Source organism: Ovis canadensis, chromosome 1 (genome assembly GCF_042477335.2).
Source record: "Ovis canadensis isolate MfBH-ARS-UI-01 breed Bighorn chromosome 1, ARS-UI_OviCan_v2, whole genome shotgun sequence".
NCBI classification, from domain to species: domain Eukaryota; kingdom Metazoa; phylum Chordata; class Mammalia; order Artiodactyla; family Bovidae; genus Ovis; species Ovis canadensis.
The window spans coordinates 253,915,222-254,203,579 of NC_091245.1; the positions used below are offsets into that span (position 1 = coordinate 253,915,222).

At 42.4% G+C, this 288,358-nt stretch overlaps 5 protein-coding genes and 1 non-coding gene across 27 annotated transcripts; 4 read left to right on the plus strand and 2 right to left on the minus strand.

Moving 5' to 3' along the window:
• Positions 1 to 10,878: 10,878 nt before the first annotated feature.
• Positions 10,879 to 35,177, plus strand: NME9 (NME/NM23 family member 9). Of its 5 annotated transcripts, none has more exons than XM_069564648.1 (12): positions 10,879 to 10,946; positions 11,388 to 11,424; positions 14,500 to 14,557; positions 19,690 to 19,793; positions 22,023 to 22,094; positions 23,700 to 23,816; positions 24,885 to 24,960; positions 27,659 to 27,741; positions 30,223 to 30,315; positions 31,220 to 31,374; positions 32,972 to 33,111; positions 34,867 to 35,177. In XM_069564648.1, exons 2-12 carry the CDS (start codon positions 11,392 to 11,394, stop codon positions 34,962 to 34,964), a joined length of 1,029 nt encoding a protein of 342 aa, XP_069420749.1. In that variant the 5' UTR covers positions 10,879 to 10,946; positions 11,388 to 11,391; the 3' UTR covers positions 34,965 to 35,177. The 5 variants fall into 5 exon arrangements, with proteins under 5 accessions (XP_069420749.1, XP_069420758.1, XP_069420779.1 ...); XM_069564657.1 differs by having other exon boundaries at positions 10,883 to 10,934; XM_069564662.1 differs by having other exon boundaries at positions 10,909 to 10,991.
• Positions 35,178 to 41,102: 5,925 nt separating this feature from the next.
• ARMC8 (armadillo repeat containing 8) lies at positions 41,103 to 144,563 on the minus strand. 5 transcript variants are annotated; one of them, XR_011251494.1, is made up of 23 exons: positions 144,231 to 144,563; positions 118,622 to 118,698; positions 105,835 to 105,906; positions 104,358 to 104,500; positions 104,156 to 104,253; positions 100,811 to 100,903; positions 97,157 to 97,237; positions 94,485 to 94,560; positions 94,298 to 94,388; positions 92,622 to 92,682; positions 90,016 to 90,216; positions 86,801 to 86,896; positions 67,729 to 67,811; positions 67,336 to 67,417; positions 62,691 to 62,777; positions 60,339 to 60,431; positions 57,874 to 58,023; positions 56,373 to 56,468; positions 52,515 to 52,610; positions 48,220 to 48,292; positions 47,921 to 48,029; positions 46,809 to 46,902; positions 42,239 to 42,902 (listed from the first exon to the last, which is right to left on the minus strand). XR_011251494.1 is itself a non-coding variant. In XM_069564699.1 (22 exons), exons 1-22 carry the CDS (start codon positions 144,273 to 144,275, stop codon positions 42,869 to 42,871), a joined length of 2,022 nt encoding a protein of 673 aa, XP_069420800.1. In that variant the 5' UTR covers positions 144,276 to 144,563; the 3' UTR covers positions 41,103 to 42,868. The 5 variants fall into 5 exon arrangements, 4 of the variants coding, with proteins under 4 accessions (XP_069420800.1, XP_069420822.1, XP_069420792.1 ...); XM_069564699.1 differs by lacking the exon at positions 47,921 to 48,029 and having other exon boundaries at positions 41,103 to 42,902; XM_069564721.1 differs by lacking the exons at positions 47,921 to 48,029; positions 90,016 to 90,216 and having other exon boundaries at positions 41,103 to 42,902.
• Positions 144,564 to 159,149: 14,586 nt separating this feature from the next.
• On the plus strand, positions 159,150 to 171,652 carry DBR1 (debranching RNA lariats 1). Its single transcript, XM_069580992.1, has 8 exons — positions 159,150 to 159,503; positions 160,352 to 160,476; positions 162,786 to 162,866; positions 164,907 to 164,992; positions 166,046 to 166,270; positions 169,802 to 169,882; positions 170,140 to 170,285; positions 170,758 to 171,652. The coding sequence occupies exons 1-8, from the start codon at positions 159,307 to 159,309 to the stop codon at positions 171,449 to 171,451; spliced, it is 1,635 nt and encodes a 544-aa protein (XP_069437093.1). The 5' UTR covers positions 159,150 to 159,306; the 3' UTR covers positions 171,452 to 171,652.
• Positions 162,513 to 162,617, minus strand: LOC138431361 (U6 spliceosomal RNA). Its single transcript, XR_011253628.1, has one exon. It is a non-coding gene; the product is annotated as a U6 spliceosomal RNA (small nuclear RNA).
• Positions 171,653 to 213,361: 41,709 nt separating the features above from the next.
• Positions 213,362 to 220,329, plus strand: A4GNT (alpha-1,4-N-acetylglucosaminyltransferase). 2 transcript variants are annotated; one of them, XM_069581006.1, is made up of 3 exons: positions 213,362 to 213,484; positions 215,217 to 215,654; positions 219,356 to 220,329. In XM_069581006.1, exons 2-3 carry the CDS (start codon positions 215,244 to 215,246, stop codon positions 219,968 to 219,970), a joined length of 1,026 nt encoding a protein of 341 aa, XP_069437107.1. In that variant the 5' UTR covers positions 213,362 to 213,484; positions 215,217 to 215,243; the 3' UTR covers positions 219,971 to 220,329. The 2 variants fall into 2 exon arrangements, with proteins under 2 accessions (XP_069437107.1, XP_069437116.1); XM_069581015.1 differs by having other exon boundaries at positions 213,407 to 213,484; positions 215,217 to 215,474.
• A 7,810-nt stretch (positions 220,330 to 228,139) lies between these two features.
• Positions 228,140 to 287,645, plus strand: DZIP1L (DAZ interacting zinc finger protein 1 like). 13 transcript variants are annotated; one of them, XM_069564751.1, is made up of 19 exons: positions 228,140 to 228,475; positions 231,758 to 231,834; positions 250,029 to 250,610; positions 252,614 to 252,698; positions 256,006 to 256,127; positions 256,763 to 256,924; positions 259,707 to 259,835; positions 267,622 to 267,684; positions 269,042 to 269,182; positions 271,614 to 271,644; positions 272,986 to 273,039; positions 276,431 to 276,564; positions 278,481 to 278,673; positions 279,398 to 279,463; positions 279,579 to 279,611; positions 281,531 to 281,747; positions 282,163 to 282,350; positions 283,396 to 283,535; positions 285,305 to 287,645. In XM_069564751.1, the coding sequence occupies exons 3-19, from the start codon at positions 250,110 to 250,112 to the stop codon at positions 285,464 to 285,466; spliced, it is 2,421 nt and encodes an 806-aa protein (XP_069420852.1). In that variant the 5' UTR covers positions 228,140 to 228,475; positions 231,758 to 231,834; positions 250,029 to 250,109; the 3' UTR covers positions 285,467 to 287,645. The 13 variants fall into 13 exon arrangements, with proteins under 13 accessions (XP_069420852.1, XP_069420849.1, XP_069420856.1 ...); XM_069564748.1 differs by having other exon boundaries at positions 228,147 to 228,670; XM_069564750.1 differs by lacking the exon at positions 228,140 to 228,475 and adding an exon at positions 228,649 to 228,760.
• Positions 287,646 to 288,358: the final 713 nt, after the last annotated feature.

Here is a 288,358-nt window from a genome sequence, read left to right on the forward strand (position 1 = left end):
TGAATGATTAGTACACTTTTCACCAACTCTGGGAGACAGTGAAGGTTAGAGGGGCCTTGTGTGCTTCAGTCCACGAGGGATCTGAAGAGTCAGGCGCAACTTAGTGACTAAACAATAAGAACACTTTTCACATTTCACTGTATGTGTGTTACACAGTCATCCCCCAGTATACACAGGGGATTGGTTCTAGGACTTGATATAGATAACCAAATCCATGGATAATCCAAGCTCCATCGTTGGCCCTCCAATATCTGTTGGTTTCACATCCGTGGATTTAACGAACTTCTGGGTATGTGTTAAGTATGAAATTCACAGTAGGTTGAACCCACAGCAACCAAGGGCCAACTGTATATTTATTGAAAATAATTCATGTATAAGTAGACCAGTATTGTTCAAATCCATGCTTTTCAAGCGTAAACTATACTTTAAAAACTCATAATATCTCCACTTAGATTAATATATTGAGTAATGTAGAGGAAAAGGTATTAATAAAATAGATGGATAAAAATGCCACCAGATAAGTGGAATCTACCAAAAAAAAAAAAATCCAAAGCAATAAAAATCAAATGAGCTCTCTAGAGCTTAAAAAGTATGAGAACTGAAACCAAGAAGTCATTGGATAAGTTTAATAGCAGATTGAACACTGTTGAGCACAAAATGAATGAACTTGAAGACAAGTCAAAAGAATACATTGAAGCTAAAGCACAGGGGGGGGAATGGAGAGAAAAAGAGAAACTAGCATGAGAAAGATATGTGGGGCATATTCACATGTCTAACATTCCTATCACCCGAGTTTCCAGAATGAGAAGACAGAGAAAATGGAACAGAAGCAATATGGGTTTCCCCCACTATCCGAAAGTAGAGCAAATCTTTCATAAGCTGAAATGGTATAAAATGAAATATCAGTTACTTTGGTGCTAATGGATGCACAAAATAAACTGAGATAAAGCAGAGATGCTCATAGACACTGTTCAAAGCTATGGTGCCTTGACGCTGAGATGTTGGGTGTAGTTCCTGGGAAAGGAGCTTGGCATTGCCATTTTTGCTGCCTGTGTAACAGCTCCCTGAAAACAAATGCTGAACGTTATTTTCAATTTTTTGCCTTTTTCCTTAAAAGTGAAAACCCTCTATGGATTTCTTTCTGTTAGTAAAAACATATACTTCTGTAGTCTTTCATACAAGCAAAGTGGCTTAAAGTGAACTTTCAAAAAGTGGGAATGCCTGTATTCAGAAAGACATTGGGAGAGAATTTTCCAAAACCAGTGAAAGACATAAATCCGTAGATTCAAGGAGTTTGATGAATTCCCAAAAGGAATTCATGTAGTTAAGTCCAAAGAAAACTACAGGCAGGCTCATCATAGTTATTGCTGACAGAAGAGTAAAAAATAAAATTTTAAGCATCAGACATTGAAAAAACCCTTTGATGAACATTTCCTGGCAGCTGATTAGAAGCTGAGCTTGAGTGAAAGCCATTCCCTGCCATGTGAACAACGGGCCAGCTTCTCAATAGGAGTCAACCCCGATGTCATTCTGCAATTCAGAGCCTGGGACCAGCATCCTGAGCACCACTCCTAAATAATTCCCAGCCCCAGCTTGCAAAATGGTAGGTAAATGATCATAATTTGTAGCCGCATGTTCTCATGTCTTAGGATTTGAAGTATCCTTAGGATTTGAAGTACACCAAGTCAGAAAAGGGGAAATTGCCCTGATTTTGAAATGGAAAATACAAGATTGGCTTATTTCAATTTAGCCCAATTTTCTGAAATCCAGTAGCATCACCCCCTGTCAACAAAGAAGAATTTTAGATCTCTGATGGTTAAGATTTTGAAACACTTTTACATTAAAATAAATATGGATATGATAGCATCCTCAAATACACAAATCTTTGAGATAAATATTTTCAAAGTTTAGAGAATTCAGAGGCCATTTAGAATTAAGACTTTAGATGTTCACACAATTTTTATCATTATTTTTTGGCCCTGAGGCATGTGGGATCTTAGCTCCCTAACCAGGGATTAAACCCAAGCCCCCTGCTTTGGAAGCGCAGAGTCCCAACTACTGGGAAGTCCAACACACATATTTTAGAATGGCACACAGCAGAAAGAGAGCTAGCTAGCTCTCTGGCCTCTACTTATAAGGGGAGCAATCCCATTCAGGAAGGCATCACCCTCGTAACCCAATTATCTCCTAAAGCTTCACCTTCAAATACCACCCCATTAGGATTAGGATTCCAACATATGCGTTTTGTCAGTCGGTCAGTCGGTCAGTTCAGTCACTCAGTCGTGTCCGACTTTTTGCAACCCCATGAATAGAAGCACGCCAGGCCTCCCTGTCCATCACCAACTCCCGGAGTCCACCCAAACCCACGTCCACTGAGTCGGTGATGCCATCCAACCATCTCATTTTCTGTCATTTCCTTCTCCTCCTGCCCTCAATCTTCCCCAGCATCAGGGTCTTTTCCAATGAGTCAGCTCTTCGTATCATGTGGCCAAAGTATTAGAGTTTCAGCTTCAACATCAGTCCTTCCAATGAACACCCAGGACTGATCTCCCTTAGGATGGACTGGTTGGATCTCCTTGCAGTCCAAGGGACTCTCAAGAGTCTTCTCCAACACCCCAGTTCAAAAGCATCAATTCCTTGGCACTCAGCTTTCTTTATAGTCCATCTCTCACATCCATACATGACCACAGGAAAAACCCTAGCCTTGACTAGACGGACCTTTGTTGGCAAAGCAACGTCTCTGCTTTTTAATATGCTGTCTAGGTTGGTCATAACTTTTCTTCCAAGGAGTAAGCGTCTTTTAATTTCATGGCTGCAGTCGCCGTCTGCAGTGATTTTGGAGCCCGGAAAAATAGTCAGCCACTGTTCCCATTGTTTCCCCATCTATTTGCCATGAAGTGATGGGACCAGATGCCATGATCTTAGTTTTCTAAATGTTGAGCTTTAAGCCAACTTTTTCACTCTCCTCTTTCACCTTCATCAAGAGACTCTTTAGTTCTTCTTCACTTTCTGCCGTAAGGGTGGTGTCATCTGCATATCTGAGGTTATTGATATTTCTCCTGGCAATCTCAATTCTAGCTTGTGCTTCCTCCAACCCAGTGTTTCTCATGATGTACTCTGCATAGAAGTTAAATAAGCAGGGTGACAATATATTTGGAACTAGTCTGTTGTTCCATGTCCAGTTCTAACTGTTGCTTCCTGACCTGCATATAGGTTTCTCAAGAGGCAGGTCAGGTGGTCTGGTATTCCCATCTCTTTCAGAATTTTCCACAGTTCATTTTGATCCACACAGTCAAAGGCTTTGGCATAGTCAATAAAGCAGAAATAGATGTTTTTTCTGGAACTCTCTTGCTTTTTCGATAATCCAGTGGATGTTGGCAATTTGATCTCTGGTTCCTCTGTCTTTTCTAAAACCAGCTTAAACATCTGGAAGTTCACGGTTCACATATTGCTGAAGCCTGGCTTGGAGAATTTTAAGCATCACTACTAGCATGTGAGATGAGTGCAATTGTGCAGTAGTTTGAGCATTCTTTGGCATTGCCTTTCTTTGGAATTGGAATGAAAACTGACCTTTTCCAGTCCTGTGGCCACTGCTGAGTTTTCCAAATTTGCTGGCATATTGAGTGCAGCACTTTCATAGCATCATCTTTCAGGATTTGAAGTAGCTCAACTGGAATTCCATCACCTCTACTAACTTTGTTTGTAGTGATGCTTCCTAAGGCCCACGTGACTTCACATTCCAGGATGTCTGGCTCTAGGTGAGTGATCACACCATCGTGATTATACGGGTTGTAAAGATCTTTTTTGTACAGTTCTTCTGTGTATTCTTGCCACCTCTTCTTTATATCTTCTGCTTCTGTTAGATCCCTACCATTTCTGTCCTTTATTGAGCCCATCTTTGCATGAAATGTTCTTTTGGTATCTCTAATTTTCTTGAATAGATCTCTAGTCTTTCCCATTCTATTGTTTTCCTCTATGTCTTTGCGGTGATTGCTGAGGAAGGCTTTTTTTTTTAATCTCTCCTTGCTATTCTTTGGAACTCTGCATTCAGATGGGTATATCTTTCATTTTTTCCTTTGCTTTTTGCTTCCCTTCTTTGAAAGGACACAAAAATTCAGTCCGTAATACTATACAAATATAACAATCAAGTCAGAGATGTACTGGTGTTGTTCTTGTTATTGAGTCAGTAAGTCATGTCTGACTCTTTGTGACCCCATGGTCTACAGCACACCAAGCTTCCCTGTCCTTCACTATCTCCTGGAGTTTGCTCAGATGCATATCTGTTGAGTTGGTGATTGTATCTAACCATCTCATTCTCTGCAGCTCCCTTCACCTTTTGCCCTTCAATCTTTCCCAGCATCAGGGTCTTTCCCAATGAGTTGGCTTTTTGCATCAGGTAGCCAAAATATTGGAGCTTTAGCTCCAGCACCAGTCCTTCAGTGAATATTCAGAGTTGATTTCCTTTAACATTGATTGGTTTGATCTCCTTGCAGTCCAAAGGACTCTCAAAGAGGCTTCTCTAACACCACAGTTCAAAAGCATCAATTCTTCGGTGCTCAGCTTTCTTTATGGTCCAACTTTCACATCCATACATGACTACTGGAAAAACCATAGCTTTGAGTATATGGCCATTTGTTGGCAAAGTGATGTTTCTGCTTTTTAATATGCTGTCTAGTTTGGCCATAGCTTTTCTTCCAAGGAGCAAGCATCTTTTAATTTCATGGCTGCAGTCACCATCTGCAGTGATTTTGGAGCCCTAGAAAATAAAATCTGTCGTTACTTCCACTTTTTCTCCTTCTATTTGCCATGAAGGGATGGGACTGGATGAATGTTGAGTTTTAAGCCAGCTTTTTCATTCTCCTCTTTCACCCTTATCAAGGGACTCTTTAGTTCCTCTTCATTTTTTGCCATTAGAGTGGTGACATCTGCATATCTGAGGCTATTGATATCTGTCCCAGCAACCTTGATCCCAGCTTGTGATTCATCCAGCCTGTCATTTCACATGATGTACTCTACATATAAGTTAAATAAGCGGGGTTACAATATACAGTCTTGACATACTCCTTTCCCAATTTTGAACCAGTCTGCTGTTCCATGTCTGGTTCTAACTGTTGCTTTTTGACCTGCATACAGGTTTCTCGGGAGACAGGTAAGGTGGTCTGGTATTCCCATTCCTTTGAGAATTTTTCACAATTTGCTGTGATCCACACAGTCAAAGGCTTTAGCATGGTCAGTGAAGCAGAAGTAAATGTTTTTCTGGAATTCCTTTGTTTTGTCTATGATCCTATTAACATCAGGATACACAAATATAGTGGAATAGACTAGAGAGCCTGAAACTCACACTTAACCACCAATTGATATTTGACAAAGGTGCCAAATGGAGTAAAGAAAAGTTTTTCAACAAATGGTGCTCACATAATCAGAGGTCTGTATGGGAAAAAGGACATGACCTGTACCTCACATCCCCCACAAAAATGAACTTCACACAGTAGCACAACCATACTGTGGAATGGAGCAATTTAAAAGGAACAAAATATTGATACATGCAACAGCTGTAGGAAATTATGCTGAGTGACAAAAGGCCAATCTCAAAAGCTACATACCATGTGATATGACTTAGATATCATAAAAATTTTTATTTTTTATTAGGATATAGTTGATGAACAATATTGTGTTAGTTTCAGGTGTACAGCGAAGTGATTCAGTTATGCATGTAATCCATTCTTTTTCAGATTCTTTTCCCATTTAGATTATTACAGAGTACTGAGCAGGGTTCCCAGTGCTATACTAGATAATTTTTAAATGACAAAATTTTAGAAAAGGAAGGCAGAATACTGGTTGCCAAAGGTTAGGGACTATGCGGAGAGATCCAGAAGGGAGGTGGGTGAGGTTATAAAGGGTAACACAAAGGATTCTTGCATTCAGAATCTTGACTATGGCAGTGGGTGTGCGTGCATGCTAAGTTGCTTCAGTTGTGTCTGAATTTTTGCTGCCCCATGGACTGCAACCTGCCAGACTTCTCTGTCCCTGGGAGAATACTGTCCAGGCAGGAATTCTGGCGTGGGTTGCTGTGCCCTCCTTCAGGGGATCTTCCTGACCCAGGGATTGAACTTACATCTCTTAGTCTATCTGCATTGGCAGGCGGGTTTTTTGTTTGTTTGTTTGTTTTACCGTTAGTGCCACCTGAAAAGTCCCCATGGTGGTGGCTACATGAACCTAAACATGAAAACATTTTATAGAACCTAATACACACATAAATGAGTACAACTAAAACTAGGAAAACCTGAGTGAGATGCGTGGATTGTATTGATGTCAATATCCTGGTTGTGATATTATAATTATACAAAATATTACCATTGGGGTAAACTTGTCACAATATACAAAGATTTTCTCAGGGTGGTTTTTACAACTGTATGAATTTGCAGTTATCTCAACAAAAATTTCAGTGAAAAAGTGAGTTTGAGATGGCTCATAAGCCTACATATAAATTTTAAATAACTCCTTTTATTATAATTAAAAAATAACTTCATGGGACTAGGCAGATTCCTTAGGAAAAGATTTCTTAGGGCAAAGAAAACAATAAACAATTTAAAAAAATCTCCTCAAAAATTTAAAATTTATGGTCATTAAATCCAACCTGGTAAAACATCAATCTGGTGGCTAGGGTCAGAGTGTGGAGAATTCTACCTCCAATACTTCATCACTTAGGTTACAAAGTCACCAGGCTGATTGAGGAAAATTAATCAGAGAGCTCCATCTAGGGGCAGGGGAGGGAGCAGCCACTGTGATCCTTGACTGGGAAACTGCCTTTAGAAGGTGATACTTGAACAATACCAATAATGGCTTTGCTGTCAAGAAATTTTAAAGGACATTGTCTCTCTTCACAACATCCCCGAATGGGAGGTGTTATACTCCTTCTTTTAAAGACAAGGAAACCAAGGCTGAGGAAGTTGAAGTGACTTACCCAAGCTCATATGGGCAGTAAGTGGCAGGTTCAGGGCCCAACCCAAGCCTATGAGACTCGAAAGATCCCAGTTCTAAGACGTCTGGCTGCCTTCCTCAGAGCAACTTACAGTAAGGAGATGCTGGTACTCATGGAGAAAGAAAACAATATCTGGGAGCAGAGATATTTGTCAGCCTAGACAAAAAATGTACATTCTTGTCTAACATGGAAAACTGGAAGTTGTCTGGGGAAAAAAATTTGCTATGGTTTGTGATTTGCTCTTAAGGCAAGTAGGTTCATTCTTCTTTTACACAGTCACATCACAGTTCTGAAATGTTTTAATAGAGAAAATGCTCCTGGTGCTCAATTGGGATCACAGAAAGGGTTTCCTTTGAGGAAACCACCACCTTGTGGCAATGAGCATAACTTGCAGGACCAGGAAAGGTTTCTGTTTGTTTCCTGTCTTCCACACTCCAAAACGCAGTGGCAAACCTTAAAGTTGGAAATTTTTGCATTAAACAAAACAAACAAGCCAGAAAAGTACCTTCCTTAGGAGAGGCTTAAATAAAAGAGATATCAATGAAAAAGATAGCTTTTGAGCAAAGAAATCAAATCACTGACCCATGTTATAAAATACGACAAAGATGGAAATTTCTTTAAAACAAGATACTAAAAGTTGGGGTGATCCATTTGGAGAAAAAAAATGAAGAGGTTCCATATTGTCTGAACTGTACACTTTAGAAAGTAAAAAGGGGCTGCTATTAGTAATTACAGAGGACAGCAGGTATAAGGTCAGGGTGTGAAGACACATGGCTCCCCTAAATTGTTTGTGTGGTTTAGCCTGGCAAAGTTGTGACTACATTTTATAGAGGCTGTGTGGTAAGAAATCGAACCCTTTTAAAGTGAATAAAAAGTCTTTATCTCTCAGTGTGCTGGCAGGAGGAGTTTCATAACTGATCTGAATTTTATTTTTGGAACTAAGACCTAAGGGAGATTTCAAACTATTAAAGAGCTTGAGTAACCACCACCATGTAGCCAAAAATAAGAAAAACACACAAGCCATCACTTGCACCTAGTAAACCCAGTTTGTAATGTTGTGCTTAACAGATACCATTGTACAGATATAACACAGACTATACACTCATCTATCGAAGGATATCTTGGTTGCTTTTAGTTTTTGGTGATTATGAATCAGCTGCTATAAACATTTATGTGCAGGTTTTTGTGTCCACCTGTTTTCAAATCAGTTGAGTAAGTATGTGTATGTGCTAAGTCGCTTCAGTTGTGTCCAGCTCTGGGGCTTTATGGATTGCAGCCCACCAGTCTCCTTTGCCTATGGGATTCAGGCAAGAATACAGGAGTGGGTTGCATGCCCTCCTCCAGGGGATCTTCCTGACCCAGGGATCTAACCCGTGTCTCTTCTGTCTCCTGCACTGGCAGGCAGGTTCTTTACCACTAGCGCCACCTGGGAAGCCCTGAGTAAGTATAAAGGAGTTGGTTGCTCAGTTGTGTCCGACTCTGGGACCCCACGGACTGTAGCCCGCCAGGCTGCTCTGTCTATGGAATCCTCCAAGCAAGAATACTGGAGTGGGCTACCATTTCCCTCTCCAGGGGATCTTCCTGACCCACAGATCAAACCAGGGTCTCCTGCATTAGAGGCAGATTCTTAACGGTCTGAGCCACCAGGGAAGCCAGTTTTAAAGTACATCTATTTTTTCTTTCGTGGTTCATTCTTTTCATGTTGTGTCTAAAGTTATTGCCAGACCAAGATCACCTAGATTTTGCCTATGTTTTCTTCTAGAAATTTTATGATTTTCCATTTTATTTCTATGATTAATTTTGAGTCATTTTTTTGTGAAAAATGTAAAGTCTATGTCCAATTTTTTTTTGAAATGGATGTCCGATTATTCCAGCACCAGTTTTTGAAAAAACTTATTTTTCTACATTGATTTTCCTTTGCTCCCTTGTCCAAGATTGGTTGACTACATTTGTATAGGTCTATTTCTACACTTTTTATTTTATTCCATTAATGTATGTATCTATCCTTTCACTAAAATATTGTCTTGCTTATTGTGAGTTAATGGTAAGTCTTGTAGTCTTGTTGTATCAGTTCTCCAACTTTGTGAATCTTCACTGTTGTGTTGACTATTTGGACCTCTTATCTTTTCATATAAACTCTAGAATCAGTTTGTTGATATCCACAAAATTGCTTGCTGATGTTTTGATTGGAATTGTGTTTAATCCATAGGTCAGATCTCAACAATATTGATTCTTCCTATCCACAAACATCCTATCCAGACAGCATATTAAAAAACAGACACATTACTTTGCCAACAAAGGTTCCTCTAGTCAAAGCTATGGTTTTTCCAGTAGTCATGTATGGATGTGAAAGTTGGACTATAAAGAAAGCTGAGCACTGAAGAACTGATGCTTTTGAACTGTGGTGTTGGAGAAGACTCTTGAGAGTAACTTGGACTGGAAGGAGATCCAACAAGTCCATCCTAAAGGAAATCAGACCTGAATATTCATTGGAAGGACTGAGGCTGAAGCTGAAACTCCAATACTTTGGCCACGTGATGCGAATAGCTGACTCATTCGAAAAAACCCTGATGGTGGGAAAGATTGAAGGCAGGGGGAGAAGGGGACGACAGAGGATGAGATGGTTGTGTGGCATCACCGACTCAATGGACATGAGTTTGAGTAAACTCCAGGAGTTGGTGATGGACAGGGAGGCCTGGCGTGCTGCAGTCCATGGGGTTGCAAAGAGTTGGACACGACTGAGTGACTGAACTGACCTGACATGCTGATACTATATTCAACTATATTCATTCTCAGCTGCCTGCTGGATCTGCTCATTCCTAAAGATGTGGTGTTAAAGTCTTCAGTTATGATAGGGGTAGTGGTTTAGTTGCTAAGTCATGTCCAACTCTTGCGACCCCATGGACAGAGGAGCCTGGCAGGCCACAGTCCATGGGATTCTCCAAGTAAGAATGCTGGAATGGGTTGCCATTTCCTTCTCCAGGGGATCTTCCCAAGCCAGGAATTAAACCCGGCTCTCCTGCATTGAAGCGGATTCTTTACCAACTGAGCTATAAGGGAAGCCTTCAATTTGGGTTTATTTATTTTTTCTTTGCAGTTTAGTCAGTTTTTGCCTCAAGTATTTGGATGCTTTGCTGTCAGGTGCATATACAAGTATTGTTATGTCTTCAGAGAATTGATCCCTTTAGCATTATATAATATCTTCTCTTTATCCCTGATAAATTTCCTTGCTCTGAAATCTGCTTTGCCTGAAATTAGTATAGTGACTCCAGCTTTCTTTTGATTACTGTAGCATGCCATAGTTTCTCCACCCTTTTACTTCTGTCTTTAAAAACAAGTTAAGAAAAAAAAAAAAAAACGCTTTAAAACCCGTGCTTTATATTTAAAGTGGATTTCTTGAAGACAACATATAATTGGGCCTTGTTTTTTTAATCTCCTGGCAATTTCTTTTAATTGAGGTAGATCATTCACACCATGTTTATAATTGCTTCTATTTTCTCCACTTGACTTTCATACTTCATTTTGAATTTGTAATTTTGTATTCTTTATCTTGAAGGAAACCTCTTCAGATCTGTCAAAACCTGGGAGCCACCCCTGCCCAGTATGTATTCAGTAGCAATAGAAAAGCTGCATGCCAGGCCTGGTGGGACAGAAGGGATGCAGGAATGGAGGGTGCAGCTCTACAGTACATGATGCACCAGATCTGTGCTTGGTGGGTGCAAAAGACCCAGAGAGGACAAACTCTTCAGCCAATGAGGGTTTCTACCGTCCAGTCCTCACAGCAAGAGGCGGGACACCCTCCTGCCTTAGCGCTAGCCCAGAGTGGGCGTGGCTTATATGTACTCGGGTTCATTTCTTGGACGCCTTAGTACCCCCCCACCCCGCCCGCGCAGTGTTGCCATGACGACCGTGGCTGGGTCGCCGCAAACTGTGTTGGAAACTCTCGCTGCAGGTTGAGGACCCGGTACCTGTTTGCAGGGGCTCAGTTTCCCAGGAATAAATGGAAACAGTAGGGATGGCAGGGTTCTGCAGGCTTTTTCCGTCCAAATTCCTTGGCAGGCATTCCAGGGCCTGATGGGCTGCGTGGCCCGGCGCCCCTACTCGGGCCTCCGCGCGCACCCCTCCGCCAGCTCCCGGCGGGGAAGGGACTCGGCATGTCCACAGAAAACCTTCTGGCGAGCCAAGAGCCCTCGGGCTTAAGCTCAGCTTTCTCCGTGGGGTGTTCACTTTGGATCACTGCGTTTATTTGCTGCCATTCATAATTAACTTGAAGGAGTGGAGTTGGGGAGGGGGGCGCCTTATCTGAAGGAGGCTCTAGGCTTGCAGATCTACTCAATGTTTTGTCGTGAGGCTGCGGCCAGAATGGCCTGAATCCTCAGTAACAGAGCTTCTGTCTTCTTTGTAGAGCCATGGGCAGCAAGAAAAAGGAAATTGCCCTGCAGGTAAGTCTCAAGGCGAACTTGGCTTCCAGCACTTGATTGGGGTGGAATGGAGAAGGGGTGGGGGAGGATGGCCTGGAGTGGGAAGTGCAGTATAAAAATGACTTCCCTGGTGGTCCAGTGGTCAAGATTCTGCGCTTCCATTGCAGGGGGTACGGGTTCTATCCCTGGTGTGGAAACTAAGATCTCATAAGCTGCACAGTGTGAGCAAAAAGTTAAAATTAAAATATACTATTAAAATGTGGCATATAACAATGTTCACAAATTTGAATATTGTACCCTTCTGCCTTAAAGGAATAAAAGCTTATCTTGACCTCTAATGATGACAATATTTTGTGTGTGCACGTAAATATAAACATGAGGAGGGCATGGCAACCCACTCCAGTATTCTTGCCTGGAGAATCCCATGGACAGAGGAGCATGGAGGGCTACAGTCCCTAGGATTGCACAGAGTCGGACATGACTGAAGCAACTTAGCAGCAGCAGCATGCATGCAAATATAAATGTATAATCATAAACTTAGATAAAAGCTGCTTATCTTTATAATGCTTATGCAACTGTGAACCTGAAACATGAATTAAAATAAAACAAAAAACAGCAAGAAAATATGAATCAGTATAATTCAATCTGACATATATTTTGTTGAGGTATAATTATGACTTGCTGAGAGAATATAAGTTCTTAGAGTCTGGGCATATGTCTGTAACTGTGCCCTTTCTGAAGACCCACTTCTCCCATCACTGCTTTCTTGAAATCATTTGCTTATTCAAAGAATGTTTTGATATTTTATGCACTATACTTTCCTTATAGAGTGCTTTACTTTGTTTGCACCTGTGACAAGGGAATTAATAGGACAATGACTACCTATTGTCCTGGCCCTGGCCCAGTAAGTAGTGGTTGATTCTAAAGTGATGGTTAAGAAAAAAAAAAATGCAGGCATGGAAGGGGATGGATGTGGGATGGAAGGCTTTATTATCATAATGTAACGTGGGTGCCTTTTAAAGTAAACTTTAAAACTTTTCATGGTCAGGCTCTAGGCACCTTTCAGTAGATGGGCAGTGGTCTCCAGGCATCTGATTTCTCCTTTATTGTTCTCTGTGGCATCAGCACTTTACATGTGAATTTGCATGTGCTTTTTAAAAAGAAGAAAGCAGTGTCAGGCTAAGGATAGTATGCAGGGGGGCTGGATGGGCAGAGAAGGGAAGAGTTTTGGTCTGGAAGTCAAAGATTTAACGCAGTTCTTGACTCTTCTGGGACTTTGGATAAATCACATAACTGCTCTGAGCTAGAGCTCACCCATCTGTCGAAGAAGCATGTTGGGTGAATTATCCCTAAGGGCCTTCCAGCACTGAGATTTTAGTACTTTAGAGTTATGAGACTTTTTCTGTGTCTGTAAATCAATTCTAAGCATCTGGTCCTATCATTTATTGCTGTGAACAACACAATAAGCCTCAACCTCTCTGAGCCTCCTTGTTCTTTGTGTAAACAGGAGGGATGATACATACCTGGCAGAGCTGTGGTGATGAGACTCCTGTAGATATGTCCAGGCTTGTGGCTCTAAGCATTTTGCTCCATATGATTGTCTCTTCATGTGTCTGTGTCTGATATTCCCTTTGTAGAGTAATAACATTTGTTATCAATTTTTTTCATGCATATTCCCCAGAGCTCTGAGTTCATTGTGGTGCTCAAAGGAAGTGCTCCCATCTGCTGAGGCAGGGGGTGGGGGGTCGCTATGCACTGAGGCCTCTGTGTAAGCATTGCTTCTCTACCTGGTCAACTCCTTGAAAACAGTGTTCTAGAGTCTACCAACCAGGAACCCTGTCCTCTCCCTAGGTGAGACTATTTAGGGTTCCTCAGTTGACCCAATATCCAAGCAATATAACTCCTAGGTATTTACTTACTGAAGACAAATGAAAGGGTGAACGCAAAAGATTTAACAAGAATGTTCCTAAGTCTTTATTCATAAGAGCCCCAAATCATCTATCAAGCAGAAAGTGACGTTGTCATACAATGGAACGTGCTCAGGAATAAAAGTGAACAAACTACTGAGATACAATCACACAGATGAACGCCCCAAATCTGCTGAGCAAAAGAGACCAGCACAAAACAAGACACGCTGTACTGTTTCATTTATATGAAGTTTTAGAATCAGTAAAATTAATTTGTTATGACAGAAAGCAGGTTAGTGTTTACCTGGGGAGAGGAGTAGGGAGTGAGTGGGAGGAGACCAGGGGGAACTTTCTGGGGAGCTGGAATGTTCTGTATTGTGAGAGAAGTGTGGTTACCTGGGTACATGCATTTGTTAAAACTCACTCATGTGTAACAGTTCAGTTCTGTATGTCTCACTATGTATAATTCATACCTCCATAAATGTATAAAAAGACAAAAAAGCAAAAACAAATGAATACCTCCTTGTACATAAATTCAGATAAATGTCAAAATTTAGTGTTGAGTAAAAACACAAATTGCAAATGGAGATCTTCAATATGATACTATTTATGTACACAAAACAATTTTATATATAGTTTTGGCAAAGTAACAAGTAAAAATGATTTCTTAATTAAAAAAATTTTTTTTTAATTTTTGGCTGCACTGGGTCTTCATTGTGGCATGCAGGCTTTTCTCTAGTTGCTGCCCGTGGGAGGCTTCTCCAGTTCACAGCATGGGCTCTAGCATGCACCGTCTCAGCGGTTGCCCCACATGGGCTGCCTGGGCTTAATTGCTCTGAAGCATGTGGGATCTTAGTTTCCTGACCAGGGATCAAAGCCGTGTCTCCTGCAGTGGAAGGTGAATTCTTAACTACTGGACCACCAAGGAAGTCCCAACAGTTTTTAAAATGAGATTTTTCTTAGGATAGTGGTTATTCTTGGGGTTGGAGGCAGGAGAGAGAGGAGAAAAGAAGACTGGGCAAAGAGGGCAGCTTGAGCTGTATTTGTCAGTATTTCACTGAGAAAGAGATGGAGAGAGAAGAGAGAGACCTGACTGATAGATATTAGTAGGTAACCTAAAGCAAACGCACCAAATTGCTTCCCCATGGGCACCCGCAGTAATACAGCGTCTGTTCCTCTCTGATGCTAGGTCAACGTCAGCACCCAAGAACTTTGGGAGGAAATGCTCTGCTCCAAAGGACTAACTGGTAATTTAAGATGATTTTTTAGACCCATTCTTTTCAAAATTCCTAAATGGCATATTGAACCATGGAGGGAAAACCTGCAAAGAGTATCATTTCCCTATAACCTTGAGTTTCATAAATAAAGAAGAAGGTAATTCTTTTGTGTGTATGTACATATCTGGTTTCAACATCTGTTAGTCCAATTCAGGAAACTAGTCAGTACTGCCGGATAGCAGGGTTCCCTTGTTTTAGAGCTGATTGTCATGCTCAGGGCATATTTGGTGTTAAAATTACTTGAGGCACAAAAGGGGAAGGTATTGAAAGGAACAGATGATCTCTTGGAACTCGAGGGCTGGACTGAGAGCCAGGTAGCTCAAGAGAGTGGAACCACGGGCTGCACAGTCACTAGGAAACAGCACAGCCTCCTGGTCCCCTACCCTCCTTGTATCAATATCTATTGCTGAGTAACAATTTACCCTAAAACTTAGCAGTCTATAGCACTCAACATTTATTATCCCACAGTTTCTGTGGACCCAGAATCCAGGGGTTGCTTAGATGGGTGCCTTTGGCTTGGGGTCTCTCACCAGGCTGCAGCTAAGGAGTCAGACCAAGAATGGCAAGGCTCAACTTAGAGTTTAACTTACTTCCAAACTTGGTCATGTGGCTTTGGCAGATCTTCAAAGGTCATTTCCAAGTCCATTCCCGTGACCATTGGCAGGATATAGGTCCTTACTGGCTGTTGGCCAGAGACATCCGTTTCTTGCCATCAATTTCTCCATAAGGCTACTCACATCATGGTAGCTTCTTCCCCCCAGCCCCTCCACCCAAAGCAGGGTTCAGGGAGAGAGAAAAAGAGAGCGAGCAAGTACGCAAGAGAGGTGAAAGTCACAGTCTTCGTGTAACCTAATCTCAAAAGTAACATCCCATCACGTTTGCCCTGTTTGTTTGTGAGAAGCTCTGGGTCGAGCCTGCACTCAAGGGCAGAGGCCCACACAAAGGTGTGAATCCTGGGAGACAGGGCCCACTGATGGCATCTTAGAGGGTGCCCATCACAGCTGCTCCCCACTCTTTCTTTCTCCACTTCTTTTCTTCTAGAAGGGCTCTATTTTTGTGTCTGGTTAGTTCTTTCTATCAATGCACCTGCTCTGTCAACTTGTATCTGCTCTCATCTCTCTCCTTCGCTGCCCCCCACACCATGACTTTAGCACTCAAACCCCCTCCCCCAGCCCTCTCTCAAGACTCAATTTGTCTCTGCAGCCTTGTCACCCACTGTACTCTGGGGTGTGTCCTGGCCTCCAGCCTGTTTCCAGCACATGCCACTAGTTTCCCCACTTCATCACTCATATCCATGTTGTTCCTACTACCTGGAGTATCATGGTCCCCCAACAGACTGTAGAAATCTTTCTCCTTCTCAGGCAGCTCTAAAGCAGCCTCCTTGAATGAAAACTTTACTGAACCTCTGTGTGGTCACCTCCACCTGGTGTCTCTAGGGCATCTGGGGTGGACTCTGTCTCAGCCTTCCAGCAAACAGCCAGCCTTGTGTGGCCCCTGTGTGGCTGGGGATTCCATGCCTGCACCCAGCCTCTAGACACAGGGCCAATGTCTTTTCATCTCTACCTGGAGCACACATGTCCAGGCCTGGGGTGAGTGGGCACTTAATGAGTGCGGTTGCGTTGATCCAGGATGGAATGTGAGTCTGGCCACTCTCTATTACTTGAGGGGCTACAAAGCTTTGTTAATGGTGCCAGTTCTTAACTATTTTGTCCATACTGTTTGTCTGTGCAATCAGAACACGGCTCCTGGATAAAACTTTTATATCTTTAATAAAAACTCATAAGAAAGTGAATTTCTTACTACTCATAAGTAAGAAAACCACAGACTCATCGTGTTTTGAGGATTTGCCATGTTCCAGGCACCCTATGTGATCATAGCTGCCATCTATGGAGCGTGGAATTGTTGAGCCCAGCACTAAGCGCGACATGAGGAAATCATGCAGACTGAAGGCAGCAGGGGCTCATCTGCCTCGTTCATCAGGCAGTCTCAGGAAGACATGAATCTTTCTAGAGCCAGCAGAGATTTGTGCCCAAAGTCAACCACCATCTTGGAACTCTGGTTGGCTCTCTTCCATCTGCCTTCAAACATGCAGAAGTCTATTCAGGTTTGCACACACACACACACACACACACACACACACCTCCCTTTTCACTTCTCTGCCATTTCTTCCCTCCCTTCTCTGCTTCCTGCCATTCGATCTCTTCATATAGTGTCTCCCCAGTCCCCAGTCCCTTCTCCCCCTTAACCATGGCAAGTGTGCCTTTGTCCCCACCACTCTTCGGAGAGCCAGGGAGTGTGAGAGGAGATGGGAAGTTGGTACAAATGACTGGGCTGACCTATCAATGGAAATCCTGCATACAGATTGGTAGCTAACTGTGTCCCAGTTTTGTTTTGTTTTGTTTTGTTTTTAATCTGCCAGAGCTTGAACCTGTTCTCCTTGGTGGGCTTGGATACAGGGTCATCTGAGTCTCCCAGGACTTTTTCCCAGTATGACCCAAATACTTTCTCTCCCATTACTGGGGGTCTACTGAAATTGCTCGACTGTGAAGCTGTTGTCCTTAAGGAAGCCCAGAGCTTCATCCTCTGCCTGGATGCTAAGGACCAAATCCCTCTCTCTTGCCCCTGCTGATGTCTAACTGCCTTTGGGACTATTTGGCTTAGACTCTCTGGTTGCTACGGGAAATGAGCATATCTGGAAGCTAGTGCACTTCCCTCCCTCCCCAAACGCTCTCTCCCTGCCTTCACTTGGTTCTTTTCCTCTGCTGGGCTCAATGGTGGGTCTTCCTCACACCCGCAGGACTGTCACCCCCCTCCCCCCAGTCTTTCCACTTCCTTTTCAAAGTCTCAGGGATTCTTCCATTCCTTCCATCCCTCCCTTGACACTGCCACCCCTGTGTCTGGCTTCTTGATCCCTCCCAAACCCAATCTGATTCTATCTCTGTAAAACTATGTAGCTTGGCCGAACTGACTCATATTCTTGAATTTGTGCATCTTCATTCCTAGAGTCATTGAAAAAGCATGAACTATAGCATCAGACAAACCTCAGTCCAAAACTTGGTTCTACTCCTTGAGAATTTTTATTTTGTTTTACCTTGGGTTGGTTATTTCATTTCTAATTCTATGGTAGGATAAAAATACCTATGTTGCTGGATTTTTTTGAGAGAAAAGCCAAGTGCAGATGGCTTAGTAAATATTAACTCTCTTTTCTAAAAACTTACTGTGAGTCCTCATTGCCTAGTAAATCAGGATGGAGCTCCTCAAACCCACATTCCTTGCTTGTCCAGTGGTCTCTGTCACCACTTCCCACAGCCCAACCCCAGTGGCCCCTGTACACCCCTATCATGCTTCCCATCATGGGCTCCCTCTCTGCCCATCCAAGCCTGGCATTTCCACAGTGTCCAATGCAAGTCACCCCTCCACTGGGTAACCTCTTCCCAACTCCTACGGTACAGTGTTAGTGCTGCCAGAGTCTATGCTAACTTCAGTCATGATAATTTAGGGAATTCCTTGGCAGTCCAGTGGCTAGAACTTGGTGCTTTCACTGCCAAGGACCTGGGTTCAACCTCTGGTCAGGGAATTAAGATCCCGTAAGCCATACCAGTCCATTCTGAAGGAGATCAGCCCTGGGATTTCTTTAGAAGGAATGATGCTAAAGCTGAAACTCCAGTACTTTGGCCACCTCATGTGAAGAGTTGACTTATTGGAAAAGACTTTGATGCTGGGAAGGATTGGGGGCAGGAGGAGAAGGGGACAACAGAGGATGAGATGGCTGGATGGCATCACTGACTCAATGGATGTGAGTCTGAGTGAACTCCGGGAGTTGGTGACAGACAGGGAGGCCTGGCATGCTGCGATTCATGGGGTCGCAAAGAGTCGGACACGACTGAGCGACTGAACTGAACTGAAGCCATATGGCACAGCCAAAAAAGGGGGGAAAAGATATTCTATACCATGCTTTATTAATAAATGTTCTCATATGATGTGAAAATTGAAATATGAACCTTCAAAAAGTAAAATCACAAATTGCTTGCTATTAAAACTGGCAGAGCTGAGAGTTTATAAGCAGTGTCCACACTCCCTCCCCATGACCAAGCATGCCTGCTGCTGAACAGAAATGCCCTGCTGTGTGGATCAGGCATGAACCCTGACTGCTGAGGTCTTCATGAAGACATCCTTTCTCTAAAATGTGACCATCAGGACGTCACCATCTAGCACTTACTCGCAGTGTCTGACTGGGCTGGGTGGGTCCTGTGTGTGTCCGCTGCACACGTGTTGGCTTTGTTGCTTAGCTTCTCGCAGGCCTCAAGGTCTAGTGCCGTCAGACAAGCGGGTCCTTCATATCCAGTTCCTGCCACACTCCAGAGACCAGGACCAAGGCAGAAACAGGCACCCCAGTTTCCACCTAGGTCTCTCTTAGGTTCACTTTCTGGGAGAACAATGTTGATTTGATAGAGTAGGTAAAATCCCCCTTTACCCAAAGCAAGTGGCTTTTAACTTGTCAGGAGGAAAGGTTAATGCTGTATTTAGTAGCTAAGAGTTGATTGTACGCTGACAGGTCACCTACTATTCCTCTCAGAAGGGATACTTTCAGTCTAATTCAAATAGTTACAGAGGGCCTCTCTGTGCTAGGCCTGAAAATTCCTTGTGGTAAAGGATGCATGTTAAGTAAGTGATTTTCACTCTACTCACTTCATTGAGTTTAGAATTTGGAACACTGAGTTCATAAGGGAATGCTGTTTCCACTCTCGCTCCTGCTCTGCTGGGAGAATACATCCTTTTAACCAGCAAATGGGGCTTCCCTTGTAGCTCAGTTGGTAAAGAATCTGTCCGCAATGTAAGAGATCTGTGTTCAGTCCCTAGGTTGGGAATATACCCTGGAGAAGGAAATGGCAACCCACTCCATTATTCTTGCCTGGGAAATCTCATAGACAGAAGAGCCTGGAGGGCTACAGTCCATGAGGTCACAGGAGTTGGACATGACTTAACGACTGAACCGCTAAAGCACCACAGCAAATAAAGATGGCCATCGGAGTGGGTGGGAATGCGCTGGTATCAATTTTGCCTGACGTGGCCGGGCGCTCCGGTTTCTTGGTTCCCCGCAGTTGTTGACGTCTACCAAGGCTGGTGTGGCCCCTGCAAGCCCGTGGTGAGCCTCTTCCAGAAGATGAGGGTGGAGGTCGGCCCGGACCTTCTGCATTTTGCATCAGTAAGATCCTCTCTCAGCAGAATGTCGAACAACGGTTGCAAAAAAAACTTAAACATTGAAAAACAGGAACAGGAAGCCTGAGGGGCCTTTTGCAGATCATGGAGAGAGTATTCGTTGTGGAGTTTCTGCTGATGCCAGTTTCTCGGGCGAGGAGGTTTCCTGCCTTCCCGCCTCTCACAGTCCTGGTGGGCTTGGCCACTCCTGATGCTGGAGCAGGGACTACTTGGCCACTCTGAGGCCAGTGCTCCTCCTTCTTGTCTCCTGGACACTGTGAAGCCTGGAGTCTCACTTCCAGAGCACAGGGTTTAAGATCTCTATCCTTGCTCCTAAAAGAGGACTTTCAGCACAAGTTTCCTTGGGTCCTTGGATGGAGATGGGAATCACTTCCGGAGACGCGCGTAGGAGATGCGGGATGAGCTGCAAGGGGTGAGGCTCAGCCAGTAAACACGGGAGCGACGCTCCCTCGCGATAACTCTGGAGAAGCTGGGCTTCCGGGGCTTGCCCTGCTCTGGGGAGCCTGTGGTGAGGCTTTGGTGGAGGAGCGCAGGAGGGGCCTGATGGTGGGCTTTATCCAACCTGGAGGCAGAGCTCAAGCACCCTCCTGTGTCCCAGCCACTAGGAGCAGACGTGGGATGATAGCGGATTCCCTCCTTATTTTATTCCTCAAAAAACTACACTGGCAACACTTTTTACCCATATGTTGACAGGACACTTGTTAAGGTTCAGATGAAAAGACATTAGAAGGAGCAGCATGAGAGAGAAAAGCCAGGGCTCCACCTGGGGAGGGCATCACTTGTGTGTGTGTGTGTGCGTGTGTGTGTGTGTGAGTGAGATGTGTAATGGATGTGTGTGGTGTGTTATGTGTAACATATGTGTGTTGTGTAGTAATGTTATGTAGTAGTGTGTAATGTATATGTGTGATGTGGTGTGTGTGATATGTGTGTATGGTGTGTGTTATGTGTAATCTATGTGTGTAGTATAGTATGTGACTTATGTGTAATGTGTGTGTGTGATGTGATATGTGTGTTATGTGTATTGTGTGCGGTGTGGTGTGTAATTGTGTGTGGTATGGTGTGTGTGGGTATATAATGTATGTGTGTGCATGTGTGTGGTGTGTTATGTAGTGCATGTTGTGTGGTGTGGTGTATGTGTTACGTGTAATGTATGTATGTGCTGTGTGTGTAGGTGGTATATGGTGTGTAGTATTGGGGGTGTGGTGTGGTGTAGTGTGTGTGTGTGCGTGGAATGGGGATGAAGTGTGTGTGTGTCGTATGTAGGGGGGATGTGGTATGTGTGTGTGTTTTGTGAGTTGAGGAGTATGTGTGTATGTGATGTCTGTGTGTGGTGAGAGTGTTGTGTGTGTGTATGTGGTATGTGGTGTGGGGATGAGGTGTAGGTGTGTGTGTGTGTATGTGGTATGGGGATAAGGGGTATGTGTGTGTAATGTCTGTGCATGGTGAGTGTGGTGTGTGTGTGTGTGTATGTAGTATGGGGATGAGGTATGTGTGTGTGTGGGATGTGAGGATGTGGTGTGTGTGGGATGTGAGGGTGTGTGGTGTATGTGTGTTGTGTGGGATGAGGGGTATGTGTGTTTGTGGTGTCTGTGTGTGTGTATGTGGTATGGGGGTGAGGTGTGTGTGTGTGTGGTATGTGAGGGTGTGTAGTGTGTGTGGTATTTGGGGTGTGTGTGTGTGTTGTGTGGGATGAGGGGTATGTGTGTGATGTCTGTGTGTGGTAAGTGTGATGTGTGTGTGTGTGTGGTATGTGAGGGTGTGTGGTGTGTGTGTGTTGTGTGGGAAGAGGGGTATATGTGTATGTGATGTCTGTGTGTGGTAAGTGTGGTGTGTGTGTGTGTGTATGTATGTGATGTGGGGATGAGGTGTGTGTGTGTGTGGTATGTGAGGGTGTGTGGTGTGCGTGGTATGTGGAGGGGTGGTGTGTGTGTGTTGTGTGGGATGAGGGGTATGTGTGTATATGAAGTCTATGTGGTGAGTGTGGTGTGTGTGTATGTGGTATGGGGATGAGGTGTGTGTGTGTGTGTGGTGTGTGAAGGTGTGTGGTGTGTGTGTGCTGTGTGGGATGGGGGGTCTGTGTGTTTGTGGTATCTGTGTGTGTGTATGTGGTATGTGACGGGGGGGATGAAGGCTGTGTGTGTGTGTGAGATGCGTGTGTGAGATGTGTGTCCCACGCGGCTCTCCCATCACCCTGCTGACCATCTGTCTCCTTTAGGCAGAGGCAGACCGTCTTGATGTGCTCGAAAGATACCGAGGGAGGTGTGAGCCAACCTTTCTGTTTTATGCCGTGAGTACCTTTACAGTCGGGGATGGTCCCACAGCTGCACCCCTGAGGGTTCAGAAGGACACCTCTCACCAAGAGCCCACACTATTCCCAGCAAGAGGTGCTGGCTTCTCCTGACTTTATTGTTTGGCCGAGGACCAATGCCCTCAATCACGGCACTACTCGCGGGCAGAACCCTGAGGAGTCACTCTGGGCTGCAGGCCTCCTGAGGGCTGGACTTGGGACAGAGGACGATCCCCTCGGACGCCTGTGCGCCTTCTAGCTGTGAGCACTCTTGACCCAAGTCTCACTCCCGGCACAGGGTTTGGCGAGTCCCACTGTGCTCCACAGAGGGAACATGAATGCTCCACAACATGAACGCTCCTGTATTTACCTTTGCCTCATCATTAAATGTGAAGATATGCTGACATAAAGTTGGAAATGAGAAGGTCGATGCATGACAACCAGTGGTTTAGCATTTACAAAACTGCCCGGCTGCCTCCAGCTGCGACATCCACGTGGGGCTCCTGGCCCCTGAGGGTCTACCATCTCACATCTGGCTCCTGGCTTTAGGTCACCTGCCAGGCCCTGAAGACAACGGGTTGATTTTCTCCTCCTGACTCAGTGCAGTGCTCCGTCACACAGTCAGGGAAACGGGCCTGCTCACCAGGGCCGGGGTTGTTTAGCTTGGAAACCTTCAGGCTCCTGCCCTCGGCAGCAAGTCTCACAAGTTGGAAGCTTCTGGTGAAACATCATTTGAGCTTTGGCCTTCAGGAGGGAGATTGAAGTTATTCGATGGAACCTGGTCGGGGGGATGGGGAGCGGGAGATGCTGAGATGGACATGCCCCCAGCCACATGGCATCAGAGCTCCGTGGCAGAAAAGGCATCATTACCGCAGTGGTTTGCTTGCCTGACCCTGGAGCATGCAGATTAAAGCATCAGTTATAATGGCCATGTGGGGACATGTGGCAGCTTGTCACCATCATCATGCAGTGGTGGTCCCCGAGGGTGGGATGGACACAGAAGGAGGACCCAGTATATGTGATGGTCTGTGAGTGACAGGCATGGAGACTTCTGAAGAATCAAAGATGGGAAGCTCCAGTTCCCTGCAAACAGCACCTCCGCTGTGAGGTTCTCCCTGATCACCCCAGATGGAGTTGGGATTTAACTCTTGCCCCAGATCCCAAGCACCCTTATGAATGCAATGGCCTTATCCTGTTGTAGTTGTTTCTCTGACACCACCGTCTCCCTCCCCGCTCCACACCCAAGTCACTGAGGGTGGTGTCTGTGTCTTTCCATGTTTCGGGTTTATGTTCTATGCCTCTGTCTTGGTGTTGGGCATAGTAAGTGCTCAGCTGATACTTGTTGGATGAAGGAGCCACAGAGAGGCCACACTTAGTGACTCACAACCTATGGCCCTGGTCCTCCCCCACCTTACTCCCCGCTGCCCTGAAGGAAGTTTTGAAGGGAGGGGAGCATGGGTAGGGGGCAGAGAAGTGACTGGAGGCCATGGGTGTGGGGTCCATGGATCTTGACCTTGGGCACACTCCCAAAGCCCTTGGACACTTGCTAGCTCTTGAAAGAGGTTGCTGTCATGTGATCTGAGGGACCTCTGTGCTGTGTTCCAGGGAGGAGAGCTGGTGGCAGTGGTGAGAGGAGCGAATGCCCCACTGCTGGAGAAAACCATCCGCGAGCAGTTGGAGGCAGAAAAGAGGGTGTTGGCTGAAGGCAGAGAACGGAGGGTGGTAAGTGGCCAGGCCAGCAGGTCCCTCCCCTGCCCCGCCAGTGTCCTCCCTATCCCTGGAAAGCTTCAGTAAATGCCCACCTGCTCAGGGGATGTGCAAAGCCCACTAGGAAGTCTTTGAGGAAGTCATCTTCTTCATCCAGAACACTTTAGTGTCTCATCTATTTCTCGCTCATCCCCACTTTATCTCCCAACAGGGGCTTCTGTAACCCTGACAGCGAATTCAGAAATGAAAATGAAGTTATGGGTCCAGGAGTGGGTTGGAGGAGTCAGCCTCAGGGGAACATCTCTCCTGGTGACCTGCCCTTCCCTCTCATTCCTGGGTTTTATTTGTGACCCCAGGGGGTTCATTTCTTTAACTAGAAAGGGGTCATTACTTTGAGAAATAGGATCAGTAAGCACTAGTTGTGATTTAGGTACAGTATTTTCAGAATAACATGGACTGTGAGTTTTTCATAAAGAATCGGCAGCCTTTGAAAACTGACACCCCTTAGTTAGAAAGAAGTATTTCCTGGTGCTCTGAGCAGCTGCCACAGGAGCCTCAACGTTGTGCAGTATCCAGTGTTCAAGTCTTCACACTCAATTCCAAAGAGCAAAGCTCTGTTCTCATAGAATGGATTGGAATCAAATCATATATTTCCCCCAGAAAACCGGCAAATTTTCCCCAAGAAAGAAAACACTTGTGCCTCCTCTACAGATAAATGATCTATCTTTACTACTTCCCCACACAGTGTAGCCGGTTGCTTTCTAAATGTTTGTATTTCAGTTCTTTGTTTGTCTGCTTGTCAACTCTCTATTTCATCTTTATTCTTCCTTAGTTTCTATTTGATGCTCATGGAAACAGGGAGGCTCTAAACCTTAAGATCAGCATGGATTTAATTGTTCTCATCCTCTACCACCATCCAGTTACTCAAACGGACCTTGAAAAGTTTCCTAGACTGATAATCTTGACCCTCTTCTTTTGCTCTGCATTTGGAACCTTTACTTTCTTGGCTTCCGTTGGTTGTTGAAGGTCTTTGTGGAATTTTAATCAGCTGTCTACTTTCTGTCTGTGACCACTTTGTACTAGATTAAAGATGAAGCTCTTTCTGATGAAGATGAATGCTTTTCTCATGAAAAGAATGATGGTGATGATGAAGACCTGGGTGAGTACAGAACCAACAAGCAAGCAAAAGGCAGTGCAGACTCGGACTTGATGTGTTTCTTAGAAAATATATGAGTAGTAAGTTTATTGAATAATCTGAACTCTGGGAAAATAACCCATAAAACATTTCATCTCCAATCACCTGACTTCAAACATACTGTGTTAATCTCCCTCCTGTGCTTTAATTGCATCTTGAGTGTCTTTCTGATCATGTTCAACTATAACAAGTGTGACTTTCATGACAATTACTGAGCATCAGGAAAGGCTTTCTTAATAAACTGGGGTGGGGGGGGGAATGACACTAATAAGGTAAAGTGATGAGGTGCTGGGGTTTCCTTAGTCCTTATTTGAGTTAAGAACTTGAGTTTCTTTAACCATTTTTCTCAAGTGTGAGAAAGTCAGCTGTACTGAACCCCTTCCCTCCCCACAGCCCTGTACCCTCTTCCTCTTAGTCCTCAAGTATCAACTCATGGATTTTACACTCCTGAGCATCACTGTTCTTCCTGAGGCTTCAATATGCGAACATCTTGACCTGACAGTGGGAAGAGAAGCTAAAAGTTAGGGAAGTTGTTGCTGGCAAGGTGGCTCCTGATGGTCCCTGAGACACCAGAGGAAACCAGGATGTGGCTCAGGAACCAAGCAAGAGAGAGGAGGAAGTTCTGATTACTGCCGGAACGAGAAAAACTGCTATTTATGTGTGGATGACGAGGACTGTCTGAGATAGATTCTAATAAGGGATGTGGTGCAGTTTAGGAGAGCAAGAAACTTCAAGTATGAAAGAGAAGTCAGCGATTTGGCTTCTGCAGGAAACATTCATTGTCTCGTTTACGGATTATATCTTCTTCTCTTCCCCATTATTTTCTCCTAAATCCAGTCTCTCCACTTAGGAAACTGCACAGCGCCTGCCCTGCCCTTAGCCTTCCGCTCTCCCAGCTCGGCTTCCTGGTCCGCACTCCTTGGGCCACCCTCTCCTCTGTCTCTGCCCACCTGTTCCTCCCAGGGCCCCAGTGACCTTCTTGGGGCCAAATCCAGCAGGCAGTTGCCAGTCAGAGCCTATGGTGTCCTGCTGCAGGCGTGGCTGCCGTCCATAGCGTCTTCCTACTCAAAACCCTCTTCTTGAGACTTCCCTGGTGGTCCAGTAGTTAAGATTTCACCTTCCAGTGCAAGGGGGATGGGTTCAATCCCTGGTTGGGGAACTAAGATGCCCCATGTGCTAAGTCACTTCAGTCATGTCCAAATCGTTGTGAGCTTATGGACTGTAGCTCGCCAGGCTCCTCTGTCCAGGAGACTCTTCAGGCAAGAATAGTGGAGAGGGCTGCCTCCTCCAGGGAATCTTCCGAACCCAGGGGTTGAACCCACATCTCTTATGTCTCCTCTGCTGGCAGGTGTGTTCTTTACCACGTGTCACCTGGGAAGCCCTGAGATCCCACATTCCTTGTGGCCCCAAAACAGAAGCAATATTGTAACAAATTCAGCAAAGACTTTAAAAACGGTCCGCATAAAAACCCCACAAAAACAAAAGTACCCCTCTTCTTGTCTGGTGTCTGAGACATCTCAACCTTTCTCATTTTCTTCTTATTTTCTCTGGCCTGTCCATAGCCTCCCCTTCCTCAGCTTCTTTTCTTTTGCTCTCTCTTCAGACTGGAGTTCTTGGGCTCCTGCTCTGGCCTCTTCTCTTCTCACCTTATACCTCTGTGTGGTCTCTTTAATTGGTCAATTCATAAGGGGATTTAAAGTCCAAGGATTCATAGGATATTAGAAATAGTGCTCATGGAAGGATGAACCAATTGGCTGCTTAACATGATCAACACTTCTTTTTCAGCCCATATTTTTTAGATTTTCAGAGTCAACACAACTGATGTGAAAGCTGAAAAGAGAAAATAGGCTATGGGGGATATAGTCTGTGGACAGCGTGCAGAGCTCACCAAGGCCAAGTCCATACAAACGGGAATCCGACAGGGATGGGTTTGTGTACAGATGTGGGTTCCCCCGAGGCGTCTGTGGGCCTGAGCAGTGGACAGAGGCCATGCGGCATCTCCCTCATCACCACAGCTGCTTGACCTGTGGACACAGCCTCCCAGTAGCCTGGCCAGTGAACTCTGACTGGTGCCTGGGCTCCAAACAACAAAGCGGCTGATTCTCAGGAGAATGGGACAGAGACAGAGGATTCTGGTAGAACGTGCCAGCCCTGAGCAGACTTGGGGCCTGGGGCAGCCACCAGTGACCACATGCTAGAAAGTCAGAAAGACACACCGAGAGGAGAATACAGTAGGTTGCAGTTAGAGACCAAGAATCATTGCAGGGGGAGCGGGGGGGGGGGGGGGGGGGCGGGTGTTGCACAGGAAGGGACGAGAGGGTCGTGGCCTGCTTCGCCTCTGTTCCAGCTCTGTCCCCTCTCCAGGCTGACTCGGTTGTTTCTGGGTTTTGCTCCTGAGTCATATTTGATTTCCCTCTCCACCTCCCATCCTCTCCTCCTTCCCCACACTCTCCCTCCCAGTTCGTGTCCCTTGCAGCCAGGCTGGGGGTGGGGTCTGGAGCAAGACTCCTGCATTCACTAGAGTCCAGGTCAGCAGAAGCTCAGCCAAGAGGCTGGGGGAGGGAGGCGGGGGCTGTGTGGAGCTGCACAGTCCCTGTGGAGAGCATCCTGAGAGCCTCCTGCGAGTCCAGGGTCTGACAGCACCATCCCCGGCTTGTTGCAGTGTCATCAGAGAAGGCCTGCACCTTGGCCATCATTAAACCAGACGCGGTGGTCCATGGGAAGACAGATGAGATTATCATGAAGGTAAGAGAGACAACAGGAGACTTCTGAGTTGGGAAGATCCCCTGGAGGAGGGCATGGCAACCCACTCCATTATTCTTGCCTGGAGAATCCCCATGGACAGAGGAGCCTGGTGGGCTACAGTTCATGGGGTCGCACAGAGTCAGACATGACGGAAAGACCTAGCCCAGCAGCAAGAGAGACAACATTTCCCTTACAGACTGTACTTGTGTCTTCTCTGCTGGAAAAACAGGGCTGGGGCATAGTGTAGCAGTGTCCTAGGGGGAAGAGGCATCTAAGGAGTTTAATTAAAATTCCAATGAAGGAAGTCACAATATTTCTTTCTTTGTTTTTGGCTGTACTGGGTCTCTGTTGCTGTGTGAGGGCTTTTCTCTAGTTGCGGCACGTGGGGGCTATTCTTTGTTTCCGTGCCTGGGTTTCTCACTGGGGTGGCTTCTCTTGTTGTGGAGCACAGGCTCAGTACTTGTGGTGCGCGGGTTTGGTTGCCCTGTGCCATGTGGGATCCTCCCAGACCAGGGATCGAACTCATATCCATGCATTGGCAGGTGGATTTCTTAAACACCAGGAAAGTCCTAAATTACAATTTTTAAATTGAATCAGGTCAGATATGACGAGAATGAAGGTCTCCACTGCTTTTAATGTTGTTTTTCCATCACCTTTTACTTTCAACACATTGAAATGTGAATTCGTGCTTGCTTTCAGTTCAGTTCAGTCGTTCAGTCATGTCCGACTCTTTTCAACCCCATGGACGGTAGCATGCCAGGCTTCCGTGTCCATTACCAACTCCCAAACCTTGCTCAAACTCATGTCCATTGAGTCAGTGATGCCATACAACCATCTCATCCTCTGTCATCCCCTTCTCCTCCTGCTTTCAATCTTTCCCACCATCAGGTTCTTTTCATGAGTCAGTTCTTCACATCAGGTGGCCAAAGTATTGGAGTTTCAGCTTCAGCATCAGACATTCCAATAAATATTCAGGACTGATTTTCTTTAGGATTGACTGGTTTGATCTCCTCGCAGTCCAAGGGACTCTCAAGAGTCTTCTCCAATATCACACTTCAAAAGCATCAATTCTTTGGCATTCAGCTTTCTTTATAGTCCAGCTCTCACACATCACTACTGGGAAAACAATAGCTTTGACTAGATGGACCTTTGTTGGCAAAGTAATGTCTCTGCTTTTTAATATGCTGTCTAGGTTGATCATAGCTTTTCTTCCAAGGAGCAAGCGTCTTTTAATTTCATGGCTGCAGTCACCATCTGCAGTGATTTTGGAGCCCCCCAAAATAAGGCCCGTCACTGTTTCCATTGTTTCCCCATCTATTTGCCATGAAGTGATGGGATCGGATGCCATGATCTTAGTTTTCTGAATGTTGAGTTTTAAGCCAACTTTTTCACTCTCCTCTTTCACTTTCATCAAGGGGTTCTTTAGTTCTTCTTCACTTTCTGCCATAACGGTGGTGTCATCTGCATATCTGAGGTTATTGATATTTCTCCTGGCAATCTTGATTCCAGCTTGTGCTTCATCCAGGCTGGCATTTCACAGGCACCCCACTCCAGTACTCTTGCCTGGAAATCCCATGGATGGAGGAGCCTGGAAGGCTGCAGTCCATGGGGTCGCCAAGGGTCGGACACGACTGAGCGACTTCACTTTCACTTTTCACTTTCATGCATTGGAGAAGGAAATGGCAACCCACTCCAGTGTTCTTGCCTGGAGAATCCCAGGGACGGGGGAGCCTGGTGGGCTGCCGTCTATGGGGTCGCACAGAGTCGGACACGACTGAAGTGACTTAGCACTCTGCATGTAAGTTAAATAAGCAGGGTGACAATATACAACCTTGATGTACTCCTTTCCCGGTTTGGAACCAGTCTGCTGTTCCATGTCCAGTTCTGACTGTTGCTTCTTGACCTGCATACAGATTTCTCAGGAGGCAGGTAAGGTGGTCTGGTATTCCCATCTCTTGAAGAATTTTCCACAGTTTGCTGTGATTCAAAGGTTTTGGCATAATCACTAAAGCAGAAGTAGATGTTTTTTGGGAACTCTCTTGCTTTTTCAATGATCCAATGGATGTTGGCAATTTGATCTCTGGTTCCTCTGCCTTTTCTAAATCCAGCTTGAACTTCTGGAAGTTCATGGTTCATGTATTGTTGAAGCCTGACTTGGAGAATTTTGAGCATTACTTTGCTAGCGTGTGAGATGAGTGCAATTGTGTGGTAGTTTGAACACTCTTTGGCCTTGCCTTTCTTTGGGATTGGAACGAAAACTGACCTTTTCCAGTCCTGTGGCCACTGCTGAGTTTTCCAAATTTGCTGGCATATTGAGTGCAGCACTTTCACAGAATCATCTTTTAGGATTTGAAATAGCTCGACTGGAATTCCATCACCTCCACTAGCTTTGTTCATAGTGATGCTTTCTAAGGCCCACAGGACTTCACATTCCAGGATGCCTGGCTCTTTACCGTATATATGTGTGTATATCTCCTACAGATCCAGGAAGCTGGGTTTGACATTTTAACGAATGAAGAGAGAACCATGACAGAAGCAGAAATGCGACTTTTCTACCAACACAGAGCTGGAGAGGTCGGTTTTCCAGTTTCCACTTATCCAACATGCTTTCATTTCTTTCTCCTCCTCCAATATTATGTTTCAAATTGATATTAGTTTGGGAGAAACTAGACTTTTATGAAGAACAAGACTGTGAACAGCAAGTGGGCCATGGAATTACTCTCAGCATAATGATTACAGGCTGTGTCAGGGAGATGTTGCTTGGTGTGCTCCCAACGACTAGAGTTTGACTCTAACTTAAGTAATGAAGTAAGGAATTTATTGGGGGGATTCTCTGTGACTCCCAGAACTGAAGAAAGAAGGCTGAAGAAGTTGCAGGAGAAGGTGTGGGGACAAGAAGAACCAAGGCAGGGGTATGGATTTCTGAAACAAAACTTCACAGGGAGTCACTTCAGGTGCCCCTGTTGGCGGATAGATTCAACCACTTTTCATCTGTTTCTGCTTCTGACTCATCCACCTGGGAGACAGGGTCTCCTAGCCTGGGCCCCACCTCTCGGGTGTGGAGGGTGTGTGGGGAGGGGTGGATAGGCATTGTGGTTGTCGGCCAGACTAGGACTGAGTGAAATGGGGAAGGGCTGCTCCCCAAAGGAAGTTTGAGTGCTGCTACTTGAAGAAGGAGGAAAGGTTGCGAGATGCTCAGCTGTATCCCCTGGTTTCCATGTATGTGGTGGTCTTCTAAATGCTGTCTAACTTCTTATAATTTCATGCTCAACCCCAGCATGTCATTTCAGAGCCTCATCTCCCTGCCTGTAACTTATATTTGGATTCTCTGTGTCTTTGGGTACCACTTCCCCTTCCTGGGATCTTCCAGGGCATGCTGGCTGGTGGTGAGGCAGCTCATGGGCCCTCTCCCATCCTGTGGGTGGGATGGGCCCCTGGGGCCCCTGGCCTAATCCACTCCCTTCCCTCCCTGTGCTAGGACACATTTGAGAAGCTGGTACATCACATGTGCAGTGGACCAAGCCACCTCCTGATCCTTACCAGGACTGAGGGCACCGACGACGTGGTCACTGCCTGGCGAACCCTCATGGGGCCCTGTGACCCTCATGTGGCAAGGAGGGAGCAGCCTGACAGGTAATGTCACCAGCAATGGTCCTTCATGCATCTCAACACCTGCATCCGAGGAAGCTGAGAGCCCTGCTAGGGCTTCAGCCCAGAATTGTGGGTAACACAGAAGGCACTCTGATGGCCACGAAGCTCCCTCTGTTATATGCTGAGGAGTCCCTGCCCTTTGTTATGTATTTGAGGAGACCCTGACATCCTCTCCCTCTGATCCCATCCCAGCCCTTCAGAGGTTGCCTTCTTGCTGCCTCTTCCCCTCTTTCTGAAGGCTGCTGTGCGTCCAGTCTTCACTGTTCTGTCTGTAGCAGAGGGTTTGTGGTCCCAGAGCCGTCTGAAACCCTGACCCAGGAAGTACAGATTCCAGGGCTACACCCAGGCCTGCTGAGTCAGAGACTCTGAGTGGGGCCTAAGAATCAGCAGTGTGGACTCAGCCCCCCCACCTCTCATCCCCTACTCCATACCAAGGTGTCCTGAGGTCCCCTAGAGTCTGAGCACCCTGTTCTGCACACAGCACTAGGCTGCTTTGGTCGGCTCCCTGGCCCCGTGTGAATGTTTACCCTGACGCCACCACTGCCAAATCCACTGTCTTGCCTTTGAAGCTGAGAGAGGCCCCGCCAACAAGAAAGACATTAGCAAGAGACTAATTGCAGTTGTACTTTATAGTTGTAGGGAGCTGGGAACACTCATGTTTGAGGCAGCCGGGGCTGATGAAAGAGCCCAGAGTTCAGATCTTAGGTTTTCTGAGCCTCAGTTCTCTCATCGATAAAATGGGGTTGTGAGCACCTATCTTGGGAGGCTGTTAGAGTGCTGTGGTTAGAATCTCTCTTCTTCCTCTTGCTAACTGTGTGGTCTTGGGTCATCTGTGCTTTAATCCGTCTTAATATCCTCATCTGGAAAATGGGAACTGCAATGGGAAAGGACCTGCCTCAGATTGAGAGAGAGAAAGAGGGAACTTGGAACACTGTTTGAGATAAAGGAAATCTTAGCAGTATTAGTATTATTTTAGGGAACCTTGAGGGATTAACTACGCCAATTTGTATCAAGTCCTCAGCAGGGTGCTTGCCTAGCCCCCAGTAGTAACGACTACAAAATGACAGCTCCTGGGCTCACACCATGACTCATGCATATTTACCCCCTTTTAAAAATGTTTATTTGGCTGCATCAGGTCTTAGTTGCCACACGTAGGCTCCGGAGCACAAAGGCTTCAGTAGTTGTGGCACATGGGCTCTTGAGTTGTGGCACATGGGTTTAGTGACTCCATGGCGTGTGGGATCTTAGTTCCAAAATCAGGGGTCAAACCCACACCCCCTGCATTGCAAGGCGGGTTCATCATCAGTGGACCACCAGGGAAGTCCTGACTCATGCACATTTAAACTGGGGGTCATGATGGTCTCCCTAGTCTCCCTCACAGGGTTGCTGCACAAATGAAACAAGGTCAGAACACCGCTGGTTACCATCACCCTTGATGCTGTTCCTGGCATTTCCAGCCGAGAAAGCCACGTCACAGAAATGCTGCCTGTTGATGGGTAGCTAGTGGCTACGTTGCCAGAGATCAAAACATTCTTTTCAAATGAGACTGTTCTTTCTTGTACATTTTGGATACTGCTAGTCTCCGGGCTCAGTATGGCACGGAAATGCCCTTTAATGCAGTCCATGGAAGCTGGGATTCAGAAGACGCCCGTCGGGAACTGGCCCTGCTCTTCCCCAGCTTTCGGTTTTCAGACCAGATTCCAGAATCTGCCCCTCTGGGTAAGTCATCCAGGCAGATCTGGTCTGTATTTAATCCCCAGTGGGGATGGTGTGTGTGTGTGTGCGTGCGTGTGTGCGTGTGCCTGCCTGTGGTTTGGGGGTGGGGGTGTTGGTTACTGATAGTAACTATGTGGTAACCACCTTCAGGAAAACCGGGCCCCTTAGGAAACTTTAGCAACTGTCCTGCTGTTTTATTTTCAGAGTAACAGTGTTGCTTCTTAATACATTACATGTTTTGCTGCATATTTCACTTTGAAGCCAAACTCTTGTTGCAAAGTTACTTTGCATTCTCCCCTGGAAACCATAGGAAAATGTAACTAACTTTCCAGAAGCCAATTTCCAAGGCAGAGGCCAGACAGTCACTGGGCCACTTTCTCTGAGCTCCTCAGGCCCCACCAAGCCTTTGATGGGGTTGCCGAGAAATATAGGGTTATACAGAAGTACCCTCCACCTGGAGCTGCTGTGGCTGTCGTATCCCTCAGCCCCCACATTTGGGAAAAGTGTGATGGGCTTTTTTGGAGGTACCCCTTCCAAATCCGGGTGAGAAAGCCACGGGGCTCAGAGCACATGTGATCTGCCCCACTCCATGAGTGGGAAAACAAGGCCCCTGCTGCCCCTGCCGAGTTGCACATCTCTGAGGCTGAGGTGAGGCGGAAGGGGCCGGGAGTGAACATGCTGGGAAAAGCAAAGGATGTGAAGGTGGCCTTCTTGGGAGAGGGCTGCCTGCAGATCTGAAACGGTAATAACCTCTGTATGCCTGCATGTTAGGGGTTTTCACCCAAATACTTCCCTAAATGTTTATGTTCATCATGGTCTCCTCAAGATCCACATCCAGCCAAGTAAGAGTACGTGGTCAGAAGGCAAGGAAGGGAAGGGTGAGAGCTGACCCCTGCTGGCTCTTGTTTACTCCTGGCGCGGCCTGCTGCTGGCTGAGGGACAACTGGGAGTGAGATGGAGTTCAGGGAGGAACTCTCACTCTGGTGTGGGCAGTACTGGCAAGACCAGCTTGCCTCTAGGGACCTACCCTCACAGGGAGCCCACCATGTGTGGTCAGGGGACCTCCCCATCCGTTTGGGGTAGTGACTGGAACAAGTAGGTATGACTCTGGGGAAGGAGGAAAGGCAACTGGCTGGGCAACACCTCGGGGAGAGCTGGGAGAGTGTGAGCCTGACCTCCCGTGATAATGAGCTGAAGGGTCTGGGCCTGGATCCCACCGGAGATAAGTGCACAGCTTCCCGTGGGGGTGACCGGAAGTGGCCTGGTTGGGGTGTGAGTGTTCTGCCCCTTTTCTGACATATGTGTTGCAGCCTCTCAGCCGTCAGGAGCAGAGTGTGCTTTCCGTGTACCCAGCACTTTTTCTGGGCCCTGGAGACAGAGAGTCTTGGGTCTGAATCCTGCCACTGCTATTTATTAGCGTAATAGCCTTGGGAGAGTTACTCTTTTGGACCTCAGTTGCCTCATCTGTGAGATGGAGATGATGAAACCTGTTATAGCCCCATAATCATCATCTTTCTCAGAGGGTTCTTGTGACACTCATAGCCTGGGGCCTGACACAAGTGCTCAGCCAGTGTCACTTCCTTTCCTAATTCTTCCCTAGTCCCTGACCCACATACTAGGACCTCTTTGCTGCTCTGTTCACCCTGACCCCTAGCCTCACTGTCTACCTTTCTGCTGTTCTCTGGTGGGCAGTCTGTGGGTGGGGGAGCAGGACTGGGCTGTTGTAAGAAGACCTACAAAATGCCTGTCATCCCACAGGCCATGAGGCTGAAGGAGCGGAGGGCCCCGGCAAAATGCTGTGCTCCCCGGAGGATGTGGATGAGGCAGCCCGTGACCAGGGTGAGGCCACAAGCTGAAGTCAGAACGCTTATATTTGCTGCACATAAGGAAACTTCCAGAACTGGAACTTCCTCTTTTGAGTACCAATACTTTCTTGATTTAGCTATCCTTCATGAATAAAAATAACAGTATCCACTTTCCTGCCTTACTAAACAGTATGAATGTAGAATATGTACTTTTGGGGGGCCATCCTTGACATTTTAGAAAATAAATGGACATCAGTCATTGAACTCTGCCGTGACACGATGTCATCTCAGGGGATACTTACTGAGCTAGAGGACAGTGTCTCCCCAGGAGTAAATCTACATTATGGATGAAATGATTTTATTTTGTAGACAAAATTTTTAAAAAATATTTATTTGCTGCGCCGGGTCTTATTTGCAGCACTTGGGAGCTTCAGTCTTCACTCTGCCATGCAGCATCTTTAATTGCAGTTCTTACTTGCAGCAGATGGGATCTAGTTCCCTAAGCAGGGACTGAACCCAGGCCCCCTGCATTGGGAACGAAGTCTTAGCCGGTGGACCACCAGGGAAGTCCCACGGATGAAACAATGTTAGCGCTTAACTTGGTAGCAGTGAACTTGAAATCAGTGCAACAGGACTGGACGTGACACTTCAGGGCTTATGGGGGCAGATATAAATCTGCTTTAATTCAGGCCATGGTTACAACGGGCAGTCCTGGAATAAGCTGATTCACCATTTGTGGTTCTCCATGAATCAGAACATGTTCAGAAAATAGTGCTTGGGGGTTACATTTGGAACCAGGGTTCAGCTAATTTTCTTAATGTCCCTCTCTCCTCATTTCTTGGGTTTCTGATTTTGGCTAAAGCTGAATTGTATTTTATTAAAAAAATTTTGTTTGCCTGCACCATGGGCCTGTAGGATCTTGGCTCCCCAACCAGGGATCAAACCCCAGCAGTTTCTGATTTTGGCTAAAGCTGAATTGTATTTTATTAAAAAAATTTTGTTTGCCTGCACCATGGGCCTGTAGGATCTTGGCTCCCCAAACAGGGATCAAACCCCCAGCAGTGAAACTCCCAAGTCAAACTCCAAATCCATGGGGCCACCAGGGAATCACCAAGACTAATTTTAAAACCTGAGAGCTCCTCGTGGTGGCACCAGCTTTCACTCAATTGCCTGGTTTAGTTGTTCCTTCATGGGTCACAGGAGTGTTCAGTAACTATCACTACTCCTGTGAGTAGCAACATCCCAGCTACTCCTTCTTACCGGTTTGTTCTTTGGTTTATTGTAAATGCACTGAACCTGGGCTTACTCTTTCCTCTCTGACTTGGGAAAAGGCTGTGTTCTTCTACACCATGAGGTAAATGGCTGGTTTTCTCATGAGGTGGCTTTGTGCTTATGACCTGAAGAAGCTCTCTAAATGGACAGTCTGTGTCCACAAACTGTGTTTTATGGGCACACTACTCTGTCCTTCAGTCTGTAGCATGAGCCCTTCAGGGCTGGGGCCAGGGACACAAGGAAGAATCAGGCTGTAGAGGTTGGGATCAAGGCCTGTGACACTGGGTTCAATTCAGTTCAGCCGCTCAGTCGTGTCTGACTCTTTGTGACCCTGTGGACTGCAGCATGCCAGGCCTCATTGTCCATCACCAACTCCTGGGGTTTATTCAAACTCATGTCCATTGAGTCAGTGACATCCTCTGTCATCTCCTCCCACCTTCAATCTTTCGTAGCATCATTTTCTAGTGAGTCAGTTCTTCCCATCAGGTGGCCAAAGTACTGGAGTTTCAACTTCAGCATCAGTTCTTCCAATGAATATTCAGGACTGATTTCCTTTAGGATAGACTGGTTGGATCTCACTGCAGTTCAAGAGACTCTCCAGAGTTTTCTCCAACACCAGAATTCAAAAGCATCAATTCTTCAGGACTCAGCTTTCTTTATAATCCAACTCTCATATCCATACATGACTACTGGAAAAACCATAGCTTTGACTAGATGGACCTTTGTTGGTAAAGTAACATCTCTGCTTTATAATATGCTGTCTAGGTTGATCATAGCTTTCCTTCCAACAAGCAAGTGTCTTTTAATTTCATGGCTGCAGTCACCATCTGCAGTGATTTTGGAGCCCCCCAAAAATAAAGTCTGTCATTGTTTCCACTGTTTCTCCATCTATTTGCCATGAAGTGATGGGACCAGATGCCATGATCTTTGTTTTCTGTATGTTGAGCTTTAAACCAACTTTTTCACGCTCCTCTTTCATCAAGAGGTTCTTTAGTTCTTCTTTGCTTTCTTCCATAAGGGTGGTGTCATCTGCATATCTGAGGTTATTGATATTTCTCTCAGCAATCTTGATTCCAGCTAGTGCTTCATTCAGCCTGGGATTTCACATGATGTACTCTGCATACAATTTATATAAGCAGGGTGACAATATACAGCCTTGATGTACTCCTTTCCCGATTTGGAACCAGTCTGCTGTTCCATGTCCAGTTCTGACTGTTGCTTCTTGACCTGCATACAGATTTCTCAGGAGGCAGGTAAGGTGGTCTGGTATTTCCATCTCCTGAAGAATTTTCCACAGTTTTCTGTGATTCACACAGTCAAAGGTTTTGGCATAATCCGTAAAGCAGATGTTTTTCTGGAATTCTCTTGCTTTTTTGATGATCCAATGGATGTTGGCAATATTATCTCTGGTTTCTCTGCTGGATTTCTAAATCCAGCTTGAACTTCTGGAAGTTCTTGGTTCACATGCTGTTGAAGCCTGGCTTGGAGAATTTTGAGCATTACTTTGCTAGCATGTGAGATGAGTGCAATTGTGCAGTAGTTTGCACATTCTTTGGCCTTGCCTTTCTTTGGGATCGGAATGAAAACTGACCTTTTCCAGTCCTGTGGCCACTGCTGAGTTTCCCAAATTTGCTGGTATATTGAGTGCAGCACTTTCACAGCATCATCTTTTAGGATTTGAAATAGCTCAACTTAAGTTCCATCACCTCCATTAGCTTTGTTCATAGTGATGCTTTCTAAGGCCCACTTGACTTCGCATTCCAGTATGTCTGGCTCTAGGTGAGTGATCACACCATTATAGTTACCTGGGTCATGAAGATCTTTTTTGTATAGTTCTGTATATTCTTGCCACCTCTTCTTAATATCTTCTGCTTGTTAGGTCCATACCATTTCTGTCCTTTATTGTGCCCATCTTTACATGAAATGTTCCCTTGGTATCTCTAATTTTCTTGAAAAGCTCTCTAGTCTTTCCTATTCGATTGTTTTCCTCTATTTCTTTGCACTGATCTCTGAGGAAGGCTTTCTTATCTCTCCCTGCTATTCTTTGGAACTCTGCATTCAGATGGGAATATCTTTCCTTTTCTCCTCTGCCTTTAGCTTCTATTCTTAGCTATATGTAAGGCCTCCTCAGACAACCGTTTTGCCTTTTTACATTTCTTTTTCTTGAGGATGGTCTTGATCCCTGCCTTCTGTACAATGTCACGAACCTCTGTCCATATTTCTTAGGCACTCTATCAGATCTAATGCCTTGAATCTATTTATCACTTCCACTGTATAATCGTAAGGGATTTGATTTATGTCATACCTGAATGGTCTGGCAGTTTTCCCTACTTTCAACTTAAGTCTGCATTTGGCAATAAGGAGTTCATGATCTGAGCCACAGTCAGCTCCTGGTCTTGTTTTTGCTTACTATATAGAGCTTCTCCATCTTTGGCTGCAAAGAATATAATCAATCTGATTTCAGTATTGACCATCTGGTGATGTACATGCGTAGAGTCTTGGTGTTTCCCATGACCTTGGGTCACCTCTGGATGGAAAGTTGCCTGCCCGTCATACTCAACACCATCAGTACAAGCCCCGTGAGAACACTCAGTGGAGCCCTCCCTGACAGATTCTGTCAGGAAAGTTGACTCCGCCAAGGCAGATCCCCCCAGACACAGAGCCCACCAAGGGGCTCTGTTCTGACCTTTGTGAGTGGTCTCAAGATGGGGCAGCTCTGTTGGTTTGGGCTCATCTCTGAGCTGGCTCCAGAGCCCCACACTTGGTCTTCCACACCATGGGTGTTGTTTAGCTCTGAATGAGTTGCTTGGGGTACACCCAGTTGACAGCTATCTGGTCTCCCCAGAAGCTGGGATGCCAAGCTTCCATCCCTGGAGAGAGGTGAGGTGAGAAATGGAGTGACCGAGGCCTCTGAAAGCAGGGGAGAGAAGAGCAGGTGGAGGGACTGGCCTGTGTGTGTCGGTATCTGTGATGATCTTGCAGCCTTCCCAGGATGTGGCTGGGATGGCAGGGCTGGGATGGGGAAAGCAGGACACAGGTGACACGGCTGGGGTAGGAGGTGTGGTGACACACCCCTTCCATTACAAGGGTGCTTCTTTTCTCAGAGTCCAGAAGGTTCCTGGCAGAAGGAATGAGGGTGAGGTGAAGAGAGAGGAAGAGAAGCTCCTGAAAGTGATGGAAATGTCTGCTCACCAACAGAGGAGGGAACTCCTTGGTAGACACCCCGGGTCTGCGGGGTGGGCACTGTTTTAGGCCTTAAGGCTTCTCCTGGGTGTGAGCACCCGACACGGTGGAGGGCAGGCCTAGCCTCACTAAGTCAAGGAGGTGGCCTGACTGTCTCAGGCCCTCCACTCAGCCAGGGGGCTGACTGTCCAGCAAAGCCAAGGCCAAGGCCAGGTGCTGAAGGGATAGAGGGAGGAAGGCACTTGGGGGGCCATAGCATGGCTCCCTCAGCTTGCCCTGAAGCCAGGTCAAGACCAAAACCCTCCTCAGGCTGGGAATGGACACATGCCTCCTGCCCAGCACCCAAGGAGGTCAGTGCCAGGGGCAGGTCCGGGGCAGCACTAGCCCCACCCCAGGTGGCAAGGTCCCGGGACTTCTCTGTCAGCTCTCCAGCAGGATCAGTGGTCTGTCCCTGCTTTCCCAAGCCTTGCCTCCAAGCTCCCCCTGTGGCCGGGGAATCGCCTCCCCCACCAACCACCTCACCATCTTCCCCTCACGCTCTAGGGCAGGCATCCTTGGCTTTCCCTCAGACTCTAGTGAGGCCAGGAGACAGGTGGCATGTCCCTACGTTTCAGACACGGGGGAGAAGGGGAAGGCGGCGCCCTGGAAGTGCAGAACATCTGTGCAGGTGGTCATCTGCTAAGCTCCGGGCTTGAGTCCACCGGGCGCTGGCGGGGGAGTGGCATACAGAAAGAGGAGAGGAGAGGACGGAGGGGGAGCCCTGGAGTGGGCACCTGTCAGCGGGAAGGGGCGCTTCAGACGGCTGCAGAGGCTCCCGGAAGCCACAGTTACCCTAGGGCACTAGCTCATCTCTGAAATGCAGTCACTTCCCAGCTTCTCAATCATCAAGAATCTCGGGTTTTGCAAGTCAGTCCACATCATCTTCTAATGTTTCCTACTGTTCTAGATATTTGGAAAACAGACTCCTTTTTAGAAGTTGCCATGCCTTTTTCTTGGCTTTTATTAGCATGTGTTAAAATCATATTATCCAAACACTACCAGAAGAACACGTATTGTTCTGCATAAAGTGCTTAAGGAAAAAAAATGCAACTTATTAAATTGGACATTCTTTTCTAGTTCATAAATTTTGGGTTACAATCAGGGCACAAAAGGAGAAACAGAATGCAGTATTAGAGCGAGAAGCTTAGTTAAGAACTTGGGTGGAGACACAAGCCCACGTTCCATTCCTCCCACTTCCTTGCAGACAGAACACTGCATCTGCATAAAGTAGCCAACAGCTTTGTTTTAATAAATACATTTTCCTTCATTCAACTCAGAAAAGTTAATTACCATAAAGCACTTTTCCTCTGACCATCTGTTTATAGCCACAGGCAAGATTTATCCACAGAGTTTAAGTGTCAAAGTGTCATTTCATTGGGCTTTCAGCTTTCTAATGCTATCTGGGTTCAAGATTGTCTCAGCAATTCATTATTGGTTTATTTATATTTACCTGGTACTTAAAAATACCAACTCTATAGTGTTTTGTGTTACAAATGCCAACCAAGGATATTTTCTCAGTACTAGAAATGTCAGTGAGTGGGCCTAAATAAGGCTTTTACCCCCAGAACACTCCATTTTCTTTAAACTGGCTTCTGCACATTAGCACTCTGATGGTTGCACAAAACCCAAGTCCCTGTTGGGACAGATTTTAAAATCAGTAATGTTCTGAAAGAAAAAATACAACTTGGAAATCTCTGTGTTTGAATCTTGGGTGGTCATGTTGAGAACAGAAAAAATAAATGGCATTAAATACATTTTAAAAACATTCATTTGCAATCAAACATATTTAAATCTTCCAAGGAAGGAGCAGGTTGGTGATGGAGTGGCTGCACCACTGGCAGCTCCATCAGGAATGGCAGGCAGGTTTGGGAGCCCATCGGGTGTACAAACTCAGGGCAAGCTTCTGAGCATAGACCCTGCTTCCTGGCCACGGTGCCTCTGAACTTCTTATAGCCAAGGGAAAAGGAAGGTTGGTTGTACCTTCGAACAGTCAGGAGTAATCATGTTGAGTTCACCTTGAAGCTGACCCAGAAGTTGGAGCAGGTACCAAGCTAAGGGCTGCCAAAGGGCAAAGCAGTCCTGACTGGAAAAAGCGGTCATCTTCGGTCCTCCCAAGGGGACCCCCTTCCCTTCTCTCAAACTTCAGTGCTTTGGGCTTCATGCAGGAAAAGATCTTAGCCATATCATTTACTAAAATTTCCATCTCACTTTACAAAAACACACTGAATAGCAGTCCTGAGTGACAAGTATATAGAATTTGCTGAGTACAGCCAAGAGAAAAACAGCTTTCTAAACTATTCTGTTCTCTGCTTCTTCCTACAGATGCGTCTGTAGGACATTCTTTAGTTTCACAGTGATATATGCTGTTTCAGGAAGCACAAGGTGATTGGACTTTGTTTCCAGGAAGTGGTGACCTACTTCAGCTGGAGCACAAGCTTCCATGACTGGATCTAAATCCTGCCATCTACTGCTACACCAGTGACAGGGTTTAGGGCAGCTGGGAGGCTCTTGGTGCCCAGTTCCTGCCAAGCATAGTCCACCAGTCATGGCTGGGTTTCCACTATCAGTAGTTACATTTCCCTTTGATGTCTGTATTTGTCGCCTCCACTCCAACCTGTCCATCTGACTTGGAAGCCTGAGAGCTTATTGAATTAGTCTGAAAAGAGGCTCTGTACCTGCTGATATTGACGGCAGTAAGATGCTAGCTTACTATTTTGCACAGCACCATATATCATGCCTGTTACTCAGGCCAACTATAGCCAACCTTTTCTTTTTAATTTTTTTTTCTTTTTTTTTTTTTTTTTTTTTTTTATAAAGAAAATCTATGTAAGTTGAGGTTCAGAAATGCATATATTTTTTTACTTACAAATATTCATCTGACCAAAATTCAACATAAACTTTATGGAACACTTAACAATTGTCTTGTTTTTAAAATAACATTTCATTCAAACTGTATATAATTCAGTAATTTTTTTTTTTTTATACAGCAAGCAATGCTTAAACCCTGGAAAATCTGTAGAAAAGAGATTTTCACACAAAATAAGAAAAGAAAACTTTGAGGTATCCCTCACACACACATATTCATTCATCCTGACCTTCATCCACACACGCACACACACACACATCTGTGTGTGCAGACACATATCCATTCTCACTCACAAAGTGGCTGCAGCATAGGCAAAAAACTGTAGGTCCAAAGGAAAATAATTGATTGTTCTAATAAAGAGTCCAGGTAGCTCAGAAAGAAACAAAACAAAACACAATAGTCCTCTGAGGAAATTACTACCTCAAAAAAATGTTCTCAAGATGAATTTGAGATCTAAGCCTACCAAACTGCTTTTGTAAAACAGCTCCCTGCAGTCCAAGGTGACTTGTGCAAATAGAAGGAATCAAATGAGGCTAGTTCCTGTACTTCCTTTAACAAGGATGTGGGATGCCCGCAGGTGCCCGGGGTGTTCTCATCACGCCAGGTACTGCTGCAGCGCCGTCTTTGCCCTGGAATCACAGAGTTCCTATTAGCCATCATGTCAGAAGTGTAATCAAGGCTCAAAGATGGCAGCTGGGAAAGTAAAAAAAATAGGTTCCCCCAAGGGAACTGGGGTGAGCCCAGCAGAGCACCTACTATATAAGGGACAGAGATCTGTGGTCAGCACACACTGCAAACTCATGCTGGCTACATCCCCTTCCTGTAGTCCTGCTCTTGTCCTTACAGCTGCTGCAACTCATGGACATTCTATAGTTCTCCTTTGTCAAACCTGACCTAGGCAGGAGTGAGTAGGTGCTGATTAGAAAGTGCATGGGAGGGGCCAAGAGCTCATGGGATGAGGCTGTCGCATGGCTCAAACCTGAGGGAGGTAGGTTACGATTTTATCCTCTCCTTCACATCATGCCTGATGTGGGTTGTTATGGTGACTGGGGAAGGTAGCTAGATGAAGAGGAAACTGTGCAATGTAGGCCATGTCTTAACCTGTCCCGATCCTTGCAGAAGTGCCTTCCTTTGACCTGGGACTGAGAAGGCCTCCTTTACTCTCCCATCACGCGCTTGGTCAAGGCTGCAACTGTGGAAGTCAGGTTTTAGCAATGGTCTCTTTCCCCTTCTAAGTTATGGGAAGAAAAGGCTAAAATTTTCTGTTACTATTAGCTATATAGCAAAGCAGACAGGGCATGCAAAGAGCTGGACTCAAGCCCAGTTTCTTTGGTGTAGTAATGGATACACTCTATAGTCTTAAAAGGAATCAGCTCAGGGATACTCCTGCAATTATTTAAGCCTCTATAAAGATGATCGTTGCAAGCAGTCCAATCCATTAGAACAGAAAGCTCCATAAAAACCGTTCCAAGTTATGAGCGAGTTGGGTTCTATGAGGTCGTTTTCCTAGGAAACAGTTTCTGAATAATGCCATAGGCTACCTCTCATTGGCCATAACTTCACAAATTCAAGGCCCTCTGAGCCTGGGGTGGAGAGGTCTAGTTGGCAATAACTCCACATCTGTTAAGTGTCTGAAAGTCAAAAGGTCACACAGCCTTGAAGACAGAAAGAACCTTAGAGATGTTGCTGTTAGATCATAAACTGTGCCATGGTGGGAATGTCTACGTGAGGGTCTTGATCAAAGTTCTGCATTACTTTTTAAAACTGCCAAATCAGACTCCTTGTGGATCTTTCTAAGGGTTTGGCTATGTTTGATTATATTGGACCTCAGAGACTGTGCCCCTGTGATCTTTCTGCTACCTATGACTATCTCAGGAGTCCTTCCAATGGATGGCTTTAAGGCAAGGTCACCTTTCCTTAAACGGACTGAGGTAGAGTAGCTTGGACCTTGATTCTTTTCATGGGGTCTAAGAAATGCTGAAAACATATGTACCACGCAGGTTTTGGGAAACAATACTAGACTGGTCTAAGTAATGTTAGGCCAGAGCTTAAACCTACCCCACTTCATGCTGGTGAGGTCTCTTTTAAGGTTGTTCCAGAGAGGGTTTTAAGCAGAACTATTTTAATTTCTGAACAAACACAAGAAAAGGCCCTTGGAACAGCCTGGCTCTTGGCCAGAAGAGATGGGCTGACAGAGTCTGTTACTGCTGCTGTGGAGGCGGAGGTTCCCACTCTCAAGGTGGAGCTCAAATCCTGCCTTAGTGCCTTCGACGCAACACTCATCTGAGCAGCAGCTTGGGGATCTGTTTTCCTTAACCCACTTACCAAGCTTCAGGGAGGCAAGAGCCCAACTCTGTGTGCTCTATCTGGCCTAGCCACTTACTCGAGGAGTCCTTAAACAAGTGCCTCTTCCCTTCCCTGGAGCAGATAAGCAAGCTGACAGCCACGGCACAGTGTGATGTGTTCTCTAGGTGCTATGGGAGAACAGAGGGGCCCCTAGCAAAGTCTGGGGACCAGGGTGCAGAATGGATCTGGCAAGACTTTTCCACAGAGGTGACAACCTGATTTGAAGGATGGATGGTCACTGTCCAAGCATTCTCTACCTTTGCTTTCAGGACACTATGTGCCCAGGTCTCTGCCTCTCCCAGTGCTTGTTCTTTCTGACCTTTTGCTGGACCTTTTTCATTCTCTTCTAAATGCTGGGGTGGATGTGCGGTATCCCAGTCCATAGTCCTTAGCCCTTCTGTCTTCTCTCCTCTTGTTTATTCTCCCTAGGTGACTCCAGGCAGCTCCATGGTTGATATCCTATCCCAATTCATATCTTCAGCCCCTCTCCTGAGTCCCTTGGATGGCTAATAGCATCCAAAAGCTGGCACACCAAATGACAATCTTGATTCTCCAAGACTTGATCATCCTTCTCTTCTCTTCTTCTTGGCATCTTGGCAAATGATCATCTTGGTAGACCTCTCTTCAGCTGCTCAGGCTGACACTCGAGGCATTTTCCTTCCCTCTCTTTAATATCCTACATTGGATCCATGAGCAAATCTGTTGGCTCTGCCTTTATAGTAAATCTTCAATCCAACCACTCCTCAATACTCCCACCACTGCCTCCCTCCCTCCTCACCTAACACAACTAGAACAGCCTCGACTGGCCTCCTTGCTCCCATCCCTGCGCTACTGCCAACCACTCTCCAGAGCCACCAGAACCATACCAGATACTATCTCTTCCGTTCAAAACCCTCTAATGACCTCCTATTAAACTCTACATAAAAGCCAAAGTTCATGCTACAGCCTACAAGGCTCTTACTGCCTCCCTGCGTCTACTTCTTCTCACTCTCCCGCCCACTTATTTTTCTCTAGTCCACTGGTCTTCTTGCTGTTTCTTGAATGCTCAAGCTCATTCCTGCCTCAGGACCTTGACCCCCCTGTCCCTTCTGTCTGGAATACTATTCTTCTAATCATCTGCTGGGCAGACCCTCTCATTTCACCGAGGTCTTAGATCAAATGTCACATCCTCAGAGAAGCTTTTACTGACTAATTTATACGACAAGAAACTTTCTTACTTTCCATCCCCTCATCTTGGTTATACCTTCTGTACCTCTCATTATCTGTGATCACATTACATATTCATTTGCTTATTGTCTGTCTTCTGTATTAGAACATTAGATCCACGAGGGCAAGGACTTCATCAATTTTATTCACCCTTATATCTTTGATGCCTAAAGCAATGCTTGGCAGAGGTAAGTATTAAAAAAAAAAAGTACTTGTTGAATGAATGGTAAGTCAGAGGAGAGAGGCCTGGGATGGCAAATCTGCTGGCACAGAATGTGTAAACACATGAAGGTGTGATCCTGTAAGAGGGCAGGTGTGGCTGCAGCACAGAGTAGGCATGGGGGCATGGGGATATGAGGAAGGCAGGGCCAGACCACAGAGCACTCTGAGACCTGCTCAAGAGTCTGCAGGATGAAAGTGAGCTGGAACGTGGAGACTGTATTATAAGTGTTCACAGCCAGGAAAAACATTCTTGGCTATCTAGAGGTTAGAGGGGTCTCAGACTGTGCCTCTCTCCTCCTCTAGTAAATGGTGGGCTCACTAAGGACAGGGACTCCCTACTGGTCACAGCTGCAGCCCCAGTAGCTAGGCTGGGCTGGCACAAGGCAGGCACTTAGTGTGGTTCTGAGCTAATGAATGCTTTTATAATTGGCCCTCATTTCTGCTCTCCAAAAGGCCACATGCTTTTCTATTCTAAAGATCAAGAGACTGAAAGGGAATGGCCTCAGGATCCTTTCCAGATTCCCATTATGGTGGTCCAGGCTCACATTCATTCACAGTGAGATGAAAATCTTTAATAATCTGCCAATTATTGGTTTATCTCTTACTCAGGTGTCACACAGCTGGCTCATAGATTACTAAAAAGGGAAGCCAAGGATCTAACAGACTTAGAGTTTGACCCTGTGGCTTACTAAGCAATTTAAACTCTTTCATCAAAGAATCCAACATACCCCAAAGCAAAGACCTTTAACTTTGATACTCACTTGTCACAAAGATTTGAATCTGGTGACTGACTCAGTTTGTGTAGAATATCTACGATGCCCATGTCTCGTAATTTATCCTGGCGTTCTTGTGAGCCTGAGAGATGAAAGCTAGCAGGTTACTGGGAATATTACCCAGGCCATTGCTCTCTTTAATGTGCAGCCAACAGTCTGGACCCTTATCCGTGTTCTTGCCCCCTCCATCCCCCCAAAACTGGCTCCCCCCAGTGTAACCCAATCTCCTTGTGCCGGGATTCTCCAACAGTGTTCTAACTGGCCTCTTGGACCCTGCTCCCTCGGTTCTGCTGCTAGATCAGTTTCTCCACAGACCACAGGGTCAAGGCCAGAGTCTTCAGCTGGGCACAAGGCCCTGTCATCAGGCCTCATCTTCATCATTTTTTTCTGGACAGACTTAGCCAGGCTCTTTCTACTCCAAACCAGTCCCTTTTCCCAACCCCTCTATTCCCTCCCACTCTTCTCTGATTTCCCAGCACTTCCTGCTGCCTCTCAGACCATGGCACCTCTAATTCCACACTGCTTTGTCCTGTCTTCCAACTAGATTAGGATCTTCTTGAGGGCAGCTTGTTTCCCTGGCACCTGGGCCGGCATGTGGTCTCTTGGCCCGCACACTGAACCCAGCTCCTCCTCTTTCTGCTTTGTTCTGGACCCACTGCAAAGTGCAATTCCTCCAGATTCTCTCCTCCTCACTGAGGAGCCCAGAGTGACTCACTCATGCACTGACCTCCTTGAGACTCAGTGAACCAGAATCTCCAGGGGTGGTGCCCAGAAATCTGCATTTTACAAAGTCCCTCAGGTGATGCTCATGCAGCCAATCCAACACTGAGGCCCACTGCGCTCCTCACTACCTTGGCTGTTCATTGGAATCACATGGGGAATTTAAAAAACCACTTGTGAGATTCTGATTTAATTGGTGATTCTAATGCAGTCAAGGTGGAGCGCTATAGAGACCTGCTCACACACATCGCCTCCCCAGGCACGGTGTAGCTCTCCCTTCTCACCAACCACCCTCTTCTCCATTAAGCTTACCTGCCTGTGGTCCTTCTATGTGCTCCCCATGCACACAGTGAAAGGTCAACCCTCCCGCCCACCCTCACCTTTCATCTTCTTCAAGTGCATCTCACCATCCTCCTTCTCAGCTCTCTCAAGGGCAAGGGCTTCTCTAGGGTCTCCTCCAATCCCCACGCTCAGTACTCTGGAACAGTGCTGACTCCAAGGTGGGGACAACATGTTAGCTAGGCCAGCAGATTCTCATTCATACCTAGGAGACTTTGTTGGGTGCTTGGGGCCCAATGAGTAGTGCCTCTACCCAGGATTTTGAGGCAGCTGATGCCATTCCTGTTTGACACCTTCTTCTCCATAATTTTTTTCAGAACAAATCTCACCAATCTCTTACCTTCCTCGTCATTCCATACGAGGTTTGATATACAAAACATAGCGGCAAGCTGCAATTTGACATGTGAATGACCCTATTTGATGCAGAAACAGAAAAAAAAAAAAGGATACTCTCATTTGAGGTAATTTTTTGTAACATAACACAGACAATTCCAATAGCCTAAGAGTCTGAAGCAGGGGCCTCAAATCCAAATGTCTTGAGGGGTACAAAGTTAGTGCTAATGGTTGGGCTAAAGACAACAAAGAGTGGTGGGAAATCTGGTACACCGGGGAGGAAGGCTTGCCAGGACTCCACACTCAAATTTTAGAGACCCTCTGGCTGGCCGAACAAAACACCTCAAGGGCCACAGGTGCAGCCTGCAAAACTCAACCCATACACACAGGAACACTGGCCTAGGACAAGTCTATGCTTTTGACTATTCTCTGTCTACATCAGGAAGCGTTCAGGGCCAATAAACTGGATGGATGTGCACTTAATATTTATCTCTTTGGCTACTAAATATCTGATACAAATTGCTCCTGTTTCTTTAGGAACAGCATAAAAAACTTGACTGAGTCTCTACTATTCTTAAGGAGTCTCCTTATTCTTCTAAAACACACTCTCATTGATTTCTCTTAATAATGTACTGAAAGTACAACCATTTTTGCTTAAGTTATTATTTATTCATATAGAGTGCTTTTTCTTAAATGAAAGAGGACCCTAAACATCTTTACAGATGATTTTTTTGGCTGCACCATGTGGTATGTGGGATGTTAGTTCCTGACTGGAGGTAAAATCTGTACCCTGCAGTGGACGCATGGAGTCCTAACCACTGGAGCACCAGGGAAGTTCATACAGATGATTTTTCAATTGGTCAATTTAAAAAATAAAGTTCTCAGTACACTTAAATAACTCATGCATATCTGGGAAATACAATGACACAATATATGCTCAACAGTTTCTTGAAGGCCGGGATGGACTCTTCTTGCCACGTAAAACTGTATCTAAACTAAGCAGAGACAAAGGACATGGTTTCCTTCCTTAGAATTCTATGGCTGGTGATTCTTTTCCCCTCCTACCTGCCAAGGCTTTTACAGAGCTGTCCAGTTTGGGCTCCACTAAGACAAAACAGAATAAAATGCACCATCTACTCCCAGCATCAGGCCACGAATGAGTATTTGTTAAATAAACAAACTTATTTATATTGCAACACTAAGTATTTACATCCAGCATTCACTCAATGAATTTTTTTTGAGAAAACAAACTGCTTGACAGAGAAAACTGAAGGGTGAAGTTTTCACTAATTTTAAGTGAAACGTACAGAAAAGATCTCTTTAAAGGAGGCAATACTTATGTAGAGGAAGAATAACAAATAGGAAGATGCCAGGCATACAAAGATCAAGAGGCACCAAGAAGAAGGAAAAGTTCCTGAAAGGGTTTGTGGTAAGAAGAAATTGTAAAGCTACGCATATTGAGAAGGAAAAGCAGAGTAAAATGTGGAGAAGCAGGCATGGCTAACTGTGGGCCCCTGTAGGCCAGAGGAAGGATGGATTTCACTGAGTCGACAGGAAGCCCTGAAGGATTTAAGCAGTGGAGGGACAACATCTGATTTACATTTTTAGAAGATCATCCAGGCTGAAGGGATTGGAATGACAGTGTAGAGGTGTCTAGGAGGTTATCATGGTCAACAGGGCACAAGAGGGTGTGGCCTGAACTAGGGTGAGGGTTATGGTGACAGAAAAAAAGTCAACAGCATACAGACCGGTCTTGGGGAAGGCTAACAGGACCTACTGACAAACTGGATTAATGAGGTGAAGGAGCTGGAGAAATCAAGATTGACTCCTAGAGGTGAGCAACAGGGTAGATGGCAGAGCCACTATACTGAGACAGAAAAGGTCAGGAGAGGGAAATTTAGGTTTAGGGAAGATACTTAAGAACTGATTTTTAAGCATCAATGTCAAGAAGCTTCACATGGAGATGCGGAGGAGACAGGAGGATATGTGAGTCCGGAGCTCCGAAGAGAGGTCTAGGCTGGAGGTGTACCCTCCATGTGGCCCTTGGATCTTGCTCCCCTCATGAAGAAAACAACCAGCATTTGCAAAACTGTAGACACCATCGGAGTAGCTTCTTGTCAAGGCTTTTGAAGGCCATGTTGATGTGTTTTGCATTGCTTGGTATCAATGTAAATACTATAATGACTATAATACTATAATGACAGTGTAAAAACTATAATGACTAATTTATCAGAACTGACTACTGAATCGGAGCCCAGAAACCAAACAAAGAACAGAGGTGACAGTCAAAGCCATGGGAGTGGATGAGGCTCCCTAAACCAATGGTTCTCCACTCTGGTTAAACAAAAGAACCACCTGGAAGTTGGTTAAAAACACTGATGCCCAGGCTATACCCCAGAACTATTAACTCAGAATCTCATGAGGAAAGGGGCCAAACAACAGTCTTTGCAAGCTCCCTCTGCTATGCAACAGAGGCATTGAACCATCAATCTCAGGACCATATGAGGAAGAGAAGAGAAGAGGGTCCAGGGCTAAGAAGGGAGGCATAATGTCATGGAAGCCAGGGGAAAAGAATGTTTCCAGGAGGAGGAAACAGCCAGCTGAGTTGAAATCTGCTGTGAACAAGGTAAGATGAGGAAAGAAAACTAGCCTTTGGACTTGGCATCATGGAGTCAATGGTGACATTAATCAGAACAGTCTGAGTTGAACAATGGGGGCGGAGGCCAGATGAAGTGGGCTAGATAGTGAATTTAGAGGTGAGGAAGGAGGGAGCACATTCAGAAGATGCTCTTGAGAAGTCTGGCTCTGAACAGCAGCAGAGAGACAGGTGTCCTCGATGGGCATGGGAAGTCCAGAGAAACCTTTAACAGATTATGGCGATCCTATGTGGATCTGGTATTGGAAAGGTAGTGGAGTTCCTGGTTGAAGTTGTACTTTTCTATTCATCAAATACTTACCAAGCATATACTTAAAGGCTAGGCACTGTACAAGGTGACAGATATACAACTGTACACAGAACTGACATAATCCTTGCCCTCGTGAAGCTTATGCTCACTAGGTTCACTAACAAACAACTATAAGGGGTGATAATTGAGCTAAGTGCTCCGAAGGGAATAGGATGCAGTAACAAAAAATAACCTGCGCAGACAAGAGTCCAGGAGGAAGTGTCAGCTGAGCTAAGATCCAACAGGTGAGAAGGAACCCCATGAAGGAATGGAGAGGAGAGTGCTCCAGGCAGAGGGGCAGGCATGTGTGATGGTCCCAAGGCAGGAAAGAACATGCATGGCCTCTCTGAAGAACAAAAAGTGAACCTTTGTTCACTAGTGTGAACACAGGTATGAGGAGAAAGAAAGGAGCTGGGGGCACAGATGAGCCAGGTCATGCAGGACTTCACGGGCAGCAAAAGGTGGGGGGAAGATGGATTTTATTCAGGGTGTAATAGGCAACCACTGAAGGACTTTGGCTTCTATTTCCTTCACAAAACAAAAGGTGAGGTCACCCCCAGGAGTGATGAGGGAAAGAGAAGGTGAGGTCTAAAGAATGAGAAGGTAAGAGCCTATTCTTGTGGAGAATGGAGGTGCCCGCACGCTGGAGAAGCAGAGGGGGACACTGAGCAGTGCTGAGTGCACACGTGGGTGTGCATTTAACAAGAAACCAGTCCGTCTGGTTTTGCCTTTCTCTATAGTTGTTAACTGCCATGCAGGCAAAGAGAAGACAGGTTCATCCACAGTTAGGGTTTCCCTAGGAGACACTGACAGAGTGGAGGAAGCATGTCTAACGTCCAGATTTTGGCAAGGGGCAGTTTCTGGTGATGACAAGATCCTGGGTAAGGCTTTGGCAGTACATAGCTGAGGTGTCTACAGGTAGGTAGCAGATTATGATTGAAAGCAAACTGGTCAAAGAGTAAGAGCCAGAGGTACCAGAGACTAGAGGGTTCATCTGCACAGGACTGAAGCTTTGAGAGGGAAGATAGGATTAGGGGCGCTGAGAGAAGGCCAAGGGCCCAAGTTCTTCACTGCGTAAGAAGGGTGCAATCAGATGACAGGGTGAAAAATGGGGTGACGAGTGGGAACACTGCCCAGTGGTACAAGCCTCAAGGGATTAGTGTTGTTTCAGTTTTCAGGATGGAAGAGGATATCTGGAATTGGTTACAGAGGAGTCTATTCTTTAATTTCTGCACAATTTGTTTTGAGCTAGAGTCTGTTCTTTAATTTCTGCACAATCTGTTTTGAGCTAGCAGCACTACCTGTCCTCGCCTTCTAATGTGCAGCTAGTGGAGTCATGCAAGGCACAAAGGCCTACCATATAATACTTGATTTTCTGCAGGATGTCATCATTGGTCATAATAAGTTCTTTTGCTGTTGTCCCATCTGCTATGTTGGCTAAGATGCACAGTGTCTGGAAAAGAACAAAGGGCGGGAGGTCAGGAAAGTTCTGAAGTCCCCAGACTCAAGCTCCTTCAAGAACCTGGGCAATTTCCCACCTGCAGTACATGTTCCCGATTCTCACATGTTCCCCTCTGAATGCCTTGATTTCTTATCCCCTAATGTCGCTGCCCAAAAAAGTAACCACACCTAAGAAAAGTCTGCCTTAGGTAGACAAGAACCCCCAAATGCTTCAGAGGCTTCTTTCTGGGCGTAAGCCATCACTGCCAGGCAAAGGCAGCCACGGCCATGTTATCACAGAATCCTAAGGGTAAATGTAATTTATTATTATTTTCTTGAAAATTTCATTTTTAAGAGGCAATCTTACTACTAACCCATAAGGTTTCTTCAAAGCGGTAGTCTCTTGAGTAGAAGCTTCGTAGGTGTTGTAACTCCCCCTACCCCTCCTCCTAGATGCTACTTGTTTCCAAGCCCATGACCTTCTAGGTGAAGACCTGACCCTGTCCATTAGCCTCATGAGATGAGGACCTCTGGACTTTCTGGAACCCTACCAGAGGGAACAGAAAGCGAAGCAAAATGTGTGCAGGAGCTGGTGCAGGTCGGCCTAACGTGGAGGGTGGAGGGAGCCTGCGCCAGCTGGCACTCTTGAGGACAGTGCCCACCCTGGTACTGGAAAAAGAGCCTGCTCTTGTCAGCTGTTACATCCTCACAGCCAGACCAGCAGGTGGCAGGGATTAAGGTAAAGGTGAAGAGCCTGTGGCAGGGATAGTGAGCCAGTGCCAGCCCCAGCTATTCCACAAATACTGGCTGAGCACCTGTAATGTGCCTGAACTCTGCCCACTCTACTGAGCAACAGGCTGAGATAGGAACAGGACATACTCCCTAACTCCAAAGGCAAACACACAGTTACATTTCACTGTGGTGCAACTGAGGTGAAAACAGAACTGAGAAAGCACTAAGTCCATCTGTGTGATAACACAAGGGCAGGGAAGGGCCAGGGAAGGGTTTCTTGGAGGAAGTGACACCAAGTCCACGAGCACAGTAAGGAATCACTCAAAGAAAAGTGACTAGAGGTGGGCATGGGATTTGAATTCAAATATATTTTCTCCAATTTTAAACTTTTCCTTTGCTAGACTTTAGTTAGTTAAGCTTACAGTTTATAGCTAATTGAGGAGGATGTTTTCTTCCTATGGCCCAGACCTCCAAATATCTTAAAGGGTATATGGTCTTATTTTTCCTGGGTTAACAACACCACAGTGTATAGATTGTTGAGGAGTGAGTACTGAGGTTGTCCCTAGGACACAGGAAACAGAAAATGGACCATTTATGATCCAAAGCACTGGGGGACTATTATTCCAGGGTGCTTAGATGAGGAGACCCTGATATGACCCACAAGTGGGAGAGAGATGACCTGAGGAAGAAGTCAGATTCAGTGACCTGGTACATGGTGAGCCTGTCAGAAGTGTTGACAGGCACAACGCCCTTGAATTTTTTAGGACTGAGGAGACAGCAAAGAGGAAAAACAGGATTGGACTCTAACTATGGACAAGAATTCAGATTCACCCAGGGAAGAACTACCTCTCTCTTACCGACTAGGACAAGGGATAGAAGGGAGGATTTCAGGAAACAACCCTCAGAATAGACTAGGCCAGCAAGACAGGCAAGTGATTCCCCTTCTTGCAGGTTAGAATACACCCACGCATCCTCAGGCTTGTCCAGCATGGCATAGTGAGCTACAGTTCTGCTCTCAAGCCCACACACTCCTACTGAGTATTCTGATGGAGACAAGAAACCAAATCTTAAAAGACTAATTTAGTTCTTGGGCCAAGCCAATTTAACACATGAGCTAGGGAGCAGAGGGAAAAGCAACACACACACACACATGCTTTCATGTGAACAACTGGAAATCAATGATACAGAGTAATAACTGGCAAATTATGGCCTGTAGGCTGAATCCAACCCAACCCAATACCTGTTTTGGTAAATCAAGTTTTGCTGGAAGACAGCCACATCTACTTGCTTACATACTGTTTATACCTGATTTCAGGTTACAACATTGCAGTTAAGAAGTTGCTACAGAGACTGTATAGCCTGCCAACTTAAAATATTTACCTTGCCCTTTGTAGAAACAGTGTGCTAAACCCCTGAAATGGATAATGCAGTTTTAGGATGATGCTCAATAGGAGTGGTTAGAACGGAACACTTCTTGTGTTCCTGTTTTAAGGACAGATAGATATGTTCACTATCTTGATCACAGTGATTGTTTCATGCCATATACATATGTCAACTTATCACACTGTATGCTTTAAATGTATGTACCTTACTGTATATTCATATACCTCAATAAAATAGAAAAAGAGAATGTATCTTTGATTCTTTTGAGAAGAATTAAACTTCTACCTAAAAAGCAGGCAGTTTAAGCCTCCCCATAGTCATCCACACTTCCCATTACCCAAACCTGTGTGAGCGGGTATCACTGGATTCTACCAAAACACCTTATTGTTGTTGGTCTTTTCTTTTGCCCCTATCCGAATCTTGCCTCACCTTTCTACCTTGCTTCGCTTTTCAAGTTAGTGGAATTCTATGTGAGCTGTCTTTACAGACAAATTTCTATGCTCTCCATGTAGAATAGTTTATTTTGACCACTGTGTCTTCTTTATTGTGTTCTAGAAATGAATCTCATTTACCCTAACTTCAGTGATGCCTACAAGATCATAGTTTTTCTGTGTTCAAATTTTATTCATCAAAAACCATAGTTGTTCACTACTGAATTTCAATAAGAATCACCTAAAATGTTTGTCTAAAATCACTTTGTCAAATCTATCACCTTCTTTGCTCACAAATTCCAACAAAGCTCCCAAGTCCTACTACTCTTGCCTCCCGGACTGCTCTTCTGAAGCTTGATGAATTGCTTTAACTCAGGAACACAGAGGGTAAGGAAGTGGGCCCTGCAGTTAGACTTTGGGTCCAACTCTCCACAGATGATCTTGGGCAAGTTTCTTCCATACATGTAAGTGTACAGCTCAATGAACTGTGAAATGAACACACCCATAGAACCAACATTAAGTCAGAAAGTTGAACATTACCATTATCTCAGATCTTGTGTTAAAAATATGTGTGCAGGTGACTTTTTCCTTTATGACAAAATGTCATATATACTATGTTAAAAATCTTGTAATAAACCCCAGGAACTAGAGAAGAAAAGTAATTCCCAACCTGTTCCCTAATGAACATCATTATTGAACATCCTTATTGAAATTCAGCCTCTGTACTTTTACGTCTATCCTAAACTTGCCCTACTGAAACACAACAGAAAGAAGGGGTATGGGATAGAAATAAGGAAGAGGGATGTATGAGAGTAAAGAAATAAAAGATGTCTTCAGCATAAGGGGTTTTTCATCAGGAAGTTGCAGGAATTTGGTTCAGATCATAGTGATAAGGAGGGCTAGAAATGTGAACCCTGGGAAAAGGATTCACTCTAAGATGGTCAGAGGTGTCCATCCCCATAGTGACAGAGTATATATAGTGCATGACACAGAGGGTAAAACTACAGACTCTGCTCGTGTCTTCTTCCATTCCAGGAGGAAGAATTCTTGAAAAGAGTTTCAGGGATGGTGGAGGGCCTTTTCCTTCAGACCCTTCCTGTGTCTATAGCACTTCTGAACTCAGCACCGTCTTTCGCAACAGAGTGACTCAGGAGGTTCCTAACTACCATTCCTCTTGGTACTCACACTCAAAAGATATTCCTCCAAAAAAAAAAAAAGGGAACACATACCTGCTCTTTGACTTCAATGTTATGCTCCCCTTCCAAAATAAGGGTGACAGCTTGCATAATTTGCTTTCCATGAGTACTCATTATTTTATCTATGTGCTGCAAAACAATAGGAAATCCACAATTATCATCTGGAGAACAAAGAAAAAGACAATAGGAAAGAACAGAAGGCTTCCAAAAGTTAAACAATACAGTGCAGTACACAATTGCTTCAAAGAGAACACCATGAGTATAGGACCAGAGGCCACAGAACCATGTTTACAAGTATGTTGTTGCTGTTTAGTCATTAAGTTGTGTCCAACTCTTTGCAACCTCATGGACTGCAGCATTCCAGGCTTCTCTGTCCTCCACTATCTCCCAGTTTGCTCAAATTCAAGTCAATTTATTGCATGCTGCTGATATATTGTGGTTGGTTTTTTTTTTAATAAAAAAAAAAAATTGAAGGTTTGTGGTAACCGTGTAGAGTAAGTCTATCGGTGCTATTTTTCCAACAGCATTATTTTTAAATTAGACCATGTTAAAAATACATTTTCCTCTTAAGACATAATGCTTTTTACAGGCTTAACAGACTATAGTGCAGTGTAAATGTAACCTTTATATGCACTGGAAAATCAAAAAAGTTCTTGTGACTTGTTTTATTGCAGTGGTCTGGAAACCAAAACCAGCAGCATCTCCAAGGTGTGCCTGTATTATGTTGTGAAGCTATATTTTGCCTTCAATTTTTTGCTGTTGATGACTTCAAGATGAAGATAACAGAGACTTGGCCTGACAATATAGAACTGCAATCACTGAGGATTCTTGAGGCCAAAGATACTAAATAGAAAGGAAGCTAAAAAATGGATGGGGGAGGAGGAGAAGCCAGGGACCTGGAAAATATGGTGTAGATTTACTAATACTCTTTTGGGGCACAAATGTACAGAAAGGACTCTGAACACAAGTGATGCACGCAGAAGGGAACCACCCATGTTTCTTTATTTGCCTGAAGGCCACTGACCCTGCTGCTTAGGGAACATTAGAGAACAGCAAGAAAGACCTCACAACAAGGCTCAGCCTCTCCTGCTCTGACATATGCCCACTGCTCTCCAGGCTGACACCTCTAGAGGTCAGTCCAGTCAATGTGGGCAAGGAGATGGCACTGAGGAGTCTCTCAAGGGACAGAAGCTCAGGCCCCAGAGAGAAGTGATATAGGCAGATGAGAAAACCCATTCTGGCTGGCAAACCAAGTCAGAATAAAGCAACAGAGGCAGGCTCCCTGCCTCTAGCACGTAGGACCAAGAGGGGGAGACAGGACAGGCAGTGCAGGAGTGGAGGCCACATGGTGAAGCAGCTCCAGAATGCCTAGGAAGGTGACAGGTCTAAATATTAGCTCCTGGCTTCTCTGACAAGGGGCACACCTTCGATCATAAGTTCTGGGCAGATGTTGATGGGAGCAGAGAGGCAGGACAGTGCTCTGTAATATATATGCCAGGCTAGTTAATTTGGAAACTGGGGTGATTTTACTTACAGGGCGAGTAGAGAGTAGGTTTCTAAGAAGTCCCAATGTCTTCATCAGCACATTCAAATCTGAATCTGATAATAACCGGAAGAGCTGTTCAGTACTCAAGCTTCGCAAAATATCTGCTTTTATTTTTTGTTCAGCCTGAAATGCCATATTCTGGAAGGATTAAAGAAGTTTCAAGAATCACATCTACATTTACTTTATTAAATTATATTTTAATAGTAATTCTGATAATTTTCAAAGTATAAACAGAATCTGCAGAAAATCCTTAAGGATAAGTCACATTATTTTTCTAATTCTTGTTTATCACCTATAATTCTGTCTGTCAAGAGAAAAGTTAACTGCCACTCCTATACATACTCCTCAATGAGAAATACGACCACTTTCTGACATGGCATTTTCATGTCTTAAGATTTCTCAAATAAATACAAAATCTACTATTATAATTTTTAAAATTTCATTTATTTAGTTCAATTTATTTAAACTGTAAAAACAAAACAGTTCACCCATTTCTCCCACCCCCACCCCCACCTCTGGAACCACCAATCTGTTCTCTGTATCTATGAGCTTGGTTATTATTTTTGAGAATACCCTTCTGGCTATAAAGTTGCTGTCTGTGTACTTCAATAACAAAACGACTGCTAACGACTATACTGTGACAAGTACTTTGAGAAAGACTTAAAGCTACTCCTCTATCATGCGTGAAAATAAATAGCGGGTTTTGTTAACTTTACTGGCATAAACCACCTACTGCATTCACAGATCTCTGTTACTACTGATATGGTTGGCCATACCATGCAGGAGGTTCTTGGGGGTGGAGATGTACCCAAGACCAGCAGCCCCAGATGGCCAGGAGATATTTTGCTCCTTTTTCTCCTTTCTGGAGATATTATACATCACCCTAGCTTAACCTGAAGCTATAACAACAAGTCTGAAGGAAAAAAAAAAAAGGCAAATTCCAAATAATTCATAAATCAACTTCTGGTTTAAAAATCTCTTGTAAACTATATTGTAAACTAATATAATATGTGGTTATTGCCCTCCAAGAACTTTTTGAAATTAAGGATCTAAGACATATGAAAGATGAAATTCTAAATACAGGCAACATGTCAGAGCAAAAAGAGTACTGGGTTAAGTGTCAAGAAACCCAGGCCAAAGAGAATTCCAAGGTTTTATATTCTGTGAACGAGAACATAACAACTGGTAATAAGGAGATTGATGAGAGTAAGACAGTTAATATGAATTTGAAGAGTGGGGTAAGTTTAGTTTTCAGAATTAAAACTGTACTTGTCAGAGAGCCCTCAAATGAAGTCCCATTAGCCATTGAAGTGACAACCTGGGAAACAGGGAACAATTCTATCTGGATATGTATATTCCAAAGCAATCTCTTCTGTGAGGGGAGCTGAAACCGTAAGAGCAGATGAAGTCCCTGAAACTATAGTGTAAAGAGGAAGTGGAAACCGGGAAATGAAACTTGGGGGAATGTCTCCTGAGAAAAAGCTTGAAAAGGAGGCTGAGTACAAAGTGAGGGGGAAAAAAATTCCTGGGAGTTTCAAGAAAGAGAAGTCCAAAAGCTGTTAGGTTAAGAAGAAAAAGAACTGAATCTGATACACTCAGTGCTTTCCTGAAAGACAATTATTTCCATCCCAAAATTTGGGTGAAAAGACAGCAGACACAGCACAGTACCAGAGGATGAACATGGGCCAGGGACAGGCCCAGAACCTGTTTCTAGCATGTATTAGCTGTGAGGCCTAAGATGATTAATTTACCCTCTAAATTCTATTTCTCAATTGTAAGGTGGATCTATACCAATATAATGTAAAATAAAAATTACAGATAGCAAATATAAACTCTTAGGTTAGTTTCTGGCATATTGGATTGAATTATAACTGCTATAATTATGTTTAAAAAATTCATGTAGACTTATGCTTTATTTTCAATTTCAATAGATTTATTTGAAAAAATTTTAAGGAAAAATGGTTTTCTGACTTCATAGTTACACGTTTTAGAATTCAGATTATTACGTTATTCACTAGAAACTGCTAAGAAATGATTGAGCATGTACACCCTAACTCTCTTACCTTGCACAAGCTGTTCAACCACTCTGCTTAGTTTTCTCATCTGTAAAATACGTATACTCTAGCTTACTTCACAAAGATGTTTTAAAGGAGACACAAAACCACCCTGTAAAGTACGTAGCTCTACACAGATATCAATGAGTTCATGATGAGGAAAACTTTTCCCCCCAAATTCTCCTTTTCTTAATAAATAGGAGAACCAAGGAACACAGTGGCCAAGAAACTTGCTTATATTCAAATCTGAAAGGTGAATGAAATCTTTTAGGTCTTAAGTCTTTAGAAAACTGAGCCAAAAGAATTAAAATTTTTAAAAAAGAAAATTTCAGACATTTCAAATAAAACATTCTTTAGTTTTAACTTCAGTAACTGCTTTCTCCTCTTTGTGAAACATACCATTAAAGCCCAAATTCCATTCACTCGTAAAGCAGGATTTTCACTTTGGGTTAGTCCACAAAGTAGCTCTACAGCTCCTGATTCTAAAATTGGCTGTGATTGGAAAGGAGAAAAAACAGATTTAAAGTCAGGTTTGTAAATGAAGTGTATATAATATACACAGCCTGGCACTCTGCCTATGACTTCTTTCCTCCTCTTACCAATTCCAAGCAACCTTCACAAGGCAGGGAGTGAGGTGGCTACAAAAATCACCTTGAGAAGGGTAAGTGTAGGGACAATGACTCTCACAGATCCGAAAGCCAAAGTAAAGCCTGTCGTCTCCCTGTTCCCTAGTCCTGAAAGACTCAGGAGACACCCTACTTTTGTGTGCGCTCCCTCTTGCCCTCCTGACCTGTCACCTAGTTCCACTCCCTCCCCGCCCTCCTCTGAGACAGCCACTCCCTGCTCTGTTGCAGCATGTGTCCCAGTGCTCTGCACAAACGGTGACTACGACGCAACACGGCTGGTTTAGAACAGAACTAACTTCCTTCCCAACTATTAATCTTACTCATCAATGTGCTGCAGAATTCAGCTTTTGGAATTACTTTCAGGACTACCTATCAGTTATACAAGCAAAATAGTCTTGTACTTTTATAGTCAAGTATAGGTATCAATATTCAGTCAAATATTTTAGGTATTAAATGTGATACATTTTATACCTAAAATAGCATGTGTTAGTCTGACAACTTGCTTTATTTATGATATTTGGCTGAAAATAGGTTTTGATAGTTTCTAAAAAATTCAAACCTTAGAGGACTGATTTACCATCACCAACGAATGCTTGAAAGGTCTATTTTTGAACTGGGTTCTAGAAATGTCTTAAGCAATTCAGACTTGCATACCAAGACAAAGGTCAGTGCCTTTCAAGATGACATTTTTGAAGAAAAATACACTTTACTAGTACAAGCTGTACAGTTAAAAAAAACTTTTTATTTTAAAATAAGTTTAAACTTATAAGGTAGAAAGACCAATTTAAGGAACTTCCATATATTCTTTTCCCACACTCACCAATTTTTAACATGCTGCCATATTTGTTTTATCATTATGTCTCGCATTCTACACACCCATATTCACATTACTTATCCTTTTTCTGAACCATTTAAAAGTAGAATGAAAACATCATGCCACTTTACCCTGAATACCTCAATGAGTATTTCCTAAGAACAAGGATATTCTCTTAGATAACCATAGAACAGTTACCAAATTCAGAAAAACTGACAGTAAAACAGTACTTTTATTGAAACTAGTCCATATTCCAATTGTGTCAACTAGCCCAATAAATGCTTATCCCATTTCCTTCCCTTCCAGTTAGGAATCCAGTTTACTTTTAATACTAAAAAACTAATCATGTTAATGACTCTACACCAGAGCCCACCTACCTTCCTTTCTAGCTACACCCTAAATATTCTGAAGGTAGCTGTTCAGGATGATTGAAAGTGTCACACTGACTGCAACCACATCATCCTCAGCAGAGACAGGCGCTCTGGTGTCCTATCCTGCCTCCCCTTCTTTCAGAACAACTACCAGTCTCTCCCACTTTGTCCCAAGATTTCCGCTTGCTGAATGACAGTCTCTGAACCAACACTTCATTACTAATGTCTTCCTAAACACCAGTCGAAAGCCTGAAGTATTACAGTGCAGAAAAGAACTTCACCAAAATGGGACACTAAATGCACTTAATAACGGATGGTGTCCAAACCTAGCTCATGACTAGGCAGACCAGAGATATTTTAACACTGTAAAACTAATTCTATCAGGTAACCTCTTCCCTTTATTAAAGTTTATTTCCATTTTCTCTATCATAAAAACATTTTATAAAATGCACATAAGGGGGAAAAAAATCCCAAATGTAAACCCTCCCTAAATAAGTACCATTAACATTAACAAGGTTACTTTTCAAAATAAAGCTTAAAAAACAAAATTACTTTTCAGTGCCAGCAGTTATCTCCATGCAATGCCATGTAATCTTGGTTTACAAAATTGGGTCTTAATTTATTCTTTAGTAAATATAATTTGAAAACAGTCTATTACTTGTGTAATTATTTTCTATATTTACAATTTTAGACAGTTCAGATTGACTATAAGCTATAATATCTTTAAAATAAACTGCATATGCCAGGCAGAGAAGGGATAACAGAGAATGACAACTATATTTTAAAATTAATTTAATGCCCCCCAACACCCAACATCCAAACAATTCAGAAGTAGTGTTAAATCCCAAGCCTCAAATTTTAATGTCAACTACAGTGAAAATTATTTAACTAAGCTCTAGACTGGGCAGAAGTCATCTAGGAAGAGAAAATCAACACTAACCTCTTTGCTTGGAGAAAATTCAAGAAGGAGATTACATAGCATGGACGATGCTACTACTAGGATTTCATCTGGTGCATTTTGTAAAACCTATGGAATTAAAAAAAAAGGATACTATTAATAGTTTGCAATCATGCAGGTGAGATCACCAGAATAAATGAGAACAAAAACAATTTATCTTTTAATCTGATTTCTCATCTTGGAGAGAGAGGAAAGATCCACCTGACAGAGTGAGACTTCACCTAGTGCTGTCATTATGACTGACTAGGGCCCTCAGGTCTGTCTTGCTGGACAACTACAGCTCATTGCTACATGGAAAAGGAGACAGACAGGAGTCAGGGATGAGGTGCTCTATGCAAAAAGTCTGAAGACCAGAGAACTGCTCTGAGGCAAGTTAACCCAATTGATTCCACCACATCAGGCATTTATGAAACCACATAACTGCCTGAGGGCCCGAGCCTTTCCATTGCTTCTGGAAGGACCCGTCTGAACAGGAATGTGGATGGATCAAACTACCACATAGGAAGAGCAAGGTGAAGAATTGGTTCTCAGGACTGGAATCACATAGTCCTGGTTCCAACCGTCACTCCTCCACTTATTAGACGTGTGAACTTAAGCACATTTCTTAACCTCTCTGAGACTTCACAACACTTCCTTGATGGGAATATTTAAGATTAAATGTCATCTGCTGAATAAGGGAAGTGGCATAGCATGGAAATAAGAATGCAGAATGCCTGAATGCAAATTTCAGTTCAACTACTTAATAAGTTCATGAATTTCTTGCCTGTAAAATGAGGATAATAACAGAGTCTGCTTAGGGATTTGTATGAAAATTAATATATAAAAAGATTTTAGAGCAGAAACTATCACACAGTAATGGCTACATAAAAATAAGGTTTTAAAAAAGGTAACTCCTTGCCATAATTGCTATCAGGCACAGTATCAGACTCATACAAGTTATACAGCAAACCATCATGGACTCCTGCTGAACTTAAGAGAAGACAACACAGCCTGATGACAAAGGTTAACTGCCGTTAGTTATTATCAGAACCCCTTCCTTCTAGATTCAAAGAGAGAAGGCTTCATAAGCACCACCAGTTATATGCCATATCCACTTCAAAGAAATCCTTTGCACTTGGAATCAGACCAGGATCAGGCTTATGACCCCAAAAGGAATCCTAGGAGTTCTAATTACACAAAATGGAAATGGATCATTAAAAAAAAGAAAAAATTCAGAGAGTTAAATGATTATCTGCTTTCTTCAGCTAAATCAAGTCTGAAGTTCCCATGTTAAGAACAAACAAGAATTACAAAATCAAAGCAATTCTCCTAAAATACTGTGTTTTAAGTCTCCTGTGAATTGTTAGCTGGGTGATAAAGATCAAATCTCATATACTATGGCTGGCCAATCTCTGTGTTTGCCATAATCTACTCTAAGACTCTGTTCACCCTTCCTTTTCCTTGCCATGTCCTTCCTACATCTCTATCCATGCTTTAAAGTCATCTTCTTCCAGAAGCCTTCCTGAAGCCCTTCCAAAAAGAAGTCATTCTATATTCCTGAGTTCACTGCTATTGTCTGTGAGCTCCCTTAGGGCCCGTATTACTGTCCACTATTCAAATTCTTTGTGCAGCCCTGCCAATCTTCTTTCCTACTTACAAACTAAAGCTTTTTGAAAGAATAATCTATAATATCTATAGTTTAATTTATCCAGGCCTAAGTGGTACTGCACAAAGTGGGCACTCAAAGAATGCTTATGAATTAAGAGAAATAATGATTTTCCAAAATTATACTACTTAGAATCACTGAAATAAGTGAATGCCAATCAAGGCTTTAAAAAGTTGCTTTGTTTCTGGTCTATGTGTTCAGGAATTTACAATATGAATTCAGGGTAGTGTATTTTGGGAGGAAGGGACATTCTGTGTCTTGTTAAGAAAAAAAAAAAAACTTTCAAAATGTGTAGTTTTTAAAAAAAGAACCAGTAATAAATAGTTACTACTTGTTTCACAAAGTTGCTTTACTTTTATGATTCATTTTTAAAATATATTATTTGTTTTACAGATATTCATGTGCTTTTACCAGGTTTTATTCTCAAATTAGATACCACTAAATGATAAAACAGAAGACATGCTAGAAAAATTCAAGAAATTCTTGAGAGCATTTACTCAGTACAGTATCAGATATAACACATGAAATTTAGAAGCTGACATCCAACACTGACCAAATAGAATTTCACCAAAATAATAAGCCACAAATGAAAGTTTTAGTTAAAACTGAATGCCTACTCTTCTATAGTTTGCTAAGTTACTTCAGTCGTATCCAACTCTGTGCGACCCCATGGACTGCAGCCACCCAGGTTCCTCCATCCATGGGATTTTCCAGGCAAGAATACTGGAGTGGGTTGCCTTCTCCTGTAACTGCATAGTGATACACCAATTCAACTTACTGCTATGGGGGAAAAACACCATTTAATGAGACATGAAGACAAAGCACAAACCCGACTAAGGGCACACACGCTGTGGACCACAGCACAACTATGACCAGAGCAAGCGGGGGGGGGGGGGGGGGGAGGATGGGTAAACTACAGCCTCGGGGGCTAGGTGGGGGGGCAGTCTGGATTGACGATGACTAAGCAGACAACAGGATGAGACAGGAAATCAAAACCAATGATGAAAGCAGACACACCATCAGAGAACTCCAACAGCAAGGAAAACATACTGAACTGTTCCTTAACAAATACTCGGAAAGAAATCAAGCATGAAACCACAGAGAAATCGTCAAAGAATTTTAAATATCAACTAATTAGCCAATGATGCAAATTATAAAAACTGTGTCAAAAGACCACAAAATGGACTAGTTACCACTTAACAGGCCGCTAAAATGATTCACGGTTAATTTAATTATAAGCTGACTAACAAAGCAGCTAACACGAAATGGGTGGTAACAGAAAAAAGTGATAATACAAGTCCAGTTACAAAGGTGAGTGTTGTACACGTGATTTCATGGGGTAAATAGCAATGCACTCACAAAACCCAAGCTAAACACGCAAGAAAGCTGGAACATGTGCTTTAGAGCTGCACACTCTGTCACCAAAAGCCCTAGGTCGTCATCCCATTTTTAGACTCAGAAAAGTGAGGCAGCCCGTCTTCCCTGGGGCCCTGGGCTTTTAACCTGGTTTCACATGCTAATCAACATTTAAAAACACAGTTTGCTAATCAACATTTAAAAACACAGACAAGAAAAAGGGGGAAAAGAATCAATAGACATGCAAGCAATCTCTGAACTAAGAAAAACCTAAAAGTACCTGAAATAAATCACTCATTTACTTTCAGGCTTTTAATACTATACTTTAAATGTGCAAAAATAGTAATAGTTTGATGGTAATTATACCCACATGTACCCAAGTGCACAAATCCTTTTAGACTGCTCACCCAACCTGTGCCCAGGCAGAACTAGTCAGAAACCACTTCTGATTTATATGACAGAGGGGTACTGAGCGGAGTAATTAGAAAATGGCTCCAGAGAAAATATCTGGAAGTTATTTTGGGAAATAGGAGAGCACTTTAAAAAAATCTTGAATGGACAGAATCAATAAACTAAGATGAAGCTGCTACAAAAAAGGAACAATCTAAGAACAAGGAAGAGTGGCAACAGTAAACTCCCTTTCCTGGGGAAGGCACTGGCCCAACCCTTCCAGTTGGTGCCCACCATGCACCCTCCACTGCAGTCCTGAAGGCGTGCTCAGTCCTCCTTCACACACCACACGTAATGTTTCTGCTCTTCAGGCTGTTCCTCTCTAGGAAATCCTCCTGCCTTCCTTCTGCCTTCAAAGTCACTTTAGAATCTGACAGAAGCCTCCCCCAACTATTCTGACTAACTCTACCACACAGAAGCCTCTACTGTTACCGAGGCTTTAAGCTGAGGGCAAGAGCTCTGTAGTACAAATTTTTGGTAGACTTACTGTGCCTGGAGGCTTTCACAGTAGGTACTAAAAAGCAAAACAAAAAGCCAAAAACTTAGACAAAAAAATGTGCAGATCAAATGCAAAGTATACAGTTGCTTAAAAAAAAGAAAAGAAAAAAGATGGTGAGACCACAGTGACTTGCGGTTCTGTAATGTATGAGGGATAATATTATTAGCAGAAATCTGATGCATATTCTAAATCTCAATTCAGATAATTCTCTGACCTAAACCACCCTTTTTTGTGTGTGTACCCTCAAAGGAAAGACCTTTAGGTCTTAACAAAGAAGTCTTTCTGGAGTGGAGAGGCAGGAAGTAACAACTTTTAAAAAATATTAAGGGAGTGCCAAAAGACTAAGAATAGGTTATATCTGTAAATGGCTGATTCCTTTCTTTTTTAATAAATAAAAATCACAAAGATGACTCTGGATATAAGTCTAAAAAGTAACTGAAGTTTTATTTAATGAAAGAAAGCCAGGTGTGTACTTCCCTTGTCATACATGAGATGCTGACCTCAGAAACACAGTCTGCGTGTTCTAAAGAGGCTTAGAACATCAGATCTGAGGAGATAAATGTTCACAATGCTTTAACATAAAAATCAGACACACTCTTAGATCAGGGAGAGCTGTCAGCTACCTTGCCCACAATGGGTCTGCGGGAATAGGTGTGGACTTGATGTTTTTTTCTTACCTTCATTAAAGGTTTCCACACAGCATGATCCTGGAAACTGGTTCGAAGCTGCTGCACAGATCTAGATAAACTGTGCAAACATCTACAAAGAATAATCAAAATTAGCTTCCCAAGAAGCCAAAACTTTTCCTTTTAAAACACACTGCTGGGCATTGCACAATTACTAATATACATTTCAAGTTTATCTACACACATCGTTAATTCAACTACTTCAGGACTTCATGGGCTTTTCAAGCTAGCTTCTCTGTTAAATAGTGTTACACACTGTACGAATTCACCTGAGAATACGGTCAAGTAACATTTGGATTCTGTGCTTACTCGGTGAAGGTCCGGAAAGGAAAAAGGTTAAACACATGGCAAAGGATTTTTATTCAGGCCATTTAAAGCTCATACCTGACGGCAGCTAACCGCACCTTGACACTAGACTCAGACAAGCCAGTCACAATTCGGTCCATCATATTTTCAGTCTCAATGATCTGGAGAAAAAGGTTAATGCTGCATAAATAACAACACGAAGATGACAAACTTCACCGCTTGTAAATGCAAGTATGTTAATGTCCATTTTACGTTTAATGTTGATTTTAGCAAGAGTTTTGGCCTCTGGAACAATCACTTTGCAGTGGGGGCAGACAGCTGATCAGAAAGGTGTGACTACCCCACCAAGGAACTGCCAGGCGGAATCGTAGGTGTAAAGGGCAAATTATGTTTTCTTTATTTTTAAAGACACTTAAAATAATAATTACATGTGATAAATAGTGTGGTGGTGTTGCATAAATAGTTTTGAGAAAAAGCAAGATATAACTGAACTACCACTGGGCAGCTTCCTGCCAGAGTGAATTTTTTGAAAAAATCATGGTCCACACTCAGTCCTTAAAAAATCTGTGGGTTTCTGACAGAGCCATCCTGTGGCCACTCTCTTACCAAGCAAACTGAAACTAAGATAAATATTTAGAAAAGTAATCTTTACCAACTTTCATTGTAGCATTAAGTCCTGCTGCTTGTAATCATTACAGTCATGAAGCTTTATTATTTTTTAAATTTAAAAAAAAGACAGCCTATGATTTTCCAATGTAGAGGCACAAAATAGTATGTGGAAGAAATTAATTTGTGTGGTCCTATGAAAAAACAGCATAGTAGAAAAAGAGCTAATGTAATCATAACACAAATATTAACAAAAACAACTACTATTTGTTGAGCACTTCTATGTGGCAGGCATTGTGCTAATAAGTATGTTACATTCTGAGAATTAAGCCTTTTGTAGGCATTATTATTCCCCATCAGCACATTAGGAAATTGAGGAGTCTAGATAACTGAGAGTTTGCCTAGCATCACAGAGCTGAGACAGGAATCCAGGCATCAGACTCTGGAGCCCTCATGCGCAGCCACACTTGGCATGCTGCCCTGGTCAGAGAAGGGGTGGGTCTGAGCTCATCAGGTAGCTCCCAGTGCGGGCAACGCAACTGGAGTCATTGCTTTCACCCGGGAGAACACTCGGCTGGGGAAACATGTGCAAAGATCACCTGTGGAGGTTAATAAATTCCCAGGCCAATTAAATCACATTCTCTGCACTGGGACCAGGCACCCATGTGTTTTTAGAAAGCTCCTTAGTTAGAGTCTAGTGCGCAGCAACGTTGAGAGTCACTGACCTAGACTAAAATGAGAGGCGTTAGAAGCCTGACCTCAGAACAGGAGAGGATGGGAAATCTCAGGATGGTCAAGCCAAACGGGAAGAGAAGAAAACAGAATTGAAATGAATGGTGCCTAGGAAAAAGACCATCAACTATTAAGGACAGGCAACCACACTGCAGTCATAGGGCAGGAGGAATGCTCATTTTAAAAAAGAAAAAAAAAGTAATGATTTGCAGGTTCCAAAGTGACTGATGAAAACATACATGTTGATCTATTTCTCTCACCCTAGACCAAACCTCATCTCAGCCTTACCTTTGTGCACATCCGCCTCTGTCCTCACTGTCATCTCCAGCTCCTGAATGCCACCCTTCTCACTGTCTACTGATCAGCCTAACCCTCATATATCTTCTCTTTGACCTGGATGTCATGCTCAGATACTCCACACAGTAGACTCCTTTCCACTGTCCTCCCACCACTCAGTTCTGCTTCAGATCCCAAAATGCTGACTATTTACAATAGCCAGGACACAGAAGCAACCTAGATATTCACAGAAAGATGAATGGATAAAGAAGATATGCTACATATACACAATGGAATATTACTCAGCCATAAAAAGGAACAAATTTGAGTCAGTGGTAGTGAGGTGGATGAGCCTAGAGCCTGTTACACAGAGTGAAGTAAATCAGAAAGACAAAAACAAATACTGTATATTAACACATAAATATGGAATCTAGAAAAATGGTACTGATGAAAACTATTTGCAGGGAAGCAATGGAGATGCAGATGTAGAGAACAGGCTTGCGTACATAGCAAGGAAAGGAATGGGTGGGACGAATGGAAAAAGTAATACTGACATATACACTCTATTATGTGTAAAACAGATTGCTAGTGGGAAGCTGCTGCATAGCACAGGGACCCCAGCCTGGCACTCTGTGATGACTGAGAGGGGTGGAAAGCGGGGAGGAGAGAGAGGCTCAGGAGGGAGGTGACTTATGGATACTTAATGGCTGACTCTTGCTGTTGTATCGGCAGAAACCAACAACACTGTAAAGCAATTTTCCTCCAATTAAAAAAAAAATAAATAAATAACCCTGCTGATATTAGAACAGAAAAACCACCAACCCTGCCTGCCTGGTCCCAGGGCACGCCACCCTGCTCACTGTGGGCCCATGAGCCTCGCACTCTGCTGCAGGAGACACCATTTTTCTCACGATGTTTATCTCCTCCTTCTAGTGCTTCTTATCTCCCTACACCCTCAGTCCCTCTGAGCTCATCTCATTCTCCAAGGACACTGCTTTCTTTCTGGGACACAAGTTGCCTCAACTTCCCTCTTCTCATTAACATGTCTCCATACTTTTCTTCACTCCTGTTGAGGCTGGGTACTTCCAGCTCAAAGCCCTTCTTGCTTCTCCACTCCTCTTCTTGAATCTTTACTCTGTTCTACCCCACTGAGTCCCCTCCCTCCGTCTCCCCCCCCACCTTTCCATTCCCACTTCTATTTAAAAGACATAAGTGCCCAAACTTTAGACTTTTCACCCTTTCCCTTCCTTAAATGGACATGCATCCCAAAGCTCTGTTCATCCTCACTCTACATAAATGAAAAGGCTGTGACTTCGAAATCAGCTCGATATGGATACTTCTTTTTCCTGAATTCTAGCTTCATATTCCTAACTGCCTGCTCAATCCAAACTTAATTTCCATGAAGTCTAACCCCTTATGTCCCACACTGAGTTTATCTTCCCTCCTAAATGTGCTCTTTCTCCATGTCTGTCTGTCACTCTGTTAAAGGTGTTATTATTCTCCCCATCACCCAGGCGCTACATTTGTTAATTCTGATTTCATCTCTTCCTGAACACCCAATCAAGTGATTTTGCACTCTATACCTTTTATTCATTCTCTTACAGATCTCACTCCAATAAACTTGTTTTAGGACCTTATTACTATTTCTTTGGGATTACAGCCTTTCCCAAGTTATCTAATCTTCCGTGCTACAGCAACTGTCAAAGACTGCTTAGCTGACAGGTTCCGTCAATCAAGCACTAGCCACTGTTCTTGAAAAAGGCAAGGCGAAACCATGGGCCTTTGGCACGGGAAGGAAATTAAAAGTTGGGGCAAAAATCTGGGCACTGAATAGCTCGATGCAGAAGTCTGAAAGCTCCTTCTCCATGACTTGGGAAATAATTCCTACTTAAGAATAAGAAGGGATAACTTGGGAGAAACAGTTCCCTGTATTGAGTGTAATCACATTACCAGAAAATAAAGTGTTGAGGGCTGGGGAAGGCGCAGGGGCAGGGACACCTGATTACGCTCCCAGACCTGAGAAATACTATTAGACTGGCTCTGCTGCTTAAGAAACCTGGGCACAGTAAATACAGATGTGTAAGAGGCTCCTGGACAATATTTACTGGCTGCATCCCAGCAAAGATGGAAATCTGCCAAGGCACAGGACAGGTGTAGCAATCATGTAGACATACAGATCCATTCCTGCGTCTGAGCAACTCGCTTGACCTCTCTGGGCCTTCAGGAAAACGAGGGGATACAGCAATAATTATTTTAACTCCAATTCTTTGCAGTCAGGGAAATAAAAATTGTGTAAGTCTGTCTGGGCAAAACTGCCGTGATGTTCAGAAATGACATGGGGAGCCAGGTTGGTTAGAAGAGAATGGAGATAGTGCAGGACAGGGGGACAAAATCAGGGAGCAGGCAAGGAAGGGCAAACAGGACACAGCTCCTATTTACATGCCCGCATTTATCTATTCAGCAAATATCTGTGTACTCCCTGAGTGCTAGGCATGGTTTTAAAACTTGAAGATACAGTGATGGAGGAGAGAGAACCCTTGTTCCCAATAAACTTACAGTGTTGAATAAGCAAGTGCAATCCACTCTTTAAAGAGTGCTATGGCACTTGAATCTACGTCAGTAAGAGCACTTTAGGAATGACACAAGTCATGGGGCTAAGGCAAACAGGGTGAAACAAGAGCAAAAGGTAAGTAGGAAAAACGCCCATTCTCAAGAACAAGAGTTCTCTTATCAACTGGGAGTAGACATTAATTCGAGAAGAAGATGTTCTGGCTCAGACCAGGGAACACTGGAGAACTGTGCTAGTGGTCAGTCACTGAAACATGGAGTGGGGCTTTGAATTTTCTTTCACGTTTCCTGGGGGCTGTGGTGGCTAACACTTCGGGGATAGAGGGGAGCTATAAGGCAGATGGAAAACCTCGCTCCTCATTTAGGATATCAAGTAGCAGAACTATCTGGAAGTATATTCTCTTCAGACTATTGGTCATAGTCTATTAACATGTCTGCAGTAGGAGGCCCAGATTTGTAACTAAATTCATCATAGCGGAACCCTGCTAGGTCCAGAAAGCACACTGCTTAAGTGTCTGATCTACCTTTTCCATTAAGGTATCAGTCAGGGAGCAAGTCGGTAAAAATGATGCAAAGTCAGAATGTGAATGAATCTAGGTTTCAAACCCCAGAGTGCCCTGAGAGGCTACATGAATGAGCAACAGGATCTAACTGCAACTGTAGCCTTGAGCATACTGAGACATCTATGCAGGAATAAAAGGAGCACTAACCAAAATGAGGATTAAAATGTGATTTAGTTCAGTTCAGCTGCTCAGTCGTGTCCGACTCTGCAACCCCATGGACCGTGGCACAACAGGCTTCCCTGTCCATCACCAACTCCCGGAGCTTGCTTAAACACATGTCCATTGAGTCAGTGATGCCATACAACCATCTCAACCTCTGTCATCTTCTTCTCCTCCCACCTTCAATCTTTCCCAGCATCAGGGTCTTTTCCAGTGAGTCAGTTCTTTGCATCAGGTGGCCAAAGTATTGCAGTTTCAACTTCAGTATCAGTCCTTCCAATGAATATTCAGGACTCATTTCCTTTAGGATTGACTGGTTGGATCTCCTTGCTGTCCAAGGGACTCTCAAGAGTCTTCAACATCACAGTTTAAAAGCAACAATTCTTTAGCACTCAGCTTTCTTTATAGTCCAACTCTCACATCCATACATGACTACTGGAAAAACCATAGCTTTCACTAGACGGATCTTTGCTGCCAAAGTAATGTCTCTGCTTTTTAATATGCTATCTAGGTTGGTCATAACTTTCCTTCCAAAGAGTAAGTGTCTTTTAATTTCATGGCTGCAGTCACCATCTGCAGTGATTTTGGAGTCCAAGAAAATAAAGTCTATCACTGTTTCCATTGTTTCCCCATCTATTTGCCATGAAGTGATGGGACCGGATGCCATGATCTTAGCTTTCTGAATGCTGAGTTATAAGCCGGCTTTTTCACTCTCCTCTTTCACTTTCATCAAGAGGCTCTTTAGTTCTTCTTCACTTTCTGCCGTAAGGATGGTGTCATCTGTGTATTTGAGGTTATTGATATTTCTCCCAGCAATCTTGATTCCAGCTTGGGCTTTACCCAGCCTGGCATTTCTCATGATGTACTCTGCATATAAGTTAAATAAGCAGGGTGACAATAAACAGCCTTGACGTACTCCTTTCCCAATTTGGAACCAGTCTGTTGTTCCATGCCTGGGTCTAACTGTTGCTTCTTGGAGATAGGAAAAAGTGTGGAATCAAATCCAGAGGAACAATTTTCAGGTCACCTGGGAAGGAGCTGGCAGTGGCCACTGCCATAGTAGCTCTCTGGCCCACGTGAAGTTCTAACAGAGCACTGGATAGCTTCTCAGATGTGGGGCTGGAAAGCCAAATACAATAAAACACATTCTCCAAGGTGTCTTTCAACGACCCTAGTACTGTGCTGTAGAGTTGATAATGATGGACAGCCAGTCCTAGTCCCTGCAAAGGATCTTTAGGTCTTTCCAGGTATAAGAGCAATGCTAAGTGGGGTCTGAAGTTGTTCCGCCTCGTGGTTCTTGGAGATTCCTCACCATAGCTCAGCAAATATGCCCTGTGGCATAGCCTGTTGAATCTGTTCTAAGAGAGAGATACACAGACATTGCGTCTGGCCAGGAGGAATATTAGTAATGGACTGAATCCTCAGAGTGGAGTCATCTCTCTTTCCCTGCTCTTCAAGGGGACTGGTTTGTACATTTAACTACAGAATTAAAGCATATAAAAAATGCCGTACCCTAAACTGACCACATTTGAGGTCAGTGGGCTAGGTGCTATGTATCCTCTGCTGGTGTCTTCATCACTATGTGCTTTTGGTAAGCTTTTTGTCTCTGACACTGGAGCTCTCGTAGGGGCAGCTGAAGATGTACTGAAATAGCATGTGAGACCCCTGTTTTGGGACAGGAGATCCTTATGGCCTGGGGGAGAGAAGGGGTCAGCCTAGAGGGTCAGGGGGAAAATGTAGAACCCAGGTTATCCTAAGGCAGAGGTGCATGGCATACAAGGGAATATTACCAAGTTAAAGGTGAAAGTGAAAGTCGCTCAGTCGTGTCAGACTCTTTGCAACCCCACATGGCCTTGGCTTAAAAGGGAATTCCCCAGCCCTCCATGAGCTCTAGTGGATCTATAACTTAGTTGTGGCCAAGTCATAAACCACCTCTTTCTCAGAAAACTGAAGAACTGAAGGGTCAGAGAACTAAAAACAAAACAAGACACAGCTACTTTTCCAGCAAGACCCAGGATGAAGCATTTGCCAAGTACTACAAACTTCAGAGTGGACTCTGAACTTGATGAAATCAGATGAAGATGTGGAAATGGAAACCAGGCAGATTCTTAGCAGCGTCACCAAACGTCTTAGACAATTCAAAGCAGGTGGGCTCAGTTATTTATGCTAATATGCACAATGGCCAGATAAACACAAGTTAATTCCAAATGGGCTTCTGTGAAAGGTTCCTAGAAAGAGTTCCAACAGAGGATAACAAAACAGAACTGTCCAGAAAGAGCGAAGACTTGGAATCAAACTTTTAAGTCAGAAGACACTGCCATCTAAGATGATAAAGTATCAAATCCAGAAAGTCTAGTTAAAGCAGCAAGGACTAAGCAGTCAAGCAGACTTTGGCACAAGGAGGTCAGGGAGAAAAAGTAGGTCTGGCAAGGGAAAAGGATCTACAAGAGCCCTGAACCTGTTATGTCAACACTTCAGTCTCACAAGTGTCGGTCTCAGGGCGCACACTTGGGCCTTCCTACTGGGGGCCATTTACATAAGGTCCAGCCCCTCATCTAAGTTATCTTTTTAAAAGATGAGCCCTGTGAACACAAGATCAGATGACAGTGCAGTTGACTGGCTTTGGAAATGAGGTAAAGGCTGGGAGGATGAAAAGGGGTTAAGAGATAACAAAGTAAACACTGGAGTGAGGTAAGCACAGCCAGCTGATCTGGTAGACTGAGTAGCATTTGCAGCGGACTGGAGAGGGATCTATTCCTACAAGTAGAAAATCAAACTTGTCCTAGGTTTTAGGATGTGAGCATACTGATTCTGCCACAGAATACTTAACTAAAGGATATGCTGCCATGCATATCATGGAAATGCTCGAGCACTTAATATTTATAACTCCTGAGTACATCTTCATGCCATTACTCCTTTTTTAAAACAAAGCAAAACAAACAAAATCCCCCAACAGTACATGGCCCTCCATGAATCAAGCAAGGGCAGCTGCAATGCTAGCTCTTAAACAGGTTCAGCTGGAAACCCGACCCTCTTACTGCATTCCCATGGCATTAATGGCAGCAGATACAACTTTTCAAAGAACTAAATGAACTTATGGCTGTTAATTTTTACTTGAATAATGTTCAAATCTACACAGGTTTTGGAAATTAACTCTGTAAAGGTTTTAAAATCTACAGAGGTCTTAGAAATAAATTTCTTTATTGACAATGAGGTCTTCGAAGTTCAGAAAGATTAAGTCACTGATTCAGGTTCTCTAGGCAAATTTGGGGCAGAGCTAACAAGTCAACTCCACCCGATTTTTCCGGCTTCTAGTTTGAGGTCCTTTCTGCTCACTGTGCTTAAGGATGAGATATTTGCTTAGCCTCAGTTATGAGGTTGAGACCTGAGTTTGAAAATTAGGAATGAAGAGAACTTAAAAGTCTTTAGGGTTGTAGGAACTACAGATTACCTATTGACATCCTAGGCCAATGAAGATTAGTATATACTATACAAGGCAAGAGAGGGCATTGTTAATAAGATAGACAAAGATAACAGAAAAGGTCCAATTCACAACACCTACATGAAAGAAAAATGACAAATCATTCAGCCTGGGTTGGGAGTATAAATGCCAAAGGTCAGAGAGGTTGCAAGTCAATGAAGAAAAGTTGAGAGAACACTGTGAAGAAACCAGAAGAGTGAGCTCCACTGACTGTGAAATTCAATTCCCTTATAATCTGCTCTCCATTCTAGAATCAGGACCCAGCTTCAGCAGATACCAACTAAACAGACCAATATTCTACTGTTCTTAGGCTGCAAGCCCTACGTGCTCTGGATGAGACCTGCAGGTTTTCCCCAACGACAGCCTATTCTGTCATATTTTTGCCACTGTCCCATACAAGATTTCCTGACATTTTCCTCTACTGCTGCTGCTGCTGCTAAGTTGCTCCAGTTGTGTCCGACTCTGTGTGACCCCACAGACGACAGCCCACCAGGCTCCACCGTCCCTGGGATGCTCCAGGCAAGAACATTGGAGTGGGTTGCCATTTCCTTCTCTAATGCGTGAAAGTGAAAAGTGAAAGTGAAGTCACTCAGTCGTGTCAGACTCTTAACGACCCCATGGACCACAGCCTACCAGGCTCCTCCATCCATGGGATTTTCCAGGCAAGAGTACTGGAGTGGGTTGCCATTGCCTTCTCCGACATTTTCCTCTAGCAAATATTTAAAGAAGAAAGGGTAATTTTTTACCGGAGACTTTTTTTTTTCCCTCTAAAATATTCACAGTTTCTCTAAAGACAGATTACTGATCAAAACATTATATCCTAGAGTCTCAGCAAACATTTTACAACGCATTTCTTCCCTTCTCTCTGTCTTCCATGGCTCATTTCCACATTCATACCAAACTTCTCTAACCCCACAATCTTGGGAGACAGGGGGTTGGGGGAAATAGTATACGTCCTCTCAGCCAGAGAAACTGAAAACCAAACATCATAAGAGTTGATCTGCAGGGCCTCCTTTTGGTCCTTTCTCTTGAAGGCACTGAACTAAATTAACATCTAAGCTCTCCTGCAGGTCCAAGCCTGGGAGCAGTATCACTGCTTTAGGAGTGGAGGACCAAAGAGGAAGGGTTTCTTAGGGTGGGCCTTCTGTATTTCATTCTTGCTCTTAAGCCTCTTTAAGTGGCATTTTGTAATTTCTACTTCTGGACCTTTTTATCTTCTTAAAATGAAAGTAGCTCAGTCATGTCCGACTCTTTGTGACCCCACAGATTGTAGACCACAAGGCTCCAGTGTCCATGGAATTCTCTGGGCAAGAATACTGGAGTGGGTAGCTGTTCCCTTTTCCAAGGGATCTTCCCAACCCAGGGACTGAACCCAGGTCTCCAATACTGCAGGCAGATTCTTTACCGTCTGAGCCACCAGTGAAGCCCAAGAATACTGGAATGGATAACCTATCCCTTCTCTGGGGAATCTTCCTGACCCAGCAATTGAACCAGGGTCTCCTGCATTGCAGGTGGATTCTTAACAGCTGTGAAACTTCATTTATGGTAAGTGTTTAAAAGAAACACTCAAAAGTTCTAAACTTTTCTACACTGTAGAGAAAAAAATAGGAGAACTCTCTTGGCCCAAACTGTCCTTCTCTTGAAACCAAAAATATAAATACAGCATGTGAGGAATACTTGTAACATCTAAAAACTGATCAACACTTCCTCAGTCAAAAACGTATTTCTCTACACATAAGAGTTCAATTTTATTTATTTATTTTTTAAGAGTTCAATTTTAAAAGTCCAACCACTAGCTTTATGGCACAACAAAACCTAAACAGCTGCTGAGTTACACTTTTGTTTTAGCACATAGACAAAACCATTATAAGTGACTATTCAAACAACAGAACTAGAAACTTCCCCTCCATCTCCTACTGGTTTTCAGGGGTTTGAATGATGTGCTGCCCCAAGAACTATGCAACACAATGGCTCGCTCAGCCCCTGCTCCTCAGCACAAAGCCGTGCACGCAACAGTCTTAAATATCCTACAGGTTGGCTACCTGACTTCTGATGTCCAGACATACACAATTTACTCAATAAATAAAAGCATAGTTATCTATCAAGTACTGTGTTTATGGAGCTTACATTCTAGTTATGAACATTATAGCTTGATAAGAGATTACTACTAAAAGATTTCAAAATGCTGCCTCAAGTTCAAATCTATTCCATAAGGAAGCTGTCTACAAAATAAAATTCTGAGATGACATCATTAACTCTGGATGCTTCCTTTCCAGAATATTAATTTACAGTGTAGTCATATCAAGATAGTGGCCTTAGAAACTAACAGCTTCAATGGATGCAGAAGGAAAACAGATATGGAGATATTTTATTTCTTAATATCTTAGAAGGAAAAGATGAGAATGTTTTTAAGTAAACTTCTTTATAATATATAAATGGACTTCAACTACAGTCTTATTTTAATCATATCTAGGTGGATCACAGCAAAAGTGGCTTTCAATGTAGATGAGACTTTTTACACACACATGAGGCGCTAGAATTACTACACAGCAATTTAGTGTCTCATTCCTTAACTGCTTTAAGTTGTAGGCTACCACAAGCTACATATGAGTCTAGTGCTTTATTCTTGGGAATACAGGACGAAGTATATCATAAATGCCACATGAATAAATGGATGTGATTAATGCATCTCATTATTCACTCTGTACCAAAAGCTATGTGAGAGAAAAAACACATTTCCTGAATCTTATACTTTGCAACCACTTAATACAGATGATTAAGTTTTCTGAATTCATAGCACTTTTTTTTTCAGACTATCACATATCTCCCAGTGAAATTTCTTGCCATTTCATGATTTGGCTCTAGTGGGCATTTAACTTTAGATGAGTAAAGTAATGAAGTGGTTTACAGCAATGGCTTTGGAGTGAGAGAGACTGGAACACAATTTAGGGGCTACCACTTATTGGCTGGATGGTCTTGGTCAAACCACTTGTTTCCTGATCTGTAACAACTGACCTTACAAGGCTGTGTAAGGTTTAAGGGAGATAATGTGCTAATGCATCTTTATCAGCACAGTGCCCAGCACACAGTAAGTGCTCAATAAACGTTAATTCTGCTAAGTTTGGTTTCCCAACAGATTATCTCTTGATGTAAATATCTGAATTACATGATTTTTACATGCCCCATACCACCGTGCTACAGTCTATGGTGTCACAGAGTCAGACACGACTAGGTGACTGAACAACAACACCTAACACAATGCTTCATATGTAGTAAAGGCTAAACAGATATTTACTTAATAATGGAACTGGATGGGATCTTAATTTTTCTCTTTGACAAGGTGAAAAATCTTATTCTGACAACTCTGCTAATCAATACACAGCATCTAAGGTTTCCTACCATAACAAAAAGCTGTAATTACCATCCAATTTGCCTGCTATCTGCCACATGCCAAAATCACTCAAACAAGGGAAACAGCACGTAGGACAGCAGCCAGTGGCAATGTCATACTGTCAACACTTGACACTGCCTCTCTTTCAGGAAGTCAGACAACTGATCTCCAAGTCCCCCCTGCCTCCCCTCTGGTTTTGGTAGGGCCCCATTTCTTTCTACAGTCCAGTATGAAGAGACGAATGAGAAATACAGTTTTTCATCAGACTGGTTTATGGGTGTTTCTATTTAGCTATGCAGTTTTAGCACAGGGCGGGAAAAGTTTTTCTGCAAAGGGCCAAACAGTAAACTTTTAGGCTTTCTGGGCCATGTGATTGTGCAAAATAGCCACAGGCAATGCATAAACAAGTCAACATGGCTATATTCCAATAAAATTCGATAGATATTTCATCAATTATACCTCAATAAAGCTGAAAAAAGATACAGAGGAAGAAAAACTTTATGGACACAAATTAGAATTTAATTTACTTTTCATGTCAGGAAATATTACTCTTCTTTTGGTTTTCTTCTTCCAACCATTTAAAAATGCAAAAACCATTTTTAGCTCACAGGCTACAGAATTATTACACAGGTGACAAGTACCCACAGGATACAGTTTGCCAACTCCTGTGCTAGCATCAGTACAGGGAAGTGTGTAGTGCTGATTCTGGTTCTTCATCACAAACTCAATCTTCTCAAGGTCTACTTCTCTACAAATATTTCATCATCCCAAACAACTCATTCATTTCTAGATAGAACATTCTTGAAAATCCAACCAAATCACTAATTTTAGCTCTACACAGACCATAATATAATATGGTCTTTAATATATACCATATTTTAGCCAATTTCTTGGTTTATTAGACATCTGTCTTAATTATATTATAAACAACTAATGAAACAACCAGTTTGTACTTCTTATTGAAAAAAAGAACAAGAACTTTAATTCAATGATTTATGCCACTACAATACCACAAAAACAGTATAACTCTCAATTTTATGTCTCCATTTAATGAAACTCTAAACTATAAGTTCATTATTGTATAAATACCTCTATTCTGTATATAGCATTATCGCTCCCAGGTTTGCTTCTTTCAGTATGTTGAAGGCCAAGGGTCTTAATACTGTGGGCAAGTGGCAAAACCTGGTCCTGTCATGGTGAACTCTTTAAAAATACTTACCATCATGAATCAATGCTGCAGAGTTCATTTAAAATTCTTTAGCAGATTAGCTTTCAGATGATAACTAACAATTTAACCACAGATTAAATCAAGTAATTCTGAATTATGAATGATTTGTTGTTATTCAGTAGCAGAACCAAGTCCTGAAGGGTGCTATTTCTGTGGTACCGTCGAAAACCTTCAAAATGTTCAAGGCATTTGTTTCAACATGTAGACTAAGGCTTAGAAAGAATTCTCTGCATCTGCCTGATTTCATGGCAGAGACAAATACATAATTTTGACAGTATACCTTTTAGATAACCATTTAGAATTAATGAACTTCACAAAATATTTAAAAATATAAATTCATGGTACAATTATACTGTTACACAGAAGACCAATAATAAAATAAAATAAAGCTACAACAAATGATTTAAAAAGATCAAAGTGAAGCACTTATTAAATTTTTGAGATATTAAAAAGATAGTAAGAAAAGCTGGCCTAAATTTACAAATGTATTTTAAAATCATATAACTTCAAAAACACAGAAGATTTACATTTGTTCAAAATTTGAACATGTGCATTTGGGATTTGGTTTCAGAAGAATGATGATTCTTTGGAGAAATGACATCTATGGCAATCATAGACAGTAATAATTAATACTTAGATAAAGTTAGATAGAATTTGGCCTCCTTACTTTGCTCAAGACATCTACTACCTATGCTTTTAACCAATTATTGATTTAGATTGTAAATTCTATTTCATTCCAAGAAAAACAAAAGTGTTTTTGTGCTTCAGAGGGCATGATATAGCAACAAAAAAGTTTTGAAGATGAGTATTTTAAATATAGTTTAAAATATAAGAGTAGGAAGACAACTTATTAATAAAAGATAAACTAAGGAAAGACCTATGTTTCTGAATTATAAATATTCTTTTTACTAAAACAAATAACTAGTAGTCTTGGAAATTTATAGCACAAAAGGAGTCTTCACTATAAACCTTTTTATTTATGCCCCAATATCATTCAATTTTTTTTCCTAATACACTTAAAAATATATTTTTCTTTAATCTTCCAATAAAAATATTCATGGAAGGTATTCTAACAAATGCTTCCATTGATTGAGCACCTACACACACCATGCTAGATATTTCAAATACATTGTATCTCAAACTAAAATGTCCCTGAAGATAAAACTTCCTCTGATAGGAAAAAGAGGGTGTAAGACAAAGTCTCAATCTTCTTTTTGCTTTCCTTTCCTCATTTTTCTCTGCCTATACTTCTCAAAAACACTGTCCAAGAAAAAAGATTGTTCAGTTTAAAAAGAAAATATATCTCATTCTTGGCTACCTTCTTCACATGTGTTATGTAAAAACCACTGTGACTAGTCTTTTTCCCCTTAACAAAGAACAGAAACTTAAGATTTCATGTTTTTGATTCCTGAAGATAGAACGGGCATTTAGAAAACATCAAAATATTAAATTATTTATTTCCAAGCTGATTCAAGGATAGGTCCACTGATATCACCAAGTCCACTTTAATTGGTTCCAAGTAATTCTTTGAGCCCCTTGCAAATTCTTACTGGGATTTCCTTACTTTTCTCTGTCTTGACTTCTCTATCACACCTACTGTTTTCCCCCCTCTCTCCACCCATCTAACATTATTTATACAATGTAGGAAGTTCAATCAATCTATGTAGAATTAAATTACTGACCCTCATTAATTATGATTTTCATAAAAATCTGACATTCATTAATTGGGAATTATTTCATCCAGTTGTATATCACTTTACAGAATAGGTTGATTTCTAAGAGTTGGGCTAATTTCTATAAACCAAATCATACTTCTATCCCTAGGGGAAAAATTGTGCAGATTCACATTTGTGAGTGCTATACATCTTTAACAATCACACACTTAGAAAGGAAAAAACTGAGAAATGGTAAAAAATTATTTCAAAACTAAACAAGTACCATATCATAAAACATGTTCTCTTTGATCCGTATCAAAGTAAGTAGAAGACATGCCCTTGGAATTGTCTGTCTCTTGAAAATAGAGAATTCCTATATCCCCTCTATGCTAAGTATAGTGAAACCCCTGTCTATATGATCAGATGTAGGTTTTCTCTATTTTAAATCTCTCTTCACATATCTGTAGAATTGCTAGTAAAGTTATGAAAGTTCTTAATGCAGAGAGGTCCATTTATAATACAATTAACAGTGCTTAACAATCCAATTTTGCAATATGGTTCGATTATCTGCTTGTTTTTTTTCTTCCCATTCATCCATTAATTCTTCAAATACTAGTTAAGTGTCAACTATGCACTCAACAGTATTGTAGATGCTGGGAATACAGTGAGGAACAAAATATTTTAAAAAATCCCTGCCCTCGTGGGGCTTACAGTCTAGTTCCTTAAAGGGGATCTCCAGCTAAAATAAAAGTACTCAAAATCCAAGAGGAAAGCTTTCTGAAAGGCTCCATTAGTCTGATATCTCAAAGGAGCAAAGGCTACAATAAGCATTACATTAACATTTGTAACATGTTTTATTTTTATCAAAAATAAAAATAACATCTAGTTAAGTTTATTAATTTCCTTACATTTTAATTTATTCATATTTAATATATTCCTAATTTTCCTCAATTTACACTTCCTAGCTATTTCTGATAAATTCTATAACCTCCTTGAAGAAAGTAAGAGAGACAATCCTTTTAAATTTCCAACCTAATTGATGATCAACAGATACCAGCCAAGAGACGGTCTTCAAAAGAGCAGTTCTTTGTTATAAAACAATGGACTTCACAATTACAGGACTGTTTGCCACTGCTGCTTCTGCATGACTGGGGTTTTGATTGGGATACCAGTACTCGAAATAATTTGTTAGTTTTCTAACTTCTTTGTTACCATCCCATTAACTGAACTTATACTTCTTAGTCAGTGTTACTATGTGGTAAAGGTTATCATTAGAAACTAGACTTTCCCCATGGCAAAGACTCTCTGGCATCTTACCTAATTTTTACCTGGCACAGTTGTCAGTGCAGGCACTGCTATTGTGCTCTGGACCCTTCTTTTACCGAGCTCTCAACTCCTACTCTGCCCTTGCTTTCAAAATTGTGAATTATCTAAGTTTAATAAGGCCAGGCCACCTCTGTTGTCAAGCTGAGTGGTCCTTCATCTTTTCTTGGGTTTCTTCTCCCTCTTCACGTCACAGCTAATGGTAATGTTTTTCACTTTCACAGCAGGACTCTTTCCACCCTCTTTCACTGACAGGACACCACAGGAAATCAGGAAATTTGTAGGTATGCCACAGAGTGATAAAGGATGCCAAGCTAGGAATAAGGATAACAACTTTGTTCTGCACAGGATACCGAAAGATCCAGAAGTATTAAAGGAAATGTCACTCTGCATATGATTTCTGCATTTTCATTTCTATATTTCTCTCTTTATATATATTCATTTAACAATATTCATTGAGTGCTTATGAGGTTCTGGGACTGTTACACAGTTAGTTACTTTTAATGGGAACACACCAACACTGCTTCAGAGCAGGACTGGTACATCTCTGACCTATAGGTCATAATCAGTCTTCAGCTTAATTTTGTGTGGCCCAGAGAGAAGGTATCAAGAAATGAAATCACAGCAGGCCTTAAGAAGCCTTTAGAAGCAGTAAGATAGAGGCAGCCATAATTCCATGAAGAAAGGAGGCCTGTATCTTTCTCCTTTACTTCTGTGTATACCTCTCACTGTCTCTAGTTCTCTCTTCTTCATTCTGCCTCATTTTCTTAACTGGTCATAAAAAGGCAATGGGATATATGTTTCTTCCTATATTTATTGAATCACATTCCTATCTTCAATTTAAAGGGCAGACCAATTGAACATCTCTTATTTGTATCCTGGAGCAAACATAAAGCCTTTTTGTTGCTTTTGTTTGGGGTGAGGGAAAAGGAGGGGGTGGAAATAGGTCTACAGTCCTTGAAATCTCTTTCAGAGATTATTACTCACTCATTAACTCAGTAAACTAAAATTCCATCTTGGCATGTACGAAAATTGCATTAAAAAATAAAACAATAATAAACATTGTACTTCAAGAATCTACACCAAAAAATGAGATACAATCAAAGTTCATTAAGGCATAAGTGCAAAAGGTAAATAAATATTTCATAGAGAAACTAAATAAAAATCTATCCAAATAATTATTTCAACAAAAAATAGAATAGAAATAAATGCATTCAAAGGAAGAGTTATCATTTATCACTTTTTACACTGAAAATAAGAATTCTCCACTAGGAACTGTTTTCATGCAGATTTTATCACAAAATTATTTTATATTTTTCAGTTTACAATTTCTCTCTTCAGTAGTTGCTATGAACTGTAAATTATTCACTTGATTCCACAGAAATTAAATATCTTCCTAAAAACTCTATAGAATCCCCATTACATCAGCATACCACAGTATCTTTTCTTCAGCACACACAAAAAAAACTATAATAATTATAACTTATTCTTTATTTGTCATCTTTCTACAGAAATTATCAGGATTTAGCCTTACCAGGAAATTATACACATTATAAATACAAGTTTAGACTACTAATCACCAGACTGTTATGTTGTATTTCTAGAACACGATATCACAAATTAAAGTCATTAATTCCAAAACAATAGTTTATTAACAAAAAAGTACAAAGAAGTACAAATGGACATCCTATTTCCCCCTCATTACGGTCCATCTATCTACCTCCCTTTCAGTCCATGGCATGGCCTTCTTGAGCTAAAAGAATGGGTAAAATACTTTTCTTTCCATTGGGCTCTACTAAACCATCCCCAAACAAATCATTATGTATTTAAGTTACACAGTCCACTTCAATTTTTAAAATGTTTTATCTATATGAATTGCCATAAAATCCTCTCCCCTAGGCAATATACCATGTTCCTAAACTGAATGAAACATATGAACATCAATATCCATAAATCATGCTTAGACAGAGGGAATATCATATCACTAGTATGTCTGCCTTGAAGTAACAGTTTACAAATTAAAGCTTAGAGGTGTTGAAAAGGATTTTTATAGATATTTACTAAAACATATCAAGTCAAAAACATCTTGTTAACTGAACTAAATTGAGGTACATGGAAAATATTCAGCTTAGTTGTGTTTTCTGCACAGATTTTAAATCAAAGTTACTTACATATCTAATCTTACTGCTATTAATTTCAATTTTCTCCAACTGTGGTCCAATTTATTTTAATAAACCTACAGTTAATTCCATACTTCTCTCTCTACAAGCCCAAAGTATCTCTCTAAATCATGTTAAAGTCCCAACACTTGTGATTTCTCTCTCAGGGCTCCTTAAAATACCAATACAGGATGGGAAGATTTAGTAAACTGCCACATTTTGCTTTCTGCTATGGTTCATCAGGACAGAACATATGAATTAATTTATTGATGTTCCTAAAGTCTTGTGTATAATTTATGAGATTATACATTTTTGTGTGTAGTAAGCTCCAGCCTTTTGGTCTGCGGGAGAGAGCCAGATCAGAGCTTATAATACTTGACTCCTGGCTTAGAACTATTCTCATGAAGAACATGAGCTCAGTGTTGGACTAGACTGCAATAACATAAGGTGCTATACCAGTGATACATTTTTTGGGAGCTGGAAAATTCAGATGACCACTCACTAAACATAAAATCATTATTCCATAAAGATTTTATTCACATCAAACTTGCACAGTAGCAAAAAAAATCAAAACATAACTAAGCCACATATCAAAGAACAATATACAATAGAGATATGAATTTCTCAATGGCATTGGAAAGGATTTCCATAAATAACATTTACAATTCTAGTGTTAGGTCTTTCAAGGTATCTGAAGCTTCACAGTGCTAGAATTGATTTTTATCAGAACACATGCAAAAATGTGCAACATAATAATTCATATTAATGACACAAAAAAGCACGCCGGTTATTTGTCATTCCAGCACGGCCATGCCACTCTATGTTCTAAAAAAAAAAAAAACAACCCCCCAAATCCGGGTCCCATTCATTCTTCAATTATGCCTTTAGTCACTCTGTTTTATTATATTCAAACAGTCACTGTTAGTGCTCTTCACCACGACTTTCAGGTTGACGTCACTCCCTGCCTGCTGGCTGTCAGGACTGGGGGACGCCCCTCTCCCAGACTCACCTTCTTCCGGATGTCTTCATCGTTTGCTCCGAGAGAGGCATAGAGCTTGAATGCAGCCTGGCGAAGTTCATGAGCATGCTTTAAGTCATGATCAAGCTACAGGAGGAAAAAAAGATGTGTTCCAACCCAGTCCACAAATTAAATTTTCAATAAAACAAATAGAGTTGAAGAAAAAAAGAATGCTTAACAGCTACTAACATATTAGTGCTGGTTATTTTGGGGTTTGGCTCACATATGACTAAGACCTTGCTGGGTCTGTCAGGAAGACCCGGAATTCTTGCAGTTTGCTTCTGTCTAAAATGTGATAACACTGGTATATGAAAAACCTTTGTGATCTTTGAGCCCTAAAAATTCAGTGTTTCTTTAGTGGCACCGATGCTTGCTTGCACCAGTTGGTTTTTTTTGGCCATGGCATGTGGAATCTTAGTTCCCCAGCCAGAGATTGAATCTGTGCCCCTAGCAATGGAAGCGTGCAGTTCTAACCACTGGACCACCAGGGAATTCCCCACCAGCTCTTTGAAACACTTTCACAAACATGGCATACTCAGGCCTTTCCAGCCCTAGGATACAGCTGATAACTTGAGTGCTGCTGAATCTTTGAGAAGGTTTTCCCAAACATTAATAGTGCTAGCCAAATTTCAGCATTTAAAAAGCTTTTTAGAAGCAGGAAAATCTTTGTAAAAATACTTAATAAACAACAGAAAACAGTGATCATTACTATCTGTCTATTACAGCTATCTGAGAGTTGTTTTCAGGAGACTTTTTTGGGATAAATTTATTAAAATTACTGGTATGAAATAATTAATGCTGTCTTTCACATGCATAACTGGCTTTCTCAGTTATCAGTTCTTCCAAATACCTGATTTATCACCAAACTACCAAAAAGATAAAAAAGAAGTATGTTCTTAGGACACTTTCAGTGACTAAATACAAACCAGTAAATTTATAAGGCATATCAATAAATAATTTCACAACTAAGAGATATAACTTACTCATCCAAATGACAGCAACTTTTTCCAAATAAGTTGCCTTGGAAAACTTCACCCTTATGCAAAGATGTAGGTGTTGTTCATAATATTCTGAAACCCTCTTTTGAAAATTCCTAAAGAAATGGCATACTAGCAAGAAAACCTTGACAATAACATATTTTCATCAACTAAGAGAGTTTTAACTGTCACTGGTGTGTGAAGTTGGAGAAACCCAGCTGGGTAATGTCATTTAGAGTAACAACAACAAAAACTCCAGAGTAAAAAAAAACTGAAACTCAGATGGGGTGGTTCTAAAGGCAATTCTTAAGTGTAGCTCCAAAAATATCTTGATCAAAGCAGGCACAGATGGTTTATGGGAGGAATCTCCCAATACACAATATTCATTTTGATGTATAAGTTCTAAAATATGTGTTCTTATGTCTTAACTACTTTCCAGTCATAACTCAGTAGAATACTAACTTGGACTTAAGCAAAGTATCGTGAAAATCACACATTATTAACATGCAAAAAGTCCCTTTTCGGTCTAGTATCCACACTTCTATGTCAGAAACCACTGTATCAAAAATAAAGATGACAAAACAAACTAACATTCAAGTTTAGGAGATTTTTAAAAGTCATTATTATCCCAGTTTTACTGTGATGAAAAAACCCTAGGAGAAGGGTAATCTATATACCAGTTAAACGTTTTGCATATATATAGGCTAGAAGTTCTTATAACTGTTTCTTCACTCTCATATTCATCAAAGTGTTCTATTTGCCTTGCTGGGATGGTCAACTAAAGGGGTTCATGAGGCTATAGTTAGGACTTGCTCATATATCTTTGTACTGGGAAGTACTGTGTTAGTTTGAGCAAGTAGTCAGAGGGAAAACAGACAAGGCAAGATGGTTCAATACAACCTATCACATCTACTAGAAAAACAATACTATTGAAGGAAATGAAAGTGAAAGTAACTCAGTCGTGTCCAATTCTTTGTGACCCCATGGATTATACAGTCCATAGAATTCTCCAAGCCAGAATACTGGAGTGGGTAGCCTTTTCCTTCTCCAGGGGATCATCCCAACCCAGGGATCGAACCCAGGTCTGCCATATTGCAGGTGGATTCTTTACCGGCTAAGCCATGAGGGAAGCCCAAGAATACTGGAGTGGGTAGCCTATCCCTTTTCCAGAGGATCTTTCTGACCCAGGAAACAAACTGGGGTCTCCTGCATTGCAGGTGAATTCTTTATCAACTGAGCTATACTGAAGGAAGGGTAGGCACAAAACTTTAATATACAAAGGGCAGAGTACATTAATACAAATATCAATGAAAGTTATTCTAGGCCCTTTCTGAGACAGAGAAAGGTATACCCTTAATAGTTTGTTTTATTTTTAGTGTTAAATGCCAAAAGAACAGTTGCCTACCAGATGAAGTTTTTTGGAACCCAAGGGCAGGGGAGAGGTCAAAAGAATAGTTTTTAAAATTTACCATAGGGGCCAGTAGCATTAAAAACACAGTCACATATGTGAAACAGTACTGGTTACCATTTAAGAGGCAATGCTCTCTCTACTGTGACCTCCTTAAATAAACTTTCTCTAACAGAATGTTTATCTCTCACGCTTAGAGAAGTGCATATGACAAACAGGTTGAGAAAAACAAAGCCAAAAAGAATATCTACCATTCTAAGGAACTGATAGTTTGAGAAAAAGTTAGCACAATTTGGTCCTTGATGCTTTCAAACTAGAGGTTAGGTGGTGCTTTACTGTCAACTACCAGGCCCAAAACACAGTATGAAACTGCAGAAAAGAAAGAGGAGATGGCAAAAATTAGAAGAAAAGATAGGAAAAAACAGTGGCAGAGAGTAAAATAAAGCCACTCAGCCTCCTGGAACAGAAGATTATCTTTGCTCTAAAGAATGAGAATATAGCAACAGAGATGATTCTGGAACCTTGAAAAGGATTAGAGGATGTTGATATAATGTCAATAACCCTAGCTTAGAGACCCTGCTATTTTGGGGTTAGGTGGGAATCAGGGATGAAATTTCTTGATTACCTCCTTACTAAAAAACTTAACAGACTGAATTCAAAAACTCATAAAGCAACATCATGTTTCTTACCGAAAGTAAAAGATTTCTTTACTTAAAAGGGCTTTGAACTGTAATTTATCAAGTGGTTCAAAGTAGTGAACAGTAAGAAAATCTTTTTTAAAATCCCTCTCTTGAGCTGTTGAAAAGGAAAAGAGAACATACCCTTTTAATATCAGTGATGGCACTCACAGAGCTGGGATACTTGAAGTAATCAGCAAGCATGGCAATGAGGTGATCAGTAATGCTAGCAATTCTCTGCAGCTCAACATCTGGTTCAATCAGATAGGCGAGTGTCTCAGCTCCTTCAACTCTCTCCTCTAGTAACCTCTCCTTACTGCACATTCGAACCAAACAAGGCAATGTCTGGAAGGAGTGAAATTAATTATTTGCTTTTTTGGTAAAGGGAAAAGCACGATGGAGATCATATAGTAACTAAATCGACCCAATGGTTTTTACTGGGAGTCATGTTGGTAATCAAATATTTCAATAAAGACTTTCAGAGAATAAAAGGATTTTTTTTGGAATGTAAAAACAAAATTCAGTGCGCACTAATCATTTATACTGGCACACTAAACTCACATATATTCAAAGCACTTTAGGCTTTTGTGATTGATGAGAGTGAAGCTTTATCATATGACCTTACAAAAGACATTCAAGAATCCCTAATATATCACTGCTGATGCTTTTGCCCTGTCAATGTATTTATTTACCTAAATTAATTCAGCAGTTTAACTGGGAAAAATTTTGCCTTAGAAAAAGCACACTATCTTTTCCTTGTGCTCAGCTGCTCAGTCGTGTCAGACTCTTTGTGACCCCATGGACTGCAGTCTGCCAGGCTCCTCTCTTCATGGAATTTTCTGGGCAAGAATATTGGAATGGGTTGCCATTTCCTACTCCAGAATTTTTTCCTTAATGAGTGTGTTATGGCTGGGATGACTTTCAATTTTTTGTTTAGAGATTACAAAAACAAAATACAGCTTTAAAAATTCAATGATCTTCCCATTGCTCAGATTCTACCAGTTCTCCTCTAATCCAAGTGAACTGCACCAATCACAATTCCTTGGTTCTCCAAAGAACTCCCTGGAATGACTGTGATATCAGTTTTACTTCTGAGGTCCTTTGAAAATCTTGGCTTGGTAATTAACCTACCTTAAAGATAAAGACAGCGCTATGTCATGTCCAACTTTGGCAATCCCATCAACTGTAGCCTGCCAGGCTCCTCTGTCCATGGGATTCTCCAGGCAAGAATACTGGAGTAGGTTGCCATTTCCTTCTCCAGGGGAACTTCCTGATGCAGGAATTGAACCCAGGTCTCCCACACTGCAGGCAGATGCTTTACTGACTGAGCTACGTGGGAAGCCCTACACTCAGTTCAGTTCAGTCGCTCAGTCGTGTCCGCCTCTTTGCGACCCCATGAATCACAGCACACCAGGCCTCCCTGTCCATACATTAGGTTCTCATTAAAAATATCCCATGTTTATATTTCTAAGGCTGAAGAATTAACTTTAAAGGTTGATATGGATATAGGAACTGAAACTTTAGAATTATATGAAGCTTTCCTCTACAACCACAGTCAACTATGTTTTATTCTAAGTTCCTATCACAGCTTTACCACAGAGTTCAGTACTTCATTGTTCACTACTGATCTCTTATCAGGCTGGTTCCATCTTTAAGATGCAACCCTAGGCTTCCAAGAAGAAAGCCTTATTCTTATTTTCCTTTGAATAGTTACCAACATTTATCAATACCATAAATTCATGGATTATTGAATTTAATGCTCACAACTACTATCCAAAGAAGATACTATTAAACAAGTTTATCCATGAGAAAGAAAAGTAGGGATAGAGCAGTTAAGTAAGGATGTGGAAGCCCTTAGTGCTCTATGCAGCGCTACCTACTTAGGGGTCCTCAGATCTCATTACATCAACTGTCTGCTTCACCAAAACTAAAGGAAACATTAATCTTCTTAATGGTCTTTTATCCTTGGGTTCATTTTGAACACAGATAATGAGAGATTTCACACTGACAAAATGACACACTATTTACAGCTATTCTGTTCTTTAGAGTTAAGAAGTTTAATGCATTTAATATATTATTATTATTCTCAATAACCCTGTGGGATAGATGAGCAGGAATTATTGCTCTCATTTTCATAATTAGGAATCTGAGGCACCAACAGAGTAAGGGATGTGCCCAAGGCTACCAACCGAGTCACTGGTGGAAGTGCTAAAACCAGAATCCAGGTCTTAGGACTTTTAGGGCTAGTCTTTCATCTGGGCTTTTCAGAGTTCTAGTTGCATCTGACACACCACAATAATGATGATTGCTTTCAAGTGTTTTTTTCTTATTCTTTCTCATTACGCCTTTTTATTATCTGGCATGAGGGTGAAATTAAGTCTTCGTCTGAAGAGTTAGCAAACTGCTTGCCTACAAAACTGTGCTGAAAACAATGAAAATCAAGTATTAAAATACATTTTCTATTTAACTTGAATCTTACATATTTTTATAGTATTTACATCCTTCTAAATACCATAAAAGTGAAAAAGTTTGACATGCAAAGATTTAACTTTCAAAACACATCTAAAACCAATTTTTAAAAACTACAAGTCATCCCACAGAAGAGCATGATGTTTTAATATTATTTCTTGCTGCGTTCAAATGCCATAGTGATAAATATGTAAAAGGAAAAAGGAATATTAATATTTATAGTCAACGCTTAAATAGCTGGGTAATTTTCACATGTTTTTAGAAAGAATTAATTAGCTCACCTTTAATACAATACAGTTGTCATCTGTCCGAATCGCTCCAGCTCTACACATGTAAGTTAAACTGGAATAAGATGGCAGAAAGTAAGTTTTTGCTAGTATTTTAAAATAAAAACAACAACTCTACTTGCTTTTAAGATATTATAGAGGAGAAAAAAGACACCTACTCTTACTTATCATGAGGGAGAAGGTTTTGACACTTTCTTACCTGAGATTCTGTTAATTAAACAAAACTACCTGATATATGCAGACAGTAAGCCAGATATTTTTTAAATACCTACAAAATTGTTTCAAAATTAAATGGCCAAATGAGTGGATAAACATTAAAGCAAGGTGTTGGGCACACTTGAGGCCTTTATACTTTTCTCTATACTTTTTATGTTTGAAATTTTCCGTAACAAAAAGGAAAAAATTTTTAAGTAAAATATAAATTCAACAAAGTATCTAAGTTTAAATGAAGTTAAATTGGGATATTTCAAATCTAATAACAGTAGAATTATCACAGAAGAAGTATTTAACTTGTAATACTTACAGCTATCCCTAAGATACTAACTAACTAGTCAGATGTTAACAGTAGTGGCTTTGAGAATTAGTTAATGATTTGGTTCTTTTGAAAAACAATTTACCTTCACAATTATATCTGACTTTGAATAAGAACAAAATTACTTTCTCCTCTCTAAGCAAGTACTGAACATTTAAGCACTTAAATTAATGAATTTCCATTTTGAAATAGATTCCTTTTCAGGAGGGCAAAAAATAAAATAAAATACCCCATGTTATGGCTTTGAGGGAAAGCTTTAAACAAATCAGTAAAATTCCATACTTATATTGTAGTAGTTAAATGCTTTATTACTGTTATCATTATCTTAAGATTTGTTACTGCATTGTTTTTTGAAGCCAGTTCCATGAGACCATTACCTTACTAACAAAAAGGCAAATGCTGCTTTGAAGACGAAAAGCAGATGAACAAAAAATACAAACCACATAAATAAATAGAAAACAGAAAATTCATGATGCAAGGATGATTCACTGAAAATTCCTCATCTGGGCCAAAATATTAGAGTTATGGCTTCTTAAATATTGTAACTAAACCATTCACTTAGCACAGAACCCTACACAACAGATATTAACTCTATCTGGCAATGAATTGATAATTACAGAATTAACATGTATTGAATGCTTACAAGAGCCAGGAACTGTGCTAATAAGAACTTTAAATAACTATTTTATAAATGGTCTCTATGAGGAATCTTTGTTTTGTTTTTCTAAAGAGGAAGAAGTCCCATTCTCTGAAATCATCCCTTGGTTATAAACTTCAACTAACTCTGTTTCTTTATATTCTTCTGACAATATTAGCATAATCTGTGTTGGTTAAATCTGATCTAATTCTGTATTATTTTAACTGAAATACAAGGAGAAGGGAATGTACTGAAGTAATTTTCTGTAGGCAGTCTTAGATGTTATGAGAGTTCTTGTTCTGCCTGCAAACTGAGTATAAAACTCATAACCATTTAAGAAGATGACAATCCCATGACTGTCAAACTTCAAAATCCCCAGACAAGATGGGGACTGAGAGTGAGCTGACTAGGCCGTCCACAGCAGACAGGTGAAGTGCTCTCTCTCTCCCCACAGTAGACAGGTAAAGCTGTGTCTTTCTCCCACACCATCTTCACTTTTACCATTTTGCCGATGTCAGCTGCATCTCAATGGGCTTATCCCTCTGTAACATCTTCACAAAAATCTGTGGTAACAACTCTCCATCAACCAAAACTAGAAATAAAACAAGTAACAAGGAGTAAGGAATTTTTTAAATCTACAAAGTTCATAAATTAAATCATGTAGGTGCCACCGAAAGTTCCAGCCTACCATTTACCAGGGTCATCGATACCTGGGGGTTTTCAAAAGCTAAAACTGAGAAGCATTTCAGTGCTTGCATTCGAACCTATAAAAATAAACAAAGCATTTATTTTAATTTTGCAAATATGAATTTTAATCTCAAAGATTCTAAACTCTTCTGAAGAAATAACTATTTAAACCTGCTTAGAGTACTAAAGGAAGGGTTTGAGGGAATAAAAATAAGACTTGTATATCTGAAGAGTACAGTAAACTAGAATTAATTATAAAAAGTTAAAATTAATTTTGAAATAATGGAAAAGAAAGAACAGGAAAGAAGTAGCAACTAAAACTGAACTAGATAAATTCCAATCATATTTAAAAGAATGCTGTAAAAAATACAATGTTGATAAGGCAAAGGGAACTTAATAACAATAAATAACTAATTGCTTTTCAAGTGAGACATTTCTTCCTCCCAAATTGCAAACCAGAGAACTGAAGAGAAGACCAAAAAAAGTACTCTTATAGTTGTGTATGGCATGGGAAGTGGGGGAAGAGAACAGGAAAGAAAGTTATAAAAAAGTTCAAAAAAGGACTAATTCAACTTCAGAAATACTTATGAATTGTGTTTTGTTGTTTTTGTTTGGTTGCTAAGTCGTGTCCGACTCTTTGCAACCCCACGGACAGTAGCCTGATAGGCTCCTCTGTCCATGGGTTTTCCCAGATAAGAATACTGGAATGGATTGCCATTTCCTTCTCCAGGGGATCTTCCCAACTCAGGGATCAAACTCATATCTTCTGCATTAGCAGGTGGTCTCTTTAGCACTGAGCCATCAGGGAAGCCTGTATGAATTATGCTGCTGCTGCTAAGTCGCTTCAGTCACGTCTGACTCTGTGTGAGCCCATAGACAGCAGCCCACCAGGCTCTCCTGTCCCTAGGATTCTCCAGGCAAGAACACTGGAGTGGGTTGCCATTTCCTTCTCCAAGGCATGAAAGTGAAAAGTGAAAGTTAAGTCGCTCAGTCGTGTCCGACTCTTAGCCACCCCATGGACTGCAGCCCACCCCTTCATCCATGGGATTTTCCAGGCAAGAGTACTGGACTGTGTTGCCATTTCCTTCTCCATGAATTATGCTACTATACCTCAAAACTAGGTAATTGGTCTGGGATGACACCAAGGCTCAAATTCTTGACCATACACAACATAGTTTATTAAGTTGTTAGTTTTCATTCTTTCTGTTCAGTTTTCACCAAATGACCTAATCCTTACTTCTAAGTCTGAGTAAGGTTCTTCTGTGGAGCCCAAGAGTGGCAGCATAGGTAGCTGGGATGTGAGGAAGCCCTGTCCCTCATTTGGGTGATGTTCTGCAGCACAAGCACAAGCCCACAGGTGGAACCTAGAATATGTTCATGACACTTTGTCAGTGGAGCAAACCTTGGCGAGAGTAGTTATCAAAATCTTCTTCCTTCTACAACCTGTAACGTGTCATAGTAGATAAGGAAGTCTAGTGTGGAAAAAAGAAAGAAATGGAGGAAGAACTAGGGGAATTAATGAAGCTAGAGGATGGAAAAGAAGAGCAGTAGATCACGACCCTAGCAACTGTTTGTTGATGTGCAAGTGCTGACTGGTCTCAGCCTACAATGCTCTGTGCAAAGCAGAGGAAGCAGTTATAGCATATACTTCTTCCCCTTGCCTCTAGCTAGTTTCAAGCTGATTCCAGTCCCCATTCCTATCCTTGTGAGATCTTCACCAAGATCTATTAATAACTTTGGATGTCTGGGGTAGGGAAAACATACATATTAGCAGGCCATATCTGCAATAAAGCTAAGGACCACAACAGCAGACTAGGATCAGCATAAATGGATAGAAAACAAGAATGACTGCTTCTCTGCTCTAAAAGAAATTCCTACCATACTTAGTTCTAATGCGACACAAGAAAGACAATGTCCCAATATTTGCTACAACTTACCAGTGGGACAATACTGAAATGATCGAAGTTTTAACTAAATGCCTGATAGAATATCATGATACTGCTTACCTGTATATAAAAGATAGTAAAGAAATTAAATTAACACACCTGAAAACCCTTGATGTTTTTAACTCAAAATACAAAATAGAACACATTTTAAATGTTGATGTATATGTGGGTATATGCTGTAAGTTTTGGAGAAGGAAACAGCAACCCACTTCGGTATGCCTGCCTGGGAAATCCCACAGATAGAGGAGCCTGGCAGGCTACAGCCCATAGGGTCGCAAGAGTTGGACATGACTTAGCAATTAAACTACTAACACCATGCTGGAAGTTTGAGTCAATTGTGGTTAAATAAAGATTTCAAATAGGAAGTCAATCCAAAGTCTTTCCTGATCTAGCAAGCGAGCCCCTGCTCCTACATACTTCAAGGTACATGCAACTTTGGCACTGATACCATACCAAAAGAGACTACCAATGATCACAAGTAAAAATCAAATCGCAATTTATACCACAACCATATCCTAAAAAAAGAAAAAAAAAAAAAAAAAAGGAAAAGCAAGGTAGATTGTTTTTAAAAGCATTCTATAGAAAAAACAATGCCTCACAACATTATACTGATAAAATACAATTCTTGATCACAATATCTATCAAAGAAACAACAGTCTTTCCCGACCAAGACTCTAAAAACCAAAAATAAAATATAAAAATCAGGCCATAATTTTTAACATCTTACTTTGTAAGATACTGAGGTTAGTAGGTGAGCAATATTCTGAACTGCACCATGGTTAAATAAAATTGTTTGATGATCTGGACCCTGTAAGAAAAGAGAAAATATATTAAGAAGAGTAATAATTCATTCCAATAATGCATTTACTTAAAAGCGGAAAACCACATTCATTGCAATGTAGAATTTTCAGTTCTACATTTGTATAAACCCATTCCAAAAGAGCAGGGTAGACACTGTTTTCAGTCCTGCAAAGGGCTGTCACAGTTTACCTCTCATCTCAGTTCTCTAGAACGGCTCGCTGGCCCCTTACCTCCCCAGAATAAGGAAGGGGGCACAGAATATTCTGATACTGGCCCTCATCATCACAGCAATAGAAGCACTCCAAATTTTGCATTTCACTTGTACACCCTTATCCCCTATGCCCAAGGAGACAGTGTAGTCATTCTTACAACTTAAGACTGATGACTTAGTCAGAGGAAGTCTAAAACTAATCAGCTGCAAGAGAAACTAGACCAGAGCCCAAGCTACCTCAACACATCAGGGAGGTCTGAGCAGTGGAGGGTGGGAAACAACACTCTGTAACTGGGAAGTAAACATGTTTTAGTTCTCTTTCTCTCTCATTTCTTTTAAAATTACTACTTCTTAGAGTTAGTAGGCGAAGAAATAGGAACATTCAGCTATTTTATTCTTTACCTGAAGAATAAAATACCTGTTTTCTACTAATCAATTTACCGAAGATCTTCAAAGTGGCTAAAGGTTAATGCAAGGTTTCGATTTTCCCAGTACTTAACTGATTTCTTTTATATCCCACCCATCCACTCAAATAATGAAAAGTCAATTAAAGCCAAGACAAGGATGGTATTTCATGTTTATCATTATTTAGGAGATAAAAGTGTAGCCTCAAAAAGTAGGCTATCTGTCTGGATTCAACAGAAGAAACCAGTTCCTAGTGTAGAAAAAGAGCTCTCAACCCACTTCTCCAATTCACTGTTTAGCTAATAATGATCTTACAGATGCTCATTCTTTCTCAGACCAAAATATCCATCATTTGAACTGGAAAGATTAGCATTTTCTTACCTCCAAGTAGTAAAAGAGCCATATTCTATTTTATAGGCTCCTAAATATTTTATCTATTATTAAGAGTACTTAAAAAAAAAAACAACAGCAATTTCTCTCTTAATTTCCACACATTTAAAAAACTGAAGTTTAATTGATCCTATACATTTTCTAACTTCTAATCACTACATAATATTCCACAGTTGACTCATGCAAACCCCCATTACATATTTTAAGTAGTTTCTAATGTCACACTATTATAAACAATGTTTTGTTGAATATTAGTAAAGCGGCATCTCAGTGCAGATCCTTAGGGTATGAGGACAAATTCCCAGAGTACAACTTCTTGATATTATTTATCAGTATATATCCACTAAGAACAGTACAAACTTGCTTTTATAATAACTGAAAATACTGACATTCCCAGCGCACAGGCTTGAAGTATATTCTTTTCCTACCTCATTCTCACCCATGCATCTGCAGTTACAATTATAGGTACTCCTTACTGGGTACCTGCTACATGTGGGGCTCTGCTCTAAATGCTCTCTATTTGAATTGACTCATTTGAAACATGGTCTCTGGCTTATTCATTACAAGGGTAGTGGTGGAGACTATGATGGGGAAGCCAAGGAAAAGAAGGGTCTTCTAAGAATTTGATCCATTTTTTTCTTATCTATTAATAAAACATAACTAGAATAAATTCTGAAGATAAGCCTCAGTTAGCCTTGGCTTACAAATTTTAACATGCTGACTTATATACAGGTAATGTTCAACAGAACAGCCAAGTGGGCAGGGGGCTGCTTTTATTCCCTGTACTTCACTGCTCTCCCATTGTATTCAGCCAAGCTGTTCCTGCTTTCAGGTGACCTAATACTAATAGATTATTTTATACTCTTCAAGACATTTTACATATATACAAACAAATACCCAAATATATTCTTTCCTCTATTTTAACACAAATGGTGAACTAATACTATATATTTATATATAAAAAATACTATATATAAATACTTGTTGTATAGTTGCTAAGTTGTGTCTGACTCTTTTGTGACTCCATGGACTGTAGCCTGCCAGACTCCTCTGTCTATGGGATTTCCCAGGCAAGAAAACTGGAATGGTTGCCATTTCCTTCTCCAGGGGACCTTCTCAACCCAGAGATTGAACCTGTGATGCCTACATTGGCAGGTGGATTCTTTACCACTGAGCCACCAGGGAGGCCCGATATAAATACTACATATATTCACATGTAGTTAGACATTTAGATTGTTTTCAGTCTTGGAGTTATGTTTAGAAATTATGGTGAAACACAAAGCAATTCTCTGTACATACCGTTCCCCATCATTTACAAGATATTGTACCTTTAAATTCCTCACATTCTTTGTCCAAATTGCAGTAAATATGTTACAAAAGAACCTCTTCCTTCTCTCTGTGGTTGTAGACAGGATTGTGTAAAAACAACTACAATGAAGGAATTAGTGGCTGAGCCAACTAAAGACGAGGAACTATTGTTCTCTTCTTATTAAGTCTCTCTTGAATCTCTCCAAATCAACCTGCATGAACCTGGAGTTAGTGAAGCAGTCTCCTCAGAGTAGGAAGTACATAAGCCCTCATGTTCCTAAACTAAACACCAAATAATTGCTATCAAAATCTGAATAACTGCTTAGGAAGTGGCAACAACTTAGAAGTTAGGATTTCAATCAATATTATTACCACCCTTCTTTTGCTTCTTAATAAATCAAGGAGAGAATTTCAAAACTTTAATGATAACTTTAAAGCTCAGAACACAAATGTTTTAGAAACCTCTTTCTTTATCTCCCCTGTCCAAAGTATGTAAATTTATTTCATATTGATACTAGTATATGCAAATTTGTAGATCAGTCTTAAAATGCTATTACAAATTTTACTTCCGGCTTGTATGTAAACAATACAAAATTAAAAAAAATTTATAATTAGTGACAATACAGAGATCATCAGATCAGTTGTTTTCAAAGACACATGTTGTTGGTGTATCAGTAGGGAAATCAATATTGGATTTTAGTCTATTACTATTGTCACTGCTACATGGGTTTATATATGCTACAATGTTTCCTGAAGTTTAGTTATATTTAACTACCTAAACTGATGGATAATCCTGAACAGAGCTAGCAAATGCTACTTATCAGTCTAAAAGAAAGCTGAGTTCTGTTAGTGGCATAAGGGTGCTTGTAAATTATAAAAATGTCTTGCATACAGGGTATTTGCTGCAGCACTGACTGCACAAGACTGGAAATAAGCTAAATGCCCAATGGTAGAAAAAAAGGTGAATAAATTATTGTACATCTATACAAAAAAATACTATTCATCTGTTTTTTTAAAAAAGAAAGAGGAAGCTCCTTATGTACTGATATGGAATTTCCCTCAAAATGTTAAGTAAAAAATGCAAGGTACAGAACAGTATGTATGGTCTGTTACTATTTATGTCAAAAAAAAAAGAGGAGAAATTATATACATACATAGGTCTGCTTATATGTGTACAGATTAGCTCCAGGAGGACATACCAAGAAGGCACATCTCCTGAGGGCATACAAGTGTTTATATTATAGAGGACATTATCCTGGTTCTTACTTTACAGCAGTGTGAGAAGATCTGACAGATATACTCCTGGGTGTAGCGGGACCTGCTAAGCAGCGCCATGAGGTGCGGTATCACCGTGGCATCCTGGAGTGAAAGGGAAGAAGAGCAGAGCAACAGGGAACTCAGACTCGGTGAGTGTCTTTAACACTGATTTCCAAGGACAGGTACGCATGTAAGCCTCTTATCTTAATGACAGTAAATCAAGTCTGTTTAAGGAACATAGCAACACAAAAGCAACATGTAATCAAAACTGTTTAGGCAAAGGACAAGGAAAGGGGCTTCAATTTTCATGCTTGATAATAAAATAAAAGAACAGAAAATTCTCAATTTCTCTCCCATAAACATCCCCACAATAAAACAAGATCATTTCAATAAGACTTGACATAATCTATTCCAAAACCAAAATGTGACGTAATTAATGAGATAAATACTTACTACATAGCTTATAAGGAGGAATTACTGTATTAAAATAAAAGTTCACAATTTTGAAGTCTGAGATGTTTTGGTAAGTATCAGTAACAGATTAACATTTCTAATAACTGTAGTGAGCTAATTTCAGTCTTCACAAGACAAGACAGTTTATATAAAAGCAGCTTCTCACTTACAGCCCACTCTCTGCCTACTACTGACACTTCACAGCATACACGATGGTACAGAAGAAAGAAGAATCCACCCAATCTGCCTCAGGGCTCTCAAAAAATCTCCTCTTTCATGATTTAAACACTGAGAGGATATTTGGCCCAAACCACAGATGGAAAAGGAGACTTAGCTCGAGTGCCCTAGTCAGTGCTGTCATAAGTCCTACAGCAATGCTCTTCAGATACGAACGCGCATTGCATGTATGTTCTCAGGGGATACTCTGTATGTATAGACTGATTCTGTAGGTCTGAAGTACGACTTATGATTTGGCATTCTATCAAACTCCCAACTAATGGTTGATGTTGCTGGTCCACAGACCACACTTTGACAAAAGACAACAGAGGGCAAGGAAGGAAACTTAAATGAATACCACTGTTGGGATAAACAAGGTTTGGGCAAGATACATAAAAGCTAAGTAGGAAAATAGTAGGCTATTTTTGTAGAAGATGCCTACAAATAGAATCTTTTCCCCTTGCTTGTTATAACCCTGTGTTGTCATAAGCAGTTTAAACACAAAATGAGGGAATTTCCTGGCAGTCCAGTGGTTATGACTCAGGGTGTTCACTACTGTGGGCCCAACGTTCAATCCCTGGCCAGGGAACTAAGATACTGCAAGCTGCTGTGTTACATATCTGCAGTTTCTGGTTGATTAAACAAGGCAAAGTACAGTTACATAATTTCCCCCAAAGTCATTCATCTTATAAACAATTTCAAACTAGACATTCTGCCCTCTTCAACAGGATTCTGCGCTCCTTAGTTTAGTGCCTGAGTTGCTATGGCAGCTGGTCTCTATACAATCCTACCCACAGATGTCAGTTAGTTACACTGAAATACTACTCTCTGTCATTATCCCACCCAGCATTTTTTAGAGTCTCCACAGTCTCTGAGGCTTAAAATTGTTTCATAATTTAGGTATCCTATGAAAGTCCCTTAAGTCCCTGTGTCTTAATTTTTCTTGCAAAAAGAAGCTAAGTTGGTATATAGCAGCATTCTCCAAATTACGCACCACAATCCATTAGCAGATCATGAAATCAATTTAGAGAGAGAGAAGGAAGGAGCTGAATAAGTTGACCAGGGTCAATTCCTTCCCCATTACTGGGCTGAGGGTTGGGGAAAAACTTCTAGGGTAAAGAAGATGAGTGATTGGCTTAATTTCTTTGTAAAAATGACAATCGGAAATCCTTAAGTAAACAGACTGATACTCAGATGGAGAGTTCTATATAGAATGCTGTGAGAATGCTTCCTCAATTTAGAAATGCTTACAGTAAACCAGTGGTTCTCAGAGAGTGGACCAGTTCTCATGGACCAGTAGCATCTGGTTTACCAGATACTAAAGTTTACCAGTTACTGGCAAACTTGTTAGAAATGCATATTCTCAGGCCCCATCCCACACTGACTGAATTAGAAACTCTGGAGGTAGGGGTCCAGGATTCTGTGTTTAATACGCTCTCCAGGTAATTTCGGTCCCTGCTCAAGTTTGAGAACCATTGTGGTAAATGGTCTATGGATTTATGAGCCGTGGCTCCCCAAAGAATGTTACACAAATCCTTGAGGTATAAAATCAAGATGCTTCATAATTTAGCTCCCTGCTGTGTGAGATGACCCACAAGCCTCATTTACAGACCTTAGGCATCATTACAGGCCAGAGGAGCAAGTGTCTAATATAGGAAAAACAAACTCTGGAGGCACATGACATGTCCCTCTCCCTGCCTGCTTTGCCTATGCCTCTTGACTACTTATATTTTTGAAGTATTTGTAAAACATGACCCTGGACAAGATCTCCAATACATATGTGTCCACTTTGAAACTATGATTCTGCATCTCAGCTCAGAGAATCACAACCAGCATTTTTTAAAATGAAAAAGGATAAAATAGAAGTCAGAAGGCACCACATTTATGCAATTGTTTTGTGAAGACTATCTCAAGATATTCCCACCACCACTCTGCGCCCCCACCTCCCACCCCCTACACACAGTGTGGCCGTGGAAAATATAATTCTACTGTGAATTGTGGATAAGAGAGTTTAAAAAATACTAGCCTTGATAAATTTATTAAGAAAGCCCCAGATAAGCAACAGATAAAAACACACTCTAATAATCCCTGAAGTTTCTGAAAACCAATGAATAACTCTGAAGATCTTTAGATTCTCTCACATGTATTCTCTGATCCTAGCCTGGTAAGTAAGCCTCTAACAAGTGCTTCTGGTTCACCTTTTCAGCTGAAATGAACAATGATTCCCTTCCTGTATTAAACTATTCTGTCCACTGTCCTGCATATTCTCTTTTTCAAAGATGTGCCCTAGAACAGCTTCTTTTCTCTACACTTCTTGAAATCTTATCCATTATTCAAGATCAGGTCAAATTCTACCTTCTCCATAAAGCCTCCTCTACCAGATTTAACCTATAGTGAGTGCATTAAATGTGTTTCCTTTTAAGAAATTAAGAAAGGTCTTTACAAAACAAAAAACAACAAAAAACCCCAGCTTATAAATTTCTCAAGGTCTGGGACTACCTTTCACTGCTTTACAAAGCCTAGAACATTTGATATTTGCAAATTAGCAATTCAAATATTTCTTGAGACTTTTCTATAACATAGTTATCACAGCTAAGATCAGTTATGAGATGCTAAGCTAAGTAAATCAGAAGTATGCTGTTAGTAAAAATGTAACTTGATGATTGAAAAACACCTAAAACTCACTGTATACAGTAGTTCCTCTGGAGTGACGGGACTGGTGAAGATGGTGCGCAGGCATCGGAGGCAAGCTTCAATGAACTTCAGGTCTGGGGACAGTAGTCCTGTTAAGAGAAAACAGATTTGAGACTCATGCTTTCAACTTATATTTAAAACGCTGCAAACTGATTCTACTTTTTACCTGTATAAAAATGACTTCCTTACATACCTTGCAGTAAGGCAGGGATAATATGGCAATCTAGTAGAGACTTAACATTGTTTTCAGTACCCATAGCAAGACTTCCCAATACCACTGCACATTCAGTTTTCAATTCTGTGCTTGAGGTTTCTTGCTGAAGCAAGTACAATAATCTAAAAAGAAAGAACTTGATAAACAGAAGAGACTAAAAAACTTAAAAGTAAACATTAGCTAAAAGTAATGTTACAGAAAAGGCTACCAATACATCCCACACACTGAAAATATGGTAGGTGAGTTTACAGGCTGCTAGGAAATGGTCATATCTTTATATAAGCTGTTAATTTAATAAAGGAATATGGGCAGCAGGGAGAACCAAAAGAGATTTTCTTCTTTGTGAACAACAGAATTATCATACAATCTTAGTGTGTCAGAACTTCAAAATCTGAGAGTTGTCCACAAGCGATGTCCTGTAGAAACAGCCAGCACGACAGTCCACATTATCTGACACTTCAAGATATGAAGATTCCCAAAGCCAAGTGCTGGTGGATCTTAAGGACCCTGAATATCCACTACCACAGTTCAGAGATCACAGACATCTAGCCTAGAGGGAATACTCAGAGTCCTTGTGCAGCTCTTCAAACAACGGAAGTTCTCTTCTTTCTCTAATTCTCCTATTTGGGGCATCAAAAGATCCTATTCTATTCTAGGCTAGCCTGTCAAAAAACTACTCCCCAAATTCCAATTGTCTACAACATATGACTATCTCTTTTATGTTCTAAGGTACATCCTTCATGCTCCCTAAAGCATATTTATATATACTGAGCACTAGTCCCCTAAGAAAGGCTGCTGACAGCTTTACAGTTACCAATGGTTGATTATAATAAAAACAACAAAACCATTAAACAATCCTACATTAAAAGACAGGAAAGAAAAAAGAAGAAAGAAAAGCAAGACATTTAAAAATTCTGAATGAAAAATTTGTAACTGCACATAAAACTTAATTCTGGGTAGCAAAGGCAAAGAAGCAGTTAAACAATTATCACTGTCTGCCAAAAAGAAGCTTAATAGCTTCATCAGAAGACATGAAACTTTCTATGTTAATTTAAAAGCCAGTAAATTCTAAAAAGCAGGGTCAAAAAATAAATTTTTTTTTTAATTTCAAAAAAGGTTTTGAGAATCCTAAGAAATTATTAGCCCATCATATAAAAGTTGCCAGAGCTCTGAGGAGACCGGGAAGAATCAGGATGGTGTACATTGCTTATTTACCCAACGTGTCCTTTTATGGCAGGGTCAATGATCTTCCCAAACCTGTAAAAAGTATTCATATATTCCACTCCTTGGTATCTTAATTTTTTAAAAGAGATGCCTCATATACTTCAAAGCATTTATTTAAAAAAAAAAAAAGTAGGACAGACAATACAGAAAAAAGAAGGGTCTTATGACTGAGAATGAGAACACATCTGAAACTTCATATGAATAGCAGAAAAGGGGATGGTAGCAAACTTACCTTGGAACAGCTCCTAAAACAATGAGGTTGGCTTTCTGCTTGTTGTTTCCAATTACAGCATTTTTCATGTCTCTGAATTCAAGGAAAAGAGAAAAGGGTAAGATGTGTTGAGATACTAATTTATCTTTATTTTACAGCATCTTGGATTGTCAAGTACGGATGTTAAGTAACAAAGTAAAACCCTGACACTTCTCTGCTTGGAGTGCTAAAGAGACGGGACAGAGACAGGGCTGTGCAACCAGGGGCTATGAAACAAGAGGGCAGCAGTGGAGGGGGAGTGAGAGACAGCCTGAGAATCAGCAAAAGACTTTCAATACAAAGAAAGCCGAGTTCTTCAAAAAAAGACCACCGATCCTTTGAATAATAAGAAATACAGGCCATCTTCTCATGCATAGCTCTGGGAGTAGGCAGTAAAAGCAGCCAGCCCAAGGAATAGACCTGACCTTGTTTCAGGGACCATGACTTTACTTTCCTCTTTTTCTGACTTCCTTGCACCGAATATTCCTGTGATTCCATTTTATCTCCTTTATTGTCAAACTAGCTGTACTTCTTTGGGTTTTGTTTTGTTGTTTTGTAATGGTAGATTTACAGTTTACAATATGTACCTTTTAACTTATCACAGTCTTCAAGGTATAGTGTCCTACTTCATGTGAACTGTAAGAGCCTTGCAAACATACTTCCATCTTCCCATTCATTCTTTGACCTGCTGTTATACATCTTTAAACTAGTTAGAAACAACATGATATATTGCACTATTTTTGCGGGGGGGGGGGGGCTGCATCATGAGGTTTGTGGGATTTTAGTTTCCCCACCAGGGATTGGATCCCTGCAGTGAAAGTACAGAGTCCTAACCCCTGGGCAGCCAGGGAATTTTCTATATTGTACAATTTTTGCTTAAACAGTCACTTTTAAGGAGATTAAAAAATACAAAAACATCTTTTATTTAAAAGTTAAAGATATTTACTTATTTGGCTGCACCAGGTCTTAGTTGTGGCATGTGAGATCAAGTTCCCTGAACAGGTATTGAACCGCAGCCCCCCTGCATTGGGAGCAGGGAGTCTTAGCCACTGGACCACCAGGGAAGTCCCAGAAAATATCTTTTATATTTCCCATTTATTCACCAGTATTTTTTACTCTTGCTACACTCAGATCTCCATTTCTCTGGGAGTGAAACTCTTTTCCACAATAAGAGTATCTCTATCAATGACCAGTTGGTTCACAAACACATGGTTGTTCTCAAAGGACAGGCAGAGAAAAAATAAATAGCTCAAAATAAGCCCAGTACTTGGAGAAGGAAATGGCAACCCACTCCAGTATTCTTGCCTAGAGAATCCTGTGGATGGAGGAGCCTGGTGGGCTGCTGTCCATTGGGTCGCACAGTCGGACACAACTGAAGCGACTTAGCAGCAGCAGCAGCAAGCCCAGTACTAATAAAATGTTTAATAAAAAAAAAAAGGTAATGGGTCAGTAGTGCTATCTTAATATAAAAACACTATGGTTCTCAAACCTTCTTCTTCTTGTGGAAGAAGGCATCAGAGCCTCCCAGGGACATTTCAGATGTTTATGAAGATGTCTGAAAATTTCTGGCCATAGTTTTAAAACAGAAAGCAGTTTTTGCACAATCTTCAAGAAAACTGTATTTTTCAGTATTGTACCTGCTTTGTAAATAAAAGGGAGATTATACTTTTTATTAAAAGTTACTTCATTTTGGAAAATCAAATAAGTGGCACTCATGGTAGATGGGGTTATCAATACCATACCAATATCAGCCCACAGTTTCAGCTCTTGCTTTCATACCTCATTAAGTTTTCTAACATGTTCATGCTTAAGCACTAACATATTGAAACATTATAAGTTATCTTTCTTTCATATGCCAAAATACATTCCCCTAGTTACTTGCTGAGCATCTCTCCTAACTTCTCTTAGGTGGCAGAGCTCTACAACATAGAAATTTTTTGTCAACCATTGAAGTTATACTCCTAAAAAAGTCCTGTAATTGGCAAACTATGATCTTATAGAAAAACAGGATAGAAAACCAGGGGGAAAGGTTGGGGGGTGGAGGTGGAGAGGGAGTTATTAAAATCAATGACTTCATGTTATTGTCAGCTTGTGTTTCCAACACCAACCAATTTCATCAGCATTAAAAACCCTGGTAACGATAATACCCCTCTCCTTAATTATCTTTTTTGATTATTATAGGAAAGTGCTGTTATGATGTGGTGGTCTGCTGAAAGCTGATCCTCCCCATAAGAATAGCATTTTCACCAGTCTTGAGCCAAACACTGTACTTATTAGGGTTCTTCCTTTAGCTCAGTGCTTGAGGGCCTTCTCTCTCTCTCTCTTTCTCTCTCTCTCTCTTTAGAATATCCCTCAGATCTTCCATATGATTTATAGCGGATAAGCAGGAGTATTTTGTTCATTTGTTTGCTCATGAGGACTAAATTGAATGAAGCTTACTATGGTTTTAACCAAGCTCTGATATATGATTTTAAAATTCATGTGATATCGAAGCTTCACTGAGCAAAACACAATTAATGAGAGACTGTACATCTAGGCTCCTGCCTCCTTATAGATGCCTGCTGTTTTCTTAGAGACTGACTTCCCAACTGTCGGCTTATAGACTCTAACCTAGCAGTCTGTCATTTTCCTTCTTCTTCTCTTCTCTTAATGTGTTCTGCCTATACTAACGCAGCACACTCATGCATCCGGGAGCTTACTGAAAGTTTATTTTTGCCAGGTGCCATTCTAGAGGCTTTCTATTATGGAACTTCTAATTCTAACATTTTCCCAGATTTCTCCCCATTCTTCCTAAACTGAGCAGAAATGAGTGACCCTAACCTTATAAATACAACCCAAATATCTGAAACGATGCCAGAGTAAATGTTTTTACAGACAAAAGCAAACAAAACTCCTCCAAAACCAATTTTCCAATTTCTTTACTAGTTTGAAAAATGGACATGACGGAGGCAGCCGGTAGTTATAAAGTAACTGCAGACTAAAGAGAACACAATTAATAAAAGGTACCAATGGGGCTTCTCTGGTGGTCCAGTGGTTGAGACTCTGCCAGCCAATACAGCAGACACGGGTTCGATGCCTGGTCTGGGAAGATCCCACATGCCATGGGGCAACCAAGCCCATGTGCCACAACTACTGAGCCTGCATGCTGCAACTACTGAAGCCTCTGCACCTAGAGCCTGTGGTCAGCAACAACAGAAGCCACTGCAATGAGAAGCCCACGCACTGCAATGAAGAGCAGTCTCTGTTCGCCACAATTAGGGAAAGCCCAAGTGCAACAATGAAGACTCAATATAGCCAGAAAATGAATAAACAAATTTAAAAATAATTAAATGGACCAATGTCTAAAGAAAACAATTCTTGCTCTGGTTCTAACAAGTAAAATATTATCTATACTAAAGAAGAGATGTTAACGCCCTGCAAATAAATTCTATTTAGTTGTTAATATAAAAGGATAGCAGAAGATCATGTCTATGAAAGAGGTAAAAACTGCAAGAGACAATAATCAACACATATACTCATTTTTAGCAGACCTAAGTACAGTGATAGATTCAATTTCAGAGCTGGCCAAATGAAGCTTCTTTCAGTTTCCAGAGTGTAGCTATTCTCTCTCTCTCATTTCCTTATCATCCCCTCCCTTATATCATTCCTTGGCTAACTTTACTCATCTTTCAGGTCTGAGCTTATATGTCAGTTGTCATCCTCCAGGAAGCATGCCCTGACAACTCCCAGGTCTGGGTAGGTATCCTTTCTAGTGCTCTTTATCATAGCACACTCATTACTTTTTTCCTCTTCAGGGGCAAGAAACCAGTATGATCTGGAAATATCAGAAGTTACTATTAATGGATCACAAAATATACCATATAGAAATCCATATTTTTGTAAACTAGAAACACAATTATAAAGATGGGAGCACAACAAAACTATGCAAAACTTATACATTGCTTTGAAGTTTACAAAGCATTCCATACCTATTATTTAATCATCACAACCTTAAGTAATATTAACCTGATTTTACAGATGAGGAAGCTAAGACTCAGGTTTGGGGCACTTCTCAGAGCCCCATAATAAATAACAGAGCCATCAACCCATGTCTTTTATGCCAAGTGTTTTTTCCATCACCTCCAGCATATCAGGCATTCAGAACAAATTGACTGAAAAGATACAAGAATTCAGTAAATGTATTTCTTTTTTTCTCCTATCTTTCAATTTATATAAAATAAAAGCCTATCTTTTAGTCAAAAACATCCTTTTCCTAGTAGATCAAAAAAATATAATCTCATGTCCACTACTCTTTAATACTGATGGTAGGAGGGGAATGTCCTGCTTATACACTACTGAAATTCAATGATTTTTTTTTTTTTTTGGCTCAGCACTGTGCAAGGCTCTATGAAGGATACAAAAGCATCACATAATGAGATGCCTGACCTGAAGAGTTTACAATCTTCTTGAGGAGACAAAAGTAACACTAACAACTAATCACTAAGGCAGTGACGTTTTATAAACAGTGTGCTTAGAGGGTTGAGAAAAGGAGATAAGACAAGCTTAACAGGTTTTTAGGCAATGGTAGGAACTAAGATGAACTAGCCTAGGAAATGGCTAGGATTTAGGTAAGTGGATGAGGAGGGCAAAAGGGATCATATTGGAAATGGAATATGGCATATTTCTGGGGCAGTACTAGGACCAGCACTGAAAAGGAGATTCCCTTTAAGGTGGGAACATTAAGCCTGGAACAAAGTTAGAAAAGTAACAGGGAGAAGAGACAAACTAAAGGGAGATGAATTAAAGAGAAATCATGTTCTTGCTCAGAAAAAGGACATGAAGGAAGCAATGACAAAGGAGGATAAGCTGAATGTGGAACAGATTGGAATACAATAATTCTAGAGTCAAGAGTGGCAACTAAATGGCTGATGCCCTTCCTTTGTGGCCCCAAGACCCCCTGTGCTTATCACTATCACAGCATTCACTAATCCGACTGTAGAGAACTATCTCTTTAGCTATCTGGTTCCTGCATTAGACATTCCCCAGAGCAGTGACTGCAGGCACAATGCACAATGCCTACCTAGCACCTGCCTGGCACTCAATGCTTGTTACAGAAATTACTCCACCCAGGTATCCGGTTATATGAGACTGACTAAGTAGCAGCCACAGGAATCATTAATAGAGAGGACATTTTATGGAAGCAGTTAACAAGATGATGTTATAAGCAGAGAGAAAGTGACATATGACATGTCTTAAATGACTACTTCAGGTCTGGGTGCCTGGGTGCAGGGAACACAGGAAGCTTGGAGAATAATTCTCTTAGCAAGACAAGGATCTATCTTGACTTTATACATATTGAATTATCTTTGAAGATAAGAATATCCAGATAGAAAAGCTAAAATGTAAGCCTTGGGGACAGTCTACTCTTTGAGGATGGGAGAAAAGGAGCCAATATTAAGATGTTATAGAAATGCATTTGTCAGGGAACATTTTCAGCTAACATCTAGCTAAAATCTTAAATTTGCCCACTAATAAGTAGACTCAAAATGTGGCCACTTTTACACGGAGGCTAATCTTTCAAATTCCTTTCTTTGCTCTTTCGGTGAATAATTTTTAGTGTGATAGAGAAAAAGATCTTGAATATGAAAGAAACATATATAATGCCTACTATAGCATACATGTAAACCAGAGTATTATGATTTGTGATCAGAACCAAGAAAGTAAAACCACATGTTGCCATTAAAATAGTAGAAAAAGCAAAATAATAATAATAATAATTGGAATCTAGACCCGTTGGAAAAACAAAGTCTAAGTCAATCAAGTATGAGCATATTTATTCCTAAAAAGTTAAAATAGCACAAATTTTAACTGAAAACCTAATTAGCATCTAAAAACAGAAAATTATCTTTAAAATCATTGAAGGCTAAAGCCAAAACTTTAAGATCAATGATGTCATTTTCATTCTGAACCAGTATGACTTTTCACTTACCTGAAAGTAGCTCTTATTTGGAATATGTACATTCACTCTTGATCTAATTAGTGTGAAATAGCCAAAAAGTACAGTAGATATGGAAAACTACAATCTCAGTATAAAATCTGATCAATTTATGAAAACTAACTTTTTACAAGATATAAAGAAAAAAATACGTATTTGTGGGTAGCTACAATAAGGTAACAGGGTAAACACGTTAAAAAAATTATTTGGACTTGGAAAATTACAAACATACTCACTGTTCTGACCCTGTAAGAATAATTGCTATGATGTTCTTTCTGGAGAATGTAACATCCAAATATCCAAGTACAATAAGCATTCTAATAACCAACATGGTTAAGGAATGAGAGTCTTCATATTCCAATTAGAATCACCATTACCATATGTAAACTGTCAATTTTTAAAAGATTAGATAATGATGATCTATTATTCAAACTAAAGTTTTTTTAATATAAGGCTTTGATTCAGCAGACAATTGAGACTTATAGTGAACTTCAAGTCAAGGCATTTATTACGCAGCTACTGTACGTATAAACTGAAGAAAATTAAGAACTGACAGTAATTTAATTCATTCTTATAAACAAATTACTCTGAGGTGTATATTTTTGGAATGTAAGGAGTATGAGCTACATTTTTGATTTGTATAAACACTAGTTCAGAAATTAGGAGCTGTATTTAACTCTGTCTTGTCAATATATGGTCACAAATCACCTTACATTCTCCAAAGATGAAAAGTACAATGTAATAACTGCACTAATAAATGCCAAAATATTTTTACAGAACATTAATAAACTTTTTAATATATGTAATCATGCCAAAGAACATAAAAAATGTGTTAGAACATTATGAATATGCAAGCATACACTTAAGTGGCTTATAAATATGAAAAGATATATATATACACATATGCGTACAAATATTCCACTATTTTTTATGTTCAAAGTTAAGATAACATACGTATATAAACAGCTTAAATATCTGAACACAAAACTATGTCAATTTGTTCTCATAATGTCTGGAAAATCTTGCTACTCTTTTAACCAGACTAAACTGTCTCAGGATACAAAGTTTTAAACAAGTAACTCTCAGGAATCACTCCATTTCATTTGGTATTAAGGGCATCTTCACTTGTGTCTACCTGTACCTGTTTACCTTTAAAAGTTAACTTTTAACTGTTAAGATTAACTAACAGGATATTTCTTTTGAATTATCCTAAAACTTATCCTTTAACTTGAAATTTCCAAAAACCAGAGTCTTCATTTTTATGGCAGCTCATATTTTTAGCTCATGCAAGAAAATGGAAAGTGTCTATATTCTACTGAAACCAGAGGTATATATTTCCCTGAAACCAGAAAATGACGTATGGAAAAATCATTACCAAATGATTTCAGTACATTAAAACACTTCAGAAGACACTTTTTAAAAACAGATACTTGGCGAAACCCACACAATTCTACAGTATCCACAACTGCCTGCCTTAGTTTATCAGAAAGAGTTTGATTATCTAGTTATCTAGTTCTCTACTTTGATTCAACTTTGAAACTATAAAGCTAGCCACATTTGCTTATACTATCTTTTACCTTTCAACATAGGGAATATCATCAACATAAGGCCACATAGGGATACCTATTTTTTTCATGGAGAATCACTAATGTAAAAAGATTCAGGTGCTCTAACTTAGGTATGTCAAAAAGCACAATGTTTAAGCAGCTTTGACCTAAGATCTACAAAAATATTTCAACAACTGCAACTATGAGATTTAACATGGTTGAGCTAACACCAGAGTAACTCCACCAAAAATATGTGTAACTGTTTTAAGTCACACACAGATCACCACACTAGATGAAGCTCAAAATCTGCAATACAATGTAGCTTATCTGATGTACCTACTCTCTGTTGTAGTTGCAAAGGCTATACATTTATGGCCTACACAGGTGACCCCCTGTTCTCTCTGACTCCTATCTTATTCCACAACTACTCAGTTATACATTTGAAACCTTGCTTTTCAGGATCTAATTCTGTTTTCAAAGCTTTAATATACCGTCGTTGGTGGTCTAGTGGTTAAGATTCAATGCTCTCAACCTTTAATATAATAGGACCATTCAAATATATGCTAAATACTGCACTATTAACAACAACAAAAAAGTTGTTCTACGATAAATCCTCAATCATCACTAACTAGATAAAATGGTCCTTCACAACACAGGTTATCTACAAAGTTCCCTCCATTTACAGGTAGGGCTATGGCTCTAACTCAAATGAGTAAATTAGCTACTGGTCATGATGAAAGTTATAATTCATCTTTAATTTCTTCAATTTTGTTTTTCCCACTAGCGAAAAATCAGATAAATATTGCCAGAAAAATGATAGAACTCTTATAGCTAAAGCTAGTCAATTCTTTTATGTCTTTCTCATTGGATATTTTAGATTCAAAGCAGATTACTTCAGCCTCTGTTCTTTTCCTTCTCTAAAATTAGAAATCTAAAAAAAAAAAAAAAATTAGAAATCTACCTTTGGTTGTTTACGATCTGTGGCCATCTCCCTTCTACCTGCTTATTTTGGTCTAGTAATAGTCTCTGTATGAATGACTCAACAGTGGCTGTGTAATGTGTATTAAAAAAAAAAGAACTGGTCAACTCTCTATTCCTAAACATCATTTTGGTTCCCTCTTTTTGTCTATCAATACTGTATTATTCTTATATTAGATAAGGTTGCTTACAAATGAATAAAATGTTAAAAATGTGATTCACTTTTCATTCTCTTGACTATGCACAATTAATTTTCAGGCAGTAACAAAGTTCAGGCAAGAATTAAGTCAGAAAACATAACTTTTTCTCTCTGGGGTAAAGAAAGCTTTATCAAATCGTACTACACACACCTCTAGAAGGCCATAAAGTGAAAGGACTTGGGTTGATTTGTCCATTTCAAGCTAAAAATAGATTTTAAAACTATAGGCAGCAATCATGTTTACTGGAAAATGTTATCACTCACATTTTCTTATCTGAATCAAAAATTCTAGCTCCTCTCCCTCTTCTTTCAGTGGGAATTGTTTTATCTCTTTGATATTTTTTAAATTTTTCTTCCTCTTCTTTGAAAAGAATCCTCTTACTTTTGAAGTTGTTTTAAATTAGGGCTGATAACTAACTACTAACCACTGAGGTGCCAATTTGTGGGTATCCACAACATACCAGGTACTGAATTTTATATTTCTGACTCAATCCTTAACTTGGCAAGATGGGCAGTATTACCCTCCCTTTACAGATGGTAAAGTTGAGGCTCAAGGAAATGAGATACCTTGCCCAAGCATTACACTAGGAAAGGACTCTACTAGGAAATATCAGAGGCAGGTATTTAACTTACAGTTGTCCAGCTTGAAAGCCCATATTCTTTTCACTCCACTATCCATTCCTTCCCCAAAACCTTTCTTATCTTCTTGGCTGACAGCCAAGTGCCTAAGACTTGACAATTTTTTAAGAGGCACTAAGTTTATCAAACTATATGTTAGTTGGTTTGTAATAATACACTCTTTCCAGTGTTTTTTATGCTTTATTTGATATTTTATCACCTTTCAAGAAGCTACGGTATTTTTGGGTAAATGAGAAATTTCTAACAGTGACAATTAACACTTGAATTAGCTACATATATCAGATACAACTCAAGATACAAGTCTTTCATGAAGAATCCTTAACTGAGAAATTTACCTTTTCTCCTAAACAACCATAGTAGCAGAAATAATAAAAACAACAACAATAACATCTTCTATCATTTACTGAACACTTAATGAGTTTGACATTTCCAACTGAACTGTTTATTGAGGAATCTTAAGTGATATATAGGATTATCAATTGGCTTTGTATGGGGGTAGTGTCTGCTTGTCTAAGAAAGCATGTCAATTTGACCTATCCCTTCAACTAATTTGTGTGTGTTCAGTTCAGTTCAGTTGCTCAGTCGTGTCCGACTCTGCGACCCCATGAGCCACAGCACGCCAGGCCTCCCTGTCCATCACCCAGAGTTCACTCAGACTCACATCCATCGAGTCAGTGATGCCATCCAGTCATCTCATCCTCTGTTGTCCCCTTCTCCTCCTGCCCCCAATCACTCCCAGCATCAGAGTCTTTTCCAATGAGTCAACTCTTCGCATGAGGTGGCCAAAGTACTGGAGTTTCAGCTTTAGCATCATTCCTTCCAAAGAAATCCCAGGGCTGATCTCCTTCAGAATGAACTGGTTGGACCTCCTTGCAGTCCAAGGGACTCTCAAGAGTCTTCTCCAACACCACACTTCAAAAGCATCAATTCTTCGGTGCTCAGCCTTCTTCACAGTCCAATTCTCACATCCATACATGACCACAGGAAAAACCATAGCCTTGACTAGACGGACCTTAGTCAGCAAAGTAATGTCTCTGCTCTTGAATATGCTATCTAGGTTGGTCATAACTTTCCTTCCAAGGAGTAAGCGTCTTTTAATTTCATGGCTGCAATCACCATCTACAGTGATTTTGGAACCCCAAAAATAAAGTATGACACTGTTTCCACTGTTTCCCCATCTATTTCCCATGAAGTGATGGGACTGGATGCCATGATCTTCGTTTTCTGAATGTTGAGCTTTAAGCCAACTTTTTCACTCTCCACTTTCACTTTCATCAAGAGGCTTTTTAGTTCCTCTTCACTTTCTGCCATAAGGGTGGTGTCATCTGCGTATCTGAGGTTATTGATATTTCTCCCAGCAATCTTGATTCTAGCTTGTGTTTCTTCCAGTCCAGCATTTCTCATGATGTACTCTGCGTGTAAGTTAAATAAGCAGCGTGACAATATACAGCCTTGATGTACTCCTTTTCCTATTTGAAACCATGGAACCAGTTGTTCCATGTCCAGTTCTAACTGTTGCTTCCTGACCTGCATATAGGTTTCTCAAGAGGCAGGTTAGGTGGTCTGGTATTCCCATCTCTTTCAGAATTTTCCACAGTTTATTGTGATCCACACAGTCAAAGGCTTGGGCTTTGGCATAGTCAATAAAGCAGAAATAGATGTTTTTCCATGATCCAGCAGATGTTGGCAATCTGATCTCTGGTTCCTCTGCCTTTTCTAAAACCAGCTTGAACATCAGGAAGTTCATGGTACACATATTGCTGAAGCCTGGCTTGGAGAATTTTGAGCATTACTTTACTAGCATGTGAGATGAGTGCAATTGTGCAGTAGTTTGAGCATTCTTTGGCATTGCCTTTCTTTGGGATTGGAATGAAAGCTGACCTTTTCCAGTCCTGTGGCCACTGCTGAGTTTTCCAAATTTGCTGGCATATTGAGTGCAGCACTTTCACAGCATCATCTTGCAGGATTTGAAATTTGTGTGTGCAGGTACAACCAAACTGATTTAACAGATGGATTTAATACCACTTGCCCTGGTATTAATCAAACTAGACTTACAGGGGTTGATTAAATCATTATTAAGTCTCCCAGCCTAGTTAAGAAGATAAAGGCAAAGTTAACATAATGAGAAAATAAGAAATACCATCTCCTGTCTCTGTAAACTGAGAAGACATGAAAAAAAGGTGTCAAGTATCCCACATGGGTCTCCATTCAGCTCCTCTTCACTTTTCCTTCTAGCTCAGTTTGAATAGTTAAGCAGCCTTGCTTGTTTATCTTGCCTCTACGTTAGAAATAAACCACTTTCCCCAAGACATCCCTTATATACAGCCTTTTTTGGAAAGTGGGGGGTGAGCATTGAATAAGAATTAATAGTCAGTAGAAACTGCCATAAACAAAGCATCCTAGTCGTGCCAAGGTTGAGCAAGAGTTAAGCTAAAGATGCTATTTTGCTGATCACACTAACAGGGCAAGAAGAAGAAAGGGACAAATGAGTGCCTCACTGCTATCTCAAATGTATCTCATCCTGATATTTTTGGGGTCCTCCTTCCCCAGGACACAGCTCACGCCTATGGATGCTCTGTGTTTCCCAACCCAGTGAGTTGCCTTAGGCTAGACCTTCAATGCGAGAGACCTAGGTTTGATCTCTGGGTTGGGAAGAATCCCTGGAGAAGGAAAAGGCTACCCACTTCAGTATTCTGGCCTGGAGAATTCCATGGACTATATAGTCCTTGGGGTCGCAAAGGGTCAGACACAACTGAGCGACTTTCATTTTCACTTTTTTCTTTCTTAGAAGTGGTGTGATAAGAGCATAAAAACCTGCTTTTAGGAGCGAGAATTCTTTCAATCATTTGCAATCTTACTGCACTTGTACCACTTAATTATTTTTAAGTATAATCGCCTCAGATATATTGCTTAAAAATGTTTCCTCTCATTAAACATGAGGCAATTCTGGAGAAAAGAAGAACATTAAGGTTATCAAGAGTTTATTTAAATTTTCTAACACAGCTTTCTAAATCCTGATATTTAAAACATCACTAGGAAATCCAAACTTTAGAGACCGTCAATGAGTTAACCAAAAACAAAACAAAACCACCTCTAACCCCAATGACCTATTCTCCCAGCCTTTTCAAATGATAAAAGATCACCAATTCTACTCTCTTGCTTTTGCTGGATATTAAAGTAACAAAAGCCTTCTCCAAACTAAACATTTTTTAAAATGTAAAGCAAATATTCTACAAAAAAATGAAGCTAACCATGTCAGTTAACTACCCAACAGACAATTCTTTTCAGCATCATATTAAAGTCATGAATGTCAAGGGGTCTTTCCAAAACAGAAAAGTTATAACCCTATATGTTCAGAATTATAATACTTATCAGATTCAAACATAAAACAAACAAGATTTTTTGATAGACTCTTAAATACATACTACTTACATGACACCTTGTAGAACTTTCTGGGGATCAGGGTCAAATAGCCTGTCAACATAGTGGCGACTGCTAGCTGTTACTTCCTAGAAAGTGGGGGGAAAAATTATGACATCTGAAGCCATGCAAATCACAAATTCACAGTATCACCTATAACATCAAATGGCTATATAATCTAACTTAAAGCAGAAGCATTCACATTTTTATATATACTTATATTAAATCAATCTGAGAAAATCTTGTGACAAGATAAAAAATAAGATGAGCAAGAAAGAGATACCCAGTTCTTACTAACATAACTAGACAGAGGAACTTTTGTAGTGAGCACTGCAAGCTTTGCTAACAGAACTGGGCCTAAGTATTAAGAAGCAAGCTAAGTTTCTTAACTAAGTGCTGGATGTCACCTACATATGAAAAAAGATAGGAATGCTGTTTCTGTTTATATCCACTAAAGGGAGGGAAAATCTGATCTCAGCAAGGAAAAATGGGAAAGGACTTCATGAACAGTTTATGAAGGGTAGTCTCGGTGCAAGAGGAAGACCCTCAGAGCGACACAGAGGAGCTCTACTGCTAAGAAGCAGATGTAAGTAAAAAATAAAAACTAATATAAAGGAGTCGTTGTCACACTTTCTGTGAGGAAAAACAAAATTAAAAATTAGGGTGATTTATCAGGTCCAAATGAGTTACCCAGTCTGAATTGGCTAAAGCTGACCAGAAGAGGGAGGAATTAGAATATGAAGAACAAGGGAGACACTTACCTCCTTTTATTTGTATTTTGGGGTTTGCTCTATTATGTTATTTCCTGTAATACTTATTTGGGGGGTATACTTATTTTTATATTTAATTTTCAATGCTTAACATCATTTAAAACAAAGAACATATGTTTAAGAACCAGAGAGAAAGAACTTTTATCCCTTGCTGTTTCTTTCTGATGCCTGCTGGAATACGTTGCTCATATACTATCAACCATTAGCAATAAGCTTTTATAGAGAGGAAGAAATACTTTTCCAGTTCATCCAGAATCCCTGATCAGAAAAGAGTTAACTGCCAAGACACAGTGTCAGCTTAAAATTCTGAGTCTCTGAAAATAACTCTGGAAAAAATTTCAGGCAATATAGTTAAGCTAAAAATCAAAGTGTATTTTCATATTATGGGTTTGCAACAAAAATATCCTTGTAGGCAATGCAAACACCTATTTTTAATACATACTCCATTTATAAAGAACAAACTGGCAGCAATAAGACACACTGATGAAAATTCTTATGCCTGACAGGTAACATAAAGCACTTGCTAACGGGTCTGGTTTCCTCAAAATAATATACCCAAGAGCAAAATCCAGGATAAAACTGAAAACAGCACTCCCATAATACAGATATGTCTTCTCACTTCATCTGAGCACATGTGCTTTTCCTGACTTTCCAATAATGCTAAGTCCGTATTCCCTGCTTTGTAAGGACTGATCTTTGATTTTACTGTTTGTCTCCACAGCCCTATATCTCTTGCCTCTCAATGTGGTTTTTAAAAACGTACTTGGGTTTAAAACCTTTATTTTAAATAACAAATTTCTCCCGTTAACAACAAGTCTACTTCTCTGTACTAATTCTCTGTACATTCATTTAATAAACACTGCCTATCTATTAATAAGATATGCAAGGTACAGAGGAAAGCATTAAAGTTAAAAAAAAAAAGGAAGGCATGGTCTCTCCCTCAAGAATTCATATTCTATTCTAACTATGTTTACATGTTTATATTCCCTATTAGAATATAAAACAGAAGTATACACAAATAAAGGTAAGCACTTAGGAGAGTATTAATAAACTGGGAGAATCAGTGAAGACTTCTTAGAGGAGTTGGTTTTAGAAGATGAGTAACAGTGCACAAGAATAGAGAAGGAAAGAATCAGGGTCACAACCACAGCCATAAAGCGAGTGAAGCCAACACACAAATACCATCAGCAAGGATTCCAGTTGCCGGCACTGAAAACGAAGGGTAGATGGTAGAGAGGTAACTGCAGACTAGAAAGCACAGAAGGTTAATCAATATGTAGCCAATAAGTGAAACGCTACACTGCCTTTGGGTCAAAGCTCTATGCTAGGTGCCAAAGAGATGCAAGAGGAAGCTAAGGCAGAATTGTACAGAGCTTACACCTATAAAGGGGCCAGTCATATGTACAAAAATGGAACCTGTGAGTTGCCTACATAGTAGCAAGCTAGAGGATCTGGTCGGTTGTCCAAAGTGATTTTACTCTATGCTTCCGCTTAACATATTCATTTAGTTGTTTGTATGGGACATTTCTCCTATTTCACTGCTTTCCTTTGTAGATCAAGCCATCTCTCCACTTTCAGCCCTCTTCTCTTGTCTTTCAAAAGGCAGCCTAGAGGGACTCCCCTGGTGGTCCAGTGGCTAAGACTCTTGAGCTGTCTCAATGCTGGGACCCTGAGTCTGATCCCTGATTGGGGAACTAGATCCCACATGCCACAACTAACACCCTGCACAGCCAAATAAATAAATAAAAATAAATATTTTTTTTAAAAAAAGGGCAGCCTGAAAATAAAAGACTTTGAGAGAGAAGGCGATTGGTACAGATACTAAATAGGTGCTCAGAGAAAAAATGACACTTGAGAAAAGCGGTGAAAAAGGTCAAGGAGTAAGTCATGCAGCTATCTTGGAGCCAGGCTTGTTAAGCAAAGAGAGCAACAAATGCAAAGGCTCTGAAATGGGAAGCGTCTGAGGGGATCAAAGAACAGGAGGCTGTGACAGCTGGGGCAGAATGAGCAAAGGAGAAAACAGCAGGAGATGAGTTCAGAGAAGAGGGGCCAGATGGTAAAGAGCTGCGGCGTCCAGTATGATAGCTGCTAGCCTCATATGGCTATTGGACATTTGGAATGTGGCTAGAAGTTGAATTTAAAATTTTAAAATTTTAATTAATCAAAATTAAATATTTAAAAACCAATGCTAGATTCAATCATTAGAAAACTTTTAAGACTGTTTAGAAATACTTGGGTATGTAAATCTACTTTCAACTGTATTTCATGAAACCTAAATACCAATCAAGTATTTCCAAGCAAAATACAAACCAAGTATTTCCAACCAAACTTTGGCATCAAAATTGTGTACAATACATACCAGATTTTTGAAGACTTGATATAAAAAAGTAAAACAGTTTCATTAACAATTTCCTACATTAACTGTATGTTCAAATAATATTCTGTATATAGGTTTAAATTAGATTTAACATTTAAATTAACTTCATCTGTTTTCTTTTTATTTTTACAGCATGGTTGCTAGAAAATTTAAAATTACGTACGTGGCTTGCATTATTTTTCCACTGGACAACACTGGTCTAGAGTCTGGTTGGTCATTGTAAGAATTTTTATTTTTATAGTATGATTTGGGAAGCCATTAGACATGAACTGACTTGCTTTAAAAGGACTGCTCTAGTTGCAACTATAGAAACGGACAAATATGTGGACTGGGCTAGGGAACAAAGCAGGGAGACTAGGTAGGAGGCTATTTCAGTAACCAGAAGTGCTATTCTTTCAGAGAGATGAAGGAAGCCTGGACTAGGGCAAGAGTTTTGGAGGTAGTAAGAGTCACTCAGATTCCAGATAAATGTTAAAGTTGAAATGACTATCAAATTGGATATGCTGTTGGAACAGATGAGGGATGTGAAAGAATAGAGGAGCTAAGGATAATACTTAAAGTTTCTGCCTGAGCATCCAGAAAGACTGAGCTGCCAGTTACTGAGATGGGGAAGACTGTGGGAGATGCAACTCTGAGTGAGAAGATCAAAGTTCAGTTTTTGTTAGAACTGAAAATTTTATTAGCCTTCCAAGTGAGAATGTCAAGTTACAGGTGAATATATGTCGAGAGGTTAGGAGAGACCTATTGAGTGGGAGACACAAATTAGGGAGATGAGTATAAACAGGAGCAGTATAAACAGGATAAATTCACTTAGGATAAAGCAGAGCCCGAAGACTGAACTCTGAAGCACCTGAACAAGCAGCCAGTGGGATGGGAAGAAGCCTAAGAAGCCAGATAAGGTAATGTTTTAAGAAGGGAGTAATCAATTATGCCAAATGCTATGGATGTGTAGCACAAGATAATAACTAAGACCTAAATGTTGGGTTGATGAGCTGACTGTGGCTCAGATCATCAGCTTCTAATAGCAAGACTCAGGCTTAAACTAAGGAGAGTGGGGAAAAGCACTAGGCCAGTCAGATACAACTTAAATCAAGTCCCCTATGAATATGCACTGGAGGAGACAAATAGACTCAAGGGATGAGAGTAAATAGGGTGCCTGAAGAACTGTGGATGGAGGTCCATAACACTGTACAGGAGGCAGCCAGCAAAACCATTCCAAAGAAAAAAGGACGGCAAGAAGGCAAAGTGGTCATCTGAAGAGGCCTTACAGATAGCTGAAGAAGGAGGAGAAGCAAAGAGCAAGGGAGGAAGGGAAAGGTACACCCAACTAAACGCAGAGTTCCAAAGAACAGCAAGGAGAGACAAGAAGGCCTTCTTCAACGAACAGTGCACAAAAACAGAGGGAAACAACAGAAACGGGGAGACTAGAGGTCTCTTCAGGAAAACTGGAGATATCAAGGGAACATTTTGCCCAGAAATGGGCACAATAAAGGACAGAAACAGTAGAGATCTAGTAGACGCTGACGAGATCAAGAAGAGATGGTAAGAATACACAGAACTGTACAAAAAAAAAAAAATCTTACTGAGCCAGATAACTATGATGGTGTGGTTAGTCACCCAGAGCCAGACATCCAGGAGTGTGAAGTCAAATGGGCCTTAGGAAGCACTGCTGTTAATAAAGCTAGTGGATGCGATGGAATTCCAATGGAGCTATTCAAAACCCTACAGGATGATGCTATCAAAGTGCTGCACTCAATATGTCAGCGAATCTGGAAGACCCAACAGTGGTCACAGGACTGGAAAAGGTCAATCATCACCCAAATTCCCAAGAAGAGTAGCCCTAAAGAATGTGCTAACCATCAAGCAATTGCACTCATCTCCCATGCCAGTAAGGTCATGCTGAAAATCCTGCATCCTAGGCTTTAGCACTATGTGAACCAAGAACTTCCAGATGTCCAAACTGGGTTTAAAAAAGGAAGAGGAACCAGAGATCAATTGCCAACATTCACTGGATCACAGAGAAAGCTAGGGAATTCCAGAAAACCATCTACTTGTTTCATCAATGACGCTAAAGCCTTTGACTGTGTCGATGATAACAACTTCAGAAAGCTCTTAAAGAGATGGGAATACCAGACCACCTTACCTGTCTCCTGAGAAACCTGTAAGTGCACCAAGAAGCAACAGTTAGAACTCTGAACAGAACAACTGACTGGTTCAGGACTGAGAAAGGAGTACAACAAGGCTGTCCGCTGTCATCCTGTTTATTTAACCTATATGCTGAATACATCATGAGACATGCCAGGCTGGATGAGTTACAAGCTGGAATCGAGATACGTGGGAGAAACATCAATAACCTCAGATATGCAGATGATACAACTCTAAATGGCAGAAGGCAAAGAGGAACTAAAGAGCCTCTTGATGAGGGTGAAGGAGGAGAGGGAAGGAGTCTGCTTAAAACCAAATATTAAAAAAAAACTAAGATCATGGCATCTGGCCCCATTACTTCATGGCAAAAAGAAGGGGAAAAGGTAGAAAGCAGTGACAGATTTCCTCTTTTGGGCTCTAAAATCACTGCAGATCGTGACTGCAGCCATGAAATTAGAGATGATTGCTTCTCAGCAGGAAAGTTATGACAAACCCAGACAGTGTATTGAAAAAGAGACATTACTCTGCTGACAAAGGTCCGTATAATCAAGGCTATGGTCTTCCCAGCGGTCACACATGGTTGTGAGAACTGGACTGTGAAGAAGGCAGAGCGCCAAAGAATTGATGAATTCAAACTCTGGTGCTAGAGAAGACTCCTGAGAGTCCCCTGGACAAGAAGGAGATCAAACCAGTCAATCTTAAGGGAAATCAACCCTGAGTACTCATTGGAAGGACTGATGCTGGAGCTGAAGCTCCAGTATTCTGGTCACCTGATGCAAACAGCTGACTCACTGGAAAAGTCCCTGACCCTGGGAAAGACTGATGGCAGAAGAAGAGGGCATCAGAGGATGAGATGGCTGGATGGCATCACTGATGCAATGGACATGAACTTGGGCAAACTTTAGGAAATGGTGAGGGACAGAGAGACCTGGCGTGCTGCAGTCCTTGGGGTAGCAAAGAGTCAGACACGACTGGGCAACTGAACAACAATAACAAAAGTTGGATTCAGGAACGTGGAGATCATCAGTGATCTTGACAACAACAGTATGTGCGAGTGGTGGGGCCAAAGCTTGCTTGGGGAGGGTTAAGAGAGAATGGGTAAAGAGGAATTAGAGAAAGTAAACACAGACAACTCTTTCAAGGAGTTTCACTGTGAAGGAAAGAGAAGAGAGAAGTAGTTAGAGAGAGAGGTGAAGTCAGAAGTTGTTTTTATTTTAAGATGGAATAAATTAAAGCGTATTTATTTATTGAGGGAATTGTTTTTATATAAAGAAAAACATGCTGCATTGGGGTACGGGAAGAACTTCTGGAACAATGTTCATGAATAATTGAGAAGAAAGTGGATTTACTGACCAAGTAGAGCATGGAAAGTACAATAGCCAGAGGCAATTAATTAGGTGGATATGGTGGTGAAAGCTTGTGGACATTCTCTCCAATTATCTCTACTTTTTTAAAGTTAAAATGGTGGGGATGGATGTGAGGGTGGGTGAAGAAAAAGACGAGAATAAGACACTGTATGGGCCAGAAAATATATCAGCGCTGCCAGGCAGCACTTAACCTTCCTGAGGCTCATGATTATGAATTTAAAGTGAGACCAGTCAGCATGGCTGTTTTTCTCCAACTACATTTAAATATACAAAAGTAGGCATGAATAAGAGAGCTGGGTTTAACCAGAGCTGGAATTGCACCAGGCAAGGATGACAAAGCCAGAGGAAGAGGTCGGCTGAGTTGAGAGTATACATGCCAGGTTGCGATTGTGGCAGGCCTACTGAAGGCCAGTGGAAGAGTGGTAGAATTACTAGAATGTAGGTAACAAGGGAACTGAAGAAGGGCTGCAGGTGTTCGGGTAGTAGGAGGAACGGTTAGGGAGGACAGAAGGTGGTGGCCAGGATGTGAAAAATTGAGATTATGAAGGGATTTTAGTTAGTGAAGGGATTTAGTTATTACATGAAGGTCAAGGTCTAGGAAAAAACCATGAGGACAAATACCTCAAAGTAGGACAGAGGATATGATCACTGGAGAAGTCTAGAATTTTAGAAAAATTGTCTATACAGGTAGTGAAATTTGCATAAATTACACGAGCTAGGAGCTCAAATCTTAAAAGAAAGGAGGGGGAATGATCCAGAAGATCTATGCTCATACTCAGTCACTCAGCTGTGTCTGACTCTTTGCAACCCCATGGCCTGTAGCCCACCAGCCTCCTCTGTCCATGGAATTTTCCAGGCAAGAATACTGGAGGGGGTAACCATTCCCTTCTCCAAGGGATCTTCCCAACCCAGGGATGAAACCCACATCTCCTGTGTCTCCTACATGGGCAGGAGGATTCTTTAGCACTGTGCCACCCGGGAAGCCGGGGGATCTATCGATGACTACAAGGTAGAGTCTGATGAGATGCAGAGCTGGAACGTTCAGAAAAAGGGAAGAGAGGGGTCTGAAAAGATCCATGAGAACAATTCTCTCCTGTACCTCCCAGAGATATGAGGGACATGGGAAGGAAAAGAGCCACCAGCTGAGAAGACTGCAGGAGAAAACTGAGGAAAGGGATGTCAACAAGTGAAAAGCTCAGTTTCAATCTAAACAGAAAGATGAGGGAAATGTTTGGAGAAGAGGCTGAGGATAAGGGAAATCCCATGAAAGAAGGAGAGAGGCAAGGAATCTGGCTAGAAAAGTAAATGGACAGAGATACATGGGCAAGAGGAAGGACCCTAGAGTCCTGGGCTTCTTGTGGAGGTTAATGTAAACAGAGAATAAGAGTTTAATCTTGACAACCTGGAGGGAAGGATGAGTGAGGCTGTGATACTGGGTTAGGCGGGGTGAAGAGAACTTGGGGGCTCTTTCATTCTTGCCAACAACAGCGTGGATTTTGGTGAGGGACAGTTTCATCTGGGCACTTATTTACTTCTGAAATATGAAAAGCACTGGAGTTCCTTCCTCCCTCCTGCCCATAGAGGCCAAAAGGCCAGGAGAATTTCTGATGATCTGTCCTTTCAAAGAGTGGCTTCATCCTCACTTCAAAACACCAATACCCTTTCAACTGTAGTTATAGCTTTCAGGAGCTGGAAGGGATTATACACAGTGATGCTCCATCCTCCCCACCAAGAGAGCAGAGGTGCCAAGGAGCCAGCTGAAGCTCAGGGTACAGTCTGTGCCCATGAAGGAGAGCAATGCTAGCCAGGGTCACACTACGACCTCTGCCTTTTGGCACAAGGCTTCAAACAAATGACCTAGTAAGCCCTCAAAACCTAGCTCTAAACTCCTTTTACCCATTCAAAGCTCCAGAAGCTACCGCAAATGTATTAAAAACCTGTTCCATTTCTATGCTTAATAGCACCCCACCAGATTATGTGAATATGTATACAGATCCCTTCAAGTGGAAAGTTTATATATGCCAAATCTGTGAATTAGTGTTAATTCTAAGTAGAGCTGAATGTACATATGTATGAACAGGTACTAAACATTAAAGAAAGATGAGACGCTTGAAGCGAATTTCTTTTTGAAGGAAGACAGAAACAAATAAGTTGTATTCCACTGTGGAGAACTACTATGTGGAAGCAATTTCCCTTTTATTAGGTGATAGGCAATCTCTGAGATAGCCCCAGTGATCCCACCTTCTCAAATTCAAGTCCTGTGTGATGTCTCCCCTTGAGTGAAGACTGGTCATAGTGACTTGATTCTAGTAAGAAAGCAGCAGAAGTGATATAATGTCATTGCAGAGCTCTCCCTCTCTGTGTGTCCATGTCTGTGTCTGTCTGTCCCTCCCTCTGTCAAAAGCCAGCTGTCTTGTTGCAAGCTGCCCCATGGAGAGGTCCACATGGCATGGAACTAAGGGGAGCACCTGGCCAAGAGCCAGCAAGGAACTGAGGCCCTCAGTTCAACAGCCCATGTGGAACTAAATCCTGCCAAAAACTCTGTGAGTGAGCCTGGAAGTGCATGCCCCCTCAATTCAGTCTTCAGGTGAGAAGAGGTGCTCCTGTTGACACCCTGACTGCAGCCTCACAAGGAACTCTGGGGCAGAGGCACCAGCTAAGCCACATCTGAATCCTGACCTACAGAAACTGAGATAACAAATGTTTTAAGCAGATAAGTTTTGGGGTATTTTGTTACATAACAATAAATGAATAGACAATGAATAGACCTTCAAATTTACCATCCAAACCAGGATAATTTTAGGACTGAAAGACAGCACTATTAATACTTGTCACAGATAACACACATAAATGAAGAGTTTTGGAGACAAACCAGGCTATATGCTCCCCCTACCTTTTATTCCTCTTTAGTAGCACAAAAGAGGAAAATCTTAATGATAGCTCAGAAAACTGGTCAGACATGCTGAAAAGGCCCACTAGAACATTCTCTACTTGCCCTTCTGAATAAACTACCCATGGCTGGGGTGAATAAAACCCTAACTTTAGGGGAAAAAAAAAATTCTTTGGGAAAGGTCTTGAATACTAAACTACTAAGTCCTACACTTGAATGGGATTTAACTCAAAGATTAGAAGTAAATGTGTTCCAGATGTGTATAACGGACTTTTGGACTCAGAGGGAGAGGGAGAGGGTGGGATGATTTGGGAGAATGGCATTCTAACATGTATACTATCATGTAAGAATTGAATCGCCAGTCTATGTCTGACGCAGGATACAGCATGCTTGGGGCTGGTGCATGGGGATGACCCACAGAGAGGTTATGGGGAAGGAGGTGGGAGGGGAGTTCATGTTTGGGAACACATGTAAGAATTAAAGATTTTAAAATTAAAAAAATTAAAAAACTAATAAATAAATAAATAAATAAAAAAGAAGTAAATGTGTTCAACTGAAGTTTCAAAACCTGAAATGAAACAATGGGTTTATCAGACAATGAACAGTGAGAATTTAAGTGTTAATTAGAAAGTTATCAATTTCATTTCATTAAAATCTTGCTCTATGTATATTTCATTAAAATAGTATGTTCTTTATTTCTACCATATTCAGGCATTGAGTGGTAGACAAGAAAACATGATCCAGCATTAGAAGATGGGTTTGAAACTTAGTTCTACTACTTCATGACTCAGGGCAAAAACAAAATTTTGAGACTGCGGTCTTCAAGCATAAAATGGTGATGTCACCGCATAGTTCAGAGTATGGAGCAAATGAGATAATACATTTGCAGGTATTACAGGAAAAACCCCTGTAAATGATCCATACAAATACTGATTTCAGGAAAATTATATTTTTGAATTAAAAAATACATTTTTTTAAAGTGTAACAAATCTCTTCTCGGGTATTGATATTCACATTAATGGTTAAAGCTTAATTATTCAGACAGATCAGCTTCCCTGGTGGCTCAGATGGTAAAGAATCTGCCTGCAAAGTGGGAGACCTGGGTTCAATTTCTGGGTTGGGAAAATCCCCTGCAGGAGGGCATGGTAACCCACTCCAGTCTTCTTGCCTGGAGAATCCCCATGGACAGAGGAGCCTGGCAGGCTACAGTCCATGGGCTCTCAAAGAGCGAGACACGACTGAGTGGCCAAGCACAGCACATTCAGACAGATACCTGTCTTCACCTGATGACGGCCTTATTCTCAGAGCAAACTAAGCACTTAGCGAGAAATAAATACGCATTTGAGTGCTGAACTTAAAACTCTAATCTTTCATTACTTGAGATTTTTAAAAAACTTAAAAATGTAGAAAAGAATCATTAAAAGCAATCATTAGTGCACTCTTTATTACTAACTTTCATTGTTAACTGCAGGTATAACAACAGACTCAGAAAATATTTGATCACATAGGTCAAGGAGTAATCTTTTTTTTTTTTTGGCCATGGTGCACAGCATGCAGGATCTTAGTTCCCCAAACAGAAATCAAACCCACACGTGCTGCAGTGCAGTGCAGAGTCTTAACCACTGGGGAAGTTCCAAGGAGTAATCTTCCTAGTGTTCTTGTTCCCATACAACCAACCCAGAAAGAAAAGGTAGACAGAATACAAATATTTTTATAATACCTGACACTTGTTTAGCAAGTTATAGTTTACAAAGCATTTTCATATCTATTTTCTCATTTAATTCATGTGTTCTTTAGAAACTAAAATATTCTAACTCTCAATGGGGAATTCTGACCCCTAAGAAATGGATTTTAAACTGGTTATTGCCAATCAAACTTTAATATGTCAATTATTCCAAAAACTACTAGGAACTTCAGGATAAATTATTCATAATGTTGATCATTCAGCACTGTCAGGGAAAACCTTGGTTTAGGGGAGAGATGAAAGGAACACAACCCCAAAAATAGAATGTCTGAGCTCTACAAAGATTCATTTAAAACCTATTTCATGCTGAAATTCAACATGTGAATATCTTTAATTTACTAGGTGCTGGTAACAGAGATTAGATATAGTCCCTTACCCTCAAGGCATTCAACACAGAAAGGAAACAGGTAAGTAAGTTACAGTTGTTATTTCTACCAGAGGATAAGTATAACCATAAAAATGAACACAAAATGAAAAGAAAGTTGAAGATATAATTAACTGAAATACAGAAGTTAGAGGTGGAATGGGAGATGGTATCTAAGCAGCAGGATGATTAATCTGAAAGACTAATATTATTGTTAGGTGAAAACGGAAGAAAAAAAGACAAGGACTCGAGGTAGAGAGCACAGCACATGCAAAAGAGTTCTGAAGCAAAGTGGTGTGTTTGAGAAACGCAATTTAGTACTACCGTGATTACAGTATACACTCGGGACTACAAAAGAAAAGCTTAAGTTGTACTCTTAAATTCAGTCAACAGTTAAACAACTACACAGCCTAGGCAATGACCAAAAAAAGCCCACCTTTGCAGAATTGACATTTCAGCAAGGAGAGCATGATAAAAAGCAATAAATATAATAAATAAATGATGCCTGATATTAGAGGGCTATACATGCTATGGGGGAAGTATTTAACAGCACATTTTATTTCCATCTCCTTATACTATACACTGCACAAGCTGGGGGAATGGAGGAGTGCAGAGGAGAAAGAGGGAGGCATACTATTACACACACGTCACCAGAGAACCACATACCCTCAGCATCTCAGTGGTTCTCAACACGGACAGCACTACTGCCTAAAATACGTTCTGTAAATTTATGGAAGTGATTTGGGACTGTCAGAATGAAAGTAGATGCTACTAATATCTAGTGGGAAAGGACCAAGGATGCTACATGTCCTGTGAGTGGACAATAGGCCCACATTCCAAAAGACTTTCCATTATAGAGTCATGCAGCAAAATAAACTTTATTTTAATATCCTGAGCCTAGACTCTAACTCCATTTTACATACAAACACAATATATGTTCAGCATCATTTTATTATAACATTTTCCAAAAATGCAATTCCCAAAAGAATATAGAAGAGGTTGGACTTGAACTCTGTCTTGTTAGGTACTTTACCAAAAGTACCTTTTGTTTCAGAAAGTCACATCAAAATCAATATCACTTATTATATTTAAGTAACCATCACATCATACCTATATCAATCTGTCCTACAACAGTCATATTTATAGCTAAACTAACCTTACTTGCAAATATATCACCTCTTTATTCGGCTTCCTGGGTAGCTCAGCTTGTAAAGAATCCACCTGCAATGCAGGAGACCCCAGCTAGATTCCCAGGTCAGGAAGTTCTAGAGAAGGGATAGGCTACCCACTCCAGTGTTCTTGGGCTTCCCTGGTGGTTCAGACAGTAAAGAATCCACCTGCAATGCAGGAGACCTGGGTTCAATCCCTGGGTCGGGAAGATCCCCCGAAGGAGGACATGGCAACCCACTCCAGTATTCTTGCGTGGAGAATCCCATGGACAGAGAAGACTGGTGGGCTACAGTCCATGGGGTCACAAAGAGTCAGACATGACTGAGAACAGCACAGCACTACTTTATTACTTCTCTCCAGTACCTGAGTATTTACTCACTTAAATGGCATAGTTTCCTACTCTTTCTCCCTTAACACAGCTGAGGCATCATGCCAACCCTTAAAAATTTACATGTAAGAACAGTTACCAGTGAATTTCACTTCAGGAGAGCCAAAGAGGTGCTTCTAAAGAAGCCAATGGTACCCCACTCCAGTACTCTTGCCTGGAGAATCCCATGGATGGAGAAGCCTGGTAGGCTACCGTCCATCGGGTCGCTAAGAGTTGGACATGACTGAGCGACTTCACTTTCACTTTTCATTTTCATACATTGGAGAAGGAAATGGCAACCCACTCCAGTGTTCTTGCCTGGAAAATCCCAGGGACGGAGGAGCCTGGTAGGCTGCAGTCCATGGGGTCGCTAAGAGTCGGACACAACTGAGCGACTTCACTTTCACAAATATGTTTTAAGAACAGGGTGTGGAGTCTGATAGAGTTGAGAACCGCTAAATGAAACAGCTCTTAAAATTCCAGTCAACTGTGAGCTTCAGAACGTCTTCTCCATCCCAATTTAAAACCAAGATTTGATTTTCTGATGTCTCCAAAACTCTCAGTCCAAACAAATGCTTCCCAATTTTCTGAACTCCCAAATAACTGTACTGCTTAGGTCAGTCACAGATTCACAATTATTCATTTTAAAGTACAAGAACACTTGACGTGTTTGTGCAATCATGTGTGCTAAGTCCCTTCACTCTTGTCTGACTCTGCGACCCTATGGACTGTAGCCGGCCAGGCTCGTCTGTCCATGGGATTCTCCAGGGAAGAATCCTGGAGTGGGTTGCCATGTCCTCTTTCAGGGGATCTTCTTGACCCAGGGATCGAACCAGTGTCTCTTAGGTCTCCTGCACTGGCAAGTGGGTTCTTTACCACTAGCACCACCTGGGAAGTCCCTGATGTGTTTGTATATTGTCACTAAAGAGATTCGGGCTGTCACAACCCAGAACATCAGAAATCTGACACTTTGAAATTTTACTCAACTGTGCTTTACTGTCAAATCATATGTCGCCCCTTCCCCATGTTCTAACTGTGTTCTGGTGACAATAAAGTCACAATATTCTAAATACTGCCTCATTGCTACCTGAAGAGTTCTAGTGAGACTATATTTCTCTGCCATAGAGTTAATTTCACCATTAAATAAAACTATCTGCTGGAGAATTTTTTTCCCTAATATTGACGGGATAAAATCTACCTCCCTCTGGAATGATACAAAAAACATCAACAGTTCAGTTCAGTTGCTCAGTCGTGTCCAACTCTTTGCAACCCCATGAACTGCAGCACACCAGGCCTCCCTGTCTTTCACCAACTCCCAGAGCTTACTCAAACTCATGTCCATCGAGTTGATGATGCCATCCAGCCATTTCATCCTCTGTTGTCCCCTTCTCCTCCCCTCTTCAATCTTTCCCAGCATCAGGATCTTTTCAAATGAGTCAGTTCTTCGAATCAGGTGGCCAAAGTATTGGAGTTTCAGCTTCAGCATCAGTCCTTCCAATGAATATTCAGGACTGATTTCCTTAGGATGAACTGTTTGGATCTCCATGCAGTCCAAGGGACTCTCAAGAGTCTTCTCCAACACCACAGTTCAAAAGCATCAATTCTTCAGCACTCAGCTTTCTTTATATATTTGAGTCTAGATGATTTTTAAGATTCCTTCTCACTATTAAATTTTATTCATTTACTCTTCAACGTAGACAAAAATGTCTGAAGACTGAGGGCCAAGAAGAGATCCCTCTAGATAGAATACATGAATCATGTAAGGATTTATGGTGCCAAACAGGAGACTCTGGAAGTCCAAGGGAGCAAGAACCTTCTCATTGGAGTGACAAGGGTTGTGAGGAGTTTTACAGAGATTGAGATATCCTCTGGGTTGGCAAAGGTTTATTTAGATGCCTTCTAAAATGTTAAGATAGCCCAGGAAATCCACTAGGGTGCACTGAAATGCCTACTTCTCAATCCTGACATAACAGAGGGAGGCTACTCAGACATGGATGTGATATTGTCCTTGACCATAAGAATAGTTTGAATTATTCTTCAAAACTGCAGTCATGTAATGACTTAGAAATCCAGGGTACCATCTTTCATGGTACACCTCAGAGGTGACACAGTCCAGATAGGCTACCTGCCTCATTATTCAAAAAAGAAGGGGAAAAAAAAAAAGGCTTTATTTGTTTCAGAGTTTTAGAGGCAGTAAATACCCTTGCCTCAGAGCTATCCATGGTGCTTGACCCATACTCAGTCTATTTCTTCCAGCAACTGGTGCGTTAACTTTTTGATCATAGTACCACTCAGGATCTGCCTGACCATCATCCACATTGAGGTCTGTGACTATTATGCCAATATCATGGGCCATTTGTAATTTTAATCTATTCCACTTTGCCTGTGTCCAGACGTTACTTTGTCCTACTGAAATTTCTCACCTAGCTCTGTCTCCCAGGTCTGCTACACCATCTGCTACAACAAAGTCCTTTCTGTAGATACAATACACCTTGGGAAAGACCACTGGTATATTCTGGGAAAAAGATTATAGTACTTCAGAGCCAAGTCTCCCACATGGTACCTTACATGACTTTTAAAACCTTGTGTTATAATTTGTTACCATTCTAAAATTATTTTAAATGAGTTTTAAATTTTGTGATATGTTTTTCTGACTGACTGGAATGAATAAAGAATAGGAACTGTTAACTCAAGATTTATGTGTGGGTTTCAGGGAATTCATGAGCCTCTTGAAATTATGTGATTCTTTAGGCAGATGCATGTTTTTCTGGGGAAGATGGTGTTGAGCCTCTTAAACTGAAAAGGCTAAGATCAACAGATCAATGTACTGATGATTCCCAATAATAATCATCTCCCCAGGTTTAAGCATTAGACTTCTATGTATGCTCAATCACTCAATCATGTCCAACTCTTCATGACCCCATGAGCTGTAGCCTGACAAGCTCATCTGTCCACAAGATTTTCCCAGAAAGAATACTGGACTTTGTTGCCATGTTCTTCTCCAGGGAATCTTTTCAACCCAGGGATCAAACCCGTGTCTCCTGCATCGCCTGCACTGGCAGGCAGATTCTTTACCAATGCGCCACCTGGAAAGCCCATTAGACCTTTATATCTGTAGTTTAATAAATAATGGGTTAACCAAAAAGTTCATTCAGATTTTCCATTCCTGAGTGAACTTTTTGGTCAGCCTAGTATATCCAATCCATTCTTTCTTCCAGTTCCTGGCAAAAAGCTCCTGAAACTCTTGAAAAATTTCCTGCATTATATGAGTATCTTTACTTATTCATAAGGAATACTTTTTAAGAGCTTATGCTAATCAATGATCAGGCTGGGGCCCTAGACAGCCTCAAGTTGGGACTGGTTACCAAAAATACCAAGTGATTAGAGGGCTGGAACTTTCAGTCCCAGCCCCCAACCTCTGGAAAATGGAAGAGAGGGAGGCTGGAGATTAAAGCTCTATATACATTCCTGAATAAAATGTGATGAGTTTCCAGGTAGGTGAATGGATCCACAGGCCAGGAAGATTTTGCACCCCAGTTCCACAGGGACAGAAGTTTCTGAACTTGAGACCTTTCTAGATCTTGACCTATGTACCTCTTCACCTGGCTATTCATCTATCCTTTATAATAAACTGGTAAACATAAGTAAATGTTTTGCTGAGTTTTGTGAACCATTCTGACAAATAACTGAATCCAAGAAGGGAGTAGTACAATCCCTTGATTTATATCTGGTCAGTCAGAGGACAGGAGAACAATGTGGACTTGGAACTGCTGTCTGAAGCAGGGACAGTCTTGCAGGACTTAACCTGTGGAATCTGATACTATTTCCAAGTAAACAGTATCAGAATTGGGCTAAACTGTAGGGCACCCAGCTGATATCCACAGAGGACTGGAGAAAACTGCTCGGTGCTGTGGAAAACGTTCCAGAATATCCAACTGCCTATTGGACGCCTCTAAATGAATTTCCAGAAAACACTTCATGCAGCATGTCCAAAATAAAACTCATTTTTCTTCCTTATTCCTCTAACACAGGCTTCCCTGGTGGCTCAGCTGGTAACGAATCTGCCTACAATGCAGGAGACCCTGGTTCGATTTCCTGGGTTGGGAGGATCCGCTGGAAAAGGGATAGGCTACTCACTCCAGTATTCTTGGGCTTCCCTGGTGACTCAGCTGGCAAAGAATTTGCCTGCAATGTGGGAGACCTGGTTTGATCTCTGGGTTGGGAAGATTCCCTGGAGAAGGGAACAATCTACTCCAGTATTCTGGCCTGGAGAATTCCATGGACTGTATAGTCTATGGGGTCACAAAGAGTCGGACCAGACTGAGAGAGTTTCACTTTCCTCTAACATGTTCTGCTTCTAATCCTCACCATCTCGGTAGAGGATACCACCTAGATATAAAGCTAAAAATCTTGCCAGTCATACTTGATCATGATTATGACTCTTTCCTTTTCTTCATTCCCCTTATTCAGTCATGTCTTACAACTTATTGAAAGCTTAATAAATTCTTCCTGAAACAAACGAATCGTGTATTCTGTAATCATTTTGCAAGTGGTAAAGACTTCCAAATGTTAATAGATTCTACAGGCTGGAATCTGAACTTTTCATTTTTAATAGAAAGCACAACTCTGTCTCATCATTCCCCTCCCGCAATAACTTTATGACTATACCAGAGAATGCAGATAATTGTTTATTCTTCTGAGTTTATGAAATGAGATCAAAACAGTTTTCTTTTACCGAAGTGACAAGTGGGAGCTGTTTCTGCAAAACAGCTCTTATTTGGAATACTTTCCATTCCTATCTAAACAGTCCTAAGGATCACAGCACTACTGCTCAGTGAGGGTAGCTGTTCTCCAATCTCCAGAAAATAACAGAAATTCTCCTTTGTCAATAATTCCATACCTTTACTTAGAAGCCAACACAATACACAGCACTGCAAAACAACTGTCAAAATCAAAACACTAAAAATCAAAGTAACTGAAATTCCTGGCTCTTGGCACTACTTTAAAACTTCTTGATGAGAATGGGAGGAAATAAAAGTAGATCTCCAAGTGAAACTGGAAGACCCTACCTAATTCTTGGTAAAGCATAAATGACTTCTTGACCATTTGATGTCTGAATTCAGGTGGCAATCTTTCCTTAAAAAGATAGCAAGATGTCCAGAAACATGCAATGAGCATCTTCTGTTCTTCACACATTCCCATTAAAGATTAGGAAGTTTATACTGATTTTCTTTTAGCACCACCTCCTAACATACCTTGTGTTCACTGGTGTTTTGTAAACAAAGAGAAAACTTTAAAATGCACTTATGAGATTTTACTTTGCATTTACTACTAAAAACCAAGAGAGACCAAATTCATACTTATAGGATGTGAGTGAAGTTGCTCAGTTGTGTCCGACTCTTTGCGACCCCATGGACTGCAGCCTAATCAGGTTCCTCCGTCCATGGGATTTTCCAGGTAAGAATACTGGAGTGGGTTGCCATTTCCTTCTCCAGGAGATCTTCCCGACCCAGGGACTGAATCCAGGTCTCCGACATCATAGGCAGACGCTCTACCGTCTGAGCCACCAGGGAAGATCTTCACAGAAAAGAACAACTTTTTAAAACTCTTGTCAGTTGTCCATGTAAGAAAGTAAATCACCATGCACTTTAAGACCAACAAATGTTTATAATCGTCAAGAACAGAACAAAATCAAGGAATATCCAGACTTGGAATATTCTATACCGTTCAAATAGCTGCTTGTCACATAGGCATAATGGCACTGGAAAAAGAATGTAAGGAAGGCCTTAGCTGTCTCTGCAGCCTACAGTATGATTCAAAGGTATTTTATCATTTTGTCTCTCAAACCATTACAAAGTGACCAAAGTGTAATCATCCTCTTGACAGGGTCTTTCAAAAAGCATAAATTTTCATTTTAAGTCCAGTTATCAATTTTAAAAAAAACAGATCATGCTTTTGATGTTATATCTAAGAATTTGTTACCAAATCCAAGGTTCTGGAAATTTTCTCTTTATTCTAGAAGTTTTATATTTTACAATTAAATCTATGATCCATTTTTAATTAATTTCTGGTGTGAAATTGAGATAAAAGTTCCTTTTCTAAACTATGTTTAAGAGGATGAAAAGACAAGCTACACACTGGGAGAAAATATTTTTGAAGTACCTATCTGACCAAGGACTCATATCTAGAATATACAAAGAACTTTCAAAACCTTACAGTCAAAAACCAAACAGTCCAATTAGAAAGTGGGCAAAAGGACATGAAAAAATACTTCACTAAAATATTTTATTCATATTTCAATAAAATATGAATGGCAAGTAATGAAAATATTTTGACATTACTGTTACGGAAATGTATATTAAGACCATGATGAGATATCACTATACGTCTATTAGAACAGCTAAAATAAAAGCTAATGATAAAGAAACCATATCTTTCCTATATTACTGGTGGGAATGTAAAATAGTACAGTCACTCTGGAAAAGTTTGTCAGTTTCTTTAAGAACTAAACATACATTGATCACAGAACCTAAAATTGAACTACTGGGCATTTATCTCAGAGATACAAAAAGTTATGTCCACAGAAAAGCCTGTACCTGTTTGTTCATAGCAGGCTTCAACAGCCAAAAACTACAAACAACTGAAATTTCTAATAGGAAAACAGTTAAGCAAACTATCTTTCAGACATCCATATTATAAATCCATATCATGGGATGCTGCTGCTGCTGCTGTTGCTAAGTCGCTTCAGTCATGTCTGACTCTGTGCGACCCCATAGACGGCAGCCCACCAGGCTCCTCTGTCCCTGGGATTCTCCAGGCAAGAACACTGGGGTGGGTTGCCATTTCCTTCTCCAATGCATGAAAGTGAAAAGTGAAAGTGAAGTCGCTCAGTCGTGTCCGACTCTTTGCGACCCTATGGACTGCAGCCTACCAAGCTCCTCCATCATGGGATTTTCCAGGCAAGAGTACTGGAGTGGGGTGCCATTGCCTTCTTTGTATCATGGGATACTACTCAGCAATTAAAAGGAAGAAACTATTGACACATCTACAACAGCTTAGATGGATCTCCAGGGCATTACACTGAATGACAAAAGCCAATCTCAAAAGGTCAAAATCACAAATCTCAAAATGACAAAATCATAGAGATGGAGAAGAGATTAATAACTGTTGCCCAGGGTTAGAGATACCAGGTGTGACTGTAAAAAAGTAGCATGAGGGAGATCTTGACTGTGTTGTTACACAGATATACACATGTGATATGATAGAGAGGTACATACATATTTATACCAATAAGTTATGTGGTTTTGATATTATACAATAGTTAGATAAAACGTGACCAAAAGGGGGAACTGGGCATAGCATACATAACAATCTCTTTGTACCACCTTCGCAACTTCCTGTGAATCCATAGCTATCTCAAAATAAAAACTTAAAAAAAAATGCAATCAATGTAAAATCACCCAAAAGTTTGGGAAAATGTATAAATGTGTTGAAAACAGTGATGTTGTAATGCTAAACGCAAACCAAAGAGGGATAGGGTGATCATGGCTATGACCAAGAAAGACACCTGGAGATTTCCTCCAATTCCTCCAAATACACAGTTCAATCAAATATTTATTGAGAATCTAGCATACAAAAAACACAGTGTTATAAAGAGTGAAAGTGTGTTAGTGGCTCAGTTGTGTCCAACTCTGCCACCACATTGACTGTAGCCCGCCAGGTTCCTCTGTCCAGGTTCTCCAGGCAAGAATACTGGAGAGCCATGCCCTCCTCCAGGGGATCTTCCCTACCCAGGGATCGAACCTGGGTGTCCGGCACTGCCGTCAGATTCTTCACCGTCTGAGACACCAGGGAAGCTCTATAAAGAGTAGCTAGATTAAAAAGAAGGAAAGGTCCAGCATTTACCTCTGAATTACTTTACTCTCTAAGAAGATAAAACAGAATAATTACTAAAAGCCTCAGGGCCTCTGCAACACAAGTTTCCTTTGCCTGGAATCAGTTCAGTTCAGTTCAGTTGCTTAGTCATGTCCGACTTTTTACAACCCTGCGGACTGCAGCACACCAGGCCTCCCTGTCCATCACCAACTCCCGGAGCTTACTCAAACTCATGTCCACCGAGTGGGTGATGCCATCCAACCATCTCATCCTCTGTCACCCTCTTCTCTTCCTGCCTTCACTCTTTCTGAGCATCAGGGTCTTTTCTAATGGGTCAGTTATTTGCATCACGTGGCCAAAGTACTGGAGTTTCAGCTTCAGCATCAGTCCTTCCAATGAATATTCAGGACTCATTTCCTTTAGGATTGACTGGTTTGATCTCCTTGCTGTCCAAGGGACTCTCAAGAGTTTCTCCAACACCACAGTTCAAAAGCATCAATTCTTCGGCACTCAGCTTTCTTTATAGTCCAACTCGCACACCCATACATGACTACTGGAAAAACCATAGCTTTGACTAGATGATCTTTGTTGGCAAAGTAATGTCTGTGCTTTTTAATATGCTGTCTCGGTTGGTCATAGCTTTTCTTCCAAGAAACAAGTGTCTTTTAATTTCATGGCTGCAGTCACCATCTGCAGTGATTCTGGAGCCCAAGAAAATAAAATTTGTCACTGTTTCCATTGTTTTCCCATCTATTTGTCATGAAGTGGTGGGACCAGATGCCACAATCTTAGTTTTTTGAATGTTGAGTTTTAAGCCAACTTTTTCACTCTCCTCTTTCACTTTCATCAAGACACTCTAGCTCTTCTGTGCTTTCTGCCATAAAATGAAACTCACTCAGTTGTGTCTGACATTTTATGACTCCATGGACTATACAGCCTATGGTATTCTCCAGGTCAGAATACTGGAGTGGGTAGTCTTTCCCTTCTCCAGGGGATCTTCCCAACCCAGGGATCAAACCCAGGTCTCCAGCATTGCAGGTGGATTCTTTATCAGCTGAGCCACAAAGGAAGCCCAAGGATACTGGAGTGGGTAGCCTATCCCTTCTTCAGCAGATCTTCCCAACCCACGAATTGAACCGGGGTCTCCTGCATTGCAGGCGGATTCTTTACCAACTGAGCTATCAGAGAGATGATGTCATCTACGTATCTGAGGTTACTGATATTTCTCCTGGCAATCTTGATTCCAGCTTGATTTCAATCTTGATTTCAGCTGGATTCCAGCTTGCCTGGAATGCTCCTGTTTTTCTAGTTAGTTCTTACCTGTCCTTGAACTATTAGCTCATTGTCACTTCTTCAGGGAAACCTTTCCTAGCTCGCTGACCTCTATATTTGAACACATTCCTCTACTACATGCTGGTACAGCATCCTACATTTTTCATTCGTAACACTAATCATCGTTCACAAAGACCTCTGTGACATTTTGATCTGTAACATCTCTTTCCCCCACTAGACTAATCTCCAAGAAGGCAGAGACAGTCTGTGCAGTTCACCCCTGTATTCTCAAACCCAATGCCATGCTTGGCAAATAACAGAAGCTCAAAATATGTTACATATGAAGCTAGAATTCATGTGTGCAAATGAGCAGGCAGACAAGGGCTACTGGGGTTTGTAAGAATCTGAGATCACTCTAACTTGAGAAAGCCAGTTTATATAGGATAAGAGGTTCGTGCAGAGGGTAAAGAATCTTACATCCAAAGCTGAACAGGAATGCATCCTTTCATCAACAGGAATCCAGTGAAGAATTGAAACAAGGAAACCGTGTGTCCTGTATAGGAAAATTAATGTGGAGAACTGGACTACTAGGGGCAGTAAAAACTACTAGAGGCAGTAAAATAAACTGCAAGGAACTGTGGTGATGCAGGCATAAAATGATAAGGTCCTGAAAAAGAAGAGGTCATAGGAACAGACAGATGTGAGAAACACTGAGAATGAAGAGCCAAAAGAACTTAAGGACTGATTAGTTCCAGGGGCATGAAAGAGCTAAGAGTCAAAGATGATTCAAGTGGTTTAATGGTGGGTGATCCATGAAAGACAGTACCATTAACAGAAAAGGGAAGTCAGGATCAAGTTCTCTTAGAAGAAGGAATGTGCTTTGTTGGAAGTGATGGCTAACACCCACACAACTGAAGACATGAGACCAGATGGAGAACAGTCAAGGCTTACCATGCAGATGTGTGACTCAACTACAGTTAACATTTTAGAATGTATGAAATCTCTCAGAGAGGTTGTGGTTAGTCGCTCAGTTATGTCTGACTCTTTGTGACCCCAGGCTCCTCTGTCTATGGAATTCTCCAGGCAAGAATATTGGAGTGGGTTGCCATTCCCTCCTCCAGGGGATCTTTCCAACCCAGGGATTGAACCCGGGTCTCACGCATTGCAGGTAGATTTCTTTACCATCTGAACCACCAGAGAGAAGATATAAAGGGCCTTGAATGGAAATTCTCTAAACCATTTGATCTGCCCCTGGTGTGAATTATGTTTTTCAAGCTATGGAGTCATTCAGACCAGTGAGTTCCCTGAGGGTATGCTGAGCTCAATCGTGCATTCCCTAAAGCATATGTTAAAGAGTGTTGTACACAGCTGGTACAAAATAAGTAGCCTATTAAAGGGGTTAATTATTTTCAAGATAATTTTTGATTATTAATTCCTGTTCCATCTGCATTTTATATTTCAAAAAGTGGTGCCCTGGGTAAAACTTTGAAAGATCCAGGCTTCAGTTGAAATTATTATAATCAATAAGGCTTGACAGTTTAAATCATTTATCCAAAGCTCTGATTTCCCAAGGCTCCAGAACTGATGAACTGAAAGACCAGACCCTGAGACTCTGAAAACCTTAAAAAAACAAAACAAAAAACAGGTGGTTGGAGGTGGAAGGGAAGAAAGGCCCAATGAGACTGGGGCTAAAGCAAATCCCCACTAGAAGTACAGAACACTCTTCAAGAAGTTTTTGCACAAAGTTTAATAAGAAATATTACTAAGGGAGTGAAAACAAAAAAAAAAAATCAACTGTACCCTATACGAGTTGACAATGTACAAAAATAAAGACGCTTCAAGCGAAGTTAAGGATAAACGAGAATAATTAAAGGGAATTGAGAAAAGCGACTTAAAAACAACAGCATAATGATGGAAAACTCATTGGCCTGTTCTCCCATAAAATGTTCCTAGGTGTCAGTCAGAGGTGTGGTAACTGAACCTAAATTCAATGCTTAGGTGAACATTATTTCCCCAGTCACAGTTTAAAAATTTTTAAAAAGGATTACTAAAATGGATCAGAGAAAAGATTTCTGTACAGCTCCCCTCCCTCCAAAAAAATTATCAAGGTGGAATATACCACAATTCTGCAACTGCAACAATGCTCTAAACGCGAATTGTTGCAAATGTGCTAAGTGCTAACTGCTAAGATAGGTGAGTGTGTTTGTGGAGAAGTCACCGAAGAGAAAAGAAACCAGTTGAAGCCACAGACTCACCGAACCTGACAAGTCACCTACAATCCAGCCACCCTCTCAACATCGGACTGACTTCCACGACAAGTCTAAAAGATGGTCAACCAGTCTTTGCCGGCTGGTTTCCAACTACAACAAATGGGCCTCTGGTAAACTGACTTTTCTCAGTTGCACAGCTTTCATTTGTTGCAAAACCCTTCTAAGGTACCTTTTAGTAACTTTCACCCCTGGTCCTGGTTCTCTCAAGAGCAACACAGTAAACGGTGAAAGTCGCGTTCTGGTTTTATTTTTAAACTTCAACAAGCAAACTAGGTTTGCTTTCTGGCATGTCAATACATTCCTTTTTTTTTTTTTTTAACGTTTGACTCCCCTTGAAGGAAAGAGGAATGCCAAGCACAGGTTCCTTCAGACTCACAGGGCTGAGACCTCCACAGCAGAGCGGAGAAAGGGAGCTCAAATAACTACACACACTAGGAGACGTTGCAACTGATATGAAATACCCGTTGCCAAGAAGCAAGCAGCTCCAGCCCGTGACCGGGTGCTGGGAAGCGATAGAAGCCACACAGATCTGGCGTGGTAGCCCCAAGTCTGTGGGGGCCAAGGACCCTCTATCTCTTTTTGCCACAGCGGCCGGGGGGAGGGGTGGCTAAGTGGGCACTCATCCCCAGCTCAGCGGCAAGCCCGGCGCTTCACGGAGCAGAGTGCTCGGCCCCGGGGAACCGGCATCGCTAAGAGGAGGGCTCGGTGAAACTGGCAAAGCCCAAGCCGCGCCGCTGGGCCAGCTGCCCGTACGCCCAACCAGCCCGCCCGCCGGACGCCGTCCTGAGAACCGGCACCGGTGAGCGCTCCGGCAGCTGGAGACGTCTCGGGCTCGGCTGGGATCCAGTCTATCCCGCCCGCCCACCCTCTCTCACTCCCCGGCCCAGAGCTGAGCCAGAGGCCACCCCAAGGGGTGGTGCCCAAGAAGGCAGACGGCGTTGGTGGTGAATGGAGCGGGCTGGGCCCAAGCTCCTGCGCGGGCAAGCGAGCGGCTGCGGCGGGTCACTCACCGAGAGGACGCTCATGCGGATTGGGGTCTCCAACAGGCACGCCATCTTGAGCCTTCCCACCCGGCTGCAGCCGGCGCCGGCGCGGGGGCCGGCACTTTCGACAGCCGACTACTGGGCCAACCACAGGTACCTCTCCAGAAAGTCAGGCAGGTAGACGAGAACAGACCACCCTCTAGACACCGCTGAACTATGGCCAAAACCCGCAGAGGGACGAGCAATGGGAAACCGCGCCAGGGGCCTCCTTACGAATCGTCCTCTCAGAAACGGCAGCTACTCTCAGCCTGGGTTAGAGGTGGGAGCGGGCAGCAGTTCCCGCATGCGCAAAGAAGATCTGCCGGCCCCACCTGCGGCTCGCGGAGGGAGGAGCGTCAGGGGCGGAGTCTCGCTACAAGCTTCTTAGACTGATTCGTTACAATTCCTTGAGTTCCCGTTCTTATTATTCCAAAAGACTGGTGTGTGGACCCACCTACATAATTTGAAGTTCGCTTTCGCATTCATTATCTCACTCCTTCTTTGCACCAAACTCCTAGCGTCGTTATTATCTCCGTCTTACAGAAGGAGAAACTGTGATCCCAGAGCCAAGTGTTTTGCCACCAGTAAGAGTGTTTCACGATCCGATGCTGTTTCAGCATTATCCGACTCTTTTATTCTAGTGTAAAGAATAGATACTCTAGAGCCAGAACGCCTGAGTTTAATCCTTGCTGTTTCACAGAGCTGCATTACCTGGGCATCTCCTATGCTTCAGTTTCCTCCTGTGTCAAATAAAGGGTTAGAAGAATGGAAAATGTAAAGCTCTTATAACATGCCTGAGACATAGAAAGCGCTGTATATGTGTTAGCGTTTCTCGAGCCGCTGAGTCAAGTAGAAAAAAAAAAATGGGGGCAAGAATCTGATTAATTCACACTACTGCTCTGATCGTTGAAGCTAAATAAAAATATGCTTCTAATTCTAATTTCTGACTGACGAGTTCAGCTCTCTCATTCCATTTGTGTGGTTGTGTATATATGTGAACAAAGCTGCTCTGGATTTGGCTGAACAGGTTTCAACTTCATGCTGTTCGCAACCAGCGAGGTTTTCATAGGATGATTGCAATGAACCTATTATATATCACTCGTCCTCATGCCATTGGCCACCTCATGCGAAGAGTTGACTCACTGGAAAAGACTCTGATGCTGGGAGGGATTAGGGGCAGGAGGAAAAGGGGACGACAGAGGATGAGATGGCTGGATGGCATCACCGACTCGATGGATGTGAACTCCGGGAGATGGTGATGGACAGGGAGGCCTGGCGTGCTGCGATTCATGGGGTCGCAAAGAGTCGGACACGACTGAGCGACTGAACTGAACTGAACTGATGCCATTGCTGAAGACACTCCCTAATGCAGGCTGATATTACCTCTCCCCTGGACTAGGCTAATAGCCTTCCGATGGAGGTGGTAGCTCTAGCGTAGCTTTCACTTTGCTCCTCACTGTTTTCCTATCTTCTCCCTGTGTTTGGTTTCCAAATTTATTGTGGTGAATTCTTGCTTGTGGGCCAGTGTTCTCTCACTGTTGACCTTCTAGAAAGCAGGGATTTCATTTTAGGTTTTCTTCCTACAGCAACACTATTCCCCAAATTTCATTACCCTGCATACCACCCACACAATGTTTGCCAATCTGCACCCAGGTATTATTCCCTCAATGTTTTTCTTTAAAACCAATTTCAACTCATTAATTTCAGCCTCATCCTAAACCATAAAGCTCTGAAAAGTCAAGTATATTTTTAGTCTAGTACACATTAACATGCTGGGAAGGATTGGGGTCAGGAGGAGAAGGGGACGACCGAGGATGAGATGGCTGGATGGCATCACAGACTTGATGGACATGAGTCTGAGTGAACTCAGGGAGATGGTGATGGACAGGGAGGCCTGGCATGCTGCGATTCACAAGGTCGCAAAGAGTCGGACACGACTGAGCGACTGAACTGAACTGAACACATTAACATAATAACTACAAAAATGTTTAAATGTCCATCCGTGTATCACCTAGGATCATATCATATACCACTACAAACCACAAAAGAGCAGAGCATAGCCCTTGTACAGAGCGTGCCTGCTAAGCTACTTCAGTTGTGTCCGACTGTTTGCGACCCTATGGACTATAAGCTGCCAGGCTCCTCTGTCCACAGGATTCTCCAGGCAATAATACTGGAATGGGTTGCCATGTCCTCCTGCAGGAGATCTTCCCGACCCAGGGATTCAGCCAGTGTCTCCTGCACCTCCTGCATTGGCAGGCAGGTTCTTTACCACTAGCAACACCTGGGAAGCCCTATACAGAGCATACAAAGGTATCAACTCAAATTTTAGTTGTCATTTGCATGGTATACAGTTGTTGCTGTATATTTGATTCACATTTCATTAATTAGCTTGTCTGTTAATTATATTGACTCCGTCTTCCTTCTTGTCTCACTCTTGCTGATCCATCAATTCTGTTCTGTGGAAACACTTTCCAAATAAACTACCCCATGTCTTGATGCATAATCCTGTTCTTGCCTCTAACATAGCATCTCCAACAACAGACTGTAACTTTGAGGTAATGTTCTACTTTTCGGTCTCCCGGTTATACACTTCAGAGCAGGCACTAGGAATTTTATCATAGACTAGTCATTTAGTGGCTTCCCTGGTGGCTCAGTGGTAAATAATCTGCCTATAATACAAGAGACCTGGGTTGGATTCCTGGGTTGGGAGATATCCTGGGGATGAGAATGGCAACCCACTCTAGTATTCTATGCTGGGAAATTCTGTGGACAGAGGAGCCTGGTGGGCTATAGCCCATGGGGTGGCAAAAGAGTCAGGCACGACTGAGTGATTAAACAACAACAAAGTCATTTAGTAAATGTTTGTTGAATGAATTGTTGGCTTAGTTTGCATTCATATTATATCCAACTCTTTGTGAACCCATGGACTGTGGCCACCGGGTTCCTCTGTCCATGGAATTCTCCAGGCAAGAAAACTGGAGTGGGTTGCCATGCCCTCCTCCTCCAGGTGGCTTAGTTTGGGCACTCCCAAAGGTAGATCTTGGGGACAATGATTTGGGTGCAGCTAGTTTATTTAGAAAGTGTTTCCGTGGAACAGAATTGATGGATCAGCAAGAGTGAGACAAGAAAGAAGAAAAAGTCGGTATAAGGGTCCATTGTTGAAGTCACTGGTTATTCCTTAAGGACCCCTGAGACACATACAGCATGCCCCCAATCCTGGATAGCCATTGTGAGGTTGGAGCATTAATTCACCACTCCCATCCTGTATTGGTTGAGGGTTTCCCACAGCTTTTAATTCTCTACCCTCCTGGATTGTACTTCTGCAGAGAACAGAAAGGGCTTCCCTAACCTGATGTAGAAAAGCAGAATGTACAGGCTTACATTTGGGGTAGAATGCAGAGAACATCTCCCTGGTGGGTCAGAATCCACCTGCAGTGCAGATGAAGGAGTCATAGGTTTGATCCCTGGGTCAGGAAGTTCCTCTGGAGGAGGGCCTGACAACCCACTCCAGTATTCTTGCCTGGAGAATCCCAAGGACAGAGGAGGCTGGTGGGCTATAGTCACAAAGAAGTTGGACATGACTGAAGCAACTGAGCATGCGTGCATTTAGATAGCGTGCATCTAAACTTGCAATAGAACACTCATTACAGCTGTGGCTAAAATCAAAGCATCCAGGCTTTTCTGTTTTATTTCCAGAATATGACACTGCTGTTTTACAGGAAGAAAGTATTGATTAGCAAAGCCCTAAGCTCTGGGATCAGGCATCCCATTTCTAGTCCAAATTTTGCTAATAAATAATCTTTAGCGAGAGGAGAAGGGGATGACAGAGGATGAGATGGTTGGATGGCATCACCGACTCAATGGACATGAGTTTGAGTAAGCTCTGGGAATTGGTGATGGACAGGGAAGCCTGGCATGCTGCAGTCCGCGGGGTCATAGTCAGACATGACTAAGCAATTGAACTGAGCTGAACTGAATCTTAAGTACATCCTTCAAAGCTAAATAATGAGTAGAAATTGAGGGGTAATTTAAAAAATTTGTTTCAGTGTCCATGGAACAGCAACAACAAAACACAGACTCTTCAACAAACAGGAATGAAATTTTACCCCATCCTTCCCTTTCTCAGAGCGGTATTAATTTATCAAAAAAATCACAACAAAGTATGAGTTTAATAAAGAAAAAGTAGGAATACATAACAGAAAATAAGGGGGCCTCAGCTGGTAAGGCATCCTCCTGCAATGCAGGAGACCCTGGTTCGATTCCTGGGTCAGGAAGTTCCCCAGGAGAAGGGATAGGCTACCCACTCCAGTATTCTTGGGTTTCCCAGGTGACTCAGATGATAAAGAATCTGCTTGCAATGCGGTTTGGTCTTTGGGTTGGGAAGATACCATGGAGGAGGGCATGGCAACCCACTCCAGTATTCTTGCCTGGAGAATCCCCCAGGGACAGAGAAACTTGGTGGGCTACCTTCCACGGGGTCAGAAAGAGTTGGACATGACTGAGTAACTAAGAACAGCACAGCAGGAAAGAAATCTGAAAAGTATTTATAAACGTCTAAAGGGAATTGCCAGGGTAGAGAAATAAAACCATGCTTTTGAAAGTAGAAGCATACCAATGTGAAAGAAAAAAAAAAATAAGGAAAGCTTATGGTGTAGAAAGAGTTTTCCTCATAGATCAGCTGGTAAAGAATCTGCCTGCAATCCAGGAGACCTGGGTTCAATTCCTGGGTTGGGAAGATCCCCTGGAGAAGGAAATGGCAACCCACTCCGGTATTCTTACCTGGAGAATCCCATGGACAGAGGAGCCTGGCAGGCTACAGTCAATGGGCTGCAAGAGTTGGACATGACTTAGCGACTAAACAAAAAAGGAATGATCCCAAAAGGAATTTAGAGGACCCTTTAAAAGATTTGAAAATAGAAGCTATTTCTTAAATCAATCAAAAAGAAAAAAATGGACTAACAGTGGTACAGAGGAGATATAGTTTGGTTCAACGGACACTAACTGTGGGTTTACTTTGCACACATTGCCCTAGGGATTCAAAGTGAATAAAGATGTGGCTCCTGCCTTCAAGCAGACAGGAAAAAGAGTGAGTCTCTGAGAGGTTCAATACTTTGCTCTCTAATACATAGTCCTCTGGGACCCAATAGGACTCTCCCACATGGGATTACAGAGCAGCTAAGCAAGCAACCAATTAAAGAAAATCTACAAGAGCTTTGCAATGAGAAATAATGCATCCATAATTCAGGTGCTTGGAGGATGTAAGGTATGTATACACATAAAGCAGAATTAGTACAATATTCAAAAAGTCTCTTAATAGAAACAACAGTAGGAAAAAAAGAAAGTACACTTTTTGTTTTTTATGTATTTGGTTGTGTTGGGTCTTAGTTGTGGCATGCGGAATCTTTTAGGTCTGGCCCGTGGGATCTTGTGTCCTAGCCACAGATTGAACGCAGGCCCCCTGCACTGGGAGCGCAGTCTTAGCCACCAGACAATCAGGGAAGTCCACAAAATGCACTTTTTATAACTAGGTAACTGCTACGGCTGAATTTCAACTTACAAATATAGAAGAAATGATGAATTTGAAAACCACTCTTTTGACAACCATAGGAGTTATAATTGAGGCAAGAATCAACAATGAATGCTCAGACTAATTGGGAGAAATATGATGAAAAACAGAACCTCCCCACAAGTTACTAATGATATTAGGTAAACCTGATGGATGGGCTTCCCTGGTGGTTCAGACGGTAAAGCGTCTGCCTGCAGTGCGGGAGACCTGGGCTCGATAGCTGGGTTGGGAAGATCCCCTAGAGAGGGAGATGGCAACCTACTCCAGTACTCTTGCCTGGAAAGTTCCATGGACTGAGGAGCCTGGTAGGCTACCGTCCGTGGGGTTGCAAAGAGTCGGACACGACTGAGCAACTTCACTTTCAAACTTGATAGATACCACTTTATTATAGTGATTATAATTAATAATACCACTAGTGAGATAAATAGACATCCCATGGTATTATTCACTGAAAGGGATATAACATCAGTTCTGTGATATTCCTGCCAACATCAGATAAACCTTGAGGGACATCCAATAAAGTAACACATCTATATCCTTCAAAACTGTCAGGAAAGACAAGAAAAGCTGAAAAACTGTTATAGGTTAAAGGAAACTAAAGTGACATGACACTTACTAAACGCAATTTGTGTTCTAGGATTGAATCCTGAAAAAATAAAATTCCTCTCTTGCTACATAGCACATAAACTGGGACACTGGCTAAGTGGGAACAAATTCTGTGGATGAGGTATCATTGTTAATGTACTGATTTTGATAACTGTACTGTTATGAAGAAAATATCTTTGTTCTTAGGAAACACAGTGAAGAATTTAAGTGTAAAAACGGAGTCACTGTGGGTTAAGCAACTGTTTTTTCTTTAATAATGAGAAAAGAACTCATTTAGAGAATAATTATCAGAAGACCAAGGATCCTGGAAATTAATTCAATCAACAAAATGTACTTACTAGGTACCTACTATGTGTCAGGAACTGTGGTCAGGGGTGGTAATACAATTAACAAGAGAAACATATTCCCTGTTATCCCAGAGCTTTCAAAAAGGGAAAGAGAGGAACTTCCCTGGCTGTCCAGTGGTTAGGACTCTGCTTCCACTTTCCACTGCAGGGGACATGAGTTCAATCTTACGGAACTAATATCACACTTGTGGCACTGTTTGGGGGGGGTGGTGGGGAAGAAGAAAGACAAGTCATTAGGATGTAGAATGTAGGATGACTAGTGAAAGGGTGTGGGGCTAAGAGAGGGTCTACGAGGAAACCTCATCAGGACTAAAGTCATAAGAAGTCCTTCTGGTAGAGCTGGCTCCCAATCTCTGACCTAAAGGGTCAACAGAAACAGACCAGGCAAAGCTCTGGGTGCTGCTCCACACAGAGCTTGGCTTTTCCATAAATATTTGTCTAATGAAACAATTAAGACACCACTTCTCTGCATTTAGCTGTGGAAACACTGACAGACCTTCCAAGATCAATGGTAGGATGAGGACCTCAATTATTTATAGGAAAAGAGACACTATAAAACCAACAGGGCTTCAGATGGCTTACCATCTTCTGGATTACTGGGGACTCCAAATTCAGACTTAAATTTAAGAAAGTGGGGAAAACTACTAGACCATTCAGGTATGACCTAAATCAAATCCGTTATGACTACACAGTGGAAGTGAGACGTAGATTTAAGGGACTAGATCTGATAGAGTGCCTGATGAACTATGGATGGAGGTTCGTGACATTGTACAGGAGACAGGGAGCAAGACCATCCCGAAGAAAAAGAAATGCAAAAAAGCAAAATGGCTGTGTGAGGAGGCCTTACAAATAGCTGTGAGAAGAAGAGAAGCGAAAACCAAAGGAGAAAAGGAACGATATACCCATTTGAATGCAGAGTTCCAAAAAATAGCAAGGAGAGATAAGAAAGCCTTCCTCAGAGATCAATGCAAAGAAATAGAGGAAAGCAACAGAATGGGAAAGACTAGAGATCTCTTCAAGAAAATTAGAGATACCAAGGGAAAATTTCATGCAAAGATGGGCTCAATAAAGGACAGAAATGGTATGGACTTAACAGAAGCAGAAGATATTAAGAAGAGGTGGCAAGAATACATAGAACTATACAAAAAAGATCTTCCTGACCCAGATAATCACGATGGTGTGATCACTCATCTAGAGCCAGACATCCTGGAATGTGAAGTCAAGTGGGCCTTAGGAAGTATCACTACGAACAAAGCTAGTGGAGGTGATGGAATTCCAGTGGAGCTATTTCAAATCCTAAAGGATGATGCTGTGAAAGTGCTGCACTCAATATGTCAGCAAATTTGGAAAACTCAGCAGTGGCCACAGGACTGGAAAAGGTCAGCTTTCATTCCAATCCCAAAGAAAGGCAATGCCAAAGAATGCTCAAACTACTGCACAATTGCACTCATCTCACATGCTAGTAAAGTAATGCTCAAAATTCTCCAAGCCAGGCTTCAGCAATACGTGAACCATGAACTTCCAGATGTTCAAGCTGGTTTTAGAAAAGGCAGAGGAACCAGAGATCAAATTGCCAACATCTGCTGGATCATGGAAGAAGCAAGAGAGTTCCAGAAAAACATCTATGTCTGCTTTATTGACTATGCCAAAGCCTTTGACTGTGTGGATCACAATAAACTGTGGAAAATTCTGAAAGAGATGGAAATACCAGACTGCCTGACCTGCCTCTTGAGAAACCTGTATACAGGTCAGGAAGTAACAGTTAGAACTGGACATGGAACAACAGACTGGTTCCAAATAGGAAAAGGAGTACGTCAAGGCTGTATATTGTCACCCTGCTTATTTAACTTCTATGCAGAGTACATCATGAGAAACGCTGGGCTGGAGGAAGCACAAGCTGGAATCAAGATTGCTGGGAGAAATATCAATAACCTCAGATATGCAGATGACACCACCCTTATGGCAGAAAGTGAAGAACTAAAGAGCCTCTTGATGAAAGTGAAAGAGGCGAGTGAAAAAGTTGACTTAAAGCTCATCATTCAGAAAACTAAGATCATGGCATCCAGTCCCATCACTTCATGGCAAAAAGATGGGGACACAGTGGCTGACTTTATTTTTCTGGGCTCCAAAATCACTGGGGATGGTGATTGCAGCCATGAAATTAAAAGACACTTGCTCCTTGGAAGGAAAGTTATGACCAACCTAAACAGTATATTAAAAGCAGAGACATTACTTTGCCAACAAAGGTCTGTCTAGTCAAGGCTATGGTTTTTCCTGTGGTCATGTATGGATGTGAGAGTTGGACTGTCAAGAAAGCTGAGCACAGAAGAATGAATGCTTTTGAACTGTGGTGTTGGAGAAGACTCTTGAGAGTCCCTTGGACTGCAAGGAGATCCAACCAGTCCATCCTAAAGGAGATTAGTCCTGGGTGTTCATTGGAAGGACTAATGTTGAAGCTGAAACTCCAATACTTTGGCCACCTGATGCAAAGAGCTGACTCATTTGAAAAGACCCTGATGCTGAGAAAGATTGAGGGCAGGAGGAGAAGGGGACGACAGAGGATGAGATGGTTGGATGGCATCACCAACACAATGGACATGGGTTTGGGTGGACTCTGGGAGTTGGTGATGGACAGGGAGGCCTGGTGTACTGAGGTTCATGGGGTTGCAAAGAGTCGGACATGACTAAGTGACTGAACTGAGACGAAAAGACACCTACATCCCCACCCCAAGCAATAATGACCATAATAGGCAAATGAGTTTGAAAATGGAGATGTAAAGGTGACAAGTTAGGCAAAGTAAATCCAATCTTCACCATTTACAAGATGGGAATGGAATCTGGAAGTCATCAAACCTATAAACAAGAAATATTGCTAGCTTTAAATAAAAAAGTCTGATGAAATCAGGAAGTCTGATGGAATGTCTGACAGGTTAAAAATGCAGAGCCTAGAGCCGCCACAGAACTCTTTTTATTAATATATCTATGTGATGCTTGCCTCTCTAGTTTTCCCACCGCAGACTTGCTCACTTGTTTCTTGCAGTTAGCCTACTGCCATCAGGTGTAGTAGGTGCCACCCATCTAGTTCAATTACAAGATACAGATAGCAGGGATGGATGTTTTATCTTGATGTATAACATTTTATTTATAAGCTGACTAGAAGACTCATTGCCCAGACAGCTCCAGAGCTCATTCCCTTATTTCATGAAGCTCAATTTCACCCTATCAACATAGTCTTGCAGAGCCACCCTATATTCATTAAGTGCCCTACTCCTACCATAGCATTTCCGATTCCCTCACTCTGTTCTAAATCATCCACCTTTTAAATGCAGTTCTTTCCTGTGTCATTTGTTTTTATTCAACTCTTATTTGGCTGGATTTCATTGTCAAGTCATATTTTTTCAAGAGGGGCTCATGGGTATTGTCTCCTTGGAGGCCTTTCATGGCTGAAAATATCTTGCTTGTTGCCTTTTACTTGAATGATATCTAGGCTGGTATAACATACAAGAATACAGAACCCATTTTAGGTATTTTAAGCAAAAGGATTACAAAATTATTGGGTTAACAGGGAGGGAATAGTTTACTCCAGATCAGGAACAGCAAGAAGTTTACCATCACTAAATGAGCTCAGGGTGCTGAGCTGCCACAACTGTTGCCAGAGCCAGAAGAGAAAAGAAATGGTTTTTACTTTTCTACTTTCTAACTTTACACAAATGTTTCTCATTTGCAAAACCTAATCCAGACTTCAGCTGGCAAGGGACTGTAAGAAATGTAGTTTCTTAGCCTCTAGCCCCTGCAATACATGAATGGGCAGATACATATATTTCTAAATAGTTCAGTGTGTGTTTTCTAAAAACAAGGGAATCCTTTATGTACTCATAGTAAAATGATCAAGAGCAGGAAATTAACACTGATACAGTGCTATCTAATTTACCGATTTTATTCAGATTTTGCAATTATCCTAATAATGCATTTTTATAGCAGCACATAGCATTCAGTTTTCAAAAATCTTCAGTATCCTTTAGTTTTTAATCTTTCTCAGTCTGTCCTTGTATTTCACAACAATCATATTAAAAATAAAAGACAGGCCAGGTAGTTTAATATTTTTTGTCAATTTCAATTTATCTCCTATCTTTCAAGATTAGATTCAGGTTATGCATTTTTTCAGGAATACCACAGAAATAACATAAGTCATCTCAGGAGGCACATGATGTGGATTTGTCCATTCCTAGTGAGATTAACTTTGATCACTCTATTAAGTGGTGTCTGCAAGGTTTCTCTAGTGCAAAATCCCTTTTTGTCTCTTTGTTTAAAAAAAAAAAAAAGGTATCTTTTGGAAAGCTACTTTGAGATCATATAAGTGAAGTGAAAGTCGCTCAGTCCTGTCTGACTCTTTGTGACCCCATGGATTGCAACCTGTCAGGCTTCTCTGTCAATGGAATTCTCCAGCCAAGAATAAATGAGTGGGTTTCCATTTCCTTCTCCAATAATTAAGATCATATAAATAGCTTCAAATAATAGCTGTGTTGAGACTATATAAGTATCCTTTGTGTGTGAGTATGTGCGTGTGTGTGCAGTCACTTCAGTCGTGTCTGACTCTTTGCGACCTCATAGATGGTAGCGCTCCAGGCTCCTCTGTCCATGGAATCCTCCAGGCAAGAATACTGGAGTGGGTTGCCATGTCCTCCTCCAGGGGATCTTCCCGACCTAGGCATTGAACCCAGATCTCCTGTGTATCCTGGATTGCAGGTGGATTCTTTACCGCTGAGTTACCAGGGAAGCCCTATAAATATCCTATTACTCTTCAGAGTTTTTCCCAGTTGTTTTAACATTCATGTGAGAGTTGGACTGTGAAGAAAGCTGAGCGCCAAAGAATTGATGCTTTTGAACTGTGGTGTTGGAAAAGACTCTTGAGAGTCCCTTGGACTGCAAGGAGATCCAACCAGTCCATTCTGAAGGAGATCAGCCCTGGGATTTCTTTGGAAGGAATGATGCTAAAGCTGAAACTCCAGTACTTTGGCCACCTCATGAGAAGAGTTGACTCATTGGAAAAGACTCTGATGCTGGGAGGGATTGGGAGCAGGAGGAGAAGGGGATGACCGAGGATGAGATGGCTGGATGGCATCACTGATTCGATGGACGTGAGTCTGAGTGAACTCCGGGAGTTGGTGATGGACAGGGAGGCCTGGTGTGCTGCGATTCATGGGGTCGCAAAGAGTCGGATAAGACTGAGCGACTGAACTGAACTGAACGGAACTGAAAATTCTTACTTGAAACAGTGATGATGATGATGATGGTAAATGGTAATTTTTAACTCCAACTTTCCTTCTATACTTATCAATCAGCATTCTTATGTAAATGTGAGCTCTCTTTTCCTACTTACTTGTTTATTCACTTACTTCTGCCAGGATGAAATAGTGTATTCTTACTTTATTCAACAGGCTAATGTCTGTTACTACACTTATGCATTCTGTTGTTGAAATTGTTTCAGATTTGGCTTGTAAGAAAACCTTCAGTCAACGACATTTTGGTGTTCCAGATTCTTTGAGTACTTCCTGTTTTCATTTTCTTTTTGTCTCTTTATTTTTTAAATTATGAAAGTATGATAACACATTTATAGGAGACTTGGAAAATACAGAACAGAGTTACATACAGTTCCACTATATATTACAATTATTTTTAAGTAGATAAATTAAGACTTTTAGTTGGAATTTCACTATCAAACTCTTAAAAACTAATAGAATGAATATAAAGAAAAGTAGAAGGATACAGTAGGCCTAAAAAGCACAATTAGGTGAAAATACAATTTTCATACAACAGTAGGATACAAATTCTATTCAAGTTCCCACAGACTATAAAATAGGGGACATATCCAGGGACATAAAACAAGGTGCAAAAATTTCATGGTTTAAAGGTATTGAAATCCTAGAGTCTGTTCTCTTATCACTGTAGAATTATGTTGGAAATTAATATCAAAAGATATTTGAAAATAACTCACATATTTTCAAGGAGCACACCTTTGTTTTATGGCACAAGATGATCCAGGCTCATGTTGTACTTTCTCTGCCTTGGAATCAACCACTTCAACAAGCAGACTTGATTTAGAGGAGAAAGGTCTGATTGTATCTACAAAGTTTTTAATTAATATCTGCTCAGCTTTACCCTAGATTAGGCCTTTTTTTTTTTTTTTTTTTTTTTAGCATGCTTCCATAGTTCACACGTGGTTTCTTTTTTCGTCTTGCTCATCATTGAGTATCGGCTACCCTGGTGGCTCAGAGGCAAAGAATCTACCTGCCAAGCAGGGGACACTGGTTCAATCCTTGAGCCAGGAAGATCCCCTGGAGAAGGAAATGGCAACCCACTCCAGTTCTTGCCTGGGAAATGCCATGAACAGAGAAGCCTGGTGGGCTACAGTCCACTGAGTCACAAAAGAATGGACATGACTTAGTGACTAAACAAAATGAGTACCTCTGTCTAGATATTGTCTTTACTCTAACAGAATCAGTATTCTTGACTGGAGAATTCTCCTGGTGGGCTACAGTCCATGGTGTCACAAAGAGTCGGACACAACTGAGGGACTAATATATATCTGCCACATTACCCAGAGATTCCATTCCTGGCCATAATCCAAGGAGAAAAAGTGCTATGTCCACCAAAAGATTTTACAAAAATGTGCATGGTGGCTTTATTCATAACAGCCCAAGTTAGAAACAATCCAAATGTCCTTCAACAGAAAAACAGATCCATGAACTGTGGTATGTTCACACAATGGAATGCTACACAGTAATATGAAACAGCATACTACGGCTATATCTATCCTTAGTAAAGATGATACCAAACCAAACTTGGGTCTGCTTGCCCATTTCTAGTCAAGCCAAATCTATTGGTTGTGATGAAGGAAAGAGCAGCAATTATCGCAGGATGCCAAGCTGGGAGTCCAGATAGCTAGTGTTCAAAAGATCTGAACTCCCTGATGGCTTTCAGGGAAAGATTTTTAAAGACAGGATGAGGGAAAGGGTTGTGGGGTGCATGATTAGCTCGTGGACATTCTGACTGGTTGGTGGTGAAGCAATCAGGAGACATATCATCAACCTTCTGGTTCCAACCAGCCTGAGGTCTCTGTGCTAGTGGACAGCATACAGTTAACTTCTTCCACCCAGGGTTTCAGTATCTGTAAAACAGTTCAAAGGATATGGCTCAAGATAGTATCTATAATAGTTCTTGGGGGAACTAAAGGTCCTTGACTTTGTTTAACAGCTAAACAATTATTATTTTGTCTTGTTTGATTGCTTCCCTTTGCTTCCACATTTTCTCACTTTAATTAAATTTATTCTTTGGATTTTGGGGTAGACCTAGGAGGCTAGCCTCTCTACAAACAAGGTGTGGGTGGAGGACATTATGGGGGTTGGGGGTGGTGTGGTGGTGGTGTGGTCCTCTGCCCTAGGAAGACCCCACAGTGTCCTCCTGCTGGGTTATATAAGATTCATGAACGAATTTCACAGATATTAAGTGAAAGAAGCCAGACTTAAAAGAATACATAATATACACTGACATTTCTATGAAATTTAAAAACAAGTAAAGCTGATGCATCGTTAGAGGTTAGAATAGAGTCTTAAGTACTGGATCACCAGAGAAGTTCGATTAGATTAATTTTCTTGATTAAATTTGCCATAAGGGCTTTATTTGTTTACTTGTCTCTGCCTTGGGAAGATCCCCTGGAAAAGGGATAGGCTACCCACTCCAGTATTCTTGGGCTTCCCTGGTGGCTCAGACGGTAAAGAATCCGCCTGCAATGCAAGAAAACCCGGGTTTGATCTCAGGATGTTCGATTCTTTTCTTGATTAAATTTGCCATAAGGGTTTTATTTGTTTACCTGTTTCTGCCTTGGCCACTAATTCATCAATTGTCAGTCTGGTCCTTTTCCCTCCTGGATGTTTTCGAGACATTCTTCGCTTTCATTGAGTTTGCTGTCTAGTTATGCAAACAACTGGTAGGAAAATGAAGAGTCCCCGGCCCCCTTTGAAAAAAAAACAAACCAAAAACCTGATAATTTTAGAAACTCTTCGAAGAGATAATTTCAAAATCGTCAGTGGGTTTTTAAGTTTTATTTTAAATTTGTTTTTATTTTGTAGTGTCTTTTAGAAACCTTTTAATTTCTAATCATTTTCAGGCAACTATCTTTGCCGTGAGGGGTACACCCTAAGTTTGGTTTCATATTATCAAACTACACTATTTTCGGGAATGTTTATTTTACTATTCTGGTTTTAATTTCTAGCATCTGTCAATCTGTTCGGACTCAAAAACCCGTCGAGACAGGCAAAATCCGAGTCTATTTGAAAGTTCCCTGGAATCCCTGAGTGGATCTTGCCCGTCCGATCCCTTTCTCGCGAGATTTGAAAACCGGAAGTGAATTATATTACTGGAGAGTCAATTGCAGGAGGCGGCATGTCAGGAAAGGCGGGCGGCTGCTGATCTCAGTCTGGTCTTCGCTGTCTGGTTCTGGTTAAGGGGTGGCGGGCAGCGCTCCCCTCTACGGACCGGCAGGATGCGCTTGGCTGTGGCCGGCTGCTGCCACGGCGAGCTGGACAAGATCTATGAGACGCTGGCGCTGGCGGAGCGGCGTGGCCCGGGGCGGATAGACATTCTGCTCTGCTGCGGCGACTTCCAGGCAGTGCGCAACGAGGCCGACCTGCGCTGCATGGCCGTGCCGCCCAAGTACCGCCACATGCAAACCTTCTACAGGTGAGGGACGCGGCCCTGCCCGCGGTACGAGGTGTGGGGCAGCCAGCGGTGGGGGCTGGGTTCCAAGCCCGTCTGCCTACCACTGACCAGCTGTCTCTCTTAGTTCTCGTTTCTCGCCTTTGTTCACGCTGTGTATCTATGAACTGGCGCTTAGTAAATGTCACTTTTCTTCTTTCTATTCTTCTGTTTTATTTGTTTCGAAAGGGATCTTAGCCTGAGAGGGACACCTGGAGAAAGAAACTGACAGGTTCTTCTACCTCACTGCTTGATAAGACTCTGAGACTTGTTCATTTAATGATCCAAGAGTTTTTATTGGATCCTTGCTGTGTGCTAGTCCTTGTTCAGGGCTTGCCCGATGGCTCAGACGGTAAAGAATCCGCTCGCAATGCAGGAGACCTGGGTTCGATCTCATGGGTTGGGAAGATCTCTTGGAGGAGGGCATGGCAGTTCAGTCCTTTATTGCCTGGAGAATTCCGTGGACAGAGGATCCTGGCGGGCTACAGTCCATGGGGTCACAAAGAGTCGGACACGACTGAGGACTAAACACAGCATGCACAGCGCAGTCCTCATTCTAGAAACTAAGGTCTTAACAGTGAACCGACAAAAGTTTTTGACCTCACTGAACATACTTTGGCTTGAAACCCAAAGTGGCAGCTCTTCATTCTTAAGGAAAAGGATGGGGAATTCGTTTAGAAAGAGCTTTTAAAGTTTTTATGATGAGCTCAGATTTTTTTCCTTGAGATCATTTTGCTTTTCTGCTGTGACTAATTGTATAGGCGTGCCCACTTGCTTTTCTCTGTGTCTCTTTTCTGCAATACCAATTGACAACTTTTAACCTTATGTTCTAGGTATTACTCTGGGGAGAAAAAGGCCCCAGTTCTCACGATTTTCATTGGGGGAAACCATGAAGCCTCAAATCATTTGCAAGAGTTACCCTACGGTGGCTGGGTAGCACCAAACATTTATTATTTAGGTATGTGTTTATGGTTAATTTCTTGGTCTGATGGCATGGAAGAGCCTGCCAGGATTTGTATATCAGTTGATTAGCATCTTGAGATGTGTGGTGTTTGGGGACTCTCTTGATTTAAATAGTTAATTATGAAAATTTAACTAAAATAATTCACATAAGTAGGCAATCTTGAGAATATGCCCATGCATCATTTAGTGCTTTAAGCAATACTTAATGTAACTGCAAAGAGCTTCCACACTATTTGCATTCTTTTTATTTTTTCCTATTCCTCTTATTAAATTAAAGAAATAAACTTTTAATAATGGAAATTATTAAACATTCATGAAATAGAGAATAGTATAGTGAATCTCTGTACCTATTAACCAGCTTTAACAACGATTATCACACTGTGTTCCTTCTTTTAACCCACTCCCCACTAAACTCTTTTGTGGGAGGAGGTGATTGTAGTATTTTAAAGCAAATCTTAGCCATCAGATTATTTCACTTGGAAATACTTTAGCACATATTTTTAAGTGATGAAGACTTAAAAATACCACTACTACAGTACCAGGATTTTACCAATTATCTATTATTATCTGTTACCTAGTTTATGTTCATATTTCCCTGATTATCACAAACAAGTCTGTTTTACAGTTGACTTATTCACATAGGATCCAAACAAGGTCTGTGCATTTTATTTGATTGTCATGATTCTGAAATCTCATAACTGTCCCTTGTCACTTTCTGCCGCCCCCCCGTGCCCCCCCCACCCCTCCCCCCGCTGCCCCATGCTATTTGTTGAAGAAAATGGGGAATTTATCTGGCAGTAAGACTTTCCTGCTTTCTAGGTTTAGCTGACTGGATTCCCTCATGTTGTTTAGCACTTCTTTTATCCTGTGTGTTCCCTGTAATTTGTTTCAGGTTTATAACATATAAATCCATCATAGAACATTTTTCCCTATTTCCCCCACCCTCTCCCCATATTCCATTAGGTACCAAGCTTCCCAGGTGACTCAGTGGTAAAGAATCTGCCTGCCAATGCAGGAGACATGAATTTGATCCCTGGGTGGGAAAGACCTCTTGGAGAAGGAAATGACAATCCACTCCAGTACTCTTGCCTGGAAAATCATATGGACAGAGGAGCCTGGAAGGCTACACAGTCCATGGGGTCACAAAACAGTCGAACAGGACTTAATGACTGGTGCTGCTGCTAAGTTGCTTCAGTTGTGTCCGACTCTGTGTGATCCCATAGATGGCAGCCCACCAGGCTGCTCTGTCCCTGGAATTCTCCAGGCAACAATACTGGAGTGGATTGCCATTTGCTTCTCCAATGCGTGAAAGTGAAGTTGCTCAGTAATGTCCGACTCTTCGAGACCCCATGGACTGCAGCCTACCAGGCTCCTCCGTCCATGGGATTTTCCAGGCAAGAGTACTGGAGTGACTACACAACAAAACAATTTCCCTCTTCACACATCCTGTCTCATTTGTTCCTCCCTCTCTGCTCAGTCTCTTGCCTGATTTGCTTCTAGTCCCCTCTCCCTAGTCCACCTTATATATAGATACACATATATATATTTTTTTAATTTTATTTTTTTACTTTGCAATACTGTATTGGTTTTGCCCTCCATTGACATGAATCTGCCACAGGTGTACATGAATTCCCAACCCTGAACCCCCCTCCCAAAACCCTCCCCATATCATCTCTCTGGGTCATCCCAGTGCACCAGCCCCAAGCATCCTGTATCCTGTATCGAACCTAGACTAGCGATTCGTTTCTTACATGATAGTATACGTGTTTCAATGCCATTCTCCCAAATCATTCCACCCTCTCCCTCTCCCACAGAGTCCAAAAGTCTGTTCTTTACATTTGTGTCTCTTTTGCTGTCTCGCATACGGGGTCATCATTGCCATCTTTCTAAATTCCATATATGTGTGTTAGTATACTGTATTGGTGTTTTTCTTTCTGGCTTACATCACTCTGTATAATCAGCTCCAGTTTCATCCACCTCATTAGAACTGATTCAAATGTATTCTTTTTAATGGCTGAGTAGTACTCCATTAAAAATATGGAACGCTTCACAAATTGCGTGTCATCCTTGTGCAGGGGCCATGCTATCTTCTCTGTATCGTTCCAGTTTTAGTATATGTGCTGCCGAAGCGAGCACCACCTTATGTATTGTTGGCATATCTCTATGCAAAAGGGTAACCTCATCATGATACTTAATTTTCACATAATTTTAGCACTGAATGGTATTCTTGACCTCTAAACTGTTAAGTTAGTAATGAGATTGCTTTTTCCTATAGTAATTTTATTTAATTGTGTAATTTTTCAGGTTTGGCAGGAGTAGTAAAATACCGAGGAGTAAGGATTGGTGGAATCTCTGGTATCTTTAAATCTCATGACTATCGAAAAGGTAATATTATCCTTTTTTTAAAAAAACACAACAAAAGACATTACATTCTTTTTTAAAAAATTGAAGTATACTTGACTTACATTGTTACATTAATTTCAGGTGTATAACAAAATGGGTATTATTATTCTGAAAATTGTTTTAATTTGTTCTTATTTATTTTTAGTATTATTTTAAAGTTTTTATTTTATTTTTGGCTGCGCTAGTCTTTGTTGTGGTGGGAGGATGTCTCTAGTTTCATTGTGGGGGCTTCTCTAGTTGTGGCTTATCGGCTTAGTGGCCTCATGGCTGTGAGGTCTTAGTTCCCCAACCAGGGATCAAACCTATGTCTCCTGCTTTGGAAGGTGGATTCTTAACCACTGGACCGCTAGGGTGGTCCCCTGAGAATTGTTTTTAAACTTTAGAACTTATATGCCACAGAGTAACTTAAACAGAGTATATAGTTTGACTTTTTCATTGAATTTCTTCTATGAATCTGCTGCTAAGTCGCTTCAGTTGTGTCCGACTCTGTGCGACCCCATAGACGGCAGCCCACCAGGCTCCCCCATCCCTGGGATTCTCCAGGCAAGAACACTGGAGTGGGTTGCCATTTCCTTCTCTAATGCATGAAAGTGAAAAGTAAAAGCGAAGTCGCTCAGTCGTGTCCGACTCTTAGCGACCCCATGGACTGCAGCCTACCAGGCTCCTCCGCCCATGGGATTTTCCAGGCAAGAGTACTGGAGTGGGTTGCCATTGCCTTCTCCGTCTTCTATGAATAGATTTGTTAAATTTATAAAATATTATATACATATGAAAACATACAGAACATTAGAATGTATCATCTGTGTATCCACCATTTAGTTTTATTTGGTATTTTGCCATTTTTAGTTTTGATTTTTAAGAAAAAAAGTGCAGATACAATCAAAATTCATTGTTTGTCTGTCCTCAATCCCATCTCTCCCTTTTTTTCCTTTCTTACTTCACCAGGCAGTCACTACTCTGAATTTGTTTTTTATCATTCACTTGACTATTTTATGTCATTACCATATCAGTTAATAGCTTTAAACATTGTATTATATAGGATGCTTTAAACTTCATTATAAGTGTATCATTTTACATATATTTTTCTGCCACATGTTTGTTTATATGTTTTTGAAATCCATGTTGATACATATAACTGTATTCATTTTAACTTGTGAATAGTATTCCGTTGTATAAGTATACCACACTGAATCTGAATGAATCATACGTTGATTTTAAAGAAATAGCTTGGATTCCCATTGATTTTAAACTTTCATGAATTAAATTGGCAGCTAAAATTTATATCCTCAGTATAACTGTTAAATTCAAGTCTGTTCCTTGCTGCCCTGCTCCCTGTTGTAAACTGTTGGAACAAGTCTACAAAAATAGGCCACCTCATATGTAGCAGGTGTAGATGCAAATAGAAACCACTCTTTGGAGGATAATTGGTAATATCTGTGGAAATTATACAAGTATTTTGACTAAGGAATTCTACTTCTAGGAATTTATCTACAGATATAGTCCACAAGTACAAAATGATATAAACAAATTTATTTATTTCAGTCTTCTTTGTAATAGCAAAAGATGGGAACTAGTGAAGTATATCATGATATAGGGACTTATTTGGCGATCCAGTAGTTAAGACTCCAAGCTTCCACTGCAGGGGGCTTAGGTTTAATCCCTGGTCAGGGAACTAAGATCCCACATGCCATATGCCAAATTCCCCATCCATCCTTCCCTCACTCTTCTTTCGCCTTCCCCTATACCTTTCAGATGGTATCTTTCAAATCTTAAACTATGTGAATAAGCAGTATATTCCAAAATTAAATATAATTTAATTTAAAAAATCAGAAGCCCCTCTATTCATTTAGATTTATACTTTGTAATTACTTATTAGAAAATACCAGCATTTTGAGAGCAGGGTTTTTCAAATAAAATTTTTAAGAACCAAAAGTATTGACAAACATCAGTTTTGGAGAAGTATATGTATATATTTATATTTTCAGTATTTAAAGGAGTTGAATACAACGTCTCTTCTTTAAGGTCATTTTGAGTGCCCCCCTTATAATGCAGCTACAATAAGGAGTATATATCATGTGAGAAATATTGAAGTCTACAAATTAAAACAGGTACGTAAAAACTATACTATGGCACACTTGAAAAAATGTAAAGAAATTGTGTACCAGAATGTATTTTGATCAGTTTGGTCTACTACTTCCAAGAAGAGCTTAATTCTGTATTTCTGAAATTTGGATCTTGAGTTGGTTTTAGGAGGTTTCCAGATGAACATTTATAAATTTTTAATGGCTATACATTTATTTTAGTGATTAATAATAAAATATTTGATCCATGATTTCAGCTACTATTTCTTAAGGTAAAGCTAAAGAATACATATTGGAAAAAAGTGATAGTTTACAGAAAGTATTACTTATTTTAAATAGTGATATTAAATAGAAAATAATAGTGATAATAGAGGAAATGGGAAAATCATGAAGATGATATTGAAACACTGGCTTAATTGGAGAGTGGGTGAAACTAGGTTTTTGTTTGTGATCCCATTCAGTGCCTGGGCTTCCCCTGTGGCTCAGCTGGTAAAGAATCTGCCTGCAATTCGGGAGACCTGGGTTGGGAGGATCCCCTGGAGAAGGGAAAGGCTACCCACTCCAGTATTCTGGCCTGGAGAATTCCATGGAATGTGTAGCCCATGGGGTCACAGAGTTGGACATGACTGATTAGCTAGCAATTTTCATCTGTGACAGTTCATATAAATGTCACTCAGATTCTGTGAGATAGATATTACTCAGCTTTGTCACACTAAGGGTGAGAGGCCAAGGCTCAATTAGGTAAAGTTACCTGCCGGAGACTTCCCGCACTGTTCAGTGGTAGAGTCTGCCAGGCTGAACTGAGCCTGGCAGTCTAATCAAAGTGTGTCTTTACTGAGCTGCTTTGCCGTAGAAAATAAGGATCATTTATGAGGTAGAGAGAAAGTTATTTCTCTTTGCTTTAATGAGTGAGTAGCTCAGTATTTCTGTAACTTCAGTAAACAAAGTGTCCCTAGGATGAATTACACTGAAATCTAGAGAACTCCGTGGGTAAGTGGTGTGGTAGCCGAAGGAAGGCAGGGAATTCCTTTTGTTTAATCTCTTTTTAATAGCTTGCTTTCTTTTCTTTTTCTGTTAAAGCTGAAGCAGCCTATGGACATATTCTTATCTCATGATTGGCCAAGAAGTATCTATCATTATGGAAACAAGAAGCAACTTCTTAAGACTAAATCTTTTTTCCGACAAGAAGTGGAAAATAACACACTAGGAAGTCCCGCTGCCTCCGAGCTTTTAGAGCACTTAAAACCTACTTACTGGTTTTCCGCCCACCTCCACGTAAAGTTTGCAGCCTTGATGCAGCACCAGGTAGGAACCAAAATGTTTATTCTTTGATTTAATAAACGCTTACTGAACATCTATGGGCACCATGGGCACAGTTGGGAAGTTCGCGAAAGAAATCAAAGGTAAGTTTCCTTTTGTGAGTAACTCAGCATCCAATCGGGAGAAGGGACAAGCAGTCAATTATTGAATAGTATAGTAAGTCTGTGATAAAAGTACTAGGGTACTTTGGGAACACCTAAACCAGGCCATGGTGAGATGGGGATGTGGACAGAGAGATGAAGGGATAGAGGAGGTTTTCTAAAGGAATTGATGTTGCCAGGAAGAAGCAGGTTATCAGGGTAATCTAGGCCAAGGGGCCAGTGTGTGCACAGGCTGTAAGTCTGAGAGTGTGGCATCTTTGGGGAAGCATAGTTGGTCTCTGGGGCTGAGGCACAGGGAGAGAGAAAGCTGGAGAAAGATCATAGCTGCCTTCCAGCCATGCCCTGGAGTTTGGGAAAGTTGGGAGATAATGACATCAGAGTTTCATTTCAGAAGGATCAGTTTGGCAACAGTTTTGTGTGTGGGTTGGAGTAATGTAAAGTGGGAGACAGAGGGGGCTATGTAAGTAAAAGATGAGGTTCTAACCTATGGCAAAGAGGGAACACAGAACGAAGCAGGCTCCAGAGAGATTTTGGAAGCATAATCATCAGGATTTAGCGACAGAGGGAGGAAAACTCCCAGAGTGCTCCTTGAGTAGCTGCATAGCTGATTGTGCTTGATGGCAGGTAGATAATACAGACTTTGTTGCTGCTAAGTCACTTCAGTTGTGTCCGACTCTGTGCGACCCCATAGACGGCAGCCCACCAGGCTCCCCTGTCCCTGGGATTCTCTAGGCAAGAGCACTGGAGTGGGTTGCCATTTCCTTCTCCAAGGCATGAAAGTGAAAAGTGAAAGTGAAGTCACTCAGTTGTGTCTGACTCCTAGCGACCCCATGGACTGCAGCCCACCAGGCTCCTCCGTCCGTGGGATTTGCCAGGCAAGAGTACTGGAGTGGGGTGCCGTTGCTAGGCTATTATGGAAATACATGGTTCTTCCTTTCACCTCCAATTCTGACTTAATTCTGACTTTCCCATAAAGTATTCCCTAGGGAAAATGTTTAGAAAATGCTGGGTTAACAGAGATACCTTCTCAGAAGCTTCTCTAGAATTTCTGAGCATCTTTGTTATTTCTTTGGCTGCACTGGGTCTTAGTTGCAACATGTGGGATCGCGCGTGGCACTTGGGCGTCTCTCTAGCTATGGTGCATGGGCCCCAGAGCGTGCTCTCAGGCTCAGTAGTTGCAGCGTGGGCTTAGTTGCCCCATGCATGTGGGAGCTTATTGCCCTAACCCTAACCCCTGTGTCCCCTGCATTGGAAAGTGGATTTTTTAACCACTGGACCACCTGGGAAGTCAACCTGAGAGTCTTTAATGTCCTAATGGGCATCACCTTTCTCCAGGATCGGGGATGGGGGTGTGCAGCGCTTCCTGAACTTACTGGACCAAATCCTCTTCAGTGGTAGAGGTGTACTTCAGTGATGCTCCTCAAACACAGTCTGGAAGGTTCTGTCTGAAAACATGCCTGTGGGCCCTCTCTGATTCTCACTCTCCAGCTTCACTGGGGGAAGGAGGTGAGGTGACCTTTTTCATTTTCCTCTGGGCTGTTGCCAGCGTGATTATCCTCACCTCCAAGTCTTCTGTTTCTGTCAGTCACCTGCCCCGCATCGCTGTTAATCTCTTCTGGGCTTGTGACTTTCTTGGACTGTTACTGAAGCACCTGACTTGATACTCCACCCCCGCCCCCACCTGCCCAACTCAGTCTTCTGGTATCAACCTCAGGAGCTTGTGTCTCTGAATTAAAGCTATGTTTGATCCCCTTTTTCTTGGCATCTCTGACTTCACCAGTCTTCTGTTTGAGCTCTTTAACCAACACCAGAGATCACCTTTCCTTAGAACCACCCTGCTTCCCGATCTGCCAGTGGTCTCTGTGCCTCCCACCATGGAATCAAAACTCTCAGCAGGGTGTCCAAGAGCTTGCTTCACTGCTGTTCTTAGTGAGTCACTTTTTACTTCTTCCAGGGTGACTTTGATCTTTGTGATCCCCCATGTTGCTTTCTGCCAGTTCACTTTTTAAAAAGAGCTTTATTGGATTTTTATTTCCATGTCAAAAAATTCACCTGTTCTAAGTGTAGAATTCAGTGATTCTTAGTAAATTTCCAGAGTTGTGCAAACATCATATATAATCCAATTTTAGAACATTTCCATCACCCCAAAAGATCCTTTGTGCCTCTTTCATGTCAATCTGTGTTCCTGCCCTCAGCCCCAGCCAACCACTGCTTTTTATCTCTGTGGATTTACCTTTTCTGAACATTTCATATAAGTGGAATCATAAAATAAATAGTCTTTGGTTTCTGATTTCTCTCTTTTACTTGCTTTGAGGATCATTCTTGTAGCTTGTGTCACTATTTCTTTCATTTTTATTGGTGAATATCTACTTTGGTGTTATATCTAAGAATCTTTGCCTAACCCAGGGTTACAAAAATTTTTTCCTATTAATTCTACAAGTTTTATGGTTTTAGCTCTGCCAATTTACTTTTAAACTCATCTCTTGTCTGGTCTTTAACCTTTGTGTTATACGCTTTGGTTTGTGTATATTATTTGCTTTAACATTATCATTACCACCATTACTTTCTGCTGTGACTCCTGTAAGGACTTTTTTTCCTTTTGGCTGTGCTGGGTCTTCGTTGTTTTGCCCGCTGCTGCTGCTGCTAAATCGCTTCAGTCGTGACCGACTCTGTGCGACCCCAGAGACAGCAGCCCACCAGGCTCCCCCGTCCCTGGGATTCTCCAGGCAAGAACACTGGAGTGGGTTGCCATTTCCTTCTCCAATGCAGGAAAGTGAAAAGTGAAAGTGAAGTCGCTCAGTCCTGTCCGACTCCTAGTGATCCCTACCAGGTTCCTCCATCCATGGGATTTTCCAGGCAAGAGTGCTGGAGTGGGGTGCCATTGCCTTCTCCTTGTTGCTTTGCCTGGACTTCTCTAATTGAGGTGCACAGCTTTAGTTGCAGTGTGTGGGCTCAGTAATTGTAGCACCCCGGCTTAGCTGCTCTGTGGCATCTGGGATCTTCCTGGACCAGGAATCAAACCTGTGTCCCCGGCACTGACAGGCAGACTCTTAACCACTGGACCACCAGGGAAGTCCTCTTGTAAAGAAATTGAAACCCAGAGAATTTAAGTGCCTTGCTTACCATTGTACAAGTAGAAATAGAGCTAACTTGTTTTGGAAAAGTTCCTTTAGCACACAACTTAGAGGTATGGGTAATAAAGATTGTTTCTGTCCTATTCAATGTATGACTTGCCTGAGATGATTTTTTAAAAAAATTTTTAATTGGAGGATAATTGCTTTACAATGTTGTGTTGGTTTCTGCCATAATGAACATGAATCAGCCATAGGTATACATATGACCTCTCCCTCCCCACCCCACCCACCTGAGGTGATGTTTTAACATTCTTTATTAAATCATGGTTCATATTTTCTAGACCATGGATAAAGGACAATCAACCAAAGCAACCAAATTTCTAGCCTTGGACAAGTGCTTACCACACAGAGACTTTCTTCAGGTAAAGAGAAAATGAAATAACTTTGCCATGTAGTTTGCTTTTCCAATGATTAAAAAAAAAAAATTACTAACTATTCTTTCGGAATTTATTGTTGCTTTTTGTAATTTATATATTCTGAGATTTACTCTGGGAATGTTTAAGTTACATTAATGTTTTTACACTACTAAATTAAATTCCTAAACTGTATTGTTATATTGACATTCCTAGAATATAAGAATAGATATGTATTTCTTAAAATTACCAATTTCTTCCTGTAGGTAATAGAAGTAGAACATGACCCCAGTGCTCCTGATTCCTTGGAATATGATGCTGAATGGCTCACTGTTCTCAGGGCTACTGATGATCTTATTAATGTGACTGAGCGCCTGTGGAATATGCCTGAGAATAATGGCCTGCATACAAGGTAGGTCTGGCCTTATTTAGGATTTGCTGTCTCCAGTGTATGCACAGTTTTTGTCCCCTCCACCTTGTTATAATTTTTTTAATCGAAGGAGTTATTGTTCAATGACTATCAGAACAATTCAGAGTTTACCGACTGGTATGAAAACTGCATGTTTTCCATCTAAGAAATCCAAGAAAATGGACTGCTGAGCACCAGCTCTAATAAGTGTATAAGTGCATCAAACTGTAAGATGGTGGAGATTTGGTTTGCACATTAAAATAATTTGTACTTGTTTTAGGGCATGAGTTAAGGTCAGCTTTTTCTAAAAATTGTTTTAATTTAAAAAATGGCCCTTTGCTAAGTTAACTATAATTTTATTAATTTTGAACTGTGGTTAATTTTTTAATTATTTCACCTGCAGTCCATAGTTAGATCTCATTATTTATTGCTGAGGTCGATAAAATGTAAAAAGCTATTGTTTTGGACTTTTTAGATGGGATTACAGTGCGACAAAAGAAGCTATTAACGAAGTACTGGAGAGATTGAATCATGACCTCAAAGTTCCAAATAACTTTAGTATAACAGCTGCTTGTTATGACCCTAGCAAGCCGCAGACACAGATGCAGTTGGTTCATAGGATCAATCCTCAGACGACTGAATTTTGTGCCCAACTTGGCATCACAGACATTAATGTCAGGCTTCAGAAGGCCAAGGAAGACCAGCACTTGTGTGGTGACTATGAAGGGCTGGATGACGTGGAGGGTAATGACTCTGGAGAAGACCCTAGTGAATATAACACAGACACATCTGCCCTGTCCTCTGTTAATCCAGATGAGATCATGTTAGATGAAGAAGAGGAGTATGATGATAGTATTGTAAGTGCACACAGTGACGTGAATACACCGTCTGTAGAACAGTCTTCTGATCAAGCTTCTGACTTTTCTGCAAGCTTCTCTGACATCAGGATCTTGCCAAGTTCCATGACTGTATCTTCTGACGATACTTCAGGTTCCCCAGTGTGCAAGGAGGGGAATTCTGGTGACCCTGTGGAGGTGGGGGATGGAAAGGACTTAACCACGGTGCCATTGAAGAGGCTGAGTGATGAACATGAACCTGAACAAAGAAAGAAAATCAAGAGAAGGAATCAAGCCATCTATGCCGCAGTGGATGATAATGATACAGCCTGAGACAGTTTACTCGTCTTAGTATTATATGTAGATACATGATTTTTAAGACTATATTTTTAGAATTGGATCTTTGACTCAAGACTTAAGTTTGTAATAATGAAGTTACATAAGAAGATTTTAGTTAGGTATAGACTTTATCTTTAGAACTTTGTATATTTCAGATGAAAAAGATATTAAAATTTCATATATTTACTTGATTGAGTACCGCTTTTTCTGAGAACTTATTCACTTTAATTTTTTTTGAGCAAGCACTTACTGAACACATACTTTGTACCAGGTACTATTCTATAAGATGGCACTACAAGGATGAGTAAGACAAGGATTCTTGCCTTCAGAGAGTTACTACCACTATAAGTATTTTGGTGTATAAAATATGGCATATTTATATATTTTTTTACAGAGTTAAGTCATTATTGTATCTATATTTATATGTGCTCTCTTTTCATTTGTTATAAATATTTTCTCTGGTCAGCTCTTCAGTTCAGTTCAGTCACTCAGTCGTGTCTGACTCTTTGCAACCCCATGAACTGCAGCACGCCAGGCCTCCTTCTCCATCCCCAACTCCCGGAGTTTACTCAAACTCATGTCCATTAAGTCGATGATGCCATCCAACCATCTCATTCTCTGTCATCCCTTTCTCTTCCTGCTTTCCATCTTTCCCAGCATCAGGGTCTTTTCAAATGAGTCAGTTCTTCACATCAGGTGGCCAAAGTATTGGAGTTTCAGCTTCAACATCAGTCCTTCCAATGAACACTCAGGACCGATTTGCTTAAGGATGGACTGGTTGGATCTTCTTGTAGTCCAAGGGACTCTCAAGAGTCTTCTCCAACACCACACTTCAAAAGCATCAATTCATTGGCACTCAGCTTTCTTTATAGTCCAACTCTCACATCCATACATGACTACTGGAAAAACCATAGCTTTGACTAGATGGACTTTTGTTAGCAAAGTAATGTCTCTGCTTTTTAATATGCTGTCTAGGTTGGTCATAACTTTTCTTCCAAGGAGTAAGCGTCTTTTAATTTCATGGCTGCAGTCACCATCTGCAGTGATTTTGGAGCCCCCCAAAATAAAGTCTTCCACTGTTTCCCCATTAATGTCTCAAATATAATTGAAAATGAAGAGGGTAGATAAGATTTCAGGAAGTAAGTACTCAACATTGGCAAACATAAAATTGTATACTTATTTGTTGAGATTAAACCTGTTGACATTTACATATTATATTTAACTTTAATTTTAATGTAACTAAGCTCATGTGCTACAAATATTGAGCTTATGCTTTAGAGCCTGGGAGCCGCAGCTACTGAAGCCTGTGTGTCCTAGAGCCCATGCTCTGCAACAAGAGAAGCCACCACACTGAGAAGCCCTTGCACTGTAACTACAGAGTAGCTCCCACTCTCCACAACTAGAGAAAAATGCTGGCCCAACAAAGATCTCACAGCCAAAAATAAAATTATTGAGAAAACATTTTTGTAATAACCTATAAAGGAATTTTAAATAGAATATGTATATATGTATGTACGTACATGAAGTGAAATGAAAATCACTCAGTTGTGTCTGACTCTCTGTGACCCCATGGACTATACAGTCCATGGAACTCTCCAGGCCAGAATACTGGAGTTGATAGCTTTTCCCTTCTCCAGGGGATCTTCCCAACCCAGGGATCAAACCCAGGTCTCCTGCATTGCAGACAGATTCTTTACCAGCTGAACCACAAGGTAAACATATATATATGCAAAACTGAATCACTGTGTTGTATACCTGAAACTAACATGACATTGTAAATCAACTACTTGAATTTTAAAAATTGAAAAATTTATGATCTAACACCACATTTAAAAAGACAAAAGTTATTAGTAGGGATCAAGTTGCATCAGTGCTGCCTCTCATGCTACATAACAGGTTACTAATATTAAAGAGTGTATAAAGATCCATGTGGAGAAGCCGCATTCTGTTCTGTCTCTGGTTAGAATGCTTGGGCCACCAGAGGATATTGTCACCCAGCCCTTGGGTCAGAACTCATGGAACCCAAAGGCTGTTCCAGGATCCCATCCTCCCACAGCAGTTGAAATTCAGGAGCTAACCTAGGAGAATGTGCTGGCATTTGGCTTCCGTCTTGTTAACATCTGACTTGAAAAATGTCTTAGACTTTGGGGGTTTTATCTTTATTGCTTTCCATCTTCTTGTTTACTTTCTTTTTTGAGTTGAATAATTCACTGATTTTAATTCTCACATAAAATATTTAAAAACTATGGATTTTCCCCATCACTGATTTAATTAAATTTCCATAAACTCTGACAATTATTCTTTTTCAGAAATTTTTAATAAAGTTTAAAGCAGAAAGTAATTAGATGTAAAATAAATAATAGAGTTGATAAGTGCTCTTTCTCAAGAAAAAAAAAAAAAGATAATCCCTAGCTTACCCAATCAAGAAAGAGCAAGCACAAATACCAAAAGAATAAATAAAAGGGAGAAATGGCCACTGAAACAGGATACTCAAACTAATAGGATTACTCTACACAGCTTGGTACAAGTGAATTTGATAAGTAAATGATTAATTTTGTAGGAAAATAGAATTTACTGAAATCCTAGTAAAGGCAGAAAATGAAAATAATTTCTGGAGAAGGAATAGAGTTATCAAGGGACTACTTGTTATATGGTTTCAGGAGAAACTACCAAATCTTTTAAAGACTGGGAAATCCCTAACATTATGTAAAGTGTTCCAAAATATAGAAAATGAAGGAAAATTCAGTTTCTTTTCATGAAGCTAATATAACATTGATACCTAAATCTGACAAAGATTGCGCAAAAATACTACAAACCAATCTTACATATGAATATCGAACCCTAAGTAAAGTCCTAAATAAAATATTAATAAACAGAATCTATAGCACATTTTTAAGATACAGCATGACTGATACAAAGATGGTTCAATATTAGGAAGTCTGTTCATAGATTTACACAATAATATTAATAGATCTAAGGACAAATATGATCATGGATGATGAAAAGGCCTTTGACAAAGGTGAACACTGATTTTTTAAAAAGTAAAATCTAGCATCTTGTTTAACAGGGAAATACTATAAGCATTCCCATCAAAGGAAAGTAACAAAATCAAGGAATAAGATACCTACTATCTCCATTACATGATAATATTTGTGAAAAGAGCAAAACAGAACAAAGGGGAATCAGAATTGCAAAGGCAAAAACATCTTTATATGGATGACCTGAATGTTTCCATGGAATAGCAAAACATCAGAATATCAAAACTAAATATATCAACATCACTAAAGTAATATGTAAATAAAGCAGTACAGCAAAGTAATAAGATAAAATTAACATGCAAATCAACGGTTTTCACATATGAAATTACTAATGAGTGGCATGGTATAAGCAAAACAATAAAAAGAAACACTTAATGAGAAATGTGCAAAGCCTACAATGAAACACTTAAAATGTACCCCCAGAATGCAAAAGTTGACTTGAATACAAAACCATCTCTTATTCTTGGATAGATAATACTATAAAGATGCCAATTCTCAATACATAAATTTAGCATTAGTTAGAAATCAATACATGGTTTTTTGTTTGCTTTTCTGGAGCTAGACAAGTTGATTTTAAAGTGCATATGGATAAATAAGTTAAAATAGCAAAATCCCACCCCTCAAAGAGTAATGGACCTATCCTGCCCACATCAGTTATTAAAACATACCATAAAGCCTCTATATTAATTAAACAACACGGTGCTATTCCCTTAGTGGACAGGCCAGTGGAACAGAAAGACAAGAAATAGGCCCAAACATACATAAGAGTTTAATATATTATTCAAGTGGCATCTCAAATCAGTGAGGAAAAAGATGACATTTTAAATAAATAAAGATTGGATCTCTGGATATCCACTTGGAAAGAAACATTTTTTTAAATATAGCAAAATCCAATCCCAAAATATGAGAGATAAATGTAAAGAATCAAACCATAAAAATATCAGATGAAAACATGGGTACAATTTCTTATAGTCTGGAACTGAGGAAAACCTTTGTAACTGAATCCAGAAACAAAGACTGACAGATGTGACTATATACAAAAATAGACACCTTTCTCATGGCAAACAAAACACTATAAACAATGGTAAATGACAAGAATGGAAGAACATATTTACAGTTCATAGCACAGATAAAGGGCTCATCTTTGCAAAGTACAAAGAACTCTATATAGACCCAGTAATTACACTTGTAGGATAGGTCAGCCCTAAAGATGTAGTTCAGTCACTAAGTTGTGTCTGACTCTTTGTGACCCTGTGAACTGTAACCCACCATGCTCCTTTGTCCATGGGCTTCCCAGACAAGAATACTTGAGTGGGTTGCCATTCTGTCTTCACAATAAAAGGAAGTGTAAGCACAGGAGTATTCATTGTAGCATTATTTGTAATAACAAACTATTGGAAACAGTCTAAATGTTCACCAGGAGAGGACTGATTGAGCAAATACCCAGTGGAGTAATACACAGGTTTAAAAAAGAATGTGACTCTATTGAGATGACCATATGGTTTTTATTCTTCAACTTGTTGATATACTGTATTACACACTGATTTGCAAATACTGAAAAATCTTTGCATCCCTGGGGATGAATCTCACTTGATCATGGTGTATGATCCTTTTAATGTGTTGTTGGATTTGGTTTGCTAGTATTTTGTTGAGGATTTTTGCATCTATATAATGGATACAGAGGCTTCCCTGGTGGCTCAGATGGTAAAGAATCAATGGGGTACACATACAGTAAAGTATTACTCAGCCATTAAAAGGAATGAAATAATGCCATTTGCACCAACATGGATGGACCTAGAGACTGTCATACTGAATGAAGTGAAAAGTGAAAGTTGCTCAGTCACGTTCATCTGACTCTTCCTGACCCCATGGACTATACAGTCCATGGAATTCTCCAGGCCAGAATACTGGAGTAGGTTGTTCCCTTCTCCAGGAGATCTTCCCAACCCAGGGATCGAAACCAGGCCTTCTGCACTGCAGGGAGATTCTTTACCAACTGAGCCACCAGGGAAGCCCAAGAATACTGGAGTAGGTAGCCTATCCCTTCTCCAGAGGATCTTCCCTACCCAGGAATCAAACCAGGGTCTCCTGAATTGCAAGTGGATTGTTTACCAGCTGAGCTACAGGGAAGCCCCACTAAGGGAAATAAGCCAAAGAGAAATATCACATCGCTTATATAGAAAAGGTAAAATAATGATATAAATGAAGTTATTTACAAAACAGAAACAGACTCACAGACTTAGAGAATGAATTTATGGTTGGAGGGAGGGGGTAGTAATTAGGGAGTCTGAGATTGACATGTGATTCTGTGTGTGCTTAGTCACTAAGGTTGTGTCCGACTCATTGTGACTCCTTGAACTGTATCCCACCAGGCTCCTCTGTCCATAAAGTTTTCACAGCAAGAATACTGGAGCAGGTTGCCATTTCCTTCTCCAGAGGATCTTGCTGATGCAGGGATCAAACCCACATCTCCTGCATTGGCAGGCGAGTTTTTTTTTTACCACTGATCTACCAGGGAAGCCTGAGACTGACATATACACACTGTTGTATTTAAAATAAATAACCAACAAAGATCTACTGTATAGCACAGGGGACTCTGCTCCATATTATATAACAACCTAAATGGGAAGAGAATTTGAAAAATAGATACATGTATATGTATAACTGAATCAGTTTGCTGTACACCTGAAACTAACACAACATTGTTAATCAACTATTCTCCAATGTAAAATAAAAAGTTTAAAAAATCTGTTTCACTAATAAAAGTTTGAGAGAGTAGTACAAAAAATGTGGAATATAAAAACATGTACACAAATGTTTATAGCAACATTATTCATGATAGCCAGAAGTAGAGATCACCTAAATGTCCATCAACTGATGAATGAATACAGAAAGTACATATCGACACAATGGAATATTATTCACCAATAAAGAGGAATGAAGTCCTGACGTATGCTACAACATGGGTGAAACTTGAAAACATTGTGATAAATGAAAGAAACCAGATACAAAAAGAATTGTTTGTTAATTGATTTCCATTTATATGAGATGCCCTCAATAGACAAATCCCGAGAAACAGAAAGTAGATTATTGGTTGCCTAGTACTTGGGGCAGAGAAGGCAATGGCACCCCACTCCAGTACTCTTGCCTGGAAAATCCCATGGAAGGAGGAGTCTAGTAGGCTGCGGCCCATGGGGTCACTAAGAGTCAGACATGACTGAGCGACTTCACTTTTACTTTTCACTTTCATGCATTGGACAAGGGAATGGCAACCCACTCCAGTGTTCTTGCCTGGAGAATCCCAGGGATGGGGGAGCCTGGTGGCTGCCATCTATGGGGTCGCACAGGGTCGGACGTGACTGAAGCGACTTAGCAGCAGCAGCAGTACTTGGGGAATGGAGTCTGTAATAATGAGGAAAAACTGCTAATGGATATATATTTCTTTCTGGGGTGACAGAAGTGTTCTAAAATTAGATTATGGTAACAGTTACACAACTCTGTGAATATACTGTGAATATAAAAACAACTGAATTGTACACTAAAAAAAGGGAGATTCATGAACTGATACAGAGTAAATTTTAGGTTATATTAAGTTTAAAAAAAAAATCAATGTAGAGAGCAGTGTATATTTTCTGTATGAGAAGGAAAATTTCACTCCCTTGCTTTCTTGTTTCTCTTTTAGGTTTAAATTTGTAAAACATGTACATATCTCAAAAGTCAAAAATTTTTTTAAAAATTGAAATGTAGTTGATTTACAATATTCTGTTAGTTTCAGGTGTATAGCAAAGTGATTTGTATATATATATATTTTTTTTTCAGATTATTTTCCATTGTAGGTTATAGTTTCCTGAATATAGTTTCCTGTACTATACAGTAAATCCTTGTTATTTATTTTACATATAGTCATGTGTAACTGTTAATCCTATACTCTTAATTTATCCCTCCCCCTCCTTCCTTTTCCCTTTGGTAAACATAAATTTGTTTTCTATATCTGTGAGTTTGTTTCTGTTTTGTCAATAAATTACTTTGTATTATTTTTTAGATTCTACTTATAAGTAGTATCGTATAACATTTGTCATTCTCTGACTTACTTCACTTGGTATGATATTCTCTAGGTCCATCTGCTTATTGCAAATGGCAGTATTTCACTCTTTTTCTGCGGCTGAGTAATATTCCATTATATATATATGTGTATATATACACCACATCTTCTTTATCCATTCATCTGTTGATGGACCCTTAGGGTGCATCCATGTCCTGGCTATTGTAAATAGTGATGTTATGAGCATTGGGGTGCATATATCTTTTTGAATTGAAGCTTTCATCTTTTCTGGATATATGCCCAGGAGTGGAATTGCTGGGTAATATGTGGCTGTTTTTAGTTTTTTAAGGAACCTACATACTGTCTTCCATAGTGACTGCACCAATTTGTATTCTCACCAACAGTATAGGAGGGTTCCCTTTTCTCCACACCCTCTCCAGTATTTATTACTGATAGACTTTGATAATGGCCATTCTGACCAGTGCAAGGTGACACCTTAATGTAGTTGTCAAATTATATTTAAAAGGTGTACTCAGAGATGTCTTCCTTCAGTCCTGAGCCTCTTTACCCTGTTACTCCCTCCCCAACTCTGTCTTTTTTTTTTCTTTCCCAACTCTTTTTGTTAGTTTCTGTTTAATCCTAGTGTCTGAAATGGTGATATTTCAGGTAGATCTTTAAAGTGGTAGACACCCAAAACTTGTAAGTTGTGGAGACCATTGATTTATGGCCTGCAAGCATCACTTCCTCTTTCTGGTAGTAGCACCACACATTATTTCTTTGGGGATCACCACTACTGCACTGGTGCCCTGCCCTCACCTGTCCAAAAGCAGTCATGTGACTCCAGTTACACTAGTTGGATGCTCCCTCCTTGGAATATGGCTCTTGATTAGAGAGATAAAAGGAAGAAAATAGTTGTTCCCATGGCAGTACCCAGACAATACTCCAGAGCAGTTTCTACTATCTGCTCCACACCCTCAGAATTGCTCTTTTCTTAACCTAGTGTTTCAGCTTTCCTTTCATCTTCTAATCCCAACCCCCTATTTGATCTTCTTCCACTAAATTCTCCACTTATTTAATTTAGTCAGTATGAGGTTTGGTGCTTGCAATGCAAATATCCTGACTGATACATATGCTCTTGGATGTTAATGGGGTTCTAACTGGAATAGGCAAAGAAAAAGCAAAATAAGAAGTCAGGTCATCTATTATGCATTTCTTTATCAACATATGCCACTTATTTATTTATTCATTCAAGAAATATTTATTGAGATAAATATGTCCCAGTCACTACACCTGGTTATAACTCCAGCTTTCATGGTGCTCTAAGTACAATGAGGGAATTTAACATTAATTAAATAATCACATCAATAACTGAGTTCCAACTATGGCAGTGTGACAAATGAGAGGAACACGGTACCATAAGAGCAAATCAAAAGGACAGATATATTCACAGTATAATATAAATGACCAGGGTCTTGGTTGAAGCTATAAAATAAGGAAGGTTATATAACATGGGGAATATAGCCAATATTTTATAATGACTGTAGATGGAAAGTAACCTTTAAAAATTATATAAAAATAAAAAGGCTTTGCCATATAACAAAAGATAAGCAAATGAATGTATATTTTTGCTTTAAGTAGATGTAAAATAATAGATGTATCTTTAAAAAAAGAAAAAATATATGAAATTTTGAAAGGAAACATCATTATTTTCAGACCATCTATAGCTAGATCATCTATACAGAAAGGAAAAAAGCAAAATAGAAAGATTTATAGAAGTGAACAAGATCAATGAAAGTTGCTAGTTCAAAGAAAACTTTACAAATCACAGCATTTAAAAAAACTTGTTTTGGCCATGTGGCATGTGGGATCCCACTTCTCCAGTTGTGCTCCCCTGCATTGGGAACACAGAGTCTTAACCACCAGATGGCCAGTATTTAGTTTCTAAAACAGCAATAATCAATAAGCAAAAGTGATACATAGATATAGCAGCATAGCAACAAGAAAAGTGAAAACACTTATGAGAAATAGTTTATCAAAATTGCACAAAGCTTCAGTAGGGAAAAACTGAAAACTGTTTTAAAGTAAATAAGATTTAAATGAATAAGAGAATGGTCTAGGATTCCAGATGTGATAGCTTAACATTGTAAAGATGTCAATTTTTGCTGTATCAACAGCTACCAATTATCCCAAACCACTGGGAGAAAATATTGACTCCATCCTGGGAATTTAACAAAGGCTGGCAAATTAAATTTTAATATAAATTATTGTACTGGAAGAAGATTCAGTATCAGCTCCTAACAGTATATAAAACAGTATATAACAGTATATAAAACTATGGTAACAAGAAAGAATGCTATGAATTATTGATGTGACCATTATTTTTATTTTTAATGTATAAAACGTGAAGAGGAAAGGATCAGTTCAGTTCAGTTCAGTCGTTCAGTTGTATCCGACTCTCTGTGTTCCCATGGACTGCAGCACGCCAGGCTTCTCTGTCCATCACCAACTCCCGGAGCTTACTCAAACTCATGTCCATTGAGTCGGTGATGCCATCCAACCATCTGATCCTCTGTCGTCCCCTTCTCCTCCCACCTTCAATCTTTCCCAGCATCAGGGTCTTTTCAAACGAGTCAGTTCTTTGCATCAGGTGGCCAAAGTATTGGAGTTTCAGCTTCAATATCAGTCCTTCCAAAGAATATGCAGGACTGATTTCCTTTTGGATTGACAGGTTGGATTTCCTTGCAGTCCAAGGGACTCTCAAGAGTCTTCTCCAACACCACAGTTCAAAAGCATCAATTCATTGGCACTCAGCTTCCTTTATAGTCCAACTCTCACATCCATACATGACTACTGGAAAAACCATATCTTTGACTAGATGGACCTTTGTTGGCAAAGTAATGTCTCTGCTTTTTAATATGCTGTCTAGGCTGGTCATAACTTTTCTTCCAAGGAGCAAGTGTCTTTTAATTTCATGGCTGCAGTCACCATCTGCAGTGATTTTGGAGCTCCCCAAAATAGAGTCTGTCACTGTTTCAATTGTTTCCCCATCTATTTGCCATGAAGTCATGAGGCAAGATGCCATGATCTTAGTTTTCTGAATGTTGAGTTTTAAGCCAGCTTTTCTACTCTCCTCTTTCACTTTCAACAAGAGGCTCTTGAGTTCCTCTTCACCTTCTGCCATAAGGGCGGTGTCATCTGCATATCTGAGGTTATTGATATTTCTCCCGCCAATCTTGCTTGCAGCTTGTGCTTCATCCAGTTCAGCATTTTGCTGATGTACTCTGCATATAAGTTAAATAAGCAGGGTGACACTATACAGCCTTGACGTAGTCCTTTTCCAATTTGGAACCAGTCTGTTGAGGCAAGGTTAGGGAAGAATATCAAAGGATTCCAAAGCATTTCAGTTGCTTTCCTTTGTCCACTTTGGACTTCTCTACCTATTGACTTACTGAATCCAAGATAGGAAGTTCCTGATGATTTCCTGAATTCTTCACTAATAGTTGTATCAAACTTTTGAACCCTCATCATAAAATCTGTTCATCACTCTGTTGGGATACTCAATTGCTCTTACTCAAACTTTTTTGGGGGGAATTGCTTGTATATTCATATAGAACTGAATTCCAATAGTACTAGGTGCATACGATGAAAAATCTCTTTGTGTCTCTATTTCCGAGTCATTTGATTGTTTTCTTTTAAGAATGATAGTGGTTCTCTTCTTTACCGTGTTTTTTAAATCACTTAAAGTATATATCTTGGAGATGATTCCATGTCTATATATAAAATGTTTTCCTTGTTTTTTTATGGAAGCTCATTATTCCATTGTATGTGTGTGTGCTCAGTCGTGTCCGACTCTGTGACACCATGGACTGTAGCCCACCAGGCTCCTCTGTCCATGGGATTTCTCAGGCAAGAATACTGAAGTGGTTTGCCATTTCCTCCTCCAATTCCATTTTATGCTGCTGCTGCTGCTGAGGCTGCTAAGTCACTTCAGTCGTGTCCGACTCTGTGCGACCCCGTAGATGGCAGCCCACCAGGCTCCCCTGTCCCTGGGATTCTCCAGGCAAGAACACTGGAGTGGGTTGCCATTTCCTTCTCCAATGCATGAAAGTAAAAAGTGAAAGTGAAGTCGCTCAGTCGTGTCCGACTCTTCGCGACGCTATGGATGCATCTAAATTTACGAAAGTGTTTTGCTGGGTCGTGTCTGACTCTTTGCGACCCCATGGACTCTAGCCTGTCAGTCTCCTCTGTCCATGGAATTCTCCGGGCAAGAATACTGGAGTGGATTGCCAACTCCTTCTCCAGGGGATCTTCCCAACCCAGGGACTGAGCCCTGGTCTCCTGCATTGCAGGCAGATTCTTTACTGCCTGAGCGACTATGTCATTTGATGGACATTAAGTTTTTCACAACCCTTTGAACATAAACTCAACAAAAATGAAAACATGTCATTTCTCTCAGGTGCACCTAGATCTCTAGGACAAATTCCTGGAAACAGAATTCCTGGACATATATTGGTTTATAATTTTGATAAGTAGAGCTTGACTGTCCTCTGCTGAAGCTATACAGATTTATGCTCCCAGCAATTTTTGAGTGACTGTTTCTCCATACCTTTCCCAATGTTATTAAACTTAATAGGCATTGAGAGATGAAAAATGGTATCTCAGGGCAGCTTTTAATTATCTTATGAGTAAGACTGTCTTAATATATTGCAGTCTATTTGGATTTCTCTTACTGTAGGCTTCCTGGTCATAGTTTTCCCCTAATTTTCTACTGAATTGAAGTTTAATTTCTTACTTATTTATAAAATTTATATATAACATGCAATTTTAAACTTTACTATTTGATTATCTTTGACTTACTATTAAGGAGTTTGTAATCACTGTAGGGTCTATAGGTCGTTTTAGAAAATAAAATTATAAAATCAAATAAAACAGGATCAGAATACCTCATAAGACAATGTGTTGTTACTGAATTATTGTTAGGTGAAGACCCTTATAAGTATAATCCAGGACACTCAGGTGACTAGAACCTTGCCATTTACCCCAGGAGCTCCATTCCATGTCTCCATTCTGATCTCAATAGCCTTCCTTCTTCCAAAAGTATCCATTATCCTGCCTTTTATAGTAATCACTCTCTTGTGTTTCTTTGTAGTTTTTCATCTGTGAGCAATCCTAGATACTACAGTTTTGTCCATTCAAAAAATATGTGTTTAAGGGGCTTTCAATCTTCAGGACTTCAGTCTATTTTTTCTTTTATTTACAATATTTCGGATGAAAAATCTATGCCTTTGATGTGTAGTTTCCCCCAGTGTGGATTTGGTTTTTGGTGCAGTTCACCATACTCCCCTATCTGTTTTTCCTGCAAATTGGCAGCTGAAGCCAGATGCTTTATCAGACTTAGGGGAAATTCCTCTGAAAAGACCATAGGTGGTGCTGTGTTCCTTCATCAGCAGGTACACATATCTGGTTTTCATTTTTTTGGTGATATTAGCAGTGTTTCATGCCCAATGTGTAGATCCAGTCATTTATTGGGGGTTGAAAAATAGTGATATTCTAATTCAATAATGCATTTTTCATTTATTAGTTGGAATATCTTTTATAACAATGCTATCTGTATAGCCAATAACCAACAGTGCGATTTTATATGGGAAATATAGGATGAATATTTGATTCTTTCTCTTAAAAGTCTTCACACAGTGAATAGATTCTCTATCACAATCTAAAGTAGAAGTAGAAGCAGTGATAGACTTTATTTTATTGGGCTCCAAAATCACTGCGGACAGTGACTGTAGCCATGAAATTAAAAAACACTTGCTCCTTGGAAGGAAAGCTATGACAAACCTGGACAGTGTATTAAAAAGTAGAGACACCACTTTACTGCCAAAGGACTGTATAGTCAAAGCTATTTCCAGTAGTCATATATGAATGTGAGAGCTGGGCCATAGAAAAGACTGAATGCCTTTTCTATGAAAGAATTGATGCTTCCAAATTGAGGTGCTGGAGAAGACTCTTAAGAGTCCCTTGGTCTGCAAGGAGATCAAACCAGTCAATCCTAAAGGAATTAACTCTGAATATTCATTGGCAGGACTGATGCTGAAGTTGAAACTCAGATACTCTGGCCACCTGATGAGAACAGCCGACTCATTGGAAAAGACCCTAATGTTGCGAATGATTGAGGGCAGAAAAAGAAGAGGGGCACAGAGAATTAGATGGTTAGAGAGCATCACTGTCTCAATGGACATGAGTTTGAGCAAACTCTGGGAGACAGTGAAGTACAGGGAAGCCTGGTGTGCTGCGGTCCATGGATCCGCAAAGAGTTGGACATGACTTAGAGATGAACAACAATAACACAATCCAAAACTGGTCAATAAATTTTTAAAACCTATGGGTTAAAACATATTGAATTTCAATCAGTTTCACTTATGCCTTGTAAATCAAAGAGTATCCTATTTCCGTTAGTAGAAACCCTATCACTGAATCATCTTGCATGACTCCTTGCTATCTGGTATGAAAATATATTTCAGACTTACCTTATACGTTTTTCTGCCTCAGGCATGAAATAAATCATTTTCCCCCAGAAGTCCTTGTTTCTCTTGGTGAGACATTATATTTCAAGACCATAATCTGAGTGCAAGAATAGTTACTTACAGTTGAATTGGTCATTGTTTCTAGGTCTCTTAAATGGACAGAGCTAGGAAAAGTGTATACACACACACACACACACACACATCAAAACACCTCACACATTCACACTGATACTTCCAATTCAAAGTCAAGGATTGCAGGATGTTTCCCTTAACCTTTTGGATGTAGGGTTTTTTCTCTTGTTAGTTTGATTTTCTAATGCCACTCCCTTCTGGCCTATAAAGTCTCCGCTGAAAAGTCAGCTTATTGGAGTTTCCATGTATATTGTTGTTGCTGTTCAGTAGCTCAGTAATGTCTGACTCTTGGCAACCTGGTAGACTGCAGCACACTCCAGGCTTCCCTGTCCTTCACCATCTCTTGGAGCTTGTTCAAACTCATGTCCATTAAGTTGGTGGTGCCATCCAACCATCTCATCCTCTGTTGTCCCTTTCTCCTCCTGCTTTCAATCTTTCCCAGAATCAAGATCTTTTCTAATGAGTCGGCCCTATGCATCAGGTGGCCAAAGTATTGGAACTTCAGTTTCAGCATCAGTTCTTCCAAAGAGTATTTAGGATTGATTTCCTTTAAGATTGACTGGTTTGATCTTGCTTTCCAAGGGACTCTCAAGAGTCTTCTCCAATAGCACAGTTCAAAACCATCAATTCTTCAGTGCTCAGCTTTCTTTATGGTCCAACTCTCACATCCATACATGACTCCTGGAAAAACCATAGCTTTGACTGTACAGAACTTTGTCAGCAAAGTAATGTTTCTGCTTTTTAATATGATGTCTAGGTTTGTCATAGCTTTTCTTCCAAGGAGCAAGGGCCTTTTAATTTCATGGTTACAGTCACCATCTGCAGTGATTTTAGAGCCCCCCAAAATAGAGGCTGTCACTGTTTCCACTGTTTTCCCACCTATTTGCCATGAATTGATGGGACCAGATGCCATGATCTTAGTTTTTGGAATGTTGAGATTTACACCAGCTTTTCCACTCTCCTCTTTCACTTTCATCAAGAGGCTCTTTAGTTCCTCATCACTTTCTGCCATAAGGGTGGTGTCATCTGCATATCTGAGGTTATTGATATTTCTCCCGGCAGTCTTGATTGCAGCTTGTGCTTCATCCAGCCTGGCATTTCTCTTTATGTACTCTGCATGTAAGCTAAATAAGCAGGGTGACAATATACAGCCTTAACATTCTCCTTTCCCAATTTGCAACCAGTCATTTTCCCATGTCCAGTTTTAACTGTTGATTCTTGACCTGCATACAGGTTTTGCAGGAGGCAGGTCAGGTGGTCTGGTATTCCCATCTCTTTTAAGAATTTTCTACACATTTGTTGTGATCCACACAATCAAAGGCTTTACCATAGTCAATGATGCAGAAGTAGATGTTTTTCTGGAATCATCTTGCTTTTTTAATGATCCAATGGATGTTGGCAATTTGATCTCTGGTTCCTCTGCCTTTTCTAAATCCAGTTTGTACATCTAGAAGTTCTCAGTTCATGTACTGTTGAAGCCTAGCTTGGAAGATTTTGAGAATGATCTTGCTAGCATTTTTTAAAAATTCTTTTTTCTCTTCTCCTTGATTGATTTCCATTACTCTGTCTTCCAGTTTACTGATCTTTTCCTCTTTATCATCTAACCTAGTGTTGATTCCCTGCAGTGTATTTTTTATTTCAGTTATTTTTTCTTCAAACCTATCTGGCTCTTCTTTGTGTTTCTTAACTCTTTGTTAAGCTTCTCACTGTTCAGCAAGTCGTCTCCTGAGCATCTTTATGGTCATGACCTTGAATGCTTTATTGGTTAGACTGCTTATCTCCAGTTTGCTTAGTCCTTCTTCTGGGGTTTTGTTTTGTTTCTTCACCTGGAACATATTCCTTTGTCTTCTTAGAGAAATATATAAGAATGTCTCCTCATTTTGCCAAATTTTCTGTGCTTTTTTCCTATGTATTAGATAGGTTGGTTATGTTTACTGATCTTGGAGAAGTGGTCTTATGTAGGAGACTTTCTAGGGGATCCAGCAGCACACTTCACTATATGCTGTAGGAGTGCCAGCTCTTGGGCTGAATAAGCCCTTCTGCTGTGATTAGGCTGACTAATGTGGGTGCACTGGTAGGTGGGGCTGGGTCCTGTTATGTCTGATTGTGTGGCCCAAGATATCAAAGGCTGGTACTGGCCTTCTACGGGGTAGGCTGGGTCCTACATAATCTGGGGGTGGGGTAGTACCAGGGCTGGCCCACTGGTGTGCAGGGTTGGGCCCTGTGTGGCTGGCCACAGAGCCTGGGGTTCCGGGATTGGAGCTTACCTGCTGGGAGATGGGCCAGAACCTGGGGCATCTGGCTGGGGGCCTGAGTGGACTGGCACTGATGCTGGCCCACTGATCAGAAGGGCTTGGTCTTGGATGGCTGGGGAGGTCCAGGACTGCTTCTGGGCTGCTGGTGAACAGGTAGGCCCCCAGCACTCACAGGCTAGAGGGAGGACTCCAGTATGGAACTTGCTAGAACCTGTGTTCTAGCTGTGTCCCACCAGCATCTATGTCCCCAAGGGGAGTCCTGGTTGCCTCCTGTCTCTCCAGGAGGGTATCCAAGACCAGCAAGTCAGTCTGGCTGAGTGCTGTTTCAAGCTACTGCCTCTGTACTGATTCTTAGAGTATGAGATCTGGGGAACTGTAAAGATGGTGGAGGAATAGGACGGGAAGACCACTTTCTCCCTCACAAATTCCTCAAAAGAACATTTCAACGCTGAGCAAACTCCACAAAACAACTTCTGTAGGCTGGCAGAGGACATCAGGCAACCCGAAAAGCAGACCATTGTCTTCAAAAACAGGTAGGAAAAAATATAAAAGACGAGAAAGGAGACAAAGGAGGTGGGGAGGGAGCTCTGTCCCGGGAAGGGAAGCCTGTCCCGGGAAAGGAATTTTAAGAAGAGAGGTTTCCAAACACCAGGAAACACTCTCCCTGTCGAGTCTGTGGCGAGCTTTGGAAACACAGAGGGCAACATAACAGGAAGGAAAAATAAATAAATAATTAGAGTTTGAGATCTGTGTGCAGTTTAAGAATGGAGTCTCTGTTTCCCACAGACCTCTGGCTCCCAAACAGAAGTCCCCCTGGCCTTCCAAGCTAGATGTTCTGGGAATCATCTTCCTGGTGCAGGACCTCCTAGCCGGGAAGCCTGATTGAGGCTTGGACCCCTCCCTCGGGGAGAACCCTTCATATTTTGGTTATCCTCTTGTGGATTGCCTTCCCAGGGGTGTGGGTCTTGACTATACTCCATTTCATCTCTGTTATCTGACTCACTGTGTTTCTTCTTTATATCTTTAGTTGTGGAAATTTTCTTAAAAATAGATTTCTAAAATAATTTTTTCAAAGATTTACTTATTTATTTTTTGGCTGTGATGAGTCTTCCTTGCTGCATGCAAGCTTTCTCTAGTTGTGGGGGATGGGGTTTACTCACTAGTTGCAGTGCATGGGCTTCTCATTACAGCGGTTTCTCTTCTTGCAGAGACAGGCTCTAGGGTATGCAGGCCCGTAGTTGCAGCGCATAGTCTCAGTAGTTACAACTTGTGGGGCTCTAGAGCGCAGGCTCGGTAATTCTGGTGCCGCGGTATGTGGGATCTTCCAGGACCCAAGGATTGAACAGGGTGTCTCTTCCACTGCAAGGCGGATTCTTATCCACTGGACCACCAGGGAAGCCCCGACCATCTCTTCTAGTTAGTTTCCATGTCATTCTCAACGATAGTTCCTCTGTACATAGTTGCGATGTTTGCGTGCTTGCGGGTTGAGCTCAGGGTCCTCTTTCTCTGACATCTTGGCCATCTCCTCTGCTCCATCCTCTCAGGTCTTGCTTTTAGAATTTGTTAGGCAGAAAAAAAAAATCTGTTTGGCAACATCAGAGCTGTGTTTAGTGTAAGGCTAATTTTTTCCCCCAGTACTGAGACAAGAGCATTCTGAGTTTTCTACCCCATACCCTATGAATTATCAGGTTTCTCAGCCTGACTGGTGGGCCTGGGTGCTGTTTCTGGCCCTGTGTGAGTGCCACATACTCTTCTTCTGATCCCTTTTGGTGGTTCTTTCCTCAGCCTCAGATGGTTATCTCACACACCTGCTCTGATTATTGCTTTGCTGAATTCTCAAGCATAACCCTGTCTGTAGGTCTCTGGAATTTTTGCTCTGTGACTCTCTCGTCTCTAGTACTCTGCTTACCTCAGGCTTTTGGACTCTCAGCTCTCTTTTTTTCTCCCAAGTACAAAATGTGGGTTCTACCTGGGCTCCCACTCTCTGCGCTGAGGCTAGAAATTCTCAGGAAGCTGGGTTAACCAGAAGGCTTACCTTGCTTGTTTCCCATCAATCAGGGATGATTGTCCTTTATTGCCTGATGCTCAGCATCTTGAAAATCCCTGTTTCATATGTTCTACATTTTGTTTGTTTCAGGTGGGAGGATACCTGGTTCCTTTATTCTGCCTCTGGAAGTGGAATTCCTTATCCTGTATGTGTTTGATTGTTCCATTCATATCAGTATCTCCTCTGTGTGAGGCACTATGTTGAAGAGAAAGCTCACAGAGCTATGTCACCCACTTCAGATCTTACTGGAAGCCCTCATCCTTGCCCTCATCCACTGTTTTTATTTATTTATTTGGCTGTGGCAGGTCTTAGCTGAGGCATGTGGGGTCTAGTTCCCTGAGTAGGGATTGAAACTGGGCCCCGTATATCAGGAATGTGGAGTCTAAGCCACTGGACCACCAGGGAAGTCCTGCCTCACCTACTATTGTACTGGATAAAACACCTCCCTGTTTCAGTGTGGCCACACTTTCCAGTAAATATCAATTGGACACTTTGATTTTCCCCTCCTCTCAGGTTTGGCTGCTTCTCTCTGCTTCCTCTAGTACAGAAGCTGAAACCATGGAGCTCTTCGGGCTATTGGTGATTTGTCACCATCCACTTGTATTTTGGGATTTAAGGAGATACCTTGTCACCTAGTTTTGCTGTAAATGTTGTCTGTGGGATTTTTGACTTTATAATTTCGTTGTTCTGCCTGTTTTTACATAGAGATTCGGATTTAGATTTTATACTGCTGCTATTATCATTTTCCCAGAATCCTGCCAAAATCCCTCAAGAGAAATTTATGTTTTTATCATGTCATGTACTTCTTTTAGACCACTGCTTTTCACTAATAGTTCACCAATGTTTTCTTATCTTACATAATTTAAATTCTTCTGCAAATTCTACCCCCGCCCCAAGAAGTTATGGTTGGTTGCTTGCTCTTTTTTCTCCTTTTCTGCCCTCTCCTCTTTTCTGTTTCATTTCCTCCAAGAATATGTTCCATCCAGTCACAACTTTTTTGCATGTTTCTTAACTCTTCATTTCCATCAATTTATTCTAAGGACAAGTTTCACCATCATCCTTCCAGCTATTTTGTGCTGCCAGTGCAGCTTTTCCAAAGGCTTGCGGGGAAATCAGAAAAGGGAGTACTTCTTCAATGCCTACCACAGATAAAAATTTTAAAAAAAGCCAATAGAATTTAACAAGTACAGTTATAGGAACAGAAGAATCAGACCAGTGGAACAAAAGGGAAAACTCAAAGACAGGTGTGCACATATGTATATGGGGACATAATATGGTGACTTGCTACATGAGAGCGCTGATATCACCACCCAATAGAGAAAGCGCATCTCTACTGCAGATGATGTTGGAGAAACGAGTTCACTACATGGAGAAAAAAGAACAATCAGTCTTTATATGCTACCACATACAAATGTACGTTCCAGGTGGATGAATAAACTTAATGTGAACTATGACATAATGAAAAAATTTTTAAATGTGGGAAAATATCTTTGTCACTTAGGAGTGTGGAAGGTTTTCTTTTTTTTTTTTTTTTTTCCTTTCTCATTTCATTTTTTTTTTTTAATTTTTAGTTTTTTATTTTTTAAATTTTAAAATCTTTAATTCTTACATGCATTCCCAAACAGGATTCCCCAAAAGCAAATCATTCAACAAAATATAACTTCTGTATTTATTGCATCAAGATGAGAATATCTGTTAAATAGAGGACATCAAAGACAAATTAATCCAGATGACATTTTGGGAAAAGAGAATTAAAGTGTTTAAAACAATACAAAACTAATATCTAGATTCTAAAAGGGATTTGTAGATTTACAAGAAGAAGGCAGAGCAAAAACAAATGACAGAAAAACCAGCAAAGCATATGGAAAAGCAATTTATAGAAGAGGAAAACAAATATGTGTGGAGGTACTCAAATTCATTAGTTATCAGAGAAGTGCAATTTATAGCAATGGTGAGGTACCTAACAGAATGCTGGTATACTGATGACAATCTAACAATTGGTTACCAGCCTAGAACTGGCATGATGGGCACATGAAAGGGCACATTAATGGAATGGATATGGTAGCAAAGATAGAGGCCATATGTTGTCCAATAGTATAGAATCCCACTTCCCAAGATTAATCCAACTTATCAGCAACAGAGATCACCACCGAGTCCTTGGTTTGGCATTATTTCTTGAGACCAGCTGGCTACTTGGTGCCCAGTTGGTTGACTACATCAGGCCTTTTCCATTGGAAACGCTAATGCTTCATTGTCATAGGAATGAATAGTCCAGGTATGAGTTTGCCTTTCCTGTTGGTCAGCTTCAGCTACAACATTTGGGGTTATGTACTGCGTGTTCCACAGGCATGGGATCTCATATAGCATAGCATTTGAAAAAGGGACTCACTCTGCAGTTATGGAGGTGCAGGAGTGGCTCCAGTATAATGGAATCTACTGGTTGTATCATATTTTGCACCATCCAGGGATGGTTTTCTGAAAAGACATTCTTAAAGGTGCAGTTGAAGTGCTGGCTTGGAGAAAACACTCTGAGAGAATTGAATATTACCCTTCAGTACACAGCATATTCATGTCAATTCAGAGACTTGTGTATGATGCTCTGTTCCTAATAGAAAGAGTAGATGGATCTGGGAATCAAGGGCTGTAAATAGGAGTGACCCCACTGACCACCACTCTGAATGGCCTCATTAGAGGATTTTGTGCTTCTGGCCCTGTAAATCTGGACTCTTCAGTGTTATAGGTTCTGGTCCCCAATAAAGCAGATTCTTGCCAGGTGATACAGCAAGTGTCTCGTTGAATTACAAACTGCTGCAAGGGCACGTTGGATTCTCATGTCCAGGGACCAGCAAGTAAAGGGAGCAGTTACCCTGGTGAAGGTAATTGACTAATCAGAAGGAGGAGGTCAGACTACTTTTACATAATGGTACCAGGGAAGAATATGTACTGAACTCAGGAGATTCAGTTTGGGGCTTCCGGGTATTCCCTGACCCCACGATAAATTAACAGGCATGTGCAGCATCCCTGACCTGAGGAAGAGTATGACTATGAAAGGCTCAGGCACTTCAGGGAAATAAGTTCCACAACCAGCTAAATTATGAAGAAGTGATCTCTGAGGGTGAAGCAATGGACATTAGAGAAGGGAGAGGATGAGTCACAGCCCTGAGATCAACTTCAGCTACAGTGACAGGGCCTGTAGGGGACTCCTCTAACCTGCTGCTTGTTAGTTCCCCTCAGTAAGAGAGGTCCGTGGGAACCATGGAAACACTGCTTCCCAAAACTATCTGGAAAAGTAAATGCGTGCATCTCAAGGGCTGCACTATGGCAGTCGTGAGACTGTGCCTCATGGCTCTCCAACTGGAGGGGGCATAAGTGACCAACAGCCCCAGCTACTGCACTATGAAATATAACACTGAGTTGTGCTGAGGCCACTCTTTCCATAGGCTTTTCCCAGAAGTCACTGCATGTGGCAAGAATACTGAGGTAGACTCATTCCTGGGAGACACAAGAGTCCTCTAGTGGCTGACTTTGGTTTGAGGACTCTGATGACTTTGCTGAGCTTTCCTTAAACAAGGACAGCCTTGGGCACGACAACCTAGGACAATTCCACTCCAGCTTCTCTCAGACTTGCCCTGTGATTTGACAGCTCTCCCAGCTGTACACATTTCCTTTCCTATTCTCATGCTGGCATTTCTCCTAATGCATTCTTTGCACAGTTAACCTCATCTCATCTCAGTCTCATCTCCTCTTGTGGTCTGCTTCTGAATCAACTTGGGATTTGCCCCTGCTCCCAATAGGATGGTGATGGCCCCTGAGCAGAGGGGAAGCACTGCCTCACACCTGGTTCTGGCCCTACTCCCTCCATCTCCTGCCCTACCTCCTACCAAGGTGATAGCTGGCAGCACACCCTGAGGAGAGATGTGACTTCTGCTCACATCAAATCTAGCTGATGTGACTCTTGTTCACATCAAATCTCCTGTTCACATCAAGGACAGGGAAGCCTTGCGTGCATGGGGTCACAAAGAGTTGGGCACAACATAGTGACTGAACAACAACACACAGATTGCATAGGAATGCCCCCAAAGAATACCCCTTCAAGGATACCCCTGCAATTGGCAACTGTTTCACCTAAATTCCTAGAGACAGAAAAAGTTAAGCAAAATGAAAAGACAGGGGAACTGATCTCAATTGAATGAGCAAGAGAAACCGCTGAAAAAATAATGAAACAGAAATAAACAATTTATAAGATAAAGAAATCAAAGCACTAGTAGTAAGAAAGCTAACTGAATTATGGAAAAGAACAGATAGAAACAGTGAGAATTTTAATAAGGAACTAGAAAATGTAAAAAGGAATGAATTAGGACTGAAGAATACAATAGCTGAAGTGAAAAGCACACTAGAAAGAAGGAATAGCTGACTACGTGATAGCGAAGAACACACAAGTGATTTGGAAATCTTCCAAATCTGGTTGGAAATCATCCAACCAGAATAGCAAACAACAACAACAACAAACAAACAAATAAAAATAACTATTTTAGAGGTCTCTAGGATAACATCACGTATACCAACACTTGCATTGTAGAGGTCCTAGAAGGAAAAGAGAGAGAGAAGGGGGTCAGAAATGTGTTGGAGGAAATTATCTCTGTAAACTTCTCCAATTCAAAGAAGCAAACAGCTATCCAGGTATCATAGGAAGCACAGAGGGTCCCAAACAAGATGAATCCAAACAGAACCATACCAATAAAGTCATAATTAGAATGGCAAAAGTTAGAGAGAAATCTAAAGGCAGCAAGAGAAAAAGAGAGTCATGTAAGAGGGAATCCCCAGAAGGCTATCACAGCTGATTTCTATGCAGAAGCTTCACAAGTAGAAGGAAGTGGCATGATATAGTCAAAGTGCTGAAAGGGAAAAATCTGCAACCTAGGATACCCTCCCCAGGAAGATTATCATGAGAATGGAAGGAGAGACAATTTCTCAGACAAGCCCAAAGGAAAACAGTTCATCAGTCCTAAATCTACCCTAAAATAAATGTTAAAGAGTCTTCACTAAGTGGAAAAGAAGTAAGAAGTAGTAGGAAAGGGGAAAATCCCAGTAGAAAAGGGTAATACATAGTTAGGGTTGAGGCTCAACCACTTAAAAGAGCCAGTGTGAAAATCAAAAGACAAAAAATTGTTAAGGTAACTATAACTACAATAAGCAGTTAAGGGATAAACACAAAGATGTAAAATATGACATCAAAAACACAAAATGGGGAGGGGAATAAAAAAGGTAGAACCTACAGAATGTGTTTGAACTTAATGACTATAGTTAAAGCAAACAGATATAGTTATAGGCCAGCATATAAGAACCCTATGGTAATTACAAATTAAAAATGTGTAATAGATACAGAGAAACTTAAAGGAGAGAAACACAAGTATACTACTAAAGAAAATCATCAAGCCACAAGGGAAGAAAGAAAGAAATGAAAAAGACACAAAGCATAGAACTACAAAAACAATCAGAAACTGTTGAGGTCCTTTAATGGACCAGAACCTGGTGGTCTGAAGTCGATGATAAGAAAGTAGAGGAGAGAGAAAGAGGCTGATATTCCTTGGTTTACGCAGAAAACCAATAAAGTCCTGACACGGGGCTTGCTCTGTTCACGAAGGCCTCAGGCGCCCTCTCGATGGGGTGAAGGTGCAGAGCACCTTCTCGAGAGGGTCTTAGAAGCCTGGGCAGAAAAGTGAACTCAGAGGGCCTCTGCGCTCCAAAGAAATAGCCTGAGAGAGAGAGAAAGAGAAAGCAAGACACGGGGACGAAAGCTCTGATGGAGCAAAGGTGTTTTAATCAACATGGTGTGGGCATATATACTGTCTTACAAGGTAGTTATTCTTCAGCAAAGATAAAGATTAAAATTCCAGACTTACAAAACATAGGTGATCCATATCAAAGAGAGAGAGAATTGTAAAGGATCACTTTTACCGTATGGCTTATAAGAAGGAAGAGGGTACTTATCACCGTATTGAAAACTAACGAAGGAAATGCCTGGATTCCTCAGCCCCAGGAGAGGCTTGCCTCTCCTCTTAATTCCTGAATGTTCAGGAATTAATAAGGAACAGAGGATTCCTGACAGATGCAAAACAGCACACAGGAAGCCTCCTGTTAAATGCTTCCTGACAATTCCTCCTATTTTATTATATTTGTAAAATGAAATTTGATTTGTTTCCAGTTTTAGGCACTATGATTAAATGAATCAAGAGTAACACAAAATTGAAGTAATCTGGGAGCAAGTCCAGCCATGGGACCTTCTTCCCAGAGTCATTGGTGATTTACTGGTAACCACAAAGGTTTTGACTGTGTTGATCACAATAAACTGTGAAAAATTCTGAAAGAGATGGGAATACCAGATCACCTAACCTGCCTCTTAAGAAATCTGTATGCAGGCCAGGAAGCAACAGTTAGAACTGGACATGGAACAACAGACTGTTTCCAAATATGAAAAGGAGTACATCAAGGCTGTATATTGTCACCCTGCTTATTTTACTTATATGCAGAGTACATCATGAGAAACGCTGGACTGGAAGAGACACAAGCTGGAATCAAGATTGCCGGGAGAAATATCAATAACCTCAGATATGCAGATAACACCACCCTTATGGCAGAAAGTGAAGAAGAACTAAAAAGCCTCTTGATGAAAGTAAAAGAGGAGAGTGAAAAACTTGGCTTAAAGCTCAACATTCAGAAAATGAAGATCATGGCATCCAGTCCCATCACTTCATGGGAAATAGATGGGGAAACAGTGGAAATGGTGTCAGACCTTATTTTTGGGGGCTGCAAAATCACTGCAGATGGTGATTGCTGCCATGAAATTAAAAGACGCTTACTCCTTGGAAGAAAAGTTATGACCAACCTAGATAGCATATTCAAAAGCAGAGACATTACTTTGCCGACTAAGGTCCGTCTAGTCAAGGCTATGGTTTTCCCATTGGTCATGTATGGATGTGAGAGTTGGACTGTGAAGAAGGCTGAGCACCGAAGAATTGATGCTTTTGAACTGTGGTATTAGAGAAGATTCTTGAGAGTCCCTTGGACTGCAAGAAGATCCAACCAGTCCATTCTGAAGGAGATCAGCCCTGGGATTTCTTTGGAAGGAATGATGCTAAAGCTGAAGCTCCAATACTTTGGCCACCTCATGCAAAGAGTTGACTCATTGGAGAAGACTCTGATGCTGAGAGGTATTGGGGGCAGGAGGAGAAGGGGACGACTGAGGATGAGATGGCTGGATGGCATCACTGACTCGATGGATGCAACTCTGAGTGAACTTCGGGAGTTGGTGATGGACAGGGAGGCCTGGCATGCTGCGATTCATGGGGTCGCAAAGAGTTGGACACGACTGAGCGACTGAAATGAACTGAACTGAACTGAATTGAACAAATTACGTCAAGATCGAAGAATCGAAAGGGAATCATTTCTTAAAGAGAGAGAGGAATTAAGACATGTATATAGTTTACAATTAATACAAGTTACAAAACATAAAGTCTTATTAAATGGTAAATTTCCTATGGCTATAACAAAAGGAAGTGGGACATAGGCCTGTATAAAATATGACTGATTGTAGAAATAGTTACTATGACCATGACTGGTCCCTGTAAAATGTCCAGTCCAAGTTCCAAGTTTTTTGGTGCTCACAGCAAGTTTCCAAATGTCCCATTGTTCAGGCCCACTCTGTTTATTGAGGATGCTCCTAGGATGAGGTGGGGCTAACACACCGTCAAGCCACCCAAGAAGTCCTTTGTTGTAGTAATGTTCCATCATAGTGTCAGTGACTTTCCATATCACACACAATGTTGTTAATATCATCTGAGCAGTCAGATAACCACATACCATGGGGTCCCCAATCAACAATTGTATGATTAGCCACAAACATTATTGGTTTGACATTTGTCCCAATGAACAGGAGTATATGTAAAGTTTTTATAAGTAAACCTTTTGCATAATGTTCTTTGTTCTTTCCCTAACTCTTTCCCTAAAGTCTCAGTAGTATAAACATGGTTCACAGACAAAGAAGGGGCAGTAAATGGTCTAAGCAATGTCCGAAAGTCCTTTTTGGGAGGCAGGGTGAAAGCCCAAGTTTGTCGGCTGACATTTATGCTCAATTCTGCTGGCCCATGCACAAGGGAAGGACTTCATAGCCTAAAGAAATGTTAGTTTTCCCTCCTCCCCAGGGTGTGAGGGCCTTTCAGTTCCAGGGAGGGAGCATATGGGTGGAGTTATTGGTTGATAAGATCAGTCTTTTCTTTGTCCATTCTATGACCTACAATAGAGGGGGTTGGGTATTAGTCAGAGCTCCAGGTGGGGGGGTGGGGGTGGGGGGTGGGGAGTGGGTACAGGTCAAAAGACTGAGCATTGCCAGGAAAATGTATTCGGGACTCTGAGGAATTCCTTGTTGAGAGACCAAATTTTTAGCTCGATTAGTAAGGGTTTTTATTTGCCTCCAAGTGGGGAGATCATAGGGGTGATGCTGCCATGGGCGGTGCTTCCTGGAGATCTTTAGAGCTGCCGTGGCCCGTATTGGAATTTCTTCCTCCTGGGGTCCTTGTTGTTCCATCTCCATTTTGAAGGCCGGGGGCCCCCTTGGGTCGAATCTTCCGAAGAGGAAGCCATGTGAGTTTGTTGGATCCATCTGGGGAAATACAAGCATACTCCCTTCCCTGTAAGATTAGTTTCCCAGATTTCCATTGTTTTGTTAACCTGTCATGGTACCAAATGGGCAGAGGAAGAGAAGTGTCCTTCAATTCCTTGAAATGCCTTTCTGCTCTCAGTAAGATATCTCCCTGTGGTAAATTTAAAAAATTTAAAACAAATAAAGCTGTATTAACAATAGTTATAGGTTTAGAAAATATCTTATGTTGCAATCTAGTAGAGTCTGCTTTAGATAAGGGAGATAGTAGTGTTCCTGTGTATTCCCCCTTTTAAAATTTTTTTATTTGCAACTTTAGTGTGTGATGTGCTTGTTCGACTAAGCCTTGTGCCTGTGGATTATAAGGAATACCTGTAATATGTTTAATAGAAAAAGATTGTAAAAATTGTTTAAAGTGTCTAGAAATATAGGCAGGGCCATTGTCTGTTTTTATAGAACTAGGAGTTCCCATTACAGCAAAACAAGCTAATAAGTGAGTTACAACATATTGTGTAGACTCACCATGAAGAGGTGTGGCCCAAATAAAAGAAGAATTAGTGTCAATACAGACGTGCAAGAAAGAAGATGGAGAGGGTTCAGGGCAATGAGTTACATCCATTTGACATAGTTCATTAGGTTGCAAACCACGAGGATTAATACCTTGTGCGATGGGTGAAGATGTAGGGATCTACAAGTAGAGCAATTACTAATAATTTCTTTAGCCTGGCGGTATGGGATTTTCCATAGCTGTTGTAGGGAGCCAGCATTGTTATGGAACAGAGCATGCTGTTCCTCTGGAGTAGCAAAGGAAATCAGTTTATCAGCTTGCTCATTACCATAAGTCATTGGGCCAGGAAGACAAGAATGTGCTCGAATATATGTAACATAAAAGGGAGAATTGTGGTTTCTAACAACAGATTGTAGTTTGGAAAAGAGTTGTTGAATAATAGGTTGATTGGAGTTTATGGTGGAGGTTTCTATATTTTTTAATACAAAAACAGAATATATAGAGTCAGAGACTATATTAATGGGGTGAAAGTGAAAGTGAAGTCGCTCAGTCCTGTCCGACTCTTTGTGACCCCATGGACTGTAGCCTGTCAGGCTCCTCCGTCCATGGGATTTTCCAGGCAAGAGTGCTGGAGTGGATTGCCATTTCCTTCTCCAGGGGACCTTCCCGACCCAGGAATCGAACCCGAGTCTCCCGCATTGCAGGCGGACGCTTTACCATGGGAGCCATTAATGGGGTGAGGATGTAGGCAAATAACTTGAATAAGAGCATATAATTCATTTTGTTGAGCAGAATGAAATTTAGTATAAAAGACTTTATATTCCTTAAGAGACCAGAATGAAGCTTTGGTGTTTTTAGTCCCATCTATATAAAAAACCTCAGCCTGTGGTATAGGCTGTGAGCTGATAATGTGAGAAATAATAAATTCAGTATTTCTGAAGAAATTCCACAGCTTACCAGAGGATAATGAAACAAAATTTCTCCAAAATATTCCAGAAAAGCTATTTGGAAATCGGTAGAAGTTTGTAAAGCATTCTCAAATTGAGATTTATTGATAAGTATTACAATTTTATGAGGATCTGAGCCAATTAGAGTTTTAGTCCTATTTCTTCCATTGATAATGATTAGAGCAATTAAATCAAGGTAGGGTGTAAGTGACTTTATTCCCCTAAAACGGGTATAGATCCATTCTTTTGGGTGTTCTTACTGGGCAAGAAGTCCTGTGGGAGAATGAGGAGAGGGGAGTATAAACAATTCCAGAGGTAAATCTAGTTTGATGCAGGTAAGAAATTGTTTTTGTAATTTATTTTGCACCAAATAGAGTTCCTCTTATGTCTCTTGAGAAAGTGAACAAGGGCTATTTAAATCACGACCTCCTTTTAAAGTATTAAATAAGTTATTCAGTTGATAATTAGCAATGCCTAAAGAAGGGCTTCCCTCCTGGCTCAGAGGTTAAATTGTCTGCCTCCAATGCAGGAGATAGATCCCTGGGTCAGGAAGATCCCCTGGAAAAGGAAATGGTAACCCGCTCCAGTATTCTTGCCTGGAGAATCCCATGGACGGAGAAGCCTGGTAGGCTACAGTCCATGGGGTCGCAAAGAGTCAGATATGACTGAGCGACTTCACTTTCAAAGAAGGTCTAATCCAGTTAATATCACCTAAGAGCTTTTGAAAATCATTTAAGGTTGATAATTTATCAGTATGGATCTGAGTTAGTTGGGGAGTAATACATTGTCTGTTAACAACAAACCCCAAGTAATGGTAAGGTGTAGAGGCTTGAATTTTTTCAGGGGCAATGATTAATCCGGAGTTTTTAAAGCATAGTTGAGCTATATCAAACATGTGTTGAGTTTCTAAGATAGATGGAGCCGAAAACAATATATCAACCATATAGTGAATAACAAGAAAGTTAAGAAATTGCTTTCTCACAGGCTCAAGGGCTTTGGCTACATGATACTGACACATGGTGGGAGAATTCATCATCCCTTGTGGCAGTACAGTACATTGGTACTGTTTATGAGGTCCAATATGATTAGGATAAGGGAGAGAGAAAGTGAATCTCTTGGTTAAAGGGTGTAAAGGTATATCAAAAAAGCAATCTTGTAAATCAATAATAATAATAATACGCCAATTTTGAGGAATAGTGGTAGGCAATGGGATTCCTGGTTGTAACGTACCCATAGGTTTCATAGCTGCATTAACTTTTCTAAGGTCTGTTCAGTTCAGTTCAGTCGCTCAGTCATGTCTGACTCTTTGCAACCCCATGAATTGCAGCCTGCCAGGCCTCCCTTTCCATCACCAGCTCCCAGAGTTCACTCAAACTCATGTCCATTGAGTCAGTGATACCATCCAACCATCTTATCCTCTGTCATCCCCTTCTCCTCCAGCCCTCAATCTTTCCCAGCATCAGGGTCTTTTCCAGTGAGCTAGCTCTGCGTATCAGGTGTCCAATGTATTGGAGTTTCAGCTTCAACATCAGTCCTTCTAATGACTGATTCAGGACTGATTTCCTTTACAATTGACTGGTTGGATCTCCTTGCAGTCCAAGGGACTCTCAACAGTCTTCTCCAACACCACACTTCAAAAGCATCAATTCACTGGCACTCAGCTTTCTTTATAGTCCAGCTCTCACATCCATACGTGACTACTGGAAAAACCATAGCTTTGACTAGATGGACCTTTGTAGGCAAAGTAATGTCTCTGCTTTTTAATATGCTGTCTAGGTTGGTGATAGCTTTTCTTCCAAGGAGCAAGCGTCTTTTAATTTCATGGCTGCTGTCACCATCTGCAGTGATTTTGGAGCCCCCCAAAATAAAGTCTGCCCCTGTTTCCACTGTTTCTCCATCTATTTGCCATGAATTGATGGGACCAGATGCCATGATCTTTAATAAAATATCTAGGAATAAACTTAACCAAGGAGGTGAAAGATCTATACTCTGAAAACTATAAAACATTGAAGAAGGAAATCAAAGATAATAAGAAGAAATAGAAAGGTATCCTGTGCTCCTGGAATGGAAGAATTAATATTGTGAAAATGTCCATACTACCCAAAGCAATCTACAGATTTAATATGGTCTCTATCAAAAGAAGAAAGTTTTCATAGAACTAGAACAAATAATCCTAAAATTTATATGAAACCACAAAAAACCCTGAATTGTCAAAGCAGTTTTGAGAAAAAAGGACAAAGCTGGTGGTATCATACTACCTTATTTCAGACTATACTACAAAGCTACATTAATCAAAACAGCATGGTACTGGCACAAAAACAGATTAAATGGAATAGAATAGAGAGCTCAGAAATCAGCCTACACATCCATGCTCAATTGATCTACAATAACAGAGGCAAGAATATAAAAAAGAGAAAAGACAGTCTCCTCAATAAGTCATGCTGGGAAAACTGGACAGCTACACATGAAAGAATGTAATTAGAACATTTCTTCACACTACATACAAAAATAAACTCAAAGTGCATTAAAAATCTAAATGTAAAACCTGAAACCACAGAACTCCTGGAAGAAAACATAGGCAGAACACTCTTTGACATAAATTGTAGCAATATTATTCTGGATCTGTCTCCTAAGGCAAAAGAAATAAAAGCAAAAATAAATAAACGGGACCAATCAGACTTAAAAGCTTTTGCATAGCAAAGGAAACCACCAAGAAAAAAAAAAGACAACATACTAAACGGGGGGAAATATTTGCAAATATTATGATCTATAAGGGGTTAATATCCAAAATATATGAACAGTTTCTACAACTCAATACCAAAAACCAAATACCATATAAATGGTGTTTATAAAATGGCCAGAATACCTGAATAGGCAGTTTTCCAAAGAGGATATACAGATTTTTAACAGGCAAAGATGCTAAATATCATTAATTATTAAGGCAATGCATATCAAAACCACATCTATCACTTCATGCCCATCAGAATGGCTAACATCGGAAAGTCTACAAATAACAAATGTTGGCAAGGATGTGGGAAAAAAGGGAATCCAAGCACACTGCTAGTGGGAATATGAATTGGTACAGCCATTGTGGAAAATAGTATGGCAGTTCCTCATAAATAAAAATAGAACTATCATACAATCCAGCAAGTTCACTCCTGGGTATATATATCTAAAAAACCCTAAAACACTAACTCAAAGAGATACATGCATCTCGATACTCATAGCAGCATTATTTACAATAGCTAAGATATGGAAGTAACACATATCCATCAATAGAAGAATTGATAAAGAAGACGTGATGTATCTATATGTGTATATATATATTATATATGATGTATAATATATATAGTATTATTGCATTGTGTACATATACATATACACAATGTAATATTACTCATCCATTAAAAAGAAGGAAATTCTGCCACATTTGCAGTAATGTGAATGGACCATCAGGGGCGGCAGCAGAGAGGAGCAACCCCACATCCAAGGAGCGGCGGGTGCGTGGCGCAGGAGGGCCGAGAGGAGCTACTCCATGTTCAAGGTCAGTAGGGGTGACTAGTCCAAGGTAAGGAGCAGCGGCTGCACTTTACTGGAGCAGCCATGAAGAGATACCCCACATCCAAGGTAAGAGAAACTCAAGTAAGACGGTAGCTGTTGCAAGAGGGCATCAGATGGCAGACACACTGAAACCATAATCACAATAAACTAGCCAATCTGATCATATGGACCACAGCCTTGTTTAACTCAATGAAACTAAGCCATGCTGTGTGGGGAGACCCAAGAGGGATGGGTCATGGTGGAGAGGTCTGACAGAATGTGATCCACTGGAGAAGGGAATGGCAAACCACTTCAGTATTCTTGCCTTGAGAACCCCATGAACAGTATGAAAAGGCAAAATGATACGATACTGAGAGGATACTCCCCAGGTCAGTAGGTGCCCAATATGCTACTGAAGATCAGCTCCAGAAAGAATGAAGGGGTGGAGCCAAAGCAAAAACAATACCCAGTTGTGGATGTGACTGGTGATAGAAGCAAGATCCGATGCTGTAAAGAGCAATATTGCATGGGAACCTGGAATGTCAGGTCCATGAATCAAGGCAAATTGGAAGTGGTCAAACAAGAGATGGCAAGGGTGAATGTTGACATTCTAGGAATCAGTGAACTAAAATGGACTGGAATGGGTGAATTTAACTCGGATGACCATTATATCTACTACTGTGGGCAGGAATCCCTCAGAAGAAATGGAGTAGCCATCATGGTCAACAAAAGAGTCCGAAATGCAGTACTTAGATGCAGTCTCAAAATCAACAGAATGATCCCTGTTTGTTTCCAAGGGAAACCATTCAATATCACGGTAATCTAAGTCCATGCCCCAACCAGTAATGCTGAAGAAGCTGAAGTTGAATGGTTCTATGAAGACCTACAAGACCCTGTAGAACTAACACCCAAAAAAGATGTCCTTTTCATTATAGGGGACTGGAATGCAAAAGCAGGAAGTCAAGAAACACCTGGAGTAACAGGCAAATCTGGCCTTGGAATGAGGAATGAAGCAGGGCAAAGACTAATAGAGTTTTGCCAAGAAAATGCACTGGTCATAGCAAACACCCTCTTTCAACAACACAAGAGAAGACTCTACACATGGACATCACCAGATGGTCAACACCGAAATCAGATTGATTATATTCTTTGCAGCCAAAGATGGAGAAGCTCTATACAGTCAACAAAAACAAGACCGGGAGCTGATTGTGGCTCAGATCATGAACTCCTTATTGCCAAATTCAGACTTAAATTGAAGAAAGTAGGGAAAACTGCTAGACCCTTCAGGTATGACCTAAATCAAATCCCTTATGATTATACAGTGGAAGTGAGAAATAGATTTAAGGGCCTAGATCTGATAGATAGAGTGCCTGATGAACTATGGAATGAGGTTCGTGACATTGTATAGGAGACAGGGATCAAGACCATCCCCATGGAAAAGAAATGCAAAAAGGCAAAATGGCTGTCTGAGGAGGCCTTACAAATAGCTGTGAGAAGAAGAGAAGTGAAAAGCAAATGAGAAAAGGAAATATATAAGCATCTAAATGCAGAGTTCCAAAGAATAGCAAGGAGACATAAGAAAGCCTTCCTCAGCGATCAATGCAAAGAAATAGAGGAAAACAACAGAATGGGAAAGACTAGAGATCTCTTCAAGAAAATTAGAGATACCAAGGGAACATTTCATGCAAAGATGGGCTCAATAAAGGACAGAAATGGTATGGACTTAACAGAAGCAGAAGATATTAAGAAGAGGTGGCAAGAATACACAGAAGAACTGTACAAAAAAGATCTTCCTGACCCAGATAATCACGATGGTGTGATCACTCATCTAGAGCCAGACATCCTGGAATGTGAAGTCAAGTGGGCCTTAGAAAGCATCACTATGAACAAAGCTAGTGGAGGTGATGGAATTCCAGTTGAGCTATGTCAAATCCTGAAAGATGATGCTGTGAAAGTGCTGCATTCAATATGCCAGCAAATTTGGAAAACTCAGCAGGGGCCACAGGACTGGAAAAGGTCAGTTTTCATTCCAATCCCAAAGAGAGGCAATGCCAAAGAATGCTCAAACTACTGCACAATTGCACTCATCTCACATGCTAGTAAAGAAATGCTCAAAATTCTCCAAGCCAGGCTTCAGCAATATGTGAACCGTGAACTTCCAGATGTTCAAGCTGGTTTTAGAAAAGGCAGAGGAACCAGAGATCAAACTGCCAACAACTGCTGGATCATCGAAAAAGCAAGAGAGTTCCAAAAAAAACCACATCTATTTCTGCTTTGTTGACTATGCCAAAGCCTTTGACTGTGTGGTTCACAATAAACTCTGGAAAATTCTGAAAGGGATGGGAATATCAGCCCACCTGACCTGCCTCTTGAGAAACCTGTATGCAAGTCAGGAAGCAACAGTTAGAACTGGACATGAAACAACAGACTGGTTCCAAATAGAGAAAGGAGTACATCAAGGCTGTATACTGTCACCCTGCTTATTTAACTTCTATGCAGAGTACATCATGAGAAAAGCTGGGCTGGAAGAAACACAAGCTGAAATCAAGATTGCTGGGAGAAATATCAATAACCTCAGATAAGCAGATGACACTACCCTTATGGCAGAAAGTGAAGAGGAACTAAAGAGCCTCTTGATGAAAGTGAAAGAGGAGAGTGAAAAAGTTGGCTTAAAGCTCAACATTCAGAAAACTAAGATCATGGCATCTGGTCCCATCACTTCATGGCAAATAGATGGGGAAACAATGGAAATAGTGTCAGACTTTATTTTTGGGGGCTGCAAAATCACTGCAGATGGTGATTGCAGCCATGAAATTAAAAGACGCTTACTCCTTGGAAGGAAAGTTATGACCAACTTAGACAGCATATTCAAAAGCAGAGACATTACTTTGCCAACAAAGGTCTGTCTAGTCAAGGCTATGGTTTTTCCAGTGGTCATGTATGGATGTGAGAATTAGACTACAAAGAAAGCTGAGTGCTGAAGAATTGATGCTTTTGAACTGTGGTGTTGGAGAAGACTCTTGTGAGTCTCTTGGACTGCAAGGAGATCCAAGCAGTCCATCCTAAAGCAAATCAGTGCTTTGTGTTCATTGGAAGGAATGATGCTGAGGCTGAAACTCCAACACTTTGGGCCACCTCATGCGAAGAGTTGACTCATTTGAAAAGACCCTGATGCTGGGAGGGATTGGGGGCAGGAGGAGAAGGGGACGGCAGAGGATGAGATGGCTGGATGGCATCAGGACTCGATGGACATGAGTTTGAATCAACTCTGGGAGTTGGTGATGGACAGGGAGGCCTGGCGTGCTGCAAGTCATGGGGTCGCAAAGAGTCAGACGTGACTGAGTGACTGAACTGAATGGACCTAGAGAATCTTATGCTTAGTGTAATGTCAGGGAAAGACAAATACTGTATGATATTGTTTATATGTGGAATCTGAAAAATAAGACAAATGAATGTATATAACAAAACAGACTCACAGATATAGAGAACAAAGTAGTGGTTACCAGCGAGGTGGTGGAAGGGAGGAGGGGCAAGATAGGGGTAGGGTACTAAGAGGTACAGGATTTTCAGGTGGCGCTAGTGATAAAGAATCTGCCTGCTAAGGTAGGAGACATGTGGGTTCAATCTCTGAGTTAGGAAGATTCCCTGGAGGGGGGGATGGCAGCCCACTCCAGTATTCTTATCTGGAGAAGACCATGGAATAGGGTCACAAAGAGTTGGACATGACTGAAGCAATTTAGCATGCATGTACATTAAAAGATAGAAATTACTATGTATAAAATTGATAAGCAACAAGGATATATTGTACAGCAGAGGGAAATATATCTATTATTTTTAATAACTTTAAATGGAGTATAATCTATATAAATGTTGTACACCTGAAACTAAAGTAATATTGTAAATCAATTATACTTCACTTTAAAAAAGAATATTAAAAAAAATAGAATGAGTCCCTGATTTCTGACTTGGATGGTGGGTGCCTGGTGACTGTCAGGCACGAGATGAGGGAGACCAGGGATTTCCATTTAAAAAGAGAAGTTGTAAAAAGGGCAGATTGTGGGGTGTGTGGAAAGACAAAAGGAAGGGAAGGCAGAGAAAGAGAAGTCATAAAAAGAGGGCAGATTATGGGGTATGTGGAAGAACAAAAGGAAGGGAAGGCAGAGAAGTCTCAGGTAAGGAGGATACTTCCACCTGGTACAGGTTTCTGTTGCAGATGAATTTGCCCTTCCACACTGGAGGCTTAGTGTTGGTTCTCCAAACCTTAAGAGTAGCTCCAACTGCAAAAACATATTCTCAGGAAAACATATGGATGGAGATCAGAGAGCAGCAGCTTACTGCGAGGTTTCCGTCTTAGTCAGCTTGGGCTGCTACACGAAATACTGCCCACTGGTGGTTTCTTCAACAGAAACTTGCTGCTCACAGTTCTGGAGGCTGGGAAGTCCAAGATCAAGGTACAGACTGGATTCCTGGTGAGGCCCCTCGTGGAGGTTTCTAGACTGCTGCCTTCTTGCTGCGTCCTCACATGGCCTTTCCTTGTGTGTGCTTGTGGAGACAGGGAACTCTCTGTCTTCCTCTCCTTATAAGGATCCCACCCTCATGATCTTATCTAAAGCTGATGACTTCTGAAAGGTCCTGCCTCCAAATACCATCACATTGGGCTTAGGGCTTCAACAGATGAGTTTTGGTGATGGGGGAGTTTGTGGCACAGATATTCAGTCCATAGCAGTTTCTTTCAGTCAGAATGGGAAGTGTTCACTCTCAAGGCCACAGTCTTTATAAAGGTCCTGTGTCACGTGGACTCTTGGCATGCATGGCTCCAAGATGCCCCCAGTTCCTTACAGGAAGAAGAAATTAAGCATTGACTTACAGAGCTTAATGGGGTTTCCCTGGTGGGTCAGTGATAATGAATCCGCCTGCCAATGCAGGAGACACAGTTTCAATCCTTGGGTGGGGAAGATGCCCTGGAGAAGGAAATGGCAACCCTTTCCAGTATTCTGGAAATCCCGTGGACAGAGGAGCCTACTGGGCTACAGTCCAAGGGGTTGCAAAAGAATCAGACACAACTTAGGGACTAAATAACAACAAATAGAACTTAACAGCAAAGCCCCTTTGAGCAACCTGCCAGGATCAGGCTGGTTCCACTGACTTTTGCAGGCTTATTGCAGATCCTGTTCTCCAGCCTGGAAGAGTGGCGTCTGTGGCACAGCTGATTTATGGAGAACAATTATTTCCCCTTGTATCCCTGCCCTTATTCCCCACCCCTTCTTTTATCTGCAAGTAAATTTAAAAAGGGGGGAAATTACATGTGTGAATAGAGTAATTTCCAGGATAAACCCAGGAGCACATTCTTGGTAGCTATATAAGGTTTTGTCAACAGGAGCATGTTTGACTAGTATGGCTGTGTGGAGAACAAAAACCATTATCTCCAGAAACACGAGGCTAGAAGCATTTTTCTTGGAAATGCAGAATAGTTTAAATTATTGCCATGGGAAACAGATTTTACTCTGGCATGAACTCACTGATTTTTAGTAACAAAAATGTTTTTCAAGATTTGATGTTGACAATGTCACTCCTCAGTGTGTGCCAAGGGTTAGGCTGTGGATTCTTTCTCAGTCTGCAGCAGTGAACTGCCTCTGTCCAGCGATCTGCTCTCCAGTCATGGAAAACCAACACACCAGCCTGTTTCAGCTTCAGAAAAGTGGTGAAAGGAATTGTCAAGGTTGATAAGATATCACTCTGTGTATTGGTTTTGCCCTGCTAATAGCTAAATGCTTTAACAAGTTTATCAGTCCCACTGGTCTGACACATATGTTAAAAACAGGAACTGGGGTTCCAACGGCTCCAAAGAAAACAGGACACGTATTGTTGGCTTGAATATTTCCTTCTTGCAGTAAATCGGAGTTCAAAGAAACTACAGAATTAAGAGGTAGGCTTTTCATGTGTAATTGCACTCAACAAACATTTATTGTTTAAAAATTCCTTTAATGTTTCCTTCTTGACACAGTGAATCTTTTACAACAGAGGTAGCTCAAATCCAAACACCAAACTATTTCCAATTGAGGTTATCAGAGGTTATCTGTAGGGCCAACAAGTGGGGGAAAACTAGGCTCTTCTTTGATTTTCTTCCCTTTACTCCCTTTTCTTTGCACTAGCTTCAAGCATCCAAAGAACAGCTTTGTAAAATAAAAAGAACATGGATTCAGAGTTTCTACCCATCCTGTTAGCTTATTGCAGGCAGACTCTTTACCGTCTGAGCCATCTTGGAAACTCCAAGAATACTGGAGTGGGTAGCCATTCCCTTCTCCAGGGTGTCCTCCCAACCCAGGGTTTGAACCCAGGTTTCCTGCATCATTGGCAGATTCTGTACCATCTGAGCCACGAGGGAAGCCCCATTTGAGGCTACACCAATCCACATTTCCTAAGGTCTCATCACTGAGCAACAATTACCCAGGCTTCATAATCCACTGGATTGACCAAGTCTGGCTTACATTATAGTGTAGGAAGTAAGAACTCTCTTACAGGAGGCCAAAACTCCTCGAAAGGAGACAAAATAGACCTGGATGCATATGTGACTGTCATTCAGTCATTCAGTGCATTCAGACCCAACCACTGCGTAAAGATAAAGAACTCTGGGACCATCTCTACTCAGATATCTGTATTGAGGTTCCCAAGGATTGTTTGGCTGGTTGGAGAAGACCTGAGATTGGATGGTGAAGACATCTTCAGGAATTTTAAACAGAATTAATGTCAGAGAGGGTCAAAGAGTAGGGACGTTCCTTAGGTGATAGGTAGGAGAAGCTGTGGATAAGTGGCATCCAGGGTAAAGGTACTGATGGAAGCTGTGGCTTCAGCATCTAGGGTCTCCTGAAGCCCATCCTTGAGCCCCTAAGGGTCTGTGGCGTTCAGGACAGGAGCTGTCGCTGTGGCAGCTACCTGCACAGACAGAAAGTTAGTGTGGTACAGGCCAGAGAAGGCAGACATGGGAGCAGACAGAAGGGAAGGCAGTCCTGCTCTGAACATGAGAGCGAAGGCTGGAAGAATCTGGGGATGTTCCTGGTAGAGCAGCTCAGATGACAGGAGGCCTCCTTGGAAAGACTCTACAAGGACATCAGGCTGTGATCCTAAAAAGACCCCAGGTACCAGAGGCTGACTGCTGGCCTCTGCACCCATTTCAACAATTCTCACACAGGGCTGAGAATTTCCTTCTTAACTGTTCACTGGCAAGTATGAAGATTTCATTCATCTGAAAACAGTAACGACTTAATGTTTATCATCAGGGAATCCATGCCATCTACAGTACAAGTGTTCTATTGTTCTCCTCTTAGGCTTGGTGGAAAGAGGGAATCACTTCTTTGGCTTTCAGAGACTTCTGTCTTCACAATGGGCCTGAGATCAGCACTGCAGAGAAGAGCAGAGGCTCTGCACAGCCTGGGGACTCGCCCTGTCCCCCTCGACCTATAGTGGGTAGAGGCATGATTCCAAGCTCAGTGCTTTTTCTGTTATACCCTCTACTTGGTCCCTGGTCAGACAGGCCCTGTGTTTTGTGCTGAAGGTTTCCTTGCATCAGGGCAGGAATACAGACGCAGATGTAGAGAATGGAGTTGGGGATATAGGCTGGAGAAGGAGAGGGTGGGATGAATTGAGAGAGCAGCACTGGCATATATACACGACCATGAGTAAAAAAGATACCTAGTGGGACGCTGTCGTACAGCACAAGGGAGCTCAGCTCAGTGCTCTGTGATGACCTAGAGGGGAGGAAGGGAGGCTCAAGAGGAAGGGGATATTGCTGTACATGAGAAACCAACACAACATTGGAAAATTATTATCCTCCAATTAAAAATTTTAAAAAATGTATCAAATGTGAGCCTAATAGATGGGTTTACTGCAAGGAGATCCAACCAGTCCATTCTGAAGGAGATCAGTTCTGGGTGTTCTTTGGAAGGAATGATGCTGAAGCTGAAACTCCAGTACTTTGGCCACCTCATGCAAAGAGTTGACCAATTGGAAAAGACGCTGATGCTGGGAGGGATTGGGGGCAGGAGGAGAAGGGGACGACTGAGGATGAGATGGCTGGATGGCATCACTGACTCGATGGCCGTGAGTTTGAGTGAACTCTGGGAGTTGGTGATGGACAGGGAGGCCTGGTGTGCTGCAATTCATGGGGTCGCAAAGAGTCGGACACGACTGAGTGACTGAACTGAACTAAACTGAATAGATGGGTAGAATACTAGACTTGTAAAGGTGCAATGAATTGATGTTTACACTTTTCCAATATTAAATAGAATTCCTTAAGTGAGAAAAAAGATTTAACTGCATCACTCATGCTCACCTTCATCCCTGTGACTGTGACAAAGATCACCAACTACTTCCCTGATCTCTACCTCGACCACTTGTGTGATGGTATTGGCTATCTTGCAAACAGCTGGAAGGCACCAGGATCCATGATCCTCCCTAAATGTGGGAACTAGGAATGCATCACTCCCACTAATGGAGGCCTTTCTTTACCCCAGAGTGAGGACCAGGAGCTCTGCTTCCTCCACCCCTCCATGAGGAAGGAACAACCCATCTATCCAGGTCTAGGGAACTTTGGAAAGATTCCAAGGACCCTGACCCTGGACCTGACAAGGTCCAAAGAAGAAATTCAGTTCCAAAAGGAAGAGGTGTGTGTAGAGACCCAAGAAATGCTCCTGGGGAGCCTCGGGCACATAGTGGGTTGAATAAAAGTTCACTTAGGTTTTTCTGTATGATATTATGGAAAAACCCAAATGAACTCTTTGGCCAACCAAACAGAAAACAAGAAGCCATCGACGAGTGGGACAGCTTTACTTCCTTTGAGCTGCTATATCAGGATCCAAAGTCTGCTCAGGAGACAGCCTCTCCATCCATACCAGAGCATCCAGTGGATACCTATTCATGGCTGAGAGAAGATTCTGGATGAACTCAGAGCAAAAGATAGCTCAAAAGAGGATTACTACACATGCCTGTTTGGCTTCCCAGGTGGTGCCAGTGGTAAAGAACCCACCTCCCAGTGTAGGTAGACATAAGAGATCTGGGTTCAATCCTGGGGTTGGGAAGATCCCCTGGAGGAGGGCATTGCAACCCACTCCAGAATTCTTACCTGGAGAATCCCCATGGACAGAGGAGCCTGAGGGGCTACAGTCCACAGGGTCACAAAGAGTCGGACGTGACTGAAACAACTTAGCATGCATAAAATTAAACCTGTCAGGGGTGATGGGGAGCAGACCACAGGAGAGTCACACTGTCTGGGGAAATGTGGGGATTACCACATCAGTGGAGCGTGGTGACACTGACCTCATGAGACTGAGAGGAAGCCCAGGCAAAGGCACCCTTCTCTTTGTAACCCCATGGGCTGCAGCCTGCCAGGCTCCTCTGTCCATGGGAATTCTCCAAGCAAGAATACTGGAGTGGGTTGCCATGCCCTACTCCAGGGATTCTTCCCAACCCAGGGATCAAACCCATGTCTCCTGCATTGCAGGCAGATTCTTTACCATCTGAGCCACCAGGGAAGCCCTTCCTGAAGCCACCATAACTGAAACCAGGGAATCAATCCTAGTTCCAGATCACCAGGCCTTGGACTACTGGAGTTTGCATGTGTGAGCTCAGTTGCTCAGTCATGACTCTTGCAACCCCATGGACTGTAGCCCACCAGGGTCCTCTGTCCTTGGGATTCTTCAGGCAAGAATACTGGAGTGGGCTGTCATACCCTCCTTTAAGGGATCCTCCTGATTCAGGGATCACACACTCATTTCTTGCATCTCCTGCATTGGCAGGCAGATTCTTAACCACTGAGCCACGTGGGGAGCCCTTGGGGTTTGCACACTACTTACCTATTTGTGGAGGTGGATATTCTTTTCCCTCAACAAAACCTGTTGTTTGCAGAGCTTGGACAAACAGGGTTGTGTACTGAAGAAATTTCCCAAGTCTCTGCCCATGATTTTGACTGAGGCCAAACTACTTGGGTGCACACTTTGTTGGCTCCAAGATTATACTATGGACTCAGTTTTCCCCAGGTGAAATTATTGCCTTATAGCACCCTGACAGGCCCACCAAAAGGTAGGATTAGTGTGTGGGTCACCTGAAAAATCATGTGAACCCCTTGATCTGCAAGTCTCTGTGTTTGGGGCAACTTAGTAAATAAAGGGTGGAGCTTCCTGGGAATTCTGGTGTTTAGCATTAATCTTCTGCCAATGATTTACTTCCCTTGGCACTGTTGAATTGAAGATTAGGTGGTCACTTATCAGAAAGCGCAGTAGGAAAAAACTTGTCATTGCTGCTAAGACCACAGGTATTGGCCAACTACAAGTTTCTGGCTAGAAGGTAAGCTCTGATTTATTGGATTTGTATTTTCTGAAAGAGTAAAGCAAAAAAACTAACCACTAATGAATGAGATGTTTGCTCTCCTGGTGTTGGCTGGAGTTAGAGCTTATGTTGAAGGAGGGGGAGGTGCTGCAGGTATCTGCTCAGAGCCTAGGTTTTGGGGACAGGTAGACTCAAGTTAAAGTCATGGCTCTGCTAACTGTGTAATCTTGGCAAGTGATTTAACCTTCAGTTTGCTTCTTCTTAATTCCATTAGTTTTTCGGTAAGTTGTCTTGGATTTTCTCTATAGGCAATCATATTTTCTACAACTAGTGATATTTTTGTCTCTTCCTTTCTAATATTCATAGTAGAAATTCTTTTCTCTTGTTTCATTGCATTGGTTAGACTTAGCAGAATGATGGGGAAAGTAACATTGATAATGGACATCCATACTATATTCCTGGTCTTAATGGGGAGGTTTCAAATGCTTCGTATTAAGCATGATCATTGCTATATGTTCTGGTAGACACTGTCAGTTTAAGAAAGTTTCCTTGTGCTTTTAAAAAATCATGAATGGATATCAAATTGGGTGGATATCTTGTTGTCAGCATCTATTGAGCTAAAATGATCATACAGTTTTTCTTTTTTAATCTATTAAAATAATGCATTTCATTAATAGTTTTCCTACTAATTAATTATTTTCCTATTGCAAATCATCCTTAAATTCCTCAGGTAAAACCTAATCAATGTACCTTTCTTTTGAACATTGCTGGATTTGATTGGATCACATTTTATTTAGAATTTTAAAAATCAAAGCATATAATTATTAAAGAAATGCAAATAAAAACCACAAAGACATATCACCTCACACCTGTCAGAATGGCTAGCATCAAAAAGTCTATAAATAACACATGTTGGTGAAGAGGTACAGAATAGAGAACTCTCATACAGGGTCCGTTGAAATGTAAATTGGTACAGCCTCTATGGAAAACAGTATGCAGATTCCTCAAAAAACTAAAAATAGAATTACCATATTATCTAGCAATTCCATTCCTTGGTATATATCCAAAGAAAACAAAACCATGAATTTGAAAAGACACATGTACCCCAATGTACACAGCAGTACTATTTACAACAGGCAAGATATGGAAGAAACCCAAGTGCCTATCAATAAATGAATGGATAAAAATATTTTACATATATATATACACAATGGAATTATTACTCAGCCATAAAAATAATGAAATTCTGCCATTTGCAGCAATGTCAAGGGACCTAGAGAATATTATGTTTAGTGAAACAAATCAGACAAAGACAAATACTGTATGGTATCACTATCATGGGGAATGTAAAAAGTAATATAAATGAATGCACACGCAACACTAAACCAGACCCAGAGAGAGAGAAAGCAACCTAGTGGTGACCAAAGAGTAGAGGGAAGGGGTCGGGGGCAAACAGGGGGAGGGAATGAACAAATATGAACTACACTGGATATAGAATTGATGAGCAACAAGGGTATATTGTCTCACAAGGGAATTATAGTCATTACTTTGTAATAACTTTTATTGGCATATAATCTATAAAAATACTGAATCACTATGCTGTATACCTGAAAGTAATCTGATATTATAAATCAACTATACTTCAATTAAAAAACTAAGCTTGAAAGTGATATTCATATATTATCTTCATGTGTACTATATCTTATCAGGTTTTATGAATATGATTTTTAATGAATACTGTTGATTTTAGGGAGCAGGCCAGGAGAGAGGGGTGGACATGCTGACGAAGCTCCAGTTCTCCCTGTCGGTCACCCTGCTGTTTGCCTGTGGCTTCCTCTACCAGTTCACCCTGAAACCCAGCTGCCTCATCTGCTACCTACCTTCCTACAAGTCCCAGCAGGGGCTGGAAGCCCTCCTGGGCCGTGGGCGCAGCATCGTGTTCCTAGAGACCTCGGAGAGAATGGAGCCAACCCCACTGGTCTGCTGTGCTGTGGAGTCAGCTGCAAAGGTTTACCCCGAGCAGCCTGTGCTGTTACTTATGAAAGGGCTCAATAATTCCATGCAGCTGCCCCCAAACTCCACTTCCCCAGCCCTTTCCCTCCTCTCAGCAATTGACAATGTTTTCCTCTTCCCTTTGGATATGAAAAGCCTGTTTGAAGACACACCGTTGTTTTGGTGGTACACTCGAGTAAGTGTTTAGAGAACCTCAGAATCCCAGTGTTGGGAGAGACCATAGAAACTGGATCCAACCTACTCATTTTATAGATGGGTACACTGAGGATAGATGGGTGGGGAAGATCCCCTGGAGAAGGGAATTACAACCCACTCCAGTACTCTTGCTTTGAAAATTCCATGGATGGAGGAGACTCGTAGGCTACAGTCCATGGGGTTGCAAAGACTGAGCGACTTCACTTTCGCTTTTCACTTTCACACTGAGGATAAGGGCTCAGAGATAGGCTGAGACGGGGTATCAAAGATAGGCAAGAACCCAGATCTTTTGACTCTTGCCTGGTCTTCTTTCTACAGTGTTGTGTCCCAATTTAAGGAAACAGGAGAGTCTTGATTTAAGCTTATCTCTACCCTGCTGCCTTTTGCTTCCATTTTATTTCTTAGGATGTCTTGAAACTACTCTTAATTGAATGAGTTTCTGTATCTTTTCTAGGTATATAGACCATTCTTTTTTCACTGACAGTTTTAAACCCATCTATGCTAAACTTTTTTTGCACCTGAGGAGGGGAAATTAGGCAATATTGTACTTGAAAATGATTTAAATAGATAATTCATGAAAGATCAGGTGGGTGCAGCTATATAGAATTGTGTAATATTGAGAGGTGATCAAGAAACTCCCAGGGCTCTTAGGATTTTTGTAATTTTGTGCGAAATCTCCCTTTCCCTTTCCCTTTAAAGGTCACTTGTGGTAGCATTTAGGGCCCATGATGATCCAGGCTAATCTCCTCGGATCAAGGTCCTTAAGTTAATCACATCGGCAAAGACCCTTTTTCTAAAGGAGGTGATTGTAGGTTTCAGGAATTAGGACCATTGAGTGGCTGTTATCCAATCTACTATAGTATTTGTATTAAAAAAAAGAGAAAACTTCTGTCCCACACCCTCTCTCAGTCACTTAGGGACTGGGTAGGGTGTCCTGGATGGGGGACATGCTTGCACCTTGGGGGAGCTGGGCGGTGGCATTTTCTGCCCTAGTTAGCCACGATAGGATAGCTGGAGGCCAGCTGTGAGGATGACTGAGTGTGCCATCACCTGCTGATGATCACTGGATTCACTGCACTAATTTGAGCAGCTGTAGCCCTTGAAGAGAAGAAGGCAATGGCACCCCACTCCAGTACTCTTGCCTAGAAAATCCCACAGACAGTGGAGCCTGGTAGGCTGCAGTTCATGGAGTCGCTAAGAGTTGGACATGACTGAGGATTTCACTTTCATTTTTCACTTTAATGCACTGGAGAAGGAAATGGCAACCCACTCCAGTGTTCTTGCCTGGAGAATCTCAAGCTCGGCGGAGCCTGGTGGGCTGCTGTCTATGGGGTCTCACAGAATCAGACACGACTGAAGCGACTTAGCAGCAGCAGCAGCAGCCCTTGAAGATGCCCAGGGACGAGTGCTGTGAACTTGGGGTGGGAATGAGCAACCAGAATCCGATTCCCCTTTCTGGTGCTCACCTCTAGGGAAGGTTTTATTTTACCTTGATGTCAGTCCAGTGTCCACATCAAGGCAGGCTTCCTCCTCCTGGTTCTGCGTGGCTTCTGATATCTGGGTCTGTTCATTAATAATCACCAATTTACTAACAATCAACTTCAGTTATTTTTACTGGAAATAAGTGGGCCTCCAGAGTTAGCCTGCCTGGGTTAAAATCCAACCTCTGCCTCTCTTACCTTGGACAAAGGATTGAACTTCTTTTTCCTTCCTTTTAATTTTTCACTTGAAAACAGGAATAATCATAGTATATATGCACTATAAGATTTATTATTATTTTTTGATATTTGGCTGAGATGGGTCTTGGTTGCTGTGCTTGGGCTTTCTCTAGTTGCAGCAAGCAGGGGGCTACTCTAGTTGTGGTGTGCCAGCTTATCATGGCAGTGGCTTCTCTTGCTGTAGAGCACGGGCTCCAGGGTGCGTGGGCTCAGTAGTTACGGTGCCTGGGCACAGGCGTAGTTGCTCCTCAACATGTGGGATCTTCCCAGACCGGGGATCAAACCCATGTCCCCTGCATTGGCAGGCAGATTCCTAACTACTGGACTGCCAGGGAAGCCAGGTACTATGATTTTTGAGGATTTGTGTAGATTAGAAATTATAACAGTTATTGATAAATTTTAGCTATTATTATTCATGAGGTTTTTGGTAATTGTATACAATATAATGCTATTAATAGTTCAGGTGAGGATTTCGGCAGTCTTAGCTGACTTTCTTTTGTTTGGTGTTAGAGCAGAATAAAAAAAAAAAAAGTTTATTTTGTCAAAAGCCAAGGGTCACGGTTTAATCTTTTAATCAACATGTTTAAATTCAGAAAAATCTATTTTGTTTTTTATATTCAAAATCTTAGCATTCTACTTGGGAACATGGATATTTAATTTATAATGGTTTATTTTTTATTCATTTCAAAGTCATTTTCTGTTCTGCTCACATTTTAGCATTTTTCAGTTGTCCTTGACTCCTCGGTCTCCAGCTCCATATCCAATCCATCAGCAAATCCTGACCAGCTTTATCCTTCCCATGTGCTCAGAATCTGACTACTTCTGCCATCTCCTTTCTTGTCACCCTGGTCTAAACCATCATCATCTCCTGCCTGGATTATTTCAACAGCTTCCAAATTTACCTCTTTGCACCTGCCCCCATCTATTTTCCATACCATAGCCAGGGTGACCCTTTTTAGACTAATTCAGATCATATCTCCTTTCTTCCAAACCTTCCAAATCATTTTGGTCTCTACCCCAGCATAGCATCTGTCCTCACTCTTCCCCTGCCCCTTCTCCGATCTTGTTTCCTATCCCTCTCCCTTCACTACTCTGCACTGCGATTTTCCTGATCCTATACACCATGAGTGTGTTCCTGCCTCAGGGCCCTTGCACTTGCTGTTTCCTCTACCTAGAACCCTCCTCTCAGAGATACCAACATAGTTCATCCATCCGCTTTATCCAAGGTTCTGTCTGAACTCAAGATAGTGCTCCATCCTGTCCCCTTCATAATCCCCTTGCCTGACTTTTTCTTTCTGAGGCCTTATGAAAACCCAACATATGATATATTTATTTGTTTATTGTCTATCTTCTGCCAGTAAATATTTTTGTCTGTTTGTTCACTTTTGTATCGTTAGCAGCTTAGAGCTGTGTGAGTGGTAAGTAGGACTTCAATGAATGTTATTAAATGAATTAATCAGTGGATGAAGGCATGGATGCATTTTAAGATTCTTTTTTTTTAAAGATTCTTTTACCAACTTTTCAAAGAACATAGATATTAATATATCCTATGGTTTCAGAGTTCAGTTTTTCCTTTATCAGTTCTCAGCATTTTTAGGTTGTACAAAAAATTCTTTCTTCACAGTTTCATATTTGTGGTTAATTTCTATTCTGCTGAAAGTGACTCATGAAATCCCTTCTGGGTTTCATCTTTCTACTGCTTTTATAAAAAAACCATTTCATGAAATCTTTAGAAGCTGCTAAAAATCTTCCTATTGATACTACTGCTGTAGTAGTAGTATCAACTACTACTTTAAGGCAACTTAAAGGCAACTTTTTTGGGTTGGAGGTAATTTTGATAAATTTGCAACATTGGGCTTTTGGCAAATAGATTTTTGGGAGGTCTACTTGCTTCCTCCTTTGCTACCTATACCGGGCCTCCCCTTTCCCTTTTCTGGGGGCTGATTTGTACCTGCTCCTGCAGATCAACAGCAGTACCGAGAGATTCTGGCTCCATATCAGCTCAGATGCATCCCGCTTGGCCTTCATCTGGAAGTACGGCGGTGTCTACATGGACACAGATGTCATCTCCATCAGACCCATCCCTGAGGACAACTTTCTGGCTGCACAGAAATCTCAGTTCTCAAGTAATGGGGTGTTTGGATTCCTCCCTCACCACCCTTTCCTGTGGGAGTGCATGGAAAACTTTGTGGAAAATTACAATCCACGTATTTGGGGCCACCAGGGTCCCGAATTGATGACGAGGCTTTTGAGAGTATGGTGCAAACTCAGAGACTTCCAGGAGGTGAGTGACCTCAAGTGTTTAAACTTCTCCTTCCTACACCCTCAAAGATTTTACCCTATCTCTTTTCGAGCCTGGCGACGCTACTATGAAGTCTGGGATACAGAACCGAGCTTCAATGATTCCTATGCCCTGCATCTCTGGAACCACATGAACCAGGAAGGGAAGGCTGTGGTTAGAGGAAGCAATACACTGGTGGAAAATCTCTACCGTAAGCACTGTCCCAAGACTTATAAGGACCTGCTTCAAGGTCCAGAGGGGTCAGTGACTAGGGAGCAGAGTCCAGGTAACAAATAAGCCAATGCTGGGTTGTTGGTGCAACACTGTGGATTTAGCCACTTCCTGGAGTGCCAGGCTTTCACCTGATCTCCACTTCCCTGGAGTGCAGAGGCTCACCCACATATCACTTACAGTCACAATTTTCCATGTTGTTTCACCAAAAAACCATCAAAACTAAAAAATGAGTTTAATAAGGTGACAAAATCAATACACAAAAATCAGCTACATTTCTAACCACTAATAATGAACCATCAGAAAGAAAAAGAAAACAATTCTATTTACATTTGCATCAAAAAGAACAAAATACCTAGGAATAAATTTAACCAAGGATGTGAAAGGCCTGCACATTGAAAACTTTAGGACACTGATCAAGAAAATGAAGAAGATACAATGAAAGAAAGATATCATATGCTCATGAAGGATGAATATTGTTAAAATGTCCATTCTACCCAAAGCAATGTGCACACTGAAAGCAATTTATACCAAAATTCCAATGGCATTTTTTTTCAGAAATAGAGCAAAGAATCCTGATATTTATGTGGAACAACAAAGGACCAGGAATAGCCAAAGCAATCCTCAAAAAGGAGAATAGGTTGGAGGTATCTTGCTCCCTGACTTCAAAAGTATTTTGAAGCAGCAGTAACCAGAACGATTGTGAGGTCAAAGACAGACCCACAGGCCAGAGGACCGGAAGAGAGAGCCCAGAAATAACCCTACATGGATGTGGTCAGCTTATTTATAGCCAAAGGGTCAAGAACATACAGCCGGGCAAGTGCAATCCCCTCAGTAAACAATGCAAGGAAAACTGGACTCCACACTAAAGAATGACACTGGACACAGTATACATTGCACATACCACGGGCTAGAAACTTACACTTTTCCATATCAAGGCCTTCCTTTCCTGGGTCCTCTGAAGATGGACTCCCCCCAACTGCCACCAACCCTCAACTCCCGGCAATCATTTGCACACAAGAAGTTTCTCCCCACCTTCCCTCACTTCCCTTTTCCCTCACCGTTTTCTCCCTATGGGACCTCCCGGGGCGTGTCCTGAGAAATCTGTTCCCATCTGCATGGACACAGTGTCATGCTGTCCTCAAGCTGAAACCTCAGCAGGTCCTCAGAGAGCTGACAGCGCTGACCTGCGGCATGAGGAAGCGGAACCCGCACCGGTGCTGAAGGAGGCTGAGCTCCTGCCACAGAGCGAGAGGAAAACTCTCAGACGCTCCCTGCGGGCGGTGGCGGAACTGCAGGCCCCACTTGTCAGTTGGGATGGGTGGACTGTATCTACAATAGAAATCCCAAGACCATTGGTATATAAAATATAGAAGTTTCTCTCTCATGTAAAAGTAGTCTCAAGGTAGGCAGATCAGGGTGGGTATGATCACTGCAGTCATCAGGGACCCTGGCTTCTTGCATCTTTCTGCTTACCATCTCTAGCGTCCACAGCCCATGGTTCATACTGCAGCTTGGTCTCCAGCCCATTTCTGCATTTCAGGCAGCAGGATGAAGGAAAGAGGAAAGGTGCGCTTTCCTTACTTTATAAACTCTTCCTGCAACTTGCCATATAACATTTAACTTTACATCTCAGTGACCAGTATGTAGCTGCAAGAGAGGCTGGGACATTTAAGGAGGAAGGAAAAATGGGTGTTATGATAGGCGGCTGACAGTTTTACTACATGTTAAATTTACTTCTGTAAGATTAATTACAGAGTCTGATAGAGTATTAAATTTACTTCTGTAAAATTAATTACAGAATCTGATAGAGCAGGGGTCCCCCGCCTCTGGGCTGTGGATGGTTATCTCCTGTCAAATCATTGGTGGAATTAGATTGAAGTACACTTGAATCTTCTGAAACCATCCCCCTCCCCCCAGCCCCTGGTTTGTGGAAGAATTGTCTTCCATGAAATCTGTCCCTGGTGACATATAGGTTGAGGACTGCTGCATTAGAGAATTGGCTGGGGGAAAAAAAGACTTGATTTCTACCCTTTAATTTGATACTCATTAAAGCATTCAGTCAGTAATATTAATTCTGTCTCTCTGTGTGCCAAGCACTGATTTAGATGCTGAAGATTGAGCTGGATCAAGCAGACAAGGTCCTAAGTCAGCTTGGACTGCAATAACAAAGTGCTATAGACTGAGTGGTTAAACAACAAAAATGTATTTGTCACAGTTCTGGAGGCTGGGAAGCCCAAGATCAGGGTGCCAGCATGGCTGAGCTCTAGTGAAGATCCTCTTCCAAGTGGCAGATAGCACATTTCTAGTTGAATCCTCACATGGTGGAAAGAGGCAAGAGAGATCTCTGGGGTCCCTTTTATAAGGGAACTAATCCTATCCATGAGTGTTCTACCCTCATGACCCAATTACCTCCCAAAGGTCCCGCTCCCTAATATGATCACTTTAAGGTAGTAGGATTTCAATATATGAATTTTGGGGGGATCACACTCAGTCCGTTGGAGGTCCCCAGTACTTATCTAATGACTGGCCATATCCCCCCTGGGATAGTCTCCTCTGCTCCTTAGGGTGCCTGCTATTCCTTTTTCTACCCTAATTGTCTTAAAAAAGCAAATCACTCACTCAAATTTTAAGAACAGCTGCCCCTTCTACAGTCACATATAAATTTACTTCCTCTTCCTAGGAGGTATGAGAATTAATATTTCTTCCACAAATAGTCATCAATCAAGATTTTCTAGAAAATTTTTTTGATAGTTTGCTTTTAAGGAAAGCATAAATTTATGTTTTTCTCCAGATATAAAGTAATAATGCTTTTCAAACTACATCCACCCATCCCCTTTCATTCTGATATTTCCTGCTTTGAGAATCACTGCTCTGACTGTCTTACTAAAAAATAATTGCAAGTCATGTCTCCTGCCCTAGCTTTGTTTATTCCCAGCTAATTGCTCTGGATTCTTAGGTCCAGTCTGACGCTAGAGTGAGACTTTGAGACCTGCTGCTACTCACCCTGCTGGCCCTCTGATCAGTGTCCCCAGAGTCCCTGCTGGGTTTCAGCTCATCTGCCTGTCTCCACAGGCATGTCTTCTAGCACTAGCTGTTTGAGGGTGGAGCAAGGTCACACACTGGGCCTAATTTCCGCATCTAGAGAATGCATGGCAAATGTATGACTAATGTTCCCAATCACTAGGGTTTTGAAAAGTTTGATTAGAAATATTTTCAATATTTCAAAAAAATATGAACTGTTTTATATGATGGGATCAAATAGGTCAAGCTGAATGTCACATTTCTCTATGCTGGGCTGTGATGGTATGAATTCACTGTAGCAATATTGATAATTTGACGGTTATAGAGAGTTTTACCTGGCAGCAAGATGTTTTTGATTGATAAGACGTCAGGCAGAAATTAATAATGTATTACTTAATAAATGCAGTTTGTTCAGTAGAAAAGAATATTTCAAAACTTGGTGGTGATGGGAAAAATGCATAGACTAAAAGGTATGTGATTAAAAAATGAGTACTAGAGATGTAACATACAACATGATGATTATAGCTGACACTGCTGTGTGAAACACAGGAAAGTTGTTAAGAGAGTAAATACTGGAGTTTGCATCACAAGGAGAAGTATTGTTTCCTTTTTTCTTTTTATTGTATCTATATGAGAAGGCGGATGTTAGTTGAAACCATTGTGGTTGTCATTTCACAATATATGTAAGTCATGCTGTATACCTGAAACTTATAGAGTGATAAATAACAATTATTTCTCAATAAAGCTGGAAAGAAAACATGGTGGTAAGGAGGCTACTGGGCAAAATAAAAAGAGTAATGGGCATCAGAAATGTGGATTCCAGATGACCCTGGATTCCTTCTGGCCTTTGGTGAATATATGCCACACGTTTACATCATGATACATTTTGAAATTAGGTCATGCTAGTGTTTCCCCCATTTTAATTTTTCTTTTTTCAAATCTGACACTCATTCTTAGAATTTCAAATGATAAGATTGAATGGAGTAAAAGATGAAAGTCCGTCTTGTACCACTGTCAAGTTTGGTATGTCTCTCACTTTTCTCTGAGTATATGTCCGTGCTATTTGGAAATAGTTTTGGCCATAGTCTTCCAAGTATCCCCCACTATCAGCTTATCTGCCCTAACTCTTCTCTCCAGGACTTCCATGATGCAGCAACTAATGTGTGAAGACTTGCCCCAGAGGGCTAATGACTGTGTGAGCATAATGGTTAAATATTTTGAATATCACCCCTGATTTCTTATATGTGTAATTAAAAAACATAAATGGATTCACATAATGCATAGTGTTATGTTAGTTGTTTTTAAATTTAACAATGCATATGTCTTGACACCTTTTTTCATTAACAAAATATATTCTTCATAAGGGCTGCAGAGCGTTTTATTGTAGGATATATCATAACCTATTTACTTAAAACCCAATTGGTGGACATTTAAGGTGATTCTAATTTTAATCATACAAGTGGTACTGTAGTTCTGATTACCACAATTTGAAGACTTTAAAATTTGATATGTGCTGTCAAATTGTTTTTGAAAAGCCTGCTTGAAATTTCTCATTTTCCCATCCTTCACCAGTGCCAACATTCTACTTAATTTTAGCCAATATGATTGTTTAAAAATATATCTAGTTATTTTACTTTTGGTGAAGTTGATTGTTTCATATGTTTAACTGGTACGTTTCCTTATTCTATGACTTGCCTAATCTTTTGTTCACTTTTCTATGGGATTGCTTTTCTATTTCTATCTGATTTTTAACTGGTCTTTGTATATCAAGGACACAAACATTTTACTATTTTGTTGCATTTTTTTTTCAATCTGTCTCAGCCCGCCCCACCTAGTGTTTGTTTCTAGACTTAGAGAGTGGGTCCTGGTTAAATTGATCCTGCATCTCATTCTGCAATAGAGGAGAGAGTTTTCCTGAGAAAAGAGGTCTTTCTCTAAGCGCACAGACTTCTTCAAAGTGAACTTTTTCAGGGGATGGGTTAGAGAGTAGGTAAGAGGTTCCCACAGTTCTTGGTATGTGAGTGCAGGCTTTTTGATGCCAGATCCTCAGATTTTTCAAGAAACTAGCAAACCAGGTTTTTATGTAAAATGTCCTTCTAACTATATGCCTGTCTATATATATTAATACGGTGAGAACCCAACAGTACACCTTTGACCTCAAATCACCTCTGGGACCATCAGTGGTCAGCAGCCCAGCCCTGGGAGACCTGTCCCTCACACACTAGAAGCCCTTTGAAAAATTGGGATCGGAACCCGGCAGGCTTCCAAAGTGTGATGCCAGCAGTTGACAGCAGAGGGCACTCCAACTGTGGACTCCTTAGAGTCTAAAGTGGGCTTCCCTGGTGATCCCTGGGTGGGGAAGATCCCCTGGAGAAGGAAATGGCAACCCACTCCAGTATTCTTGCCTGGGAAATCCCATGGACGGAGGAGCCTGGTGGGTTACAGTCCCTGGGGTTGCACAAGAGTCAGACACAACAACTAAACAATAACAACAGAGTCTAACGTAGACCCTCAATCAGCAGACATGTCCCACTGGCACATCCCCAAGTGCAGGAAGGAGACCAGTTGTGGCGGTGTCTATGCCTCTCAGACAGTGGGTATCTGGCACTGGCCTGAGGAAGTGGTGAGGGGCTACAGGGCAAAATGGAAACCGCGGATATTGAGAACCCACCTTCTGTCCTCCCATTCTATGGTTATGGCCCCGCCACTCAGGGTGACAGGATGTCCCCTGGAGTAGGCGTCTAGGGCAGTCTCCTTTGGCCTGTTCCTGTGTTTTGCATTGCATACCTGCTGTCACTCGTGCCACCACGTCTTGTGTGTGCTGTGGCACAGGGGACACAGCAGAGGTGACGGCTTCCTAGCGCTACATGATCTAGTGGGTCTTAGAACGCAGCCTGCCTCCTAGCAGGCACTTGGAAACTCTTGGCGCTATTGAATGTCAAACTGTGGCCCAGTAAAGGCAGAGTGTGTGGGTTCCGTGCATGGAAGGTCTTGGTCAGCTGAAGATGGAGTCTTTAGCTTTTGGCATCACTGAGAAGGTGGATCTGGGTGCATGTCAAGTTCATTTTCCCACAACAGCCCTGCAACAGATAGCACCCATTTCTACGGGGGGGAATTGAGGTTGGTGCAAATCACACATGTGCACATACACACACACACGTCCGCATGCACAGAGCTACTTTTCGTATACTTCAGGGAATTAAGTTGAGAAGCCTCCTGGCCCTCACATTTGACGGAACTTCTGAAGACATGCTAGCGACTGCTAGGCCCTTGGCTGAGACGTTTTAACTAAGTTGGTTCTCATAATGACCTGCTAGGTAAAGTTTGGGCTTCCCAGGTGGTGCTAACAGTAAAGAACAGCCTGCCAATTCAGGAGACATAAGAGATGCAAGTTTGATCCCTAGGTGGGAAAGATTCCCTGGAGGAGGAAATGGCTACCCACTCCAGCATTCTTGCCTGGAGAATCCCAAGGACAGAAGAACCTGGCGGGCTACAGTCCATAGGATAGGAAAGAGCTGGACACGACTGAAGCAACTTAGCAAGTAGGTAGAGTTTATTTTCCCCAGTTCACAGAGAGGGTAAGTGACTTCCTAGGGTTACACAGCCTGGGAAGGTGGAATGTAAATGCGTCTTTGACTCCACAGTCTGGATTATTCTCTGCCTTCCTGCAGGAAGTCCTGGAGGGAAAAGGGTGCCCTGGCCAGGAAAACATGGGAACAAGGCTTCCCATGAGAGCTGGTGGCTCACAGATACTCCTATTTGGGCCTGGTCCCTGCCCGTTTTTTTTTTTTTCTTTTTTAACATTTAAAAAATTGTGGTAAAATGCACATACCCTAAATGTGCACTTACACATTTACAATTTTAGCCATTTTCACGTATACTATTCAGTGGCATTAAGTACATTCATGCTGTTGTGCAACCAGCTCCACCATCCACCTCTCTAATTTTTCCAACATCCCAGACTGAAACTCTGTATCCATTAGACAATAATTTCCATTCCCTCCTTCCCCTAGCCCTGGCAATCACCATACTACTTTCTGTTTCTGTGAATTTGACTATTCTAGGTACATTATATAAATGGGATCATATCATCTATGTCCTTTTGTGCTTGACATTTCATTTAGCATGTTTTCATGATTCAGTCATGTGGTAGTATGTATCAGAATTTCATTCCTTTTTAAGGACTTAGATATATATATGTGTGCCTGCATATATGTATGTATATATAACATTTTATTTTCCATTCGTTAATGGACACTCCGGTTATTTCCATCTTTTGGCTATTGTGACTAATGTTTTTATGAACATGGGTGTACAGACATCTTTTTGAGTCTCTGCTTTTAATTCTTTAGTGTATATACACAGAAGTAGAATTGCTGAATCATATGGTAATTCCGTGTTTAATATTTTGAGAAGTCACCATTTTCTTTTCCACAATGGCTATGCCATTTCACACTTTTACAGCAGTGTACAGGGGTTCCAATTTCTCCACGTTATTGCCAACACTTTTCCCCATGCAGTTTTGAATATCCCCTCACACAGCTTGGTAGCTGGGGTGGTAAGGCTTAAAGGGGGTGAAAAAAAACAAAACAAAAACAAACCACCCACAGAAATCCGAGTCTCAGTAAAACAACAAATGGCTATAGGAAGGGGTCAAAGACTGTTACCCAAAAAGAGCTTTCTATGGTCCTGCACTTCCCAACTGGATCCCCGGGGCTGACCAGATGGTTGGGGGTTGGCGAGAAAGTCGTGGCCATCTGAACAGACCTGGGATTTACTCAAAGGGCTAGCATGGGTTCGGATCAGAAACCAAGAGCATGCGTGCGTGCTAAGTCGCTTCAGTCGTGTCCGACTCTTTGCGACCCCATGGACTGCAGCCCCCTTCCCGGGCTCCTCTGTCCATGGGCTTCTCCAGGCAAGAATACTGGAGTGGGTTGCCATTTCCTTCTCCATCAGAAAACAAGAAGGTCCCTTTAGTTTGGGACTGGTAGACCCAGCATTCAGCAGGTCAGGCGACTACCGGGTGGGGTGTAGGGGGCTGTGTGTGTGTGCGCGTGTAGACGGGAGGGCGTCCCTGCTTCTCAGCAAGGCCTGGGAGCCACTCACTAGGATCCTGGATTTTCCTGAAGGATTAAACGTGGCATTCCCTCCTTCCCGCTTCCGTAACGGACCTAAAAATAGCTAGTCCCGGAGGGACTGGGGAGAGGCTCCGCCCCTCCTTGGGGTCGGGTGGGGTGGCTCTCGCGGGAGCAGGAGGCAGCGGAGACCCCAGCCTCCAGCTGCGGGCGCCCGGAGGTTTTCTGTGACCCCGGTCCCGCAGGTTGGCAGCAGGTGGCCGCTCTGCCCCGCGCCGTCCAGAGCCTGAACTGCCGCGCGGGGTGGGGGGCCGAAAGCGGAGGAAGCATCCTAGGCCGGCGCGGCGGCGAGGATTCCCGGAACAGCCTCGGTCCCGGGCGGTGGAGCGAGTCGGGAGGCGGGGCCGGGGCGGAGGGGCGGAGCCGCTCTCTCGCGACCTCTGCCCACTGCCTGGGTTCCGGGGACCCCCAGGTGAGCCGGGCCACGTGGGAAAACTATGCCAGGAATTTGGCCCTAGCGGGAGCGGCGTGCAGTCCAAGCGACGCGAGCCTTGGTCGCAGTAGGCTCAACAGCAGCGCCTCCGACGCCCAGCGGGGTCCGGCGGGGAGCTCCGCCTCGGGACGCGCCGCCCCTTGCGCCCGGCGGCCTGGCCCACTCCGGACCGAGGTACTCGGGGGCGGGGGAGAAGGAATGACTGAACCCGCAGGATTGGGCTTCCCTGGGAGGACGGCCTCGGATTTTCACTTTTTGGAAAAAGTAAAATGATTGGGGGTGGGGTGGAGTTGCTGCTTTGCGTTCTGTAGGTAAAGGGGGATCTTCTAGTAATGAGGTGATGTAAAAACAAACGGATTAAGCATCTCTGGTTCCTCCGCCTTGCTTCCCAAGGCTGGAGTGTAGGAGGAGGCAGCAATCATGTTTTTCGTTTGGGGTGGCTGCAGATAAAAAAGCCCAGGGGAACTTGCTTAGTACCGGACAAGTGTCCAGGAGGCCCGTCAGAGGAGAGGTTTGGGACCTGGGAAGGGGTTATCCAGGCCTGTTCCTTAAGGCCCTGCCCCTGCAGGGTCTCTTGGAACGTTTCTAACCAGACTTTGAAGAGAGGCCTGATGAGTGGGAGGTGCTCTGACCGGCCTCCCACAGAGGCAGACTGGGTGGGTGGTCTTTCTCTCAGTTTCTCACGCCTCCTCCTGGAGCTGAGGACTGGCCAGTGAGGACAGACCCACCTAGAGAAGGCCGGTTCTGCAGTCAAGTGGCTGATAAGAGGTATTCCGTCGTCTCCGTCAGCACCAATGCTCTGGAGACGTTTCTGTCACGTGGAAATCTTTTTGGATACCATCCAACTTGATAAGATGGTCACATGAAGCTATATGCTTTAGGTGGAAACAGAAACCCGGATTCACTTGTGCAGCATAACTGGGTTCTGCCAGGGAACTGAAGTTTGGTCCAACTTCTTGGACCAAACTTTCAGTTGGCTCAACTGAAACTGACAGAAAGAGGGAAGGCAATAACTTGATGGGCCCTCCTTGTGGGCCCCTTGCAGGGAGAGCCAGTCCTGATCAGCAGGCTAACCACTTGCAATGCCATCTGTCACCGGACCTCCTACCACTAGGGAGGATTTGAAGGGGGTCTGGTGTCCCAGGATCTGAAGTTGGAAAAACTCTACTGAGAAGCAATGGCTTCTCCATGGAGAAGAAAAACACCAGTATGTCCTAAGAAAGAAGAAAAGAGTTGATCAGTCATGTCCGACTGTTTTCGACTGCATGAACTGTAGCCCGCCAGGCTCCTCTGTTTATGGAATTCTCCAGGCCAGAATACAGGAGTGGGTTGCCATGCCCTTCTCTAGGGGATCTTCCTGACTGAGGGATCGAACCTGGGTCTCCTGCATTGCAGGCAGATTCTTTACCAACTGAGCTATCAGGGAAGCCCAGTATGTTCTAAACTGCTATTCTTTTAGATGTGAAAAGTTGTGTCGGTTTTTGACGGTTTTACACCTGGGAAGATTAATCTTATCAGTATGTAGTCATGTCTAAAATACTTCGAAGAGATGTCAATCAAATCCTTATTTCCCATTTTTAAAAATATTTTACTTTATTTATTTATTTCTATTTTTTGACCGAGCTGCGCAGCATGTGGGATCTTAGTTCCCTGACGAGGGATCGAACACATGCTTACAGCAGTGAAGTGTTGTGTCTTAACCACTGGATCTCCATGGAAGTCACATCCCATTTTTATTTTAAAGAAAATTCTTTTGTGGCAAACTTAAAATAGGCTTTAACCAAAATAAGGTATCGTCTCTTAAAAATTGGAGACGTTCTATAAAGCGAGAGCTGTGTGCCTGGTGGAGTGGATCTCTTTCTTGCTACATAATGGGCAAGAAAGACTGAAAAGGGGAGGGAAGTCTCCTTTTTTAGAAAAGAAGCAGAAACAGAGAGCAAGGCAGAACAAGGTCTGTAATGGTAGTGCTCCAAAAGTGCTCCTGGGTCACTCTTGTCTCCACTGGGGTCTCTAGTGCTCCCTTGCCTACCATGTGTACACAGCCTGTTGGCAAACTCTGCCAGGGTTTCCTTGGCAGCCAGAACAATTAGTGCTAATGACACACCTGAATTCCCCCAGGGCCTGCACTGCCAAGTTAGCTGGTAGTCAGGGCAGGCTTGTAAATGATTGCCTGGCAGTTGCCTTGGAAGCTTGGCTCCTCCAAATGCTCCTCTTGGCTTGACAGCATTCTTAAAAAAAAAAAAAAAGTGTTGAGAGGTTGTTTCTTATTTATTTTTATTTTTGTCTGTACTGGGTCTTCACTGCTGCTCGTGGCCTTTTTCTAGTTGCAGAGCCCCAGCTCTAGGGCACATTGCGGTGTGTGGGCTTACTTGCCATGAGGCAACTAAGTTACTGGTCCAGGGATCAAACCCGTCTTCTGCATTGGCAGGCAGATTCTTAATCACTGGACTTCCCTGGTAGCTCAGCTGGTAAAGAATCTGTCGGCAATGCAGGAGACCCTGGTTTGATCCCTGGGCTGGAAAGATGCCCTGGAGAAGGAATAGGCTACCCACTCCAGTTTTCTTGGGCTTCCCTGGTGGCTCAGACACTAAAGAATCCACCTGAAATGCCGGAGATCTGGGTTAGATCCCTACCCACTCCAGTATTCCTGCTTGGAGAATTTCATGGACAGAGGAGACTGGAGGGCCACAGTCCATGGGGTCACAGAGTTGGACGTGACTGAGTGACTTTCACTTTCGCCTCTTAATCACTGGACCACCAGGGAAGTGCTGGCAGCATCCTTGAAGAAGCAGAACAGACAGCAAAGTGGCAGTGGCGGTGGTGTACACTAGTTGTTAATTTATGTTAAAAAAAATCAGAATTTTATTTTGAAAAAATCAACTGGTCGTTTTTGTGGAAACCATCTTTGACAGTTGATAGGTGGCAGGTTTCAGAAGAATTTTAAAGTTTCCAGGAGCTGTTTCACTGAGAGGTGGCTCCCTTGTGAGGTAGTGAGCATCCCATCATTGGGAGTGTGCAAAGCTAGGTGGTAGATGGGCTTGCCATCTCAGCTGTGAGGTTACTCCAGGTAGAAACTGTCTCTTCAGAAATGAATGATTTGGAATGCTAGCATAAATATCGTTCTTTTGGATCCTACTAGTTCATGACAGTGGTCTAGTATTGGGAAGTTCCTGGGACCCCGTTGAAACATCTAGAGATGGTTAATAGTTCCTGATTTTCTAATAATGGGGAGTCATTTTTGCTTTGCATTTCTGTTCCCAGGTGTGGGAAAGCAGTCTGCTGATAATTCAGTTTGAAGAAAACACAGCGTTCCTGCCTCTGGGGTGTGTGGTCTCCAGGTAACCAGAAGCACTCTCACTTGGCTTTGCCTTCCACCCATCTGCACCAGGATGCAAGCTGAGGAGCTGAGTTGTGTTTGGCTAAATTCTACAAGGAGACAGGGAAACATTAGGGTCTCCAGCACTGATCTGTTATGATGTGCTATAAACTCTTTCAGTCCTTGCAGTTTGATCAAGAAATCTCAGGTATTATAATTTACAAAATGGGAAAGAATATTTTGTATTATCATCATCACCATTGGGAGGTAGTTTGGCAAAATTCAGAAGCTTTGGACTCAGAACTTGATTTTGATCTTGGCTTCCTAACTTCGTAATTGAAGGACTGGCGACAGGTCCCTTAGCCTCTCTGAGCCTCAGTTTCTACATCTATCAGATGAGGCAAATCATAGCCACATACAAGGCTGTATGATGGTTAGAAATAGAACTATAAAATGCTGGCACAGTGCCTGGCACATGGATAGTTAATAAGTGATAGCTGCTGTCATCTTAATCAACTTCAGATTTCCACAGTTCTGCTCACCTTTTAAAATATATACATAAATTTTTGCTGTGCTAGGTCTTCATTGCTGTGCGTGGGCTCTCTCTAGTTGCAGCAAGCAGGGGGTCTTTAGCGCGGCACTTGGGCTTCTCACTGCAGTGGCTTCTCTTGTGGCGGAGAGTACACGGGCTTTAGTAGTTGCACCTCTTGAGGTCCAGAGCTCGGGCTCAGTAGATGTGGCGCATGGGCTTAGTTGCCCTGCGGCATGTGGAATCTTCCTGGACCAGGCATCGAACCCGTGTCCCCTGCATTGGCAGGCAGATTCTTAACCACTTGACCACCAGGGAATTCTGCTCATCTTTTTATGTCAGAGCCCTGGGACTTCTAAAAACTGGACTCTTAGGATTTCAGGGATGATACTTTTGTGGTTCAGTAAAAACTCACAAGGGCTTCCTAGGTGGTGCAGTGGTAAAGAATCCGCCTGCCAGTGCAGAATAGGTGGGTTCAATCCCTGGGTTGGGAAGATCTCTTGGATTAAGAAGTGGCAACCCATTCCAGTATTCTTGCCTGGAAAATTCCATGGACAGAGGAGCCTGCCGGTCCATGTGGTTGCAAAGAGTCAGATATGACTGAGCATGCCACACAACACAAAAACTCATGAACACAGACCCCCTAATTCAGTATTTTCTATAACTGGGATTGGGGCTGCCACCTTGGGTATTTACAGAGTGTGCTCAGAGTATAAACATGAGGGTTTAAGGGCTGCTTAGGAGGCCAACTAGAACACAGCTGTTACCACTTGTCAGTCAATGTGCACCCTGGGACGTCTCCCTGATGAGCTTGCGCCCACCCATAAGGGTTCCTGCACGCTAAGCTTTCATTAGCAGCCTGGGGGATTAAGCTGAGAACACAGATGGTCAGCAAATCGAGCATTTTACTGTCCGAATGGCATTTCTCTCCAAGGAGTCCAAATTAACTTACCCTAACTCAATTCTCGGGCTTCTGTGGTGGCTCAGTCAGTAAAGATTCCGTTTGCAATGCTGGAGGCCGGGGTTCAATCCCTGTGTTGGGAAGATCCCCTGGAGGAGGGCATGGCAGTCCACTCCAGTATTCTTGCCTGGAGAAAACCCATGGACAGAGGAGCTTGGTGGGCTACAGTCCATGTGGTTGCAAAGTACAATTCCATTCTTACTCTTTGTCCTGATTCTTTTTTTCCTATTTTGACAGGAAACTAGGATTTATTGGTGGGCATGAGTAAGGAGGGGACAGGGCCAAGGCTCTCATGAGAGTTGCTCTGCTGTTTGTCCAGAGGCTATGATTAGGAATATAGTTGACCTCTGGGATGAGCCAGGTTTTCATATTCATCTGCATTAAACTTGAACCTAGCCTTGCAGAGGGCCTCAATCACGTGCTCCTTGTTCAATCACATATTTATATATATATGTGTACAAAAGTTTTTTTTGCTACACTTGATAAAGGCTTGAGAAAGAACATCAGAAAAAAAAAGAAGAGATGGAGAAATTGGAGAGCATAAACTTAATGATACGGGAGCACTGAATATGAATAGAAAAAAGTGAAATAAACTAGATAAAAGTAAAAGATCATCATATAGTGCAGTTGTTTTTAAACATGACTGCTCATTAGACACATATCTGGAGCTCTGGAGAAAATAAGCAATACCTGAGCATTCAGTTCAGTTCAGTCGCTCAGTTGCGTCTGACTTTTTGCGACCCCATGAATCGCAGCACGCCAGGCCTCCCTGTCCATTACCAGCTCCTGGAGTTCACTCAGACTCATGTCCATCGAGTCAGTGATGCCATCCAGCCATCTAATCCTCGGTAGTCCCCTTCTCCTGCCTCCAATCCCTCCCAGCGTCAGAGTCTTGTCCAATGAGTCAACTCTTCGCATGAGGTGGCCAAAGTACTGGAGTTTCAGCTTTAGCATCATTCCTTCCAAAGAAATCCCAGGGTTGATTTCCTTCAGAATGGACTGGTTGGATCTCCTTGCAGTCCAAGGGACTCTCAAGAGTCTTCTCCAACACCACAGTTCAAAAGCATCAATTCTTTGGTGCTCAGCCTTCTTCACAGTCCAACTCTCACATCCATACATGACTACTGAGCATTAGCATTTTTTAAAAAAATTTTAAGATAATTCTGATATGCATCTGGATTTTAATAAATGATTACAGGCTTTTCTATTAGATCCTAGTTTTGGTGATATAGAGTTCTATAATTTTTCTGTTGATCAATAATGATATAATGGTATTAAGTGAGTAATAATTACATAATCACAAGAGTAAGAAATGTTTGTCAGTTTTCACTATCAATAGCCAGACAAAAATTAAAAGACAATTACAATTGCAAGCCATAATGGGAACATGATTAACTTAACAATATAAAATAATTACATACAATTATTTGGGGGTCAAGCAGAGTGATGTGGTAATTGGAAGTGCATACTTGCACATGTTTTTATCTACCCAGTAATTCTGTGTCTTTTGGCTGGTGCATTTAATCCATTTATGGTGTGTGTGTGTGTGTGTGTGTGTGTAGCAGAGTTTTATTAAAGTAAGAAAAGGGACAGAGAAAGTTTCTGACATAGACATTAGAAAGGGATCGGAGAATGCCCCCCTCACTAGTGTTATCAAGGGAGTTATATACTTTGTAATTAATTATTACAGTAAATCAAAAGAATGTCTCAAAGTTGTAAAGATCTTACTAGATCCACTCCCATAATTTACATTTTAAGATAACAAGATTAGCCAGAAGGGTTTCAGGAAGGAGAAACTGTCCTCAAGCAGGATACATTGTTGTTATATAATCCTTAGTATGGAGTTTCTTATCTCTTCTTGCTATTCTCTGAAACTCTGCATTCAGATGCTTATATCTTTCCTTTTCTCCTTAGCTTTTTGCCTCTCTTCTTTTCACAGCTATTTGTAAGGCCTCCCCAGACAGCCATTTGGCTTTTTTGCATTTCTTTTCCATGGGGATGGTCTTGATCCCTGTCTCCTGTACAATGTCACGAACCTCATTCCATAGTTCATGAGGCACTCTATCTGTCAGATCTAGACCCTTAAATCTATTTCTCACTTCCACTGTATAATCATAAGGGATTTGATTTAGGTCATACCTGAATGGTCTAGCGGTTTTCCCTACTTTCTTCAATTTAAGTCTGAATTTGGCAATAAGGAGTTCATGATCTGAGCCACAGTCAGCTCCCGGTCTTGTTTTTGTTGACTGTATAGAGCTTCTCCATCTTTTGCTGCAAAGAATATAATCAATCTGATTTCGGTGTTGACCATCTGGTGATGTCCATGTGTAGTCTTCTCTTGTGTTGTTGAAAGAGGGTGTTTGCTATGACCAGTGCATTTTCTTGGCAAACCTCTATTAGTCTTTGCCCTGCTTCATTCCGCATTCCAAGGCCAAATTTGCCTGTTACTCCAGGTGTTTCTTGACTTCCTACTTTTGCATTCCAGTCCCCTATAATGAAAAGGACATCTTTTTTGGGTGTTAGTTCTAAAAGATCTTGTAGGTCTTCATAAAACCTTTCAACTTCAACTTCTTCAGCGTTACTGGTTGGGGCATAGACTTGGATAACTGTGATATTGAATGGTTTGCCTTGGAGATGAACAGAGATCATTCTGTCGATTTTGAGACTGCATCCAAGTACTGCATTTTGGACTCTCTTGTTGACCATGATGGCTACTCCATTTCTTCTGAGGGATTCCTGCCTGCAGTAGTAGATGTAATGGTCATCTTAGTTAAATTCACCCATTCCAGTCCATTTTAGTTTGCTGATTCCTAGAATGTCGACATTCACCCTTGCCATCTCTTGTTTGACCACTTCTAGTTTGCCTTGATTCATGGACCTGACATTCCAGGTTCCTATGCAGTATTGCTCTTTATAGCATCGGATCTTGCTTCTGTCACCAGTCACATCCACAACTGGGTATTGTTTTTGCTTTGGCTCCATCCCTGCATTTTTCTGGAGTTATTTCTCCACTGATCTCCAGTAGCATATTGGACACCTAATGACCTGGAGAGTTCCTCTTTAGGTATCCTATCATTTTGCCTTTTTCTACTGTTCATGGGGTTCTCAAGGCAAGAATACTGAAGTGGATTGCCATTCCCTCCAGGCATGGCTTGGTTTCATTGAGTTAGACAAGGCTGTGGTCCTAGTGTGATTAGATTGACTAGTTTTCTGTGAGTATGGTTTCAGTGTGTCTGTCCTCTGATGCCCTCTTGCAACACTTACCATCTTACTTGGGTTTCTCTTACCTTGGCGTGGGTATCTCTGCACGGCTGCTCCAGCAAAGCACAGCCGCTGTTCCTTACTTTGGATGAGGGGTATCTCCTTACCACCACCGTTCCTGACCTTCAACGTGGGACAGCTCCTCTAGGCCCTCCTGTGTCTGCGCAGCCACCGCTCCTCTGCTTGCTCGTCCAGGCCACCGGCCCTGGCCTTGGGCATGGTTGGCTCCTCCCAGATGCTGCCCCTGGCCTCGGGCTCAGGGTGGCTCTTCCCAGCTGCTGCCCCTGGCCTCGGGCTCAGGGTGGCTCCTCAGGGTCACCGCCCCTGGCCTCGGGCGCGAGGTGGCTTCTCCTGGCTACCCTTGAGCTCCGACACGGGGTGTCCTCCTGGCCGCCACTGACCTCGGACGCAGGGTAGCTCCTCCCAGCTGCTGCCCCTGACCTCGGACACGGGGTGTCTCCTCCTGGCCACCACCCCTGACCTCGGACGCGGGGTAGCTCCTCCCGGCTGCCGCCCCTGACCTCGGACACAGGGTGTCTCCTCCCAGCTGCCGCCCCTGACCTCGGATGCGGGGTAGCTCCTCTCGGCCATTCCTGCGCCGTTGCAGCCTGGCACTCTAGGCCACTGCCCTTGACCTCGGACATGGGGTAGCTTCTCTTGGCCGCGCTTAGTGCGCCGGCTCGCAGCCACCTGCGCTATATCTTCACTATCATTATTTTTTTTTCTGGAAGGTTGCCTGTCTCCACTTCATTTAATTGTTTTTCTGGGATTTTTTCTTATCCCTTCATCTGAGACATAACCTTCTGCTTTTTCATCATGATTAACTTTCTGGAACTTGGTTTTTGTTTTAGCTGCTTCTTCTTGCTTCTTCTGTCTGTCCTCTGATGGATGAGGCTAAAGAGGCTTGTGTAAGGTTCTTGATGGGAGGGACTCATGGTGGGAAAAACTGGGTCTTGCTCTGATAGGCAGGGCCTTGCTCAGTAAAGCTTTAATCTAATTATCTGCTGATGGGTGGGATTGTTTCCCTTCCTGGTAGTTGTTTGGCCTGAGATGACTCAGCCCTAGGGTCTAAGGGCTGTATGGTAAGGTTAATGGTGACCTCCAAGAGGAAATTAGGGAAAACCACTAGACCATTCAAGTATGATCTAAATTGAATCCCTTATGATTATACAGTAGAAGTGGCAAATAGATTTAAGGGATTAGATCTGATAGAGTGTGTGGAAGAACTAAGGAGAGAGGTTTGTGACATTTTACAGGAGGCAGCAATCAAGGCCATCCCCAAGGAAAAGAAATGCACAAAGGCAAAATGGTTGTCTGAGGAGGCCTTACAAATAGCTGAGAAAAAAAGAGAAGCGAAAGGTAAAGGAGAAAAGGAAAGATATACCCATTTGAATGCAGAGTTCCAAAGAATAGCAAGGAGAGATAAGAAAGCCTTCCTCAGTGATCAGTGCAAAGAAATGGAGGAAAACAATAGAATGGGAAAGATTAGAGATCCCTTCAAGAAATTTAGAGATACCAAGGGAATATTTCATGCAAAGATGGGCACAATAAAGGACAGAAATGGTATGGACCTAATAGAAACAGAAGATATTAAGAAGAGGTGGCAAGAATACACTGTGGCAAGAAGAACTATACAAAAAAGATCTTCATGACTCAGATAACCGCAATGGTGTGATCACTCACCTTGAGCCAAGCATCCTGGAATGCAAAGTCAAGTGGGCCTTAGGAGGCATCACTAGTGGAAGTGATTGAGCTATTTCAAATCCTAAAAGATGGTGCTGTGAAAGTGCTCCACTCAATATGCCAGAAAATTTGGAAAACTCAGCAGTGGCCACAGGACTGGAAAAGGTCAATTTTCATTCCAATCCCAAAGAAAGGCAATGCCAAAGAATGTTCAGACTACTGTATAATTGCACTCAACTCACAAGATAGGAAAGTAATGCTCAGAATTCTTCAACAATATGTGAACTGTGAACTTCCAGAAGTTCAAGCTGGATTTAGAAAAGCCAGAGGAACCAGAGATCAAATTGCCAACATCTGTTGGATCATCAAAAAAGCAAGAGAGTTCTGGAAAAACATCTACTTCTTTATTGACTATGCCAAAGCCTTTGACTGTGTGGATAACAACAAACTGTGGAAAATTCTTAGAGAGATGGGAATACCAGACCACCTGACCTGCCTCCTGAGAAATCTGTATTCAGGTCAAGAAGCAGCAGTTAGAACTGGACATGGAACACTGGTTCCAAATAGGGAAAGGAATACATCAAGGCTGGACATTGCCACCCTGCTTATTTAACTTATATGCAGAGTACATCATGTGAAATGGTGGGCTGGGTGTAGCACAGACTGGAATCTAGAATGCTGGGAGAAATATCAATAACCTCAGATATGCAGATGACACCACTCTTGTGGCAGAAAGCGAAGAAGAGTCTCTTGATGAAAGTGAAAGAGGAGGGTGAAAAAGCTGGCTTAAAACTCAACATTCAGAAAACTAAGATCATGGCATCCGGTCCCATCACTTCATGGCAAATAGATAGGGAAACAATGGAAACAGTTTGAGAGACTTTATTTTGGGGGGTCCAAAATCACTGCAGATGGTAACTGCAGCCATGAAATTAAAAGACGCTTGCTCCTTGGAAGGAAAGTTATGACCAACCTAGACAGCATGTTAAAAAACAGAGACATTACTTTGCCAACAAAGGTCCGTCTAGTCAAAGCTATGGTTTTTCCAGTAGTCTTATATGGATGTGAATGTTGGACTATGTAGAAAGCTGAGTGCTGAAGAATTGATGCTTTTCAACTGTGGTGTTGGAGAAGACTCTTGAGAGTCCCTTGGACTCCAAGGAGATCCAACCAGTCAATCGTAAAGGAAATGAGTCCTGAATATTCATTGGAAGGACTGATGTTGAAGCTGAAACTCCAATACTTCGACCACCTGATGCAAAGAACTGACTCATTTGAAAAGACCCTGATGGTGGGAAAGATTGAAGGTGGGAGGAGAAGGGGACGTCAGAGGATGAGATGGTTGGATGGCATCAGCAACTTTATGGACATGAGTTTGAGTAAGCTCCTGGAGCTGGTGATGGACAGGGAAGCCTGGTGAGGTCACAGAGTCAGACATGACTGAGTGACTGACCAAGAAGACTTAGGCCAAGGGGGACCTTCCAGTGCCCCAACCTTGTGATGAGCCCCTGCTGACCCATGCCTCTGCAGGAGGCCCTCCAATACTAGCAGGTAGTTTTGGTTCCATCTTCTGTGGGATCGCTGCTCCTCTCCTCTGGGTTTTGGTGCATGCAAAATTTTGTTTATGCCTTCCAAGACTAGAATCTGTTTCCCTCAGTCCTCTGGAAGGTCTACAATCAAATCTCTCTGGCCCTCAAGGCCAGATTCCCTGGGGATTCCCAGTCCTTTGTCACATCCCCAGGCTGGGAAACCTGATGTGGGGTTCAGAACCTTCATAATAGTGTGAGAACTTCTTTGGTATTACTGTTGTCTAGGCTGTAGGTCACCTATCCAGCAGGTGTGAGAGTTGATGTTATCGTGATTTTGCCCCTCCTACCATCTTGCTGAAATGGGAATCCGAGCTCTTGTTTGTGGAGCATGAACTTCACAAACATGCAAACACAGTAGCAAGTGAATAGGATTTATTAAAGAGAAGCAAAGTACAAAGCTCTCAGCAAAGGCACTGAGCAGGGGTAAAGAGTCTCCCAAAGGGTGGGTATTACAGCAGTTTTGTATCCTTACCGGTATTAATTTGTACACTTTTTGTTGGCTCCTGTCCTTAAAATACATCATTTTTAACCAATCGGTTTAAAGGTCACAGTGTTTAATTTAACATTTTTATGACTCTTGTTGATCCTTGGATTAAAGTACCACCCTTTTTCATGCCCCCTGGACATTTGAAAATAGACTAGATGTATTGCCAACATCATCAAAAAGGCAAGAGAGTTCCAGAAAATCATCTATTTCTGCTTTATTGCCTTTGACTGTGTGGATCACAACAAACTGTGGAAAATTCTTAAAGAGATGGGAATACCAGACCACCTGACCTGCCTCTTGAGAAATCTGCATGCAGATCAGGAAGCAACAGTTAGAATGGGACATGGAACAACAGACTGGTTCCAAATAGAGAAAGAAGTATGTCAAGGCTGTATATTGTCACCCTGCTTATTTAACTTATATGCAGAGTACATCATGAGAAATGGTGGGCTGGGTGAAGCACAAGCTGGAATCAAGATTGCTGGGAGAAATATCAAGAACCTCAGATATGCAGATAACACCACCCTTATGGCAGAAAGGGAAGAACTAAAGAGCTTCTTGAAAGTGAAAGAAGAGAGTGAAAAAGTTGGCTTAAAACTCAACATTCAAAACATGAAGACAATGGTATCCGGTCCCATGACTTCATGGCAAATAGATGGGGAAACAATGGAAAGAATGACAGACTTTGTTTTCATGGGCTCCAAAATCACTGGGGATGGTGATTGCAGCCATGAAATTAAAAGACTCTTGCTCCTTGGAAGAAAAGTTATCACCAACCTAGACAGCACATTAAAAAGCAGAGACATTACTTTGCCAGCAAAGGTCCATCTAGACAAGGCTATGGGTTTTCCAGTAATCTTGTATGGATGTGAGAGATGGACTGTGAAGAAGGCTGAGCGCCGAAGAATTGATGCTTTTGAACTGTGGTGTTGGAGAAGACTCTTGAGAGTCCCTTGGACTCCAAGGAGATCCAACCAGTCAATTGTAAAGGAAATGAGTCTTGAATATTCATTGGAAGGACTGATGCTGAACCTGAAACTCCGATACTCTGGCCACCTGATGCAAAGAACTGACTCATTTGAAAAGACCCTGATGGTGGGAAAGATTGAAGGTGGGAGGAGAAAGGGATGACAGAGGATGAAATGGTTGGATGGCATCACCGACTCAAAGGACGTGAGTTTGAGTAAACTCCGGGAGCTGATGATGGACAGGGAGGCCTGTCATGCTGCAGTTCATAGGGTCGCAGAGTTGGAAAGTGAGAGAGTGAACTGAACTGAATGGCCTTAAGATTAACGGTTGTTTTTTCCTCAGGCAAATGGGTTGGAAGTTAATCACTACCCTTCCCTGGATCCCACTGCTGATAATTTATCAGACCAAGGACACATTCCGGGAATTTGTGACAACAGGTATAGCTTCAGGCTAATGGAGTGAGATGTTTATTGAAAACAAAACTGAGGTCTCAGAGTCCTTCACTGACTGCCTAGCAATTTCTGTCTCGTTCCCGTGGCGGCTTCTTTGTCTTTGGATGTGGAGTATCTTTTTTGGTGGGTTCCAGTGTCCTTCTGTTACCGAAGGGTATGTGTTGGGGACCTGGCTGCTTGCCATTCAAAAGTCAGTAAATAGGCCAGGTTGGTGGAAAGGAAAGTTTGGTTTATTTCAGATGCTGGCAACTGGGGTGGGTGGCCCCCTCCTCCAAGCAGAGGGTGAGAGCTTTTATGGACAAAGTGTGTGTCTGGGAAACATGCAGAACCAGTACAGTCATTTCTAACAGTCATCTTCCAAATGGTCATCAGTTGTCTGACTAGCATTATCTTGATTGTTTTAGGTATAGTTAATCTTCAGTTCCTGGGTTCACTTGTTCCCATTTCTTTGCATCAGTTCCCTGAATTGTGGCAGCTCATGTCCTGGGTAGTCTGGTCATCATGTAGTTCACTTCTGCACCTGGTGTTTTGGTATATCTATTATTCAGCTCATAGGATATGGCTCAGAATATTACCTTTAGCCCTTGAGAAAGAACTAAAGGTCCTTGACTCTGCTTAATGACTACCTTATTATTACTTAGTTTCCTTAGACTGTTTTCCTTTGTTTCTCACTTCTCTGATTAAACTTATTTTTTGACTAACGTTTTCCGTAGGCAAAAGACAGGCAGAGGAGATGGTGCAGGGTGGGGAAGGACCATATGGTCTTGCTCTGCTCCACTTCTGTCGATAGTTGTTCAACAACTAGTTGCAATCTTGGTGCTCTTGGAGGAGGAGATGAGCGCACGTCCTTCTGCTCCGCCATCCTGAGCTGGAAGTCTCGAGTTATTCTTTATAAAGCACTTAAAAACCATGCCTTTGGGTAAATAACCCAGAGATATGAAAGTTTGGACAGCAAGTAGATGGTAGGTGGGAAATGCAGTTAGAAGGGTAGTTGGGAAACAGTTTGTAGAAGTGTTTGAATATCTTAATTTTTATTGACGTGTATTTGACTTACAGTATTGGGTTTAGGGATACAACATAGTGATTCAATATTTTTGCACTTTACAGAATGATTACCACTATAAGTCTAGTTACCATCTGTCACCATACAAAGTTATTATAATTTTATTGACTGTGTTCTCAGTGCTCTACATGACATCTTAGTGCTTGTTTATTTTGTAACTGAAAGTTTGTACCTCTTAATCTCCCTCACCTGTTGTCCTCATTCCTCCACCCTACTCCCCTCTGGCAATCACCAGTTTTTCCTCTGTATCTACGAGTCTGTTTCTATTTTGTTATGTTTGTTCACTTGTTTTGTTTTTTAGATTCCATACGAAGTGAGATCATATGGTATTTGTCTTTCTGTGTCTGACTTATTTCACTTAGCATAATACCCTCTATGCCCATCGATATTGTTGTAAATGGCAAGATTTCATTCTTTTTTAAGGCTGGACATATATATACACATATATACATATATATATGTAACACATATATACATATATATATATACACACACACATATAATATATATATTTATCTCCTTTATCCATTCATCTGTTGATGGACACTTAGGTTGCTTCCATATCTTGACTGTTGTAAATAATGCTCTAGTGAACACAGGAGTGCAGGTATCTTTTGGAATTAGTGCTTTTGTTTTCCTTAGAAAAATACTCAGAAGTGGAATTTTGGGATTGTATGGAATCAAGATTTCTGGGAGAAATATCAATAACCTCAGATATGCAGATGACACCACCCTTATGGCAGAAAGTGAAGAGGAACTAAAAAGCCTCTTGATGAAAGTGAAAGTGGAGAGTGAAAACGTTGGCTTATAGCTCAACATTCAGAAAACGAAGATCATGGCATCTGGTCCCATCACTTCATGGGAAATAGATGGAGAAACAGTGGAAACAGTGTCAGACTTTATTTTTTTGGGCTCCAAAATCACTGCAGATGGTGACTGCAGCCATGAAATTAAAAGACGCTTACTCCTTGGAAGGAAAGTTATGACCAACCTAGATAGCATATTCAAAAGCAGAGACATTACTTTGCCAACAGAGGTCCGTCTAGTCAAGGCTATGGTTTTTCCAGTGGTCATGCTTGGATGTGAGAGTTGGACTGTGAAGAAAGCTGAGCACCAAAGAATTGATGCTTTTGAACTGTGGTGTTGGAGAAGACTCTTGAGAATTCCTTGGACTGCAAGGAGATCCAACCAGTCCATTCTGAAGGAGATCAGCCCTGGGATTTCTTTGGAGGGACTGATGCTAAAGCTGAAACTCCAGTACTTTGGCCACCTCATGCGAAGAGTTGACTCATTGGAAAAGACTCTGATGCTGGGAGGGATTGGGGGCAGGAGGAGAAGGGGACGACCGAGGATGAGATGGCTGGATGGCATCACTGACTCGATGGACGTGAGTCTGAGTGCACTCCGGGAGTTGGTGATGGACAGGGAGGCCTGGCGTGCTGCCATTCATGGGATCACAAAGAGTCGGACACGATTGAGCGGCTGAATTGAACTGAACTGAATGGTAGTTCTATTTTTAATTTTTTGAGGACCCTCCTCCATACTGTTTTCCATGGGGTTGTACTAGTTTACGATCCCAGCACTTGTTATTTCTTGTCTTTTTGATGATAGCGATTCTCACAGGTGTGAGGTCATATCTCACTGTAGTTTTAGTTTGCATTTCCCTGATGATGAGTGATTCTGAGCATCTTTTCATGTCATGCCACTCCCTTCTGGCCTGAAAAATTTTATTGAAAAGTCAGCTCATAGTTTTATGTGAGTTCCCTGTACCTAACTAGTTGCTTACCTCTTGCCACTTTCAAGATTCTCTTGTTATCTTGAACGTTTTTCATTTTTAAGTTTAATGTGTCTTGGTATGGAACTCTTTGGATTCATCTTGTTTAGGACTCTCTGTGCTTCCAGAACTTGGATGTCTGCTTTCTTTCCCAGGCTAGGGAAGTTTTCAACTTTTATTTCTTCAAATAAATTCTCCTCCCTTTTATCTCTCTTCTTCTAGGATCTTTATAATGTGAATGTTAGTATATTTGATTTTGTCCCAGAGATCTCTTAAACTTCCCTCACTTAAAAATTAAAAAAAAATTATTATTTTGGGGCTGTGCTGGGTCTTTGTTGCTGCATGGCCTTTTCTCTCGTTTCGGCGAGAAGGTACTGCCCTCTAGTTGTGGTGTAGAGACTTCTCATTGCAGTGGCTTCACTTGTGGCTGAGCGCTGGCTCTTAGGGTGGGCAGACCTCAGTAGTCGTGTTTCCCGATCTCTAGAGCACAGGCTTGATACTTGTGGCACATGGGTTTAGTTGTTCCTTGGCATGTGGGATCTTCTCGGACCAGGGATTGAACCCACATCTCTTGTATTGGCAGGCAGATTCTTTACCACTGAGCCACCAGGGAGGCCCTGTACTCACTGTTAAAAATTCATTCTTCTTTTCACCTTGGGTGATTTCCACTATTCTGTCTTCCAGTTCACTAATCCATTCATCTGTATTATCTAACCTACTGTTGATTCCTTCTAGTGTAGCAGTCCCCACCCTTTACAGCACCAGGAACTGGTTTCATGGAAGGCAGTTTTCCATTGACTGGGTCAGGGGAATGGTTCAGGCAGTAATGTGAGTGATGGGGAACAGTGGATGAAGTTTTGTTAGATCGCCTGCCGCTCACCTGCCGTGCAGTCTGGTTCCTAATGCACTGTGAATCAGTAGTGGTCCACAGTCTGGGGAGTTGGGGACCCCTGTTCTAGTATGCATTTTATTTCAGTTGTTGTATTCTTCAGATCTGTTTGGTTCTCCTTTATATTTTATAACTCTTTGTTAAACTTCTCAGTGTGTTCATGCCTTCTTTTCCTGAGTTTGTGGAGCATCTTTATGATCATGACCGTGAATGCTTCATTGGGTAGATTGAATATCTCCATTTGATTCTTTTGGGGTTTGATCTTGTTCCTTCATTTAAAACTCATTTCACATGAGTTTTGAAATGAGTCTTCCTCATTTTGTCTAACTCTCCATTTATTTCTTGTATTAGGTAGGTCAGGTTTTGTTTCCAGATCTTGGAGAAGTGGCATTACGTAGGACACCTTCATGGAGCCTAGCACCAAACTCCCCCCTGGTCACCAGAGTTATATGCTCTAGGGGTGCCAGCTATGTGGGCTGAGTGGGTCTTTCTGTGTGGCTGGGCTAGCTGCTGTGAGTGTGCTGGTAGGCATGGGTGGCCCTGCCTCACATGGTGGCTGCCAGCCCACTGGTGATCAGGGTTGAGTCCTGGAACACCTGGCTGTGGGGCTCAGGGCTAGTGGCAGCTCTCCCCATATGCAAGTATGCAAGCCCCGCTGGCCTTCAGAGTCAGATGTTCTGGGAACTCATCTTCATGGTGCATGACCCCTGGGCTGGGAGCCATGAGGTGGGGCTTAGACCCCTTCTTCCTTGGGGAGAACCTCTGCAATTGTCCTTATCCTCTTGTTTGTGGTTCACTCACCCGGTACCCCCAATCCCTTTACCTGGCTTATGGTTTCTCCTTTATATCTTTAGTTGTGGAAAATCTTTTCTGCTAGTGTTCAGGTCATTCCTGTAGATAGTTACTCCTGTAAATAGTTGTAATTTTGATGTGTCTGTGGCAGGAGGTGAGCTGGGGTCTTCCTACTTCCCCATAGTGCCCATACCTACTTGAATATCTTCTTAATCAATTTGGAATTAGCCCACAAGGAACACAGAACATCCCTTCCTGTATGGCTGAAGCTCAGTGGTGGCTGCCCCTTGTAAACAGGTCGTGCACTCCCCATTTTGCCAGTCCCTAACGCTCCCTATGCCAACATTGCCTGCAGTGGTTCTCAGTCAGTTAGTCTGAAGATCTGCATTTCTAATGAGTTTCTGGTTGATGCTGATGCTGCCAGCCAGCAACCACACTTGAGAACCACAGCCCAGTTGTATCTTTTAAAATATTTATTTGGCTACACTGAGTTTTAGTGGTAGCACATAGGATCTTCAATCTTTGTTGCGGCGTGTGGAATCTACTTCCCTGGCCAGGGTTCGAACCTGGGCCCCCTGCATTGGGAGCATGGAGTCTTAGCCCCTGGACTACCAGGGAAGTCCCTGCCCAGTTACATCTTGGACACTAAGTTAGGGAATTAGGTGCCACTTATCATCAAACTTATGGTTTTTCTTATGCCTGGCATGTTTCCTATGTTTAACATTACCTTCCTGGTCCTGATGGAATTTAGATTTGCTATTTCTGCTGCTGCTACTGCTGCTGCTAAGTCACTTTAGTCGTGTCCAACTCTGTGCGACCTCATAGATGGCAGCCCTCCAGGCTCTGCCATCCCTGGGATTCTCCAGGCAAGAACACTGGAGTGGGTTGCCATTTCCTTCTCCAATGTATGAAAGTGAAAAGTGAAAGTGAAGACACTCTGTTGTGTCCGACACCTAGCAACCCCATGGACCGCAGCCTGCCAGGCTCCTCCATCCATGGCATTTTCCAGGCAGGGGTACTGAAGTGGGTTGCCATTGCCTTCTCTGTTGCTATTTCTAGTATAATCAATTTTTTTTAAAGTCACTCAGTTGTGTCCGACTCTGCAATCCCATGGACTTTAAAGTCCATGGAATTCTCCAGGCCAGAATACTGGAGTGGGTAGCCTTTCCCTTCTCCAGGGATCTTCCCAACCCAGGGATTGAACCCAGGTCTCCTGCATTGCAGGCAGATTCTTTACCAGTTGAGCCACAAGGGAAGCCCAAGAATACTAGAGTGGGTAGCCTATCCCTTTTCCAGTGGATCTTCCCAACCCAGGAATCGAACCAGGGTCTCCTGCATTGCAGGCGGATTCTTTACCAACAGAGCTATTAGGGAAGCCAGAATAATCAATATTGGAAGGTCAATCTAAAGATATCAAGAGACAGGCCTGTGAAAAAACAGATTTGGGAGTGGCTGAGGCTTATGGTAGCTGAAGCTCAGGGTATGTGTGAACTCATCCCCAGGGAGCATGTGCCTGGAGTGACAGGTGGAGGGTGAACAGCAGACTGTCACAGGGGGACTGCATTCCCTGCCTTAAAGGAAGGGCAAAACGATAGTAACTGTTCAAGGGAGAGGCATTCAAAGAGGTTGGAGGCAAGCCGAGAAAGTGGCTGACGGAACATTCTTGGCCTTATTATTAGAGAGGGGCTGTGGGCAGACATCTGAGGCCAAAGTTTAAATAGTTAAACAGCAAGTTCTCAAGTGAGCTTGTGGTCTGTGGGAGGACAGGAAGCAGGAGTCCTGTTACCCTTGCCCATAGCATGCCTGGTAACCTGCTGTTGCTCCAAGGTACAGCTTGTTGTGGCAATTGTCTCTGAGGCTCTGGTGACAAGGTTGCAGCCAGCAGCTGAGCATGGTGAGTATCATGTCACCTGCCTTCTTTTTTAAAAAAAAATACTGTGCCTTATTAAGAGAAATGTGCTAGTCTCCTCATGGCCATGGTTGGTATGCTTGTGGCTGGATTTTTTTTTTTTCCTGGAGTTTGTGTTGAGGAGGAGTATCTGAGAAAGGGAAGCATGGGAGCTGAAATGGAAAAGGTGGGTCAGTGGCATGCAGTGGCAGCTTCAAGACCAGGCTAAGGGTTTGCACTGGGTACTGTGGCAGCAAGGAGCTGTGCTAAGCTGCTGGGGTGGGGAATGGGGGGGAGCTGTGTGGTTAATGCATCTCCGTGGCCCCAGTGCCTGGCATCAGGCCTGGCCAAGGTAGGCATGCTCTAAACGGGGGATGAATGAGTGGATGAATTTGATGAATAAGCAGTGATGATCTGATCAAAGCAAAATTGTAGGACAGATAGCCTCAAGAATTGATGTAGGGCAGTTCAAAGTCCACAAGCTTTGGAGCCTGTGTGTATGTGTGTGTATGTGTGTGTGTGTTCAGTTGTGTCTGACTCTTTGCAACCGCAGGAACTGTAGCCCACCAAGCTCCTCTGTTCATGGAATTTTCCAGGCAAGAATACTGGAGGGGGTTGCCATTTCTTTCTCCAGTAGATCCTCCTTACCCAGGGATTGAACCCATGTCTCCTGCACTGCAGGTGGATTCTTTACCACTAAACTATCTGGGAAGCTCCAATATATATATATATATGTGTGTGTGTGTGTGTGTGTGTCCCCATACATATGTGAGATACACAGATCTCCTTTATTTTTACAAGTTATTATTAAATGTCATGTTACTATATTATTTAAACAGAAATACATATATATGTGTGTATATATAGTCATTATTCTCTATCAGTACATAAAAAACTGCCTTCTTATCAATAGCTGCATAGTATTTCATCGTATAGAGATACCTTACTTTGTACTTTCTTGTAATTTTCTTATACTTTACTATTACAAGTAATACTACAGTGACAATTTTTGCACAAGCACCTTTGCACACCTGTATGAGTTTATCTGTGGAATAAATTATAATTCTTAGTAGTGGAATGTTCATTTTAAATTCCAGTTGCTATTGTAAAGTTACAAAGAGAACAATTTCTTTGTCTAACAAGAGAGTGGCAAGTAGAATCTGAGTCTTTTAACAACAAACTGGAGCTGTTTTCTAAACCATAAGGATTGGAAAAGAGACCATCGTGGACTGAACAAGATCTCTGTGCAGAGGCCCAGCTGCTGTCTTGAGCGCCACCCCGTGGCAGAGCTGGACATCATTTCACTCACATCCCACTAAAGAAAACATGGGGTCCACCTTACAGCAGGGGAAACTGGAAACTGTAGCCCATCCCGTCCATTAAATTTTGAAGTTACCGAAGGAGAACCATTTAATGTCCACTGTTAAGTGGCTCTGCCTCCCAAGGCAAAGTTACTGGACTTTATCCTGAGATCAGTATAGGGTTGCAGAAAGACTTCCATATACATTTGACAGCTCCTTCCTGACCCAGCCCTCTGGCAGGCTCTCTTGCAGTGCACTTGGGCATGGTGGGGGGGGTGGGGGGGTGGTACACTGAGGACCTCCTATGTGTCAGGCACTGGGCTGGGTGTTTTTCCTGCCTCATTCCTAACCACAGGCCTGCAGAGGAGGCACCATGATTCCCAATACACATGGAGGCTTAGTAATACAAAGGATCTTGCTCAAGGCTGAGGATCTGAACCCACATTTGTATGTTATAAAGCCCACACCCTTGCTTTGGCCATGTCAGCGCACACTGCACACTAAGCCTCCTGCTGTCCAGTATGGTACACGCAGCCATGTGCAGCAGGCCTAACTTCAATTCTCTTCTCATTTTCCAGGCCCTCTCTCAGCTCCTGTGCCTGTGGCCGTGGCCTTGGTGGCACCCTTCCCTGGTGGCCAGCCCAGGGCTTCCCCCACCCATGCAGTCTCCTACCCCCACTGCCCAGGGCCTCAGTAGCCCCCTCTTTGGGGCCTACACTCTTCCCACCTTCAAGTTCCAGCCTCGCCGTGAGAGTGTGGACTGGAGGCGCATCAGTGCCCTGGATGTGGACCGCGTGGCACGGGAGCTGGATGTGGCTACCCTGCAGGAGAACATCGCTGGTGTCACTTTCTGCAACCTGGACCGGGAGGTGTGCGGCCGCTGTGGGCAGCCCGTGGACCCAGTGCTGCTCAAGGTGCTGCGGCTGGCGCAGCTCAGCATCGAGTACCTGCTGCACTGCCAGGACTGCCTGAGCACCAGCGTGGCCCAGCTGGAGGCGCGGCTGCAGGCCAGCCTGGGCCAGCAGGAGCGTGGCCAGCAGGAGCTGGGCCGCCAGGCCGACGAGCTCAAGGGCGTGCGGGAGGAGAGCCGGCGGCGGCGCAAGATGATCAGTGCCCTGCAGCAGCTGCTTCTGCAGACGGGCGCCCACAGCTACCATACCGTGAGCACTGCTGTGGGGCGGGGACCCTGGGAGGGCTGTGCGCCCAGCCAGTGGCCACCTCTGTGGCACTGCTGCCTGGGCCCCGAGGCATCTGTGGCCATTCTCACTGGGGCTGGGCCCAGGTTTTAGAGATGCCATTCATCACCAGAGAGCCCTCTGCAGTCTGGTTAGGTCTACAATGCGTGTGGAGTTGTGTGGCAGGTGTGTATGAGTTCAGAGTATAGATGTCTTATGTGTTATGTCTCATTGTGCATGTGTGAACACATGCAGGGTGTGTGTGAGTTTACAGATGGTGGGTAAACATACCTAAGGTGTGCGTATGATTGCTTGGAGGGTTATGTCTGTGAATGGTGTGTGCATGTGTGTGTGTAGAATGTGTGGCATATAACACGCTTGTGTAAAATGCGCATGTAAAGACATACTTTTGTTGCATGTGTGGATGTATGAAGGGTGTGTGTGTGTATAGAGCTTAAGTGTGTATGTGTGAAGAGGTGTGATGTGATAAACATGTATAAGAGATGTGTGAGGGTATGTGTGAAATCAGTGTGTGACAAGGAACTGGTGAAGACAAGCCCGTTCTGGAAAAGTGACTCCATTAGTCAACCAAGTGACAGCTCATCACCCAAAGTAGCATTTGAGCATTTGCGTCTCTTTCCATGAAAAGTGTAGATTGGGATCAGTTGCCCTTTAATGAACTGTTGGTGGCTAGATCCTCTGGCAGGCTCTGAGGATGAAGGCACCAATCATGCTGGTTCAGATTTTTCAGAAATTCACAGTGTAAGGGCGACTGGACAGAAGGAATCACTAAGATATGATGTTAGTGACTAGAATGGTAATGGATGCAATTGATGCAATGTTAATTATGATAAAAGGGTCAGACCTTTTCCAGTAGTAAATTACAAAACAGCAGTTTAACCTGGCTTAGGCCAATAAGGAATTTATTGGTTAATTGAACTGAAAAATCTAGGATTATGGTGGACTCAGATAATGGCACCAGAATCTAGTTTCTCTCTCTGCAGCTTTTGGCAATTCTTTGTCAGTGTGGATTCCATTCTTAGAAAGAGTCTGTCTGTGTGGTAGCAAGTTGGGCCACTGCAATGCCAGTATTTCGTTTTCCCAGATTCAGAGCTGGCATGGCAGAGGGCCGTGTTTGGTGCCTGCTTTGTGAATGTGCTGCTTGGGGTGGGAAAGGGGAAGCAGGGAAGGGGGGGAGGAGGGGGAAATTATGGAAAATATCAAATGTATACAAAAGTAGAGAGAATAATATAACGAACCTTCATTTGCATACTACCTAGCCCAATAGTTTTCAACTCATGGCCAATGTTGTTGCATACGTTCCCATACACACTTCCCCCCTACCCCTGGATTATTTTGAAGTGTATCAGTCATATGACTTTATCTGTAAATATTTCACTTTGTATCTCTGAAAAGCAAGGACTCCTACTTTTAAACATAAGCATAATACCATCATCATGCCCTGAAAAACCCACAAAAATTCCTTGGTATTATCAAATGCCTAGTTTTTGTTCATAGCTCCCTACAGCTGGTAGTGTTTTAAAGCTCAGAAAATAAATATTTTGAAGGGGCTGTATAAAAAATATGTATGTGTATAGAATGGCTTAGTGGTAAAGTATCCGCCAGCAATGCAGGAGATGCAGGTTCGACCCCTGGGTTGGGAAGATTTCCTGGAGAAGGAAGTGGCAGCCCACTACTATATTCTTGTCTGGAAAATCCCATGGACAGAGGAACCTGGGGGCAACAGCTCATAGGGTTGCAAAAGAGTTGGACATGAGTTAGCAACTAAACAACAGCAACGTATATATATATGTTTTATATATGTATATATATATGATTCACATCGCTTCCTTACTTTGTAAATCAAGCTCTTCATTTGTGAAGCAGCCCAGGGTTCCCAAGGAATGGGAATGTTGATGGAGGGAGAATCATCCCAGGATGACTCAGGTGAGCTGATCCTGTATTTCCCACTGCTTTCTTCTGTGTAGTGCCACCTGTGTGACAAGACCTTCATGAATGCCACCTTTCTCCGGGGCCACATCCAGCGCAGGCACGCAGGCGTGGTGGAAGGCGGTGAGTGGAAGGGCCTGGGCGTCTCTAGACGGCTGGGAGGTAAGGGCCCTTCAGAGTCACTCAGTCTGTCCCATGCACAGTCAAGAACACTGAGACTCAGAGAGGAAACACTGACCGTGGTCACATGATATAAGGGACAGAAAAAGACTGGACGTTGCCTGTCTGACTCCCAGCCAGCTCAGCAGGTAGAGGACGTGTACAAAGCTCAGAACCTCATCATCCAGTCGAGGAGCCGGTGATCCCACCATCCACGTGGAGGGATCCCACAGGTGCTTAGGAACACTTCTGACCCCATGTTTAGAGGAAAAGGGCTGGGAGTCAGACAGGTAGGTTCCAGTCTTCACTTCGTCCCCTTCTGTTATGTGACCGTGGTTAGGGTGGTTTTCCTCTGAGTCTCAGTGTCCTTGACTGTGAATGGGGCAGTTAGACACAGTGACTTGGATGGGCCCTTACCGCCCAGCCTTCTGTGAATCTGGTGCTGACTATGAATAAGCCTAACTGGGCCCAAGGAGCAGTCAGACCCGTTCTTTGACTTTTTAATGCACATTAACTCATTATGATTTAATCACTGTAATTTTACTGTTTCAAGTTCTAAAACAAGTAGCAAGGCTATATGTTTTCCCCTTTAAGAGATTTTTTGAGGTTCAAGAAGAAATAGCTGTTAATGCAAATATGTTATGATAAAATGTAATATAAATTAAATATAAAATCTCATTGAATAAAACATTTTTCCCTTTATTTTAATTTCCTTTTGAAAGAACAGAATTTTAAAATAGCACTAGTCACCTAGTTACTATGCGTTTATTATATATCTGATTCTTCTTGGTTCTACATTGGAGGCAACTAAAGAAAAACAGATTTTCTATTTATTAAATACTTTTTTCTGGAAATGATATATGTTTTTGAAGAGATAGTTGTATACTCATTTTCCTAGGAGCATTATTCACAGTAACTAAAGGTGGAGAAGCAACTCAAATGTCCACTGACAGATGAATGAATAAGCAAAATGTGGTATATGTATGTGTGTGTGTGTGTATATATATATATATATATATATATATAGAGAGAGAGAGAGAGAGAGAGAGAGAGAGATACAAAGAAATGTTTTTCAGCCTTAAAAAGAAAGGTCATTCTGCAATTTGCTACGATAGGTTATTTTGCTAAGTGAACTGTCAGTTAAAAAAGGGCAAATACCATATGATTTCACTTATATGAGGTACATGGAATAGCCAAATGCATAGAAACAGAAGGTAGAATGGAGGTTGCTAAGGGCTGGAGGAAGAGGGGATGGGAAGTTAGTGTTTAGTAAGGACAGAGATTCTGTTTTACAAGATGAAGAATGTCCTGAAGATGGGTGGTGGTGATGATTGAACAACATTATGAATGTATTTAGTCCTACCGAACTGTACATTTAAAAATGGCTAAGATGGTAAATTTTATGTTAGGTATATTTACCACAGTAAGAAATTAGAAAATACATGCCTTTGATGTAGAAAATTGAAGTGCAGAAAGGTAGAAAAGAGAAAATAAAAACCATGGACGATATCATCTGCAGCTAATACGTTGGTGTGTCTGTGGTCATTATTTTTTGTGTATGAATATTATCATATAAGATGCAGTTTTGATACTGCTTATTTTCAATTAATCATTAAATCATTAAATCATCTTTGAAAACATGGTTTCTAATGGCTGAATAGTATTTCATCATGTGGTGATCATAATTTACTTCACAACTGAATTATTTCTTAATTTATGTGGATAACTAAAACATTCTCCAATTATAAATCACATGGTGGCAACACTCTTGTGCATAAATCCTTGTGCATGTTCCATATTACTTCCTTAATGAACAGTGCTGGGGAAATACGGAGAGGAAAAGTACGTTCTTAAGGAAATCCCATGGACAGAGGAGCCTGGCAGGCTACAGTCCGTGGGGTCCCAAAAGAGTTGGACGTGACTTAGCAACTAAAACAACAACAATTAAGCCAACTTTGGCTACATTAGTGTTCAGTAATTTATATCAGGCAGCTGACTTCTCAGATACTGCAGTTCTCCCATTCCAGACTCACCTCAAATCACTTTATTTTTATTTTGTGATTTTATATTTTTGGCAGTGCCACATGACATGCCTAATCTTAGTTCCCTGACCAGGGTTCGAACCTGTGCCCCTGGCAGTGAAAGCCCTGAATCTTAACCACTGGATTTCCAGGGAAGTCCCTCAAATCACTTTATTAATCCAAATTAATTTTCACTGCATCTAAAAGTTGCTTGTTTCTAAAAAGCCCCATTTGAGAAAAGCCATATATCTTTAAAAAAAAAAGCTTGAAGTTTTAATAAAAGTACCATCTAATAATCCCTAAATGTACTTTGAAAAGTAACAAATGTTGAAGTAAAATTGGTGTCTTTTTCGTTAACCTTTAACTCGTTTATAAGTATGTGGTTTAGTTAGAATATTCTTCTATAATTCGAGTTTTCTTCATAGTACACAGTACCTTTTTTTAATTTGAAATTTAAAACTACACATTTGAACTGTACTACATTACTGAAAAGAATGAACTTAAAACTACAATTCTTATTATTACTTTAAATCCCCCTCTTTGTATTAATAATCAGTGTGTACATATCCTGATTCTGTTACTCTACCGGTTTCACATTCATGTTTCCCATTTGTAAGTTCTGTCAAAGCAGTTATTTTAGGGACTTCCCTGGTGGTCCAGCGGTTAAGACTCCGAGCTCCCAGTAGAAGGGGCCCAGATTCGATTCCTGGTCAGGGAACTAGATCCCACATACTGCAACCAAAGATCTGGTACAGCCAAATAAATAAACAAAAATAAATACATATTTAAAAAATAGTTATTTTAAATGACAATGTATTGAGCTGTCCTGCCAGGTGCTATGCTAGGCACTTTGCGTTATCACGTTTCATCCTCACAATGACCCTCTGGGTTCAGTTCAGTTCAGTTCAGTTGCTCAGTCATGTCCGACTCTTTGCAACCCCACCGACTGAAGCACGCCAGGCTTCCCTGTCCATTACCAACTCCCAGAGCTTGCTCAAACTCATATCCATTGAGTTGCTGATGCCATCCAACCATCTTATCCTCTGTCCTTCTCCTCCTGACCCTCTGGGTTAGGTGCTGTTATTGCTTCCATTTTCCACTTTGGAGAAACAGAGGGTCAGGGATAATTTGCCCAGAGTCAGTGTACAGTGTAAAGCTGGTCTCAGACTGAGGTGCTACTTCACACAAGGAACTGTACACACCACTGACTCTGACATGCTGGTCACTCTCGCTTTGCGTGGTTCCCACAGGAAAGCAGAGGAAGCAGGAGCAGCCAGTGGAAGAGGTGTTAGAAGAGCTACGGGCCAAACTGAAGTGGACCCAGGGGGAGCTGGAAGCCCAGAGGCAGGCGGAGAGGCAGCGGCAGCTCCAGGTGGGTGTGGAGGAGAAATGGCAGGGGATTTGGTGATGGACTGGCCAGGAGACCCGTAATGTGCTCAGATCCCAGAGTTGACATTCTGGCTGTTTCCCAGAGCTGAGAGTCAGGGCTAGGATGGTGTCTTTCCGGGTGTGCCAAGTGATTTTAGGTAGTCTGGGAAGGAAAATTCAGTTATTTGGCTAGAACTGTGTGGCCGAAAGAGAGCTGCAGCTTCCTGTGTTTGCACCCTCTGCGGGCATTTGAACCTGTATTTTAACTTCCTACAACATACTGTTAGCTTTTGGAGGAGAAAGACTGGGTAAACTCCAGAAGGCAGCTCAGAGGAGGCATTCAGTAAATATTTGTAGAATGAAAATACATACACTTGCGTCACGCCTTCCGTCATTTATTCATTCTTCACTCCTTGCCAGGCATCATGAAGAATATAAAGAGAAAAGAGACGTGATCTCCATCCTTTACAGTTCAGATAAGACTAATTCCATTCCCAGTCCAAACACTGGGAACTGGGGGATAAATGTTCTTTGGGTCTCCATAGTGACTTACATGGAAAAGGGGCCCTGGCAGTTTCTTGGTAAATATTTGTCATAGTGTGGAATTAATGATTCTCTTGTTCTTGCTTTTCTTTGTAGGAAGCAGAGATCATTCGCCAAAGGGAAGCAGAAGCTAAGAAAGAATTTGATGAATGGAAAGAAAAAGAGTGGGCGAAGCTATATGGGGAAATAGACAAGCTCAAAAAATTATTTTGGGATGAATTTAAAAGTGTTGCCAACCAGAACTCTACCTTAGAGGAGGTACCCAACCTAAAAGACTTCTCAGAGTTCTTTAGCTGAAAATCTGCTTGTTTGTTCACAAAATTTATTTCTTTGTACTAGTTCTATGAGTCCAGATACAAGAGGGCAGTGGTTGGTATTGAACCCATGCTCCATCACATACTGGCTGTGTGATCTTGGGCGTGTTACTTTTAATCTTCCTTTGCTTCAGTTTCCTTTCTGTAAGATAGGTTTCTGAAAGGGTTAAATTAGCACATCAACAATACCTAACATTATCTGGCATATATTATAGTAAGAACTCCAGAGATGTTATGCTTATTTTTGCAAAGGGCTTCACTGGACAAGAAATGAGGCAAAATGTAAATGGATACATTTTTCTTCTAACAAGTATTTGCTGAGTGGTGGTTACAAGTAGGCACTCTGTTGGGGCCTGTGGAGTCACATAGTAACTAATATTTATTGAAATATTTCTAACCCCTGTACAAAGTTCTTTATATACACTAGCTTTTAATTCTTATAACAACCAAACAACTCTAATATTCTAAAGGTAGGCGTGTTGTTAGTTTGTTAATTTCTTTTTAAAAAAAAGATTGATTTATTTGGCTGTATCAGATCTTAGTTGCAGCACCGAGAGATCTTTTATTGTGGTACAGATTCTCTAGTTGCAGCATGCAGGCCTCGTTGCTCTGTAGCCTAGAGATCTTAGTTCCCCAACCAGGGATTGAATCTGTGTCCCCTGCATTGCAAGGTGGATTCTTAACCACTGAACTACCAGGGAAGTCCCTAAGTTTGCTTTTAAAAATTTTATTTATTTTTGGCTGTGCTAAGTCTTCATTGCTGCGTGTGGGCTTTCTCTAGTTGCGGCGAGCAGGGCCTATTCTTCGTTGCCGTGCGCAGGCTTGCCATCGTGGAGGTCTCTCTTGTTGTGGAGCACGTGCTCTAGGGCATGCAAGCTTCAGGAGCTTGGGCACACAGGCTCAGTGGTTGTGATGCAGGGGCTTAGTTGCTCCTCTACATGTGGAATCTTCCTGGACCAGGGACTGAACTCGTGTCCCCTGCATTGGCAGTGGATTCTTATCCACTGGACCACCAGGGAAATCCTCCCTAATTTATTTTTTAAAGGAATTCCCTGGTGGTCCAGTGGTTAAGGTTTCCACTGTACAGGGTGCGTGTTTGATCCCTGATTGGATATCTCACATGCTGCACAGTGAGTACAAAAGGTAGAAAATAAAATGCCTTAAAAAAAAAAAAAGCTATTATCGTTCCCCCTTTTCAAGCAAAGACATTGAGGCCACATTTGCCCACAGTCAAACAGCTGTTTTAAGAGGTAGAGCTGGGATTTGAACCCAGCTCCTTAAACTTCAAAGCTCTGCTCCTCTACTGGATATATTATCAAATTTATTCACAAAAAACTTATCAAAATTATCCTTGGACTGTATCTTCCCATATAAACCTGTGTAAGGGAAACATTTTGAAAAATATTTTCAGAATGTTGTGTTTTAGTCACTCAGTCATGTCTAACTCTGGGATCCCATGGACTGTAGCCTGCCAGGCTCCTCTGTCACGGAATTTCCCAGGCAAGAATACTGGAGTGGGTTGCCATTTCCTTCTCAAAGGGATCTTCCTGACCCAGAGGTTAGCGCTTCTCCTGCATAGCAGGCAGATTCTTTACCGCTGAGTCACTGGGGGAGCTGTATCAGGGAAAAGGTTTGAGGAGAAGTATTTTCAGAATGTATTCAGCTAAATCATCTCACTAAAGAGAGAACTTTAGATTAGATGTAGGTTAAGTCCAGTTAGAGTAATTGGTGGCTCAGACGGTTAAGCGTCTGTCTACAATGTGGGAGACCTGGGTTCGATCCCTGGGTTGAGAAGATCCCCTGGAGAAGGAAATGGCAATCCACTCCAGTACTATTGCCTGGGAAATCCCATGGACAGAGGAGCCTGGTGGGCTACAGTCCACGGGGTCTCAAAAGAGTCAGACATAACTCTGACGGACTACTATATTTTGTATGAGAAATGGTTAACATTTGGACCCAATATTGCTTTAGCCGAAGAGTTAAAGATAATAAGAATGTGAAGTTAAACTCAGGGGCTTAACAGTTCTCTAAGGCTGTAATAGGGTCTATGAGGTTTATATAGTAATAGAGAAGTAGGTAATTGCTTTTGTCACTACAGTAGTGATATATTTAAAAATATAACTATGGGGAGGAGATGGAAAGGTATCTTCTCTTTGATCCACTTTTCCTTACCTTTTCCTTCACATTAGCTCAGGAACTGTTAGCTCAGGAAGCACTCATTGGCATTGGCAAGCACTCATTAGGCATTGGTGACATGACTCCAAGCTGTGAAAAGCCAGGCCTTCTTGGTGACAGCCAAGATTTTTTGCTTTGTTGGAAGAGGAGCAGGAGTCCTCAGGGAGTGGTCTGGAATGCCAGAGACCCTCCTCATGGCTCTGAGAGTCTGATTCTCTTTAGCCTATTTGAGACTGAGGAGGAAATGGGAAAGCTGTCAGAAGTTTTGGGCTTGACGTATAGCAGAATTTCAGTGCAATGGAAATGACACTCTTGAATTGTGTTCTTCCATGGGATTTTCTTCTCCTGTGCAAGAGCTGAGCTTTCAGGAGAACCGTAGTGAAGGGGAGTATGGACTTTCGGGAATATTTGCAGGCATGCAGATACCCAGTAAGTTCAAGTTGGGGCCTTGTGGTTGGGGTAAGTATGCCCTTCTGACACCGCTCAGGGTATAAAAGACAATGTCACAATTAGATCTTCATCAGAATGAAACTACACTTTGGCCTTTTCAGAAGCTGCAGGCACTGCAGTCCCACAATATGATGAAGTCCAACCTGGGGTCCCTGCGGGATGAGGAGCCCGAGGAGAGACTCAGGCAGGCTCAGGAGCTCTGGGCTCTGAAGGAGAAGATGGAAATTCAGGTGAGCCGAGGTCCCATGCCTTTCTTCCTGAACCAGGCAAGAAATGTGCTGTCTTGCAACAGAGTTTCTTGTTTTCACTCTGGTTTTAGGGTGGTTGCTGTTGTTTAGTCCCTTAGTTCTGTCTGACTCTTTGTGACCCCATGGACTGCAGCATGCCAGGCATCCCTGTCCTTCATCTCCCAGAGTTTGCTCAAACTCATGTCTATTGAGTTGGTGATACCATCCAACCATCTCATCCTTTGTTGCCCCCTTCTCCTGCCCTCAGTCTTTGCCAGCATCAGGGTCTTTTCCAATGAGTCAGCTCTTCGCATCAGGTGCCCAAAGTATTGGAGTTTCAGCTTCAACATCAGTCCTTCCAGTGAACACCCAGGACTGATTTCCTTTAAGATGGACTGGTTGGATCTCCTTGCAGTCCAAGGGACTCAAGAGTCTTCTCCAACACCACAGTTCAAAAGCATCAATTCTTCAGTGCTCAGCCTTCTTTATGGTACAACTCTCACTTCCATACATTGACTATTGGAAAAACCACAGCTTTGACTATTTGGACCTTTGTTGGCAAAGTGACTTAGGGAGATTAAAGACATCACAGTTCTATCATTTCAGACCTTGTGCCAATTAATGAAAGCATAGAGTAGGGTTCTTAGAGTTCTCAGGTGTGGCTGGTGACGTTCAAGTGTGCAGTGTCAGATTTGCCGGGGAGTTTTTTGAAAATACATTCAGCCATGTATCTTACTGGAACCTTGTCCTCACTTTGAGTCCAACCCAGTTGAAAACTATTCTTTGAAAGTGTGACAGTCTCTTGGCTTTGAAGATATTTGGCATGTATCTAATGTTCAGTTTTTGGTCACTCAGTCATGTCCGACTCTTTGCAACCCCATGAACCGCAGCATGCCAGGCCTCCCTGTCCATCACCAACTCCCAGAGTCCATCCAAACCCATGTCCATTGAGTTGGTGATGCCATCCAACCATCTCATCCTCTGTCGTCCCCTTCTCTTCCTGCCTTCAATCTTTCCCAGCATCAGGGTCTTTTCAAATGAGTCAGCTCTTCACATCAGGTGGCCAAAGTATTGGAGTTTCTTTCAGCTTCAACATCAGTCCTTCCAATGAACACCCAGGACTGATTTCCTATAGGATGGACTGGTTGGATCTCCTTGCAGTCCAAGGAACTCTCAAGAGTCTTCTCCAACACCACAGTTCAAAAGCATCAATTCTTCTGCGCTCAGCTTTCTTTGTAGTCCAACTCTCACATCCATACATGACCACAGGAAAAACCATAGCCTAGATGGACCTTTGTTGGCAAAGTAATGTCTCTTCTTTTTAATATGCTGTATATGATGGTCATAACTTTCCTTCCAAGGAGTAAGTGTCTTTTAATTTCATGGCTGCAATCAGCATCTGCAATGATTTTGGAGCCCAGAAAAATAAAGTCAGCCACTGTTTCCACTGTTTCCCCATCTATTTCCCATGAAGTGATGGGACTGGATGCCATGATCTTAGTTTTCTGAATGTTGAGCTTTAAGCCAACTTTTTCACTCTCTTCTTTCACCTTCATCAAGAGGCTCTTCAGTTCTTCACTTTCTGCCATAAGGGTGGTGTTATCTGCATATCTGAGGTTATTGATATTTCTCCTGGCAATCTTGATTCCAGCCTGTGCTTCCTCCAGCCCAGCGTTTCTCATGATGTACTCTGCATATAAGTTAAATAAGCAAGGTGACAATATACAGCCTTGATGTACTCCTTTTCCTATTTGGGACAAGTCTGATGTCCTGTGTCCAGTTCTAACTTGCTTCCTGACCTGCATACAGGTTTCTCGAGAGGCAGGTCAGGTGGGCTGGTATTCCCATTTCTTTCAGAATTTTCCACAGTTTATTGTGATCCACACAGTCAAAGGCTTTGGCATACTCAGTAAAGCAGAAATAGATGTTTTTCTGGAACTCTGCTTTTTCCATTATCCATCGGATGTTGGCAATTTGATCTCTGGTTCCTCTGCCTTTTCTAAAACCAGCTTGAACATCTGGAAGTTCACGGTTCACGTATTGCTGAAGCCTGGCTTGGAGAATTTTAAGCATCACTTTACTAGCATGTGAGATGAGTGCAATTGTGTGGTAGTTTGAGCATTCTTTGGCATTGCCTTTCTTTGGGATTGAAATGAAAACTGACCTTTTCCAGTCCTGTGGCCACTGCTGAGTTTTCCAAATTTGCTGGCATATTGAATGCAGCACTTTCACAGCATCATCTTTTAGCATTTGAAATAGCTCAACTGGAATTCCATCACCTCCACTAGCTTTGTTCGTAGTGATGCTTCCTAATGCCCACTTGACTTCACATTCCAGGCTGTCTGGAATGGTATGATGGTAAATATTTAACAACCGGTTGACTGGAACTAAGAAAGCTTTGATTTGCAGCATTTGTCATTTTCTGTGGTAAAATATTCCCACTATGGTTGATTTGCCTCTGCCAACATGAGGCCACTGGAGATGGAGTGGGGAAGACTTATGCACCGTTTGCTCTCGCTGGCTGGGAGGAGGTGGCCTGGCTTCCACTGGCTGAAACTTGCATCAATCCAGTTATATATGGTCTGTCTCACTGATAATTCCACAGCAAGGAAGGGCAATTTACACTGTTGTTAAATCACACTGTCCTGCTGCTTCTCTCCAAGACCATTAAGAAAGAGCTTAATGTTTCCAACTGCTTGATGTTTCACAAATTTCAAACTTAAAAAGCATTCTTCTTCTATGAACTCCATTCACATCCCATTTTTCCTGTTGCTTCCCTTACCAATTTGTGTTTGTGTAACAGATGGGAATTAACCCAACTCTTCGTTGCTCCTGTGGCCATTTCACCCCGTTTTCTGTTGTCCTTAAACTTTGTTGATCATGGTTTTTGACCATGCAAAATTAATAATGTTTATGTGGTCAAAATGATCAAATTATTAATCTTTTTTGTTTATAGCCACTCTGAGATTTGAAAAGAAAATATTCCTGGTCCAGTGGTTAAGACTCCATACTTCTACTGCCAGGGGCCCAGGTTTGATCCCTGGTTGGGGAACTAAGATCCTATAAGCTGTGCAGTGGGGCCAGAAAAAAATACTCTCTTTTCTTTTTTTGTAGTTTACTCATCCATTCATTCATTCATCTATGTTACCTCACTGAGGTACGATTGACATGTAAAAAGCTGTGCATATGTAATGTCTGTAACTCATTGAGTTTGGGGGTAAATGTAGCCGTATTTTGCTACTGTGAGTAATGCTGCAATGAACATGGGAGTGTGGGCCTCTCTTTGAGATCCTGACTCCAGTTCCTTTGAATCAATATTGAGAAGTGGGATCACTGGATTATTTGGTAGTTCTAAGAAAACCAAACAAGTTTATTAACAAGTATACCTCATGGAAACATGGGGAGACTCACTGGGGAAAATGAGTAACTCTCTTGGTTTTTAACTTTTTTGAGGAGTTCTCCATCCTGTTTTACTACAATGACTGTGCCAACTTACATTTTCACCAACACTGTAAAACATTTCCCTTTCTCCATATCTTTGCCATTTGTTATTTTTTGTTTCTTTAAAAAATATATATCTGTTGACACTTTGAAGGTCTTTTTTGGAGAAATGTGTAGTTAGTCCCTTTGTCCACTTTTCAATTGGGTTTTTTTTTTTTTTTTTTTTTGCTATTAAGTTGTATGAGTTCCTTATGTTTTAGAGATGAACTCCTTATGAAATGCACGGTTTGCAAATATTTTATCCCGTTTTTTAAGTCGTCTTTTCATCTGTTGATGGTTTTCTTTACTATGTAGAAACTTTAGTCCTGTTTGTTTATTTTTGTTTTTGTTGCCTGTGCCTTTGGTATCACATCCAAAAAATATCATTGATAAGATCAATGTCTCTCTTTTATTCTAGGAGTTTTAGAGTTGCAGATCTTACATTTAAGTCTTTAATTCATTTTGAGTTGATTTTTGTGTGTGGTGTAAGGTATTGGTCCAGTTTCATTCTTTTGCATGTCGATATCCATTTTTCCCAATACTATTTACTGAGGAGACTCCTCTCTCTATTTTGTATCCTGGGTGCCATTGTCAAAGATTTGTTGACTGTACATACGTGGGTTTAATTTTGGGTTTCATCTTCTGTTCCATTGGTCTATGTGTCTGTTTTTATTACCACTACCATACTGTTAAATACTATAGCTTTGTAATATAATTTGACATCAGGAAGTGATGCTTCTAGTTTTGTCTTCTTGTTCAAGATTGCTTTGGCTATGTGATTTCATGTGAATTTTAGGACTGAATAGATATGTTAGGATTGTAAGGGTATTTTAACAATATTCTTCCATCCATGAGCATGAAATATCTCCGTTTATTTGTCTTCTAGTTTCATAACTTTGTGGTTGGAAAAGATTAACCTGATACGATTTCAAGTTTAAATTAGCAAAACTTTGTTTTATGATCTATCTTGGGGAATAGCTTTGGGCATTTGAGGAGAATGTGTATTCTGCTACTTGGATAGAATATTCTATTTATGGACTGAACAAGCCTGTTCAGCCCACTTGTTCTATAGTGTTCAAGTCCACTGTTTACTTATTGATTTTGTCTGGATGATATATCCATTGCTGAAAGTGGAGTATTGAAATCCTCTACTGTTACTGTGTTACTGTCTGTGTCTCCCTTCATTTCTGTTAATATTTCCTTTATATGTTTAGATGCTCCTATGTTGTGTAAATACGTAGCCATCCCTCAGTATCCATCCATAGGAGACTGGTTCCAGGAACCTCTATGGATGCCAAAATTCTCAGATACTCAAGTCCCTTATATTTTGCATATAACTCACAAACATCATTTTTAAATTCTTTACATAATTTATAAATTACTTATAAAACCTAATTACAATGTAAATTTTATGTAACTTATTGTGACTATAACGTAAATGATCTGTACATATTTGTTAGCATGAAGCAAATTCAAGTTTGCTTTTGGAACTTTCTGGAATTTTTTTCCAAATATTTTCAGTCCGCAGTTAATTGAGTCCTGGATGTGGAATACACAGATGTGGAATCCATTGATATGGAGGACTGACTGTATATTTATAATTTTATATCCTCCTGATTAACTGACCCCTTTATCATTATATAATGACCTTCTTTGTCTCTTATAACAATTTTTGACTTAAAGTATATTTTGTCTGATATAAATATAGCTACTGTTCTCTTTTGTTTACTATTTGCTGAAATGTCTTCTCTCATCTCTTCTGTTTTAGCCTATATGTGCCCTTAAAGCTAGGTCTTTTGTAGGCAGCATATAGTTGGATCTTGTTTTTAAAATCCATTCAGCCACTTTATATCTTTTGGTTGGAGAATTTAGTCCATTTAAATGCAAAGTAATTACTGATAAAAAAGGATTTGCTATTGGCCATTTTGTTGTTTTCAGACTGTCCTGCAGTTACTTTGTCCCTTTCTTTCTCTCTTGCTGTCTTTCTTTGTGAGTTGATGATTTTTTGTGTGTGTGTGTGTGTATACTTTGATTCCTTTATCTTTCTCTGTTGTTTATTTGCTACAGTTTTTCTTTATAATTAGTATTTGTTGTTGTTGTTCAATCACTAAGTCATGTCCAACTCTTTGCGACCCCATGAACTGCAGCAGGTCAGGCTTCCCTGTCCTTCACTATCTCCCTGAGTTTGCTTAAACTCATGTCCATTGAGTCAGTGATGCCATCCAATCATCTCATCCTCTATAGCCCCCTTCTCCTCTTGCCCTTAGTCTTTCTTGGCATCAGGGTCTTTTTCAATGAGTCAGCTCTTCACATTAGGTGGCCAAAGTATTGGAGCTTTAGCTTCAGCATCAGTCCTTCCAATGAATATTCAGAGTTGATTTCCTTTAGGATTGACTGGTTCGATCTTATTGGTGTCCAAGGGACTCTCAAGAGTCTTCTCCAGTACCAGAGTTTGAAAGCATCAGTTCTTTGGTGCTCAGCCTTCTTTATGGTCCAGCTCTCACATCTATACGTGACTACTGAAAAAAACCGTAGCTTGGACTATATGGACCTTTGTCAGCAAAGTGATGTCTCTGCTTTTTAATATATTGTCTGGGTTTGTCATAGCTATTCTTCCAAGGAGCAAGCGTCTTTTAATTTTGTGGCTACAGTCCATTCACAGTGATTTTGGAGCCCAGTAAAATGAAATCTGTCACTATTTCCACTTTTCCCCATCTATTTGCCATGAAGTGATGGAACCAGATACCATTTTTGAATGTTGAGTTTTAAGCCAGCTTTTCCACTCTTCTCTTTCACCTTCATCAAGAGGCTCTTTAGTTCCTCTTTTGTTTTCTGCCATTAAAGTGGTATCATTTGCATATCTGAAGTTATTGATATTTGTCCCAGCAACCTTGATTCCAGCTTGTGATTCATCCAGCCTGGTATTTCACATGATGTACTCTGCATATAAATTAAATAAGCAGGGTGACAATATACAGTCTTGACATACTCCTTTCCTAGTTTTGAACCAGTCTGTTGTTCCATGTCTGGTTCTAACTGTTGCTTCTTGACCTGCATACAGGTTTCTCAGGAAGCAGGTAAAGTGGTGTTGTATTCCCATCTCATTAAGAATATTCCACAGTTTCTTGTGATCCATACACTCAAAGGCTTTTAACAGTCAATCAAGCAGAAGTAGATTTTTTTTTGGAATTCCCTTGCTTTTTCTATGATCCAGTGTATATTGGCAATTGATCTCTGGTTCCTCTGCCTTTTATAAATCCAGCTTATACATCTGGAATTTCTCAGTTTATGTACTGCTGAAGACTAGCTTGAAGGATTTCGAGCATAATCTTGCTGGCATATGAAATGAGTGCAATTGTATGGTAATTTGAACATTCTTTGGCCTTGCCTTTCTTTGGGATTGAAATGAAAACTGACCTTTTCCAGTCATAAAACATTTTATAATTACAGCACTCTATTTTAAGCTGGAAACAACTGAACTTTGATTGCGTACAAATAGTCTACCCTTTTCCTTCTCTTCCTCCACCCCTTCTGGTGTCCACAAGCTAGCCAGTAGGATCTGAAGCTGGCGTTGAGATCTGTGTGCCAGCGCTGAAAACCGGTTCAGCTATGTTGATTCCCTCAGCTCTGGTGGAGTGAGACAAAAGTGGGGCTCCTGGGCAGCATCCTTCAAGCCCTGGGCAGTCGGGTGCTCGCTTGCACTCACTTTCCTTGTGGGAGAGATTGTGGGCTGAGGGGTTCTTTCTTAGCACTGAGCTGTGCTATCTTGGGTGAGGGGTAACATGGATAAGGTGAAACTGTTCTTCCCCTCTTCAGTGTATCCACTCTTGGATTTTTTTGCTTCATTGAGGTGCTAGGACCTCTAGCTGGATTCCCGAGCTCTCATAAAGGTATTCTCATCTGTGGGTAGTTTGAGAACTGGAACCTACTAGTCCATCATCTTGCTGACATCTCTTACATTTTTTAAGATGAAATCTTTGACCACCTAGAATTTGTTTACATTTAAGATGTGAAATAAGGATACAAGTTCCTATTTTTTTGCAATCCAAGTTCAAGTAGTTAACTACTTGTTTGAACACCATTTGTCAATAATGCATCTTCCCCCCAGAGTAGATTCCATTTCCCCCACCGCAGCCGCCGCCCCTGCCCCGCCTCCCCCGCACCTTTGGGCTTATTATCTTTGGGCTTTCTAGTCTATTCACTGCTCTGTCTGCTGACTCTGTGAGCCAGTACATTTTAATTCTTTTAGCTTTGTACTATATTTTAATAACTAGAGGGGCCCATTTGATAAGCATTTAATCTTTTTCAGAAAACAGAATGGAGGAGGAAAATGAAGGCACTGCAAGAGGAGCACGCAGCTCAGAAGAGAGAGGTAGGTCTCACTGGACTGTCTTGGGGAGCCTAGTTTCCCACGACTTCCTCTCATCCTTCACCTCCCCATCTTTTGCCCCCTGCCTTGAACTGGTTGGCAGATATTTTGTTGCTGATACGGTTCCCCATTGCTGACCCCGTCAATACACAAAGGGCCCAGAGGGCTGCTTCCCTGGCTGGGAGCAGGGGCCTCTCGGCCTTCTCTTCTGAATCCAGCACATCCTTTCTCCATGGATTCCTCTTCAGTGACCCCTTAAGGCTCTCTAAGTAGGGCTGTGCTATAAAACTCAGAGAATTGCCTGGTCATTCAGTGTTTGGGCCTTCCTTTGAAACCTCACCCAGGAGAGATCCAGGTGGTTGTGGACCTCAGCGATAGTTCAGGGGCAGCTCAAATAGAAGGGTTCAGACACTGAGACCAGTGAGGAGAGAGCAGTAGTCCTCAGGACAGAGAAACCAGCTTCTATAAAAATGTCCCTGAGGAGAAGGCAAGTGGAGGATGAAGCCAGTTAAGAAGAGCCCTAGGTTCTGCTTCAGAAAGCTTAGAAGGTAAAGGTGCTTAGATCTGAGTCTGGTGTATGATGGATGGCCCCCCATTCAAGTGGTTCCCCTCTGACAAGTTTATCTTTTTAAAAAAATCTTTATGTATTTATTTTTCGGTTGTTCCATGCAGCTTGTGGGATTTTAGTTCCCTGACCAGGGATCAAACGCTTGGCCCCTGCATTGGGATTAGAGTGTCTCAACCATTGGACCACTGAGGAAGTCCCCGATAGGTTTATCTTGTTTGAAAAATTCAAAAATGGGAAATGCACTCAAGTTTATTCCAAAGAGCAGAAGAACTATATTAAGGTTCATGGAGTAAAGTCTCACTTCTGCTCCATTTCCATCTACCTGTCCCCGACACCCACCCCGCCGGTGACCACTTTTATTGTTTTCTTGTACTCTTCTAGAGGTTCTTTATGCAGAAATAAGTGGTGTCATTTTCTCTCTGCTCTTACATCAGAGGTAGCTTGTAACCACATTTCCTTCATCTTTTGTCTTCACCTAAAAGCACCCATTTGATGATTTTTGAATGACCTCAACTTAACCTGACTGTCCTCCTGTGGGTTACACACCTGACAGAGGGCCTTTGCCCTGAGCCGAGGGGCCTGCACTCAATTCTCCTCAAGTACCACTTAACACGTCCTCAAACAGGAAGGAAGTCAGTCTTGTTAGAAAGCTGCTCGCCCAGGTCTGGAAACCCTCCACCTATTTCAGGTGAAGCTCGGGCCAGCGTTTGCCTGCTGGTACAGGTCCTGCAGGCACTGAGCTCTCAGAGGTCCCTGCAGACATGTGACTGACCAGTCACCCTGTGCCACCAGCTGCGGGAGCAGAACGAGAGGCTCCAGGCTACCCTGTCTCAGGATCAGAGGAAAGCAGCCGCCCAGACCCAGCGCCAGATCCATGCCCTCCGCGCCCAGCTCCAGGAACAAGCCAGGCTCATTGCCTCCCAGGAGGAGATGGTAGGCCTGTCCCTCCTCCCAGTCAAGACCTGGAGCCATAGACTCCTTCCCTGTGAGGGTCTCCTTAGAGTCTCTTGGACTTGTTGGCTCCAGTCTCATTAGTTAGGAGAGGGAAGAGTCTTCAGACTTGAGGGGCAGGAAGCGATGAGGGTGTGGAAGATGTGACTGCTGTCCTTAGGGGCTGTGTTGGTGGGTTCACAGTACCAGCAGAGACCATGTGAATGCCAGCGCCTGGTTGATACTTTGCTTATTCCTCCATGTAAAGCTCACTGCTGCCTTTCAAGGTGGACATTGCCTTCTCCCCAGCTTCCTTTGACAGAGGATGAGACAGGCTGGAGAACTTAAGCACCTCACTTGAGTCTACACAGTGCGTGTTATAAATGGCAGGGGTGAGAGTCAACCCTAGCCAGGTAGGTGGCATGCGAAGCCTGTGCTCCTTTCACTGTGTTCTCAGACACCATTTCTTAACTAATTCCTTTTTCATAAGTTAACAGCCTCTGAGGAGGTTGTTAGATAAGCTAGTATGACGAGAAGGCATCACTTACTAAGCACCCTTCTTCTAAAACTCGCCCCTCTGACTCTTCATCTAATAGTGGATCATTCTCTGCCCAGCCCAGGTGCAGCTCCCCTTTCTGAGCCCCAGGTCGGTGCAGATGTGTATCTGTCCCCAGCTGGGCCCTGCTGTGGCCTCAGGTCCTTGCCGTGAGCCACCCTCCCCACAGCTTTCCTGGGCGGAGCACCACTGTCACTGTCTAATCCACTGTTCCTGTACCTCTTGCTATCTGTGTCCTTCTGCTCTTCCAGCCGTCAGCATATCTAACCCACCTCCTTGCTGCTTTTCTTTTTACTACTTCCCCTAACACATTTAGCTCTTCAAAGCTGTAGCTGCCCGGAGGTTTCCTTCTTTTGTTACCAGAATTCTTTTTTTTTTTTTTTGTTACCAGAATTCTTATTTATAGTCGTTTCAGTTAGGAACCCACTGGCTAAAAATAACAGAATAGGTTAACTGGTGTTTATTTTTATTGTAACACCAAAAGAGGTCACACTTGATTTAGCAGCAACATTATGCCATTGGTATTCTAGACTATTATTATTATTTTTTTTAATTGCCATCTTCAGCATATTCCCTGATGGCTCAGATGGTGAAGAATCTGCCTGCTATGCGAGACACCTCAGTTTGATCTGTGGGTCAGGAAGATTCCCCTGGAGAAGAGAATGGCAACCCACTCCAGTATTCTTGCCTGGAGAATCCCACGGACAGAGGAGCCTCATGGGCTATAGTCCATGGGGTTACAAAGTGTCAGTGACTGAGCGACTAACACTTTCATTTTCACTTTAGCATACTGACTTATGCTTGACTCGGATGATTGCAAAGTGGCTGCCATAGCCCCAACCATCACAACCATATTCAATGGAAAAAGTTGATGAAAGGCTCTTCTCAAGGCTTCTACTTATATTTTACTAGCCAAAACTGTGGACCCTATAGTTGCGAGGGAGGTTAGAAAAGAAATAATTAGCTTTATACTTTCTAGGATAGAGATAAGCAAAGGAGGAATAGAAATGGACATTGGATGAATCATTCATCAGTAAGGAGTGAAAAACAACTCACGCCTAAGCAGAAAAGGAGATTTGTCATAAGGTTTGACAAAGTGTCTCAGAAAGCTCAAGGCAGCACAACAGCTAGTCTAGGAATGAACTGAATCCAAAGACGTGAAATGTCGTCAAGTCATTGCTCTGTGATATGTCTCTGTTCCTTTTTCTGTAACTGTTTTGATTTTCCGTTTGAAGGCCAGCTTCTACTCCATGTCTGCCCCATGTGGAAAAGAAACAAACAAAAACTCAAACCAGTTAGCTGCCCAGAGCTCTTGAGTTGACATGTTACCAATCCAGAATTCTCTGCCCAAACCTGGACAGTCAGCTATGGCTGTGGTGTCGGGGTCACATAGTCACAAGGGGCTGTCCTGGCTGTGACTATGTAAACCGAGGAAGCAGAGGCACTTCCTGGAAAAGAGGGGCTGAGCAGAGAGTCAGTGGCTGTTCACATCATGCCCCCTTCCCCCCAGGGAGCACTCAGCTCAGAGGCCCACATCTCAGGAGGGCGCCTCCTTTGTCCTGGCTGAGGTTACTTGTGTGCTTATGTCCCTCTGCTTGCATGGGGGGTTCCTTGCATAGAGGGGCCTTCTTGCCTCCCCACCATGGGCAAATGGAGCTTGGTGCCAACCTGATTGCCACTGTTCAATCTTGGCGCCATGCCCTCACATCTGCACAGCAGGAGGTGTCTTGCGGGGCCGGGGCAGAGTATTCTGAGCTCCATCTCCCAGGGGATGGTGTGGAAACACTGGCCGTCCCTTCTTCACAGAGCTAGGCAGCCTGACTGCTCACAGCAGAGCCCCCTGCTGCCTGTAACCTGCTTTGTTCCATGTCTTTGCAGATGCAGGCCATGTCTCTCCAGAAGGTGGAGGGTAAGTCTGTTGTCTCCTGTCTCTCCTGCCTCTGGTCCCCTCTCCTGTCTCTGTCATGCTATACCAGTCAATGTATAGGATGAGAATGGTGGCAGCTGCTTAGGGACCTGTGGCGTCAGGCTCTCTGGCTGGACAGGGAGGGTGAGAAGATGCTTGTTTCCGGGACAGACAGGGCTCCAGCCTGGGTTCTTGCTGAAGGCATTCTGTGCAGGAAGCAGGGTTTCTTGCCTGGCCTGCTCTTCTCTGTAGGACGGGGTCTCATGAGGTCGGGCGGGGGGTGAGAATCCTGGGCGGGAGATGATGGATGGAGTGGCAGGGCTCATTAAAAGGCTCTTTCTAATTCACAACTGTGGTTCAGGTCCATCCAACTTTACCTGGTTTCCATCTTGCAGCAAGTTGACCCCAAATCTCTGAATATGCCTGTCTAGACAGTCTGCCCGCCTCGTCTTGTGTGCGTGCTTCTTCGTGTGCGTGTCTGACAGATGCAGGTGCTGATGTCTAGAGGGCGACAGTAACCTATGGAGGACCAGCCTGCTTGGAGGACCTGGCTAGCCCCTTGTGAGCCTTTCCGACTCCACCCCACCTCTGCTGCCCTATGCCTGTAGCTTCCCTTCTGCCTTTTCTGGCAAACCCACACCTCTTCCCCAGCCTCTGCCTTGAGGTTAGATGTTTCTTTTGCAGTCTTGCAACCAGTTCAGAGAGGTACCGTTCTATGGCTGTGATCTGAGGGCTGGGGCTGGGGCGTGGGCGTGTACTCAGTTGCGCAGTCACGTCCGACTCTGTGATCCCACCAGGCTCCTCTGTTCATGGAATTCTTCAGGCAAGAATACTGGAGTGGGTAGGCCATTTCCTACTCTAGGAGACCTTCCCAACCCAGGGATCGAACACGCATCTCTTGCGTCTCCTGTATTGGCAAGCCAACTTTTTTTTTTTTTTTTTTATACCACTGAGTCACCTGGGAAGCCCAGGGCTGGGGTGGGCCATTAATGAGAGCTGTGTGTCATAGACTTCAGATCCATTGTCTCAGCACTTTGTCCCCACACTTTAGTGTGGGGCAGGTATGACTGTCCTCACTTTCTAGAAGAGGCGCGTGAGGCTTAGTGAAGTTCAAGGACTTCTGTCATGGGCAGCTCGTGAGGGGCAGAGCTGGAATGTGGACTCTGATCTTTCTGCCTCCCAGGTCATGGTTGTGCCCACTGCTTCATCCTGCCTCTGTCTGCTAGAGGACCGACTCAGGTCCTTGCTGTTTCTGGCCTGCACTGACATGCTGTCCTAGCTCTTCTCTGAGGTCGGGGTGGGGCCCAAGGCCCTGGAGACACTAACTACTGCTGCTCTCCTCAGGGATCTGTGAAGGCCCGAAGGCTGTGGACACAGATGAGGACTCTTCCGAGGAAGGTGAGGCTCCGATTTCTTCCCTGGGGGCTGCCCTCTTCGTTGTTGAGTTTGTCTCTACTTAACTGGATCTGACTGCCTGAATCTGGGTGCAGGAAACTAGGGATATGCAGTAAATATTTCTTAAGCACCCTGTGCTTGTCAGGCATGTGACACGAAGGCACACATGTGCAACTTCCTGGTTCTCCCTTGCTCGGAGAGGATCAGTGGCTTGCCCAGAGCCACAGAGCAGCAGGTGGTGGAGTCAGGATTTGGCGTGACGGCGCCTGCTGTGTAGCCCGTCCCTGGTGCCTGTCCCACCGTCTCTTGCCTGGTATGAGCCAGAGCAGTGGATGCGGCCTCACTGTGTGGGCTTAGGTGACCTTTGCAGTTTTCTTCTGCGTGGCAAGCATGCAGCAGGCAGATCACACTGGCCAACCTGATGTGCAGGAATCCTCCTTGGTCCCCTCTGCGGAGCCCTGGGAGCCTGCCACTTTTATTCACTCTGTTCAGTGACTGACTCCGATTTGCAGAGCTCTCAACCAAGTGTTTCCAGGGGATGCAAAGGAGAAGTGAAAAAAATAGACTCTCCTGGGTGAGTCAGGGAGAAGGAACTCCCAGAAAAGATCAGAGAGAGCTCACAGCCGACCTGCTGACCAGGCCTGCACGCCTAGCCCAGCTGTGATGTGACCGTTCCAGAGTGACCCAACAGGTGCACTGAGGAAAGGGTTTTATTTGTGTCACCAGAGAGTTCATCATGGGGTATTTGTTGTTTTTTAATGTAATGTTTTTCTTTACTTTTGAGGCAGTCTTCTATGCTTTTGGCAGAAAAAGCAGAAGCGTGCACAGTAGGTCTCCCTCCTGCCAGGCCATCCAGTCTCCGCCCGGAGATTCCATTGTTAATGGTTTGTCACGTTTCTTTCCAGAGACACGTGGTGCAAACACAAGCATGGGCATGTATGCATTCTTTTCCTTTTTCCAAACGGGAGCACAGTATACATATTCTTCTATGATTGTTTCTTAACTGTGTTGGGGGTCATTTCTTATCCCTTTGTATAGAGCTGCTTCATTATTTTTTCAGGACTTCAAAGTACTCCATTGGATAGATGAACCAAAATTTAATCAGTCCTCTGCTACCATCCCACCCCAGTGCACTTAACCTTGGAATATAGTAGTAAAAATAAGTTACAGATAACCCTGAGTAACACAAGGTCCACAGTGAGGATGAGGCAAATCCTCCAGCGGGGGCACAGAGTTCTAGGAGGCAGTCACTGAGTGAAGGAGACCCCTCCCCACCTCCTCCACACCCCATCCCGTTGCAGGGAGGACCCAGACCTTGGTCAGACTCTGCTGTTCCTCTTCACCTGCTTTTCTACTTCTTCCCACGTCAGACTAGCAGAAGCAGCATCCCCTGGCACTTGGCTAGAAATGCAGATTTTCAGATTCTCAGTCCCAGGCCGCACAGACTGAATCAGAGCTTCTAAGGGCAGGGCCTAGCCATTTCTGTCTGCACCTGCCCTCCCAGGCACTCTGGTGCTTGCTCAAGTTTGAGGACCTCTGTGGGTCCCACAGCTCTCTGCACTGGTCGCACACTAAGAATCTCCTGGGCAGTTTGCAACTCTCTGGAGGAGCGACCAGCCGCTTGCTGCCTAGATCACCACACGCGGGGCAGGGCTTCGGGCAGCAGTAGTACCCAGAGCTCCAACAGTGATTTCAGTATACAGCCCCGCTGGGGCTCATGCCCGGTGCAGACTTAGCAGACAATCAACCCTGGGGGCGAGGGAGGACTTAAAGCACAGATTGCTGGGCTCCACCTCCTGAAGTTTCGATTCAGTCAGGTTGAAGTAGGAAATGGCAACTTCCTTGGAGAATTCCATGGACAGAAGAGCCTGGTGGGCTATAGTCCATGGGTCGCAAAGAGTCAGACACGACTGAGCGACTAACACACACACAGGTTGGAGTGGGGAATCTGAGAATCTGGGTTTTTAATAAGTGACAGGTGGCTCCCATGCCATGGTTCACACTTTGAGAAGCGCTGCTCTAGACCAGTTGGTCTTCAGGCGTGGCTGTTGTTAGAAGATCTGGGAAGTTTCACAATTAGATCTTAAGGCCTGGGGCTGACCCTCCAAGATTCTGACATACTTATCTTGGGATGGAGCCCAGGTGTTTTAAATAAGCAACCAAGGGATAAGATTACTACTTGACTCTGAGCTCCTTGAGGGTTTTCTTCCGTATCCCCAGTGCTGGCCTGTGCACACTCATATTACTTGTCAGTAGGCTGGTCCACCTCTAACCACAATGGTCCCTGGCATGAGACCTGAAGAGCACTTCTGGGAGGTCTTCCCTGACTCACCTTGGACGGCCCCTTTATAGCAGTCAGTTCAGTTCAGTAATCACATTTTATTTTAATTGCCTGTTTCATTACCCTCTGTGTCAGCAGGTCTTCCCTGGTGGCTAAGTGGTAAAGAATCAGCCTGCAATGCAGGGAGTTGCAGGAGATGCAGGTTCGATCCCTGGGTTGGGAAGATCCCCTGGAGGAGGGCATGGCAACCCACTCCAGTATTCTTGTCTGGAGAATCCCATGGACAGAGGAGCCTGGTGGACTACAGTCCATGGGGTCGCAAAGAGTTGGTCATGCCTAAACCGAATCTGAGTGAACTCTGGGAGTTGGTGATGGACAGGGAGGCCTGGCGTGCTGCGATTCATGGGGTTGCAAAGAGTCGGACATGACTGAGCGACTGAACTGAACTGAACTGAAAGCGACTTAGCACTCATGCACACTGGGTCAGTATTTCTTAAGGAGTGGTCTGTGGCTCACCTCCATCAGAATCATCTGAGCAAGTTAAAATGCAGATTCCAGGGCCCTTCTCCAGATCCATGGAATCAGACTCTGGAAGGTGGGGCCAGAGAATCTGTACTTTAAACCCAAGCAATTCTATTGTGTATAGTTGGAGGGAGAACACCTAATTTAGACAGTAGACTTGAGGGGAGCAGGCAGCTGTCTGTCCATGATATATATGTGTATACATATATCATGAATGTGAATCAAATCATTATGCTGTGCATCTTAAATGTATACAGTGCTGCATATAAATTATACTCAATAAATTTGGGTGGGGAGAGAGGGGAGGAAGAATGGAGCCTGGGGAACAAGCTGCTGTCTGGAGTCAGAACCCCGAAAGCTGGGACAGGACTGAGCCAGATCTTGAAGGTCGAGGGGATGAGGATCCCAAAGGTGGGTGGAGGGTCTGCTGCCGTGATTCCCAGAGGAACAACGTGGGGATGGACACTCAGGTGGGGTCGGTGGCCCTGGGTCATGGGCTGGAGACCATGATTCCTAGCTGGGTGCACTGGGGCTTTGGGAGCGGAGGTGCTGGGCACCCCGGCTGACCTTGGTGGTTGTCTTATGCTGCAGAGCTGGAGGACTCCCACAGTGGACAGCAGAAGGTGCTGGAAGCCCTGAGGCGAAACCCCACCTTGCTGAAGCAGTTCAGGCCAGTCCTGGAGGACACCCTGCAGGAAAAGCTGGAAAGCATGGGGATAAAGAGAGTGAGTTCCGGTACCACCGTGGCAGGGCCGCACCTACCATTTGGACGCAGAGCGTTCTTAAACCAACAAAGGGTCAATTGTTCTTTATAGTGTAGGCTTATTCATCTCATTCGTTCCAGTGGGGCACCCTTGGTGTCCGGGAATGTAAACCCACACAGCTGGCACTGTGATCTCTTCTGTTTCCTCCAGTGGCTTCCTGAGATGTCACCCCGTGTCCTGACCTCTCCGTGCTCTCCACTTACTGGCTGCTTTCTCTGTGTCTCCATCTCTTTTTCTTTGTTGTCGTTCACATATTCAACAAATATTTATTGAGCACCTTTATGCTAACTGTTGTACTAGGTTCTGAGAAAACTGGAGAAGGAAATGGCAACCCACTCCCATATTCTTGCCTGGAGAATTGCGTGGACAGAGGAGCCTGGCGGGCTACAGTTTATGGGGTCACAAAGGGACATAGCTGGTGTGACTTAGCACACACATGTGCTGAGAATACAGTGATGAATTAGAACTGAAAATTTTTTTCATGGAGTTTGTAGATGGTAGGAAACTCAGATACTAAACAATGGTTGTCCGGAAATGTAATGATTTAGCATTGTGAAATGCTCTGCAAGTGAAGTATTGGATACTATAAGAATGAATAATAAGGGGATGTGCCTTAGTTTGAAGGTCCAGGTCTGATGATGGACATTAAGTGGACAAGGGATTCCCTGGTGGCTCAGATGGTAAAGAATCCACCTGCAATGCAGGAGACCTGGGTTTGATCAGTGGGCTGGGAAGATCCCCTGAAGAAGGGAATGGCAACCCACTCCAGCATTCTTGCCTGGAGAATTCCATGGACAGAGGAGCCGCCTGGTGGGCTACAGTCCATGGGGTTGCCAAAAAACTCAACTGAGTGACTAATACTTTCACTTTTCATATTGATATGATTTTGACAAATTACAATTAGATAGTCTTGGTGGAACTATTAAACAAGATGTCCCATCTTCTACTGGATGAAGGGACCATATGTGCTCCAAAGTACTATGTCTCTATTTTCTGACAAGGGGACTTTAATTGGCTCAATCTGGCCTTTGGAGGGGTGAACTGTCTATCATCAGTAGCACCCTTGGCCATGCCCACTCAGCAGGTGGCTGTGGGTGGAGCAGGCTCTGAAGCCCTATCTGGTACAAATTAATATTTGAACACCATTGTTTTCTCATCCTCCTGTTCAACCAGAGAATGCATATTATCATTAAAGGCATCAATGAAATCCATTATTAAAAACACCCACCTTATTACTAAGGCAGCTGGAATATCACATCATTGAGGATACTGTGTGTATAGAGTAAAATAAGAAAAAACCCCAAACACCTAGGCTTAATTTAGCAAAGATGCTCTCTAATCATTGACTTTTTTCAACTACTGCACAATCTAACTTTGGCCTTATGTTCAGACTTGATTAAAACATTTCTTCTAATCTTAAATTATTCCTCAAGGGTGGATGTCAGAAGCCCCAAGAAACTTCCATTAAGTGTTGGAAGGGTGCCTGGCTTTGATTTTTTGCAGTTGATGTTTTCAACCATTGTCAGCCACGGAGGACAATGTTTCAGGCCAAATGATGATGCAAGTACAGAAAGGAGCAAGCCCCGGTCTCCCACAACGATAGTGGAGAGGCGTGTCCCATCTCAGACTGTATGCTTGATGTTGATAGCACGTGCGTAGCCCCTCTGCATCATCCTTCTACTTGTGCTTTGCTGGGGCTCCCAAGCCCTAGCCCACCTTGCTTTCAGCAGCCTGCTCGCCCTGCCCTGATGCTCAGCTCATCCTCTCCCAGAGCCACCAGCACGGATCCCAGCGACTCGCAGGCCAGCAGCAGGTGTGAGAGGCCAAGGGAAGGAGGAGGGGAGCCCATCTTCGAAGGGGACCTCTGTGTCTTCCAGGATGCCAAGGGAATTCCCGCTCAGACCCTCAGACACCTGGAATCCATCCTGCGAGCCCAGCGGGAGCAGAAGGCCAGGAGGTTTTCTGAGTTCCTGAGCCTGAGAGAGAAGCTCATTAAGGAAGCCACCAGCAGAGTAAAGGACAGACAGAAGGACAGGGCCCCGGTGTCCCAGCCAGAGGGCGAGGTGCCAGGTGAGCTGGCAAGAGGGCCTGCTTGGGACTGGGAGCTGGGAGGGTCCAGGCTTGTTTGCATTTGCAGAGGAGGGATATAATCTCTGTCCTCATCGAGGTGTTGCTCGTTGCTCAGAAGGGCCAGACAATAGGGCTCTTGCAGATGGCTGAGTCCAAAAGACCTCTGTTGGAAAAACAGGGTCTAGGGGTGGGGTGGTCACCTGGGTCCCTCAGGGAAGCAGAGGAGAACCAGGGCCATTGTCCCTGCTCAGACACAAGGCCTCCTCAGCAGCTCAGTTCTGCACTGTTTTGCTTGTTTGGACCACAGGCTGAACTTGGCTCCAACTGAGTGTTGCCAGCACTGGGGCTGCATATGGAAGCAAGGATCAAACAAATGGAATATTCTGCCCTAGAGAAGTGGGAGGGCGTGGGAGGCTGGGCCAGTTCAGTAGGCGGACACATCCTCAGAGCTCAGACTCCTTCCCTGGGCGAGCCAGCTGCTTTGTCCCTGGGGGCTGTGACAAGGAAAGGCCCTGTTGTTCCTGTGGAAGACTGAAGTATGTGGGCGAGGACCCTCTGGTCTCTGTCCTCAAGGAACTTAGGGAGCAAGGGAATTGTCTTTGCACCAGGAGCCCCCATCTCTAGAGGGGTCCCAGATCCTCATGCAGGGCGATGCCCTAGCTCCTTGCAGTCATGGGTGTATGTGGTCAGAGGAGGGTCACTTTTATTATCTCCTCATGTCCAGGCAGACCCAACCTGAGCTCTTTGTGCAAAGGAAGTTTCCAAAGTGTGGTCCACATATCTCTGGGAGGTATGCAAGATGATTTTAGTTATCCATATTTTAGTTATTTGGTACATGAATCAATAATTTTAAGATTTAATCTTTATTTTTCTTCATGTACATTGGAAAAATATTACTAACATAGCAACCCTGAAAGCTCATGGAAATGACTACTTAGGTAAGTATAAAGTGGGAATTTTATGTTTAAAAGTGGTATCATTTTCTATAAAAGGGTTACATAGGAGACAGGACAGTTGGTATGAGAATATGGTAAAAATTATGTCAATGGTCTGGGTAACTCTGTTCTATTTGGTTTAAACACCTGACCTTAAAATCTCTAAGGAAAGGATAGTTTTCAGTCTCACACAGAAAGAAATCTCAGACCGAAGGAAATTTGTCACAAAGCCCTCTGCCCTTCATTCCTAATTTGTTTAATTTAGGGCAGTATTTACTGAGGTGCAGTATTTACCCCCATTTGATTCCTGAGTCAGGAAGGTCCCCTGGAGAAAGGTTAGGCTACCCACTCCAGGATTCTTGCCTGGAGAATTCCCTGGACAGAGGAGCCTGGTGGGCTACAGTCCAAGGGGCCACAAAGAGACAGGACTGAGAGACTTTCACTTTTCCCTTTACTGAAGTTGATCTGGGCCAGGGCCTGACCCTCAGCTGGAAACCAGCCAGAACTAGGTGATGTGATGGAGCCAGCACAGGCCGGGGCAGCTCAGAGGAGAGGGGACGGGCTCCGGGGCTGGGGGCTGGCGGGGTGGATGGAAGCCCCTCTGAGTCCTGGTTTCCAAGAGAAGAGAAAGGCTTCTTGCTCTTGTGGTGCCACCCCCTGTCCCGGCGCTTGTGCCTGTGGTCCTGGAACCTGGGGTGGGAACATCCCTGCCCCCCACTGTCTCTCTCCCCTTCCCTGGGGGCCCGTCCCTTCTCAGAGCCCGTTACTGACCTATGGGATGAGCTCTGTTCTCTCGACATTTCTTAGGCTCTGCACCCCCACGTGCTCTCTTTGTAGTCCCCAGGAGTGTTGTACAAATGCGCACCTCCCATCTCTGCTCAGACCGTGCTGCTTTTGTCTGGGGGCAAAGCTGGGGGATGTAGTCCAGGCAGTGGCAAAGGCCCGAGATTTGGGGTGACTGACCACCTGGCTCTGCATCTGCCACGGACTCCCATGGAATCCTGGGTCTTGAGCAAGTTCCCGAAGCTGTGGAAGCCTGTCTGGGGCTAAACGGATGTCGGATGTAAAGTGCTTAGCTTGCTCTGTGCGCTGTAACTGTAGCTGCTATTATTTTCCCTCAGCAAGTTTCCTTTAGCAAGTTACCTTTAGTTTGCTCTTTCCTAGAAGGCCCACTTCTGTGTAAATGCATCCTCCGAGAGTAGTGCATTTCAGACACCTTTAACTTTGAACTACAGTAAGAAATGCATTTTATGCTGTGGGTCAGTCCATGCTTTCGAGATTCATGAAACAGTACTTACTTTGCCTCCCTAAAAATCGTGGGTCCTGCAGCACAGCCCCGCTCCCCGCCCTCACCACAGCCCGGCCCAACGCTTGGCCCTCCTGGTAACTGGGAAGAGGGAGGGGCTGTGTCTGATTTTCTGCCTTGAACACTCCAGCAACAGGCCCCTTTCTGGGAGGAGGTGTGTGGATCTTGACGGCCCAGGTGGTCCTACAGTGCCCCCTGGTGGCTTCAGGGCCTTCCTGCAAGGCTGCCTGAACTCCAGCAGCAGCTGCTGGAGTTGTGTAGACAGGGTAGGTGGCCTTGGCAGGGCCAGCTTCCAGGATTGTGTCAGGGGTGAGCTGCAGACACGCTGGCCCTCCTTAGGCTTGCTGCCTCCCCTAGTTCTCCTGGAATGATGACATGACCCCGGAATACCAGCCGCTCTCCTGGTCTTTGATGAAACCGTGGGTCCCAGCTCCAGGCTTGGCTGGCTGTGGGATACTTGGGGTGGGGGAAATAATTAAATCTGCTGTGGTTATAGCAGTACACTGCACAGAGTGACTTGTTCTTTTCCAGTGTGTTGGAGCCTCTTTCTGCCTCCTCTCGGGCTTGAGGGTCCAGATGGATATGCCCTGAAACACATTCTTATTTGTGTTTCCAGTCAAAAGCCAGCAGAGCCCACTGGTCACCAAAGAGGTCCAGCCAAAGGCCAGGACCCTGCATGTGGCACAGCCATCCAAGCCTGCAGAGCCCGCTGTGACAAGTCTCCAGAGCCGCAGCAGCCATAGCCTGGGCCTGGCCCCGGGGCCCACCCCTACTCCTCGCTCCAGAGCACCTGGGCCCTCTGGCACCCCTTCTTCCCCAGGGCCTGGGCTGAGGTGAGCTGGGCTCTGCATTCTCGCAGGGCCCGTGGTGTGGCTCCCACCCTGTCCTGGGCCTCCCACCAGCTTTCGCAGACAGGTGAGGGGCAGAGAAAGAAGTGAACAGGAGGGGCCTCAGGTGGGGTCCAACCCATGAAGAGACTGGAGTCCCTTGCTCCTGGCCAGGGCAAACCTCCCCTCCTCTTACTGACTCATCCCAAGTCCCAGTTGCCACCCTGGAGGGGCTGGGTCTTCATCTTCTAACAGAGGGTGGCTGCCCCTCTCCAGATGACTCCTGGCTGGTGTCTGGGCCCAGGGGTGCCAGGGGCAGGACTGGCTCTGGGCCAACCAGCTAGCTTGCAAGTGGTGAAGTGTGGCTTTGACCATCTTCCTTCCAGCTCATGCACTCCTCATTTCCTCTCCTTCTTGACAGTACGCCCCCGTTCAGTTCCGAAGAGGACTCGGAGAGAGATGCTGGGCCGCGTGCTTCCCTGCAGCCCCCGAGAGCTCTTTCGAGGGTGGGGCCCCGGCCGCAGGATGACTCAGACTGGTCTGACACCGAGACCTCGGAGGGGAGTGCCCAGGCCCCTGGCAAGGGCTCCGGCGGGCTGGCCTCCTCAGGTGAGGAAGGTTTTCTGGTAAGACTATTAACGAGGCTTCTAGCTTCTGGCTTCAGTTGCATTTTCTAGCCAAAGTTTAAAGACTATAGAGCTTAGGTTTTGTCTTACCAAAGGCAGTAAGTGGACAAGCTGCGGGGTAAGCTCAGTTCTGTGCCATCTGTCAAGCTTACAGTGTCATGAATTCTGCGGAACTTCATCTTGTGCGAGGCATGGTCCCAGCCTGCCAGCCCATCAAACCCACCAGAACCAGATCTCTGGAGAAGAACTGACGACCTGCCCCTGGATGATAGGGTGTAGACATCTAGGAACTGGGAGTGTGGAGTCCTTGACCACGCTCTGGGCTGTCACTTGCTCCCTATGTGCTGGCGTGGAGAGCTTTGGTTCCTTTGTTGTAAAGGGAAGTATCTGGATAAGATGAGTGATGAGGGGCAAGGAACATAGTATGAACATAGTAGACCCTTAACTAACTGGCTTTTAATCAATCAGTGAGCCGAGGGTCATCATCGCTCGACCTCTGCTCAGGCCCCCAGACACTTGCGTCCTGGAAGGCCATGGCTGGCTCCCTGCTTCCTGGCCAGTCCTGAGGTCTCAACATCCACCTTGCTTTCTCACACTGATAATGTAGTCACTGCTTAGCCGCCTTCCTGCTAGGAGTTCACAGAAAGTGGGTCTGCCCTGTGCAAATTTATATCGATGATATTTCTTCATTTCTCTGTGAAGATGTTGGAGGAAAACCTACACGTTGATCTTGCTGTTCATGTACCGACCGAGCAGCGGTTCCGCCTGCTGAGAGGAAAGGGCAGCTTGCTCAGCTTCTGTGCCCAGCCGTGCCCTGCAGGACATAGCACATTTCTGGATGTTCCAAGCCTCTTTTCCCCACCCATGCTGGCCTGAGCCTCTCTCTCCTTGCCTTTCTTCTACTGCTTTTGTCTTTCTTTTTTCCTTCGGACTCTTCTCCATGCTCCCTTTATCCACACTGGAGCTGGGACTTGACCCATGGGGATGATGCATTCATACTCTGGTCTTCTCCCCTGGTTGCCTTCCAGGAACGCTGGTGCAATCGATGGTCAGAAACCTTGAGAAGCAGTTGGAGGCTCCAGCCAAGAAGCCTGCTGGAGGGGTCAGTCTGTTCTCAGTGCCCAGTGCCGGGCCACAGAGAGCTGCTGTGCCAGGAGGAAAGCCCCAGGTAGGCTGTAGGACCTAAGAGGCACCCCTGCAGTCTCTTACAGAGCTGGCTCGAGTTTGGGGCCCTGGGCGGGGCCTGAGGGAGGGCCCGTGTGCGACACTACAGTTGACCTCACGCCCCTCGTCTCCTCTGCCCCTGCAGGAGTGGCGGGGTGCCCACTCTCCAGTGCTTGTTGTTTGTGTCCCTTGTTAACATCGAAAAGCCTTGTGGTTCCTGGTGGCTCAGAGGTGAAAGCGTCTGCCTCCAGTGCGGGAGACCCGGGTTCGATCCCTGGGTCGGGAAGATCCCCTGGAGAAGGAAATGACAATCCACTCCAGTATTCTTGCCTGGAGAATCCCATGGACGGAGAAGCCTAGTAGGTTACAGTCCACAGGGTCTCAAAGAGTCGGACACGACTGAGCGACTTCACCTTACCTTCACCTTAATTACATGAACAACCGCTCGGTCGGTGGGTTGTTTCTCCCAGCCACGCATGCCCCCACTTCTGGCTCTGATGGGGCCTGGACCTGGCTCTGTGCCTGGCTTCCAGCAGTAGCTGCTCTATTCGGGCTCCATCCAGCTCATCCCACAGCCAAGCTTTCCCCTTTCTTCACTCCCCGAGGACCCCAGCGCAGGACAAGCAGACTGCTCCACAATACACAGTGGGGATATTAGGCACCTTTGTTCCAAATATCCAAGGCCATTCCTCATCACTAAGAATGTGTTAATGGCCTTGCCTCTCTCCAGCTCCAGCTGCCATCAGATTTATCGCTCAGATGCTCAGCCTCCCAGACAATTCCTGCTAGGATGTCCTTGCCACCTCCCCTCTCCCCGTAAGGGAACCACTTCTGTATTCCTGTTGTGTTTTCTTAGGCAGAAACATTTCAAGCTCTTGTAACTTTACCCTCCTTTTTCAATCAGAAAGATGCATCCTAGGATGACCTATGTTATTGCTCTAAAATTCAGAAATAATGGGCAATCATTTTTCGGTTTTTCCTAGCATACACCTCCCCTGGCAACCCCGACACCCACCCTGTGCTATGTAATATGTTCGGTTTATTATGTAGCTCATGTGTGTTTGTGAGTAATGAGTCTAAATGATTCAAAATGTATTCAAAAAGAATTCATCCTCAGTTGTGAGGGAGCACCGACCGCGCTATGCAGGTTGAGGCACTGTCCAGAGCCTGCTTGCCACCTGGGGCCCTGGAGATTTCTGATTGGTTCCTTACGTTCCATGGCAAATGCTCTGGGCACTGAGAGCTCTGGTGGGGATGGGGTGACCGTGATTCTGGTTCGGGGACAGCCTGGGAGTTTGGCCCACGCTGGGCTCCCCTGTTGGCCCAGCTCAGACCTTTTCCAGGCTGAAGGATTCCTGCACTTGGAGTTCCCCTCATGCACCTTTGGTCAGAGTGTCTCCCAGCCCTGGACCAGCAGTCTGTGCCAGGTGCGGTGGGTGCATTAGGCTCTGGTGAGTCAGCTCAGGAGTTTGGAGAAGTTAAGTCCCTGGACTTCATCACTGTGGGCAGTTCAAAAATCTGGACAAAGTTTAAATTTCGACAAGCGCAACCTGATCTTCTACAGGCCTTGGGGCTGGCCTCAGTATGGCCGGTGGAATTTCAGGGGTGTTTTGCAATGGCTGTGACCCCAGGTCTCTGAAGCAGGTTCTCAAAGACGTGGACACCAGAAGATGAGAGGAGTGGCCCCTCCTGCTTCCTTCAAGATCTGCATTTTCTCCGCATATCCGTCCTCCCTGGTCAGATGCATTTTCTTCTCCCCTGTTCTCCCTGCAGCTTTCTGAGGATGAAAGTGACTTGGAGATCTCTTCCTTGGAAGATCTCCCACAGGACCTAAACCAGAGAGAGAAACCGAAGCCCTTGTCTCGCTCAAAGCTCCCGGAGAAGTTTGGTGCCAGCTCTTGGAGCCCCAGTCAACCCAGGGTCCCTGGCTGGTGAGCCTGCTTCTGATTCTAGGAGCCAAAGGACCAGCCTTGTTGCCCAGCTGTGTGGGGCTGGCCCAGAACCCCCCAACGATGGGGCTGCTGGGCCTCTTGTCTTCCTCAGGAGCCGAGAGGTCTTCTTCTTGGACAGAAGCAGAGTAGAAGACAGATATGATTTCTCCCATTCCCCCATGAGAGCCCTGGCAGTGTCCCATGGGTCCCAGGGCTGAGAAAGGGTTGTAACAGGACCTTGAAAGAGCATCCTTCATCTACCTCCATGCTCGCTCCAGACTGAAAGGAGACACTTGGTCTCTACTCTGCAGCGTTTTGTAAACCTTGTAGAGCTGGGTCTTTTATGGGGTCCTTTGGGGGACGTACGCCTGAGTCAGCCATTCAATAATTGACCCAAAGTCACTTACTGAGGTCGTCTGGCCTCTTACTGCTGAGCCGGGGTGTAGGCAGAGATGGGGAGGAGACGAAAAGTACGGGGTCGTAATAGAGATTGGGACGTTCTGGGAGTACAGACAGAGCCTCTCAGTGCAGCTGGGTGTGAATCGGGAGCGCTGCCCAGAGCTGATGTCCTCAGGACCTGCTCACGGGTGAGAGGGAAGGCGGGCCACCTGGCTGGGGCCTCATATCCCCAAGGGACCACAAATTAAGTTTTGATAATATTTCTAAAATTAGGTTATATACATATCTATAGTATTTTTTTTAATGTGAAGAGCATTAGTTTATTATATGTAAACCCTTAAATACAGCATGTTTATCACTCTCTGGTATTTCTTCTTTGTTTCTGGAGCATCAGCAGAGACTGGGTGGGGGCCAGAGCCATCTATACCCCAGCTGTCAGTTTAGGACTTTGGGGTGAAGTTGCCAAGATGGTGGTGGTGGTGCAGTGGGTTTGGTGGGGAGTCACTTCTGTGAAAGGTGAAGGCAGAAGAAGCTGGATCCGGGCAAGTGCTCAAGTGCAGTGTGGGTCTGACCTCCATGAGAGGAGAAGAGCAGGAGTGGGCAAGGGGAGGCCAGACCACCGTGCAGCTGACAGCCCCACCCAGGCGGTGGGGTCCAGAGCAGGCCCAGCCCACCAGGGAGTCCCACTGGGCAGGATGGCCAGAGCCAGGCGCCCCAGCCTGCTTGGCCATGGGCTGCGGTGCCCAGCAGAGTGAGAACTGGTAGACCAGCCACAGTTTTCCCTAAAGGGAAGCCCAGCTGTTCACTCCAGGCCTCATGAGTAGAGGGAGCAGAGTGATGAGCCCATGTCCCTGACGCCCAGCTTCAATTCTTATCAGCTCATGGTCAATCTGGCTTCATCTGTCTTTCCCCACTACCTCGGGTCTCTCCCTAGCTCTTCGTCTGGGCTTCTTTTGACCTTTGGGTGGTAAGGCCTGAGGTTCTAGCGGGAAGAACTAGGGGAAGTGAGGAGGAAAGGCATTGCCGCGGATAAAGGGATCTGGTGGTGGGGAGGCTTGGGGGTATCACGGTACCAAGCTGTTCAGTGAGGCCAGGGCACAGTTTATGAAGGGCCTTATGTGGGACCTGGGGTCAGCCCACCTTAGCTGCTGGGGAGTAAATTCACTGTGTGGATCTTATACCTTTGACCAACTGAGAATATGTATGGATTATCCCAGTGACTCTGTGAGGAGGGGAAGGGGCAGTGAGTTGGGAGTGGTAATGAGGTTCATCCCTCTCTCAGGATTCTGCCAACAAAGTCATGCTTTTCTATTCACAGGTTTTGGGCGAGGGAGGATAAAAAAAAAAAAAGATGCTTGTGGGGTCCCTTGCCGCCTCCTGGTTTCCTGTAGCTCTGAGTGCACTATGGATGCCAGCTCCCCACATCACAGTGCACGCTGGGGTCTCTCTTGCTTGTCCCCAGGGTTGTTTCTGATGTGGGAGGCTGCATGGGCTACGTGCATGTGTAGCCTGGAAGTGGCAGAGAGCTGACTCTACCAGGGCAGCCTGCACTCGAGGTGGAGTGGGAGTTGGTGAATAATTGCTCCGGCTTCCTGCGCTTTGGTTTGACAATTCAGAGGTTTATTCCACAGATTTTCAAAGTCCCCAGGGTAGGTGAATCCCAGTTGCCTTGAACATTACAACTTGTTAATGCATCCTTTATTGGCCTTTCTCCTTCTGGTTTCCCTTTTCTCTCACATTTGCTTCTTGGGAGTACCTCTGAAATAAATTCACTTGTACCCAAATCTTTGCCTCAGACTCTGCTTTCAGGATGACCCAAGTGAAATAGACGTGAAAGCCCATGTGTTTTCACACACACTGGTGATAATCATCCGTGAAGAATGACTCTAGTCCTGAATGTTCATCATTAAATTCCGTGTTTCTGAATCTGTTTTTCTACTTTGGAAACTAATGTATTAGTTTTTCATTTGCCAAGCTCCGAAGAATTGATGCTTTTGAACCGTGGTGCTAGAGAAGACTCCTGAGAGTCTCTTGGACTGCAAGGAGATCAAACCAGCCAATCCTAAAGGAAATCAACCTTGAATATTCATTGGAAGGACTGATGTTGAAACCGAAGCTCTAATACTTTGGTCACCTGATGCAAAGAGCCAACTCATCGGAAAAGACCCTGATGCTGGGAAAATTGAGGGTAGGAGGAGAAGGGGGCTATAGAGGATGAGATGGTTGGATGGCATTACCCATTCAATGGATATGAATTTGAGCAACCTCAGGGAGATAGTGAAGGATAGGGAAGCCTGGTGTACTTCTGTCCATAGGGTCACAGAGTTGGACATGACTTAGCAACTGAGCAAATGCTGTTTACCCCTTCCCACTTTCAAATACATTGAAAAATTGGGGGGCAAGATTTATAAGAAGTTTGGAACATGTGTATTAATCAGGGTTCTCGGGCTTCCCTTGTGGCTCAGCTGGTAAAGAATCTGCCTGCAGTGCAGCAGAC

Bases quoted from the DNA above. Each gene is read 5' to 3' on its own strand.
- NME9 (XM_069564648.1), top strand. From the start codon at position 11,392: ATGGGCAGCAAGAAAAAGGAAATTGCCCTGCAG. The intron at 22,095-23,699 runs GTGAGTACCTTT...GCTGTGTTCCAG, and splicing joins CAACCTTTCTGTTTTATGCC to GGAGGAGAGCTGGTGGCAGT. The intron at 27,742-30,222 runs GTAAGAGAGACA...TATCTCCTACAG, and splicing joins CAGATGAGATTATCATGAAG to ATCCAGGAAGCTGGGTTTGA.
- ARMC8 (XM_069564691.1), bottom strand. From the start codon at position 144,275: ATGGCGTGCCTGTTGGAGACCCCAATCCGCATGAGCGTCCTCTCG. The intron at 105,907-118,621 runs GTAAGTAGTATG...CCTTGAATTCAG, and splicing joins AAAGTTCTACAAGGTGTCAT to AGACATGAAAAATGCTGTAA. The intron at 56,469-57,873 runs GTAAGTAAAATC...ATTGTTTTGCAG, and splicing joins ACCTACTCTCTACTCGCCCT to CACATAGATAAAATAATGAG.
- DBR1 (XM_069580992.1), top strand. From the start codon at position 159,307: ATGCGCTTGGCTGTGGCCGGCTGCTGCCACGGCGAGCTGGACAAGATC. The intron at 162,867-164,906 runs GTAATATTATCC...CTCTTCTTTAAG, and splicing joins ATCTCATGACTATCGAAAAG to GTCATTTTGAGTGCCCCCCT. The intron at 166,271-169,801 runs GTAGGAACCAAA...CATATTTTCTAG, and splicing joins CAGCCTTGATGCAGCACCAG to ACCATGGATAAAGGACAATC.
- A4GNT (XM_069581006.1), top strand. From the start codon at position 215,244: ATGCTGACGAAGCTCCAGTTCTCCCTGTCGGTCACCCTGCTGTTTGCC. The intron at 215,655-219,355 runs GTAAGTGTTTAG...CTGCTCCTGCAG, and splicing joins TGTTTTGGTGGTACACTCGA to ATCAACAGCAGTACCGAGAG.
- DZIP1L (XM_069564733.1), top strand. The intron at 252,699-256,005 runs GTGAGTGGAAGG...TGGTTCCCACAG, and splicing joins CGCAGGCGTGGTGGAAGGCG to GAAAGCAGAGGAAGCAGGAG. The intron at 267,685-269,041 runs GTAGGTCTCACT...CTGTGCCACCAG, and splicing joins ACGCAGCTCAGAAGAGAGAG to CTGCGGGAGCAGAACGAGAG.